The following is a 242,115-nucleotide window of genomic DNA, read 5'->3' on the forward strand; positions in this document are numbered from 1 at the left end:
TTTTTTTTAAAGGCACACGTAGCCTACATATCAATGCATACACACAAACTATCTAGGAGTCAGGTGTTGTTGCCAGCCATAGCTTTCCACCAGCACCGTACCATACTCCAGTCCAACCAGCTGTGGGATGTTGACCTCAGTCACAGTGCTGTCCCTCACAACACCAGCAATCTCAGACAAAGTGTTCACTCTGGTCTTTCTGAAGCACTGCTTGATGAGCAGTCGGGGGCAAACTTGATGTGGCCTGTGATCAGGAAATGAAGGTCCAGACTGTGGTGGAGCTTGTGCATGGTCTGCCAGGCACAAGACCAGAGCACCAACTTGTTCTTGTTTTGGCCACTGCAGTTATCACAATTCAGGTCCACACTTGTTTCCCCAACTACGTAGTTGGTGAAGAAATGGAGAATATAGTTGATGACTGCACTGCTGCCTGTGCTGGATGACATGCCTTCATCAATCAAGTAGTTGACTTGTTGTGGTATTCCTTCACAGCAGACACCAAACAAGCCACACTTGCGAGGAGTTAAAAAGTAGATGGGACCTGGCTGCATAATGTCAGAAGGATAGTGCACCTGCAAACAACAAAAGAACATTAAGATAATTTCCAATTAATTGTCTCACCCCTGTCAGCCTGTCTTTACACCGATCAGTGAAATGTATTTGCCTGCATCCCATATATATATATATACTGCTCAAAAAAATAAAGGGAACACTAAAATAACACATCCTAGATCTGAATGAATTAAATAATCTTATTAAATACTTTTTTCTTTACATAGTTGAATGTGCTGACAACGAAATCACACAAAAATAATCCATGGAAATCCAATTTATCAACCCATGGAGGCCTGGATTTGGAGTCACACTCAAAATGAAAGTGGAAAACCACACTACAGGCTGATCCAACTTTGATGTAATGTCCTTAAAACAACTCAAAATGAGGCTCAGTAGTGTGTGTGGCCTCCACGTGCCTGTATGACCTCCCTACAACGCCTGTACATGCTCCTGATGAGGTGGCGGATGGTCTCCTGAGGGATCTCCTCCCAGACCTGGACTAAAGCATCCGCCAACTCCTCGACAGTCTGTGGTGCAACGTGGTGTTGGTGGATGGAGCGAGACATGATGTCCCAGATGTGCTCAATTGGATTCAGGTCTGGGGAACGGGCGGGCCAGTCCATAGCATCAATGCCTTCCTCTTGCAGGAACTGCTGACACACTCCAGCCACATGAGGTCTAGCATTGTCTTGCATTAGGAGGAACCCAGGGCCAACTGCACCAGCATATGGTCTCACAAGGGGTCTGAGGATCTCATCTCGGTACCTAATGGCAGTCAGGCTACCTCTGGCGAGCACATGGAGGGCTGTGCGGCCCCCCAAAGAAATGCCACCCCACACCATGACTGACCCACCGCCAAACCGGTCATTCTGGAGGATGTTGCAGGCAGCAGAACGTTCTCCACGGCGTCTCCAGACTCTGTCACGTCTGTCACATGCTCAGTGTGAACCTGCTTTCATCTGTGAAGAGCACAGGGCGCCAGTGGCGAATTTGCCAATCTTGGTGTTCTCTGGCAAATGCCAAATGTCCTGCACGGTGTTGGGCTGTAAGCACAACCCCCACCTGTGGACGTCGGGCCCTCATACCACCCTCATGGAGTCTGTTTCTGACCGTTTGAGCAGACACATGCACATTTGTGGCCTGCTGGAGGTCATTTTGCAGGGCTCTGGCAGTGCTCCTCCTGCTCCTCCTTGCACAAAGGCGGAGGTAGCGGTCCTGCTGCTGGGTTGTTGCCCTCCTACGGCTTCCTCCACGTCTCCTGATGTACTGGCCTGTCTCCTGGTAGCGCCTCCATGCTCTGGACACTACGCTGACAGACACAGCAAACCTTTCTGCCACAGCTCGCATTGATGTGCCATCCTGGATGAGCTGCACTACCTGAGCCACTTGTGTGGGTTGTAGACTCCGTCTCATGCTACCACAAGAGTGAGAGCACCGCCAGCATTCAGAAGTGACCAAAACATCAGCCAGGAAGCATAGGAACTGAGAAATTGTCTGTGGTTACCACCTGCCGAACCACTCCTTTATTGGGGGTGTCTTGCTAATTGCCTATAATTTCCACCTGTTGTCTATTCCATTTGCACAACAGCATGTGAAATTTATTGTCAATCAGTGTTGCTTCCTAAGTGGACAGTTTGATTTCACAGAAGTGTGATTGACTTGGAGTTACATTGTGTTGTTTAAGTGTTCCCTTTATTTTTATATATATATATATATAGTCAGCAACCATCTTCTGGTAGACAGACCGCTCACTCAGAACAAGCAGGAGATGCTGCTCTTGCTTCCTCAGCTTGGCTGATTAAACAGCTTCTGGCAGATCTGAAGACCTGATAGTTTTTCCTCTGGCACTGCCAGCACAGGTCTGTCCTCGGATTAGTGCTTGAAATATGGGGCAGCAATTTTCTCCACAGATTCCTGAAGGAAGACAGCCCGACTACACGTACCTCTGGAAAATACCCCCAAAAATGTGAGATCAATAAAAGTAGTGCCAATCAAGTTGGAGGTCAATTAAATAATCAAAATGGGTTTATGCTTTAAATACCAAGTGTTGTCATCGATTCCTTGTAGAGACGCCACACTGATGCTTTTGTCACATGGGATGGCAGCAGCTTTCCACCAAAGTGTTTGTGTCCTGGGTGGCATCCTGGTAATACCATTTCATTATCCTCTGCGTAGTTGTTGATGAAGTTCACCACTCGCAGCAAGTCCTCATGCTTCAGGTGTAACCTGAGCATGCTTGGGCCAGCTCTCTTTTTGATGGGAGCCATTAGATCATTTTCATTGTATGACTGGTGGAGGAGAGTCAGGCGTGTTCTACTGATGCAGAAAGACAAATTCCAGATACTACCGTTACACACACTTCATACATGTAAGTTAATGTTAGCTAGCAAGCCAGCCATCTAACCTCCACTAACGTTAGCTATCTAAAAAATGAACTAAAATCCCAATCCATAGAGTAACATTAGCAAGCCAGCCATCTAACCTCCGCTAACATTAGCTAGCTAATAGCAAGCTTTAACTTGGGGTCTTTTGTTTTGACATGTAACGTTAACATTAGCTAGCTAAAAAATTTACTAAAATCCCAATCCATAGAGTAACTTTAGCAAACCAGCCTTTCGAACTCCAGCTGGCTAGCTAACAGCAAGCTTTAACTAGCAATACAAACCGATTGTCATAGCTAGCTAAAGTTAACCAAATATAGTAGGTTCAATGTTAGATTCTTACCCGTATACATGGATGAAAGCTTCATGGCAGACTGCAACCCCTTTTATTAAATAAGACGTCCTGTGTTTTATTGCTTCTACCAGACATTCCACTGATTTCAAAACTCGGTCAACTTCTTCCGTGACAACAACACTGTTGATTGTCTCCGTTTCTTCTCCAGCACTGTCATCAGAAGACTCTACAATGTCTTCTTCAATTAAAATGTTTTTTACCTAAATCAGGGATTTCCTCATCGTCTGATTCATTTTCAGAGTCAGAGAGAGACAGCATGGTACGATCGTCCTCCAGGAAGTAGTCCATCACAACTTTTTCCCAATTCAGGGCAGCAATGTTATTGAGAACAGTAGCAACATATTTGCATTTCTCGATCACATATTTGCAGTTCTCCATGGCTAACATTATATCTTTCGAAAAAACTGCAGTAGAAAGTATTATCTACACATTACGAGCAGCTCATTTTATAGACACAAGATGCAACACCGCAGACCAATCAAAACTCATCTCTTGGCATGTCCAGCCCACTCATTATCTCAGCTAATCATGGCTGGCGAGAAGGTTGCTGACTTTCTCTGTGGCTAAACCAACTAGGCTCGTAATGCAACAATTTTATTCATATTTACAGATAACATACAAATTTGATATTAAGGCACAGAAAGTATTTTGATAAAAAAATATTTTTACGTTCAAAAGGCTCTCCTGTGAAGTCGTGACTTGCAACATACACCTAGTTTCCTGAATCGGGTCACATGTAGTTTCTTGCAAAAGCCCTTTAACTTTAACTGTGGCTTTAATAATATTTATCTTAAATTCCGAAATGATTCCGAAATGAGGTGTCCAGAGATTTGGTCAACTCTGTCATGTTTGTCTAAAATCCTAAATGAATCAGGAATGAGCAGGGTCAGCTATACCATAAGGACCCCTTATTCATGTCCTCATGCAGTGCAACAAGACCACTCGTGGGTTGTGGTCCAAACACTTAAAAGACACACCCTCGTCCACTTAACCTCGCCTTATGCCCTTGGGGGAATCCCCGTCGCCATCTTGGAGGGCGCTCCAAATGATTAGCCAAGCAAGGGAAGTTTGCAACGTAAGCCCCTCAGCCCGTGTTTTTAGTTGGCTTTGCGAGTGTACAATTAAATTTACTCCAGGGCCTGAAACTCCCCATAATTCAATTCGCGACAATTGTATATCCGCTAAGAAAAGTCAGTGAAAACTTAAAAACAACATTAATGGAGAAGTCAACATACAAGTGTAAGTTAAAAACGAATGCAAATAAGTTGGAAATGGTGCTACTAATGCCCATGACGGCACAAAAATATGTTTTTGTTTGGTTTTCTTTTGGAAATTGTAGAAATAAAACATTTTCCTTCTTCAGAAGTTCCAGCTAGGCAGGCTAACGTTAGTTAGCTAATTAATTTGCTAGCTATCATACAGTAGGCGTATATTAATAATTATATATTTAATATAAGTAGACATGCACTCATAATTGACTGTAGCACATATAAAGCACCCACAAGCTACCGGTGGTTAAAAAAACAATCATCATGGGATTAACGAGTGATGAATTTCCGGCCAAGGGTGGTCCATTTAAAAATCATTCCTTCCTCCCTTGCACCTTGCCCTGCAAGTGTATACTCATCAGACGTCATGATACGCCATCAGAATTGTCCACTTAATTTGAGGGCTGAGGGGATACAGTAGGCTATGTCTTTTAAGTGTTTGGAATGCAGCTGTGGTGTGCAATGCTCTCTACTTTTGATAGATTTATAAAAACAATCTTGGAATCACCATGGTCTCAACCATAAACTGTCAACGCCATCTGCCTGATAGATGAAAATAAAATAGGCATTTTTGTTCAAATATGTTACATTTAATTAGGTTTTAGAGTCATAAAGCAAATGAGGAAAAACTCAATCGCTACACTTGAATGAAGAAAAATGCAATATTTCATAAACTCCATAAAATATCAACTCCGTCAGATTTTTGTCTAATGTCAACTCTGTCAGAGTGCTGAAAGATCTGATAGAATTATCATATTTTTATTGAGGATTTTCAAATCAATACAAATGTTTGTATTGAACTTTTATTTTTAGAGGCAAAAATAAGTCTGTTTTAATTATCGGTTGTCAACTGTCCGTCAGTGGCTTGTCAACTCCGTCACTGATGGCTAACCCCATTAAGAAATGTTTTTTGGGCAATATTCTGAAAGAAAAATCAGTGTTCTGCAACATATGCTTAAACAATTGAAATATTTGCTGTGCTAGACCTAAGGGATAATGTTTGCTTTGGAAATGTTGTTTTATGTTGTAAATCTAGAAAAACATGCCAATAATGCTAACGGGATTAGCCCTGAAACATTTAATAGTGCTATAAAACAAAACAAAATCAAGTTTGGTGATTTGTATTACATATTTGAATAATCTAATGTTAGAATTAAACAATCAAGGCCATTAAACATTTGTTGGACAATAATTGTACAAATGAAATGCCTTTTATGGTGTAATTTTATGAAAACATTTTAAAAAAATGAGGTTGCTCCTTTACATGGTGTGATAGATAATATTTTGGTATATCAAAACACATATTTCAAAATTGTTAATATGAAGAGAAATATCTGAGATTGTCCCCTCTTTGAAGAATCCCTGAGCTCAGCAAAAAAAATCTCAGGCTCATGGCAAAATGTGTGAAATAACATGAGAATAGTTATAAAACTGCACATTTTTCTCTATATATTTTCGAGAGGTGAGTGGGGCCGCGAAACTGCGCTATGCCACTGGAATGTTCATGCATTGTCCAAGGCAATACATACCAGTGAACCAATTCCCTCATTCAAGTTAAAAATGTGTGACGTGTGTGTACACCCATGCCATGTATGATTGCACTGGTATTTCAGGCACTGGGACTTTGATTCCTTTGTGTCATATGAAATGAATACGAGTCACATCAATTGAATTTTAGAACATGGATGTCTTTCACATGCGTCTGATGTGCTTATTGCATAATGCTGTTGGTCTTTGATATACTTGGAAATTTGTGCCATGGCTTTTATGCTGTTCTTTGAAGTAGGCCACATAGCAGTGTGTTGTGATCTGCTGGTTTGCTTTGAAGGTGTTTGTTGTGGTCACACAGTGATAGTGGTTGAGCTATGCTGTTTATAATTTTGCTTACACTTGTACTGGGACACCTTAGCTATTCTGTTTGAAGCATAGGTAAATGTAGCTAAAACTTGGTGATCATGCCCTTTGCTGTGGTTGTTTGATGCTGTCTCTGGGTACTAATAGCCAACGGATGCAGTTATCTGATGCTACGGTGATGTTTGATGCTTCTGCTAAGAAATCATGTCATGGAGTCCTGCAGTCTTCTCTGCAATATAAAAAAAACTATGAAAGATATTTTGTTTAATATAAACTCCATACAGTGACTGGTTGCGTATTGTATAGTAGTAGGTAAAGTGCTGAACCCCGATCAAAATCCAGGAATGCAGGCATAATATCTTATCCACATATGCTTATCTTGGGTGGCAGGTAGCCTAGTGGTTAGTGCATTGGCCTTGTAACCAAAAGGTTGCAAGATCAAATCCCTGAGCTGACAAAGTAAAAATCTGTTGTTCTGCTCCTGAACAAGGCAGTTAACCTGCTGTTCGTCGGCCGTTGTTGAAAATAAGAATTTGTTCTTAACTGACTTGCCTAGTAAAATAAACACTACTCTGCGGTAGACACTGTACCACTAGAGAGCAACAGAGGACTGGAAAGACATTGTGGGTTCATATGTGTTGTATGAAATGTGGTCTTTCTTTTCCTTTAAAACGAATTATTAAAATAGCATGGATCAGAATTACCTGTGATTCCTTACAATTAGGCTGGGAACTGCATCACCTGTACATTTTGAAGAAATGTTAATGTTCAACAAATTAGTATCACATTAATAATTCTTCAAAGGCTTATGCCTATGATTATGTGGGCAGGCTATAATTGAGCCTAAAACTTGTTCAACAGATTTTGTGCCCTGTGATCTGATACAACTCTTAAGGCTTTGATAACATTAGGAAGGGCAAGCAATTATTACAATCCAAAATCTAATTGGAGATTCCGTTCAGAATTTTACAGAGCGAAGATGACTTACACCGAAACCCTAGGATTATGAAGTTGATAGAAGCCATCAGTGTTAAGGGGTCTTGTCCTGTCAAAAATCCTGGTTTGTTACACTCACAAATCGGTTCTGTCACAATTTAAACAATTTAATTTGAAACTGTTACAAACAGCTGACTTCAAAGAGGAGCAGGATTTGGCCGTCTTAATCATTTTAAGGCACACATTTAGGATATGAAGGTCTCATTAAACACTTTCTAAACACCTTTAGTAAACACCTTTAGTAAAGACTTGATATTTTACAGTACTGCCATTTCATTAGAACAAATGACAAATGAAAATGGCTGACTCGAACAAAAGCGTTTTAATCCATGATCTTATTAATTATACAAAACACAAGTTATGATAATAGCTGCTAACATGTATGGATTCTATATTTGGACAAACTTGTTTGGGTGATATGCGTTCATTAATTATTTGTGTTCATTAAATATTTATTGGACAGGGGCCAAGTCACAAGGCATTATGCGTGATCAACAGATTTAAAGGAGCAAATATTTCACTGAATGTGGTATATAGTGATCGTCTGTACCACCTTTAAATATATTTAGTTTTTACTGTTTCTTGACAGAATATTTCATACCTTATGCAACAAAATCTTGCAGAGACTTCTAAATTAAATTTCATAATTCAAAGACACATTTTTATGATGCAATATCCAATATCGTTTCTTCTGTAACATAATACAAAATATATATAAAAAAAAGGTTTTAGATTTTATTTACAAGGTATAAACACAACATAAATTACTCGTTATAATCATCAATGGACTGTTAATCAATTTCATAGAAAACAAAACAATAAAACTCATAATTTACAAAACATGGTGTTCCTGTGCTTGGACAAGACAAGTATCTGTGCCAGACTTCCTTCATACATATTTTGCCCTGATCTCCTACCAAGGCAGAATCTGATACACAAAACAAATATTTTGGGTATTAAAACATGTAACTTGTTATGATGTCCTTTTAAAAGCAACACATAGGGGTATGAGCCAGGGTTTATCAAAGGGACTGCTTCTCAATTCCGACATGTTAGGTGTGATGGTCACTGAGTGAGACGAAACCTCAAATTGAAAGGTCATTGATTCAAGACAAACATCTGGTAATGGACATTGCCTATTGAAGAGTAAAAATTCATACATCATATTTCCAGAGAAGTGCAGATATACGCGTATGTAAACATTTCATTTCACCTTTAAATACTTTCTTTTAATTTTAAGCAGACAACACTTAGTAAAAAACAGAGACAAAAAAAACTAAATATTTCCCAAAACACTACTATTTCTCCTGGCTCCTGGTTGAGAGTCCACAGTCCAATCAGTTTGTGCTACAGAGGTACATCTTGTCACTGCCCATATTAAGGTTTGGCATAGTTATACATTTACTCTGTAGTAGTCCCCTGTTAAACAGCATTGCACAGCATTGCTTTCGATCCCATATGATTTACAAAAACACACCCCCCACTCGGACATAGCTATATGTAATCTTTGGCCATGCCACTATTGTTGCTTTCGTTCCCACCATCGCCACGCCTCTATTGAAACAGGCCATTCAAAGTCTCTTTGGCAGCAAGTGCACAATAGTTAGTTACCTTTTCCCTATTTCACTTTGCCGTAGGAACTGAATGTTATTAGCGCTGTCCGCTAACTCCGGATATTGCTCGATGGAAAGTGCGTAATACCCGTCGTACCCCAGCACTTTCCCATTGCTCAGGAGCTGCCTCTTCTCTCCCTCTGTCCATGGGCGGACGCCCTCCTCGCCATCGCGCACCCTCTGCTGTTCCCTGGCCCACACACTCACTAACGCCCTCTGGCGGGCCAACTCAAGCACGCGGGACTTCTCCTCGTCCACCGTGGAGCCATAGCGCACATGCAGCGCAAGCGCCCCACGCCGCAACTCCACATCTGCGAAGCGCCGAGTCCGGCTGTCCATGACCGTGGTGGACTGGGACACGCTGACATTGACGCCGTTCTCCAGGGTCTTGTGGCCGCTGGTGAGGCGTAGCGTCGCCAAGTCGCCGTCGGGCAGGCCGGGCTTGACGAAGTAGTGAGTGTCGCGGCCTTCCACAGTGAAGTGCAGGTCTTCAAGGTAGAAGGCATTGTTGAGGACGGTGGCCACCTTGATGCAGTCCTCGTTGGCTACGTTGAGTGTGTGTGTGTGGGCGGTGCCCTTGTAGATGGCGAACATGACGGCCCTACCAATAGGGGACTGGGCGGCTGAAAACCATAACCAAGGTTTCTCGCCTCGGCGGCCTCGGCCCGCATTGACCTCCGGCAGCCGCTCAAATGTTAGGAGGGCATGCGCCTGTCTGGTAACTTCCTGCTGGACCCCAGAGATGGACTGTAAAGAGAATGCAGTGAAATGTTAATGTCTGAGCATGGCAGAACTTCACACTACAGTCCATTCATGAGCAGAAGCAGGCGTCAAACAGTTTTCATGTGCCTGCAAGATAATTGTATTACCAGGAAGTGAGATAAAGCTACAACAAGGTAAAATGCCGTTGTGGATTTTTATCATATAATGATTACTAGGCAATTTTTGACAGCTTAGTAAGCATTGAATAATGATTATGTTAACAATGACAAGTGGTAATGTCACATATGTAGTGTGTATAAATGTCTATGTATTGCTTATGAATTTGTATTACAAGTACAGTATAATTATATCTGTGTTATGAATGTGTACTGCAAGGGCAAATTTAACACATTGTCTTGGACAGCAGAAAACGTTAACTGGATACAATAAATGAAAAGTTCTAGATAAGGTATTTGCTACTGTGCCAAATGAATTAAAGAATAAATGGAAACCAATTTGTACTTCTTCCTATGAAAAAGCTGTCCAATTAAATGTGATGCCAATTACATTTAAAAAAAATAAAAAAATATTGCAGATCAGAAGAGATTACATGCTTCTTTTTCCACTGCTTGTTTGTCATAGTGGTTGATATTCATCCAGCAAACAACTATGCTCTTTTAGATCTCTACATTACTCCCTGTTTGCTAACAAGGCCCTACTTCATAAACTTCTGTCTTATTTAGATCATCTTTAATATTGCAGATAAATTGTGGCTTCTATCAATGAAATTGTATGCATAATTTCCAATCCCCCATATACAAGTGCTCAGAATATGTGGGAACTCCTTCAAGAATGTTGGAAAAGCATTCCTCATGAAGCTGGTTGAGAGAATGCCAGGAATGCGCAAAGCTGTCATCAAGGCAAAGGGTGGCTACTTTGAAGAATGTAAAACACAAAATATATTTTGTTTTGTATAACACTTTTTTTGGTTACTACATGATTCCATATGTGTTATTTCATAGTTTTGATGTCTTCACTATTATTTTACAATGTAGAAAATAGTAACAAATAAAAAAAACACTGGAATGAGTAGGTGTGTCCAAACTTTTGACTGGTACTGTATATATAATTAAAACATTTTAAAAATGTATATTTTTCCCTAACCCTACCACCCTCCCTTAATTGGAGTAAACTAATGGACAAAAATACTTAGGTTTCTACTTCCTGCTTATACATATTATATACATTTTGTGGAAACAGTATATTTTACATTCGTTATCTATTTTAGTTCCATCCTTCAGCTACTCTCAACCCCTCCCATCCCTCTCTGAAGACCATCCAGTTTTGATTACTAGCTGCCATACAGTATATTTTCCCACTGTGCTGTGATGTTTCACAAAAGTTCTGAATCTTTCTATTCTCATAGTTTCTACAGATTGTAAATTAATGATAAACATTTTTGCTAAGAGTATTATTATATTATTGATTGATTGACCACGACTTTTCAAATCACCCAGCAGATCTATTTGCAGATTTGCAGAGTCAGCTTCAAGTAAATGTTCAAATGTTCTACCATTCCTGAACCTGCGACCAAAAACAAGCTACATATGGGCAGCACCAAAACAAGTGATCTAATGATTCTGTCTATTCGCAGTAAAATCTGCAGAGCTAGGATGGTTGTATCCCCCATAAACAGTGGAAGTTGGAAGTTTACATAGACAAAGGTTGGAGTCATTAAAACTCATTATTCAACCACTCCACAAATTTCTTGTTAACAAACTACAGTTTTGGCAAGTTGGTTAGGACATCTACTTTGTGCGTAACACAAGCAATATTTCCAACAATTGTTGACAGACAGATAATTTCACTTAAAATTCACTGTATCACAATTCCAGTGGGTCAGAAGTTCACATACACTAAGATGACTTTGCCTTTAAAAAGCTTGGAAAATTCCAGAAAATTATGTCATGGCTTTAGAAGCTTCTGATAGGCTAATTGACATTATTTGAGTCAATTGGAGGTGTACCTGTGGATGTTTAATGGCCTACCTTCAAACTCAGTGCCTCTTTGCTTGACATCATGGGAAAATCAAAAGAAATCAGCCAAGACCTCAGAAAAAAATTGTAGACCTCCACAAGTCTGGTTCATCCTTGGGAGCAATTTCCAAACACCTGAAGGTACCACATTCATCTGTACAAACAATAGTACGGAAGTATAAACACCATGGGACCATGCAGCCGTCATACCGCTCAGAAAGGAGATGCGTTCTGTCTCCTAGAGATGAACGTACTTGGTGCAAAATGTGCAAATCAATCCCAGAACAACAGCAAAGGACCTTGTGAAGATGCTGGAGGAAACAGGTACAAAAGTATCTATATCCACAGTAAAACGAGTCCTATATCGAAATAACCTGAAAGGTCTCTGCAAGGAAGGAGCAACTGCTCCAAAACCCCCATAAAAAAAGCCAGGCTATGGTTTGCAACTGCATATGGGGACAAAGATCATACTTTTTAGAGAAATGTCCTCTGGTCTGATGAAACAAAAATAGAACTGTTTGGCCATAATGACCATCGTTATGCTTGATGGAAAAAGGGGGAGGCTTGCAAGCCGAAGAACACCATCCCAACCGTGAAGCACAGGGGTAGCAGCATCATGTTGTGTGGGTGCTTTGCTGCAGGAGGGACTAGTGTACTTCACAAAATAGACGGCATCATGAGGCAGGAAAATTATGTGGATATATTGAAGCAACATCTCAAGACATCAGTCAGGATGTTAAAGCTTGGTCGCAAATGGGTCTTCCAAATGGACAATGACCCCAAGCATACTTCCAAAGTTGTTGCAAAATGGCTTAAGGACAACAAAGTCAAGGTTTTGGAGGGGCCAGCACAAAGCCCTGACCTCAATCCTATAGAAAATGTGTGGGGAGAACTGAAAAAGCATTCACAAGCAAGGAGGCCTACAAACCTGACTCAGTTACACAGCTCTGTCAGGAGGAATGGGCTAAAATTCACCCAACTTATTGTGGGAAGCTTGTGGAAGGCTACCCGAAATGTTTGACCAAAGTTAAACAATTTAAAGGCAATGCTACCAAATACTAATTGAGTGTATGTCAACTTCTGACCCACTGGGAATGTGATAAAACCTGAAATAAATCATTCTCTCAACTATTATTCTGACATTTCACATTCTTAAAATAAAGTGTTGATCCTAACTGACCTAAGACAAGGAATTTTTACTAGGATTAAATGTCAGGAATTGTGAAAAACTGAGTTCAAATGTATTTGGCTAAGGTGTATGTAAACTTCCGACTTCAACTGTATGTAACATTCTATTGGTTGCAAGAGTTTTGTATAATAATTGAAATTGAAAAACTCTTGAGTTTTGAATTCGGCGTTGTTTTGTGTATCAGTTCATAAACCATGTGTCATGGAATCGGTACATCAAAAATCTTATCCGAACAATTTTTTCAACCTGTATGGCGCAGCTGTAAATGTTTTAGTCCTTAAATGAAACTGGTATACGTTGGTATTTATCACAATCTTCTTCAGCCAATTTTGTTCTTTAATGAAGGGCTGACAGACAAGTTCCTTACATTCTCCCGTTTCCACTTGCGTCCTCCATTTTTGCAGTAATGCTGCAATCAGTTGGTTGTAATTTTTGATAAGCAGAAATGTCCATGTTTTTGTTAACTGCATATCTAACTTTGCTGTTGAAGTATAGACACCCGAGTTGCCTAACTCGTTCAAAGGATTGGTTAACTCTAGGCAACCAAGCTAGGTAAATCTGCTTTAAGTTTTAGTTTTAATGCACTGTATTGCTGGAAAAAAATATAAATACATGTCATCTTAATGTTCTGGTGCCGTTCAGGCAGTTTAGAGTACTGATTGGGGAATTATTTGTGGAGGAATATAACTGATTTCTGGGTGATTTGTGACATTTTACTTGTGCTTCCCATGATTGTGTTTTTGTATTTTAATGTGTATACTGTATATATGTATATTTTGTGTATAACGCGTATATTTGTGTTGTATTGTGCAGGGCACATTTGAAAAAGAGACCTAGGTCTCAATACATCTTCCCTGGTGAAATAAAGGTTAAACATTTTTTTTTATATAAAGATCAACCTGCTTACTTTACATTTCTCTAATACATGGATCACAAATAGCAGGACAATAAAGGAGTGTTTGAAATAATGTAAAATATAAAACCCACCGGTAAATCATCCCAGAGCTGGCTCTTCTTCAGTTCATAAGATGGGTGGGTCAGATCAAACTTTGGGACTGGGTAGCCAGGAATGGTGTTGTGTAGATGGAACCCAAAGGTCACCAGCCAGCTATTCACATCTACATGGGACAAATAAGATCAAGGTCATACTAAATATTTAATGACGTGGTTATGTCAAAATAGGAAAAATTGTAATGTTTTATCATTAGTAATGAATGTCTTAGTTGTCATGAATAAGCTGGAAATGCATGCATGATTGTATGCATTACCAGCTTAAGTATGTACAAACATTTTGACATTTGAATAGCACATTTAAATAACATGTTTACACTATGTGCACATTAAATGTTACTAAGTCGAATAAAAGTGACAATAAATATCTTACCTGCGACATACTCTCTCACTTCATGTACTTTGCTGATGGGGTCGTTGTTTCTGAACATGTAGAGATTAAAAGGACCTGGCTCTTTCCCCACTCGTTTCCAGGTGTTGATGTCAGGCACAGTCCACCTGCCGGGCATAATGTCATAGTCCCTCTCACCAAAATGCAGCAATTTGGTCAGTGGTTCATAGAGCCCCCCGTGGAACCCCAGCACCAGTTGAAAGTCCGGGTTGGAGTCAAAGTAGATCTCCCCATATGCCGTGTACTGGACCTGCTTGATCAGGAGGCCATTGCTGGTGAATACGGCCAGAGGGGTTCCGGTGTTGTCACAGGCGATGTAGTACTCCTCTCCGCTGCTGATCTCCTGGGCAAACAGGTGTCCCTGCAGGTCATAGTACAGGGAGGTGATCTCAGAGCTGGAGTGGTTGTAGACGTGGGTGATCCTGCTGGGGTAGCTCAGGTCTGCATAGAAGTACTGCAGATGCTGCCCCAGGCTGTTCTTGGTAGACACCCTCCGGCCCAGGCCGTCGTAGCGGTATTGGATGGTCCAGCTGTTGCCCTTGCTGTATACGCGTACCAGGAGGCCCTTGGAGTTGTAGTCGAAGATCTCGGAACCTCGCTGGCGGAGGAAGCCGTCCTCGTCCATGCGGTACTGCACGTCTCCCAGGCGGGTGATGCGGTCGCGGAGGTCGTAGCGCAGGGGGAGCAGGCGGGCGCTGTTGCCTGGGTTCAGTAGGTGGAGGTTGCCATTCAGGTCGTAGGTGTAGCGCCACATGACCTTGTCGTTGAGGTAGACCGTCTGGAGCTGGCCATCTACGTCGTACTCATAGCCGTACTTGGTGGTATTGGCGAATGGCCCAATCTTGATTTCCCTCTTGGTGCATCGTCCCACGTCATCGTACTGGAAGGTGATCCAGTACATAAGGGATCGGAAGATCTCATACTGAATCTCCTTGATCCGGCCGTGGGCGTCAAAGTGCTTGGTGTAGGTCATGACGGCCGTGGAGATGATCTGGTTGATGTCATAGTAGATGACGCCAAACTTGCCGAACTGCTCTACCTTGCCGGAGATGTCGTCAAACTGGTAGAGGTCGATGGGCAGCGGTGTCTCGTTGATGACGCCCTGCACGCTGGTGACGCGCAGGCTGCTGTCATAGGTGTAGTCAAAGCGGGCGTTGACCATGCCGTCCTCGCTGAAGCGGAAGATCTGCCGGTCAACCAGGGGGCCCACTTGGCGGTAACGGATTGAACAGATGAAGCCCTCGCTCTGCAGGTTGACCGTTTTCAGCACGCCTGCCATCTCGTCGTATGTGAAGCTGACCCGCGTGCTGTCATACAGGACTTCAGCTAGCTTGTTCTGCCGTCGGTACTTGTACAGGATCCGGCGGCCCGTGCCCAAGTGCACCACTCGCTGCAAGAGGCCGTCCTCGCTGTAGTCCACTGCTACAGAAGCGTTGCTCTCAGGCGGGTGGAAGATGTTGCGGTAGTAGCCCACTGAGCGGACTGTGTTCATGGTGTAGCGGGCCACACTGGGCATGGTGACGGCAGATAGCCGGTCCTGAGAGTCAAAGTCGAAGATGTACTGACGCTGGCTATGGAGCAGGAGCACCATCGACTAGAGAAAAGATGAGGAAAGAGAGAAAAAACTAATTATTGTTGTTTTATGACTACAAATAATTATATATTTACACCACCAGCTCACAAAATAGCCTAAGCAGTTACATCAAACCTACACATGTTTATTTCTGACTCCTAAAATCCATGGCAACTTAATTCATAATGCACTTTGGATGCTAGAAGTGCTTTCAGTGGACTGCCACCCTTCCTGTGAAAATGCCATGCCCACTCAACCGTCGGTTACTTGAGCTCCTAAAGCTTTTAGTGTGCCTCGTGTTTCTTTGTTGACATGGCCTATCCCTGTCTTGTAATGAGCACAAGGAGGGCCAAGTGAGAGCAAGGAAATCTTTGCATGGTTTTGCATGAGGAAAAGTCCTTGCAGCTGAGCCTTCCAGTAAGTGATCTCATTTATTTTAAGATCTGCGAGGAGTTATGTTCTTAGGGAAGTTCTGCAAGGAGTTATGTTCTTAGGGAAGTTCTGCAAGGAGTTCTGTTCTTAGGGAAGTTCAGCGAGGAGTTATGTTCTTAGGGAAGTTCAGCGAGGAGTTCTGTTCTTAGGGAAGTTCTGCGAGGAGTTCTGTTCTTAGGGAAGTTCTGCGAGGAGTTCTGTTCTTAGGGAAGTTCTGCGAGGAGTTCTGTTCTTAGGGAAGTTCAGCGAGGAGTTCTGTTCTTAGGGAAGTTCAGCGAGGAGTTCTGTTCTTAGGGAAGTTCTGCAAGGAGTTCTGTTCTTAGGGAAGTTCAGCGAGGAGTTCTGTTCTTAGGGAAGTTCAGCGAGGAGTTATGTTCTTAGGGAAGTTCAGCGAGGAGTTATGTTCTTAGGGAAGTTCAGCGAGGAGTTATGTTCTTAGGGAAGTTCAGCGAGGGGTTATGTTCTTAGGGAAGTTCAGCGAGGAGTTATGTTCTTAGGGAAGTTCAGCGAGGAGTTATGTTCTTAGGGAAGTTCAGCGAGGAGTTATGTTCTTAGGGAAGTTCAGCGAGGAGTTCTATTCTTAGGGAAGAGGTGTTAATGAACATAATGAGCAGCTCTAATGTAGGCAAGTACAGTGTGTGTGTGTGTGTGTGTGTGTGTGTGTGTGTGTGTGTGGTTTAGAAGTTCTGCTTAAAACCTCTGAAAAGTAACTAAATGTAATCTAAGTAATCCCCAAAACAAATTATTTATCATGAGATATACAATAACTATAATAGTAACGCTGCATACTCCAAGAAAGGGTCAAATCTCACCTTTCTAGTGTAGGCACTTAAGGACACAAGCTTAAGTACACAGTACAAATATGATAGAAAAATGAAAATATTAACTATTTTATTTGGTCTATTTCCTATTCAACAAAACTGTATGAATAAGGCTTGACATGACTTATGGATGTTCTATATATAGTATAATCAATTTATAAAAGGACTAAATATAAGATTTCACCTTCCTTATAACTGTAAAATACATATCTGCATATTTTCTAAAGGTCTCTCTTGATCAAAACATCTGCCCCCATCGCCATTTTTAAGCGAAAATGTCAGTCGGAAGCGGAACCAGATCCATGCAGGTCCCCAAAGCAGGGAAGAGTTAAGCAAAGCGTGTATGGGGCCTGCATTCCAATACACAATTACTTTCATCATACATTTGTGTTTGTGCATTGAGCGACCAGTGGAGAAACCAAATCATTTTATTTAATCACTTCAACCATCACCTTGTCCAGGTATGTGTAACTCCACGTCTTCCCGTCAGCAAACAATCTGGACACGACGCGTCCCTGAGCGTCGTACTCCAACCGCTCGCTGGTCTGCCCCCTCTGGAGGGCACTAATCTGACCGTTGCTGTTCCGGCTGACATTCACGGGAAGCAGCTTACTGCTGGGTACCCACAGCATAGGGTGGCCCGCGCCGTCATAGATAATCTTCAGCAGGAACTTCCTGTGGTCATCGTAAATCTTCTCCATCCTCAGCGTACGGTCGTAATCAACCGACAGAATGTTCCGTCCATTCACCTATTAGTTGGTATGTGTATTGAATCAAAGCCAAGACAAAACAACAACAGACCATAGAGATCATATTAGATTACTAGAGGGGCTATGTCATAAACTCTCAAAGTTCCAGAATGGTATGAAAATGTCAGCCATTGTGGTCAGGGAGAAATCCAAACCAGTCTGAATTGCAGTAGAGGCATAGGTGATGCATTTCATTCTCTTACTTAAGCAGGAAAATTAAATTAAGGCATATGATATATCAGTAATTGTATAACAGAATTATTGTCAACCTAAAATATTGTCATATAATTATAAATACAGTATACAAAGGTTTTATATCAATTTTATTTATAAATAGCCTCTAAAATATATGTAAGCATACCATAAATGTCTTAATGTTGTCTTCTTGCAAAGCTGTAAGTGTTATAATATGTTACAATATCAGTACAATATCATTTACAACTTGTCCTATCAACAACTGATTTCAGCCAGTGTATGGCTATGCATTGATTGCATTGTTTGAATGAAATGTTGGCCTATTGGCAGTTAATTTGACAAATGATTGGCTAGGCAGCTCCCAACTCCCTTACCAAAATGATTGACCTCGTATACCGTCATAAAAAGGTTCATGTCCATTCTAATAGTCTAATTCCTAATTATATGCAACAGACTTTGAAGTCACAGAGTCACAGAGAGTGCACTTATTATTTTGTCTGGTGACCTAAAAACAGCATTTAGTGTGATTGCCGCTCTTTGGCAGTCAGTGAGAGGAGATGAACAGCTCCTTCAAGGGCTTCATTAAACTGAGAGACACTGGCATTTGCTCAGAAACGATTAAACCCAAAATTGCTGTTAAGGAAAGTAACTACCCAAGTTAAGTTCATAACGTCAATTGTAAATCTCATTGGCAGGTTCTGGAGAAGAATACTGGCAGTATAGGGTATTGGGAACTTGGAAGCAGGTACTATTTTACTGCATTTAATTGAAATCAGGTATGCTCATATCTCACACGCAACTCCAGAATTAATCATTGATGCATCCAGGGAGGCATTTACATTATTTTGCTGTAGGCCTACACTTCAGGTAAGTGTCACAGTTAATATACAGTAAGTTAGTGAACAACATGTCTTACAGATAAATGAAACTCTGAATAATAAAGTGAAACTCACCCTTAGCTTGCGCCCAAAAACAATGACTTTGCCCCTGGTTTGCTCCTTTCGGAAGCGCCACTCAACCAGATTCTGCCCACTCTCCCCTGGCAAACTCATGTTACGCCGTGCCACGGTGGGGTTGGCAGTGCCCGCCAGGATGTGGGGCTCAGTCTGGTAGTGGGTGTCCATTCCGTTGGCATAGGTGATCCTCAGAGAGTTATCATAACCAACCTGATAACTGCTTCTACATTGATCTGAACATTTTAAAAGACAGGGTCATAAATTATAACATTCTACTAAGTATTGTGACTATAAATCATTGTTGTGGATACTCAGGGAAATCTTGCCGCCTATATAAAAAAAAAACGACCCACTGGTAGAGAAATTATTAACATTTAAAAAATAAATATAGAACTACAACAAATGGAAGAATTAAATAAATAGCTCAATACAGTGGACAAAAAGTTAAAATACAAGGTTTCTGCTCACCCCACACACTGAGGAAGTAATCATTTACACTGTCTTCTGTCAAACACGCTCACCCATAATGATACATGACTTAAGCTTACTCAACATTGCCGTGACGACCCACGCAACAATGACAATTAACTACTTTCAAAATGGCCATTTGAACTGTTTGTACTTGTTTCAGCAAGACAGAGAGGAGGAGATGTGTGGCTTACCCTGAGCCAATGTATAGAAGGCACGAATGGTGGAGGTATTGGTGGTAATGCTAATTTCCTCTTCAGTCAAGGAGCTCTCAATGTCCACGGTCAAGGCCCTGTAGATGTCTGTGTACACGTTGTTCACTGTTCCGGTGGGGAACGTCACGTTCATTAGCCTGCCTTCGCTGTCATAGCTGAAAGATAGATGGAGAAGTTAATGTAAAGGTGATCATTATGATTCATGAATGTTTGCATTGATGCATGGTGTCATTTCTTTCAGAGTATGTAGGCAACATCAAAGGGTCAAAATATGACACTGTGGGCAAATTTTCCAGTGTGTGTCAATCTGAAGGAAGTCACTGTGACTGCCACCAATTTCACATCAAGATGAAAATATAATATCAATTGAAGGAAATTTTAAGTGCAAAGCAGCAACTTATTTAGCTTACCTTATGATCAATGACTATTTCTTCATATTACTCAAATGTAATTATCTAGTCAGAGTCTCATCACCCCAAAAAGTGAAGGTCTATTCTGCCATCGCAGGAATCAGACCCTCTTACTTCTGTATACTCACTCGTAGAATGTGGTCCAGCCGATTTCAGAGGTCTTGGTAGCCAGCAGGCCAGTGTTACCATGGTAGGTGAGCAGCACCAGTTCCTGGCCCTGAGCCATCAAGGTCTTCAGCCCACCGTTGGTCCCCATGGTCAACCAGATGACCTGGTTGTCAGGGGCGACTATGCGCACAGGCATGCGGTTAGGGTCGCGGCGGATTCTCAGGGTGTTTCCGTTGTTATCGGTCATGGCGGTAACGTCGTTCTCCGTGCTGTAGCTGAAGGTATACTTGAAGTCACCCGTCATGAGGTTGGCGGTGTGTTGGTGGGTACCGTTGGTGTCAAAGACATACACTTCCTGGGCGTCCGGTGACGCCACCTCGAAGGTGTTGGCGTTGGAGGTCAAGGCAGGCCCGTTCCTACTGACCGCCCGGATGCGGATGTTGCCCAGGTCTGCCATATACAGGGTGCCATCGGGCGCAACGACAAGAGAGGACGGTGCGTTGAGACGAGCGTCTTTGGCGTAGCCATCACCCGTCTGGTAACAATCGCAGTTAACATCATTCTTACAGTCGCAGTCGGACGGCGACCCCACCAGATGGGTTATTTCACCATCGACAGATACAGTTCGGATTCGGCTCAGCTTCCGCTCGTCAGTTTCGGCGATGAAGATGGCGCCGTGGTAGGACATGGCGATGGCCACGGCAGACTCCAGGGGCGTCAGTGCTGCCCTTTGACCTCCGCGGTCCATCCCGGCCAAAGGGCAGTGAATGGGCCGGCCTGCTGCAATGCTGACCTGGCCATTCTCAGTGATTCGTAGGACCACATTGTTGTCCAGGACGTACAGGGAGTTATCCATGGGGCTGACCGCTAGGTCGGTAGGCCACTCCAGGAGCACCTGCAGATCGGCACATTGTTATAGGCACCACTTCACAGAGACATGGCTTTAAGACGTGACTGTCAACCCAAATTACTGTGATCTTCTCCATCTACACATCACCAATGTGACATTGGCAACCTTGTCCCATTATAAATGTCTACATTCTCTGAAATATTTCAGTGTGACATCAGTGTTGTCAAAAAATGTGGGAAAACACATCCTTAATCTTCATTTTCCAGACAGTGATTAATAATAAGGCATTTTACCCTTAAGGCTGTCTCTGTGCCATGCATGCCAGCCTGCCAGTCTGCCTTCTTATGGGGACAATATGCCTTGGGATGCTACAGTCTAGCCAAAAGGATATCTGTGTTGGGTTGTAACATTGAAGTGTCTTAATTAACTTAAGACGACATGTTTAGTCCTATGCAGGCCAGTCCGCCTGATGGCTTCAAGCCTACATTAGGGTTCTGATAAGACAAATGAAAATGCTCTCTGGCATGTCCCCTTGGAGTAAAGGGCAGAGGTATGGGACCCCAATCCAAGTTGAGTTTGACTCTCGACTCCAATCCACTCCTGAAACGTCCCCTCCAGAGACCCTAAATATATGGTGTGTAATGGAGGCCCGCCATTCCATTTTAATATGATAAAAGCTTTCTTAGTTTTATTTTCTTCATTATTCATTTGCACCATGTCAGAGACTGCATGTAATGGAAGGGGATAGAGTGGAGATGTTTGAGAGGAGAGACAACGTTATATTGAGTTAGTGTTTTAGCCTCATGAGGAGGTAACTTATTGCCTTCTGACAGGACACTATGTTCATGAGGAGGTAACTTATTGCCTTCTGACAGGACACTATGTTGATGAGGAGGTAACTTATTGCCTTCTGACAGGACACTATGTTGATGAGAAGGTAACTTATTGCCTTCTGACAGGACACTATGTTCATGAGGAGGTAACTTATTGCCTTCTGACAGGACACTATGTTGATGAGGAGGTAACTTATTGCCTTCTGACAGGACACTATGTTGATGAGGAGGTAACTTATTGCCTCCTGACAGGACACTATGTTGATGAGGAGGTAACTTATTGCCTTCTGACAGGACACTATGTTGATGAGGAGGTAACTTATTGCCTTCTGACAGGACACTATGTTGATGAGGAGGTAACTTATTGCCTTCTGACAGGACACTATGTTGATGAGGAGGTAACTTATTGCCTTCTGACAGGACACTATGTTCATGAGGAGGTAACTTATTGCCTTCTGACAGGACACTATGTTGATGAGGAGGTAACTTATTGCCTGCTGACAGGACACTATGTTGATGAGGAGGTAACTTATTGCCTCCTGACAGGACACTATGTTCATGAGGAGGTAACTTATTGCCTTCTGACAGGACACTATGTTGATGAGGAGGTAACTTATTGCCTTCTGACAGGACACTATGCTCATGCACCATTATCAACTGTTCAGGGAAGATTTTTGGAGACGTTCTTTTGCATCTGTGGAAAGTTGTTGAAATGCTGAAATGTCATGTTGTTTGGTAGAAAAAATCAGTTGCTGACTACATGAACTTCGATTACACCTGATAAAACTAATCAAGGGCTTGGTGGTTATTTGACTTATATGAGTCAGACGTGCTAGTGTAGTGCAATAACAATATGCAGTCCTGAGGGTCCTTAAGGAACAGATTGGGACACACTTCTCTAGATACCCAACAATAAGCCTCAGCAACTTGAAAGATAGAGGTCCTTAAACCACAATACAATGCCTTCTAATGTCTTTCCTTCCCCTGAGATAACCATACCCAAAGGTGTATTATTTAACTGTGTAAGTACTTCCATTATCATGATTTCATGGCAGTTTTGCAGCAGCATATTTTACATTTTGCATGGCAATATGCAATGTTTTTGTCCAAATTGTCACAAAAATGGCTTGATTGAACCATTTTATGCTAGCCTTCTTTTTGTAGTGTGGTAATCAGACAGTTTAATGCACTAATATTGCAGATTTGATGTTTTATGCGGTAATAGTGCGATGATTGGTCAAATTGGCATGCCTTTGATTAAAAAAATTATATTTGTGATCTCAGAATCCTAAAGAAGCTGACATTATGTAACACTCCAGACTGAGTGACTCATAGACGGGCAGGGAGAGAACCACAAGGTGGCGCTGTGATGTGAGCCCTATGGGAACAGACTTGAGGACAGAACAGGCTTGAGGGAGACCTGACTGGTAATCTGACAGTCACCTGCTTGATGTCCATGCTGATGTCACAGGTCAGGGGGCGTGCCGACGTGAGGTCATTGGAGCCCAGGAGTGTGGATATGATGCCGCTTTGGTCAACTCTCCGGATCGTGGTGCCGTCCACAAAATACATCAGTCCATTCTTGTCCACAGCGATACCTGTCGAGGCAAAAGGGGGGAAGGGGGGAATAAAAGAAAGGCAGATGATAGATGTGTCAGATGTGGGAAATGTGAAGTTCTTTCTGCTTCCATGACTCTGTGGACGGAACACGACGGATACATGTGTTGAGTTTGGCTTCCCATTATTCAGGTCACTGCAAAAAGCACATCCTTCAATAATTCAACTGCCTGCTTTCTTGCTATTGAATAATTTCTCAGGGTGAAGTGGGAAAGGCTGTATCTCTACTGTATGTGTGCCGGGCACTGCGCATCCCACCATATCCCACCTCTAAAAACAGAACTCATAGGTACAGTGTCAATGAGCGTGACTTTTTTCCCTTAAAATGCAGCTCCGACACCCGACAATCATCAACCCTCTTCACTCTATCTGTGAAATGGGTGGGCGGGGGGAAATGACGGCTCGGGCCAATTTTAGACGAAACGGGTGAATGACATGCAGTTGCCATGGTTACGACGGCGGGCAAAATTGCCCGACTGATTGAGTGTCGGCTGAGGGTTCCAACTTTCTGTGCAAGGAGAGAGTGCTTGCCGTAGTAATTTGTCCCACACAGGGAAAATACATTAGCAACCATGGCACACTTCACATCTCATCATGTTATTGTGGGCTCCTAACAGAGAGTGGTGCCTATAGGATTTCAATTAAACCTCACGTACATTTCCATTTCTCTTTTTCAATAAGCGCTATAAACGCTGGTGTAAACACACACTGTGGTTGATTTTTAAACTCAACAGGGTGAGAAAAGTAGATCACAAGAGGTGAGGAATTGGTATATATCTTGCCTTTAACAGATTTAATAGCTTCTAAATCAGTTTATTTTTTTATGATTTATTTTTATAGGTGAGTGCTTTGGTTTGACCTGTGGCTACATGTAGGTCTGCACAAAGATTGCCTGGCTACTGAAACATTAAAGAGCTGATGGACCACCAATGCATTCTGGGAGAGCTGGCTATTTGAAAGTCGGAGGGGAAATTCAGACAGATGAAAAGTGTCATATTTGAGTATATTTCAGCAAACGTCTGGAAAAGAAAACCCCAGCCATCTGCCATCTTTCCCCCAGCCTCTACCTCCTCCCATTTCATAGGCAGAGTCCCTCCCTCCCAGACTCCCTTCAGTCAAACCCTCTCTTTTAAATGCAGTCTAAGCTGGGCCATTAGGGGGGACTTTAAAGACTGGCACACACCAGACAAACTAATAATCCATGACTTCTTAACCCCTTACGCTCGTGGAAATTGGCCTATATGGATAGGGCCAAATTGAAACAGAAGAACTTTATAAAGCATATGCATGACCATGGTAGCAATTGAAAGAGAACACTGGAGATTATGAGGAAATTATTAGACCAAAGGTGAGGACACAATAGTTCACCTGACACATGTCTGAATCCACTACTGATTTTATGTGCATTTTACATTTACTGTACTTTCACAGCATTTGTCAATAATTTAATCTGAAAAAAAGTAATGCAAGTAATTTCAATGCACTTTTATGACTCAAGGAAAGAGCCTTCAACTATAGGATGTTGTTTTTTTAGCTCAACTAGCTTTCCCATTGAGGAACTGAAGCAAGCACACTTGTAGTTTTTGTTTGGAACACAGCCCTGCGTCCCTACCATCAAACAATTACTGTTGTTGTTGTTTATTCAATCCAAAAATGTCTCTATTTTCTCTCTCTGCATTGTTGGGAAGGGTCCGTAAGCATTTCAATGTTAGTCTACACCTGTTGTTTACGAAGCATGTGACAACTAACATTTTATTTTATTTGATGGCTGCCATACTGGTTGGTGCTACAGTACACTTATGGTGAATGCTGCCAGTTACCCTTGTGTAAACATTTTCCGACCTGGTGAAAAGGGATAACACATTATTTCTAAAACATATTTTGTTCCGTGAACCACCAATCTTTTGAAAGCTTTGCATGTTTCAATTTCAGCCCTGCGGTAGCACATCCAATTCAGCTAATTATGTTCTAATCAAATGTTTTACTACAGGGCTGGACCAAAAGCCTGCAGCCCTGTACACCCAGGAGTTTTCCAGGAGCGGAATTGGCAAACCCTGGAAGGAACAGACTAATGTTGGCTCAGGTCCTACCTTTTGGCCCAGTGAGCAGGGCTTCCGTGGCCTTGCCCCCATCCCCACAGTGGGCCTCGTCAAAGGGCAGACAGTGCTCCCCGGTCCCTGCCACCACCTCCGCGTTACTCTGCAGTTCCTTGATCCCCGTCAGGACCGTGGGCCGGTAGATCCTCCGTGAGTTGGTGTCGGACACATACAGCTGCCCAGTCACTGGGTCGGTGGCCAGGTAATAGCGGTGAGCAGGGTTGTTACTAGGATTGAGGAAATAATGTGGTTACTGTGATTGCCGCAATAGGAACAATCTCAAAATAAACTTGTTTAAAAGGTGTTTTTATGAACAATCCAAAAATAATCAACGCTTTACATGTTTTCCTTTGTTGAATTTAAAGGTGTTTTTCCTAAATAACAGAAAGATAACTTGACATTGAGAATGATAATGACCACAGAAAAAGGAGCCTCTGTATCTGTTTGTAGCTCTGTCATTGTGAATGCCCAATTAAGCTTGTGCTGTGTGAGGATTTTTGCATAACAAACGGGTGGGGAATAGGATTGGTAGTCAAGGAAAAGAGTCAGAGAATTTAACAGGATATGACTGGAGTGGGTTTGCGTATGACAAAGCGGCAGCGACAACATCAAGTGTGTCAGATTATTTTAACCGTTATCACTCCCCTGCGCGGGGAAGCCTATGGTAAATATGGAATGAAGTGTTTATGTTAATGGCAGTCAACAACTGAATGGCATTTCGTCGGGTTGTGCTGATTTGCATTCATTTTAAATGCCTCAAAATGTGTCGGGCTCCTTCAGAATGAGTTAGGAGAGATGTCTTCAAGGCTTGCTGCTATTATGAAAAAATCATCCAACGCAAGGACAGAATTAATCATTTTCTATGTAGGGCGCTGTATGCCACCAACATACAGCAAGTATAGTAGTATTGGCTGTTGAATTTTTTATCTTTTGTCAAAGACAATTAGATTAAAAAGGTTCTAAGCCAGTTACCCATAATCCTCTTACATGACTAAATGACACATTGCACATTGACATATCAAAAGGTCAACTCTTTCCAACTGAGGAAGACACAACTCATCTGTGTGCTCGGAGGCCAATGATAAGCCTGAAACATAAGCTGTTGAACGTGGATAGAACTTGTTTAACTGTCTGGCAATGAAGATAGCCCCAGTAAGTGTTCTCATGTTTAATGGTACATTAGTCAATACTGTAAGCCTTTGACACTTATGAATGGAATAATGTGAGTGTGTTAAAATAAATGTGAGAATGCATTAAACACAGTGAAAAAAAATCACGTTACATTACAGAGTGCGGTTATAAAACTGGACACCTTTATGAGCCAAACCAGATGATTAAATAATGCCTTAATGGCTTATCAATTTACCATAAAAATATGTTCATAAAAAATACATTCATTCTTAACACACAGAAGACAGTGACAGAATTGCACCATCATACACCTACCTGTGTCTAAAATCTTTATTTCTTAGGGCGAGAAGAAAGGAAGGAAGCGGAAAAGAGAAAAAGACAAAGAGAGACCGTAAAAGTGTGTGACTTAAAGGTCTAAGAAAAACACCATTAAAAAAGGAGCAGACAATGAAGATTTGTTGTGCAGAAAGGAGAAGGAGAAAAAGGAGGAGTGACTATGTCTTAGAGTTAAACCCTGGACCCATAACTCACCGAGGAGAGAATATATGTTGTGGAGTTAAACCCTACACCCATAACTCACAGAGGGGACAATATAAAAACTCCCTCACAAGGGAATGCATTGGGCCATTACACCAGTGCTTTTTTCTCCATTCAAATCACCAATAGTGCTGAGCGATTCGTTCTTTTTGAGGTCAAATCAGTTTCGGTTCGATTATTTAAAAAAGGATAACCGTTTTCAATTTCGATTATTATTTTTTAAACATTAAATGCTGTAGCAACACTGTTGTGTTTAATGCATTCTCACAATTAATTAAAATCCCATGATGGTAGTGACTGACATTACCGCTTATCAATTATTAAGCATCATTTATTCACATTGCTTTACTTTAATAAAATATTTCAGTTGATGTGTATATTACATTTGTTTTATTTGATGACTATTATGTCATTCCAAGTCATCATCTCATCTCTATAGAGCTGCTGCCTATGCTGTCTGATAAAATCACTATTTAGTAGTTCTTCAGAGTAAATAAGGAATACTTTTATGACTGCTGAATACCTACGTTGTAGCTACATGTTGAAATGGTTGCAATTTAAATGGCTACCACCCTATAGACCAGTTATGTGCAGCGCCAGCTGAATACGTTACAAATGGTTAAGAAATCTACAAAACTAAAGACTACACATTCACAGTCTGCAGCTGTATATGTAAAATAGTCTAAGAAACTCAACCGAAGACGAGAGAAGGACATTGAACATTTCCCTGTCAAATGACCATTGGTACGTCTGACGGAACACAACCAGAGACTTCTAATGAATTACTCTCCAAAGAAAATGGACCGGGCGATTTCAACAGACAGAGACAACAAGACATACAAGTGTAAATATTTACATTGCAATTATTTTCGAATGAGCGGCCGTTCATGTGCAAACTATTAGCATTTCCATGAGCATAGTTATCAAGTGTATGTAGTTGGTCCATTCTGTCTTTCCGGCACTTTATCTGTCCCCACCCCTTTCCATTGTCTACCAAGCCGTCATATCGGGTTAGTCCACTAGGGACTTTTCATTGTGTAGTTGTGTCATTGTGTAGTAATCAATGTGTAAGTTATCCTGTTTGTGTGTTTATGTAATTCTGTGTGATTATTTAGTTAGTGAATAAATAATTAAGCCAATTTGTATATCGCTGATTCATCATTTATGCTAGGGTTCGTGCAGATATCCAAGAGTTTTGCGACATTCAGAATGAGACTGATAGAAGGTAACAATTAATTTAATGACTGACTGATGACTGAAATGTAAGAGATCTTTATATCTTTAAGAGTTAATTTGGAAAACGGTAACTCGTTAAATACACTTTTTCCATGGTGCCCCAAGATTACTACTTAATTAATTGTTATATGATTAATTTAATAGCGTAATAATTAAATGTAGTTAATTGATTTCATAAAATAATCGTCATCACATTAATAATAGAAAAGACAACAATTTCTTATATCGAGCAATCCAATCATGTTGGCTTAACGTTCTCCATGCACCTATAAGAGAACGTATTGAAATATAATGAACAGGCAAGGCGGTGGTGAATGTTGTGTGATTTGTAAAGGATGTCTTCTGTACTGAAGACTGAAGTGCAATCACTGGTATTTGCAATATGTGGGCCAGGGTCATCAAATTGATTTTAAGAGATATACACATCAACTGTAGCCTCTTGGTAGACAGATTTCATATGCTTTGTTGTGAGTAGCCCTGGCTGTAAAACAGCTTTCATTCTAATCAACATCTGCTGTTTCGGAGTCTGCCAAATGGCAAAATGAAGTGTATTGGTGATTGAGGCCAACTTGGCAAGTCGGCCTAAATCATCTCAATTACATGGCAAAAGACATGGAGTCTTTCTCTAATTGTAAAGGATATAGTATAGATTCCACATTACGGTGCATTCAGAAAGTATTCAGACTCCTTGACTTTTTCCACATTTTGTTACGTTACAGCATTATTCTAAAATTGATTAAATTGTTTCCACCCTCGTCAATCTACACACAATGTACCATAATGACAAAGCAAAAACAGGTTTTTAGATTTTTTGCAAATTTCTTAAAAAGAAAAAAACTTAAATATCATGTTTAAATAAGTATTCAGACCCTTTACCCAGTACTTTGTTGAAGCACCTTTGGCAGTGATTACAGCCTTGAGTCTTACTGGGTATGACGCTACAAGCTTGGCACACCTGTATTTGGGGGAGTTTCTCCCATTCTTCTCTGCAGATCCTCTCAAGTTCTGTCAGGTTGGATGGGGAGCGTCGCTGCACAGCCATTTTCAGGTCTCTCCAGAGATATTCGATCGGGTTCAAGTCCGGGCTCTGGCTGGGCCACTCAAGGACATTCAGAGACTTGTCCCAAAGCGTTGTCTTGGCTGTGTGCTTAGGGTCGTTGTCCTGTTGGAAGGTGAATCGTCGCCCCAGTCTGATGTCCTGAGCGCTCTGGAGCAGGTTTTCATCAAGGTTCTCTCTGTACTTTGCTCCATTCATCTTTCCCTTGGTCCTGACTAATCTCCCAGTCCCCGCCCTTGAAAAACATCCCCACAGCATGATGCTGCCACCACCATGCTTAACCGTAAATACCTTATTTACATAAGCAAACATTTCTAAAAACCTGTTTTCACTTTGTCATTATGGGGTATTGTGTGAAGATTGATAAGGAAAAAAACAAATTTAATCAATTTTATTATAAGGCTGTAACTTAACAAAATGTGGAAAAAGTCAAGAGGTCTGAATACTTTTAGAATGCATTGTAAATAGTAAATCTGTCTGTTTTCCCATTCCATCACATTTGATAATGTGCAAGTACGCTAAAAGTTGTCTGACCACCCTGTGCATTGTGAAAATAGTCTCTGAAAACCAATGATTCACAGTTCAAAGAACACCACTACAGTGCCTTGCAAAAGTATTCATCCCCCTTGGCGTTTTTCCTATTTTGTTGCATTACAACTTGTAATTTAAATTGATTTTTATTTGGAGTTCATGTAATAGACATACACAAAACAGTCCAAGTTGGTGAAGTGAAATGAAAAAAATATCTTGTTTAAAAATATTATAAAAAATAAAAAATGGAAAAGTGGTGTGTGCATATGTATTCACCCCCTTTGCTATGAAGCCCCTAAATAAGATCTGGTGCAACCAATTACCTTCAGAAGTCACATAATTAGTTAAATAAAGTCCACTATGTGCAATCTAAGTGTCACATGATCTGTCACATGATCACAGTATATATACACACCTGTTCTGAAAGGCCCCATAGTCTGCCACACCACTAAGCAAGGGGCACCACCAAGCAAGCAGCCCCATGAAGACCAAGGAGCTCTCCAAACAGGTCAGGGGCAAAGTTGTGGAGAAGTACTGATCAGGGTTGGGTTATAAAAAAATATCCTAAACTTTGAACATTATTAAAAAATTGAAAGAATATGGCACCACAACAAACTTGCCAAGAGAGGGCCGCCCACCAAAACTCAAGGACCAGGCAAGGAGGGCATTAATCAGAGGGGCAACAAAGAGACCAAAGATAACACTGGAGGAGCTGCAAAGCTCCACAGCGGAGATTGGAGAATCTGTCCATAGGACCACTTTAAGCCATACACTCCACAGAGCTGGGCTTCACAGAAGAGTGGCCAGAAAAAAGTCATTGCTTAAAGTATTCGCCAAAAGGCATGTGGGAGACTCCCCAAAGATATGGAAGAAGGTACTCTGGCAGGTGAGACTAAAATGGAGCTTTTTGGCCATCAAGATAAATGCTATGTCTGGCGCAAACACAACACCTCTCATCCCCCCGAGAACACCATTCCCACAGTGAAGCATGGTGGTGGCAGCATCATGCAGTGGGGATGTTTTTCAGCGGCATGGACTGGGAAACTGGTCAGAATTGAAGAAATGATGGATGGCGCTAAATACAGGGAAATTCTTGAGGAAAACCTGTTTCAGTCTTCCAGAGATTTGAGATTGTGACGGAGGTTCACCTTCCAGCAGGACAATGATCCTAAGCATACTGCTAAAGCAACACTCGAGTGGTTTATGGGGAAACATTTAAATGTCTTGGAATGGCCTAGTCAAAGCCCAGACCTCAATCCAATTGAGAATATGTGGTATGACTTGAAGATTGCTGTACAGCAGCGGAACCCATCCAACTTGAAGGAGCTGGAGCAGTTTTTCCTTGAAGAATCCCAGTGGCTAGATGTGCCAAGCTTATAGAGACATACCCCAAGAGACTTGCAGCTGTAATTGCTGCAAAAGGTGTCTCTACAAAGTATTGACTTTGGGTGGTTGAAAAGTTATGAACGCTCAGATTTTTTTGTCTTATTTCTTGCTTGTTTTACAAATCAAATGATACAAACCCACAAAAAAGCCATTTTAATTCCAGGTTGTAAGGCAACAAAATAGGAAAAATGCCAAGGGGGTGAATACTTTCGCAAGCCACTGTACACGTCAGATGTCCACCCTTTCAAGATTATGTAACATTTAACCATTTTGATCTGCCTCCAGTGGGGCTTGAACTCACAACCTTCTATACAACAACACATGCTGCTCAAAGCCAACCATCTTTGCCAACAGAGACTAGTCTGTCACTCTGTGAGCAGCATACTGCTTTGTATGTACTCCAGCCAACATGCTATGGGTGAGTTTCACATCCATGCAACCCACTTTGTCTTAAACACCACCTCTTTGCACTATTACCTCAGAAGAAATAAAGAATCAATCTCTAATTCGAGGGTCAAAAGGTCTGAACCAATAGGTCGAAGGTTGTGCACTATTACAGAGCCATGCAAAGCCTCAATATCTGAGCTAAAGGGACAAAGGGCCAGAACAAAACAACCGTGCACCACCATTAGGATTCCATGCAGAACCCGAACTAACCTGAGCTCCATGACGCTGGTGACGTTGCCCGATGGGTAGATGCGTCTGATGTAGTTGAAATCGCCCACGTAGAGGCTGCCATCGATGCCCCACGCCAGGGCCACGGGCGCCAGCAACTTGTTGCCCAGGGCCTGCCCGTTGCAGCTGGGGCACGAGATGCTGCGCCGCCGACCGTTCCCCATCACTGTAGAGATGACGGGAGGCTGCAGCGAGATGAACTGGTTCTCACCGCTGCCTTTGTAGAGGATGCCTAAAAAAAACAGAGAAAAAATATAGAGAGTAGTTTCTATGTAATTGATGATTGATGAGAATTATGACTTTGAGCTGTGCTAATTATAATAATTGTTATAATAATTTGTTATATGCTGTTCAACTTTACAATTTCCCTTGGATACACCTAAATTGAGATTTGATTAGTTGGCTAAATAATACATTGTGTAAACCAAATGTCTTGTATAATCATGAGGAATTGTAGACAAACCCTCAACTGCCTTGGTACATAACAATGCCTTATTCGTTAGTCATTGCAGATTGATTACCTATGTGCATATTTCAATGTCTCATGAATTGTGATATCATTTTTGTAAGGAACCTGTTTAGTGGGATTTGCAAAACTCATCAATTAATAGTAACCTCTTTACAGAACATGATGTTCTTTCAATCTCGCCAGGACCTTTTTCCATTTCCTCCCAGTACTCCACGTCATGGCGAGGAGGGTTAGACAAATGCAGCACACAATATACCTCGCAAAAGTAACGGAACTTCAATTGAACTTCATCAGTCATTACAGATAAATATTTGATCGAGGGGAAAATATAACAATTTTTTTCCGGGGGGAGGGATATGGTGGAGTAGACTTCAAAAGAAGAAAAAACATCAAAGTGGTGAATTGCATACTGGGAGCACTTAATTATTCACACCCTGGCAACGCGTTTGAATTCCGACACTCTCTCTTCCTCATTACCAGATCGATGGCAGCACTGAACGCCCGGTGTAGCACCGCCGGTTCCCTTGACATTACCCCCGCACATCTCGATGTATGTTTGTCCCTCTCCGATTAGTTCCTTTCATTGATTAATTAAAAGGGGGAACTCAAATGAAGACTTTCTCTAGGGAGACCGCTGGCAAGACAATCCCACTGCTCCGTTTCTTTGTAACAGAGAGCATTACAAATGTGCGGCTAACAAAGATTAATGGGTACGGGGGACAGCATTGTGTGTGACGCCATCAAACGGACGACCTTGGGGATTTAATTGCACTGCAATCCATCTGTCTGCTCAGCTACGGAGACATGCTATGTGAGTGATCTAACGCTGAACGAGGGCTGACTCGAAAGCAAGTATTCCCGATAGCCCTATTGCAAAGTAATAACCAAGTAATTATGGAATAACCAGCTCAAGATGTCACACATTACCTTCACTATCATAATGCTGAATTTACCCTAATTACACCAAGTCCCAATGAGAGTACCTTTTTTACATATCCAATATACAGTTCAGTATAAAAAGCTTGAAGCATTGCACCTTACTAAAAAGTAAGATCAAATATTTCTAAAAATATTCATTTAATGATGAGGTAAATGTGGCAGCCTGCCCCGGGTAACCTACATTTACACTTACCACCCACTTTACAGTCCCTCTCTCTCTGACAGAATCTGTCTGACAGAGCTACAATATGTCACTGTACCCAGGCTAAGGCCACTGAACATCTGAACATGTTTGTAGGGCTTGACAACCTTGCTTTAACAGAGGGCATATAGCCACTTTGTAGCAGAGATGGAGGGAAGGAGAAGGGGGGAAGAGGTGTAGAGGGAGCATAGCTACAGCACAGGCCTTATCTCGTTAGACAGGCCCCAGAGAAGAGCGAGAGAGAGACTGTTAAGAGTCCTCACTAGAGGAGGAGAGGAAAACTCTTAACTACATCACAGTAGACTCCTCAGACAGGGAAGGCAAGGGGAAAATGGAGACAGTCACCAGGAGGAGAAGGACTGATATAGTATAGCTATGTCTGGAGTCACCAGGAGGAGAAGGACTGATACCATATAGCAAGTCTGCAGTCACCAGGAGGAGAAGGACTGATACTATATAGCTATGTCTGGAGTCACCAGGAAAGAGAAGGACTGATACTATATAGCTATGACTGGAGTCATCAGGAGGAGAAGGATTCATACCATATCCAACTGAAGTCGGAAGTTTACATACACCTTAGCCAAATACATTTAAACTTAATTTTTCACAATTCCTGACACTTAATCTGAGTAAACATTCCCTGTCTTAGGTCAGTTAGGATAACCACTTCATTTTAAGAATGTGAAATGTTAGAATAATAGTAGAGAGAATGATTAATTTCAGCTTTTCTTTCTTTCTTCACATTCCCAGTGCGTCAGAAGTTTACATACACTCAATGAGTATTTGGTAGCATTGCCTTTAAATTGTTTAACTTGGGTCAAACATTTCATGTAGCCTTCCACAATCTTCCCACAATAAGTTGGGTGAATTTTGGCCCATTCCTCCTGACAGAGCTGGTGTAACTGAGTCAGGTTTGTAGGCCTCCTTGCTCGCACAGACTTTTTCAATTCTGCTGACACATTTCCTATAGGATTGAGATCAGGGCTTTGTGATGGCCCCTCCAATACCTTGACTTTGTTGTCCTTAAGCCATTTTGCCACAACTTTGGAAGTATGCTTGGGGTCATTGTCCATTTGGAAGACCCATTTGCGACCAAGCTTTAACTTCCTGACTGATGTCTTGAGATGTTGCTTCAATATATCCACATAATTTTCCTGCCTCATGATGCCATCTATTTTGTGAAGTGCACCAGTCCTTCCTGCAGCAAAGCACCCCCACAACATGATGCTGCCACCCCCGTGCATCAGGGTTGGGATGGAGTTCTTCGGCTTGCAAGCCTCCCCCTTTTTCCTCCAAACATAATGATGGTCATTATGGCCAAACAGTTCTATTTTTGTTTCATCAGACCAGAGAACATTTCTCCAAAAAGTACGATATTTGTCCCCATGTGCAGCTGCAAACCGTAGTCTGGCTTTTTTATGGCAGTTTTGGAGCAGTGGCTTCTTCCTTGCTGAGCGGCCTTTCAGGTTATGTCGATATAGGACTCGTTTTAATGTGGATATAGATACTTTTGTACCTGTTTCCTCCAGCATCTTCACAAGGTCCTTTGCTGTTGTTCTGGGATTGAATTGCACTTTTCGCACCAAAGTACGTTCATCTCTAGGAGACAGAACGCGTCTCCTTCCTGAGCGGTATGACGGCTGCCAACTATTGTTTGTACAGATGAACGTGGTACCTTCAGGCGTTTGGAAATTGCTCTCAAGGATGAACCAGACTTGTGGAGGTCTACAATTTTTTTCTGAGGTCTTGGCTGATTTCTTTTGATTTTCCCATGATGTCAAGCACAGAGGCACTGAGTTTAAAGGTGGGCCTTGAAATACATCCACAGGTACACCTCCAATTGACTCAAAGTATGTCAATTAGCCTAGCAGAAGCTTCTAAAGCCATGACATCATTTTCTGGAATGATCCAAGCTGTTTAAAGGCACAGTCAATTTAGTGTATGTGAACTTCTGACCCACTGGAATTGTGACACAGTGGATTATAAGTGAAATAATCTGTCTGTAAACAATCGTTGGAACAATTACTTGTGTCATGCACAAAGTAGATGTCTTAACCGACTTGCCAAAACTGTAGTTTGTTAACAAGAATTTTGTGGAGTGGTTGAAAAACAAGTTTTAATGACTCCAACCTAAGTGTATATAAACTTCCGACTTCAACTGTAGCTACTTCTGGAGTCACCAGGAGGAGAAGGACTGATACTATATAGCTATGTCTGGAGTCACCAGGAGGAGATGGATTCATACCATATAGCTACGTCTGGAGTCACCAGGAGGAGAAGGACTGATACTATATAGCTACTGTACGTCTGGAATCACCAGGAGGAGAAGGACTGGTACCATACAATGTAGCTTCGTCAGGAGTGTGACTGTAGTGGAGCACAACTAGCATGTTTTATCAAAGAATATGAAATGTACAGCATTAGGGAAGTAATACATTGCTAGTTGTGAAAATAAAGTTGTGATATTTATTTATCAGACTGAATTTGTTAACGGCCTCAACCTGCAACCAGAAACTGCACGACACATTTATGAAATTGCTTATTCCAGTTACTAATAAGCATGCACTCATTAAGAAAATTACTGTAAAAACTTTTAAATCATTGTGAATTGTTGAGGATTTGAAAAAGTGTATTGTTGAGAGGGATGAGGCAAAAGGAATGGAAAATAAGTCTGGCTGCACAACAGATTGGCAAACGTACTGCAAATTGAGAAATCATGTGACTAAACTGAATAAAAAGAAGAAACTACACTATGGAACAAAGATAAATTACATAAAGAATTACATTTTGGGCAAAAAGGCAAACTAAGCTTCATCATTCATTGAATCAGATGGCTCATTCATCACAAACTACTTTAATGAATTTTCTCATTGGGAAGATTAGCAAACTTAGGCATGACAGCAACAAACGCTGACACTACACATACAAGTATAACTTATCAAATTATGAAAGACAAGCATTCTAATTCTGAATTCCGTAAAGTGAGTGTGGAAGAAGTGAACAACCAACAATGGCAAGCCACCAGGGTCTGACAACTTGGATGGAAAATTACTGAGGCTAATAACTATTTGTTATACCTTCAATCTAAGCCTACTAGAATGTGTGTGCCCTCAGGCCTGGAGGGAAGCAAAAGTAATTCTGCTACCCAAGAATAGTAAAGCCCCTTTTACTGGCTCAAATAGCCGACCAATCAGCCTGTTACCAACCCTTAGTAAACTTTTGAAAAAAATGGTGTTTGACCAGATACAATGCTATTTTACTGTAAACAAATTGACAACAAACTTTCAGCATGTTTATAGGAAAGGACATTCAACAAGCACGGCACTTACACAAATGACTGATGATTGGCTGAGAGAAATGTATGATAAAAAGATTGTGGGATCTGTTTTGTTGGACATCAGTGTGACTTTTGACATTTTCGATCATATTCTGCTGATGGAAAAACATATATGTTATGGCTTTACACCCCCTGCTATATTGTGGATAAAGACTTACCTGTCTAACAGAACACATGGGTGTTCTTTAATGGACGCTTTTCCAACTTAATCCAGGTAGAATCAGGAATTCCCCAGGGCAGCTGTCTAGGCCCCTTACTTTATTTTTAATTTTTTTACTAATGACATGCCACTGGCCTTGACTAAAGTCAGTGTGTCTATGTATGCGGATGACTCAACACTATACATGTCAGCTACTATAGCAAGTGAAATCACTGCAACAATTAACAAAGAGCTGCAGTTAGTTTCAGAATGGGTGGCAAGGAAAAATGTAGTCCTAAATAGTTGAGACAAATCATTCACTAAACCCTAAACCTCAACTAAATCTTGTAATAAATAATGTGTAAATTGAGCAAGTTGAGGTGACTAAACTGCTTGGAGTAACCCTGGATTGTAAACTGTCATGGTCAAAACATGTTGATACAACAGTAGCTAATATGGGGAGAAGTCTGTCCATAATAAAGCGCTGCTCTGCCTTTTTAACAACACTACATATGTACAGGTTCTAGTTTTGTATCAACTGGACTACTGTTCAGTCGTGTGGTCAGGTGCCACAGAGGGACCTCGGAAAATTACAATTGGCTCAGAACAGGGCAGCACCGCTGGCCCTTCAATGTACATGGAGAGCTAACATTAATAATATGCACGTAAATATCTCATTGCTCCAAGCGGAGGAGAGATTGACTTCATCACTACTTGTTTTTGTAAGAAGTGTTGACATGCTGAATGTACCGAGGTGTCTGTTTAAACAACTAGCACACAGCTCGGACACCCACGTACACCCCACAAGACATGCCACCAAAGGTCTCTTCACAAGCCCCAAGAACAGACTATGGGAGCTGCAGAGTACTACATAGAGCCATGGCTACATTGAGCTCTATTCCACATCAGGTAACTGATACAAGCAGTAGAATCAGATTTAAAAAAAACAGATAAAAATACACCTTATGGAACAGCGGGGACTGTGAAGAAACACACACAGGCATAGACACACATACACATGATAAAGACAGGCATTCTACACACGCGTACACATGGATGTTGTATTGTAAATATGTGATAGTGGAGTAGTGGCTTGAGGGAACACACTAAATGTATTGGGTAAATTGTTATGAAATGTAATGTCATGCAATATTTTAAACTGTATATAACTGCCTTAATATAACTGCCTCCAGGTCGCAGTTGTAAATGAGAACTTGTTCTCAACTAGCCTACCTGGTTAAAAAAAGGTTAAATAAATAAAATTGAAATGTTGCTGGACCCCAGGAAGAGTAGATGCTGCCTTGGCAGCAGCTAATGGGGATTCTTAATAAATACAAATGCAAATACAAAACGAATCCTCATGACTATGTGAAATATGTCATGCCAACGAACAAGGCCGACAAGATACAGTATATTAAAATATTAATACATTGTAAAAGGCATACACAATTACATAAGGTATACACTTCTCCCTGTAATGCCCATCATCTGACATGGCATGTTGTGCCTCTGACATCTAAGGGTCTGTTGACTGGGAAACCGTCAATTATTTCACACACTTGACATACTATCTGTGGGTGAAACTAATGGGATTGTGAAATGAAAAGTAGAATATTTTTCACCTTTTCTCATTAAAGCAAATTTCTTAATCTATTTGAAGGGTTAAAAAGAAAGAAAAGGAAACGGAACCCTCTTTGGAGTCCTGATAGTAAAGACAAGTAAGACACCATCTGTATATGCATGTGTCCTTCATTTCAGTCGTTCATGTAATCAATATCAAACTACACAAATCTGCCAAAACAATGCTACCTCATACCTAATAAACATAATACATCCAGACAAATGCACATTGATACCCAATCTAATGCAGGACACAATAAGTATTAGCATATCATATACCGAAGATGAAATGCATATTGCATCTACACATCTGTTGATCATGAAGCCTCACATCTAGAGACAGCGATCCCCCCCACTGTGCGCTAGCGCTGCTGTGTGAAGGCTTTGAGACGAGTTAGCTTTACCCTGAGACAGGTGGGATGAAACACAATGCTCTGGCAGCAGTCAAGCTGGAACAGTTCTCAATGTTCTTTTTCAACGCTCTTTGCAAAACTTTGTGTGCTAGATGTTTTTGACAGATTTGGTTCAGCTAAATATCAGTTATTTTTTATGTTTAATGAACAGCCAGAAAACACATAGCGTCTTGGGGTAAACACAAAAGACGCAGATTGACTTCTGTACACTAGTTCGATAAAACATTTCCTGAAGCATTTTGTGAGCAATAATCTGTTAAGGGAACCCAGTTTTGTATAATAGCTGAGGGTTTTTTGTTACCAGAACTACTGCATATTGAGCAGATGTTTGCACATTGATACCCATGTAGCTCAGTTGGTAGAGCATGGTGCTTGGAACACCACGGTGGTGGGTTTGATTCCCAAGGGGGGGCCCATACGAAGAAAGTATGAAAATGTATGCACTCACTACTGAATGTCGCTCTGGATATGAGTGTCTGCAAAATGAAAAAAAATATATAAATATATACAGTAGAAGTTGGAAGTTTTCATACACTTAGGTTGGAGTCATTAAAACAAATTTTCAACCACTCCACAAATTTCTTGTTAACAAACTATAGTTTTGGCAAGTCGGTTAGGACATCTACATTGTGCATGACACAATACATTTTTCCAACAATTGTTTACAAACAGATAATTTCACTTATAATTCACTCTATCACAATTCCAATGGGTCAGAAGTTTACATACACTAAGTTGACTGTGCCTTTAAACAGCTTGGAAAATTCCCGAAAATGATGTCATGGCTTTAGAAGCTTCTAATAGGCTAATTGACATAATTTGAGTCAATTAGAGGTGTACCTGTGGATGTATTTCAAGGCCTACCTTCAAACTCAGTGCCTCTGTGCTTGACATCATGGGAAAATCAAAAGAAATCAGCCAAGACATCAGAAATAAAATTGTAGACCTCCACAAGTCTGGTTCATCCTTGGGAGCAATTTTCAAACACCTGAAGGTACCATGTTTGTCTGTACAAACAATAGTACCCAAGTATAAACACCATGGGACCAGGCAGCCGTCATAACACTGAGGAAGGAGACACGTTCTGTCTCCTAGAGATGAACGTACTTTGGTGCGAAAAGTGCAAATCAATCCCAGAACAACAGCAAAGGACCTTGTGAAGATGCTGGAGGAAACAGGTACAAAAGTATCTATATCCACAGTAAAACGAGTCCTATATTGACATAACCTGAAAGGCCGCTCAGCAAGGAAGAAGCTACTTCTCCAAACCGCCATAAAAAAAGCCAGACTACGGTTTGCAGCTGCACATGGGGACAAAGATTGTACTTTTTGGAGAAATGTCCTCTGGTCTGATGAAACAAAAATAGAACAGTTTTGTCATAATGACCATCGTTATGTTTGGAGGAAAAAGGGGGAGGTTTGCAAGCCGAAGAACTCCATCCCAACCGTGAAGCATAGGGGTGGCAGCATCATGTTGTGGGGGTGCTTTGCTGGTGCACTTCACAAAATAGATGGCATCATGAGGGAGGAAAATGATGTGGATATATTGAAGCAACATCTCAAGACATCAGTCAGAAAGTTAAAGCTTGGTCACAAATGGGTCTTCCAAATCGACAATGACTCCAAGAATACTTCCAAAGTTGTGGCAAAATGGCTTAAGGACAACAAAGTCAAGGTATTGAAGGGGCCATCACAAATCCCTGACCTCAATCCTATAGAACATTTGTCGGCAGAACTGCATGTGCGAGCAAGGACGCCTATAAACCTGACTCAGTTACACCAGCTCTGTCAGGAGGAATGGGCCAAAATTCACCCAACTTATTGTGGGGAGCTTGTGGAAGGCTACCCAAAATGTTTGACCCAAGTTAAACAATGTAAAGGCAATGTTACCAAATACTAATTGAGTGTATGTAAACTTCTGACCCACTGGGAACGTGATGAAAGAAATAAAAGCTGAAATAAATCATTCTCTCTACTATTATTCTGACATTTCACATTTTTTAAATGAAGTGGTGATCCTAACTGACCTAAGCCAGGATTATATGTCAGGAATTGTGAAAAACTGAGTTTAAATGTATTTGGCTAAGGTGTATGTAAACTTCTGACTTCAACTGTACATACAGTACCAGTTATAAGTTTGGACACACCTACTCATTCCAGGGTTTTCTATATTTTTACTATTTTCTACATTGTAGAAATATAGTGAAGACATCAAAATGATGAAATAACACATATGGAATAATGTTGTAAGCAGAAAAGTGCCAAGAGTGTGCAAAGCTGTGATCAAGGCAAAGGGTGGCTACTTTGAAGAATCAAAAATATATAACTTTGCTGGTTACTACATGATTCCATATGTGTTATTTCATGTTTTTGATGTCTTCACTATTATTCTACAAAGTAGAAAATAGTAAAAATAAAGAAAAACCCTTGAATGAGTAGGTGTGTCCATACTTTTGACTGTTACTGTATATATGTTTGAGCAGATAATTAGAATACATACATGGTTCCATTGCATAACTGGGTATGACAATCAAACAGACATTTTACTAACATGAGTAAACATTGGTTATTGCCATAGCAACAACTACAATATAACCTAAAAGGGGTATATAAACTATGCAATTCATCGAAGGCCAAAAGGCAATGAGCAATAGGCTGTGACCTCCTCCACAAAATTCTAGATGTAGGAGGCAGTCAGTAGTGAAAGCCTTTGCTCAGAAACCTAGAGTTGAGGGACACAAATGGATGAAAGGGTGATACAAATTCCCAGGGACAACTGTGACACAGATCGAGAGTTGGAGAGGGACTACTGTCGCTCAAACCAGGCAGGCTGAAAGAGAGAGGCCTAGTGCATTCTCAATGTTAGAATAGGCCTAGGGTTGTTCCATGTCATTTTAGCAAGCCATGAGACACACGCAGATTGTTCTGAAATCATTTCTGTAGTTATAAGTGGATAAGATAATAATTCCGGAAACAAAATTAATCCAATTGATTGCACCCAAATGGGCCAGTCATATAATATTCAATCATTATAGTACCTAACATCCAATTTGGACTAAACTGTTTTGTCAATTGAATAAGACATGAGGAATCCAAGGAGTGGTCAAAAGCCATCCACAGACCCCCCATACCTCACACCAATCCCACCCCAACAACGAGTATATAGTATCAGTTCTCTATTTGCCAAGTAGTATGGAGCTGTGGCTCAGAGTATTGTTTCTTCATCCTATGTAATGTATTCTTAGTGAATTTGGTCATGTTTTTTTTTCCCCTGTTCAGAAAAAGTTGTAATTGAAGTTGCTGGGTTTATACCAGGTTCTGACCACTAGATGTTGCTGTTCCTGCTATTAGGTAATTATTTTGTTAAAGGGATAGTTCACCCAAATTACATATTGGTTTTATTACCTTGTAGCATTCTATGTACCAGGTATGACAGCAACCCATGCTTTGGTTTTGTTTACTTGACCACTGTTTGAAATGCTAACTTTTTAGCATTTGTGGCACAAATCCAATGCAATTAAATGGTACCTATATTAGCATTTTTGAACTTTATATCCAAATCATCCAAAAGTAACATAATTTAGTTACACACAACATTTTTTGATACTGATGATTTGGACATGAAGCATGAAAATCCTAATAAAGGTAACAGTGACTTGCATTGGATTTGTGACCAAAAAATGCTAAAAGGTTAGCATTCAAAATTCTTCAAGCTCTGTCAAATTGGTTGTTAATCATTGCGAGACAACCATTTCAGGTCTTGCCATAGATTTTCAAAAGATTTAAGTCAAAACTGCAACTAGGCCACTCCGGAACATTCACTGTCTTCTTGGTAAGCAAATCCAGTGTAGATTTGGCCTTGGTTTTAGGTTATTGTCCTGTTGAAAGGTGAATTAATCTCTCAGTGTTTGGTGGAAAGCAGACTGAACCAGGTTTTCCTCTAGGATTTTGCCTGTGCTTAGCTCCAATCCGTTTATTTTTTATCTTGAAAAACGACCCAGTCCTTAACGATTGCAAGCATACTCATAACATGATGCAGACACCACTATGCTTGAACATATGGAGAGTGGTACTCATTAATGTGTTGTAATGGATTTGCACCAAACATAACACTTTGTATTCAGGACAAAAAGTGAATTGCTTTGCCACATTTTTTGCAGTATTACTTTAGTGCCTTGTTGCAAACAGGATGCATGTTTTGGAATATTTGTATTATGTACAGGCTTCATTCTTTTCACTCTGTCAATTAGATTAGTATTGTGGAGTAACTAGAGTACAATGTTGTTGATCCATCCTCAGTTTTTTCCTATCACAGCCATTAAACTCTATAACTGTTTTAAAGTGACCGTTGGCCTCATGGTGAAATCCCTGAGCGGTTTCCTTCCTCTCCAGCAACTGAGTTAGGAAGGATGCCTGTATCTCTGTAGTGACTGGGTGTATTGATACACCATCCAAAGTGTAATTAATAACTTCACCATGCTCAAAGGGATATTCGATGTCTGTATTTTTATTTTTACACATATACCAAAAGGTGCCCTTCTTTGAGGCATTGGAAAACCACCCCGGTCTTTGTGGTTGAATTTGACATTTTGAAATTCACTGCTTGACTGAGGGACCTTACAGATAAATGTATGTGTGAGGTACAGAGATGAGGTAGTCATTCAAAAATCATGGTAAACACTATTATTGCACACAGAGTGAGTCCATGCAACTTATTATGTGACTTGTTAAGCAAATTTTTACTCCTGAACTTATTTAGGCTTTTCATAACAAAGGAATTGAATACTTATTGACTCAAGACATTCCAGCTTTTCGTTTTTAATTAATTTGTAAAAAGTTAGAAAAACATAATTCCACCGACATGGGGTGTGAATACTTTCTGAAGGCACTGTATGTATATGATGGTGTATAGACATTATGGATATTATATGAATAGAAATAGTGCATACAGCAGTAGTTATATAGGATGAGCCTTGACTAGAATACAGTATATACATATGAAGTGGTTAAAACAGTATGTACATTTTTTTAAGTGACCAGTGTTCAATGACTATGTACAGAGGACAGTAGTCTCTAAATTGCAGGGTTGAGTACAGGGTGGTAGCTAGCTAATGAGATTACATGACTGACCAATGTGTAAAAAAATGCCCGAGTGGTTTTGGAACAGCCCGCAAAATTGTTTTTGAATGTATAGCCAATTCAAGATAGGAATAAAACATTGCACTGGTAATATGGGTCATATCTTTTTACCTGTTGGGCAAGAAACAATCAGTTTTCGCTGTAGTAATGGTGCAACCATGACAGTAAAGAATCTGCACTCACTTGTTTCTCTATGGCTCAAGCTCAATCATTACAACAATTATTATCGGAGTTATAATTTTTCTAGGTCCACGGTGCTCCCAAAATAAAATGTCAGGTTCGCACAGCAAAATATTTTGGAGCATATGCGACCAAAGTGGCCACACTTTAGAGCCCTGGGCCCGGTAGCATAAAACATCTTAAGTGTTTCCCTTAAGGGTTTACCTTAATGAATAATTTTCCCTTAACTAAGGGAATTGTTTAAGGGTGTTGCATAGAGCATCTCAAACATTTCCTTAGGTAAGGGCATAAATTAAGGGTTTTATGGTTGTTTGAAGGCATGTAGCCTATGGCAAAAGAGTCTCTGGTTACCATGGAGACAACCTGATTCACTGACTGAAGGTCTCCTCAAAGAGATCCCATTTATTTTGGGAGATCCCAAAATAGAACTTCTACATTCAAGACAGGAGAAACATTCAGAGATAATAAAACATTTATTTTAGTTACTTTTTTCTCACCTTGTTTCTATTACTTTCTAGTACGTCAAGCTACCTTGCAGAGTAGGTAGCTAGTTAGCCAGCTAGTTTTGTAGCCATGGATTGTGCACCTTCCATTGTTTAGCTACCTAGCTAGCTAGCTGGTGGATGTTTTACTTTTGAAACTAGGGCAGAGGTAAGCAACATTCACCTTTACAAATGCTTTTTACATTGATATCCATATGAACGAAGCACTTAAGGGACCTCATGGGTACCCTTAAACTTTTCACTTAATTTAAGGGTGTAATTCACTTGAAATGTTAGTGAAACTGACTTCAAGTTAAGGGAAAAGATAAGGGTAAAATTAACTTAAGATGTTTTATGCAACAGCCTGTACATGCAGTATGTTTTTTTGTCTGTTTGGAGTTTTATTCTTACGCTCATTCAAAAGAGTAATTTGGAAGATAAAAGCTAAGAACTACAGTATATGTTTCAGTAACTTCTATACAGATAAATGTATCCCCTCTTGGCCCGCAAATGCCATCTTGTTGCAAAACAGCTGAGTAGGGTGGAATCTCTGAGTAGGATGGGAGCTCTGCACCCCGGGTCATTGTATCTGATTTATTCCATCATTAATATGAATGATCGACCTGTCAAAACTCTCCTCTATTATCTGTAAATGGTATGATGAACCATATTTCATCTTCATCTGAGTATTTAATGCTGTATTTGAGATTAGAGACCTCCTGAAGCTTCCATCCTACAACCGCACGCACTCACAAACACACACACACATCGTCATTGATCAGTGTAAAAAAAAGTCTTACCATTTTGAATGTCCAATACATGGTGCTTGTCCAGCATCCATCCCCCCATGTTAGAGGCATCCAGTTCATAACCTTGTAAAATGGCTGTCCTCTTCTCCCAGAGGATCATATCTAGGCATGATTCATACTCATATCCCACAGACACTGGAAACAACAATGGTATATAATGAATCTATCAATATCTGTAAGAAAATTACGAGACTTGCACTGTATAAAAAAAAGCCTGAAAACTTGTAAAATCTCTTTATGATTGTAGAATCTTCTCTCTAGGAATGAGGAATACTCTCAGATGAGTGTTTACTAGTATGCTAATAAGCATTACAAGCATATAAAGTCTGAGATACTGCTAGCTCACAGTGCATCTGGATGTCAAATGACCATATTACCTGAAATAATATGTGGGTGATTTTTATCAAAATGAATTAATTTATGGACCAAAAGACAACAGCGTGGGCATGACGTTAAAAATAAATCATTTTCCCATGGTTCGACTGGTGAGTAATTACACATGCAAAAACAACTAAGTCAGCAGAGTAGTGCCCTTCAGAAATGCAGCCGTCTGGGATTTCTCCTTGATATTTTTCACACCATCTGTTATATCATATTACAAAACAATGATGCCTCTGACTGCAAAAACAATCAGGAAGTTCAAAGGATATCAATGACAGGAGTTCATCCAAAGTTCAACCTCCTAGACTACACTAGGACCTGACACCACTATCAGATGATGTTTACATAACATCTCCATACAGCTGTGTTTGATCATCAGTGGGAACTCACCTACAGCCTCTGACAAGCCGTAGACCTTCTGGTTGTAGGCGTCTGTCTTGTCCCAGACAAAGGTGTACGAGAGGTCGGGAAAAGCAGGGAACGATTTCTGGAACAGTCTGCCCATGACAGCAATCATCAGATGGACCTTCATGAGTCCAAATGGGAGTCGTTCCTGGGTCATGAGGACCTTGAGGATGGGCTTGTAGCCGGACGTGCGGGAGCTCAGGTAAACCAGATTGAGGTCACTTCCAGGTATGGCCACTTCCTCGTGTAGGACCTATGAGTTTGAGCAGAATTCGTTATGAAAAGGTACGGAACATATAACGGAGTGCGTTAAAAAGTTACATTTCAAAATGTCTGTGCTGCAACAATGGTACATCGTTAATGTGGCAAACTCTCTCACAGGTTGATTCCAACTTTACCAAGTGCCAAGTTTGCTTGCAATCGTCTAACAATAACCCATGTAATTTAACTGCATGTCTGGAACCTTTGGTGCGGTTATATCTAGTTTGTAGTAGTGTTGTCACGATACCAGATTTTTTACATCAATACCGATACCAGGTTTAGTATTGCGATACATGATACTGTAACAATACTCAATACCAAAACGATACTCGATACCGAAAGATACCACAGCAAAAAAAAGAAAACGTGAGTCACAGAAAAACCACTGGGCTTTATTTTTTCAACATTGAACAATATGTTGATAAGTGGTAGAAGAACTAAAATATATTCTATCCTATATTACATTTTTTGCGAAAATAAAACACCATATTAAATAACAGAAGAATATCTTCAATTTTCCTTATGCAAAATCATATCTGAGACTCAGAGCAGACAAAATAATTTTACAATTACATCTAAACTGTTTTAAAATGTGATTTGATACATATTAGGGTTCATTTGCAAATCTATGGCTATAATATTGGGTAAAATGACATTCGTTAGAACTATGATTCATTACAGCTAAATAATTTAATGCATTAAATGAATAATTTAGTTCCAAAACTACATAAAAAACCTTTAAAGCTAATTTCTGAAACTTCTATATTGCAATAGACCTCGGCAGCTTGTTGTCCTAAAACCTGGAAATAAGTTACATCTGGTTCGTTCAGCCATCCCTATTGGAAAAATGAATGGGGGAAAAAAAGGGGTTTGGAATAAACGCAGAAAATAAGGCCTGAGGTTAACACCTCCTTATCCTGTGTTTACCACAGACCTTATTTTCAGAGTTTATCCAAAACCCCTCCAAACACACCATTAATTTTCCTCATATGCTTTGTCCAATGAATCTTGGCATAGTTAGTGCCTACAAAAAGACACCATTACTATCTCTCTATAGTCTACACACCATAGAAATACAATGGATTTTACACAGCATACTACTACTCCCAGAGTGCATTTTACTTTCCATGGTGCAATGCTCTGCCCAGGGCTGCTGGCTGGCTACTGCTAGCAAGCCCAGGCAAACCCGAAGTAGTCTAAATCAGTGTTTCCTAAATCGGTCCTGGGGCCTCCCTCGTGTGCACGTTTTTGTTTTTGCCCCTAGCACTACACAGTTGATTCAAATAACCAACTCATATAACCTCATCATCTGCTTTGTAAGAAAAACATTCCCATAGTTTGCTTCTGCAGGGAGTTTTGTCAACAAGCTGTGGGCGTGGTGGTAGAAGAAGCCATGCTGTTGGAATTTTCTCTCTCTTCTCATTTGCTTCTCAAAAGTGGCTTGCGCTGTGTCAGCTGGCTAGCTACTGCCCCCTTGAGAAGGTTCAGACAAATTACTAGACAGCCTCGAACCTCTAAATCCGTATATAATGTGAAACACATTTGACAGAAGTACTGAAAGTAACAACAATTCTAGTACCGGACAGTTTTTCATGTTCTAGTATTGAAAAACTACAGAAGTTTCGGTATACCATGAAATGCTACTTTGTAGAATTATATATATTGTTTTCACCTGTGCTGCAGTGCAGGGAAACATGTTAATGCACCCAGCTGTACACTGCCGTGTCTGCCATGTGCTGTGGGAAATAGGTACCTGGCAGTAGGTACTAGAACCAGGGCTAATCTTACCTGGGTCTCAGGGATGATGGGGCTGTCCTCGGGGGAACTCCTGTAGAAAGTGGACAGGGGCGAGGCTACGATGAGGGGGCTGGGCCTGAGCAGGCCGCTGAGGTAACAGCTGGGGATATCGTTGTCCTCCCTCTTCATCACCACAGTGTCCATCACGTGGAACACCTTCCAGGGTAACCACACAGTGCGGTGCAGTATGGGAAAAGGGGCACGCTCCAAACTCAGCGTCAGCGAGGCACCGCCATTGGCCAACAGGTCAAACCTGGAGACATCCCCATGAACGTGGAGAAGTGATGAAAAAAATAGATTTACATTTTTACCCAGTGTGATTTCCTTGAAGGCCGGCCATATTACATTTACTTCTCTCCGGAAGACAAAGCATTTCAGTGGAAACTCAAATATATATTCATAAATGTTGGGCTACAAACCAGATTATATTTTCTCAATGGAACAAAGAACTTTTCTTATCCGTTGTCTTATTCCTCTGTGGCTCACATATTATTATTATTCACTGAATCTATTTTATTACGTTTGTTTAGTCAACCATGATGCAGTGAGACACTTAAAGTGTGAACTTGTTGAGAAGTCTTAAGTTTCTCTGGTGAACCAGTTTTAATTACTACACATAGTGCAGACAACAGTTACTGGTTTGGAAATGAAGGGCGAGTCTTTGAAGTGCTGCTCTATATATTCAGCCAGCTTTACTACCCAGGGGGTCAAGCATCTGCATGATGACACTACACACATGCGCACACACACACACACACACACACACACACACACACACACACACACACACACACACACACATACACACATACACACACACACACACACACACACACACACACACACACACACAGTGAAAGAGAGAAATACAGACACACATATACACACATATACACACACACGCACCTCAGCTGTGCATCTGACCTGAAACCGTTTCCTCCTCCACTGACCCTCCGCCCCACCCCCCACCCTTCTCTCCCCCTCTATCCATCCACTTTGGGCAGTGGGGAGCTCACAGCTGCAAGGGGCCAAGCTTTGATGTCGTTTCTGCCCTCTTAACACCCTGAGCGGATACGGTGGCTAACCAAGTGCGATTATCCCCTGCCATTTATCATGCGCTATGTCAGAGGGGTTACAGGGTGGAATATTTGGAGACATCAGCTAATCCTTGGCTATCAGGGGCCCCTACCTCTGTGGTTCCTGCTCCATAAGAGTGACTACGCTAGTCCCAGACATCACTAAATATTATAAGCCTTTTATTCCAGACAAACATAACCCAGATATTTTGGTGATGATTTGAATAAAAAGATCTACACATGCCAGTAAACCCAGACAACCGATAGTATGACGTTAAACTTCCTGTGGAGCTGAATGTTTTCTGTTATATGTATGTACCCAGTATGACTTTGTTTGGTTAAGAGTGAGACCATGCACCACAACTCTATGGTAATAGCCCAAGAAGGTCAGACAGTAATCTTGTGGTAGTCTACACTGCTGGCAGATTGATTTTTTCCTGGCTGATTCAATGCATTTTAAATTGCCTTGTTCTAAATGGCCCCAAACACTGTGACATTTGCATGAGCTATTGTTGTGGGGCACAATGCTCTGTCGTTTCCATTTGCTAGCTTGTTTTGGATATCTGCCATGACATCTCTCCACTGGTGAATCAGGAATAATATTTCACCAGACCTTCACTGAACCTTGTTCGGAGGACAAAGGTGGTGTGTGGACGTGTTCATTCTGTGTGTGTTTGTGGCTTTCTTACATGCCGTCCTGGCGCGTGACGGTGTAGCCGTACTCTGGGTAGTCCCGGAAGGACACATTGACTCCGATCAGGGGTGTCCCGTCTCCCGTCAGCACCTGACCCCGGATGATTGACGCCAGGCTGCGCAGGTAAACAAACACAAAAGCGGGTCAAGTAAAGAAACAAAATGCCAGCAGTCAACAACCAGTCATCTCCACTAACATCTGTCCTCCCTCGGCAAGGGGACCGGCAGTCTGATTTAATGAGCGTTAAAAACATACACGTGTCAGAGATTGTTATTCATGAAATGGCTTGCTCTCTCTTTAGACCTTTTAACCGCCCATAACTCATTCCAAAAAGGCTTCACAGCCATCGAGGTCCTCTTACTTTCAGCAGTTTCCCTGGTACAAGTTTTCAGCATTGATATTCTACAGGGGCACCCATTTCCATACCAAATATTCCACGTAGCTCTTTCTTGGACATGACGCGCATTCTCGCATTCCTAATTGTGAGGTAATTTGTTAAGTTGGGCAACCGTCTGAAGGGGGCAAGACGATAGGGGGATGTTTCTTCATCAACAATTCATCAAGGGCGGCTATGTCAAACGTGGATTTTCTTGAGGTATTTCATTTGCATTTGTCATTGGCGGCAGATCCATGAGGCGCGACGTGTCCCGTTTTGCCGTCTTTATCTTCAGGTCATTACGGATATGAGTCAGGGATGATCAACAGCTTTCTCTTCTCTGTTTCCTCACCGCAACATGCCTAGCATAACAACGTCTAATTTTTTACTTTGCAGTCTAAGGGAATAAGGCCACTTTAAGAGCTATGGAGGTTCACTATTCTCTCCTTGTCTCGCCATTAATCTTCTACAGGCTGGCTGACCCTACAAGAGCTGACCCGTAAATAAACATTAAGTCGCATAACCTAAGAAATGAGTAATTCCCACAGTCCCTCTTTGTCAATGTCTAGCAGTGGTTTGGTCCAAGACACCATTTTAAGTCAGTTGGGAGAATTGTAAGGGGACATCCGAAATGGCTGTGGGACTCAACACAAACCATGTAAGGTATTAGTCTTTATGCCATACGAAAGAGGAGAGTTTTGAGAGCATTGGCATGAAACCCAGCCACACAATGAAAACTGTTCTCTTTCATTTGGCTAGCCCACTTGTTTTGGATGGGTTCTTTTATGGGTTTAGGTAAAAATGAAAAGACCTCTTAAGATAGGGTGACCAGACGTCCCCGTTTTCCGGGGATAGTCCCCGTTTTTGGTGGCCTGTCCCCGGCTGGAGCTGCATTAAAAACAGACTGCAAAGTGAAATAATATTTTAAGTGGCAAGAAAGACCGGGGAGCGGAGCATATTGGTTGACGTCTCAATCGCGTTGTGCTTATTTTGTCCAGCAGAGGGGGCTGGTTGCTATAGCAGCTTCATTCACTCTTCTTCTTCTACTAACTACTTGCTCGCGCTAGTTTTAGAGAAAACTGCTGTAGAAAACTCGGCCAGAAGCTAGCAAGTATCAAGTGAATCCACAACATCCCCACAAACGTCTTTTCAAGCAGTTACAATCGTTTGAGATATTAGCTAGTGATGTTATAATGTCACAATTTATTATATAGATAGCTAATGTTAGCTAGCATAACCTATGACGACTAAGTTATCTAGCAAGGATAGTTAGCTACTGTCATGGTAGCTAGGTTAAAAACCGTTCACATGTAAACATGCAGTGGACGTACTATTTTGAAAATATGATTATATTAAATGAATGCACAATTAATTATGAGAATATTTATTTGTAGATTACAATTTTAATGGTTTGGCATTATAAGTAGTGTGAAAATATATTTAGACATTTTCATGGATAACATTAGCATAATGTTTTCTGTTAGAGAGTAGAGAGGAAGGAGAGGAGGAAGACTGGATAGGAAGAAGAGTGAAGGAGAAGAGGAGGAAAGGTAAAGATATGATTACAGAGCCTGCCGATGTATTATTCCAAACAATGTTTTTAAGATAAAATACAAAAATGAGGCAAGCAATGGGAATTTGTTAACCAAAGTATTTTATCTAATAGTGTACTATTTATTATTAAAGATTGGAGAGGAAGGAGAAGGAAAAATTAAGGGAGTAAAAAGAGTGAAGCGAGGAGAGTGTAGAAGAGTGAGGTGGAAAGGTAAAGAGAAGTAAAGGAAGGAAGATGAGTGAAGAAAGAAGAGGAGAAAGATTGGAGCAGAAGAAAAAGTTAAGATAGTAAGAAGAGCAGACAGAGGAGGTACAATGGCTCTTTCCAAGAAACAGAATGAATGATATATGGACAGCAGCAAGAAATAGGTTCACTGTTCCTATGCTTATTGTGAAGACAAACTTCAACCTCCCTTGCCAGGAGTTCATGGAGAAGCTGGCCAAAGACAGAGTAATCCTGAAAAAGATACATTCTTCTGAGAAATATACAGATTAGGTTGGTATAAGTATATTATGTAGTTACCAATCACATGATCGTCTTATTTCTTTATTATGTTAAGTATTTCACATATACTATTGCCTGTTTTTTCAATTTTGCTCATGTTCTCTTATGCTCTTATTCTACACAGACTACCAGGACCACTGAATGGCTGTTCAGATTGGACAGTTTTGTCTTGTCTGTAGTGTTTCTGTAATATAGTTGTTTTCTCTATCACAGTGTGCCTGTTAGACTAAATACATGAAACTGGAATTGTCCCCCATACTACTGGTAGTACCCATCACGGTCTAATCAGCCAAATAAAGTAAAGATATGTAATTTAACTAATGTGCTTATTATGAATCCCATTCACCCTATTTTGCCCAAAATTATATATATTTTTGTAACTTCAGAAATGTAATTCATTCAGTCAAACTTTGCAGAATGTCTGTGTGCTTAAATACTGAAAATTGGCAGAATGTCTGTGAATATATAACCAACTTCTTAACGGAGATGAAGAGAATAAAATTGACATTTTCAGCGGGTGAACTAATATGCCTCTGCCAGACCGGCGCGGAGATTGCCTCATTCTATATTTGTGGTAAAGCATGCTATTTACATAAGAATTACTCCCAAACTATTCTGTGAGTTGGGGGGATTATATTCCCAAAGCTTTCGGCGCACAGTTAGCAATCATTTCCTCTCCATCAGCCGCAAAACAAACTCTACTTATGATCCAGAACAGATTGCATTGAGGTTCCCAATGAAATACGTTTCTGTCTGCTGAGAAACTTGCTTGCAAATTGATTCTTACGCCTTTATGTTGACAAATGATGAAATGTCATTATTTCCACTACAAGGTTTCACATCCCACTAAGGTTTGATACATCAAATCAGTTTGCTCAATCTGGATACTCAATAACAAATTTTTTACCCGTACTCATCAAGTCAAGGTTCCTAAGAGAGCTATGCCACAGTTTGTCCTACAGGAGCAACTCTACGAAAATACAAGATTCAATCAACTGAGATTATTTCAATGATACACTACTGACAACTGATTTTGCTTAAAAATTGCTATGCTTTCGACATCCAACAAGACAGTTGGACTTTGTGGGGGGTCACCTGCTGTTGAAAGGGTTGTCACCAGGTATCACGTGACTACCACCAGGCCTAACCAGGAAGCTGACGTGCGCGTAGAAGCCCCTGGGGTCCAACGGAGAGGAGGGTGACCCATGACCTTGGCCCACAATGATTGTGGGGTCTGGGGATCCACGGCAGTAGGCCTGGCCCTGGCAGGAGCTCTGTGAACAGCAGTCTGGGTCCATGCAGTCCACCAGTCCATCTGTAAGACCAAGATGCAACAGTGTTCATATTGGACAATACCCTAACTCAGTGCTCTTTCTGTGAGAACAGGGTTGCATCCAGAATATCAACCCTGTGAATACAACTGATCAAATAAAAACTCCTTAGTTCAACAGTCCATCATACTGACACAAAGTTATATAATTTGCAAAGAGTGAAGAATAATGGACTTTGTTCTTACCCCCCTCATTGTCCTTTCCATCTGAGCAGAGGGTCTCTGTGGCAACGTCACATCCTAGCCCTCTCCATCCTGATTGGCAGATGCAGCGCCACCCTGCTTGGTCCAAAATGCACCTCCCATTGCTGTTGCACAACCCAGGGCACCCATCTGCCAAAACAATCATGTCAATCACACATGCTAGCCAATCAGAGAGAGGGAGACAAGTTGAGGGGAGGAGACAAGACTTAATCATTCAGGGGCAGCACAGAGGGACAAAATGAAAACAAAAGTATAAAGTGGACAAACTGGACATATAATTCTGACGGGGGGGGGTCTAAAGATACTGTAATTTCACATGGGTTTTTTTCTCTAACCGATTTCCATACCATTACAGGGCACTTTGAAATGGAAATGGTTTTGGCAAATGTAGGATATTAACAATGCATAGAGGTCAACATACAGTTGGATAATAGGGTTTAGTACTGCGAATACCCTTGCTCTGCTTTTTATGACATGCTGATTAGTCAAAGTTCCTCTATTCCTATCTGTAGTATTTACCAAATTCAGCACAAAAAACAACACACATTTATCTTGGCCTAAAACCAGCACAACACCCATGTGAAGGTACTATCAAAGTAAAGACAAGGGTAGATAGAGGTAAAGACGAAAGGGTTTGTTGATGTTGTCTCAGCATCTCTACTTGATGCCAGGATATTGCATTTCTTTTTTCACAGGTTTGAACAAGAACAGAGCATACTGTAACTGACTGGCTACATCTGCTTGGCATTTCTTCTGACACACAAGGATTCAGAAAGGAAAAGGGGGACCGAGAGTGTGCTTGACTAGTCAGGACGGACACGTATGAAGGTACTGGGATCACAATAGAAACGGTGATAGACTGGGACATAAGATGTGTGCTTGGGGAAGAAAACAGAGAGCAGGCGAGTGATTGTTGATGACAATCTCTCTGGGGTAGTCATTCCATTACCTTTATATCCTATCTTGACTGCTCCTTTTACCATTGAGGAGAGGGGAAACATTTGGAAAAGAAAATTACTTATCTCTATTGCAGGAAAATCTAGACTGACAAACACAATTATCTAAGTATAGGATACAAGAAGAAATAAAGTGGTAGAGCTCAGTCCAGATATACCTGACAACTTGGTATGCAATACTTTTCAGTTAAGCTTTGTAGGGTTAAAAGCCCAGTGCAGTCAAAAATGTGATTTTCCTGTTTTATATACACTCACTGGCCAGTTTATTAGTTACGTCCAATACCGGGTCATATCCCCTTTGCCTCCAGAACAGCCTGAATGCTTTGGGGCATGGATTCTAAAAGTCGGAAACGTTCCACAGGGATGTTGGTCCATGCTGACGCGATGGCCTCATGCAGTTGCTGCAGATTGGACAGTGGTACACCACCGCCACCAGGCTGTACCGTTGACAACAGGCAGGATGGTTCATAGACTCATGCTGCTTACGCCAAATCCTGACTGCCATCACCATGACGCAACAGGAACTGGGATTCGTCGGACCATGCAATGTTTTTCCACTCCTCAATTGTCCAGTGTTGGTGATCGCATGCCCACTGGAGCCGCTTCTGGAATCCAGTGTGGTTGTCTGCTACAATAGCCCAGTCGTGACAAGGATCTGAGTTGTGCTTTCCTGAGATATCGTTCTGCACACCACTGCTGTACTGCCTTGTTATTTGTCTGTTTGTGGCCCGCCTGTTAGCTTGTACAAATCTTGCCATTCTCCTTCAACGAGCTGTTTTCACCCACAGATGTTTTTTGTTTGTCACACCATTCTCAGGGCACACCCTATGCACTGTTGTGCATGAAAAGCCCAGGAGAGCGATCGTTTCTGAGATATTTGATCCAGTGTGCCTGCCACCAACGATCATACCATGCTCAAAGTCACTTGTTTTGCCCATTCTAACAGTCAATCGAACAGTCACTGAATGCCTCGATGCCTGTCTGCCTGCTTTATATAGAAAGCCACGGCCACGTGACTCACTGTCTGTAGAAGCAATCCATTTTTATGAATGGAGTGGTGTACCTAATAAACTGGCCTGTGAGTCTATATTCCACACTATGAGCTGGGAATAATACTGTGAAATTGTGAACATTTATGATAATGACATTTTAGTGTAAGAGCTGTTTGAAAAGATCGCCTGAAATTTGACATCACCAGGCAGTAATTAGTAGATAGACCAATAAGACAGAGAGTTCCAAACCTTTCTGCCAATAACAGCTAGTTTTCAGTTTTCCCCTCCCCATTCAGACCACTCCCAAACAGTCCTAGCAAAATTGTTGCTTGAGAAAATATTCTTTGCTAAGAAGCTATTTTTGTTAATTTTTTACCACTTTAATTCAAAACAATCACAGGAAGGTACTTAATTGCTACCTAGAAATTATATGATATTTAGATAAAAACGTCTGCATTAGGCCTTTAAGGTACAGCCCATATTGTTTGTATGTCGTTAGCCCTGACAGTGATTAGGATTTTGTTATCACTTTTGTAAATATGATCTTTCATGGTGGATGGTGGAGCACAAAAAAACAGCATGGTTGTCACATTGTGATTCTGATTCTGTTGAGGGAAGTAAAGTTATCTGCTAACCCCATTTAAAGGGGGCTTACATTTTCAGTATGACATTTTTGGGGGCTATTTATACGTAACAGGAAGGAGAGCGAAAGACAGGAAAGTACATTACCTGATACTCTTGAATCCAGAGCTTGTCAGATAAAAGGAGAGAGAGAGAGAGAGAGAGAGAGAGAGAGAGAGAGAGGAAAAACAAGTATTATAGAAGTGTTACTACAGAGAAAACATACACAGACAGCATGAAGAGGAAAATACAAATGAATTTGAACTATGAATGTTTCACAGCTGTGTGTGTGTTAAGGATCTGCTTGAGCTAATTATCAGGCTTGCCTGGTGAGATATGTTGCCATAGCAGTAGTGGCATGCTTTCATTCCTAACAACACACATCCACCTATTAAACCCTCCACATAAAGTAAATAACAATGTACAGTACATTCACATAGAACATCTAAAGAACCCAGTTTATAACTGTATAGGTGGCAGCTGCTAACAAACACATGCTCAAACATTAATATGCTGTGTTTTTAGCGCTGTCTGAATAGCATTCTAGTGTCAACTTTTGCACTTAGTTACACCAGCTATACAGCAGCTACAACTATAAGCGTATTTTCCATTCAAGAGTCATGTAGCGTATTATCCTTCAGTTTACTACAAAGGTGTTTCTATGCATTCAAGTGCTCCTGGGAGTTTACTTCCATGCTTTGTTCCAATGATGAAGTGGTTGAATAGCTCCTGTGTACTCTGAGGACAATCAGCTACATGACTGATAGTTGTAATGTATAGGACTCCTGGTTGTGTACTGGGACGACAATATGCTGAAATGCTCCTGGATGTGTACTGGAAGAAAAAAACAGCAGCGGAGAGCAAAGCAATAACAGCGGTGTTTAAGACTCCCATGCAAAAACAGAATCGCAATGTGTCTGACAATAGTTGGTCCAGGGAAGCGGTCTATTCAAGCCCCTTCGTCAAGGTCTCGCCATGTAATGTGATTAAAGGTGCTTTATGCGAATTGAAGTTATTCAGAGAGCCCTATAAGAAAGGAATAAGCTCCCAGTTCCTGTTAAGAATAGGTAAATGGCTGCCTATTCATCCCAGGAGCATCTACGGCGAGGAATTTGTTTCCTGATGGGGGTTAAACAGGAAGGAGCTGAAAGGGATAGGATTTTAGTTCTCATTGAGGCAGAGATTAATAACATCAGGAATGCAACCCCTCCTATCACCCCAGTGCAATCTCATCTCTCTCTCCTGGTTTTTAACCAGTCAGCTTCATCCTCTGGATGGGATAACTGCTGATGAGGAGAACGTTTTGTAAATATGTAATTAGGGTTTGGAGAGCCGGGGTCTGTTTCAACAAGAGGGTGATGTCACCGAGGGGGTTTGGTCTCTATTAAGGCACAGTGAAGCTATCATCTCGGAGACGGCTATACCATTGAGACAAAGCTGAATAAGACCTTAGTACTAGCTGTCCCTCTTTTCCCTTAATACCTTCCTTTAGTTGAGTCGTAGAATAGGCGGTAGGACTCTATAAAGTGCATATTTATATTGTACTGTATAAAGAAAAAATTTGGCATGGGTCCTCAGAATCTGAAAAAGTTCTACAGCTGCCCCATTGAGAGCATCTTGACTGGCTTCACCTCCGCATATTACCTCAATTACCTCAACTACCTCGTACCCCTGCACATTGACACGGTACCAGTACTCCTTGTATATAGTCTCGTTATTGTTATTTGATTGTGTTACTATTTCCTTTTTTATTTTATGCAAATGTTTCTTACTTTTTAACTGTGTATTGTTAGGAAAGGGCTCGTAAGAAAGCATTTCACGGTAAAGTCTACACCTGTTGTATTCGGAGCATGTAACAAATTTTATAAGTAGTTAGAATCACTTCTGAAATCCATTTTCAGGTGGATTGGGAAAGAGAAAATGGTGATGTGCAATGAAAGTGAAATGGAATGGGTAATTTAGAAAATTATTTCTTTATGTTTCATAGGGTTATATAATGCAAACATTTGATTGAGAGCAGGCACATTTCTTCCAAGCTCTTCAACACAGACTGCATTCAAGATACTGTTGAAAGCAACTCTTGGGCATATTCAGGAGCATTGATGGAGAAGAAATTGTTACATTCCTGCCTCTTTGTACTGGTTCTCTGCCGACTCACCAATGGTGCAGTGCTCTCCGGTCCAGCCCTGGTGACAGTCACATTTGCCCTCTCGGCAGACACCGTGATCTGTACAGCGTGGGTGACAGTCCCTCTGGTCGCACTCTGAGCCTGCCCATCCCTCCTCGCAGTGACAGGTCCCACTGACACACACTCCATGGGGGCCGCAGGCCACAGTGCACACCTCTGACACACAACCAAAAACAGAGTCGTCCGTCATACATTGGACAGACGTGTGCCATTGTAGTGTACAGTAATTCAATCTTACAGTACTTGTATGAACATAGTGAATAGGACATTTTTTCTGCTGTCAGTACATTAGTTACACTGCCACAGCTGAATCGTAATCTTTACATATTGATTGAATAAAGAGGCACACATTTTTTCACTCCAAATTCAGATGTGATGGGAGACAAGGGCACATTTTCCTGCGACAAAAAAAACAAAAACAAATTTGTTTTGTCTTTTGTTGCTTCGTTTTCATTTATTTAACTGGCAGAGCAAACTAAACAAGGCTTTTACATTTGCCGTCAGTTATCCCCAATGATTTCAGCTTGATCCTGGAACGTTAAATCCCACAACATTTACAAGAGACTGAAGTAAAAGGCTAGCTTGAGACATCTTTAGACCTACACGCTTTCGAATAAGCAGGTCAACTCACTTATTTTAGCCACCAAGGACCACAAACAGCATAAGACCAACTACTTAAGCAGATGTCTCTATGTAGTCAGGCAGCAGGCGGTGTGGGTGAGAAACTCTCATTACTGAATCCACAGGTAGTAGGAGACCAAGGAGAGTGCTTCAGTCACTGGCATGCTACAAACCATACTAAAAGCTCCATTCTATTATTGAGGGAAAACCACATGAAACCATGAAGGGAATGGTTTATTCACAGGAACTGACCCAGTATTGCCTTCAGAGGCTCCAGAACACTTTGAAATGTCACCACAGCAGCCGTTCATACAGCAAGAACAGACTTCCTAAGATTTGAAAAAACCTTACTTCAAGTAGGATACAGGAAAAAACAGTCCGCCACCCACCCATTAAAAGTACTTGAGTAAGTTTAAGAAAATATCGACACAAATCTAGTCCACCTAGCACCCTTGTGAATATCCTTGAGGTTAACACGTCAAGGTTTCAAAACTCACACATTTTTCTGTTTTCCGCTTACAAGCGAAACCACCTCACCTACCTTAATTTGCACTTTTTTAATAGGTTGCTTTCATCTCCCTCTGAATGGAGTTTTTCTTCGATTGACAGACCTTGGAGGGTCTCTGATTAAGCTTAGACGACACTCCAGAATTTTAACCATGCCTCTGGAGGGGGATCATTCGATTCCAAGGGCCCCCTCCCCTCCCAAAGAATCCATGAAATCAATTTTTCATTAGCGCAAAGGTGTTTATCTGCTTTTAGCACGCCCCTGACTCCGGCACGATGGCAGAGTGGGTGGCCGATCTATGCCACGCCGCTTGTTAATTAAAGTTTATTTAATTGAAGTGGAACTGCTGAGATAATTAAGAGAGAAACCTTGACTACTACCCAGGTGGGCAAACACAAGTTTGGACAGCTGCTTAAGTAAGCTAACCTCACTCCCTTCAATGTAAAATGTTTAACATCGACCGCCAATGGATGTTTCATGGCAGGAAAGAGGGACTCTGTCCTGAATTTCAAAAGTATTTCACAGAATAACAAATGGCCTTACTTTGGATGTTGTCTGAAAGTGAATAAATTGAGACAAACTCCCTGGTCCCCTAAACTCCCATTATTTCTTCCTGCCAGCAGTCTAGGTTTTCATCTCATCCATCATTTCAGACTTACAGTACACCCTCTTATGCAAAACCCCTCAGATTTCAATTGCAAAATCAAGTAAACGTGCGGCTTAATCAATCTTAGCTCCAGATAGTTAAAAACCCAGTAGGTTCCAATGTGACGCTACTCAATTTGGGTCTCCAACTGTGAACTGCAGATGCAGGTACTAATTCGGCACTACGATTAGACTAAACTAAATAACCCCATTCTAGAGAAGGACATTGCGTATGAATCACCTGGTCTTTTAAACAAATGAACCGATTACTAAAACCAAAGCACAGCCCTCAAACTGGTAAAGTACCTACAAGAAAACAAACGAATTGTCTAAAATGTTCCTCATATTAATGAGGACCATCATCCTTTTCCTCACTGGAGGTGCCTCCTCATACACAACACAAAGCCAGACAGCTAAACCCGAAATAAAAAGTAAGAGAGTGTTGTCTGACCTAAAGAGCAGTCGGAGCCTGTCCAGTTAGCCTCACAGACACAGGTGCCTGTCTCGGTGTGGAAGGTTCCGTGGCTGGAGCACTGTTCAGGACACGTGCTCTTCAGGATCTCACAGCCGATTCCGCCCCAGCCCGGGTTACAGTGGCATTCACTGTGGTGGCAGGCTCCATGGCCCGAGCAGGTCGGATCCAGACAGTCCGCTAGGAAAACAAGAGAAAGGAAAGGGGATGGTTCAACTATTGTATATGGGATGACTTAATCATGAAATAAACAACTAAACATGTGAACATGCTCCATAGCCAGCTTATTACTGGTACAGCCTTTCAGCAAACACATACAGTATATTGATCTCAGCGACTCATTGAGAATAATTTGGTTCTAATCATAGTGCCTTCAGAAAGTATTCATACCCATTGGCTTATTCCACCTGTAGTTGTGTTACAGCCCCAAAATAATGTTCACCTATCTACACACAATACCCCATAATGACAAAGTGAAAACATATATATTTTTTAAATTTAAGCACATTTATTGAAATTTAAATACAGAAATATCTAATTTACATAAGTATTCACAGCGCTGAGTCAATACTTTGTAGAAGCACCTTTGGCAGTGATGACAGCTGTGAGTGTCTAACATGCTGACCACACCGCTCGCGTCGCAAAATAAATGTACACATACATGTTATTCAATCATTGCATCCACACTGCTCGCGTGCCACAGCGAGCGTCTGTGTGGCCAGGCACTAAAATAGAAGTTGGTTCTATTTGTGACACTCAACGTGCTGCAAATCCTGCCTCTCAAATCTCCCCATTGGTTTTTAGGAGCATATAACCACGTGGGTGATTGAAAGATGAACTGACATCCACACTCCAGTCGGTTGTAGTAATGCACTGTAAAGTTGGTTGCCAACTGTCATTTAAAGTCCAAAGAAGAAAAAGGAGGAGGAGAGATGACGAGAAACGAATTCGGTTTACCGTTTTATCTGTGGATTAATTGTCGGAGGCGAGGACCTTGTGCATTTCAGGTAAAATAACAACCCAATGTTTATTTACCAGGACAAATTAGCTAGCAAAAGCAAGCTAGCTAGCTAAATTACCATAAATGTTTAATGTTTTTTGACCTGTCCCCAAATTAATATAATTGGTTCAGAGTTTGTTTTGATATTTCAATCTGCGTGTCCTGATCGTTTCTGGTGTGGGGAACAAAATCAACGTGCGCGCGATGGCGAGTTTGGTCAGCATGTACGAGTTTTGCACACCTGGATTGAAAAGTATTTTCACATTATTATTTTTTTTTTATTATTCATGCTCTGTCAAGGTGGTTGTTGATCATTGCTAGACAGCCACATTCAAGTCTTGCCATAGATTTTCAAGCCACTTTCAGTCAAAACTCTAACTCGGCCACTCAGGAACATTCAATGTCATCTTGATAAGCAACTCAAGGGTAGATATAGCCTTGTGTTTTAGGGTATTGTCCTGCTGAAAGGTGAATTTGTTTCCCAGTGTCTGTTTGAAAGCAGACTGAACCAGGTTTTCCTTGAGGATTTTTCCTGTGCTTAGCTGTATACTGTTTATTTTTATCCAAAAAAACTCCCTAGTCATTGCCGATGACAAGCATACCCATAACATGATACAGCCACCACTATGCTTGAAAATATGAAGAATGGAACTCAGTAATGTGTTGGATTTGCCCCAAACATAACGCTTTGTACTCAGGACATAAAGTTAATTTCTTTACCAATTTCTTTGAAGTTTTACTTTAGTGCCTTATTTCAAAGAGGATGCATGTTTTGAAATATTTGTGTTCTGTACAGGCTTCTTTCTTTTCACTCTGTCATTTAGGTTAGTATTGTGGAGTAACTACTGTACAATGTTGTTGATCCATCCTCAGTTTTTTCCTATCACAGCCATTAAACTGTGTAACTGTTTTAAAGTCACCATCCCTGAGCGGTTTCCTTCCTCTCCGACAACTGAGTTAGGAGGGACACCTGTATCCTTTTGGTGACTGGGTGTATTGATATACCATCCAAAGTGTAATTAATAACTTCACCATGCTCAAAGGGATAGTCAATGTCTGTTTTTTATTTTATTTTTACCAATCTACCAATAGGTTCCCTTCTTTGTGAGGCACTGGAAAACATCCCTTGTCTTTATGGTTGAATCTGTGTTTGAAATCCACTGCTTGACTGAGGGACCTTAAATATAATTGTATATGTGGGGTATAGAGATTAGGTCGTCATTTAAAAATCCTGTTAAACACTATTAATGCACACAGAGTGAGTCCATGCAATTTAGTATGTGACTTGTTAAGAAAATGTTTACTCCTGAACTTATTTAGGCTTGCCATAACAAATGGGTTGAGTACTTATTGACTCAAGACATTTCAGCTTTACATTTTTTATGAATTTGTAAACATTTCTAAAAATATAATTCCACTTTGACATTATGGGGTATTGTGTGTAAGCCAGTGACAAAGAAAAGCTAAATGTAATAACTTTTAAATTCAGGCTGTAACACAACACAAGGGTTGTAAATATTTTCTGAAGGGATTGTAAGGCAAGACCTTGTACTATCATCAAACCAGAACCCAATGGCCAGTTTGAGTACACTGACAACATTGTCCAACCGTTCCTGCATAATTCCACAATAGCACTTGTGTACTTTCTCTCTTAATTCACTTCACAATGAGCGCAAAATATTTATTCAATTACTCCCTTGACTCAATAAGATTTTACACATTGGGTCACTGATCTGCAGATGTAAATCTGACAAGTGACTTGCCTCTGTCTGAATTGGGATCAATGAAGTTAAACTGACTGAACAGGGGGAGAAGAGGTCGAGGGGATAGCGAGAAGAATTTTCGATAACGATGAGAAATAGACCCAGACTGAGAGATATTGACTCTCACAGGGTTCTTGTTCGGGAGCGCACTGAAGCAATCACATTGGATGGACAATTCAGAATCAATTCCAATCCATAGCTGTGGTGGCTAAATGGTTGGAGGGAGTTAATGCATGCAGAGTATCGATGTAGGAACAAAAGGAATTATTTGCTTGGTGAAGTTGAAAAGAGCTATTGTTTAGGTTGTATAAGTACTGTATACATCGCCGGCAGGCTGGGAAATCGAACGGTGACACTACATATTGTTGTGGTGTACCTTGGTGACAGTTGCTTCCCTTGTGGCCGGCATTACACACACAGTTGCCCGTCACACAAATCCCATGGCCGCCACATTGGGGGTCTACACACTGGGTAGTAGGCACGTCACACTCCGTGCCCTTCCATCCACTGTAACACTGACAGCGTCCCCTGGTGTACTGGCCATTACCACTGCATAGGACGGGACAGGCAGCTGTTGTGGGAAGAAACAATGTTACTCAACAGTATATTAGTTACTCTGGACCCTGATCTCTCTTTTGACGAACATATCAAGACTGTTTCAAGGACAGCTTTTTTCCATCTACGTAACATTGCAAAAATCTGAAACTTTCTGTCCAAAAATGATGCAGAAAAATTCATCCATGCTTTTGTCACTTCTAGGTTAGACTACTGTAGTGCTTTACTTTCCGGCTACCCGGATAAAGCACTAAATAAACTTCAGTTAGTGCTAAACACGGCTGCTAGAATCTTGACTACAACCAAAAATGTTTATCATATTACTCCAGTGCTAGCCTCTCTACACTGGCTTCCTGTTAAGGCAAGGGCTGATTTCAAGGTTTTACTGCTAACCTACAAAGCATTATATGGGCTTGCTCCTACCTATCTTTCCGATTTGGTCCTGCCGTACATACCTACACATACGCTACGGTCACAAGACGCAGGCCTCCTTACTGTCCCTAGAATTTCTAAGCAAACAGCTGGAGGCAGGGCTTTCTCCTATAGAGCTCCATGGTCTGCCTACCCATGTGAGAGACGCAGACTCGGTCTCAACCTTTAAGTCTTTATTGAAGGCTCATCTCTTCAGTAGGTTCTAGGATTGAGTGTAGTCTGGCCCAGGAGCGTGAAGGTGAACGGAAAGGCACTGGAGCTACGAACTGCCCTTGCTGTATCTGCCTGGCCTGTTCCCCTCTCTCCACTGGGATTCTCTGCCTCTAACCCTATTACAGGGGCTGAGTCACTGGCTTACTGGTGCTCTTCCATGCCGTCCCTAGGAGGGGTGCGTCACTTGAGTGGGTTGAGTCACTGATGTGATCTTCCTGTCTGGGGAAAGTGGGTGGGGTTGTAAGTGGGTGGGGTTATATCCTGCCTGCCTGTTTGGCACTGTCCGGGGGTATTGTCGGATGGGGCCACGGTGTCTCCCGACCCCTCCTGTCTCAGCCTCTAGTATTTATGCTGCAGTAGTTTATGTGCCGGGGGGCTAGGGTCAGTCTGTTATATCTGGAGTATTTCTCCTGTCTTATCCGGTGTCCTGTGTGAATTTAAGTATGCTCTCTCTAATTCTCTCTCTTTTTCTTTCTTTCTTTCTTTCTTTCTTTCTTTCTTTCTTTCTTTCTTTCTTTCTTTCTTTCTTTCTTTCTTTCTTTCTTTCTTTCTTTCTTTTTTTCTCTCTCTCAGAGGACCTGAGCCCTAGGACCATACCTCAGGACTACCTGGCCTGATGACTCCTTGCTGTCCCCAGTCCACCTGGCCGTGCTGCTGCTCCAGTTTCAACTGTTCTGCCTGCAGCTATGGAACCATGGCCTGTTCACCGGACGTGCTACCTGTCCCAGACCTGCTGTTTTCAACTCTCTAGAGACAGCAGGAGCAGTAGAGATACTCTGAATGATCGGCTATGAAAAGCCAACTGATATTTACTCCTGAGGTGCTGACCTGTTGCACCCTCGACAACCACTGTGATTATTATTATTTGACCCTGCTGAACATTTGAACATCTTGGCCATGTTCTGTTATAATCTCCACACGGCACAGCCAGAAGAGGACTGGCCACCCCTCATAGCCTGGTTCCTCCCTAGGTTCTGGCCTTTCTAGGGAGTTTTTGCTAGCCACCGTGCTTCTACACATGCATTGCTTGCTGTTTGAGGTTTTAGGCTGGGTTTCTGTACAGCACTTTGTGACATCAGCTGATGTAAGAAGGGCTTCATAAATACATTTGATTGATAGTCCATTGTATAGCTGAAGTGTTGACACAACCTTAAATCAACCAATCACTATCTTTCCATGCTACAGTACAAAGGACTGGAGTACAACACTTCCTCTCTAAAATATTTGATTTGAACGATTAGTGCTAACCCTGACTATTAGTCTAAACCTAACCCTTAGCCTAAACCTAACCCTGAACTTTAGCTTAAGCCTAACCCTAAACTAAGAACAAATATCACATGCACATGGTAATTATTTCGGAAAATATAGCCAATATTTGTCCATTGAAGCTTGCTCATATATTGATTGCGATATCAATAGATAGATGAGGAGTTGGGAAATAGATACCTCTTGAGCAGTATGGCCCAATGAACCCTGGGAAACAATGGCAGGAGCCGGACACACACTCTCCATTCCCATAACAGTTGTGTGAGCACTCCATAACCGACTCTGTTGGGACAAAAAAACGTTTTCTAGGATTACACCAGCTATGGTGACACTAGCTAGGTTTCCATCCAATTGGTGACAGATTTTCATGTGAATATTCTAAAAACCATATAAAAATATGCACATTTTCCCACCAGAGATGTGTTTCTATTAAACTGACTTGGTGCGGATAAAAGTCTATACGTGATGACGTAGTGCATATAAAAATTACTTTTGCAGCTAAATTCCTGTGTACCAAATAAATATAAGTTAAATGGGTTTCCATCGCATTTTCAACTCTACCGATGGTTTCGTCACACATTTTTTTGCATTATGTAGCAATTGCGCCCACTCTGGTCTTGGCATGTGCGCTCTAGCCAACAGCTTGCAGATACAGTGCGGGTAGGATAGCCTACATTTTGAGATTATTATGGATTATGTTTATTTGTCAAATGGCATCGATCATCATGTCACCAGAATAAGACCCTTGATATTTATTGGAAAGTAGCATCACGCTCATCACTGTGCACTTTTTCTACCCTGTGAAGTTCATCATAATTTATTTAATTTGTAGCCTAATAAACAGCACGGTCTCCCGAGTCGTAGTGGGAGGACCACACAACATATAATTGCGTGACTCCAAATTTACTTCGATATGATGGTTAACCGGGCACTGATGACGTGGGTGTCGATTAAGGCAACCCCTCGCACATCTCTGATTCAGAGGGGTTGTGTTAAATGCGAAATACACATTTCAGTTGAATGCATTCATACTAGGTATGCCCCCTTTCATTTCCCTTTCCAATTATATCACTATTTGCACATAAATACGTTTCCACCACAATTTCTCGCATAATTCATTTTACAGACACAAAAAGATCCCACCATTTCTAACGAACAAATTATCTGTGGACATTTAAGAAATTGTACTGACATTTCCTGTTTTTAGCAGCGTCAGGTAATTAATCTGCATGAAATGGTTGGATAGAAACCTGGTTACTGGCATGGCATACTAGTTCATACTTTTTTCAGTCAGATGTTCTTGCACAAGATTGAGATATCACACCTCTAAAATGTGCCAACCACACATACAGGGGTTCAAGCAAAAATCCCATGACTGAAATTTAAATCAATCTCAGATTGATTGTCTGGGGCCAAGTTAACCTCCCCTTTTATGTAAAAAAAGTCATGACCATCAAGATTTTAGGGAAAGAGGATAATTTTGTACATGTTTTAAACTGAGAGTTTGACCAATTCCAGTCCTTTTCAATATTGGAAATACAAATTTAAAAAATGAAGAAAAAATATTTTCATCCCTGCATTTATCATTTCATTACATCATCCAATATCAACACATTATCAATATCAACAAAATATCGATATCAACACAATATCAATGTCAACACATTATCAATATCAACACAATATCAATGTCAACACATTATCAATATCAACAAAATATCGATATCAACACAATATCAATGTCAACACATTATCAATATCAACACATCAACACATGATCAATATCGACACATGATCAACTTCAACACATGATCAATATCAATACATTATCCATATGAACACATAATCAATATCAATATCCCCACAATATCAATATCAACACATTATCAATATCAACACAATAGCAATATCAACACATATCAATATCAACACATATCAATATCAACACATATCAATATCAACACATATCAATATCAACACAATAGCAATATCAACACATATCAATATCAACACATATCAATATCAACAAATGATCAATATCAACACAAATCAACATCAACACATTATCAATATCAACACAATATCTAACACATTTGATTGGATTGGATTTAATATCACTACTATGATGTCACATACTATTCCATCTTACATTTCCACACAGCCACATTAGCTTATTGCAGTGTATCCCAACCCTGGTCCTCGAGTACCCCCAACAGTACACATTTTGCCCTGGACAAACACACCTCATTGCAGGCTTGATGATTAGTTGAGAAGTTGAATCAGGTACGCTTGTCCAGGGTTACAATAAAATGTGTACTGTTGGGTGTACTGGGGGATCAGGGTTGGGAAACACTGGCTTATTGCATGAATGTACAGTGTACTCAATGTTGGTATGTGTGCATCTCTCATCAACTGTAGCCTGACAACTCCCATGCCATCTTGCCCATCTCAAATGCAACCCATCACGAACATTTTACATTTCACAGTGTATTTCTAGTTCTTTGACATTTCTTTCTCCACATGAAAATCTCATGACTGATCATGCCCACACAAGCAACGGGATCAATCTTTGTAAATCCTCTCTCTGAGTTGAAGTTAATCTGACATATCCCACTGACACGTCTTCTGTTCGTTCAACAGACCAGCGCTCATAATGGGCACTCCCCCTAGGCTGGGAGCTCCTTCGATTGTGTTAAGAGGGCAAACTTTTTAGTTTTTATTGCTTTTGAAGACTTGTATTGGATGTACACTACTGGGCTGTCAGTTTCTACACACTCCGGGCAATTTTTACCTTGGATTTCGATAACTTCATATCTTTAGAAAAGTATCGATAGAATTCCCTAATGCAAAACATTAACTTAGCATGTTTTCTGTTTTCCCACAGTACAATTCCTGAGCCAGCACAAAAATGATAAGCCTAAGGGATAGCGATATTCCTGCAATGTAGAGACCCTAAAATGTGCATAACACAATTCACAAAGCCAACAGCCCAACAACACATTTTGCTTGCATTATATAGTCTGTAGATGCTGTTTAAATTCTTGGTTAATGTATGTATATGTTGATCTGGCCTGTCAACTACCCAGTTATTCTCTTAGTTGTGGAAAAAGTTCTCCAAGTGCCTTTTCCAGCAATTCAATATAATTGAAAATATTCACCTCATCCATTTTTACATCAATTTTCTACATTATTTCCATGTTATGCTTACCCAGGATGATGGTGTTGTATGATACTGTCTCCAGGCTCTTCCCATCATTGTAGAAAGCCAGATGCCACACCCCAGAGTCCAGATACTGGATGAAGCCAGCTTGGTGGAGGCTGACCTGGCGCTCCATCCGCCCCCTGGTCTCCTGCGCCGTGGGAGCCCACTTCTCTTTGGCGATGAGCCTGCTGCCATCCAGCAGCTCCACAAAGTCATACTGAAGAAAGGTCAAGCAGAGGTCAGTTGGGACTAAGTAATTGGTCACTTCATGACATATGATGTGCGACAAATGATAAAACATTTACAATAACAGTGACATTCTGTAGTTCCAGGTGCATAGAGGGAAAATCTCTGTTTAAAAAATGTCCTAATTATACAAAGTAAATTTGAGTTTTCCAGAAGTCTGATTCTTTTCATTCTATATGCTAACAGTGTTTCATTCACACAAATGAACACAACACAGGGAGTTGAAAGTAGAAAAGGACACATTAAAAAAGGATTTAGTATCGGAAATAGGACCTACAGGGGACACAACACCAAGCATCCCTCCAACTGACTCAGTATGGATAGGAAATAAAGCATTAAAGTAAGGGTGAGAGAAGTCAACACTCAGTGGTTTAAACCCTTTTGAGAGGAGCTGAGGAGCAGAGAAGAGATATTGACCTGTGGATGTAGGCCGTTTTTTATGTGTTGGTGGCCAGGGGGCGAAGTAATAAAAGTCCAGAACCCAACCATTCCTTTACTCCCAGGCCAGTGTGTACATCTTGATTGCTTGGCAAAGGCTTATCTCAATCTAACAATAGGAGCAAATAATAATGAACAAGAGGCCAAGCCTAGCCAGGCTAGCCGATGAACCACAAATAATTATTAGCTATACCTGGGAATTCAAACTAGTGTTGATAATTTCTTCACAAAACCTAGCTAAAGACAATTGATGAATCATGCAGAGTAAGACACTTACTAACAAATGTAGTTTTATTATTTTCTTTTGAGCAATTGGTGACGCACTTTAAAGTTGTTCCTCTCCTCAAGCTGTGAATGTAACCAACGGTCAATATCTCTCATTGGGGTCTCATTGGGGTCTTTCATGCTAAGTTAAGTAAACGCATCGATTTATCTCCCTGGCAAATTAACGGACCGTTTCTAAGGCAGTGGCGGTTGACTTTGTGTCTAGGCATTGACAGTCTTGAGCGGCCTGCGAAGCAATTGCCTTGGACATAAAAGGAGGCTTCTCTGTTTGTTGTATTTGATTTAGTTGGGTTCCTTCTTTCTTTTACCTTGGAAGAGTAATCCCTTCTTTCCTGTTGTCATTTGTATTTAACTTTTTTTTCATTCGATAGTGGCCCAATTTCCGGCACGCGAAAGAGGCTCTTCTTCAAGTCAAGTCAGAGAATGTCAAGAAGGTGAGGTTGAAAGATTTTTCTCTAGGGTGAAGTGGAAAATAGCCAGGTCATTCCACAAAAATAGTGCCTTTTGTGTCCCTTTGATATTTTAAGATAAAAAATGTGCACCAATATTGAATTTTGAAATTAAGTGCCCTTTAATATAGACCACATGGAAAATTCAATCAATCTTTTTTAAGGCTTGCTAAAGTGCCAAAATTCTGCATTTTGACATGTCCCCCTGTCACTTCTAGGAAGATTTGAACCCACTTACCACCAAAGTTTTCACCATCATTGACCTAGTTCTTTTTTTAAAGTAATTTCTGAAGATTCTTTTTTTGTGTGTGTGTGATTAGTAATTAATCTACATCTGTCTCATTTTAAGGTCAACCCAGTTACGTGAACTGACCTCTCATATTAATATGGTAAAACTATTCCCTTAAACATTTTGTTTTTTCAAAAGACAGATTTAAAATCTATCTAATAGTCAAATCATGGTGTAAAAGCAGGTGGTTCTACTCTTTTTGGCCATTTTATGTTGTTTTGTGGTGGAAAACTGAGCGGGTCATGCATAACATGGCTAGAAATGTTTTAACAATAACATTTGTTTGGTGAAGCTTGCATTCAATTGACACTGTGTTGCACACAACAAGCTTCCATTCCCCCTGTCACAATTTTTGGGTGATTTAAGATGAAATTGTCAAACCTGTTACAGTCAACCCTGTTACTTTATTCGGCACTTAATTAGGGACTTATGTTGTTTATTAACTTGAACACGTGCTCTATATGACAAAATGTTACAATTAAGTGAAATCAATGTTTTTTTTTCTTCTTGAAAGGCACCAGTCTGGTGGAACTACCCAGCCATGACCTCTTTATAAATTTTTTAATTTAACCAGGCAAGTCAGTTAAGAACAAATTCTTATTTACAAGGGAACCAGGGAACGTCAGGTTAACTGCCTTGTTCAGAGCAACATATTTTTACCTTGTAAACTCGGGGATTTAATCCAGAAACCTTTTGGTTACTGGCCCAATGCTCTAACCACTAGGCTACCTTCTGCCCCAAAGTGCTAGAATCCAGTCGTTCCATTGTAAAAACTTTGTAAAAATAAGACTGAAAAGAGGAATATTATGAGCATGGCAAAAATCATCCAGTCAGATTTTTACAAATCAAATCAAATCAAAATGTATTTGTCACATGGGCCCAATACAACAGGTCTAGATTTTACAGTGAAATGCTTACTTACAAGCCCTTAACCAACAATGATTTAAGAAGTTTTAAGAAAAATAAGTTGCTTGATAAGTAAAAAATAAAACATTTAAGTAACAAGTAATTAAACAGTAGTAGTAAAATAACAATAGCGAGGCTATATACAGGGGGTACCTTTAAAGAGTCAATGTGCGGGGGCACCAGTTAGTTGAGGTAATTGAGGTAATATGTACATGTAGGTAGAGTTAAAGTGACTATGGATAGCATAACAGAGGGGTCTGGGTAGCCCTTTGATTAGCTGTTCAGGAGACTTAGGGCATGGTGGTAGAAGCTGTAAAGCCTTTTAGACCTAGACTTGGCGCTCTGGTACCGCTTGCTGTGCGGTAGCAGAGAGAACAGTGTATGACTAGGGTGGCTGGAGTCTTTGACATTTTTTAGGGCCTTCCTCTGACACCGCCTGGTATAGAGGTCCCGGATGGCAGGAAGCTTGGCCCCAATGATATACTGGGCCATATGCATTACACTCTGTAGTGCCTTGCGGTCCGAGGCTGGAGACCGAGCAGTTGCCATACACCCTACCCAAGTAATGTACCATTTACCTGTGTGTGAGATGGCGGGAGACCCTTCCTCCCGTAGGCCCCAACCAGTGCATTCTTCTGAACAGAGATGTTGAACTTGAGGAAGCGTGGCTGCTCCATAGCCAGCCGAGATCGCCAGAACACCCCAGGCGGTATTCCCTGACCTACCCTTCGGCCCACTTCCACTTGCCCTGTGTCAATGGAGTTGTTCTCCTGATGGACCGCACCAGTCCTGCCTGGAGGGGAGAAAGAGAGGGCACTGAGATAAAGCTAGATGGACATTTTGTGAGGTCGATAAAAGCTCACCACAGTTGTATACAGTTTTCATCTGCATTGATTCCATTTTCAACAAAATAATACAATTTCTCAATATTACCTTAATTTAAATAAAATTATGCAGACAAATGACTCCCAGTCTATATCCCTGGCCCTCAAACTGTAGATATGAGTCTTGTTCATTAGGTACAGCCCAATGTGTATCCCGGGCCCTCATAGATATGAGTCTTGCTCATTAGGTCAGTCAAACATGGAAATACCAGACAGCTTCAGTAGTTCCAGGTATTTCTATTTCCTGGTACAGTTGATGATAGAAACGTCTTTATTCCCATTCAAATAGACCTCAGCTGATTGCTCCATTATGAGACTGGAACAGATTGTTTCACCATTGATTATTATATATTTTTTTGACCTGGCGAAGATCAGTTTCAGATCGAAACGTAGTCAATAAAGCGGTGAATTGGGAGCTTAATGAGTGTGCGGGCCTTCTTGTTCTTCAACATTGATTTCCCTATCTTTTGTGTGGAACTTGTGATTCACTGCTAAATGTCTAGGATCTAAATGTACTAGCTGATTCATTACCTGGTACAATAACAAAACAACAGGACAAGGAAGTGATGCTTTTAAAAGGTTAGCAAGCTAAAAAAAACACTTGAACATGAGTCATTCTCACATGAAACGCTAAATGCCCTACTTACTGTATACCAAGTGATACCATGTTTAAAGCATTTTTGTCTGATATTTATTTCAAAAACCACTTAGGATAAATATCTTTCTTACAATGGACCTCCAGAGTTTTTGTTTGGTTGAAATAAAGACACATTATTACAAAATACTGTGCAGTATTGCAATGCATCACTGGATCAATATGGAACTTTGCACACACACTGCTGCCAGCTAGTGGCCAAAATCTAAATTGTTCCAAAACTGCAATATTATATTATGGCCTTTCTCTTGCATTTCAAAGATGATGAAAAAAAATTATTTGAAAATGCGTGTTTTTTTTTGTTTGTATTATCTTTTACCAGATCTAATGTGTTATATTATGTGTTACACATTTCCACAAATTGCAAAGTATTTCCTTTCAAATGATATCAAGAATATGCATATCCTGAGCTACAGGCAGTTCAATTTGGGTATGTAATTTTAGGTGATTATTTTTTTTTAATGGTCCAATCCTTAAGAGCTTTAAATTAAATCAGCGGCCTTTTTCTGTAAAGGTGAAGAAAGGTGGCATGCATGTGGCAGACATTGCATACAAAATGACAGACACCTACTGGTAAAGGCTGAATGTGGTAAAGCTGTTTGGACTCTGTCGATTACAATTCAGAAGGTACCTACAGTATAGGATAGGCTACAGTCTGGGACCGTTTTTGTGCTGAGCCATACACATAACATTCACAAAGCAAAATGGACAAACAACAAGCATCCAGTGCAATTAAAGGCTAGAAACATAATCAGAAATATGGTGTGTTCCTTCCCCAAATGTAATCTACAGATATAACAAGTAGGTAAAGAAGTAGGTAAAGGGCTAAGGTCCTTACCATAGTCAGCTGAGAGTACTGTCACTATGCTTGGTTGAGTGGTCAAAGCATTCCCCCCTCCGTTCTCAACCGCTGGTTTGTTTTCCGTTTCTTGAAGTTGCCAGTTGAGGCCGAAAAAGTGCATTGCTGTAAAGTGAACAAAAACAGTGGAATATGCTAGGGTTAGGGCAATCAATCAAATCATTAAAAAACGAAATACATGCTGGACAGCATTTCTAGGAAAAAGAGATCAGACAATACATCATTTTGTGGCCTGTGGTGGCCTGGCAGTTAGCACCCCCGCACTCAGCACATGAAAGTGGTCAGGACTCAGTTCCCTCCCTCTTTCCTTCCTTCCCTCTTTCCTTCCTATACTTCCCTATATCTTCAAGAAACATGCCTGAAAAATACTAAAGAGTAGGAATTATTTTGTACTAGGTTACCTTACTATGGGTGTGCCACATGTAGGCTAAGTGCTCTACTGTAAAACCCAACAGGGGCCAGAGACAGCAAGCTCAATCAATACTGAGGAGAGGAGGAACACTCTCGTGTCTCTTTGGGGAGCGCTGTTCATCAACACAAACAGCACTGCATCAAAGAGCGCAGCAGGACGTTCTATTTACAAATCCAAACATTGTCATCAAACAGACAGGAGGAGGTGGACTATGTGCAGCAACATAATGACAGCCCAAATCAGAGCATCTGGAAACCCCAAGTGTTTGTATTTGTGTGCGTCAGAAAGAAGGTCAAATAGGCTTCAAGCCTCAAACCCTCTAATTCTCTTGCATAACCAACCAAATCGCCATGTTCTTCCTCCAACCCCTGTCTCTGAATAGATTGCTATTAAGCTGCATGTCTTGTTGTTTGGGGAAGAACACAGTGAGAGGGCGAGGCTCCTTCAAAGATCGCCAGCCGGGGAGTTGTGCTGAGGAGGCAAAACTCTGATTTCCCAGTGTTTTGATCTGAGGTGGAACTTTTTTCAAACGGGCAGGGGAGGGTATGGGGTATTGACTGCTTAAAAAACATAGCTAACTCACAAGGGATGAAGCAGAATCATAGAGAATATGGAATGGGAGAGAGACCGAGAGAGAGAGACAGAGACAGAGAGCGAGACCAAGGCAGAATGACGTGTGCTTGTACGTATGTATCGGACTGTGTTCTTATCTGTGGGTTGGCAGAGGCGGAGTGTGCTAGTGCATACATAAGCTATTTAAGACATCGCACCTGGCAGGTGTTTTGGCTGCAGATGAAAGAGAGGAAGGTGAAAAACTCAACCTGAGGCAACTGGCAAAGAAGGCCTGTATCTGTTTAACTCACACACTCACAACCAAAAGAACACAGGAAACACACTCATGCACTCACGAGACCACACACACACAAACGCAAACACACACACCTTAAAGCCATTGGCGCACTCATAAGCCGTACATGTGGAATGCAGAAACAAGACAACCCACCAAACATGCACAGCAAAATCAAACGCAACTAATGACAGAGCACGATATCATGAATCAAAAAACATGGCGGGTCCAGATGATAGAGATAATATACATGGATATTAATATGGCACTGTAACGGCCCTCTGCTAGAGAGCACTCTCCATACTTTTTCTCCATTGCATCATTTCTCCACAGACATATTTCTCTCTATACGAGCATGTTATCCTCAACTCCCTTCAGCACCATGAGAATCCTACGACAGTTCAGGGGAAAGTCACAAAGCCCAAGATTAAGAGAGTGTATGACTCAGGAGGACAGAAAGGACAGATAAATCTCCACCCATTTTATCGCTGTGGTCAAGCTGCTAAAGATTGGTGTAAAAACCAGACAAAGCCCCTTCTGAAGGGGAATTTTGTCCTATGGGTGAGGTTGATGCGTTAAACTAAAGCCTGTGTTCCTAGCTTCCTGGTCGAGATGAAAGCACTTCCTGGAAGAGATTTTGTTGCACCAGAAAATCTTTATAGCTCTCGATTCCTCACATCCTCTCTCATCGCCCCTTCTCAAAACGCTTTGGTGAAGAAGGCTTTCAACTTCTTAGGATAGTTCCCTTTTTTGGGGGTTATGCCCCATTAACACATGACGTTGTCACAATGTTGCAAATCGGTTGTGAGAAGGTCAGTCATGACAAGTGATATCCTTGTGATAACCTAATGTGACTAGGGTGCTGGGCATTTTGTTCCTTCTGACAATGTCATTGTAGGGTGTCGAGGGGGATTACAACTGTGTCTGTCTTTCAGGGCTCCTGTGGGGCTGGGTCATGTCAGTGACATCACTTTGTGGGGCTGGGTGATGTCAGTGATGTCACTCTGTGGGGTTGGGTCATGTCAGTGATGTCACTCTGTGGGGCTCGGTCATGTCAGTGATGTCACTCTGTGGGGTTGGGTCATGTCAGTGATGTCACTCTGTGGAGCTGGGTCATGTCAATGATGCTGCTCTGTGGGGCTGGGTCATGTCAGTGATGCTGCTCTGTGGGGCTGGATCATGTCAGTGATGTCACTCTGTGGGGCTGGGTCATGTCAGTGATGCTGCTCTGTGGGGCTGGATCATGTCAGTGATGTCACTCTGTGGGGCTGGGTCATGTCAGTGATTCTGCTCTGTGGGGCTGGATCATGTCAGTGATGTCACTCTGTGGGGATGGGTCATGTCTGTGATGTCACTCTGTGGGGCTGGGTCATGTCAATGATGTCACTCTGTGGGGCTGGATCATGTCAGTGATGTCACTCTGTGGGGCTGGGTCATGTCAGTGATGTCACTCTGTGGGGCTGGATCATGTCAGTGATGTCACTCTGTGGGGCTGGGTCATGTCAGTGATGTCACTCTGTGGGGCTGGATCATGTCAGTGATGTCACTCTGTGGGGCTGGATCATGTCAGTGATGTCACTCTGTGGGGCTGGATCATGTCAGTGATGTCACTCTGTGGGGCTGGGTCATGTCAGTGATGTCACTCTGTGGGGCTGAGTCATGTCAATGATGCTGCTCTGTGGGCCTCCCATCAGGTTAGCAGGATGATGCAGAGCCCTTGCCATTGGAACTGCGATAATCTGAAACAGTTTCAAACTGTGTCATTGGGGATCTGTAGGATGAATTGTCTCTGTATCTGACTGACATATGACAACGACAGATGGAATAATATTCTAAGGTCTGCTATCTGCTCAGCAAGATCATGCCGAAAGAGCAATACACATTTAGCACAGTTTATAAAGCCATCAGGTCAGTCAACACTGATTCAGCTGACTCAAAGCCATAAAGTCCAGTCAATTTGTCTATTAGATAGTTTAGTTTAATTGACTGGGAAGAGCAACAGATATCCAGTTTTGTAACTTTAGTGTGTTGGGTGCTGTCGTGAAGTCTCTACTGAGAACTGAAGGCTGGTTCACCACTTAAGTTGAATGGCAAGCCATTATTATTTGCAAGGATAATATATTTGAAAGGCCTAGTTGTAGTACAGTAGTTGTCCAGCTAGTTCTTATGCTCTTTTCTATCCACAAATGAATCTTTGGAGAGTGGGTGTTAAGAGGAGTGCTAAAGCTCCTCTACAACACCACAATGCTCAAGGCTTGCTTAGTCGTCTGTTTATACCACAGTATATAGAGCATAAGCAGAGCAATGAGGGAGGGTCATCGTGAACTACGCACTATTACAACAATGTAAACAAGGAGGGCCCATAGTCACAAGGAGGGCCCATAGTCACAAGGAGGGGCCATACTACAAGGAGGGGCCATAGTCACAAGGAGGGGCCATAGTCACAAGGAGGGGCCATACTACAAGGAGCGGCCACAGTTGGAAGGAGAGGCCATGATCACATGGATGGGCCATAGTCACAAGGAGGGGCCATAGTCACGAGGAGGGGCCATAGTCACGAGGAAGGGCCATAGTCACAAGGAGGGGCCACAGTTAGAAGGAGGGGACATAATCACATGGCTGGGCCATAGTCATAAGGAGGGGCCATAGTCACAAGGAGTGGCCATAGTCACAAGGAAGGGCATAGTTAAAATGATCTGCCATAGTCACAAAGGGCTGCCATAGTCATAAGGTGTGGCCATAGTCACAAGGAGGGGCCAAAGTTAGAAAGAGAGGCCATAATCACAAGGAGGGGCCACAGTCACAAGGAGATGCCATAGTTAGAAGGAGGGGCCATAGTCACAAGGAGGGGCCATAGTTACAAGGGGGCCATAGTCACATTGAAGGGCCATAGTCACAAGGAGAGGTCATAGTCACAAGGAGGGGGCATAGTGACAAGGAGGGGCCACAGTCACAAGGTGTGGCCATAGTCATAAGGGAGGGCATAGTTAAAATGATCGGCCATAGTCACAAAGTGCTGCCATAGTCATAAGGTGTAGCCATAGTCACATTGAAGGGCCATAGTCACAAGGAGAGGTCATTGTCACAAGGAGGGGCGATAGTTACAGGGAGGGGCATAGTCACAACGATGGGCCATAGTTACCTATACAGTAGCAGAGCATGATTGAAAGCAGGACAGCCATGCCCACTGCGCTCAGGGCGGTGCACCTCCAGGAGCAGTGCTTGGGTGACTTCTTGAACTTGAAAGCCCCTCTGGAGAGGGTGTTTCTGGGTAGGGGACGTGCCGGGGTGGAGTACACCGCCCCAGTTGCCATGGTGTAACCTGGGGATGCCGTGCCGAAGAAAGGGGTTGTTCCTGTGCCCGTCTTAAAGAGGAAGTGTCTAGGGAAACAAACCAGAAAAATACAAATTCATATTAGAAAATGATGAATACAGAAACAAATATATATTTATTTGGTTGTACTGTATATTCCTATTAAAACTATATTTATTCAGGATAATCTCATTAAACCTTTATTTATTCAGGATAATCATTGAAACAACATATTTTTGCAAGAGAAACCATGGACATATCATTATTCTCCAATGTGAATTGTATATTCATTACGATAGGCCTCAGTACTAACCCTGACATTGTAAAAGGTGAAGCTAAAAGTACCTCATAAAAACAATCATCTCCCACTTGCTCTTTAACTATAGGGACCGACTAATAGGCCATTATACCTGGGGTAATTAAGGAGGTTTAATCACAAGCACTACTCTGGCTTTGCCACTTAACTTTTTAAACCCGCGTGGAAACCTCTGAAGTAGATAAATTAAGCCTTGATGCCTCTTTTGCCATCACTTACGGATTAATGGCTAAATGTGTACAGGTTGGACCTAGTAAAATGTGACAGACTTACCATTTGAAGTGTTCTCTGTGTAATTAAACTTTTACAGCCCCTTGTTGTCAATACTGCTAACAGTACAAATAACAAGGGTTCAACTGGCTCAGTGGGTTGGAGCATGATGCTGAGAACACCAGTGTTGAGGGTTCAATTCCCTCAATATTGTAGCAAGTGTACTGGGGAATTGTGAGTAATTGCAGTTTCTGTTCTTTATGTTGCATTATCTTGCTAACCGTTGTACCTGTGAGGTTGGTTCTTGGTTTGTTGCATCAGGGCTCGCATTCATGTGTTTTGTTGGGGTGGTTGATCCGGCACCTGCGGGCATGAAGTGTGTGCCAGGCTATGGAATTGGCCCTCCACTAACTGTTGGTAAGAATCTTTCTGCTGTCCCACTAGCCCATTGGTGCCATTTGGGGTTTGATACATAAATAAAGCCATGAGTTTATAAAGCCATCATTCTACTTCTTCCTCCTTACCTCCACATTACAACGTGTCACTGTCACATTGACAGTTCTGTAAGTTCCTTTTGATTAAAGCATCTGCTAAATAATTTATTAAGCTAGTTAACTGTCACTTTCCATGCCAACCCTTAAATTGCCACAGCCTTGCCACAGCCATGTTGTTTGGTTAATGCATCTGATCAATGGTTTTCTAATCGGACAAATGTCTAATATGGATTGTCTGGCATTTCTAAGCCCCAATTGACAAGCACAGTCATGGATAGTATCAGTCTCTCTCTGTGAAAGAGTACAGCATGTCACTGAGAATGAAGAGTGTGCTATCTGAACAGGGGTGTTCACGGATCTGGCAGGGTGTATGGTGTATTCAGCAGCTTGTGTGAAAAGTTGGAGGTCAAGTGTATTATGAGCTTAGTGATCTGTAATATGCCTGTTTTTCTTTTCTCCCAGGTTGGTGATTGATGGATTCATCTCACTGTTTGGTCAGAGAAAATGGTTGGCGGTATACCTATTTCTGAGGTAGTTCAGTAAGGATTTGTGCAGTGATATTGATTTGAGCATACAGTGAATACTGGGCCCTATTTAAGAGAGAGAATGCACCAAATCATTCCATTTCACACATAGTTGATATTGAATAAAATGGCCAAAAGGTTAGTTCACAATCAAAAGGTTAGTTCACAATCTGAATGATTGAATATCAAGTCCCACTACTCATCTACAGAATATTAAGCCTTTTTTTTATTTTTTTTGTATTTTTTATTGAACCTTTATTTATTACAGTTTTTTTCTCATTGAGATTACATCTCTTTTCCAAGAGAGACCTGGTCCAATAGCAGCAGGGGGAACAACGTTTCAGACAAAACAACTTACATACACTAATACAACATTAAACAAAACTATAAACACACATACAGTACAACAATTACATATTACGTTAAAAAACACGAAAGTCTTGACTAAAAAACAGCTGTCCTAAAGGCAATTACACTCTTCTATGATATATACATCGATCAAGTGTTAAAACTGAACCAATGAAACTAGATCATCAAATTTTAAAATGTTCAGGAGAGAATTCCAGGACCACGGAGCTGAGTAACTAATACTATTTCTACCATGACCTGTTCTAATTTTTGGTACTGTTAGAAGCAAATGAGAATAGGAATTGATATTTATTTACCGACCTGATTAAAAAAGAACAGAGATAAAATGGCACAATAAGGCCTTATAAATCAGTGTATACCAGTATTTAAGCCTACGCAAGGTCAATGACAACCAGCCAACAGTGCTGTGGAGATCACAATGCTCTCAGGGTAGTGGTTGAGGCCTGCATATATATAACATCACTAAAATCTAAAACCGCCAGTAATGTACATCGTACCAGCTCCTCCTGGCCTCCAAAGAAAAACAGGCCTTATGCCGGTAATAAAAACCTATTCTCAGCTCGAGCTTCCTATCAAGTTCGCTACATGCACAGTGAAGCTCAGCTTATCATCAACCCACACACCCAAATATCTGTACACTTTAACTTGCTCTATAGTATGTCCAGCCAACGTAGCAATGACATGATTAGTAACATGCCTGGCATTTGAAAATACTATGCATGTTGTTTTACCCGAATTTAGAACCAGCTTTAAATCATACAGATTCTGTTGTATGATGTTAAATGCTCTTAAAAGCTAAAGATAAACTACTACCACTTGAATAAAGAACAGTATCATCTGCATAAAAATTAACATCCGCTGTTTCAATAAGATTCCCAATGTTGTTGATATACAAAATGAACAACAGTGGGTCCGAAATAGAACCTTGTGGAACACCTGAGCACACCTCTATGGACTCAGATTTACAACCATCCACCATTACACATTGTGTACGATTTGATAGGTAATTTATAAACCAATCTAGAGCATGACCAGTAATTCCACAACATTTTAACCTTTGCATTAACACAGCATGGTCCACGGTGTCAAATGCCTTCGACAAATCAATAAAGACAGACACACAATGTAACTTCTTGTCAAGAGCACAGTGGATGTCATTTAAAACCTTCAATGTTGCTGAAACAGTGCTGTGACTAGACCTAAAACCTGATTGCGTTCCATTTAAGATGTTGTTTTCTTGGAAGTAGGCCTTTAGCTGCCTACTAACTAAGGACTCCAGTACCTTTGACAGTACAAACAATTTTGATATGGGTCGATAGTTGTCAAGTATTGAAGGATCTCCACCTTTCAGGAGAGGCAGTACAAAAGCAGATTTCCATAACTTGGGGATTTCCTTAACATCAAGCGTGAGGTTAAAAATACATGTTAAGGGGGAGCAATGATGTCTGCAGCTAGGTGTAAGAAGCGGGGGTCTAGTTCATCAGGGCCAGGCGATTTTTTTCCATCAATTTCTTTCAAGGCTTTACACACTTCTGAAACAGAGAAGGATGAAAAGGAGAACCTGGTGAAGGAGTTCACAGGGGTGTCAGGTAAATTCATAGGGGCTCAATTATACCTTTTCAAATAAACTGCCTGCATCTAAAAAATGCTGATTCAAGGCTTTCAGAACGGAGGTTCTCTCAGTTATAATCTGTGTGTCTACCAACAGCGGTGTATCTTTGTTGCACTCCAAACGTATGACTACTTGCCAAAATTTGGATGGGTTATTTAAATTACCTGAATTAGATTTCAGGTAGTGGTCTGCTTTCAATTTACGGATCATAGCCACACCCATATTTCGAAGACGTTTAAAGCCATCCAATCATCTGCCGAACCAGTCCGTCTTGCTTTAGCCCACATAGCATTTTGTTCCCTTATGATTTTAGTACGTTTCTTAGTAAACCAAGGGTTTTCTCTGCCCTTAATCCTGAATTTTTTTAAAGGGGAATTTTACTGTGAAAATGATGCGTTAGGTTACTAAAACCCACTGTAACACAAAGCTGCCTTTTGGCACACATTTTCTGTTGAATAAAATGGCAAAATGTTGAAAAACTAGCAGTATTGTGTTCTGAATATTAACTTGGCTAACAGACTGCCTGCTAACAGTGGTGGGTAAAATGAAATGCTTTTGGAAATGATTACCAAACACAGTGGCGTGATAAACGTCTGCGGCTATACACACAGGATGATCGTCTGTAATCAATTAGAAGGAGTGTGACGAAATGAAGCACATTACTATGCTAATCCTGGCAGCTCTATTGATGTGTGTGTGTGCATGCGTGCATGAGCGTGTACGTCTCTTTGAAATGGCCATCGTACAAAAGTAAAAGCAAGAGCCGGGTTCCATTGCTCAACTCACGTCCTCGTCATCAGTTTGACATTTGAAACACTTGAGGAGGACAAAAGACAAAACATACAGTGGGTGGATTTGGACCTGGGCTAAGCCCCTCTGCACATCAGAAACAATGAGCACAAACACCCTTTGACTATGTAATCTGCCTATTAGCCATCGTATTGTTAGCATTAGCATTTCAAGGTGAAATGGTGGAATAATACGGCTCTTTAATCCGTGACCAAGACAGCCTACCGATGTGGCAGGCACCTAAGTCCATCTCTCTCTCTCTCCCTTTCTCTCTCACTGTCCCTCTCGCTATTTTACTCTCTTCCTATCAGTATCTCTCCTTTCCTCTCTCTCTATTTTTTCTCTCTCTTTCAGACTATTTCTCCCTTCTTCTTTTTTCGCTGTCCCTATTTCTATTTCACTCTTTTTCTTCGCCCCCCCTCCCGCTATCCTATGGAACCACCTGCCCTCTCAGCAGGGGAACTGGTAGCAGGTGCTAACCTAGTGCAGCAGCACACATCTGTGTGACGGTATTTCAGGGGGCAGCCCCCTGGTGTTTCTGGGCCATGGTGCATGCAGAGATCAGAGTGGCGCCATTTTGAGATGCTTCCCCACTGCGCCCGGGCTGCTGCACATAACCAAGTAATTTTGTTTGATTCGCTTTAAGACATGAAAGTGTTGTTTTGAGTACCTGGGGGATTTGTGCATCACGGGCACAAAATGAGAGATGGATGATCTGTTGTTGTTTTTTATTGATAATCATGTAAAAACACCACAATCTAATTAAGTATTTACTAATGCAGTCCATGTACAGTACGCAAATTCTTTTCATAGGTTTAAAAAAATAAATATCTGGAAGAATTTCCCATGGAAGACAGAGACCTACTCTCTATTATTTCAGGAGTAAGGCACCCATCCTGACATTCTATCGTTGCACGATTTTAGACTTCAGACATAATTTCATTTTACGAGCAGACTCCCCTGACAGGTGAATCTGATGAGGGCCGACAGACCATTTATAACAGTAGCGTGTGGAACCACAAACGTTGAAGCTGTGTCATAATAGCCGTTTCAAATGCTCTTTATTGAATATGTGTGACAGAGAGTTTAACTGGATTCCACAGGACGTATGAGACAGCCTAACTGCACCTTATTGAGAACAGTACTTATAGTATATCTGGTATAAATATATTATAAACCAATTTTACACATTTGGTTAATTTTTAAAACTAATCTGGGAGTGCACCACATTTAAAGGATAATGACCTGGGCGACTTTCCTCTCGAGGCCAATAGCAATTCACACATAAATGGGGTTCAGTAGCACCTTTATATAACGCTAATTGAAAATATCTGTATTTCTATAGAGGCGAGTGTTAAAAAGTGGAGCCTGAGTGGTTGATTGAAAGCCCTCCACACACTTATAAGATGTGAATGTATCCATAGTGGTAGAGAACAGTCCGGAACAGAACAGAGGAGGTAATAACAGGGTTATATTGGCAACTAATTGAGCACTTTATATCGAAGAGCTGGAGTGTTCTCAGCATGGATTGGAACAAAAGCTTGAGTGTAATAATTTCTGACGAATATCTATTCGGTTAGGAAACCTTCATTTCTCACATTGAAAGAAGTAATTAGATTTAATTCAAAGGGCGGCTCAAACTCTTCCTGATTTTGCTAGTTTTGTGTCAAGTCAATTAATTTGGAAATTGTTTTAAGTTGGGTATTTTTGCTTGAGAGTCAGGGTATTTCACTCCCTGTTATGGACTGAGGTTGTTGAATCCCTTAAAATATCAACAAATTGAATACAAAGCAGGGATACTGAAATATAACATGGAGGTTTAAAAAATAAGGAAGCAGGTGACAGCTGATATCATATAACATCAGCTGTTTTGAATAGTTATGCACGTCTGCTTTGCGCACTCAATATTGGAACATGACAAAAATAAATGCACAGACGTGACCAGTACATTAGGCATTTCAGGAAATGATAGTCAGTCTATTACCTTTTGACAACACAGACAAACAGCTCTAAATTAACCCTAATGACTGTACACTCCATTGTACACTGCATTGAGAATATCTATATAGAGAGAGACTTGTGAAATGGGAGTCTAATAAAAAATACTTAATGGGGCCCATACATTGCCTCTTGGAGAAACACATTAGTAATTGGATACAGCTTTTCAATAAGTTACAAGAACTGTTCGTTATGAAAGTAAGAAGGAACAGGGCCAAATTAGAATGCAAATGCTTTGAAGACCACATTTGTAAAGGGTCAATCTGCAGTTGCTACATCCATTCTTGGACTTACAGTACCTGTAAAAAGTTTGGAAACATCTACTCATTCCAGGGTTTTTCTTTATTCTTTTACTATTTTCCACATTGTAGAATAATAGTGAAGACATCAAACTATGAAATAACACATATGGAATCATGTAGTAACCAAAAAAGTGTATAAATAAATAAATACAAATATATTTGAGATTTTTCAAAGTAGCCACCCTTTGCCTTGATGACAGCTTTGCACAGATTTGGCATTCTCTCAACCAGCTTCATGAGGTAGTCAACTGGAATGCATTTCAATGAACAGGTGTGCCTTGTTCAAAGTTAATTTGTGGAATTGTATTCCCTCTTAATGCGTTTCGGCCAATCAGTTGTGTTGTGACAAGGCATGGGTAGTATAGACAAGATAGCCCTATTTGGTAAAAGACCAAGTCCATATTATGGCAAGAACAGCTCAAATAAGCAAAGAGAAATGACAGTCCATCATTATTTTGAGACATGAAGGTCAGTCAATGCAGAATATTTCAAGAACTTTGAAAGTTTCTTCAAGTGCAGTCGCAAAAACCATCAAGCGCTATGGTGAAACTGGCTCTCATGAGGACCACCACAGGAAAGGAAGACACAGAGTTACCTCTGCTGCAGAGGATAAGTTCATTAGAGTTAACTGCACCTCAGATTGCAGCCCAAATAAATGCTTCACAGAGTTCAAGTAACAGACACATCTCACGGTCAACTGTTCAGAGGAGACTGCGTGAATCAGGCCTTCATTTAAATATATATATATATATTTCACCTTTATTGTTGTTGAATTTCTGCAAAGAAACCACTACTAAAGGACACCAATAAGAAGAAGAGACTTGCTTGGGCCAAGAAACATGAGCATTGGACATTAGACCGGTGGAAATCTGTCCTTTGGTTTGATTAGTCAGAATTTGAGATTTTTGGTTCCAACCACCATGTCTTCGTGAGACGCAGAGTAGGTGAATGGATGATCTCCTAATGTGTGGTTCCCACCATGAAGCGTGGAGGAAGAGGTGTGATGGTGTGGGGGTGCTTTGCTGGTGACACTGTTGGTGATTTATTTAAAATTCAAGGTACACTTAACCAGCATGGCTACCACAATATACGATGTCCCATCTGGTTTGCGCTTATTGGGACTATCATTGTGTTTTTCAACAGGACAATGACCCAACACAGCTTCAGGATGTGTAAGGGCTATTTGACCAATAAGGAGGGTGATGGAGTGCTGCATCAGATGACCTGGCCTCCACAATCACCCGCCCTCAACCCAATTGAGATGGTTTGGGATGAGTTGGACTGCAAAGTGAAGGAAAAGAAACCAACAAGTGCTCAGCATATGTGAGAACTCCTTCAAGACTGTTGGAAAAGCATTCCAGGTGAAGCTGGTTGAGAGAATGCCAAATCTGTGCAATGCTGTCATCAAGGCAAAGGGTGGCTACTTTTAAGAATATTACATTTATTTTGATTTGTTTAACACTTTTTTTGGTTACTACATGATTCCATATGTGTTATTTCATAGTTTTGATGTCTTCACTTTTTTTCTGTAATGTAGAAAATAGTAAAAATAAAGAAAAACCCTGGAATGAGTAGGTGTGTCCAAACTTTTGACTGATACTGTGTAAATTATTGATATGTACCCATTAAATGCCTCATGAACTTAGTTCAACTGTCGTACCCCATCAGAACCCCAAATATTAGCTTGTTTTACTCCAATGTTTGCAAACAAAGTAAATGTACTTTGTAAAGCCTCAAAACATGGTTAAATTCTATAATTGTAATATCATGATGGTTAGTCCTTGCATCCATAGGTCTGTCTATGAATTTGAGAGCGGTTACATTTCTCCAGCACCATCCCTCAGCTTTTTATCGAAACAGGGACAGGGAAACACTGAGTTATTGCCGCTTTAATGGGGGCTGTAGTATGATTAATTTATTCTAATGAATCATAACATTAGCTAATGTGGTCAATCATTGTGGTTGTTCTATACTGTAAGCCATACTAAAGTTATAGGACAATGGGTAGTAGGAGGCAGGTTAAATTTACGCAAATTATAAAACCCCTGACCCTTTTTTGTCCCATTGCATTAGTTATCACCATGAGTTGAACAGAGAAAATACGTGATATGATTTCTGTAGGCATCTCTTTGCCAGTTAACTGAACCAAAACCAGCATGCTGAATGCCTAATATATGTTATCTGGTGCTCTTGTTTGTATTGAACAACCTAGTAGTTTACTGGACAAGCATAGTTATACGCGTAGCTAAGGCCTTCCCATCTGCCCCCTGAGGTTACCATGACGCCTGTTTCTCTGTCACAGCGAGGCACTTGCTTTATAGTACAGTGTGCTGCAGATAGTAATTTCTCCACCTGGGTGATGATAGGTGTGTACATATTGTTTTGTCAATACCAGCAAGGCAGTCAAGGTTACAGCGATGTTAGTATTCAATTACTGTGTCTTCCTCGGCTTGGAAGAACAAATGCTGCATAACCCAATTGATTTGGTCCTATCATGATAGCTTCTTACTGCATGCTGCTAAAGAAAAACGACAAGGCCCAAATTTTTCTAGGATGTGTAAGAGTACTCTGAGCCAAGGAAACATCAGGCTGGAATGGATTCATCCACCTGTGTCAATTTGAAGTAGAACGTAATATACTTTCCTGGAATGGTATAGACATTTTGAAACCCCTTTATGGTTTGGAAATAAATAACACTGATGTTTTTTCTCACGGGGAAATGCTAGACAAAGACTCTTATGACAAAGTAGCTTCCTGTGCAGGGCATCTTCAACTGAAAAAAAATAATCTATTTAGTCCGAAGTGCCTTCTTGTAAGTTACATCAATTTGATTTCAGGCTGGCAAGCCTCTGGAAAGCTGTGCTCTTCCATTTCCATTATGCCAAACCGCTTTGGATCATATCAAATGTTGCGAATGATCCATCTCCAGGTCATATTTCCTTTCACCTCAACCGTTTGCTGGTGCTCTAAACTGATTAACTGAACTGATGAGGCAAAGTCCTAGCAGAGGCCCTCTAACCATCTTTTATTGTTGATGAACTATGAATGATTAGTAATTAGTGATAGTGCATTAGTTGAAGGGATTATGTCCAGAGGTAAGATTGTATTTGTGAGAGATATACTTGATTTCTTCATGCAATGTACATTGTCCATTTGGTTTCTTTGAGAAATAGAACAGACTCACCTACTTTTAATGCAGTGGGCTAAATCAGGGTCACTCTTAAGCTGTGTTTGAATTTCCATACTAACATACTGTATACTACATACTTAATGAGTATACATTACATACTATATACTATTAGTTAATTTTAGTAACGCAAACTCACCCCATTCCGTACAAATGTGCACAACCGCAACATTCAAACGAGGCTGCAAAGAAAACTAATGGGACTGTAGTGGCTGTGTTGACTTCAAAATCTGGGGTGTGAACTACGTTTCTATTCAAGCGTTGATCGACATGGTAATGGCTCTATAGTATTGGAGAAAAGTTGAAAAAACTGACCCTCCGTTACATCGTGACGTGTCATGCCGTAACGTACAGCACTCATAAAGCAACAATTTCTGTCTTATAATCTCTCTCCACCAGGTGTAGCACTTCTCTCATCATTTAAAAACAACAAATGGACAGTGACGGGGGTAAGGGGGGATACCTAGTCATTTTTTGCATCATCACTGCAAGCGATCATGACTCTCAAAGCCGCTGTTTACTTCTGAAGATCACTTTAGCACCGCCCGAAAAACCCGATTCAAATTCGACACAAACCTTCAAATAGGTATGTAATGACACATTATATAAACTCTTTATAGTGATTTATTTACATTTTAGAGGCGATAAGGTGATAAGTTGGACAGATCGAGTGAAAAAAAGCTGTTTTCCCACACGACATCTCTCCTTCTCACACCACGCATTAGTTTCGCTTCCCCACCCGCCATATTTAAAAAGACCCGACGGAGCTCATTGCCTTTTTGAATCATGCAGAAATGGGCAGCGTGGAGGTCTCGGCATGAATTTTGTTGGAAAGGGGAGAAATTGTGCTTTACAATGGTATTGACATTAGAGTTGATCTAGAAGTATTACATTTTTTGGGCGCTAAAATAAGGTCAATTGTACGGACCAAGGCGATGTACAAAAGTGAGTGAGTTTACGTTATACTCTAAACGAACGGTATCCTTTCAGTTGAGCGTTCTAGCACTGTGCCTGTCTACCGGAAGTTGATGATGTTGCTATGCAACCTCTTGCTAGCTTGTTAGCATAAAAAATTACTAGCTAGACATTTTATGACTTTGGGTGTGTTCTTAATTCAATCTGGAGTGCCAGAGTACACTCTGGGCATTCATAAATTCAGAGCGTTGTCAGATTGTCCATTTGTAAACTCAGAGCGTTTTGCTCTCGGGTCGTTCAGAGTGTACACTGGACGCTCTGGCCGATGACTAGGGTTGATTCGAGCGTTCTGACCTTACAATGGCAGTCAAGCACCCAAGCTAACTGGCTAACGTTGGCTAGCTTGCTAGCTACTTTCAGACACAAATGAGAGAACACATCATTCTAACCATTTTACTCGCCCTAGCAGAGCTGGTTAGGCTGTTTTTATGTCATCCAGAGTGTTTGTGACTGTAACTGTGCTGCTGGGAAGTTATTCTGCACTCTCGTGCACTCAAAGGAGAGTGCTCTGAAATTGGAGTAAGTAGCCAAAGCGAATTTACGAAAGTACCCGAATGTCCATTGAGAAACGCAAAACGACTATACCAGTTAGCTAAACTATGAATGATGGGAACAATCAAGACAATAAACACTGGGTAGTTAGTTAGATAGCGTATAGTTAATATACTGGCAAGTTTGATGTATTAGTAGCCAACATACATACATACATACAGCATACTGCTGTAATGATATGCTATGTGGTTCGTAAGGATAGGGTAGCTAGCAAATTGTCAGCCAACATAATGTGAAAGTTAACTTACTTGAAAAGTCATTACTTTATTACATTTGTCATAATTAGTTAAAGCTATGAATTTGTATCCGCTCCTGTTGGACTTTCTATTTTCTGCCATTTTCTTCAAATCTGAAAACATTATGAAGCCATAACCATTTTATGAAGAATTGCATCCACTGCTTGTAAACTTCGTATTTTGTCGAATGTAGTATGACATCCTGGGAACTTTTGGCATACTAACTATACTCAATTTACGTCACAAATAGTATGGTTAGTGCGGTTAGTATGAGTATTCGAACACAGCTGGAGTGCTTCTTGGTAGTCTTTAACAAATCTACTTTGAAACCAAAGTATACACCTCACACACATGTTTATGGGCTTTAAAAAAATAAGACACCTGTATCATGTCAGATATAGAGTTGAAATGTATTACATTTTTTGTTTGCATTCCAATATTACACTTTATATACATAACAGAAGACTGAAAAATAACAAAACCGTTTGACATAGAAACACCAGTTTATTAACTATGAACTTATGAAAAAATATTAATACAATTCCATCCATGAGGCCACTAGTCATTTGACTGTAGGAAAGGGCTACCCATGACAAGGAGACCAACAGTTCCACTGAGATGCACCAGAAGATACATAGAGAAATGTACATTCAGATTGTAACAAACCAACCTCTTTCTTCGCTTAAAGGGAAACTTCACAATTTTTCAACTTCATATTCATCAACATATGTACAATTTGGTGCATTTCTATGTTTTGTAGTAAAAATGATAGAGGAAGATAAGTGTTTCTAATGACATCATCGGTGTGCATCATGTAATTTTGACCAATTGCGAGGAAGCATTGCCTACTAATTGTCTACTAATTGCCTACCAATTGTCTACTAATTGGTTGATGATGTCATTGGAAACCCTTATCTTCCTCTTTTTTTCTACAAAACCTAGAAACGTGCCATTTTCACATATGTGCTGGAGATGAGAGGAATATGATGTTGAAGAATTTTTACATTTCCCTTTAACGTACATGTAGATATGACACTTTCATTGGGAATACTGATCTTGCAGATGAGTCATTCCCTAAAGGTGCGATGGGTCATCATATCCCCAGGTGTATTGGATGTCACAAACTGTCACAAACCCCCCAGGTGCATTGCGGGTCACTCACCTGCTCTCCAGGGCCACATTGCTGCCCAGGACCCAGCTGTCCTGCAGCTGGACACATTCCGCTGCGCTCTGCAACTCGGCCACCAGGCCAGCCGAGGGGGGAGGGCTTGGGCTCCTCTGATTGGCCAGCGAGCCGCGACTCAACGACGTAATGGACGGGTGGTGTTTGTGGTGAGGGGGAGGGGCTGGTGGTAGAGGAGGCGGGCCTTGTTGACTCGACAGTTGGGCTCCTGTTCAAAGGGAAACAGAAAGAGACAGTAAGCACATATGAGAACACCTGAATGTAAAACCAAAAAAAGTATAGTACACCTCCTTGGCTTGGGTTGTTACTATCGTGTGGGGGAGCTGCTTGCAATAAACTGGTCATTGTGTTCTGTATAAAGCTGTGGCTATCTGACAAACCAAGAAAAGTAAATGCAACCTAAAATTGCACATCAAATGCATGAGATGCTATAGCAACAAAAAAATAAGAGCTTTTTATTGAAACACACATTGATAATTGTGGCAAACACCAACTGGCTGAATGTTAGGTTCTTTAACCCAGAAGGTCATTTATAGAGGCAGCTGTTTCTTTATGGGAGCTTAACAGGATGTTTCACGTTTGATTACAGCCCGAAAAGACTCTCAAATAACTAATGACCAGAACATCCATTAGAGCGCTCAGAGAACAGGTTTTCCAATTTCACACAAAGCTGTGTAATTGGCCCCCGGAATGACACGTCGTGATTATCTATCCATCTTCAATGCTAAGAGGTAAACCTACAATGCTGACATTTCTGATTTGCTCCCGTAAATTCCAAATGGAGGTGGGTTTTTTAAGGATAGGGTAATCTTTGAGATAATTTAAAAAGTCAGGACTTTTCTTGAACTATGTCGTCTGCATTAACAGCATGCTTTTGAAAGTGTAAACAGCTGGATATGAATTTGGATTTTGGCACAATCCTTGTTACATGTTGGATGTCCTAATGGTCACCTAATGGTATGCTGATGTTTCTACTTGTTATTTCACTGATTCCAGCCCTGCAGAAAGACCCAGAAACAATATGACAAGTTAAGGCCAGTAACATGGGCTGTGCTAAAATAATATGACAAGAGTGAAGGCCAAAAATAACAACTTTGTTTGAAAGACATCATGCATTGTTTCAGTGAGGCTGCCTCTTTAGTGGCTATGCAAATTGTCCCTGTCAGTGTGCCTTTGCCTCTCGCTGCACACCTGTCAACACGAAGCAAACCTCCTGCAGCTGACAAACAACCCCTACGTCGCTTCCGCAAGGCTGAGGAAAAGTGTGCGTGTCATTCAGAAATCATTTTCTACGGGAATTATTTCTCAGCTGTATAATTCATTACGGACTCGGGGCCTATGGGAAGGGCAGGCGACAGTTGACATGACAGTGTCCTATTTCAGGGTTATAACCTATGTAGATATTGTTATAATACTGTGTGTACTGAGACACATTATGAGTTAAATCAACATAGTCAAACTTTTCATGTAAAAGTAATACATTATTTATACATTTTTTATTTAACCTTTATTTAACTAGGCAAGTCAGTTAAGAACAAATTATTATTTACAATGATGGCCTACAATGTTAGAAGTTCCAGGAGGGAACATCCACAGAGGGTGTAATACATGTTACTGTGTGTTACATCTTCAAGGGGAAGGAGGGTTACCGACATGTTTAAATAGGGCACAGACACTTTTGTTCAGTTTCAAATTCCTCAAAACTCACCCAATGAATGGCATCAAACACATGTTCTAACATCAAACACAACATAAGCAGCATGTGAAGTGACAACCATTTAACCATCTTAAAACGTAAAATCCAAAACCCTTCAAAGTTACTTTTCAGACACTGAAATAATAATTTCATAAGCTTGTATGTATATTGCATAGTGTGAGCTGTGGGTGAAACGTCTGAAACATTGATCTGCTATGGTGACCCTGTAATGGTCTATTGTCTTTTGTCTAGAAATATCCTATGTTACTAACAACACTACACTTTCAATGGTTTAAAGATAAGAAAGGTTTTATGTATTTCTACTAGTTCATGTTTATTGGACTTTTGAGTTAGGTTGAGATAATCTTTACACAAATCCATTGTTTTTACAATATTGTATGTATCCTACTGTAGCAGCCCTTTCAACCAAATTGCATGTTCATGTAAATGATCAAAACATCTAATTTGAGCTCATTAAAATCTTGGAAATGCCTCTATCTTCATGAGTTCACCTTGTGGGGTCAAATGTAGATTAGCAAAGATATTGACTGGCTCATTGTACTGCCTCAAGGTTTAATGAAGATTTACAATTGGTTACAGTGGTTGTTATCCCTTACAGTGGTTGTTATCCCTTATGCACAAGATGACTAAGTGGGAACTTGATTACATTACATAACGAAATCATCTTCTTGTACTTGGTTATTAGAATACTTGATAAATAAGTTAACCCTATACATACAAATTAGAACACTTTGACTTTGTAGAGTCCATCTGCATATCTAAATATATCTAAATCTAAATATCTACGCATTTGAGATGCCATATTTTTTCACTATTTATCTTGCTTTGGTAATAGATATTTAATGTATTGGGTGGCCAGACATATATGAAGTGGGAATTTCTGCACTTTCTAAACATTCACTTTTTATAAATGTATTTGATGCTGAGACAAAGGTCAACATCTTTACAGTAATTTAATAGATAGTAATTGCACATCTCATGTGATCTCCACACCTCATCAAGTTCAATGTCAACTGCACCGTGATGCTGTTAAGCAATCAAACCAATTGGCACCAGTGTGCTTCATCATTAATTGCCACCCATGCGCCAGTGAGTGTGGTGCGAGAGAGAGTGCCTTGCAAACGTTCTCGCATGTGCATGTGAGAGGATATGCAGACGAATGCATGTGTTCAAGTGTGTGAAGCAATGATTCTCTGAGACAGCTTGGCATTCGCTTACACCAAAACACAGGCAATTAACCTGATATTTTAAGAGCGAAGAGCCCTGGGATGAAACAGCTGTGTGTTTTCTGGGGCTATGATTTGAAATCAGATCAAGACAGATGCCTCCCTTCCATAGCTCCTCAATGTCATCTTGTCATTGTCTCCATCAGACAAGATGCTTTAATTAAAGACCCTTTTTGATTAATACTGCATGCTGGCTGTTGAAACGACAACCTCATTCAGATCTTAATGGCGCCTGCGATATCTATCAAACGCCGGGTTTATGAAGCGTCTATACTTTTATAATAATGTCTCTCGAAGCGGAATTCCCTTTGGTGCGTTTTTAATTCTTGGTTTTTAGAAGAATGTGTTTGTGCTTATTCATCAGGAATCCTTTGGGAATTGGACCGACAGGTTTTTGCATCTCTTTGTGTCTACATGTGTTACTTTCCTTTCATGATAACGGTTTCACGAACTGTCGACTCCCATCGTCACGTTGCACAATTTAGGATTACAATCAGTCAGTGAAAAAAGCAAGCGGTTTTAAGGTTTCATTAAGAACATTACATTCTTAAAGACGATTACCATTAACCTCTACAAAATCCATCAGTACAGCTGCTGTTCGATGTCTGATCCATTCTCAACAGCTAAGACTCCCTTGGCTGTTAGCTGGATTTGTCTTGATCTTTCCCTATCTTTCAATCCCTTGAAAGTCTGCTTCAATGGCTTTCTCAGGTATTCCCTCTTTTGAAATATCGCCTCATGATTAGTCCATTGGTTCTGAATACAGAGCACAATATTTGACACAGCACCAGGAGACAATTAAAAGCTGTTTTGCAGAACAACAACAATCTGAGGACTATAAGCTTGGACAGAATGGTAAAAGGCTTTCAAAAATGTGCAACGGTCTTCAGACACTTTTTTTTACCTTTATTCAACTAGGCAAGTCAGTTAAGAACAAATTCTTACTTTCAATGACGGCCTTTTCAGGGGCAGAATGACAGATTTGTACCTTGTCAGCTCGGGGAATTGAACTTGCAACCTTTCAGTTACTAGTCCAACGCTCTAACCACTAGACTACCCTGCTGTCCCATCGCTTAAGTGTCTATTAAGTGATGGAAGCAACTGATAATGGCTATGAAACAGCATTCACTTTGACTATTTAGTCCTTCACCATAATGAAAATTGTAGGACATCATCACAGTTTCATTGAAACAAATAAGAGCAGGAAGTTCCATTGTGTCAGTTCAGGGCTTTTGATCTACCATTTCATAGCTAGTGAATAATTATGAACATCCCCAGCCTAGAATAATCTCTTTACAGAGTCTTCCGTTTTAGTCACTGTAGGCACTATTGTGTCAATTATCATTTTGAAGTGTGTGATCAGGCTGCGTGTATTACTGTCCTGTCTCTAGTTGGCCGATCGTAGTAAGTTTTAGCAGAGCTCTGTAGTGGAGGCGGCAGCTCAGACTCATATTGGAGGGCCTGGGGGAGTGCAGTCAATCCTGCTGGGATCCAGAACCATTAGAACCACCTTCCTGGTGACTTTTAGGGAATTCTTCAGCAAAGAGAACGGTTGTAGCTTTGAACTATAAGGGGCTGAGGTTCAGGAGAGCTCCTTTTGAATTCCCTCAAACTTCCTGCTACCTTACCCTGTCAAACACACCAGCCCTCTCCTTATCCAGCTTCTCATCACATCAAAGAACTCTTAGATTCCCCCCAATTAATCTCACGACAGAAGGCTAGGATAACATTTCAATATGACATAATTATTAGTATGAGGGTGTAAAGAAAGATAATATAATGATTATAAACATGGTCATCATGATGAAATGTTGAACTTTCGATAATATACTTCAGTAGGTCTCCCTGTCTCCCTGACTAAACATGACAACTTACAGATCACCAAAATAATCAGAACTACTAGTTGTTGCTACAGACGTGCATTGCAATTACAAGTTGTAGTTATTCCTAAGTAGCTGGGATAAGCCAACTAGCAAGCTGTTAGTCACATGTTGACAGCTATTAGCTCAGTAACCATGTTTCCATCCACACTTTTTATGCGAGTAAAGTCATACCGAATAACAAAAAATCATGACAGCTGTGATGGAAACAGGACGTTTTGGTACAATGAATTATGTGAGAAATGGCAGTGGAAACACCTTAATGCGCAAATATTGATATAAAAACCATCATATCGAAGTAAACTTGGAGTCACGCGACAATATGGTTGGTGTATGGCCCTCCCACTACAACTCAGGAAAGCATGCAGTTTATTGGGCTACAGACTAAATAAGTTATGAACTTCACAGGGTGGTGAAAGTGCACAGTGATCTTGATGCTCCTTTCCAATAAATATTGAGGTTCTTATTCTGATCGATGCTGGACTGTCGTTTCACAAATAATAATCTCATCATTGTAGACTAGCCTACCTGCACAGCCTACCCGCACTGTATCTGCAAGATGTTGGCTAGAGCGAGTCATTATGCACTGATTTTAATCTGCAACAAGTCCGTTTGGTGGAAACACACCACTGGTGGGAAAATGTGCATATTGTTTTTATGCGGATTTATGCGGATTTTAGAATATTCGCTTGAAAATCTGTCGCCAATTGGATGAAAAGATAGCTAGTGTCAGAAAATGTTTAAGATTATTTTAAAGGAGAAATAAATAACAATGTCTTTCATCTTAGCAGATGCAAAAAAATATGAAGATTCAGATGATCCTAATAACCCTGCCAAGTCAAGAGAGAAGAAGCGTAACACATGATGTGACACATGATGGATAGGAGATGGACAGGAGATAGACAGGAGATGAAAAACAGCTCTAGGTGTCATTACCCAAACATTATACAGCCAATTTGTCCTGCCAGCATTACGGGTTCAACCAGGTGCCAAGACCTTTTCTTCATCAAAAAGACTGTCGTGACCTGGATAGGTAGTGCCATTAGTCAGTATGACTGCCTTGTGTTGTCATGGTGATGGACGGATGGCAGCAGGAAATGAATCCTGGTTGAGAGTTGGGGCCTAGTGGAGGCTGGCAAAGGAGTGGCTCCAGAAATTATATTGATTGTAGCATTGCCCCTGTTGAACATATTATATACTGTCAGTTTGTAAGGCTTATTTGTCAAACCTCTGCCATAGCATTATTTTCTGGTCGCTTCAAAATTACCCATTCAAAAAGGTATGTAGACTGCCTGCCTGGAATAGGTGAAGATAATTCAACTGTAAACACCTTAAAAACAATCAGTCATTTTCTTTAAAAAAAAATATTTTAGGCTCTAATGGCGTTCTCCAGTGTTTTTAGTGCAGCAATTCAACCCTGTCAGGTGGACTATAGATATGCCTCTTGTTCACTTAGGCCACGCCTTCCAAATCACTTGAGCAAATGGAACCAGGAAAAACAGGCCATTTGGGGTTCTAATAGCTGTCACAATGGTTGCTATAATTGCATTTCCCGAGCGAAACACTGTTCAAAGGGATAGAGAAGAGACCTGTCAACAGTTAAAAAGGGGAAAGCATTCTCTTCACAAATAATGGCAAGTATTTTGTTTACAACTTGAGGTTTTTCCACTTTCAGCTGATTCATTTTTCTAATGGACTACGTAAACAAAGGCACTCTTTAAATGAGTAATTTGTAGACTGAAATACAGCTATAGGGCCTATAGAAAGTCTACACCCCCTTGGATTTATTTTTGTTGTGTTACAAAGTTCGATTAAAATGGATTTGTCAATTTTTGTCAAAGATCTTCACAAAATACTCTGTCAAAGTGGAAGAGTTTTTTGTTTGTTGTATTAATGAAAAATAAAACACTAATGTACCTTGATTAGATACTGTAAGTATTCACCCCCCTGAGTCAACACATGTTAGAAACACCTTTAGCAGTGATTGCAGCTGTGTGTCTTCTTGGGTAAGTCTCATATGAGCTTCACACACCTGTATTGTCCAATGTTTGCCCATTATTCTTTTCAAAATTATTTAAGCTCTGTTGGGGATTATGACTAGACAGCAATTGTTAAGTCTTGGAATAGATTTTCGAGCAAATTTATGTCAAAACTGTAACTCAGGAACATTCACTGTTTTCTTGGTAAGCATATCCAGTGTAGATTTGGCCTTGTGTTGTAGGTTATTGTCCAACTGAAAGGTGAATTCCTCTCCCAGTGTCTGGAGGAAAGCAGACTGAAGCAGGTTTTTCTCTAGGAGTTTGCCGTTTCTTTTTATTCTGAAAAACTCCCCAGTCTTTGCTGATATCAAGCATATGCATACCATGATGCAGCCACCACCATGCTTGAAAATAAGGAAGCAGTTACTCAGTGATGTGTTGTCTTGGATTTGCCCCAAACAGGGCTTTGCATTTAGGCCAAAAAGTTTATTCATTTGCACATTTTTTGCAGTATTACAGTTCAGAAGGACGACTGTATCTTTGATGTGTCTGAGTGGTTTAATAAATAATCCACAGCATAATTATAAACTTGACCATGCTTAAAGAGATATTCAATGTCTGATTTGCTACACATCTACCAATCCCTGCCCTTCTATAAGAGGCTTTCGGAAACGCTCCCTGATATTTGAAGCTGTGCTTGAAATTCAGTACTTGACTGAGGGACCTTAAAGATGTTGTACGTATGGAGGACAGAGGCCTCCTTCATGTCTCCCCAGCCTGGTGAATCCTGGGTCAGTGCCGCCGGAGCCGCCCGCCAGCCCGGAGGAAGGGGTAGGGGTTCAAAATCATGTCAACCCATTTTATTTCACACAGAGTGAGGCCATATAACTTATTATGTGATTTGTTAAGCCAAATTTTACTTCTGAACTAATTTAGGCTTGCCTAAACAAAGGGGGAATACTTATGCAACGACTATATTTTAGTTATAAAAAATAGAAAATAAAAACTTTCTTTTCACTTTGACATTATGGAGTATTTTGTGTAGATCAATTACTTAAATCTATTTCAATCCCACTTTGTAACGCAACAAAATGTGAAAAAAGTTCAAGGGCATGTAGACGTTCTATAGGCATTGTACTTCCTCAAAAGAACCCAACAAATTAACCAACAATGGCATAGCTGCAATCGCTATCTACAGACAATGCTTCACTGCAAATCCTGAGACCAGCATTACTCTCTGCTTTAGAGATAAACGATGGATCGGAGGTCGAGACATAATCTGACACCAGTGCTTCCAAAAAAGATGATACCCCACTGTCCAGTATTATCCCCAGTTGTATTGTGACATTGTAGTGGATGACATCCTGCTTTCTAAGGGAAGGTTTATAAGGCCAAGGCTATAAATTGATATCCTACCGTTACAGTGCTGTTTGACACAGACCAGGGCATTCTAGAATAATTCAAAGCCATGGATATGGCTCTTCCGGGGGAGGCAGTTCTTATCCACAACATTGATCCTCTCCCCCACCTTCATACACAAACGCACATGAATGCACACATCTAAGCACCATGAACACACACACCACAAGATTCCACCAACCAACCAGTTTGGACTTCCTGATGTTTTCCAATCTTTCTTCATACCATCTCTATCCCTATCCCTATCTCCCTATCCCCCTCTCAGCATCCCATGTACAGCAACCAGTGTACCCTCTAATGATCCAGCCTGCACAATCAGCACTATGCTATGGCCCCAGGCTCCATGCGGAGGACACTGGCAGAGTCTTGAACATTGCATATGCTCAGGGCTAGAAAGTAAAATACGCAGTCTTGATTTGCTGAGGCAACTGAGCCAACTCCAAGTGTTCAACATGATGAATAGAACCTTTCCGGTTGAATCATATGATCAAAGCTATGCGTTGTTTGGGGATTCTATCGATCAGTAAAAAATATAGAAATTGCTTGTTTGTTTGCTTCAGAGTACAGGAAGACTTAGCTGACCGCATCGTTAAGTGGGCATAGCCACTTACATACAAATTCTATTTTGAAACCAGGGCACAGAACTGAAAACATTTTAATTGACATTTTTTAAGTGATGGGAGAAAAAAATCGATGGAGAACAAGCTATAGGATGAAAATTACTCTTCTTTTTAAATAATGAGCCAACATGTTTTCAGCACTTTTATTTCCATGACTGATCAAAGTGGTTTTCTAATGCTCTCTCTTGTCTCTCTGCTGCAGACATATAGTGAGCAATATGTTTGGAACATAAAATTGCAATAAAATGACAGTATTCAATCGCAATATATAGAATCGTGAGAATCATGAGAATCGCAATACATATCGTATCGGTGTATGTTGATAAACCGCATTGCTCCTGGCAATTCACTGCCCTAATTGTTATCAATGCATGGTTTATGCATCAACGTCAGATAAGTGCATGTATCTCAAACTTTATTTGTATTTCAGATTTGTCTTTGAGATTAATCCAGCACACATCACACTTAATGAAACCACCATCCACTTCATGAATCCCTTCTGTGGCAGTAGGCGTTACTACCAAATTCATTATTGAAATTGGCTGGTAAGTTAAGCTGCTGTGCAACAGCCCTTGATTCTGAAGATGCCTTTCTTTTCATGTTAGACCTTCCCGCACATTGGCTATTATGGTAACTCAATAACAGGACCAGCCAGACTTACTGTCCTTCAAACGTGTCTAATGCAGTGGTAACTGACAACAGTAGACAGGCATTGACTGTTCCAGCCTTGATTCACTGAAGACAAATCAGCCTAGGCGGTATCTGTCATGTATCAGACTAAACCTAACATTTCACTTTGTTTGGCAGCTATTGATTTTTCACCTCCATGTTGTCTCCAAGAGGCATCCCACTCTTACATGTAAGCCCTCCACTAGATTCCAGAGAATTGTGGAAACGGCATAGGTTGTAGATACATGTTTTTCCTCGTGTTAGTTTTTGTGGAGTCTAGGTAATATTACATCTGTGCTCATCACTTGAGTATAAGGACTAAATGCAAAATGACTAAATGATGTATCAGTTGAAAATAAGGACTAATATATGAACTAAATAAAAACATTATACTGCAGATATTTTCAATGAACACCTAATGATACTGTACCACTAGAGGGGCAGTAGTTCAGAACTGTTCTACAGGATTTGGACAATCCTCCATTCATGAGCTTCAAGTATTGCATGGATGGTCTTGCATGCACCACAAAGAAGTCAGGGTTAGGCTGTGGAAATTACATATTGTGCCTTTAAACAGCTTTTCTATGAATTATAGCCAGAAGTGACTCTCAGTGGTATGGCCAGTTTACCTGCTGGTGCAGTAAAGCCCATGTGTGGATGCTAGGAGAGTGCTAACAGAATGGAGATAGCGAGAATGATACAACAGACAAGCAAGTGGGCTGAAAACACTGCATTACATGTCCATAGCTTCCATACACTTACAGTGCTAATATGCAGAAACAACTTTTGGGTCCACAATGACATGAATCATAATGACAGCCATTAGTTATGAATCATACCGGTAGCCATTAGCTATGTATCATACCAGCAGCCATTAGCTATGAATCCTATCGACAGCCATTAGCTATGAATCATACTGGCAACTATTAGCTATGAATCATACCGGCAACTATTAGCTATGAATCATACCAGCAGCCATTAGCTATGACTCATACTGGCAGCCATTAGCTATGACTGATACCAGCAGCCATTAGCTATTAATCATACCGGAAACTATTAGCTATTAATCATACCGGCAACTATTAGCTATGAATCATACCGGCAACTATTACCTATAAATCATACCGGCAACTATTAGCTATGAGTCATACCGGCAACTATTACCTATAAATCATACCGGCAACTATTAGCTATGAGTCATACCGGCAACTATTACCTATAAATCATACCGGCAACTATTAGCTATGAGTCATACCGGCAGCCATTAGCTATGAATCATACTGGCAGTCATTAGATATGAATCCTACCGACAGCCATTAGCTATGAATCATACCGGCAGTCATTAGCTATGAATCATACCGGCAGCCATTAGATATGAATCATACCGGCAGCCATTAGATATGAATCATACCGGCAGTCATTAGCTATGAATCATACCGGCAGCCATTAGATATGAATCATACTGGCAGATATCTATTAACATTCTAGCAAACCATCTTCTCAATCCTTGTGCATATCAAGTTCTGAACTACTCATAATATAATGGAGTCTTTTGAATTTGCCACGGGGCCGAGAAAGAGAAGGAGTATTTTCTAGACAACAGGTCACAACCTACTCACAACAATCCACTCCAGAACAAAAAGTAAAACAGCACTTATTTTACCATTCATCCCACTACATTTTTCTATCGTTATACAGTGTAAGTGACTTAATTAAGACCATATTTGCAATTCAAGACACTGTGCTAATCTTTCACTCACTCTACTCTTGTTTGCACCAATTAGATAAGGAAATCGCATAATCAACAAATGCTATTTCAAGTGAGCTATTACGATCTGCCCTCTTCCTATTTCACCCACTAGCAGTGGGAGGTGAAGCCTGGGACAAGTAGACACCCCTGCTGTGTTTCCTAAGACTGAAATATACTACTAATCTGAATATGGCTTATTATGACATAAAATACACAATGGAAAGTGAGGAGAAAGCTCACAGGAGAAAAAGTGATTAGAAAAGATTAGAAAATTAGAAAATGGCCACATATGGTTCTGTGAAATGATCACTTATCGGCTTTGAGAGGAGCAGCTGGAAGGTTCCTGGCAGGATACATACTGTATGGCTATAGGGTTTGTTATGCTCTGTCAACAAAAGCTTTACTGATATAGTTGGAATTCCATAGCCAACACTCTAGAATCACTTCTTTGATCCAGAGGTTTAATTTGACCTCGACCAATAATGCCGATATAAGCTTTTTTCTAATGCCTTTTTAGCCTCTTTTCCTGTATTTTTCTTGGAAAACTCCTGGCCGCTACTGTAGAGGAGTATAGGGTGTTGATAGGAGACATCTTTTTAACACAAGACTGAGCGAGCTAGGAGTGACAGGGGAGGAGGATCAACTAAAACGTATGGAACAACAACAGAACAGATAACGAACCAGGTTTAGGATGCTGTGGAGAGCAGAGATACACCACACCTAGCCAGGTTTAGAATGCTGTGGAGAGCAGAGATACACCACACCTAGCCAGGTTTATAATGCTACGGAGAGCAGAGATACACCACACCTAGCCAGGTTTAGAATGCTGTGGAGAGCAGAGATACACCACACCTAGCCAGGTTTAGAATGCTGTGGAGAGCAGAGATACACCACACCTAGCCAGGTTTAGAATGCTGTGGAGAGCAGAGATACACCACACCTAGCCAGGTTTAGGATGCTGTGGAGAGCAGAGATACACCACACCTAGCCAGGTTTAGAATGCTGTGGAGAGCAGAGATACACCACACCTAGCCAGGTTTAGAATGCTGTGGAGAGCAGAGATACACCACACCTAGCCAGGTTTAGAATGCTGTGGAGAGCAGAGATACACCACACCTAGCCAGGTTTAGAATGCTGTGGAGAGCAGAGATACACTACACCTAGCCAGGTTTATAATGCTACGGAGAGCAGAGATACACCACACCTAGCCAGGTTTAGAATGCTGTGGAGAGCAGAGATACACCACACCTAGCCAGGTTTAGAATGCTGTGGAGAGCAGAGATACACCACACCTAGCCAGGTTTAGAATGCTACGGAGAGCAGAGATACACCACACCTAGCCAGGTTTAGAATGCTGTGGAGAGCAGAGATACACCACACCTAGCCAGGTTTAGAATGCTGTGGAGAGCAGAGATACACCACACCTAGCCAGGTTTAGAATACTGTGGAGAGCAGAGATACACCACACCTAGCCAGGTTTAGGATGCTGTGGAGAGCAGAGATACACCACACCTAGCCAGGTTTAGAATGCTGTGGAGAGCAGAGATACACCACACCTAGCCAGGTTTAGAATGCTGTGGAGAGCAGATATATGCACCACACCTAGCTAGATTTAGAATGCTATGGAGAGCAGATATGCACCACACCTAGCTAGATTTAGAATGCTATGGAGAGCAGATATGCACCACACCTAGCAGAGAATGGTGAATACTGATGTGATTGACAATATCTCCTCAATGCCGGCAGAAAGAAGTAAATAACATATGACCATATGATCTGTTTTTTCTGCAAGGCATAACTCTAGATCTATATTGGTTATAGATTAGGGCCAATAAAATGTATATTTATTGACAATATGTCATGTCTACATGATAATGAGGATTGTTTGGAACGTTAATCTGGGTTAAGGTGTTCAATACATGCAGGGTTGGTTGGAATGTTAATCTGGGTTAAGGTGTTCAATACATGCAGGGTTGTTGGAATGTTAATCTGGGTTAAGGTGTTCAATATATGCAGGGTTAGTTGGAATGTTAATCTGGGTTAAGGTCTTCAATACATGCAGGGTTGGTTGGAATGTTAATCTGGGTTAAGGTGTTCAATACATGCAGGGTTGGTTGAAATGTTAATCTGGGTTAAGGTGTTCAATACATGCAGGGTTAGTTGGAATGTTAATCTGGGTTAAGGTGTTCAATACATGCAGGGTTGGTTGAAATGTTAATCTGGGTTAAGGTGTTCAATACATGCAGGGTTAGTTGAAATGTTAATCTGGGTTAAGGTGTTCAATACATGCAGGGTTAGTTGGAATGTTAATCTGGGTTAAGGTGTTCAATACATGCAGGGTTGGTTGAAATGTTAATCTGGGTTAAGGTGTTCAATACATGCAGGGTTGGTTGGAATGTTAATCTGGGTTAAGGTGTTCAAATACATGCAGGGTTGGTTGGAATGTTAATCACGGTTAAGGTGTTCAGTACATGCAATGTTGGTTGATGACAGAATATAAGAGTTACATATTTATCTAAAACAAAGAGTCTATGCAATCCAAACTCTTAGTCACCGGACCTTGATTTGAAGTGTCCTTGGTTTGCTGAGTCTGTCTGAAGGATTTGAGAACCTAGGAAAGCCTGGGGACAATACTCTCTTATGGAGGTCAATAACAGTGGTGGGGTGCTTTTACCCAGCATCTTTGTGTTCCCCTTAGTGACAATAGCGTCTCATTGTCAGGTGTTTAGCCTGATAAGGTTGCACCACCCAGAGGAGACTGCCGTCTACTTCTCACCAATGTAATGCTTTAAAAACAGGTTTAGCCAACATCGCAGCCTGGATCAACCAATTTAAAGGCTAAATCTCTCCTTTTTTGGGGGGGGGGACTCAGAGGAGGGGAAAACCTGGGGAAATATATTGATATTGCTAACAATCTCAGGCAAGAGTGTCTGATAGGCCTCTCTTTCTGCGTGACCAGAATTCCGTGTCTTTGAATTTTTTTATTTAAATTTTTTATTTCACCTTTATTTAACCAGGCAGGCTAGTTGAGAACAAGTTCTCATTTACAACTGCGACCTGGCCAAGATAAAGCAAAGCAGTGTGACACAGACAACAACACAGAGTTACACATGGAGTAAACAATAAACAAGGCAATAACACAATAAACAAGTCAATGACACAGTAGAAAAAAAAGAAAGTCTATATACAGTGTGTGCAAAAGGCATGAGGAGGTAGGCAATAAATAGGCCATAGGAGCGAATAATTACAATTTAGCAGATTAACACTGGAGTGATAAATGAGCATATGATGATGTGCAAGTAGAAATACTGGTGTGCAAAAGAGCAGAAAAGTAAATAAAATAAAAACATTATGGGGATGAGGTAGGTAGATTGGGTGGGCAATTTACAGATGGACTATGTACAGCTGCAGCGATCAGTTAGCAGCTCAGGTAGCTGATGTTTAAAGTTGGTGAGGGAAGTCTCCAACTTCAGCGATTTTTGCAATTCGTTCCAGTCACTGGCAGCAGAGAACTGGAAGGAAAGGCAGCCAAATGAGGTGTTGGCTTTGGGGATGATCAGTGAGATATACCTGCTGGAACGTGTGCTGCGGGTGGGTGTTGTTATCGTGACCAGTGGACTGAGATAAGGCGGAGCTTTACCTAGCATAGACTTCTAGATGACCTGGAGCCAGTGGGTCTGGCGACGAATATGTAGCGAGGGCCAGCCGACTAGAGCATACAGGTCGCAGTGGTGGATGGGAGGGAGACGGAGGTATTCGTAGAAGGTATTCTTGGGAAAAAATGCCAACATAGCCATTTTGAGTTTAACTAATAAGGCAACAATTATTCTAGAATACCACTGGTTTCTCCTCTGTGTGGAGGTTACCACACAGTAGCAAGGCTACACAATGTGCCATACCACCATCAGCATTCCTTTAAACCAAGTACGGAGCTAGCAGTACTTAAATGGGGAGCTCGCAAGCTCGTGCTGGGAACGCATGTTGCTCTTTGAGAGCGGCGTAATGACTGCTATCAATCTCCTCCGCTTCGTGTCATGTTAGAGAACTATCAGGGAGGAGAGCTGGCAAGGAGAATGGTAGAGCGCTGCAAGACATCCTCCAAAGCGGCTGTGGCGATGCATTAATCACTTTGGAGTTGGGTGTCCAAACTAAAAAGTGTCAGGGTAAGAAGTAAAGCCAACATAGAGATGCTAAAGTATGCCTGGAGAGGAATCCTGTCTGCTCCTGGCTAACTGGCCACCAACAGTCCCTCTTTCTCTGCCTCATCACATTGCAGCTCCCTGATTTGAATTTGTACATTCGTTCAGACAGTGCTGTACAGATATCAGAGACTAAAATGTTAATTTCACTTGCAGCAACTCTATTCTCGCCTCTCTCAAAGCAAAGCAAACAGAAAAGAAAGCATGTATACATATGGGGATGCATCTGCAATAAGATGAACAATCAGCTGTGACTACAGTAGGTGTATCAAAGTCTTGCTTTGATACAGTTCTCTGATATAATAGAAATAACTAACATAATTGGATATAGTTTTTCTAGTACCTAGACTCAGTATACTGTATATCATATTAGATTTGCCACAGAGAGTACATTCCAGCATTACCTATTAATATACAGTTGTTTCCAAAATTATTGGCACCCTTGACAAAAATGAGCAAAAAAGACTATAAATAATAAATAATTCAAATACTGAGATATATTGTATGCTCCCAAAAATGTTGAAATTATATTATGTTATACTAATACAATTGCTCAGAGAAAGAGATTTTGTTTAAGTAATATTGTTCTATCTAAAAAGATATAGGGGTTAAAGTTTTCAATACCTTTCAAAATCTCACCTTGCGAGGATAATGGCAAAGAGCCTTTTTCAAAAATGTTTTATGGGATTGGAGAACACAATTGACCGTTGACCTTATTAAAACCTCTTCAGCGTCTCATCCCGTCAGCGGGATCAAAATCCAGCGAAAAATCATATCGCCAATTAGCATTAAAAAAAAATCATAATTTAAAAAAAAAAAAATTAATATATATATATTTTTTTTTATAGATACACCTCTCCTGAATCGACCCACGTCGTCCGATTTCAAAAAGGTTTTACAGGAAAAGCAAATCATTAGATTATGTTAGATGAGTCCATCGTAAAAAGCAGCTTCATAGCCTCTTGAGGATACCCTAGGATAGGGGGCGCCACAGCGCATTTTGTTCCAGGACCAGTGGAAGCAAAATAGCCCTATAACGTCAAAGATCCACCACCATATTTTACAGTAAGTATGGGGTTCTTTTCGGCATATGGATCTTTCTTCGACGCCAAACCCACCACTGGTGTGCGTGGCCAAAGAGCTCTATTGCAATGTCATCCAACAAATGTAAATGCTTGGATTCTGTATGGGTTCTGTACGGAGGAATGGTCTAAGATCCCTCCCAAAGTGTTCTCCACTCTCAGAAAACATTTTAGAAAAAGGCTCAGTGTTGTTATCCTTGCAAGGGGAGGGTGATAGAGTATTGAAAACAGGGGTGCCAATTATTTCGACCTTTTTTGAGAGAAAAAAACGAAATCTCTTTCTCTGAGCAATTGTATTAGAATAAAACAATAATATATATATATATATATATATATATATATATATATATATATATATATATATATATATATATAAAATTGAGATACAATATAGCTCAGTATTTGAATGATTTATTTTATGCAGTCATTATTTCTCATCTTTATCAAGGGTGTCAATAATTTGGGACCTGACATGAATGTACCCTATATACAGTATATGCAGTATATAACCCATTCAAGTCCATCAATTGAAGCTGGCAGTAGTTGAAGGTTGCTTGGTGCTAGCTGCAAGTTGCTACAAATACCCTCTCTGGGGGAGGAAAACAGATCTCCAGGCATAACTTTCTCTCGCTCTCGGTCTACTATAGCAGCACACATCACAGTCAAGTGGTTTATGAAACCGCCCGCTCCCCTACTGCCATCAAAATAATGAATAATCTGCCACTTGCAGTAATCCTCCGGTAGAGCAAGCCCATTAATATCACGACATCCAGACATAAAACATTAGACTTCCCTATTCACCTTTCAAAACACAATGCATTTTTCTTAAAAAACGTGAACATTGCCCCCACTGGTATTGCAAGTCAGTGACATGTACTGTACACAGGTTTAAGGAACATGATTCTTTTCAAGTGTTGAATGATTTTGATAATTCAATGTGTTAAGCGCTATATCTGGGTCGGGAGTTTAAAGTTTGATCTGCATCCATTTGAAGACAACATCAAAGGTGGGTTAAGCCAACTATTTCAAAAAGCGTCAAGAGCTCACCGAAAAGGTACAGAAATAGAGAAAGACACCTCTGGGCTTCATGTGATGGATGATAGAAGAGGTAGAGAGAGAGAGGGGGGAGAGCGATAGAGAGAGAGGGGGGAGAGAGATAGAGAGAGAGGGGGGAGAGCGATAGAGAGAGAGAGGGGAGAGTGATAGAGAGAGAGGGGGGAGAGAGATATAGATAGAAAGAGAGAGAGAGTAGAAAGACAGTCACTGAGAATCACAAATACAGGGGATAGAGAGAGAGAGAGAGAGAGAGAGAGAGAGAGAGATTGAAGAAAGAGTAAGGTGCAAACGATAGACAGAGCTAGAGAGAGAAACAGAGAGAGAGAGAGAGAGAGAGAGAGAGAGAGAGAGAGAGAGAGAGAGAGAGAGAGAGAGAGAGAGAGAGAGAGAGAGAGAGAGAAACAGAGGAGAGAGAGAGAGAGAGAGAGAGAGAGAGAGAGAGAGGGGTGAAAGTGAGAGAGTATATAAAAGGTAGTGTTAATTAGCCAGAATGTTTGCCCTCTCCCAGGAACTCCTTCATGTTAGGCCAGAGAAAAACTGAAGCAGATGAATCTGAGAAGAAATATCTGCTTAAGTGGCCTTTTATAGATGTATCAAAGGCTTCTCCTGCCCCCCCCATCCCGTGTCCCTGATTAATGCAAAGGGAATGCAAAGGGTACAGGCGGGTGTGAGGGGGTGCCAGTGATATTTGACGTCTCCTATTGTATGCTGATGTGTTGACAGGTGTGGCATTTGGGATGCAATGTTGGACATGCCTTTCAGTGGCAAGCTCTCAGCCAATTACCAGACAAAGGAAACATCCCAATGCAATACACTATAAAGGACTGTGGGAAAATATTGTTTTTATGTGTACATAGGACTTGATGTTAAGAATTAGGTCGTGAAATGCAATATTAAATGTTGAACAAATTGAAATGAGTAAAACAATCAGTATTTAGGTCATTTTATAGCTATTTTAAATATGGGTTTTTTATTTTTTTTTAAAGCAAACCAAGGTGTAAATATCAAAGAAACTGAACTTTAAAAAAAAAGTAAGATTGAATCAAATAGGTGTCAAGTGTTAAAATGTGGTTGGAATTTACAATGTAAAATATAAATTATCATAAAAGATTATGAGAAATACATAACACAGTAATTAATAACAGTTAAAACAGTATATATAAACAAATATATAGTGATCTGTCCCCTAAAATAGTTCAGTGAAGGGCTACTGGAGCCATTGATGTGTGAAGTGAAGTAGCTAAAGAGAGCATTGAAACCAATGGGGGTCGCTGGTGTCACCGATAATCCTTGACCCTATGATGAAAGAGTATTTTCAAATGATTTCCAGGAGAGAAATACTGATACACACAATTATAATGATGAAACTATACAACATAACAGTTCGTAAGGACCCTGTGGGACAATAATATGGTGCCAATGTGTCTTATGGCACCCATTATGCCAAAGACTAAATTGTGTAAACTGAATTTACCAATTGCTCTGCATAGGTGATGAAACACAAAACGGCACCATTTATATTACTGAATCATATCATACAGTATCATAACATCAAGGAACGTTAGGAATAAACATAACATTGTTTTATGGTTCCATAAGAGTTAGGACCATTTCTTTGATAAAAAAAACTGTTGCTGTGGATTTCATAATTTGACATTTAAGTACACTACTTAGCATTAATTAACTTAAATCACAACCAGCATTAAAGGCGCAAACTGTAACTTTCATGTCCAGTTAATAGTTCGGCCTCTACGTATTTTACAAACTGTGTGGGTGTGTCTTGGAACATTCAACTGCCATTGGGTGATTTGGATGCTGTAGTAACCATCTCCAAAACCAGCCTCCTTTGGTTTGGGGGGCACTTACAACAGAATTCCAATATCATAGAAATGTGAGTCACAGTTACATTTGTCAAGTCCCGCCCCCACAGTCAACAATCAGGTGCAGGGGCAGCACTTTTGACCAGAAATTGAAGTTAGAGATAGTGCCTTTACACTAGTAACAGCAACACAAATAATTTGAAATAATGAATAATTAAAGTGCACAATATAAATGGGCATCATGGGTATTATAAGAATGCTGGGATCAAACAATACATACCGTATATGAACATCAATATAATGAAAAAATATGAATTGTTGGCCACTAATAAAATGAATATATCTGATAAATGAGGAAATGGATATATCAAGTGTAATTAATCATATCCTTCTTATCAGGTAGCAGCTAAAAATACAGCTACCTTGGTGCACCACTCGCCTTCTGGCCTTGGCAATAAATCATAGCCGTAGCTCCACAGCGATACCTCATATGATGCAGTACCAACAGAGAAAAGCTTGTTGAGTTTACTCACTTGCATTTATCTGTCACTTGTAAATATATGTGAATAGCAACTGTAAGACCTGGTGTGACACCTGAGCTTATTTCTCTGTGATGCATCTCTACTGCTTATTGTTGCTCGCCACTTGCTACACACCTATTACTCGGTCTTCACAGCTAGTGCTCTGCTAAGGTGTTCAATATGTCACTGTCTCCAAGGCCATGACGTAGCTCCCACAATGGTTAAATCAAAGGAGTTAAGACCCAGGAAGCAGTACCTACCGTCAAGACCAGATTTGTCATAGCCATTACCAACACACATTGGGTGGCAGGTAGCCTAGCGGTTAGAGCGTTAGGCCAGTTACCGAAAGGTGGCTAGTTTGAATACCCAACGAGGTGAAAAATCATTGATGTGGCCTTGAGATACCCTAAAATGCTCCAGGGGTGACGTACTACTATGGCTGACCCTGTAAAACAACACATTTCACTGCACCTATCCAGTGTATGTGACAATAAAATATAATTATTTTTGCATTGGCAATGTGCAGAGAACCATAAGAATAGCTGTTTTTTTAAGAGGACTGGCCAAATAATACCCATTATCCAACCCTCCCAATAACGCATAATTCCAACATTCCATTCCCAATTTAACTTAGTTATGTTTCATTGTTAGAGCACAGGCCATCAAAACTTCTGATGAATCCCATGATGAATCCCATGATGAATCCCATGATGAATCCCATGATGAATCCCATGATGAATCCCATGATGAATCCCATGCATCACTCTGAATATCGCCCATTGAATAGTAGGCTACAACAGAGCCCGCTGTTTTCCCACAAAACATCTGCTAAAAATGTTGCTGGGCAAGTGTACAGTAACTGGATTCCATGCTGCAATCTGTTTCCAATTTACTTGCAATGTAAATATTTCCAATAGACATAGTTCTTGGCAAGTGCAAACAATTGAGAATGTGGCATTATCAAAAGCTGGTGTCTGGTATTGTTAGGCATCAGGCATATGTTTAGACTATAATAAACATTGAGTCTCCATAACTTGATGATCAGTGACAGAATTGAGAGGGGTATACTGTGCTGCAGTCCTAAAAAGGCCCAAGCAAATTGTAGAACAGTTACATTCCCATGCATGCTGACAAGATATGCATGCCTATTATAAATGAACCCGTATATTGCACCACATGAGTTAAGAATTGCTATTTTCTTGCATAACATGTGGCCAACAAATGAATAAAGATTGTGGAGAATAAAGAAAACTAAGCCTACAAAGTATGCTATGATAAAATAATACAAAAATAATATCCATTACAAAAGTTACCTTTGGCAATGCCTGTGGCTATTCCCTCAAGAGATCCTAACGAGCTTCACTTCTTAGATAGTGTTTCTGTTTTTGTAGCGGCTGTGCAAATGCCCTGGATATCCTCGTCGCCCAGTCTTGATAGATACTACAGTCACACAGTGGACTGGGACGCTATCGCATTCAGCATACTGGATTAGGAAGTCACACACACACACACACACACACACACACACACACACACACACACACACACACACACACACACACACACACAGGAATCGTTGTAGTTGCCAACCTCCCCTGCCACCTTCATTCTCTCTCCCTCTCCTTTCTTCTCCTCGATTTATCTCTCATTCTCCTCCTCTACGTGAAGCGGTAGGCAGAGTGCTGGACACCACTCTATCACGGATCGTGTTACGCTGTCTGGCTCTAGCTGCACTCTCAGACGATAGGCTGAGCGTTGTGTGTGTGTGTGTGTTTACCCTGCATAAGTGGAGGGAAAGAAAGGGAAGGAAAGGAGAGAGGGGAGAGAGACTGCCACCAGCTAATGCTCAACCGGGGGAGGGTTTGCCTTAGAAACACACCTCCAAGACATCTCGATAGGTGACATCAATAGGGAAACAGTGAAATGAATTCACATGTGGAACTGTGTGGTAGTTCTGTCACTCAAGAGGTCCTGACCTAAAAGTGTCACCTTTTTCCTGTTTAAGCACTGTTTTGATATTAACTTATCCATCAGGGTGACATCACTATCGTAATAGCCTTAATGTTTTCTCCTCAGTTAAACAATACGATTAGATGCTTCATTGTCCTAATGTGTGCTATTTATACCATGAGAAGGTATTGCGAATCAATACAAATACTAAAGTGCTGAAATGTACATTTACACACACAAACAATATCAATTATTTAATTTGTATTATAATGAACACAAACTTCTGGAAAAGACTAAGAGACCTTGGTCTCAGAATTACTCCCTGTCAAAATAAAGGTTACATAAATAAAATAAATAAAATATTCTCTTATTTTGATCATGGATTACGTTTGAGAGCATATTTCTGAGGAAACAAGAACAATTCCTTCCCATCATGAAAAAGCACAATACATTAAAGATGGTCAAATGCATACATTTTACTCTTTCTTTTTCAATATGGACAGTCTACATAGACTTTGATTAAATCATGTTAAATTATATCAAAATAATAATCTGAGTATATATGTCTCTTTGATTTTGGGTGTCACTTGAGAGCCTTGACAAAATAGAATGTTAATGTGACTTTGTACGTTATATATTTCATAAGTACTGTATATCACATGGTTAAATTAATATTGTTTATTTTACTTTTTCCATGCCATTAAGGGGACATAAATTGTCTTCATTAGCCTCTCAATAGGCTGTGAAATGTATTTGGGAATGTTTATAATTGTCACTTTAATATCATTTCAAAAAATAGAAACCGTCAAAGTGACTTCTGCATGACATTTTTTTGAGAAATCAAGGAATTAAATTGTGCTTTAAAGGCACATTTGGTAGTTTATATTTCTATTTAGTGGGACCCTAAATGTTTTTCATGTGTTTTTTTAGGGCTGAGGGGGAGTTTTTTTATGTTTAAAATACAAGAAGGAAAGGAACAGGTGCCCAAACTGGCCTATATCAATCCTGGTTTGTTTTTTTGTGTATGAAATGCAATGTGCAACCACAGCTGAAAGAAAATTACAGTGTGCCTTTAACACCCCTGTCAAGGTCATATTTTAAATTAATAAAATAGATTAGTATTGTGTCCTCTATTCAATTGTCTATTCCTTGAAAAATACTCAAATATAACAAATAGAAAATCTATTTGCAATAAATTGAGAAAACCCTCTCTTTTGCTCTTGCAAATATGTGTGGTTGATTGAAAGATAATAGTTATGGTCTACATTCCATTGTTGCTATGAGAACTTCAGTAGTAAACCTATGCATATCCTTGGCCCAATGGAAAACACTAATGCATTAAATATGGTTTTCTAATATTTCATGGTCTGATGACAAACTATTCGATTCAACACTCAGAAATGCATAATGTTATATTGATCTAGAATGCATAATATAAAAACATGTCACAACAAGCAAGCCAAAACGGTTGCCTGAAGTGTTAAATGGTGCACTATCGATATCGTAATCATTGGACATGTGCAATCGGGACTGAATCAAAAATCAAGGAATGAATTCCCCCTTGTTGTTCTGGTTTAATGTAGTTCTAGGTAGTTTTTCGCCAAATGCTGTAGCCTATTTGCTCAAGGAAGAATACATTTCAAAGATTTATTTTAATGTATGTGTTTGTGTGTTACGGTCAAGCATATCTTTAACATATTGTTGGCTAGAAGATTGAAAACATTAATTATACCTGATTATATTCATAGCTCATAAAAATATATTGGGCATGTTATTATTCATGATAATCAATCATGTACAAGAGGTGGATAATATTGTGCCATCAGCGATCCTTCACTAATAACTAATAAAAATGGTTTGTACTGATGAGACTTATTTGAAGATGCGTTTGAAAAACGTAGGCCTATTTTAGCATATTGCTTGAAGTACAGCGCTAAAGGTAGAAGTTTCTTCTATACACAGACCTAGGATCAGATTACCCAACTCAAATATTAACATTAACGATCAGGAGAATAAAGATATACAACCCTGGACCAGTGGTTAGAGGCAATTTCTACCGAATCCTAGACCTGTGTCAGGAAGACAGCATGAACTCACAAAGCATGTCAGTGGTGAGTATCTGCAATGAGTATGGCCCCTCTCCAATTTGTGTAAGTGTCCCACTGATCCACATTATACGGTATGAATGCTATTCATATTGAGTGCCCCAAATGAATCTGCTCTGTTCATTATCTATCCTCAAAAAAGGTATTTGGGACATATGACAAGAAATGTTCAAAATGGGGGCTTATATTCGTCATATAAAAACTCCCAGGGGCATTGTTTATTTCCATTATTTTCACATAAGTTGTCCTGAGTGTGAGTCCTCTCATTGGATGGTTAAGGAATACTAAATGGGTCAAAGGCATGTGTCAATGTCTAGGTCATGCAGTAGAGATATTAACAATACTGCCAAATTATATCATATTTCAAAGCAACAATTGGATGTGTATGTTAAGGCTACCCTGCCTTCAAGTGACTTATGGGGATATAATGACTAGTCCTAGAGTAAGAGCGCTTAGTTAGGGGACATTGAATAATTGTGAGGAAGAGGTGGTGGGCTTGTGCCTTGATGGTTCGTCTGGAGAATAAATGTAAATCTGTCTAGAATGTCTTGCCTTTGACAGTCACCCGCTGCTGTTGATCCATCCTCTGTCAAAACAGGCTTTCCTCCAAAGCCCTTGGATAAACAGCCACCTATACAGCCAAGTAGCTTGTTTTCACAATAGCTGTATGTACAAAGAGAGAGAAAAAAGTGTTTCTGCACTGGCGAATATACTGCAATGAATTTGGAGTAAACAACCAGAAACCAACATGCATTGTCCTACTTACCGTCCCTCATTCTAAAAGCAAAAGAGAGCCGGGGGGAGAAATAATACAAATGGTGGGTATGACAGGTGTTCACTCTGGGTTCTGGAGTTTGGAATTTGACATGCAGAGTACGTCTGTTGCAGACGCTGATGTTTTCTATGAATAGACAGCGAGAAAGACAGAGGGGGACGCCTCAGTGCTGTTCTGGTTCTTTGGTGTTTCCTCCTCCAGCTGCCCTTTACAATATGGATTATGTGGCCAGGCAGTGGCCAGGGCTGCTCCATGGGGGGGCTGGGGTGGGTGCCCGACTCCTGCGGACTCCCCGCAGAGACCCCTGTGTGAGGGGGACGCTGAAACTAGCAGGCCGCCCTCATTGCGATCCTGCAGACAGACGCTTCTCACACTAGCCCATACGCTAGCATGTGAAAGAGAGGTAGCGAAAAGAAGAGGGTGAAAGATAAAGGGAGGGAGGGGGCCACAGACTCAGAGTCAAAGCAGAACAGAAAATGGGTTCGCAGCGAAAGCTGTCTGCTATCACCAATCATGCCAATGCACAAACTGTTTCCCTGTAAAAAAGAACAAAATTAAACTCCCAGTGGTTGCAGCTATTGCCGGTTTACCGTTCAAACAGTCGGGTGTAACAATAACAACGGTCAGATGTGACAGCTACGCTGCAGCGCGGCCCCACCGACTGAAGTTAACAAGAGGTCCTGGCATTAAGTGCCAGCTCAGACACAAAGGTCTGAACAGTATGGCGCCGGGGCTGGGGCCACTAGCGCGGCGTTGCTAAATGGAGCAGGTGATTTCCTATCTCCTCCGGTGCCCTGAGGCACAGCCAATCACGACCGGGGAACTGTGGCCCGAACAAGACGAAGGGAGAGGAGGGAGGAGAGGGACCGGGAGTCTGAGAGGATGCATTATTCACACGTACTGCTACGGCACGAAGACCTCGACAAAGGGAAGGCCTCCGGAAACATTGACTTGTTTCCGATCCATTATTGATGGCAACAGCACACCCTGTACCTTTCCCTGATTCTCTATTCCCTTAATAAAGGCTATTTCCAGTAAAGTAATTCACCGTGGGGAAAATGCTCAATAATATTGAAGCAGTATTTCTTCCAAATTGAAAACTTTCGCATGAAAGCTCCAGGGGGACACACTGTAATGTTATAAATAAGTATATTGTGTAGTCAATTATTTTACGGTTCTGTTTCCACTGGTATTTCAATAGCTACCTGGAATTAAATAGATTTTTCTCCCCAACTTGGGATACGTGCACGTCACTCGAACCTCGTAAATCACGAGATAGTCCAAGTCATGGGTCCCATTCCCAAATACCATGTTATGAGCGTTACATTTAGAAATGGTATATCCGAATGCTGTTGCAATCACAACCTTCGACAATGAGCCAAATTAGGAAATGCACATCCAAGACTGTTGACCACCAAATATGTATAAACCCCCTGGAGGAAATCGCTCCCTGGCTTTTAACTTGAAGACAATTGCTTCACATTTCATGGTGTCCAATCCTAGATTATTACCAGGCACACTTCAAAGATTTCCCCTCAATCTCCCAGAGAAACACAATCAATCTGCTCAGTATGCATGGCCGGGACAGTCGGTCATGTTCCCTTTGAGGATCACCACGTCTTTGACTGATCTGCAGTCGATCCCCAGATTGTGGCTAATCATCATTACTGGCTGCTGAAACAATGACTTTCCTTCCATCCATGGAGCTTCAGGAAGGACACCGGGGATCTAGGAGTTTTTGTAATGGTGGCTTAGGGCTTGAGTCTGGATTTATAGGAATTAAGGGGGACTTGGACCTAACCAAATGTGTACTCTGGTTGCCCAATCAACTAATTATAGCTTTTAGTGTAAATATGTCCAGCCAAATAGGTAGCCACTCTATGTAGCTACTACAGTTCAATATTTACTAAGAAATAGGTTTTAGTTAGCTAAGCACAATCAGAGGATGCATGATTCAAATATACTAGATGGAGGAGAATTTATGACCACAGCACATTACAAGAAGGGAAGGCAAAATACAAAGGAAATGAGAAGACAGTTGGACATCATTGGACACAATTCGTAAAAAAATGGATGCCAGATTATGAGAAATGACTCGTTCCATGCAGTGCTTAAAGGTTAGGTCTCCATTACACAGAGAGCCAAATGTCAGCAGTATCCCCTGAAAGAGTGGACTCCAATATTAATGGAGAGTCCAGGGAATCGGGGAATAGGCCTCCCCTCCCTGAGTTTCCCCTCTTTCCAGACATGAATTTAGTTGTCAACCAACACCTGGTGCATGTAACACGTACAACTACAAACTAAATGATGGAGTGATTATGGCCCTCCCTGATATTCAGTCAGTGTTTCTAAATTAATGTTACTCACACACAGGACTGGGATAATGGAATATCAACATTACTCACACACAGGACTGGGATAATGGAATAGCAACAGACTAGTGCTGGCGAAATGCAGAGTAGTTCGCTGCTGCACAACTGAAGTCGTCTCCCTGGTGGCATTAGCATATTGCCACATTTTCTTGCTAATATCACACTCTTGTTTTGTCTCTTAGCTACCTCTACTACATGTCCCCACAGTCCCAAATGAAGCACACATTCAGCAGCATAAAAGTATTGGGTAACACTTTATTTGTAGACGCTCCATCAGTAACATTTTAAATAACTATCTACTAATCCTAACAAGCATCTACATATGGACTATCTGGATTATCCAAATAAGTGGGACCAATTATTGTTATCTGGATAAAGAGTATGAGAAACTTCAAGTGCAGAAAAGCTACTTGTACTTAGATAACCAACTCATAGCATATTTGCTTGTTCATGTTTACAAGGACGTTAACAACTGCTTTAATTTTATAAGGGCGTTAACAACTGCTTTCATCTTACAATGTCGTTACAACTGCTTTCATCTTACAAGGACATTAACAACTGCTTACCTCTTACAAGGGCGTTAACAACTGCTTTCATCTTATAAGGATGTTAACAACTGCTTTCATCTTACAATGTCGTTACAACTGCTTTCTTCTTACAAGGACATTAACAACTGCTTACCTCTTACAAGGGCGTTAACAACTGCTTTCATCTTATAAGGACGTTAACAACTGCTTTCATGTTACAAGGACGTTAACAACTGCTTTCATCTTACGTAATTAACAACTGCTTTCATCTTACAAGGACGTTATCAACTGCTTTCATCTTACAAGGTCATTAACAACTGCATTCATCTTACAAGGACGTTAACAACTGCTTTCATCTTATGTAATTAACAACTGCTTTCATCTTACAAGGTCATTAACAACTGCTTTCATCTTACAAGGACGTTAACAACTGCTTTCATTTACTCGCAAAAAGTGCAATTACTCCAGTAGGCTTGGGAGGTATACTATACATATACCATATATACATACCATATACATACCATACACATACCATATACATACCATACACATACCATATACATGCCATATATACATAGCATATACATACCATGTTTACATAACATATACACTACCAGTCAAAAGATTTAGAACCCCTACTCAATCAAGGGTTTTTCTATATTTTTACTATTTTCTACATTGTAGAATAATAATAATGAAGACATCAAACTATGAAATAACATATTTTATATTTGAGATTCTTCAAATAGCCACATTTTGCCTTGATGACAGCTTTGCACACTCTTGGCATTCTCTCAACCAGCTTCATGAGGTAGTCACCTGGAATGCATTTAAATTAAAAATGTGTGGAATTTCTTTCCTTTTTAATGCATTTGAGATAATCAGTTGTGTTGTGAGTAGGTAAAGGGGTTATACAAAAGATAGCCTTATTTGGTAAAAGACTGAGTCCATATCATGGCAAGAACAGCTCAATTAAGCAAAGAGAAACGACAGTCCATCATTACTTTAAGACATGAAGGTCAGTCAATATGGAATATTTCAAAAACCTTTGAAAGTTTCTTCAAGTGCAGTCGCAAAAACAATCAAACGCGATGATGAAACTGGCTTTCATGAAGACCGCCACAGGAATGGAAGACCAAGAGTTACCTCTGCTGCAGATGATAGGTTCAGTAGAGTTACCAGCCCAAATAAATGCTTCACAGAGTTCAAGTAACAGACACATCTCAACATCAACTGTTCAGAGGAGACTGTGTGAATCAGCCCTTCATGGTCGAATTGCTGCAAAGAAACCAGTACTAAAGGACACCAATAAGAAGAGAGAGACTTTATTGTGCCAAGAAACAACGAGCAATGGACATTAGACCGGTGGAAATCTATCCTTTAGTCTGGAGTCCAAATTGGAGATTTTTGGTTCCCAACTGCTGTGTCTTTGTGAGATGTGGTGTGGGTGAACAGATGATCTCCGCATGTGTATTTCCCACCGTAAAGCATGGAGGAGGAGGTGTTATGGTGTGGGGGTGCTGTGCTGATGACACTGTCTATGATCTATTTAGAAGGCACACTTAACCTTTTCATACCTGAGTTCCAAATATTTTTAACGGTTGCCCCAGCGTGAGTTTTTTGATGCACATGATGTTAGAATGTTCTCTCCATTCCGGAATGTGATTGTTACGCAAAAGTTTAATCCGTGCTGCCTTCAAACCAAGGCACGCAGCCTGTTTTTATTTATAGGCTGTTTTAACTTGTCAATTTAAAATGATTTTTTAATAAGCTTTTATTTTCTAAGAACAGTTTGAATTGAGGTGTGTTCCGCCTCCTCATTCATTCACATAAAAATAGTCCTTTTTACTTTTGCGGACAATTACTTAGAAATTGTGTTCACATTTTCTGTCTGTTGCCCGCATTGCAGTCATTGTTGTTTTCATTACTAATAATAACTTTGGAAATGTGTGCGTTTCTATCAAAGTAAGTGACTTATTATGTTATAATAGTTTATGTATGTCGTTTCTACTGTAGCTTACTGTACGTATGGAGCATAATATATTTGTGTATATTCCTTATAACCGTGTACACGCAAGGTAACGTTACTCATTTCATAACCTTTATGGTGTTATATTCAATCGTGCTTAAGTAGCTAGCTACATTCTTCTATTAGCTCTGTAAAACAATGCTAATTGCGTCAGAGAATTATTAGCTTGTGTTGTATTTTGAAGCTACCCTGGCCTTATGACTCCCAAGGGGTGCAGTGGTCTAAGGCACAGCATCTCAGTACTAGAGGTGTCACTACAGACACCCTGGTTCAAATCCAGGCTGTGTTTCTATCAAAGTAAGTGCCTTATTATGTTTCTGTGTTACGCTGTTTCTACTGTAGCTCCCTGTATGTATGAAGCATAATATATTTGTGTATATTCCTTATAAACACGGACACGTGAGGTAACGTTACTCATTTCATAACCTTTATGGTGTTATATTCAATGGTGCTTACGTAGCTAGTTACATTCTTCTATTAGCGCTATAAAACAATGTTAATTGCATCACAGAAGTATTAGCTTGTGTTGTATTTTGAAGCTACCCTGGCCTTATGACTCCCAAGTGGCGCAGCGGTCTACAGCACTGCATCTCAGTGCTAGAGGTCTCACTACAGACACCCTGGTTCGAATCCAGGCTGTATCACAACCGGCCGTGATTGGGAGTCCCATAGGGTGGCACACAATTGGTCTAGCATCGTTAGAGTTTGGCCGGTGTAGGTCCTCATTGTAAATAATAATTTATTGTTAAATGTCTTGCCTAGTTAAATAATGGTTAAAAAATATATGACCATGGTTTGTTTTCATTTGGCCTACTTAGCATAGCTCTGTTCTGCCCTGCCTTGCCCCCTTGTGGAGCTCTAAAGTTACTGTTTCTTACTGTTATAACTCAAATTTGTGATTTTGTCAATGCAATATACTATTTGTATATCAGTGTTTATTATGTTACTTTTTTCTAATATTGTTTTATTGCTATATCCTTATATTGTATTCTAATTACAAAAAAATCCTCTTTATTGTGTACTTTCAGAAACCACAAACAGTATTTGCCAATATCATAACTGGAACTGGAGCTGGACATCTTTGGAGCTGAAGATTGAGGCCAGCTTTTGTATGCTAGTGTACACTCCTTAACAGTTTTACTGGATGTAAACACAGCAAGGAAACACATAGGCCAATATGTTATAGTCGTCTATTTTATTGCAGTATTGGTGGTGGTTGGTTGAACAACAACAAACTTGTTTTACTAGAGGAAAAAAAACGGAATATGCATAACCCATATTTCATATTCATGCAGTGACTGAAAACCAACTGCATTTCCACCCCCACCTCTAAAGGCATAGTATCATGGCAGGTCACCTGTCAAGTCACCTGTCAGGTCAGTCAGTCACTAATTGCTGCAGATGTGCTCAGTAGTGCTTGAGCATATGATACTCCCCAAAGCATGGTGAAATACATAGAGGTGTATCACAAGCTAAACACGTGTTTTGTCAACTTCCTCTGCTTACTTCTCCTGGTGCAAGACAGGTAGACTTTGCAGTGCTGTTTTATTCACATGTTTTCAAGTACCTATTACAAATCATGCATTCCGATTCTTGTATTGATTGTAATGGGCACATATTATGTGTCACGTCCTGATCTGTTTTACCTGTCTTTGTGATTGTCTCCACCCCCTCCAGGTGTCGCTTATTTTCCCTGGTGTATTTATCCCTGTGTTTCCTTTCTCTCTGTGCCAGTTTGTCTTGTATGTTCAAGTCAACCAGCGTGTTTTTCCCGTGCGCCTGCTTTTTCTATTCTATTTTTGCTTGTCCTCCCAGTTTTGACTCTTGCCTGTTTCTGGACTCTGTACCCGCCTGCCTTGACCTTGAACCTGCCTGCCACTCTGTACCTCCTGGACTCTGAACTGGTTTTGACCTTTTGCCTGTCCACGACCATTCTCTTGCCTACCCTTTTGGATTATAATAAATATCAAAGACTCAAACCATCTGCCTCCCGTGTCTGCATCTGGGTCTCGCCTTGTGCCATTATAATTATGTGTGTAAAATACTTTTTTGAAGGTTGTACTGATTATGATGAGCTAAACTAATTCCAGCCGTGTGTGGAGCCATGTTTGTTGACATACAATGCATTCTGGGTTTCACGTAATTGTCTGTCGGACCAAAGATGCTATAACAAAATGAGGTGAGAAAGGGTTCACAAATTTTTTGAGAACTTCCAGAAGTAAATGGTGGGATGTAAACGATGGTAGATGACACACCCCCTTCAACATGCATACTATAAACAGACCAAACTCATCTTGTCTTCTCTTATCTTTGGTTTCTGTGAGGGAAAAAAAAGTATGGCAGCGAGCGCGTAGAAACTACCCATCGTCGGATTACTTTCGATTACTAGAGAGTGGTTAACTCAATTACTTTGATCAATGGTGAGCTCACACGTGGTGTGATTAATTATAAATAGTAATTGTTATTAGCTAATTCATATTGTAGTTTATTGCAGACGAGAGTTATTAAAATATGACCGCTTGTGTTACGTCAATCTTTCCTCAGTTAGCACTAGGTCAAATGTAGCCTACATTTTTCCTGTTTGGATGATTGTGTTATGCTGTAGATACTTCTGTGAATGTCTGAACATTGCATCCCAAAAAAAACTGCTCACATTCTGGACATAACTTTGTAAGGACTGTGTTTGTGCAAAATGTTTCTCTAATGCTGATTGTTGCATCATTCGAAACTGGCAGTTCTAAATAAGCGTTCTAATCACACTGGTTTGATCGTACGCTACAAATCAAATCAAAGTTTATTTGTCACGTGCGCCGAATACAACAGCTGTAGACTTACAGTGAAATGCTTACTTACAGGCTCTAACCAACAGTGCAAAGTATAAGTAAAAATAAAAAAAGTATTAGGTGAACAATAGGTAAGTAAAGAAATAAAAACAACAGCAAAAAGATAGTGAAAAATAACAGTAGCGATGCTATATACAGTTGCGAGGCTATAACAGTAGCTATGATATATACAGGCACCGGTTAGTCGGGCTGATTGAGGTAGTATGTACATGTAGATATGGTTAAAGTGACTACGCATATATGACAAATAGAGAGTAGCAGTAGCGTAAAAGACGGGTTGGCGGGACACAATGCAGATAGCCCGGGTAGCCAATGTGCGGGGGCACCGGTTAGTCAGGCTAATTGAGGTAGTATGTACAGTACATGAATGTATAGTTAAAGTGACTATGCATATATGATAAACAGAGAGTAGCAGCAGCGTAAAAGAGGGGTTGGGGGGGTGCACACAATGCAAATAGTCTGGGTAGCCATTTGATTACTTGTTCGGAGTCTTATGGCTTGGGTTAAAAACTGTTGAGAAGTCTTTTTGTCCTAGACTTGGCACTCCGATACCGCTTGCCATGCGGTAGTAGAGAGAACAGTCTATGAATGGGGTGGCTGGGGTCTTCGACAATTTTTAGGGCCTTCTTCTGACACCGCCTGGTGTAGAGGTCCTGGATGGCAGGCAGCTTAGCCCCAGTGATGTACTGGGCTGTACGCACTACCCTCTGTAGTGCCTTGCGGTCGGTAGCCGAGCAGCTACCGTACCAGGCAGTGATGCAACCAGTCAGGATTCTCTCGATGTTGCAGCTGTAGAACCTTTTGAGGATCTCTGAGGACCCATGCCAAATATTGGGTCCTCAGACCACTGTAGAATGATCACACCCGAGTGTTGTTATGTGTGAAAAGTTAACCAGCATTACTTCCACAGCATTCTGCAGTGATACGCCATCCCATCTGGTTTGGGCTTAGTGGGACTGTTATTTGTTTTTCAACAGGACAATGGCTCAACACACCTCCAGGCTGTTAAAGGGCTATTTTACCCAGGAGGAGAGTGATGGAGTGCTGCATCAGATGACCTGGCCTCCACAATCCCCGACCTCAACCAAATTGAGATGGTTTGGGATGAGTCGGACCGCAGAGTAAAGGAAAAGCAGCCAACAAGTGCTCAGCATTTGTGGGAACTCCTTCAAGACTGTTGGAAAAGCATTCAGGTGAAGCTGGTTGAGAGAATGCCAAGAGTGTACAAAGCTGTCATCAACGCAAAGGGTGGCTATTTGAAGAATCTTAAATATAAAGTATATTTGAATTTGTTTAACACTTTTTTGGTTGCTACATGATTCCATATGTGTTATTTCATAGTTTTGACGTCGTCACTATTATTCTACTATGTAGAAAATAAAGAAAAACCTTTTTTATTTTATACCTTTATTTAACTAGGAAAGTCAGTAAGAGAAAATTCTTACTTTCAATGACGGCCTAGGAACAGTGGGTTAACTGCCTTGTTCAGGGCAGAACGACAGATTTGTACCTTGTCAGCTCGGGGATTTGATCTGCAACCTTTCGGTTACAAGTCCAACGCTCTAACCATAAGGCTACCTGCTGCCACAAGAAAAACCTTTGAATGAGTAGGTGTTCTAAAACTTTGGACCGGTAGTGTACATACCATACACATACCATATACATACCCTACACATACCATGTCCATGCCATATTCATACCGGGGTATTTTGAAATACCAACGGTATGATTTTCAATTCTGTAAAAATGATATACTGTATACAAGTAGTGGGTGCTACGCCACTGCTTATAACTAACTATAAATGAACTATCTAAGACAGGGTTTCCCAAGGGGTGCTCATTTTGGTTTTTGCCCTAGCACTACACAGCTGATTCAAATAATCAACTCATCATCAGTTGTGTAGTGTTAGGGCAAGTTTGAGAAACGTTGATCTAAGTTGTGCCAAATAAATGATATCCTGCTCAGGGCTCCAGCTATGCAATTGGTTTGATAACTTGCTAGCTAAGTGGCTAGCTTGCCAGAGACAATCAATCTCCTCCTAGATCAGGATCCCTACTGCCTAAATTTGTTTTGTGCGTCAAAGAAACATTTTGAAAAAAATAGCGCCCCTTGTTTGCACTGGCAGTAACGAACAGTATGAAGGTATGAAAATCTGGTTACTGCCCGACCCTAACCTCCAGTGTATCCATTTTGGCAGGGGAGCTTGTTTGGACCACAGGAAAAGCAAAGAATTCATTATTTGATTTTGTGTTGCATAACATTTGATTTCAAATACTGGACTTCCTCTACACTACTGTATTAAATGTGTGAACAGCTAGCCCACTAAACAGTGTCTATGTGTTGCTATGCTGTAGGAGGATGTTCACATCGGTGCAGAAACAGGAACAGTGCAGCAGGCTATATTTCAAAAGGGAAGCTGATATATGGCAACAGAATGCTAGGATGATGTAATGTAATATGTATCATGTTATCAGTCCCACCACCAAAGCTTTATCTAAAATGTAACACGGCTTCTGTGTGAGGCAGACGGTAGTGTATTATTTGTGAGTAATGTTGTTCAGCCACAGTAAATATCTTCTGTTATGCAGCAGAGGGAAAAATTCTCTCTGCAGCCATTATAATGAAGTCCCAAATGTCATCCCCACACTTATTTAAAGAGCAAACTCTAGAAATATTATGCTATCCCTTGGTGCATCTTTGAAGTGATTGGAAAACAAACAGCTTGGTCGAGAAGGAGCCCGAATAGACAAAATGTGTCTTTTTCAAGACTCTCAAAGTCCAAAAGAGGGTCAGGAAACAGGTACTTTCCACCATTAAAGTATTTGCTTTGATTGGAAGGGATGGATGAAAAACCAGGGTGCTGATTGGTTCTGAATGGGAATGACTACCAAATGTGAATGTCCTATTGTTGGCAGGATAAGTATGATAATCCTTCTCCATCCACGAAAGAAGGCAAATTCCAATCATCACCGTATAATAATGATAGTATGCCAATTTCCCTAGACCCCATTTCTACACCATCCTTGAAGATGCACTCCACAGCTCATTTCCCCCTGCGGTTGTAGGGTGCATTACTGAAGCCTACATACACAATCATGGCTGAAACAAAACACAAAAATGCTCTATTTACTCTAATCAAGGCACCATTACCTTTCCTTCTTTGAGTTTGCACTTACAAAGACTCCTTCCAGCTTGTTTGTTTGTGTTTTGGAGGACTTCCACACTTATAATAGAAAATAGAAGCTTACAACTACACCTTTTAACATCACCACCATAGGCAATAGCAGAAATCCCATGGCAACACTGAGGACGGAATTAATTGCTGTTTCTCAGTGTATATATCCCTCTCAGGATGCAGTAGAAGTCTCAGGTTACTCAGTCAACACAACACACCACATTAAAGGGAGACCATTCTCTCTCAACAACTGTAGAGGAGGAAATCATCTTCCAATTATCTAAGGAATCTTTACTTCTACAGTGTCCTTGCCACTTCAATTCATTTTTTTTATATATGTGTTTGAATGGTACTGAAAGAGACAATTCTATGCAGTGCTGAGGGGTCTGAAATGAGTTTTAGCTTTGATAATTGATGGGGGGGGGTTAGTGTGCAGTTCCACACATCAAACCAAAACAACCTGATATAGCATTACTATTTTCCCTCTTCATTTCAAGGTTCATTTCGACACCACCTATTTGCCTCGCCCGATCGAGACCGATTAAGCCTTGTCTACGATATTAACTATAACTCACTTTTCCTGAGCGAAAATATAAACACATCACGACTTGTTCCAGAAAACCGACAGATCCTTCAAACACCAAGAGAAAGAAAAAAATAACAATAGCTAAGGCAACACTACAACCTATTTGCCAAGCGCTCCGTCATTGGGTGCCTGGTGCTGCTCCATTGTCTAATCCCACTATTGAGACCACTAAATGGATAGAGTGGAGTAACAAGATAAATGGGCTGTGACCGAGCTGCTAAAAGGCAACCCGAGCAATTTATCGGAGTGACCTCCACTGTTGCCACTGCAGGCCATATTAATACACCACACATCGTCCCAGGATGGGGATATGGTATGTGTCAAGTACCGGAAGCTCACAGTTTTATTTTGAACTCTTAATGTTACAGGTAAATTGACTGAGAACATATTGCCACTGAGAACATATCTTCAGGAACGGCTTGGGAAAGAATATTTTTGGGGGACTGTGGTCAATCAATCCAAATTACAATATAGACAGTAGCTAGACAGAGACTGCTGAAAGTTACTAAATGACCAAAACATGCCCATAATCGACCAGATAAAATATCATTAAAAAAACATATAAATCCGCAAATATAGTGAATTTACCCCTTTAAGAAGTAAACCATACAAAGGGAAACGAGTTCAATCGACTATTCAAAGTTCATTGGTTGAGTACACAGGTGCAGCGAAATGCTTTTGTCTCTAGCTCCAACAACGCAGTAATACCTAGCAATACAAAACTATACACACATAGTCCAAAAAGTTAAAAGAAAGAAATTAAGAAATATCAGGATGAGCAATGTCATTGTCCGGAATACACACACACAACCACCCACCCACCCACCCACCCACAGACCCACCCACACACACACACACACACACACACACACACACACAACCACCCACCCACCCACCCACCCACAGACCCACCCACCCACCACACACACACACACACACACACACAACCACCCACCCACCCACCCACAGACCCACCCACCCACACACACACACACACACACACACACACACACACACACACACACACACACACACACACACACACACACACACACACTGCCTTCCGAAAGTATTCATACCCCTTGACTTATTTCACATTTTGTTGTTTTACAGCCTGAATTCAAAATGTATTAAATTGCTTTATCTCTCACCCATCTACACACAATACCCCGCAATGACAAAGTGAAAATATGTTTAAAAAAAATGTACATTTATTGAAAATTAAATACAGAAATATGTCATTTAGATAAGTATTCACACGCCTGAGTTAATACATGTTAGAATCCCCTTTGGCAGCGATTACAGCTGTGAGTCTTTCTGGGTAAGTATCTAAGAGGTTTACACACCTTGATTATATAATATTTGTCCATTACTCTTTTCAAAATTCTTCAAATGGTGTCAAATTGTTTTTTGATCATTCCTAGACAACCATTTTCAAGTCTTGCCATAGATTTTCAAGCAGATTTAAGTCAAAACTGTAATTCGGCCACTCAGCAACATTCATTGTCTTCTTGGTAAGCAACTCCAGTGTAGATTTGGTTTTGCGTTTTAGGTAATTGTCCTGCTGAAAGATGAATCTCCCAATGTCTGGTTGAAACTGAACCAGGTTTTCCTCTAGGATTTTGCCTGTGCTTAGCTCCATTCCATGTATTTTTTTATCCTGAAAAACTCCCCAGTCCGTAACGATGACAAGAATACCCATAAATGATGCAGCCACCATTATGCTTGAAAATATGGAGAGTGGTACTAAGTAATGGGCTGTATTGGATTTGCCCTAAACATAACACTTTGTATTCAGGACAAAAAGTGAATTGCTTTGCCACATTTTTTGCAGTATTACTTTAGTGCCTTATTGCAAACAGGATGCATGATTTGAAATATTTTTTATCATCTATAGGTTTCCTTCTTTTCACTTTGTCACTTAGGTTAGTATTGGGGAGTAACTACAATGTTGTTGATCCATCCTCAGTTTTCTCCTATCACAGCCATTAAACTCCGTAACGGTTTTAAAGTCACCATTGGCCTCATGGTGAAATCACTGAGCGGTTTTCTTGCTTTCCGGCAACTGAGATAGGAAGGACGCCTGTATCTCTGTAGTGACTGGGTGTATTGATCCACCATCCAAAGTGTAATGAATAACTTCACCATGCCCAAAGGGATATTAAATGTCAGTTTTTTTTATACCCATCTACAAAATAGGTACCTTATTTGTGAAGCATTGGAAAACCTTTGTGGTCTTTGTGGTTGAATCTGTGTTTGAAATTCACTGCTCGACTGAGGGACCTTACTGTATGTCTGGGGTACAGATATGAGGTAGTCATTCAAAAATCATGTTATACACTATTATTGCACACAGAGAGATTCCATGCTACGTATTATGTGGCTTGACATGCACCTTTTTACTCCTGAGCTTATTTAGGCTTGTCATAACAAAGGCTTTGAAAACTTATTGACTCAAGACATTTCCGCTTTTCATTCATTTCTATATTTTTTTTCCCTCGAAAAACATAATTCCACTTTGACAATATGGTGTATTGTGTGTAGGCCAGTGATAAAACTATAAATGTAATCCATTTTAAATTCAGACTGTAGCACAACAAAATGTGGAAAAAGTCAAGGGTGTACAGTACCTTTGGAAAGTATTCAGACCCTTTGACACACACACACAAACACAAACACGCACACGCACACGCACACACACACACACAAATATATATACATACACATATATACATATATACACACTTCATGGTCAAAATTAGATAGACAACCCTTAAAAATAGTGGATTATATTATTTCAGCCACACCAGTTGCTGACAGACATATAAAATTGAGCACACAACCATGCAATCTCCATTGACAAACTTGGCAGTAGAATGGCCTGTACTGAAGAGATCAGTGACTTTCAGCGTGACACCGTCACGGGATACCACCTTTCCAACAAGTCAGTTTGTCAAATTTCTGCCCTGTTAGAGCTGCCCGGTCAACTGTAAGTGCTGCTATTGTGAAGTGGAAACGTCTAGGAGTAACAACGGCTCAGCTGCGAAGTGGTAGGCCACACAAGCTCACAGAACTGGCCGCCGAGTGTTGTAGCATGTAGCATGTAAAAATCATCTGTCTTCGCTTGCAACACTCACTACCGAGTTCCAAACTGCCTCTGGAAGCAACGTCAGCACAAGAACTGTTCATCGGAAGCTTCACGAAATGGGTTTCCATGGCTGAGCAGCCACACACAAGCCTAAGATCACCATGCGCAATGCCAAGCGTCAGCTGGATTGGTGTAAAGCTCGCCGCCATTGGATTCTGGAGCAGTGGAAACACGTTCTCTGCAGTGATGAATCACGCTTCAGCATCTGGCAGTCCAACGGACAAATCTGGGTTTGGCGGATGCCAGGAGAATGCTACCTGTCCGAATGCATTGTGCCAACTGTAAAGTTTGGTGGAGAAAGAATAATGGTCTGGGGCTGTTTTTCATGGTTCAGGCTAGGCCACTTAGTTTCCATTGAAGGGAAATCTTAATGCTACAGCATACAATGACATTCTAGACGATTCTGTGCTTCCAACTTTTTGGCAACAGTTTGGGGAAGGCACTTTCCTGTTTCAGCATGACAATGCCCCTGTGCATAAAGCGAGGTCCATACAGAAATTATCTCTCGAGATTGGCGTGGAAGAAATCGACTGGCCTGCACAGAGCCCTGATCTCAACCCCATCGAACACCTTTGAGATGAACTATAATGTCGACTGCGAGGCAGGCCTAATCGCCCAACATCAGCGCCCAACTTCATGAATGCTCTTGTGGCTGAATAGAAGCAAGTCCCCGCACCGCAGCAATGTTTCAATGTCTAGTGGAAAGCCTTGCTAGAAGACAATTTTTGAGAATATGGCAGTACGTCCAAACGGCCTCACAACCGCAGACCACTTGTAACCACGCGAGCCCAGGACCTCCACATCTGACTTCTTCACCTGACGGATCATCTGAGACCAGCCACCCGGGCAGCTAATGAAACTGAGGATGATTTCTGTCTGTAATAAAGCCATTTTGAGGGGAAAAACTCATTCTGATTGGCTGGGCCTGGCTCCCCAGTGTGTGGGCCTGGTTCCGAAGTGGGTGGGCCTATGGCTGTGCCCCTGCCCAGTCATGTGAAATCCATGGATTAGGGCCTAATGAATGTATTTCTATTGACTGATTTCCTTATATGAAATGTAACTCAGTAAAATCGTTGAAATGTTTATATTTTAGCTCAGTATATATAGCCGGGGGATGTTTTGTACATTGTATGAAGCGCTATACAGTCAAGGAGAATCGAGATTCTTCACATTTAAGGGTTGAAGATGTTCCGTATCACTCATCGTGTGTACAGTATGTGTGTGTGCATGTGCTAGAGTTTGTGTGTGTGCGTGAGTGAGTGAATGTTCATATGATTGAGTGTTTCTGCTGGGCTGTACTTGAAAAGAAATAGAATATGAGAAGAGGAGGACTCTATAATAATAATATAATGAGTTTGACAATGAAAGTGACACTGTCCTCCCTGGTCACTGTCATCAATCATCTCAATGGCTCTATTTCCTCTCCGTTACGTTGACCTTTCTCCTGCATGTAAAGTGTGTGTGTGTGTGTGTGTGTTTGAATGATTGTACATGTGTGTTTGTGTGCACGCACGTGCATGTGTGTGTGTTCACGTGCGTGTTTGTGCGTGTATGTGCATGTATGTGTGTGTGGGTGAGCATGTTTGAGCATGTGTATGTGCCTGCAATCATTTGATTTTCCAAAATACCACTGCATACATTAGGGGTGTGACAAATATAAACATTTTCTTAACGTTTAAACTGCCAGTTTTGTATCGGTTTTCCAGTAAAATTATAATAAAAATTCATAAAATTCCTCTCAAATTCACAATGCAGATGGCCTACATCGGTATGGTATGAATGCCCAATTGGCCTAGCTAATGTTAACTAGCTAGACTCAATTAGCCTAGCTAACGTTAACTAGCTAGACTCAATTAGCTTAGCTAACGTTAACTAGCTAGACTCAAGTAGCATAGCTAACGTTAACTACCTTCTCTGGGTGCAGTCAAGACAGGGAATATGTAACCAGATGAGATGATAAATAACTAGCAATAAATTAGCGCAAGTCAACTTGGTTGCCATCTCTTTCCCCCTCCCTGCTCCCCTCCTCACTCCCATTAGAGCTGCTGCTCTGCTTCAAGCCTCTCACTCTCCCTCATGCATTACAGCTCCAGTTAATAAAGTAGTTAAAAAATAGCCGTTTTTCTCCTCCTACTAACACTGCTGCGTTGTTGCTTTAGGTATTTGTTAAATGTTTGTTTCCCTTTATGATGATTATCGAGACCTGTTAGTGGTAGTTTTGTGACAACTCTTAGCGTTAAGGATCCCAATTTCGCTGAAACATTAAAACGGTCACACCCCTAGCATGCATATTCACAGCATGCATGTCCTCTGACTATTAGACTGTTCTTAATGTGAGTTTCCCTCATGTGACTCATGTTTAAAACATGCCATATAAGAATCATTTTTATTTTTATTTTCACTCTTTATAGCTTCTTTTATGCTTCCATAAATTCCCATCTTATTTACAGGGATACACACAGTATTATAATGGCTTGTCAACCATTTTCCCTTCCTTTTCAATATCTGAGTTCATCGGAGAAGAGTTGTCATTCAAAACATATAGTCGACATTGGAGCGTCAATAAGCATTGAGGTGATTTGGCCGTTTGACAAGTAGTCCTAAGCCATAGTGTTTGATTTGCTCTCATGTCTACAAAAGCTAAGATTGCTCCAGCAAAAAAACACAGTGCATCAACAGGGGAAAAGCCACCAACGATCGGAATTAGCTCTGCATTGTATTATTCAAGGAACATGATGTTTCACTTGAGTAGATGCTAATGATGCTAATGCTGTTGAAAAGAAAGGAAAAGGACAAGTAGCTCTGAGACAGTTATATATACACCACAGCCTTCAACACACAGCCTGAATCCGTTGCCATGTGTTGAGAAATAGACCCCTAACTGTTTCCATGTTGGAGGCTAATACAGCTACTCCATCAGGCTGCCTATTGAAATGAAATGAGCCCTTTCTATACAGTACAGTCAATAGTAGGTCTGGTAATTGACAATGCTAGAGTAGGTCTTAATTATAATAGCATGTTGTGCAGTCTGGTCTGGTGTATGCAACTGCTTACCAAAATCAATCCAACAATGGCAAGCTCAATGGCGTGTTTTGCTTACCAACGGCTAACCAACAATGGCAAGCGCAATCTGTTTGGACAACAAGGCCAGGTTCAATTCCTCTGTAACCACACAGGATGAATTGAAAACTATTTTAGAAAAGAGGTCGTCAAGGTATGAATTGGGCAGAAATTATTCTCCACTAGGAGCTAAAAGGAAATGAGTCAAGCCATGTCTTCTGAAATAATTAACAGAAGTTCAGATCCAATGGAATTGACCCTTTACCCAATGAAACAGCAAGGAAATCTTCCCCACCAAGCTCTCTCTGTCTTCCACCAAAATAGAAAGCAGTGTGGGTTCAGTTGATGGATGAGCATGCTACCCCCATGACAGCTCTGCGCTGTACACACATCACGCAGCCAGTGTCCTACATACATTGACACGGTCCGACAAAAGATAGAGGCAACTCTTCTGAGAGGGAGCAGTCAATGGGACCAGAAGAGGAGAAAATAACAACCGTTGGACGTGGCCAGGGCGCTCAGGCCACGAGGGGTCTGTGGCTCAAACACACTGACGCGTTCTCAGCCCTCTGGGAAGATGTGAATGCATGCTTTGCAGCCAGTTAAGAATTTTCTTCAAAAACATCACAGATGACCAAACTTAAGGTTTTACTTATTCTGTATATTCACAACTTAGGCCATATTGAATTATATAGGCAGTGTGAGGATGTTTTTATCTTCCATGATCAATAGAATGATTCCACTGTAATCATGATGTGACACAGATCTGAGGCAGGAGTTGACAGACGGTGTGTAACCTTTGCTTGTTAGACTCCCAGTGTGTCTGTGTGTGTGTGTGTGTGTGTGTGTGTGTGTGTGTGTGTGTGTGTGTGTGTGTGTGTGTGTGTGTGTGTGTGTGTGTGTGTGTGTGTGTGTGTGTGTGTGTGTGTGTGTCTGTCTGTGAGGTGCGTTCATATACCCACATCTCTCTGGTGTGTGCTGTGCTGCACTGCATGTTACAATGTCTTCTCATGTAATTCAATTAACCTTTTACTGGAAGGGTTCACACAAAGCAGCCAGGAGTTATACTCCATTTGAGAGTGGTGTGTAAAACTGCCAGGTGTCTGGTGGCTGTCTTCATTGTTTGGATAAATTGGACTTCTTTTGCAATTTTTGCGCTGATAAAATGTCACAGACACATAACATTAATAATATGTTAAAACAGCTGTTAAAATGCTCTTGAGGACATCGGTTCAGAAGGCATTGGATTTGTTGTCGACAGGGTACGATTCGGCACAATTGTCTCAATCAATTTGTTTCACTGTAATTAGACGCTGAACAGACAATAACCCATCATCAGGGCCAACACAACAGTCCAACAAAATAACCAACATCCCAACCAACAAAACAACCAACATCCCAACCAACAAAACAACCAACATCCCAAAACAACAAAACAACCAACATCCCAACAAACAAAACAACCAACATCCCAACAAACAAAACAACCAACATCCCAACAAACAAAACAACCAACATCCCAAACCAACAAAAGAACCAACATCCCAAACCAACAAAATAACCAACATCCCAACCAACAAAACAACCAACATCCCAACCAACAAAACAACCAACATCCCAACAAACAAAACAACCAACATCCCAAACCAACAAAAGAACCAACATCCCAAAACAACAAAAGAACCAACATCACAACAAACAAAACAACCAACATCCCAACAAACAAAACAACCAAGATCACAAACCAACAAAAGAACCAACATCACAACCAACAAAACAACCAACATCACAACCAACAAAACAACCAACATAACAACCAACAAAACAACCAACATCCCAAACCAACAAAAGAACCAACATCCCAAACCAACAAAAGAACCAACATCCCAAAACAACAAAAGAACCAACATCACAACCAACATCACAACCAACAAAACAACCAACAAAACAACCAAGATCACAACCAACAAAAGAACCAACATCACAACAAACAAAACAACCAACAAAACAACCAACAAAACAACCAAGATCACAACCAACAAAAGAACCAACATCACAACCAACATCACAACCAACAAAACAACCAACAAAACAACCAAGATCACAACCAACAAAACAACCAACATCACAACCAACAAAACAACCAACAAAAGAACCAACATCACAACCAACATCACAACCAACAAAACAACCAACAAAACAACCAAGATCACAACCAACAAAACAACCAACATAACAACCAACAAAACAACCAACATCACAACCAACAAAACAACCAACATAACAACCAACAAAGTAAATCTGTCAATCTGGACCTAAATTCTCTGGATTCTTTTGGGATGAAACACAGCCAGCAAAGACACAATCTTTAATCTTAGTCTTCTTTCTCTTGGATCAGGCAGTTATTAACAGTTGCAGATGCTATAGCCCGACAGTCTGCCAAAACTGTAGTAGCCTTCTGTGTCTGACTGCCCAGAACGGTGCAAATTACAATGAAATATTGAGTTCATTTATGAATAAGTGGAGCTGAACGCCCCTTTGTAACGGCTTCCACATGCATATTCAGTTGATGGAAACCTTTGGATGGGTAATTCCTCTTAGCTGCTTCATTAAATAGTGAAAGTCGAAAGTGTAATGCTTCATGACAAAAAGAGAGAAAGAATGCGATCTAAAGCAGTATTAAAGGATGACTTTTTCCCCTTTGCTCCAGTTGAAAATAAAAGTAGCCATCAGATACAAGATAAGGATAACACGATAACAAATCAACAATGTAGCTGTTGATTAGCGCATGACCCGTCAAGATCTCAACCTCTTATCATTCACAACGAAACATCCAAATCAGGTTAAGCGACAAATAAACAAACAAGCACAACTGACGGAAAAGTTACCCGCGGTTAGGGTTTAATTAAAATTCGAGAACTCTGGGCATCTTTCCGCGCCTTCCTAACGGGTGGTAGCTTAGCTACATGCGAAGAAGATGTAGCACGTATTGCTTATTTTCCCTATGATTAAAATAATAGGGTGGAAATTGGGCGAGATAAAAGTCACAGCGGGGAGTCGCACTAACAAGACCAAATCAGCGGCAGCACTCCAGACATCTCCAAAAGAGACTCCAAAGGAGAGAGGCTGCGGGGGGTAGTGGGGGTAGGAGGCCAGGTCAGAGCCTTTTGAAGCCAGCTAACTCCAATGCGCTTTCTGAGCCACAGAAATCGCATGTAACAGCTGCAACAAACATGGAGGAAAAGGGATGGAAATAAGAAAACACCTTGTTAGGTGCCTTGAATGTCTTATTTTACTCCCATTACACGTCATCACTGAGTTATTTGGAATGACATTATAAACTAGATGAGGACACAGAAATTGAAGTGTGTGAACAAGCAGATGTGGACTTTGGTGGGAACATTAATCACTACCCTTGCGTAAATTTATTTTCCACACGTTTTTCCATCCAATCAAATTCAAATGTCTTTTATAAAGCCCTTTCTACATGAGCAGTAATCACAAAGTAGTTGGAGACTATAATAAACAAAATAATGTTATATAAGGAAAAAAGGCACTTAAGAGAGGCGAAAGATCCACATCTCAGATCTACATCTCAAGAGTGGTGTGGAATATCTGTCTGGGACGTAACTGAAATATAAATGGTTTGCTCTGAACACAAAATATTTCCTTTGTACCATGTAACCTTTCTATATGTTCTGGCCAGTTGAAAGTCTGTGGATAATCCTTGGATAATCAACCACTATCATCTCTCTTTCTTCTGTACCTTTGGTAATGCTTATTGAAAAGTATGGTGATAGCAAACATATGAGATGACAATACATACCACTATGGTAAATCGATTTTCAATGCTTTTTGAGAGCATTAAAGATAAAAGTATTCCTCAAATTAGCTTAACAACAGCAAAAGTTGTCAAAACTGCTCTAAGAACAAATTTGAGACCATGGTTGATGTGAAGAAAATATAATAGCACAACGACGTGAATAAATAAGTAATAGACAATAACATCACTTCAAAGTTGGAGGCAAAACATTGTACTTTTTGTAAAATCATTGACGAATGCAGGATAAAAGCTAAGTTATCACTGCAAGGAATATTATACATTGAAAGTGCCTCACATTCTATACACAACAAAATCAACAAAACAACTGTTTTTAGATAGCTGTATAGACTGCTTTTCGTTTGAGTACAAACCCTTTCTAAATCAAAATGAAAGAGTCATTTATCACTTAAAGCAATATTGATAAGTATAAACAGAAATGTATATTTTTTTATCCCGCATTTGATGCACAGAAGATCTTCCTTCAAAAGAATAGCACAGTCTTAAATTTCGGGTTTCGAGCATGATCAAATTTGCACTTCAAACCATTGAACCTACTTAAATCAGCTATTGTGTGTGCTCGTTCAACTACTGTGGAATTTCTATGCAAAATCTCTGACCGACGCTATACAAAGCTATCTTTGATTACACACTAGCCCAAGGGGAAACTTTATCAAACTCCCCTGATTCCATGTGGAGATGACCAGGTGACTACCAAACACTCAATTGGAAGAACAAATTCTTATCCACAAGAGGCCATGAAACATGCCTTTTATCCCCAAACAGCAGCTGCACGTGCCCAATCAGAATCCACCACTTATCGCTTCCACCAATGAAAGAGATTTCCTGAGCACCAATGAAATAATACTGGTACAATGCTTACTAGTTTGCACATTTGTTGTGCGATTAACTTCCTACTTAAACCTACCTACTTAAACCTCCACAAAAACAGGAATAAGGGGGATCACAATTAACAAATAAAGGTGTGGCAGACTCACCAATTTCGTTGTCCGACTTATTGTCCATTTTGGTGTCTGTCAGGGTAAGGGCCGAGTTGGAGCGACTAGACAGGCATGAGCTTTGGCCTGACTTGGCACCCCTGCCCCAGAGAGCCATGGTACGTTCCGGGGATGTGAGCTCATTATTCTCTGTGGGGACCGTTCCTCTGGAGTAGCTACCAAGGGGGTGCGAGAGTCCCGTTTCAGGGCAGAGGGCCAGGCCTCTGCGTGTGGAGGCCTCACATATCCCAAGTTGCCTCAGCGAGAAGGCCTGTCCTGTACAGACAAAACCAAATAGCGGGCCTATAATTCAACAATGTCATCAAACCCCAATCCAATACCCAGAATATCTGGTGCGGACGTTTTTAACTAGGCAAGTCAGTTAAGAACAAATCCTTATTTACAATGACTGCCATTTTGCCACAATGTGTAGCTTAAACATTTTTGTGAATCTTAAAATGTCTGTTCTTAGAAGGGCCGTAGGCTTAACTCAAATAGAAGCCTCACAAAAACAAAAGCCAACCAGTAAATCGGAAGACACGTCACACTAACAGACATACTGTACATTCAAGTAAGATAGAAGGTGATAGGACTTCTGCTGAAAACAACACCCCCCCCACCGTGCATGCGCGCCACGTCTATTTCTATGGGCACAAGCACAGTTTGACACAAACTGTTCACACCCCTCTTGTTGGCGGAGAGAACATTTTGCAGGTTTAAACCTTATTTCCTGCAATTCTACACATTTTGTCAAGCGGGGGCAGTGAACATTTTGCAGTTTTAAAGCCCCTTCTCTTGCAATTCAATACATGTTGCCATGTCTAATGTGTATTCATGTGATATTTCAGCGACTCAAACGTTACAACAAAATCTATGGGCTACCTAGCTAAAAAACATTAGCTGAGATGGGATAGTTGTTCTGGACATTTCTGACAAGTTATAAATAGCTCTCTAATGTATGCAATGACTGACATGACAAGAGGAAAACTGATGATGCACTACTCAATTTTGAAATTGCACCTCGTGCATTCTACTATTACAACTTTCAAGAGTCAGTTGAAAGCCAGACTGAGTTCCTTAAAAACTGTGGGCGCGTACTCAGAGAAAAGAGACTCACTGTACAACTACCCAAATTATATTTTTTTGTAAATTGAAAGAGTTCCACAATTCTGTGTCTTATTTGTTTGTAAATCTGGATCTAAAGTGTTGATTTAATAGAGAAACAAAATGGTGAAAAACAGAGATGCAAGGGAATTTACAGGATGTCAATGCTGGATTGAGAAAAAAAAGAATGTAATCTGAAGTAAACAGCAAAAATCTACAATTAATGTACTTTTCACTGAATTTATATTTCTAAATGCGTGGACAGAACTAAAACAATCTTTGGATGGAAATTCTTGTTAGGTGTATATATTTATCGATATATATTTTTTCATATATACATTCAAAGTCATTCGGTTAAAAACAATGATTCAGCTAGCTGAATAATAAAGAATGTACTGTCATGCTGCATAAGATTACACACATGTATTTTACCCACATTAATATAGAAATATCATTAGTGCAGACAAGACAGGTAGCAAGATTAATATAAGTAAATTAGCAATGAATAAATTCATTTAAAACTGTTCTTGCATTTGATTTAGTTTACTGGTTATTTCATGGCAGAACAAATTTAAACAAGTGAAATTGACAAAGAACATTCTAAAGTAAAAACTGCAGCGGAGCAATTCCGGACTTTGACAATATTGTATGTCATGTGTTATAAACTTCAAAAGACAATTAATAACCTTAAACTATACATTTGACTTAAGGTGTGAATTTACTTTTAAAAACAGATACAACTTTGAAATGTGTAAATAACAATTATTGATAATTGAAGTGATAATAAGTCTAATCGTTCATTACCTTTTCATTAAAGGTTGTAATTTGATCTAGAAATAAAGGGGAAATGAACTTTCTTCCCACAGCCTAATTAGAATGCAATTCATTTCCAGTTGGCGCCAATTAGCAGACATCAATGAGAAATATGTCATAAAATATGCAATTTTAGATAATCAAGAATCGTCTATGACACTAAAATAAACCACCCAACTTTTTTCTTATTATGAACATTTCCTACCAATTGCCAACAACCAATTAAAACGGTGGGTTATTTGCTCAGCAGTTCAATGGGTAATTATCAACGGTATGTCAAGTGGAGCGCAATCATTTTCTTTGGATCTGTACATACTGCACAGATCGAAAAGAGCTCTACTGTTCATCATAGAGTAATACAAACCTCAAATGACAAACTATGAATGCTGGTTAATGAATCATGCATTAACAAGATAAAGTTTTCAAGGAAACCCATGGGAGGCCCTATGAAAGAATGATAGACTTACTAATATAGTATCTCTCTATCTATCTTTCCTATGTCAATGAGCTCAACAGCGGACAATTATTTCAATTCTGTAATACACCTTGCAATTTTTTTTTATACCAAACTCCATGTGTGCCCAAGTTAAGTATGTTTAAAAAGTACACATATGAAACAAATGATATCCAAATAGCAGACATATTATGAATCATCCTTTCATATTATTGGAATAGAGTTGTGGCTGTACTGACCTGGCCTGCTGTAGTCATTGGTCTCCTGGTGGGCCATCTCCTTGACTCGGCCTGAGAACAGCAGCCGGGCGGGGTCATGGTCGTAGGCCTGCAGCGTCTCGCTAGAGCTGTAGGACTTCTGGGTTGGCACACGGCAGGCCCCTTCTTGGTCTGTCGATGATGCGGTGTAACGCCGTTCCCGATCCCTCTCCCTTTCACGGTCTCTCTCTCGGTCTCTCTGGTTCTTGGAGAGTGAGCAGAAAGGCTGCTGCTCCTTCACCTGTTCCATGCTGCCTGCATACTGTGTCCTTCTCTCCTGAGACGCTCCCTTTGGGATATTCCACTCCGGTTTACGCCGTTGGTAAGTCTGTCCCTCTGTCTATCCGTCTGTATATCTGTCTGTCTGTCCACTTAGCCCCATTCGGCTCTCTACCTGGAAAACAGAGGGGAGAGACGAGAAGCTCAGATAACACTAATCCCCCCACTTAATCTTCAAAAGCTCCCACTCACACCCACCACCTCTCAAACCCCACCCGTAAGCCCACTCACACCCACCACCTCTCAAACCCCACCCGTAAGCCCACTCACACCCACCAGCTCTCAAACCCCACCCGTGACCCCAATCACACCCACCACCTCTCAAACCCCACCCGTAAGCCCACTCACACCCACCACCACTCAAACCACACCCGTAAGCCCACTCACACCCACCAGCTCTCAAACCCCACCCGTAAGCCCACTCACACCCACCACCTCTCAAACCCCACCCGTAAGCCCACTCACACCCAACACCTCTCAAACCCCACCCGTGAGACTACCTCTCAAACCCCACGCATAAGCCCACTCATACCCGCCACCTCTCAAACCCAATGCGTAAGCAAACTCACACTCATTACCTCTCAAACCACACCCGTAAGCCCAATCACACCACCACCATCTCTCCTACCCCACCTGTAAACCCACTCACACCCACCAACTCTCAAACACCAGCAGTAAGCCCACTCACACCCAACACCTCTCAAATCCAACCCGTAAGCCCACTCACACCACCATATCTCAAACCCCACCCGTAAACCCACTCACACCACCACCATCTCTCAAACCCCACCAGTAAACCCACTCCACCCACCACCTCTCAAACCCCACCCGTAAGCCCACTCACACCCACCACCTCTCAAACCCCACCCATAGCCCACTCACTCACACCACCTCTCAAACCCCACTCGTAGCCCACTCACACACACCACCTCTCAAACCGCAGCCGTAAGCCCACTCACACCCACCACCTCTCAAACCCCACCCGTAAGCCCACTCACACCCACCACCTCTCAAACCCCACCCGTAAACCCACTCACACCCACCACCTCTCAAACCCCACCCGTAAACCCACTCACACCCACCACCTCTCAAACCCCACCCGTAAACCCACTCACACCCACCACCTCTCAAACCCCACCCGTAAACCCACACACACCCACCACCTCTCAAACCCCACCCGTAAACCCACTCACACCCATCACCTCTCAAACCCCACCATCCTTGCATGAACTCCTCTATAAAGCAGATCTCCTCTCCTCTCACTCCCCCCTTCTTTTATTCTTTCAGCCTCAGTTCAGACCTCCATTGTCTTGACTAAATTCCTTTTGTCCACAACTTGGACGTGTGTTTGTGTATGAGGTCGACAGGTCATTTAGACACTTTAATTATCCATTACTATTAAGTGTAGAGTGTGAAAAGGGGGGATTTTCACTGGTGAAGATTTCATTTCTGTCTTGACTCAGCTGGAAGCCCAAAGACAGGTGCATCAGACACCGCCACATTTTCCTGTACTGAAACTGAAACTTTGGATCCAAGAGAAATGAAAAAGTATTTTCTAGACCTCAAAGTTTTTATTGAGAATTTTGCTGAGAAGTCCTTTCACTAGGTGACAGGTTGTTCTTTCTTTCTATGCAGAGATGAAATCTTAAAAGACACTTTCAAACGCAGAGACAAGAGTGGAGATGTTAACCCACATTTACAAAGATAACTGTGCAGTGGCCAAGAACGGACCCACCCACAAACCTCCCTGATTGTGATCCGTTCTGATTTATAGACCTGTAAAGATACACAGGGGCTGATAGCCGTTATTGCTAAGAGCCTTGTCTGTCGAGCTGCCGACAACCCAACAGGGGGAATAAGATTAGTGTCCTAATCAGCTATAAGTCCCCATGGGTGTGTTATGGGGAAATGTCGTGGCGGGCCGGATTCTCACAAAGAAAGGTGAACGACCGGGAACTTCTTTAATGTGAACACATACTGCCTTCCTCAGGAGGATCCAAAGTTACTAACGCCAACATTTTTCGGAGTTCATCAAAATGTCCTCTATGTACTGAAGGTAGTTCCTGTACATGGGGACGCTTTGAGGACACTAGGGAGATACTCATAGAAGCTGTCTGGTATAGTGTGCTGTGCTGTGAACTCAAGGAAGTTCTATCTAAGGATTAGGCCACTTCGTTGCTTGGATACCAAAACCACAAATAGGCCTACATAATGTCCACGTAGTGCCTTACCGCAATACACCAACAATTATCCCCACGTCTCCCCATTCAGATTGAGAACTGTCCTACATACTGTTAGGATGCTACCCCTCTGGTCTGTATGTGTCACCTTTGATAATATGGTTGATTGAGACAGCCAGTCACCCATGACCTCAAGAAGGAAAAGCCGACACTGCAGTATTATAGGGGCACAGTGACAAGGCAGTGAGGCAAGGGGAAGTGACACTCCATGATCTATGTAGCGTAGCACAGTACTACATTCCTCCTAAACCTGCTTCTTCTGTTATATACAGTCTCGATTTTCTTCTAAACATTAACCATACACCATATATATAATATAGTGTCACGCAATGTCTTGAAGTCAATTTGGTAACATAGTTTCGAGAATATAAGCTTTTATGATCTAGGCTCTATTCTCTTGTTTGGACACAAAATCAGGGATTGTGTGTTGGAATTTTTTGCTTCACACTCGCGATTCACATGAGGGGGCCAAAGGAGAAGCCACCACAGAGGTGGCTCAGAGCCAATAGAGCCAAATAAATTGGTTTCAACTGAAGTGACCCACATTCCTGACGTCAGCACAAACAGCATTTTGCAAAGAGAAAGTAGAGTAGCCACTGGAGACTTCCCTGCTGAAACGGCAAATCTTCCCGAAGCCCTCTTTGTTCAAGTAATTACATTTCCGAAAGCCTGTTCTAAATATTAACTCAGACCCCCTGACCCAGGGTTTCCGTAAGAAAAATGAGGCGCCGGACAATGTGACCGGGAAGAGTTTAATTTAACGGCCATTTGAGAAATTATGGGACCCATATGCATTGGGTGCGTAACCCATTAGCGAGTCCACCCACGGTGCTCAGAATGACAGAATTCACATTTAAATTATGGTAATTCATCTTAACAGAACATGCAATTCCTGTAATGAAGCAGCCAATAAAATGTCATTTACAAACATTTGCCAAAATGCAATTTGCGGGAAAACACCATTCTAAACAGCACACCTGATGCGAGCGGTTCCACATGTGACAGAGATAAAAATGTCTGTTAGAAACTTAGAAAGAGGGGAAATCTAAAGATGCAACAACTAGGATGGGTTTCTAATATGACTAGGATTGCGCCTTTGGCTTCTAGACAATGAAAGAAAGTTGATTTGAAAACCAATAGAAGAGAGGAAAAATGCTGGTTTCAAATGCATGTGAGGAAGTCTTTATAAAATAATTGCCTCCACGTTTCTATGGTTCCTAGGCTACTTTGAAACACGGAAAGACATGCCTCACAATTTGAAGTAAAACATTCAGGTTTCAAAAGACTAAGTATATGTCTTCAAAATGCATACTGCCTCCAGCTCACATTGGGTGGCATGGTGATAGACTGCCTACTGTTGACTATGCACTTGAATGGTGAATGGGAGGCACCCTTCAATTGCCAGTTGAGAAATAAAAATAGTAGCTATTTTTAATCGTTGCATTTAGAATTGTTGTGCAATGACTGGTCTTATCAAATCACACGTTTCACTCCAGCAGCAGCGAGCTGAGGAGCTGCAGGAGAAATCCAGCTGAAAATAGGCTCTGAATGCTGTGCGCATGTGATAGTTGTGTTTGATAAATAAGATAAATGATGACTAATGAAAATACACACGCCCCAATTTAATTCCACTAAAGCAAATTAACTTATAGACCTATAAGCGTGATTGATGGTCAAATGTATTTCCATTGACTGATATTTCCATCAATAAATAAAAAGCATTATTTTGTAATAAGATCGTTTTTTTTCTTCTGATCAACTATGGCTCAGTTGGTAGAGCATGGTGTGTGCAACGCCAGCATGGTGTGTGCAACGCCAGGGTTGTGGGTTCGATTCCCACGGGGGGCCAGTACAAAAAAAAATTATGAAATGAAATGTATGCATTCACTACTGTAAGTCGCTCTGGATAAGAGCGTCTGCTAAATGACTAAAATGTAAATAAAAAGCATTATTTTGTAATAAGATAGTTTTTTCTCCCGATCAACTATTACATTTATTGGCTTTTTAAAAAAGATAGGGTCCAAAATCCAGCAATGACTGCCTGATGTAAACCCTGACTCTGTAGTCTGTAAATAAAGCCAATAAAAACACATGGTTATCGTTTCCATCGTGTCCCCCTCTGTTCCACTTGCCACCACGATTCCAAGCTCGCTGCCCTTCCCATCCTTTCCCCTCTGTGGCCTCGCCCTTTCCTATTTGTTTTTGCAGGGACCGTACGGTCCTTCTCCAAGGGAGTCGTGAAAGTGGTGATGGAGGGTGGTGGGGATCAGGCCGGCTCACTTTAACACAGCCAGCACCTCCAACAATAGCCGGCTCTGACAGCTTTGCATAATTCATCTTGTCGAGTCTCTATCCTCTCCTCTCTCCTTTCTCTTCCCTCTCTCTAACTCTCTGGAATGGGGTGAGGAGTAACAAGGGCACTCTTCCATCAGCTGCTGCCTGTTCTCTCCTGACACCAGGGATTCTGGAGACACAGAGGTGTTTGTCTGTTGAAAGCAGATTCCCTAGCTCTGCCTGTGTTCTAGTCTGGATGCCATCAGATTCCCTGGCTCTGCCTGTGTTCTAGTCTGGATGCCATCAGATTCCCTGGCTCTGCCTGTGTTCTAGTCTGGATGCCATCAGATTCCCTGGCTCTGCCTGTGTTCTAGTCTGGATGCCATCAGATTCCCTGGCTCTGCCTGTGTTCTAGTCTGGATGCCATCAGATTCCCTGGCTCTGCCTGTGTTCTAGTCTGGATGCCATCAGATTCCCTGGCTCTGCCTGTGTTCTAGTCTGGATGTCATCAGATTCCCTGGCTCTGCCTGTGTTCTAGTCTGGATGCCATCAGATTCCCTGGCTCTGCCTGTGTTCTAGTCTGGATGCCATCAGATTCCCTGGCTCTGCCTGTGTTCTAGTCTGGATGCCATCTGATTCCCTGGCTCTGCCTGTGTTCTAGTCTGGATGCCATCAGATTCCCTGGCTCTGCCTGTGTTCTAGTCTGGATGCCATCAGATTCCCTGGCTCTGCCTGTGTTCTAGTCTGGATTCCATCAGATTCCCTGGCTCTGCCTGTGTTCTAGTCTGGATGCCATCAGATTCCCTGGCTCTGCCTGTGTTCTAGTCTGGATGCCATCAGATTCCCTGGCTCTGCCTGTGTTCTAGTCTGGATGCCATCAGATTCCCTGGCTCTGCCTGTGTTCTAGTCTGGATGCCATCAGATTCCCTGGCTCTGCCTGTGTTCTAGTCTGGATGCCATCAGATTCCCTGGCTCTGCCTGTGTTCTAGTCTTGATGCCATCAGATTCCCTGGCTCTGCCTGTGTTCTAGTCTGGATGCCATCAGATTCCCTGGCTCTGCCTGTGTTCTAGTCTGGATGCCATCAGATTCCCTGGCTCTGCCTGTGTTCTAGTCTGGATGCCATCAGATTCCCTGGCTCTGCCTGTGTTCTAGTCTGGATGCCATCAGATTCCCTGGCTCTGCCTGTGTTCTAGTCTGGATGCCATCAGATTCCCTGGCTCTGCCTGTGTTCTAGTCTGGATGCCATCAGATTCCCTGGCTCTGCCTGTGTTCTAGTCTGGATGCCATCAGATTCCCTGGCTCTGCCTGTGTTCTAGTCTGGATGCCATCAGATTCCCTGGCTCTGCCTGTGTTCTAGTCTGGATGCCATCAGATTCCCTGGCTCTGCCTGTGTTCTAGTCTGGATGCCATCAGATTCCCTGGCTCTGCCTGTGTTCTAGTCTGGATGCCATCTGATTCCCTGGCTCTGCCTGTGTTCTAGTCTGGATGCCATCAGATTTCCTGGCTCTGCCTGTGTTCTAGTCTGGATCCCATCAGAACCAGATTTCTGTTCAATCTGTCTAAAGCTTTACAACAGGGACCATGCTAATGCAAGATGTACAACTTTGAGACCTGTGGTGTATTTTATTGAGTTAGCTGATAGGTGTGTGTGTCTGTGTGTGTGTGTGTGTGTGTGTGTGTGTGTGTGTGTGTGTGTGTGTGTGTGTGTGTGTGTGTGTGTGTGTGTGTGTGTGTGTGTGTGTGTGTGTGTGTGTGTGTGTGTGTGTGTGTGTCCTTTCACAGAGGCTGTGAGTTTTATCATTAAATACCTTCAGGTGTCTTTGCAGAAATCTTGATGTTATTTACAATCATGGATAGGATGAGAAATCCAGAAACTCAGGCATCAGTAGACACCAATGCTGAAGTATGTCAACTTCTTACATTAGAATAGACCTCACCTTAAAGCTGAGATATGCGCAAGGTGAAACAGAGCCACTGGGCGTACCAATACATTTGTTATAGTTTTGTCTTTGAAAAGGAGCGTAAATTTTTGTGTACATACTCTGCTGTTCTATCACGTGTACTGTTGTGCAATGATGTCAGAGGGAGTATAACAGTGTTAAGACTCCAAATTTAACCAGAACTAACAGAGATTTATTTCTCTGAAATATACAGCGATTCACTTTAGGTGGGCTTGACACGGAGGTGAAATGCATCTCTTCATGTGAGACAGGACACAAAATAATAAACAGCAACGAGATATCTACAAATCCAACCAATCAGCTTTAACCACAACGACACTCAAATGAATAATGTTCATTGAGTCTTAATACAAAGCAAAAATCTGCTGACGCAAGCAAAATCGCAGACTATGAGGCAATCACTTTCGCTCTTAGAATATAAAAAACAAATATAAAAATGTTGCCTAAGATCACATAGAAAGAGAGATATTGACATGTTGTAGGCTATCTGAAGTGGTAATAGCATGTTTGTCCATGCCCTATTGAACGTCTGTTCATCTATTTCCAGGCAAGCTATATACCTACCCTATACTGTTATCAGACTCACACCTCCCCTTATACACTACCGTTCAAAAGTTTGGGGTCACTTAGAAATGTCCTTGTTTTTGAAAGAAAAGCACTTCTTTGTCCATTCAAGTAACATCAAATTGATCAGAAATACAGTGTAGACATTGTTAATGTTGTAAATGACTATTGTAGCTGGAAACGGCAAATTTTTATGGAATATTTACATAGGTGTACAGAGGCCCATTATCAGCAACCATCACTCCTGTGTTCCAATGGCACGTTGTGTTAGCTAATCCAAGTTTATCATTTTAAAAGGCTAATTAATAATTAGAAAATCCTTTTGCAATTATGTTAGCACAGCTGAAAATTGTAGTGCTGATTAAAGAAGCAAAAAAACTTGCCTTCTTTAGACTAGTTGAGTATCTGGAGCATCAGCATTTGTGGGTTCGATTACAGGCTCAAAATGGCCAGAAACAAATAACTTTCTTCTGAAACTTGTCAGTCTATTCTTGTTCTGAGAAATGAAGGCTATTCCATGCGAGAAATTGCCAAGAAACTGAAGATCTCGTACAACGCTGTGTACTACTTCCTTCACAGAACAGCGCAAATTGGCTGCCAGAATAGAAAGAGGAGTTGGAGTCCCCGGTGCACAACTGAGCAAGAGGACAAGTACATTAGAGTGTCTAGTTTGAGAAACAGGCTCCTCACAAGTCCTCAACTGGCAACTTCATTAAATTAAATAGTACCTGCAAAACACCAGTCTCAACGTCAACAGTGAAGAGGCAACTCCAGGATGCTGGCCTTCTAGGCAGAGTTCCTCTGTCCAGTGTCTGTGTTCTTTTGCCCATCTTAATCTTTTATTTTTATTGTCCAGTCTGAGATATGGCTTTTTCTTTGCAACTCTGCCTAGAAGGCCAGTTTAAAGAAGGCCAGTTTTATTGCTTCTTTAATCAGCACTACAGTTTTCAGCTGTGCTAACATAATTGCAAAAGGGTTTGCTAATGATAAATTAGACTTTTAAAATGATAAACTTGGATTAGCTAACACAACGTGCCATTGGAACACAGGAGTGATGCTTGCTGATAATGGGCCTCTGTACGCCTATGAAGATATTCCATAAAAAAATCTGCTGTTTCCAGCTACAATAGTCATTTACAACATGAACAATGTCTACACTGTATTTCTGATCAATTTGGTGTTATTTAATGGACAAAAAAAAGTGCTTTCTAAGTGACCCCAAACTTTTGAATGGTAGTGTATGTATGCACACAATCATATCCACTGCCTTAATTCAATGTTCCATTAGCCACTGCCTTAATTCAATGTTCCATTAGCCACTGCCTTAATTCAATGTTCCATTAGGCACTGCCTTAATTCAATGTTCCATTAACCACTGCCTTAATTCAATGTTCCATTAGCCACTGCCTTAATTCATTGTTCCATTAGCTACTGCCTTAATTCAATGTTCCATTAGCCACTGCCTTAATTCAATGTTCCATTAACCACTGCCTTAATTCAATGTTCCATTAGCTACTGCCTTAATTCAATGTTCCATTGGCCACTGCCTTAATTCAATGTTCCATTAGCGACTGCCTTAATTCAATGTTCCATTAGCTACTGCCTTAATTCAATGTTCCATTAGACACTGCCTTAATTCAATATTCCATTAGCCACTGCCTTAATTCAATTTTCCATTAGGCACTGCCTTAATTCAATGTTCCATTAGCCACTGCCTTAATTCAATGTTCCATTAGCCACTGCCTTAATTCAATGTTCCATTAGCCACTGCCTTAATTCAATGTTCCATTAGCCACTGCCCTAATTCAATGTTCCATTAGCCACTGCCCTAATTCAATGTTCCATTAGCCACTGCCTTAATTCAATGTTCCATTAGCCACTGCCTTAATTCAATGTTCCATTAGCCACTGCCTTAATTCAATGTTCCATTAGCCACTGCCCTAATTCAATGTTCCATTAGCCACTGCCCTAATTCAATGTTCCATTAGCCACTGCCTTAATTCAATGTTCCATTAGCTACTACCTTAATTCAATGTTCCATTAGCCACTGCCCTAATTCAATGTTCCATTAGCCACTGCCTTAATTCAATATTCCATTAGCCACTGCCTTAATTCAATGTTCCATTAGCCACTGCCCTAATTCAATGTTCCATTAGCCACTGCCTTAATTCAATGTTCCATTAACCACTGCCTTAATTCAATGTTCCATTAGCCACTGCCTTAATTCAATGTTCCATTAGCTACTGCCTTAATTCAATGTTCCATTAGCCACTGCCCTAATTCAATGTTCCATTAGCCACTGCCTTAATTCAATGTTCCATTAGCCACTGCCCTAATGCAATGTTCCATTAGCCACTGCCCTAATTCAATGTTCCATTAGCCACTGCCTTAATTCAATGTTCCATTAGCTACTGCCTTAATTCAATGTTCCATTAGCCACTGCCTTAATTCAATGTTCCATTAGCCACTGCCCTAATTCAATGTTCCATTAGCCACTGCCTTAATTCAATGTTCCATTCCTTTTCTAAATAATACACATCAGTACAGAAATATAAGTTGTTTTATTGTATACAGGAGGTGCTGAATATTATTAATCTAAATTTACTTCATGGAACTGTGTAGGAATGGCTGCTTGGGCAAGGTTGTGAATATTCACCACATTTAAATTAATTAGGCCTGATTACCTGCGTGAGCTGACTGCATCGTCTGAAAATATAAAATCAACAGAATTGTAACAATTTACAGTCAAATAGCACAATGATCAGTATGCCCTTAGAGAAATAAATTACATTTGGGCAGTGGTGGAGTTGTAATGAGGTTGCAGGGCAATCGCAGGCACTGACGTTAACTGACAATGACTGGTTGAATGAAAACTGAATGACTGGTTCAGTGCTATTTCAAAATATGGCATGATGAACATAACATTTGTCAAACACATTTTCTAATAACTGAAAGAAAATGGGACTGAAGCCTCAAATGAAACTGGTGAGGAAATGAAAATAGAGTGTCACACTTCAATTACTGATTGGCAAAACATTTCTCAAACATTCCTAAATGTTAAATTACATATATCCTTATTTATGTCTCGGTAGTAAATTCTACTTGGATTGTTCCTAAAGTACTTGTTTGTTGGCAATGGCATATGAGGTGGCATAAATGTTGAAGCATCAACATAGACATAATATGTATGGATTAAAGCAAAATTGAAATCGAATGCTGTCTGCATTCAAACCATGTTATTGGTTAAACATTAAAATGCTGGATGTTACTTAAAAGTGCTGAGTCTGAATGTAGATAAAAAATCATATTTTCTTTTTGCAAGCAAGGATAAACGCTTCCATTTCTCTTGAGATATATTTGAATCATACAATGTGAGCTGGCAATACATTAAACTCATGAATTGGTTAAAAGAAGGCATTGTGATTTCTGAAAGAGTCTGACTCCATGTTAACAACCTCAGTAAGACAGTCTAAACAATCAGGGAAAGATAATTGTGATAGGATTCTGTTTGTGCAGACAATGAAGCCTACTACCGCATAGTCAAACTGGAGCCATCTGTGAATTGTTACATGCATGACAAAATTAGGGACAACATGATCGTATGCAGTTTATGCACTTAACAGAGAATACTATAATGAGTATATTGCCACTTAAAGATGTGCATTAATCAAACAACAGAAAAATTAACTTGGGGGATTTTATTCTACAGGTGTCAGCATTATGGGGAAGAATATATAGGTCATGATAACACACTATCAGAATACAGAAAGACCGCAGCCCTTATTAAAGAAACATCCATCTGAAATTCCACTGACGTTGTGCTGGCTGTTTCTTCATTTCTGGGGGTGAAAAAGCCCAAATTCTTGAATACAAGTGATGGCGTGCTGGATGCCAATGACCATTGACCTGTATATCATTACACCGACACAATTTTTTTCCCCCGAACTACTCAATATCTTGATTTTTTATATTTTCCGGCTTCGCCACCATTGAGAATAGGGGAGAAGTGTTGCTGAGTAGGGTCCCTCAGAAAGTAACAGCTGGCCCTGGTCTATCATGGCTCTTCATCAGCCTGCCAGACCAGGGGCTTTTGGCATTACCCAGGTCACCTCAACTGAATTATTGAGGTCGTCAAGTGGCTCCATCGACGAGCAGAGCTGACATCCAACATCCCACTGGGCTGTCTGAGGGACACAAAAGAGCCTGACCTGAGGCACTTGGCAGCTCCTTTTCAGAGGAAGCTTGCGAGGGCCAATATTGCATTGTATGGCAAACACTGTCCAGACCTTAGAAAGAGAGGGTTCAAAAGCAACATTTAGGGTGATCAAAGAGATCGTTCAGAGATTTTCAAGCTTTGTACTCTAGTTCCACATCTAGAGTGGGTTGTTTTGTTCACACATTTTTTATTGAAATTCTGTAGCACTAAACGGCACATGGATATCACGAGAACTAAAGCATCTTTCCAAGTTCTCACTGTGTTTAAACTGTATTTTTGGTGCGTACTGCATGATACAGTGTGATCGAAGGCCGTCATTTATGGATCTGTGACAAAGAAGGGTTCGAGTTACACAGGCAACAAGATGAGAATTTGGGTAGATCAATGTTACCACAGACCAGTCTCCCTACTAAGCGTTGATCGAAAGATACCTGAGGTTCTTTGTTACGATGCCAGCCCCGCTCCTGATCAATCTTATTACTACGGTCCTCTTGCTAAAAGCTGACATATGCTTGCAAGTGAGGGATATGAATGTAAATCTGTTGGTTCCAGAGACAGGCTCCAGTGAGTCGGGAATGGCCCCTGGCGCCTGGTCAGCAGGATGCCACCATGTGGCTAATCGCAGGTGGCTTTCGGCCCAGAAATAAAAGGCAGAAACAAACCAAAGTTGCAATGCACGCAGCTTAGTTTTTCAAGCACCTAAGGAACCGCGTATTGGAGAACAATTTATTTTCTTTCATGATTAAACAATAGCTGGTACATTGTCTAAAACATATACAGTCTGAGTTTGATCCTGTGTCGTCTGTGTGCCTTAATACTGTGTTTTCCAGCTGAGCTAAAGCCTAGGCAAGTCTTCAGGTCTCCGAAAATGTTAGTCATCACACAAGCTATCTGACGTCACTTGAAAAGAAACAGATAACAACCAGAAAAACATAATTATGATGCCCCATGCCACATTTTGCCTGCTGGGTTTGGCTAGTGAAAAACAAGTACCCCCCATAACTATACTGAGCAGGAGTTGCTGGAAACCAATGTACAAAGGTGTGTATGGCTCACATCGATGTTACACAACTCCAAAGGAATACATACAGCCAAAGCATCTGAAGTGTCCATATTTCAGTTTGCCAAATAAGTGACTTGGATACTAAGTCCAGATGCTATGTGTTTCAATAGTGGCTATGGTTTAAAATAGCTAAAGTCTTACAGTAGTAGGCGTTAAAACAAATTGCAGGACAGTTTTGGTAGCCAACTGCCCTTAACATGTGTCTCTTCAACAGCATACTGTGTAGTGAAGAACCGTGGTGGCAATACATCACAGGCTGTCATCAAATATCCCTACCATAAGTACATTTCAAGAGCATGCAATCCTCCAAAAAGTATTTGGTTGACTTTCAGAGTACAACCGTCAAGTTTCCGCTGCCACACTGTCAAACTATGTAATATAATAATAAAATAATATATGTCATTAAGCGGATGCTTTTATCCAAAGTGACTTACAGTCATACGTGCATACATTTTATGTATAATTTGTATTGTGCTTATCCAAATTAATTCCAGGGAGATAAATGTATCCATTAGGACTTTTTCAGATGTATCTATGAAGACCATATCATGTGCCACATATATCAGTCTGTTTATTAAAGAACATTTCAAAGAGAAACTGTCATTGTCATTCTGATTGAGATCCAAAAGCTTGCTCACCTACCTTAAAATGTAATAATGCAGTACCGTATAACTTTCGCCCATGGCACTGCTGCAACAAAACATAACTAGTGTCTCTCATTCATTTATTTCAAAAGGTAACCCACACAGTTTGAATAAATGTAAGAAGGACACAATTCCTTTCTTTTGTCTACAGTCATATAAAATCAATAAAATATACTCCATCCATATTGATTTATAAACAATATCGATTGGACCATGTAAGAGCTAGAATATCAATCTGTCTCACAGCCAAAAACTCAAACAGCAGCAAGAGGATTCAGTGAGAATTCTGAAAAAACAGGTGAGATAACAGATCAGCCAAACAGCAGTATAGCAGGCTGTGTGTTAACAGTAGCAGGCTGTGTGTTAACAGTAGCAGGCTGTGTGTTAACAGTAGCAGGCTGTGTGTTAACAGTAGCAGGCTGTGTGTTAACAGTAGCAGGCTGTGCGTTAACAGTAGCAGGCTGTGTGTTAACAGTAGCAGGCTGTGCGTTAACAGTAGCAGGCTGTGCGTTAACAGTAGCAGGCTGTGCGTTAACAGTAGCAGACTGTGCGCTAACAGTAGCTGACTGTGTGCTAACAGTAGCAGGCTGTGCGTTAACAGTAGCAGGCTGTGTGTTAACAGTAGCAGGCTGTGTGTTAACAGTAGCAGGCTGTGTGCTAACAGTAGCAGGCTGTGCGTTAACAGTAGCAGGCTGTGTGCTAACAGTAGCAGGCTGTGCGTTAACAGTAGCAGGCTGTGCGTTAACAGTAGCAGGCTGTGTGCTAACAGTAGCAGGCTGTGTGTTAACAGTAGCAGGCTGTGCGTTAACAGTAGCAGGCTGTGCGCTAACAGTAGCAGGCTGTGCGTTAACAGTAGCAGGCTGTGTGCTAACAGTAGCAGGCTGTGTGTTAACAGTAGCAGGCTGTGCGTTAACAGTAGCAGGCTGTGTGCTAACAGTAGCAGGCTGTGTGTTAACAGTAGAAGATTGAGGCCAGCAATTATGCAAAACAAATTATGCCATAAAAATGATCTGCTGGGACCAGGGATCTGTCCACAGTTTGACAAGCTGCATTAACCTTCACATGTTTACTCTGATGTGTTGAAACATATGCCTCAGCCATCCTATCTGCCATATCTAATGTAACATTTCATATGATCAACTATTGAGCGTCCACAGGAAGAGACAATATAAATGTAATGAGCAAGATAACAGGAGGGAAGGAGATGTCCCACCCAGCACCACCCCTCTGGACAGTCTTCCAAAAAATGTTTATTCCAAAAAATGTTAACACCATCCTAAATGAGGCAACTGACATGTGTGATTGAAATACAAATCTTATTTACATTGTAGGCCTATGGAATAAATTAAATTAAATGAAACTACTTCCAGCCCATCATATTTTGCAACCCACAATATATTTAATGTGCTTTTGTGTGGACAAGTGTCAAAAATAGGCAAAACATTGTTCAGTTGATGTACCATTTGTGTTAAATTGCTCAGTATAAAGCCAGAGACTCCTATATATTCCTTTATAACAATAAAGCTTATCTGAAAGTATGATTGTGAATGTGGTAAAGCAATATATTAGAAGTTGTCTGATTTCATTTAGGTGGACCAAGTCTCAGCGACCGCCTACGCTATCAGCTCCAAAGTGAGAAAAACACTCAAATGAAATCAATTATTCTCCGTCATGACTGGGGGAATCAGGTGAATTATAGGTAGGCTAAGTAATGGCTGTAATAAGGTGTAATGAACTGGGGACTTAATGAACTGCAGTCCCAGCCCCAAGCAACATCTCCTGTGGCATTATTTTTGATGGCTGTTATTAGTTAATATGTCCATAACAGGCATATGGGATGTTGGTAACAATTCCTGTGCATAACCTCTTCATAATGCAATATGAGGCATTTATAATGCCTTATGAATTAGCCTATACATTATGCAATATTATATATACATGCAGTCAGGGGTATTGCCAGGTTACAAATAACAATGTACCAAACATCACATTATCCCAATACAAATATTTCCCTATGCAGAATTGACTTACTGCCGACTGTGAGAGGCAAAGGATAATATGCCCAGCCGTCATTCACTATCATGTATTTACGTATCTAGGCCGAGGGATGTATATATATATATATATATATATATATATATATATATATATATATATATACACACACACTGGACAGAAATATAAACACAACATGTAAAGTATTGGTCCCATGTTTAATGAGCTCAAATAAAAAATCCCAGAAATGTTGCATATGAACAAAAATCTTATTTCGCTCAAATTTGGTGCACAAATGTGTTTACATACCTGTTAGCGAGAACTTCCCCTTTGCCAAGAGGATCCATCCACCTGACAGGTGTGGCATATCAAGAAGCTGATTAAACAGCATGATCATTACACAGATGCACCTTGTGCTAGGGAAAATAAAAGGCCAATCTAAAATGTGCAGTTTTGTCACACAATACAATGCCACAGATGTTTCAAGTTGAGTGAGCATGAAATTGGCATGCTGACTGCAGTAATGTTTACCAGAGCTGTTGCCAGGGAATTGAATGTTCGTTTCTCTACCATAAGCCACGTTTGGGATGCTCTGGATCAACGTGTACAACAACGTGCTCCAATTATATAATGCTGGTGTTTTGTCCGTGTATACACTTGTTAGCAGGGGAAATGCGCAGCGAGTCCATCAGCCTCCACTGGGCTGAGTGCGCTCCACTCTTCTATATGGGTGCTTCTGATATCCTTGCAAACCGTCCCTTGTGTGTCACATGCCACCGCTCATGTGACACACAAGGGACAGTTTGACGGTACATCCAACCAGCTTCACAACCGCATATCACGTGTAACCACGCCAGTCCAGGACCTCCACATCTGGCTTCTTCACCTGCGGGATCATCTGAGACCAGCCACTCAGATAGCTGATGAAACTGTTGGTTTGCACAACCAAAGAATTTCTGAACAAACTGTCAGAAACCGTCTCAGAGAAGCGCATCTGCTTGCTCACCAGGGACTTTACCTGACTGCAGCTTGGCGGCGTAACCGACTTCAGTGTGCAAATGCTCGCCTTCGATGGCCACTGCCATGCTGGAGAACTGTTTTCTTCATTGCTGAATCCCAGTTTCAACTTTACCGGGCAGATGGCAGACAGCTTGTATGCGTCATGTGGGTGAGCGGTTTGCTGATGTCAACATTATGAACAGAGTGTCACATGGTGGCGGTGGGATTATGGTATGGGCAGGCATAAGCTACGGACAACAAACACAATAGCATTTTATCAATGGCAATTTGAATGCACAGAAATACCGTGACGAGATCCTGAGGCCCATTGTCGTGCCATTCATCCGCCGCCATCACCTCATGTTTCAACATGATAATGTATGGCCCCACGTCGCAAGGATCTGTACACAATTCCTAGAAGCTGAAAATGTCCCAGTTCTTCCATGGCCTGCATACTCACCAGACATGTCACCCATTGAGCATGTTTGGTATGCTCTGGATCAACGTGTACAACAGGGTGCTCCAGTTCCCTCAAATATCCAGCAACTTTGTACAGCTATTGAAGGAGTGGGACAACATTCCACAGGCCACAATCAACATCCTGATCAACTCTATACAAAGAAGATGTGTCGCACTGCATGAGGCAAATGGTGGTCACACCAGATATTGACTGGTTTTCTGATCCACGCCCCTACTTTTTTTGTAAATTTATTTGTGTTCCCAGTCATGTGAAATCCACAGATTAAGGCCTAATGAATTTATTTCAATTGACTGATTTCCTTATATGAAATGTAACTCATAAAAATCTTTGAAATTGTTGCATGTTGCGTTTATGTTGAACTTACTGTGGAGAGGTAGAGTAGTAGAATACACAAGGTGCAATTTAGAAATTAGGCTGGGGCGGTATACCGTATATACCGTATACCGAGGTGTTTGGAAAAAGCCATGGGATGGTTTTTCAATACTGTCAATACCGTTGAAACTATAATTAGTGCAATATGTTAGGAGATAAATAAGATTGCATTCTTCATGTCACCTGTCACATCATTTTTCATTATGAAGCTTAGTGGTAGTCACCAGTCAGGTGGTGTTTGTTTACAAGCACACAACGATGGGAGCCTTGTGTGTTACTGACTGTTGTGCAGCACGCGCCAGGTGATCCAGTTACAGTATAGAATTCTCAACTAAATGTTTGCCGGCTAGATATCTTCTAACTATTAAGTTAACTTTTTAAAAGGTGCTAAATGCTGCAGTTGTGCATTTAACTTGCTAATTTAATAGCTAGGTAGCTATCGCACTCAAATATCATGTTAACATGGCATAAGTCATGGCAAAATATGTTGAATTGCAGGAAATTACCTGTAAAACTGCAAACAAAATCTCTGCCCCATGGCAAAATGAATATAATTTCATGAAAATGGTCATAAAATGTCACAATTGTCTCTATGCCCCCATGGCAAAATGTGTAAAATGTTTCTCTTTGCATGATCAAGAGGTGGGGGGGGGGGGCATTCAAATCTCACTTAGGGCCCCCAAAAGGCTAGGACCGGCCCTGGCTACTGGTATTTTGTATTTAGTTAAGAAGTAAGTAGTTTAACTGCACAAATAGATTGATTGCACAAATCAGTTGCATGTGTGGTTATGGATGTGGGTATGCAGACCCGCGAGCCACAGCGGCCACTAATGATGAGTTCAGATTTTTTGTGGCCCCCACCCCGTCAAAGTTGTCCATCCCTGATCTAGACAGACAGTAGGACCCATGAACATATAAACTCAAGAATGAACAAACTATCCAGGGGACATAGAACAGTCGTTTTACTTCGACCTATAGGAATCATGATGGATAGGCTAATAATAACCCAATACCGATTTACTGAATTGTGGAGCTGCTTGTCTGAACTAGAGTAATGCTTTACTGGACGCCAATTGTATGCCACACTGCTAAAGCAAGTACTTGAATGGACTTTTCCTTTTTTTTATCTATGCCTTATGCGATCAAGTATATATAAAAAACCCATCTGTTCTGAAGAAAGAGTAGGCCTAATTTACTGCCATAGAACACCACATCTGACGTTATTTAGGCTATTATTTCTCAATGTTTGTGGATAAAATCATCAATTTGAATAATGAAAATAGTAGAATATCAGTGAAAATTAAACATGTATGTGTCAGCACCAAAGGTAATAGTTTTTGCCCTTCCTTACCTGGTGGAACTAACTGAACAGTCCCGTTGTCCGGAACCGCAGAACAACTTCCACAAGAGACATCCAAACTTGCGCACCGCGTTGTCCGTCGGTGATGATGGTGAGTGAAATTTCACGCACTCACACCCTCAATATCCTTGAAAATAAAATGTGTGCCAAGCAGTCTTCGTTGTTGCAAATTCCTTAATAACAGACCATGAGACAACGATGTCATGCAGTTTGAAGGTGTGCGGTGCTGAATGTTAAGATTTCAGTACGTGTCAAGAACACGTACTGCCAAGATTTTTTACAATTATCTTAGTCCGCTCAGGGGTAAGCTATCAATTCCCTTGCCTGCAGCAATTCAGACTGCCTCTTTTTGGTCGTCATGTAAATGCGGACGTCTTATTAATATTGAGGCTTTTTAGTAGTGCAGACGACGCTCTCCAATTACATAATGCTGGTGTTTTGTCCTGTATACACTTGTTAGCAGGGGAAATGCGCAGCGAGTCCATCAGCCTCCACTGGGCTGAGTGCGCTCCACTCTTCTATATGGGTGCTTCTGATATCCTTGCAAACCGTCCCTTGTGTGTCACATGCCACCGCTCATGACAAATTGCATAAAGCATTTGAGTAATGGGAGAAGCCTAAGATAGGTATTAATTTACATCTCAATTTATTTTTGTAACAAGTGAAAACGGTAGGCTACCATCACTTCAAAATGAAATGATAGGTAGCCTATACATGTCCAGTACAAATTATTCATTTATGGATGGAGTTATTACTCATCACACTAGTCACAGCTCTAAATATATAGGCCAGCCTACTTAGAATAACTGTGTGTGTGTGTGTGTGTGTGTGTGTGTGTGTGTGTGTGTGTGTGTGTGTGTGTGTGTGTGTGTGTGTGTGAAAAGTGTATAAACTTTCTAGATCTTTGAGATTACAACCCATCGCCTTCCTCTTTACTCATGTAACATTTGGCTTATCGCTTTGAATTTACTTGAATCAGAAAGATTAATAAACAACTTTTTAACTCAATCTGATGGTATTCAAATGTTAGCATTTAAAGGATCAACGGGGGGGAAAGGAGTTTCATTAATTACAAAAGCATTGACTAATCCCACCTAAAATCTCTTGAGGCAAGGGCTCTGCCAGGTTCTAAGAGAAGAGGGGTCCGGCGATACCTTGGCACATCAGAAACGTAAACTTTAGCTGTGGCAGGTCCAGTGCACAGTAGGGGGACTAACAATGCTACTCTGACTGGGCAGTTTTTTTAATCCCCCTTCCTGAATTTCCCCCACGTTCGACCACATGCAGCAATGAAGTTATCACAGAAAACAGCTTCTCTCTACCCAACGAGGCCAACCTCGGGTTCGCCATTATCATCCCGACACATCGAAACGTCGCCTTGATCAAATGGCATTATCTGCATGAATGGCAAGTGCCCAGAAATCTATCTAAAACTGCCTTTGAATATTTGCTCAAGGGCATGCCAGAGTAAAAAAGAAATAGGAGATACATTTTTGTAAAAAACAAATGTCCCCTACCTCACAGGCTCCAACGCACAAATATGTCTCTTCTGCAGTATGTTCCAAGTTTACTTTTAAAAAGAACGTGTTGGATAGTACAACAGTTGAACAAAAAGATGAAGGAACTCAAAGTTTTGTCATTGAGGTGAAGAGCTAAAAGAGCAAACTGTCAACTCTGAAAGTCAGTCCTTGAAGAGACAAAAACTCCCTTTTTATCACTAACACTTTTGCTATTGTCTGACCCTGGTGTGGCAATCCAAACCACTTCAGTGATATGATAGTACCCACTATTTTTCACTCAGACACAGCTTTACCTGGTATCCGCATTGCATATAGCACTCGAACATATAATTTGTTTTTACAGTTATTTTCCGCAAAAGGCAAGTTTCAGTTTCACCTCCATGCTCCATTCAGATCACAGCTACAGTAAATAAAACTTCTCACCTTCTCTCATTTCAGTGTTATATGTTCTAATGCATTTTCAGAGCCTTGTAAACTAAGAACTACTGGAAGGATTGGATTTCTCTACCACACACAAAAGCACTAACATGTCTATACAGTCTACTATGCCCTCTATTGGAGATAATAACATTCTTATCAACATACAGTACATATAGACTACACAGTGTCGTGATACTGACAGACAAACATGACATATCATCAGATAAAATGAGAATATTTTAATCATAATGCATGATTTATTATTGTAGCTTGCCCAGCATTGAACCAATGAAATAGTCCCAAAAATGCCAACTCTGCCCTCTGTGTACAACATTTGGAAATAATACCATCTTACTTTCCTCTGCTGTGGTTACTTCTGCAGCTGCCCCAGCATTCATATGCATGTACAATAAGAACTAGAAACTTCAGCGCTGAAGCCTAGGAGCATAGCATACATACATTAAGGAATAAAGGGCATCAACTCTCCAAGGCTCCATGTGGGTTACAGATGCACTGACTCACCAGAGGAAACATATGGGTCAAGCCATAAGGACAGTGATGCTACTTGACTCATTCCGTTTCCAGCCTCTATGTGGGAATCTGCCACTGTGGAATCAGACACCTTGAGGCTATCAGTATGTTCAGAATAATGGCCTGTTTTGTCAGTACATGAATAGGTACATAACATTAAAGAGTTTCAATGGCTGTTAAGCTCTACTGTATGTACAGTGTGTTAGCCACATAGTGTAGAGGATGTAGCCTTTTGTTGATACAGTATTGTTCTCAACAACTAAATGGAGCTGTATAAAAGGATTGGACAGAACCTCTCCTTTCATGTGGAAATGAATCCCTTCAAAAGGGACAACAAAGCTTTCACCTTTGGTTATACGGAAGGGATTCGAATGTTGCCTGAGGTAAAAGCCCCACAATGTTACGTCACTGATATTAAATGTATTGCGCCACTGTTAGAACCTACAATAGTTTGAAAGATGTTGGGGATTTAACCATTTGAGTCAGACTTGCCAAAAAATGAACTATTCCCAGACTTGCCAAAGGAATAGTTCATGATTTCACTTTGCAGATAAATAAGCAATTACATAGTTAATTGGGGAGGTGGAAAGGAAATAAAATATGAAACAAATGCAATAGGTATATTCTAAATTGAAAAGTCTAGGTAAAATCACCACAAAGACTACCTGACTTCAGAAAGAAGTTACTTTTAGCTGCTTGAAATTTTCTTTTATTTTACCTTTATTTAACTAGGAAAGTCAGTTAAGAACAACTTCTTACTTACAATGACGGCCTAGGAACAGTGGGTTAACTGCCTTGTTCAGGGGCAGAACAACAGCTTGGGGATTCGATCCAGCAACCTTTCGGTTACTGACCCAACACTCTAACCACTAGGATACCTGCCGCCCCAAATGATCGATGGCTTGTAAGCTTGCCTTTGACTGTCACATTTGCATGGACCAGTCACTGACCATTCTCCCATAAAGGATGTACAATCAAAGTTACTTAGGAGGAGAAATGTTTTAGACTGCGACATCATCATCAATCATGGTAGTATCATTTAAGTACAGTAAATGTGACTTTAAATGGCTCATTGTTGCACAAAATAAGACTTTGAAAGAAGTGTCAATTGAAAGAAATGGCACAGCTTCATGTAGCTTACAATACAATCGCTGTGTTTGAAACATGGGTGACTAGCGAGTTTTGACATTAACTCAGCTGGAAAGATTATTGAAAATCATTTTGAATGTTTACATGTTTTTTTTAAAGAAAAACCATTGATTTATGACAAATGCATGGAGTGTGCATAACAGTAAATTGAAAAAGATAAGAGTCCACATCACAACCTAATGTAGCTGTACTTTTTTCTCAAGATAATGCAAAGTAGTTGGAATGCAGCATTTACAAAAAAAACATTATTCCGCCAATTACAGTGATTCAGTAATAAACCTTTGTTCTACCAAGAAATGGAACTAGTTTTTTACACATGCATGAGATACGGTACTGTGTGCTGAAAGTGCAGGGGCAACAAAACAGAGACCCGTATATCATTGCCTGAATGAACCGTACTGCAATTTTCTGAACTGTACTCCTCCTACCCCCATTTAATGAAGAGATATGTTCTCCATTATCCCATATTCCTGCAGCAGCGATTAGAAACTCTCCAGAGAGAATCTATCACACAGCATTCACTGAGTCTGGACCTTTGCAAATCTTCATATCCCATGCAATTTTCATAAATTGAAGTCTAATGAGCACGCTTGACATAACTGTGATTTATTGTCTCACAGGCTTACCAAATTGACCATAGTGTGGTGCAAATTATAGATGCCATAGCGTGGTGCAAATGAATCATATTACAATGTATTTGCAACATGGGAATTCGATACAATGACGGCCTAAATGTCTTGATCATTTTGTTGTCTGTGTATTAAGATAAAACACAAATATATGCACACACAGGGTGAACAAGCTCCCTTATAGGCAGACAAACATTGTAAAGGCTAAATATGTTTTGTGCAGATTTGCATACACATAAAAGGGTCACATATGGAAATAGCTTGAAAATTGTCTTATAAAATCATATTGAAGCAATTGTACTCATGGTACGTGTCCCAAGGGCATGATCGAGGCACTTCCCTTGGCCAATTGCCATGCAGACCAGTCAATTGACCAATTAGCATTTACCCAGTCCACTCCATTGTTGAGCAGTGGATGGATGACGTACACCAGAGCTAAAGAGCCCCACTGCTGTAAGGGCACGGCCAGCATCGTCAACATGCTGTACACTCATGACATGATACCATTTTAGTCCGGGGCCACAGTGGCACTGAGCACAAATAAATTGAGACGGATGATCAGTCGATGACTATTTCCATAATCGTTATACCTTCTGTAATTCATCAAGGTAATGATACCCGCGTCCCTAATGACACATTTATTCCATTTTGAGCTGAGCAGAGGGCACACTAAAGGATTCATTACACACAGAGTGATTTCTGCTTCTGCCTTTGAGTGGAGGAGCAATCTGTTATTCTCCCCAAAAATAACAATAAGGAAGGGAAAATGCAATCTAAATCCACTCATACAACTTCCTCTCTCTCTACTGACAGACAGGCAAACAGGAGGCCATTACAGTAGGGCACAGTTACCATGCTGAAGCTGGAAGAGAGGAGGAGAATCAAATATTTCTGCCGAAAGAAAACTTAGCTATTTTGCTAATTTTGCTTTAGTCTGCTCTATGTAAAGCTAACATGAAGGTTTTATCATCCTGATTCAAATCATTAAAATGGAAGAGAATGGATTCTTATCAAATGTTGTTATAAACACAGAATTGAATATTATAACTAAACAGAAGTATCTAAAGTCGCAATATTTCAAGCCGAATTATCTTGTTGTTTTCAATTTCACACTTCATGCATGACTAAGAATTGAAACAAGTTTGTAAGAGTATCAAAACCATCATACCATATTCAGTGTGTTGTGTCTACTTCTTACTTGTGGGAAAGCAGCCCCTTTGCTTCATGACACCATATACGGACACATTTTATACTTTATTGGGGTTACTGCTTGAATATTAGCACCCATATGAAGGTTTTGGGGACAATTGTGGATGGTTATTAGGAACTTCCATAACAGTCCTATACATTCATAACCTTTGGTAAAACACGCTACAGGCAGAACACAAAAACATCCACAATGACAATTGCACATTTTGAGTACAACTATTCCCACAGGGGTCATTTACCAGACTTGTTTTTACCAAAAAGGGAACTCACAATTAAAAGCTTGGTTTTAACCCCCAAAGTGTAATATGTCAAAGTTTGAGAAAAACATGTTCATTCTATTTAATTATTATATCAATACTGCATTATGGAAGATAAGCTATTGAAATAATGTTTGGCCAGGCTTATACAGATATTCTTAACATACTGTACTCAAATTTCAACAGTGAACAGCCATTTTGCCTCACTATTTACAAACTCTAACTATGGACGTGGGGTTTCTGCCATTTACAAACACAATTTACTGTATATAAGATTTATATCAGTTTAGCACCCATCAGATCTCAGCGATCTTTTCTCTCTCATTCTTTGTCTTTTTCATTCCTAGGCTCCCCCAGACAGAACATCCTCTGGGATGTTGAGGCCATGTCTTGCTACAACATGACTGCATGATCATTTAGATTCAATCAAGTAATGGTCATTATAGTGTCAGATGAAACCACATAGAATCAATGCTGTAACTCAATAAAACTGCAGTGGATGATGCATCACATTCACATGCTAGGACGCACGCACACACCCACACATACACATTTTCAAAGCTTGAGGTCTTTGACCTTTTCAAGGTGCAGAACGTATGACAGTCCCATGACCTCCTTCCCCATCCTCATCAAGCCATCATGTCCACTATATCATCATGTCCACTATGTCATCATGTCCACTATGTCATCAAGCCATCATGTCCACTATGTCATCATGTCATCATGTCCACTATGTCATCAAGACATCATGTCCTTATGTCATCATGTCCACTATGTCATCATGTCATCAAGCCATCATGTCCACTATGTCATCATGTCCACTATGTCATCAAGCCATCATGTCCACTGTCATCCTGTCCACTATGTCATCAAGCCATCATGTCCACTATGTCAACAAGCCATCATGTCCTTATGTCATCAAGCCATCATGTCCACTATGTCATCCTGTCCACTATGTTATCAAGCCATCATGTCCACTATGTCATCAAGCCATCACGTCCAATATATGCTGTCATCTAAATGAAACAGGGTGACCACTAGATCTACAAATAGAAGAAAAACAATGACAATTGAAACCATCAAGGGACTTCAGTGCTATAGCATTGAATATCCCTATGTCAACAGATAACTATGTGAGTCTCTGCGGCTTTGTCATCCAGTAAGAATTCACCCAGACACAATTAAATAAATGCACACAAGTAAACATCTCAGATGTTTTGTAAGTAATATGAAACTTTTATTAGCAATGCTTCCTTGCACAAAAACCTAACCTGGGGCGGCTGGGTAGCCTAGTAGTTAGAGCGTTAGACTAGTAACTGAAAGGTTGCAAGGTTGAATCCTCGAGCTGAAAAGATTAAAATATGTAATTCTGCCTCTGAACAAAGCAGTTAACCCACTGTTCCAAGGCCATCATTGAAAATAAGTTGTTCTTAACTGACTTGCCTAGTTAAATAAAAATTCAATTTAAAAATACATTTAAAAAAACTCCACTAGCAATGTAATGAATGGTGTGTTCATACCAGCTGTTGATTGATATGTGGTATTGACCAGCCTCCAGATCAAAAGTCAAGTTGTCAATCACTGTAACAGCTGTAATCTACAGCATGTCCATCTGTTGAGCCATGTAGAATGACAGACTGGCATCATAGAATGGGTAACCATCTTATACAGTAATAACTAGGATAATCAACACTTGTTTTGACAACTGTCAATATGGCCAGCCAGTGGAAGCATAAAGTGAAACCTAGGGCTCTATTTCGGGCTGGCGTTAAGGCGGTGCTAGTGTCAAACGTACGTTCGTTTGCAATTTCGTCATCTAAAAACTGGTGCACTGGCATTTTCCAGCCCTAACGCCAGGTTCGGAGGGGTTGGAAATATTTTAGGCGTGTCCTTAAAAACAAAGTGCTAATTTCAGGAATATTTAAGACCAACCAAAAGCTGGTAATCAGTTATGGAATGAATTCTGACAGCGGAAACACAGCCTATCCTGCCGTGATGCACACTGCCCATATGCACATGGAACAAGAGTAGACTTATGTGCTTTTGGTGCCTGTATACTTTGTATTTAAAAACATTAAAAACTAATGTTTTTTCCCATTTCATTTGATTTGGTTAAAAACCAAGCATAGCTTCCCCTCCTCTCAATGTATGCTTCTTTTTTTTTGTGCTGCCCAATGCAAACGCGAAGTAGTGAAGACTGTCGGTAAAGGGTTTGGCTCCTGAGACCACTTGGAAATAAATCTTAACCACCAAAGCTTTATTAAAAAAAAAAGTTTGAAAGGAGTAAAACAGTGACCAGACATTCCCTTATTGTCCATGCATTGTAGGCAGGCCTACATTATTTTAGCCATGCAGTTCACATTTTGGATGTGCGTAAAACCCTCCATAGTCTGCGTTGTTTTAATATTATATGCCCACTGGGAGAAATCATGATGCCTGTAAGTGTGACATAGCCTATTTAAAACAAGTTGTTGTTTCATTTTGATTAGAATTTGATTAGAATTATTCATTCTCTTTTTAGGCCTTATCAGTAATGAATTTCATCTTGCTTATTGACAATGTTTGGCATCTCCATGCTCAGCCATAATGTAATTTACAGTAGGCATGGCCCCTAAATAAGTGTGATTACTATTGAAGCCATTCAATTACTTAGGAAAATGTGGACTGTAAATGGGTTTCAGTTAACGTATTTAGCAAAGATAGGTTTACATTTGATTTAGTTTCTGTAAGCCATTTAACAAACTATAAAGGACTAACATTGGAATTGGAGTTGATTCCAAGGCAGTACACAACTTGAATCAACCACATATTTTGCCATGGAGCACATTCTGATTGGCCAGTGAGGGGCCAACACACCCCACAACTTATTTATTCATCAAAACCCAGCCCTTTCCTGCCAATACTAGCAAATGCGGCGATAATTGTAATAGCAAAAAAAGCAAAAATATCTGACACACCCCTGAACCTATAACGCCACCGCCTGCGCTTAGATTTAACATAGCGTTCAATTTGATAAAATAGAGCCCTTAGTAAGTTAAGTTTGCATTTAAGAAAATAATGACCTCCATAGATTTTCAAGATGAGAGGAGCCTCACATGGCTACTTGGTAGTGCTCTACAGAGGGCAGGAGCAGCAGGGAGTTTATATAATTGACTTGAAATTGGTCTCCTATGGCAATGAAACTTTGTTCCTAGCGATAACTGATTGGAGGAGTGAGTCATGTTTTCCTTTTTGAAAAAGACCTATCTAGTAGGTTTATTACCATTAAATCAGCATATTAGGGCATAATGCAGGGTTTAGGAAGATAACGAGATATGTTTTCTAATGCATAGATCTTTTTTTGCTTTGACATTTGCTGTGTGATACAGGCTACAGTAATATGTCTGTATGTTTTTTATTGAGTCCCTCGCCCCGTGATTTGAGGCTATATTCTACAACAGATTTATGGGGAACTTAAAACTATTCATAAAGTACAATTACTTGATTCTGTGGTTAAAATATTGATTACATTCACCATTAAGTGACACAAATGTAACATTAGATGTTTAAATGCCCTGCTAGAAGGATTAAGATCATACACAGTAATATTAATATAACATAGCATGCCTAAAGCTATCACAATGGACCAAGTACATCCACTGGATGACATGATCGGATGCTAAATTATAATCAATATCTCACGCACTCCTTTTTCATCAATATGTTGAGGACAAGCTGTGAGAACACATCCGGGGTCCATGCATTGCTCCCAAGATAGAAGATCATTTTGAGAACCAGTTCTGGGAGACATCCAAATTGAGAACCCACAATCCCTTCTTCTACTCCATCAGCTAAGCCTAAAAGAGGTGACCACATTAGGATCCTCTACATTTTTGCTGCGGAAGCCAATGGCATATTTTTTATTTACTAGGGCCTAAAACATTTTAAATGAGGCATAACCAAATCTAATGGTAATCAATCTGGGGTACTACTAATGATAATGATAATAGGCTATCCATATTAGAATTTGTTTTACCACTATTTCAATTTTTGATCCCTTTGATCCTACAGAGGGGTACTTCCACAAAATCATGACTATTATTATGATGTTTCTTCCTGCAGCATTAAGCTAAATTATGTATATTTAATTGAGTGGACTGGACCCTAAAAACGATTTCAGTAAGGCTATGTCTGTCTTCAAGGCATTATAAATGTGCTTAAAGTAAGTGTTACCTTTTTTTTCTCATTCCAATGTAGTAATGTTGACTTGAAGTTTGACCCAGTCTTTTCCTTCCTCAGCTCTGAGGATGTGAGGAGTGTTGAGGGGAACGGTAAAGCAGTCTGTCCGTGGAGTGAATGACGTTACTCATGATAAATTCATAGGAGTGAGAGGGCTGAGTGACTCTCCTGCAGTGGGTTAATTTGTCAAGAGGCCTTCTGAAGCTATGAGCCGTGGCAGTGTGACAAAGCAGAATGTCATCCATTTCATCCACTCTGTAAGGGAGAAATAGACCATGAAATGGCTGACTGTTTTTGGATGGCCTTATACATAGCGCAGCATATGATATGCTTACCAAATCATCATGTCCCTTTAGAGTAGAAGGAACCATGGTCTCCTCTTTTTCATTGATTTATTCCTCAGTTGAATTCCCCTTTGACTACCAGTTGATTGATGATGAGCCTTGGTCTCGTTTGAAGTATCTCTGTGTGTGTGTGCACATGCATTTATGTATGTTTAAGTGTGGATATTGAGAAATGAAAAAAAAAAGAAACAAACACAACTTGTTGGACTAACCTTAACTGTAACACCAGCTTCTCAGATGGGGTGTCTAAATGCACTGCCACAGTCGGCTCGGTAGTCAATGGGAATACAGAGAAGAGCGGTGGAACAGGGTCTCTCCATTAGTCCACATCAAAGGGACTAGGACTCACTCAATCCCTGCCATTCATCTTCCAAGAGTTCAGTGAGGATTCAGAGCAGTGTGCAGGCCAGTGTGTACCCTTTGAGGAAATTAGACAGTGGAATGCTGTGATCAGGTGGAAAACTTCAAATTGAATACAAAATTGAATATAATAACTTTTTGTTGAATAAAGCCATGAATAGTCCGTTTGGATGGGACTCCTGCAATAATTATATGAAGGAAATAAATACAGCAGCTCGTTGTATTCAGACCATTCACTTGCACAATATTTTGGGTACGCGTATTACTCAGGAACTGTGTGACTCAACATGTGTTTATTTCTGTAGAAAATACTATCCAGGCTTTTCATACAGTGTGAATTTGTCCCAAAAAAGGTTAGTGTTACGATGGCATTCAAATGCCAAAGCACACCTCCAGTAGCCTTTCAAGCTTGTAATGGAGTTAGCGTAGATATAATCGTATTATCACATGCTCTGTTCTGGGATTCATTTGGATACATAGTTGTTTTGACATACATCACACGTAGGCTACATAAACTAGGGCCCTGTGTTTTGGACTATCATGTCACATGATCGAGATTTTAACCTTTATTTTAAGCCTTTACCATAAATGAGAATTACACCAAAAATTAAAGCAATTGTCTAAGGATGGTGCTGGACCATTTTCCATAAAAAGAAAAGGGGACATTTTGTTGAACAAGCTTTAAATAAAGGTTTAAATCCAGGTCATGTGACATGATTGTCCAAAACACAGGGCCCTATATAACATATACACATATCTAATTTTGCATGATTCAATTTTGTGTTTGAACGCAACACTTTCCACCCACCCCGAAGCACCACTTCCGCCTACTCAAAACACTGCAGTTGACTGTGATTATCTACTGATTATGTATTTTGCATGCTATCCGTGAAGCAGCTGCAGAGTTTGGGGAAGAGGAGAGGCATTAAGGGCTTGGCGACTGTGGGACCCCCCTGCTGAGATGAGAGGGAAGTGTGAAGACGGGCTAACCAATCCACTGTGCTGGAATAGGACTGCTCAGTCGCTGGGGGGTTCTCTTTCTCTCCCCCCCCTCCCTCACCTGCCCCATGATAATCATGGGATTGGGCTTCATTCGCCCACTTCCTCCGGCACCGCCCCCCAGAGTCCCTCCACCCCCCCTCATATTATTATTCTATCTGCAGACACTAAGGAGATGCACACACCATCCATCACAATGCACAAATTCTCAGCGCACCGATTCAGCATCAGACCTAATTAAAAAACCTTTTCCAACTTGCTTTCTTAGAGATAATTAGACTCATCTCACCAGGACGCCTCACTCACCCAAAGATCCATTTCTTTCTTCAAGGCAGACTCTGAGAGGAGAAAGAGCGGGTCTTTAACCACTTTCCTTCAGGGGACGAGTCAATAATTAAAGATATCTTGAAAAAAGAGACGGTCTGATAAAAATAGACTAATATCTTCAATTCGTGCACTGCAACCCACTGGGCACGGACTGGTTTAATCAACGTTGTTCTTAATGTAATTGAATTGTTCAATGTATTTTTACGTGTAAAATACATGGGATTTGAAAAAAGTCATCAACGTAAACTGTTGTTTTGAGGGTAAAATTTAAACCACAGGATTATGTCATCATGGTGACCACATTTCAACATAGACAAACCTTGTAAAAAATATATTAAATTTGTACCTTTAAACAACGTCAGATTTTCAATATTTTATACACTATCAGAAGAGAAAAAAAAAACAACAGGCTGGGCGGCACCTCCTACTGGAGAATTGATCTATCTACAGCTACCATTTTGTCTCCCATCCAGAGTTTTAACCAGGCCTATACAGCATTTGGGAAGTCATCAACAGAGATTGTTTCAATTCAACCCAGAATTCAACTAAAAAAATACATTAAATCCAGAATTCAACAAAATATGCCGAGGGTTTCAAGCTGTTTTATTTTGATCCAACATTTCATTTGTTAACATCTCGACAAGTTAATAGTCTATTTATTGTATTTCAAAAGTGATATTGAATTGTGTTTGGTTGTCAACGCAACCAAATGTCAAAATGCACTTTAAATAAAATTTGATTCAGTCCTATTCTATAACTTAGATTTTTGGTTGAGATGGAGACGTGAATCCAACATATAAATGTTTTATTTGTAGACAAACTGGAATTAAAGCCAGACTAAGTCAGTAGCACAGATGGAACTATCCAAGCAGAATATAAATCTCCTTCAAATGTTGATGTTTGGTTGCATTGACAACCAAACACAATTCAATATTACTTTTGAAATACAATAAATAGCCAATTAACTTGTGATGCGATAACAAATGATATGTTGGATTGATGATTCCATCTCAACCAAAAATACAAGTTAAAGAATGGGATGAAGCCAGTGGCTCAGATGGAACTATCCAAGCAGTAGATACGTCTCCTGTTGATACACTACATGAACAAAAGTATGTGGACACCTGCTTGTCGAACATCTCATTCCAAATTCATGGGCATTAACTTGGAGTTGGTCAACCCTTTGCTGCTATAACAGCCTCCACTCTTCTGGGAAGGCTTTCCACTAGATGTTGGAACATTGCTGCGGGAAATTGCTTCCATTTAGCAAAAAGAGCATTAGTGAGGTCGGGCACTGATGTTGGGCGAATAGCCCTGACTCGCAGTCAACGTTCCAATTCATCCCAAAGGTGATTGATAGGGTTGAGGTCAGGGCTCTGAGCACGGCCAGTCAAGTTCTTCCACACCGATCTCAACAAACCATTTATGTATGGACCTCGCTTTGTGCACAAGGGCATTGTCATGCTGAAGCAGGAAAGAGCCTTCCTCAAACTGTTTCCACAAAGTTGGAAGCACAGAATCGTCTAGAATGTCATTGTATGCTGTAGAGTTAAGATTTCTCCTCACTGGAACTAAGGGGCCTAGACCGAACCATTAAAAACAGCCCCAGACCATTATTAGTCCTCCACCAAACTTTAAAGATGGCACAATGCATTCGGGCAGGTAACATACTCCTGGCATCCGCCAAACCCATATTCGTCTGTCGGACTGCCAGATGCTGAAGCGTGATTCATCACTCCAAAGAACGCACTTCCACTGATCCAGAGTCCAATGGCGGATGTCACGAGAGTGTTGCAATCGAGGACAGAGGATTTTTACACGCTACGTGCTTCAGCACTCGGTGGTTCTGTGAGCTTGTGTGACCTACCACATCGCGGCTGACCCATTGTTGCGCCTAGATGTTTCCACTTGACAATAACAGGACATACAGTTGACTGGGGCAGATCTAGCAGGGCAGAAAATTGACAAAATGACGGTGCCACGCATCCAATGACAGTGCTACGTTGAAAGTCACTGAGCTATTCAGTAAGGCCATTCTACTGGCAATGTTACACTATGGAGATTGCATGGCTGTGCGCTCAATTTTATACACCTGTCAGCAACGGGTGTGGCTGAAATAGCCGAATCCACCAATTTGAAGAGGTGTCCACATACTTTTGTATATATAGTGTATTTGGTTCCATTGTCAACCAACACAATTCAATATTACTTTAGTAATACAGTAAATAGCCTAAAACCCCCTAGAGTCGCCATCTGCACCCGCATGTCAATCGAATTAACATAATAATACAAAAATCCATCAAATCTGTCTGTTTAAGCTAGAGATATGGTTTTTTTGTATGGGCTGTGTCTCAATCCACCGCATCCGCCTATGGGCTGCGTCTATCTATTCCCAAGTATTTCCATTCATAAACAGAGAAATACTGTGTGTACAAACATTAGAAACACCTTCCTAATGTTGAGTTGCACCGCCTTTTGCCTTCAGAATAGCCTCAATTCATTGGGGCATGGTCTTTACAAGGTGTCAAAAGCATTCCACAGGGATGTTGGCCCTTGTTGACTCCAATGCTTTGCACACTTGTGTCAAGTTGGCTTGATGTCTTTTGGGTGATGGAACATTCTTGATACACACAGGAAACTGTTGAGTGTGAAAACCACAGCAGCGTTGCAGTTCTTGACACACTCAAACTGGTGCGCCTGGAACCTATTACCATACCCTGTTCAAAGGCACTTAAATATTTTGGCTTGCCCATTCACCCTCTGAATGGTACTCTCTCTCTCACTCACTCACTCTCACGTACGCACGCACACACACACACACACACACACACACACCTCTATTTGGGGAGTTTCTCCCATTCTTCTCTGCAGATCCAGTCAAACCTTGTCAGGTTTGATGGAGAGCATTGCTGCACAGCTATTTCCAGGTCTCTCCAGAGATGGTCGATCGGGTTCAAGTCCGGGCTTTGGCTGAGCCACTCAAGGACATTCAAAGACTTGTCCCGAAGCCACTCCTGCGTTGTCTTGGCTGTGTGCTTAGGGTTGTTGTCCTGTTGGAAGGTGAACGTTCACCCCAGTCTGAGGTCCTGAGCGCTCTGGAGCAGGTTTTCACAGTCTACATACAGACTTGAAATCATTGGCCACTTTAATAAATGGAAAACTAGTCACTTTAATAATGCCACTTTAATCATGTTTACATATCTTGCATTACTCATATGTATATACTGTATTCTATGCTATCTATTGTATCTTAGCATATGTGCTCTGAAATTGCTCATCCATATATTTATATATTCTTATTCTATTCCTTTACTTAGATGTGTGTGTATTAGGTACTTCTTGTGGAATTATTAGATATTACTCGTTAGATATTGCTGCACTGTTGGAACTAGAAGCACAAGCATTTCGCTACACTCGCAATAACATCTGCTAACCATGATTGCTAAGTTTGGCCGGGTGGCCAGCTCTATGAAGAGTCTTGGTGGTTCCAAACTTTTTCCATTTAAGAATGATGGAGGGCACTGTATTCTTTGTGACCTTCAATGCTGCAGAATTTTTTTTTGTACCCTTCCCCAGATCTGTGCCACGACACAATCCTGTCTCGGAGCTCTAAGGACAATTCCTTTGACCTCATGGCTTGGTTTTTGCTGTGACATGCACTGTCAACTGTGGGACCTTATATAGACAGCTGTGTGCCTTTCCAAATCATGTCCAATCATTAGAATTTACCAAAGGTGGACTCCAATCAAGTTGTAGGAATATTTCAAGGATGAAACAGGATGCACCGGAGCTCAATAACGAGTCTCATAGCAAAGGGTCTGAATACTTATGTAAATAAGGCATTTCTGTTTTTAATACATTTGCTAAAATTTCAACAAACCTGTTTTCGCTTTGTCATTATGGGGTATAGTGTGTAGATTGCTGAGGATTTTATATTTTTATTTAATCCATTGTAGAATAAGGCTGTAATGTAACAAAACGTGGACAAAGTCAAGAGTCAATCAATACATTTCAAAGACACTGTAGGACAGAAACTTTTTTTATTTGACTATGTTTGCCATATATTAAAATGTTATTCAAAGCGTTTGTATGGGCTAATAGCAGTAAGACCAAATTCAATGTTTCATCCAATATTATTATTATTATTTTATACTCTAAATCAAATAGCTAACTTATCCTTGGAATGACCATCTTATAACATTTCTATGTGTTAACCCCAGTCCCGGGTTCTTAGACCTCATTACGGCTATCTTAATGTAACATTCAACCTTAAAATGAGTAACATATCCACTATAACTATAAATGTCTTCTTATGAAATCATATAAATGCTGCATGTTCAAGATTGCATGCATAGGTCATCATAGGTCTGTGGAGATCTTCACAATTGCTGTAATAATCTGCGCAGAATCTCAAACAGCATTGATCACTTGCACCATGTACTTGTAATGTAATCTCAACTGCAATCCAGGTCATGTGGTTGTGCTATTAGATGAACAGTGATATCACAATCTGTTGTATAAATTAAAAAGAATATCTGACAATGTATTCCCATTTGAACTTTGCTGTGCTTTTAAATGGTTGAAAGCGCAGTGATAGACATTTGGGCGACAACTTAACCAAAAATCAGACATTGTTTTTCCATTGGAATTTGGTTGTGCTTTTAGATGGTTGAAAGCATAGTGATAACACATTGGAAATTCAACTAACTTTTGGCTGTCTTTTTGAGTCTCAACCAAATATTACCCAATTATCCACGTTGAAAGGACGTAGTGTGCCCAGTGGGTAGTAAATTACTTCATTGGGAGGGAGACGGCATGAGATTATCTTTTTTCGAAGAAGAAGAACGTTAGGCTATATTAATGTTTCGGCTTCTGGGGTCAAGCGCTTGAGGCATTGATATTAATTAATTAATTACAGTGCTGTGAGGAGTCCATTTACAGTGCTGTGAGGAGTCCATTTACAATGCCTCCTAGCCAGTAAAACTCAAACTAGTATGAAATGAAGGCTATGAGAGCTATAAGGGGCCAGAGAGCTTGAGGCAGCCTGCTATGAGACAGCTGTGAGGGCTGAATAATTTAAGGGCGCAGACCAGCTCCAAAACACAAGGCCGTGTCCTCCCAGCTGTTTCCCAAGCTGAAGCTGACACTTCAACACTCATCAGACATGTGCAGTTAACAGGGTCCATCTGTTATTGGAATAATGAACATTGTCTTTAAGCATGGGGAAATGAATCATGATTGTGTTAATGTCTGACGATGCTGGTGATGGCCAAGGTGATAGCGATGGTTTTGGTGATGATGATGCTAGTAGTTTTAATGATGATATGAGGATAATGTTAGCAATGGTTTTGATGATGATGATGATGATGATGGTAGTAGTAGTAGTAGTAGTAGTGGTGATTTGAGTAGAAAGTAGCCTACTAGGGATGGTAAATGTTAATCACTCTCATAATTATTCAATCACTCAATAAAGTAATTTACATATGTCTAGGACAAAAACATAATTGATAGTTGCATGTACAGTAATTGTTGACAGCTCACCATAAACAGATGCCAAATTGAAAACTCATCATTTTAACAGGCCACCGATGAAAGGCATCGAAAGAGCGTAACCTCAAAAATCAATAAGCATACGGCCTTTCATTACATAAGTGACATTTGTTTTCATCTCAGAGATATATATTTATCCCACTTATATCCTTGGTCCCAGAGCAAATTCATTTAGTAATGATTACCTGATTCCGTTAAAACCAATTTCCATTCACTTGTTACCCAAGTTGTTGACAAGGACACAACAAGGCCTACATTTCAGCACTTTTTGGCTCCAATCAGCATCTGTCGTCATGGTCCGTGTGTGGATGCATCAATTCAGGGACGGCCTGGGACCAGAATCAGCGTGGGCATTTCTAACACACTGGCCCATTTTTGGGGGGAGGCCCCCACACAGTCCCGTTTTTCCTCCTCGAAGCCAAATAATTATAATTTTGCAACAACAACAAAAAAACGATTTAGATAGCCCAGTGGACCTAAGGATGGACCGGCACTACAGAAACTTAAAATAGGTCCTTACGGGCCACTTCTATAGCTCCAGCTTTTCAACTGAAAATGGACCAGTCTGTCTGGCATTTGCCAGAATTTAAGGCCATCCCTGTATCAATTTCCCATAAGCCCACCAGTGTCTGTCTGCAGCAATGACCGATACCGTGGCTATTTTAATATTTGCGAACATAACAATGCTGCACAATCGGCGGATATAAAACTGTTCAAGTTGAAATTTGAGCAGGTGTAGCATTTGTTTGACATTATATCCATGCAATTGCCATTATCACATGCTCAACAAAAACGTTTCTATTATATGGACTGCACATTTCAGCTGAAGTAAGAGCACAATGCCCGGAGAGTGGTAATGATGCCTTGACTTACCACAGCTGCTTGTCTTGTTACAGGAAATAAGAGTTCACTTGTCATATCTAACATAAGGTACTGACAATGTTCATTACAACTTCACTTATCCCTCTAACAATTACCAAGACACAGTCACTGTTCTTTCAGTTAAACATTTGTTTATATGCACAACTTGTAAATTAGTTTTGCATCTCTGGAGACGTGCTTCTAAGATATATTTGCCATTAGTGGAAATGTCGACATTTGTGCCATTTTGGCCCAGTAACCTAAAGGTCGCTGGTTAGAGCCAACTAGGTGAAAGATCTGTCAGTGTACCCTTGAGCAAGGAACTTAACCATAACTGCTCCTGTAAGTCGCTCTGGATAAAAGTGTCAGCTAAATTACTCAAATGTAAATGTAATGATGGTTTCACAAGCAAACATATTTCTCTGTCCACACTTTCATGTGTTGCTATCATGTCCGGACATGTACCTAACAAGAAGCAGCCAATGAATAAATGAATGTTCTCGAACCAGTCCGGCTCACATTGCCTGTCTAAGGCTGTAACGCGCGAGGCGTAGCCTATTAGCCCTAGCTTTTGATTCCAGACCCACTTTAGGGAGATACTTCCAAAGCTTTGCAGTGCTGAAATGCTGCCCTGCTTTCAAAGACCCCCTGCTGCTCTTGTCAGAGCGAAGAATCTCTGTGCTAGATAAATTAAACCTATCCCAATGGTCTCATGGCAGTAAACAGAGGCTTCCTCACCCTTTCTCAAAGAGCTCCACTAATGAGGACTGTTGTGTGCATCCATCAAACCAAAACAAAAAAATATATCATTTTGTAACATTTTGTTTTTACATTAGGATTTTGACTACCAAAAGTAGTCAGTCACAGAGGTGGTTTTATAAAGTCTTTAATTGACTTTAAGCAGTGTTATAGACAAATGGAACCAAATTGTGTTTAATTTGTAGATTATGTACTCAGTACTCTTTTCAGACTGCCAGAGTAATTGTCAATTCAATTATTTCCTATTTACTTTCATTTTTACTTTACATATCAATAAGTCTGCTGTTTGGAACACAATTTTAGTTGTGAAAATGTGATTGTTTTATAAATTGTATTTTTATGTTTTAAAGACTATTGTAAGATTAGTCCGAATGAGGAGTAAATTAGATCTTAATAATAAAATAGGTACCCAGGTTGCTTTGAGTCATTACTGCTTCTGTAAGTTCTAAGTATTTTGCAATTAAATGGGCAATTTACAAAAGGTCTTCTCAAGGCCACACATCTTTCCAACGCATATCCTCATATTGAAGACTATAGCCCCCCAGAGGTGATAGGATTGATTACACTGTGCAGTGCTCTCTTAGCCTAATTAAAGATGTTAGAAGAAGTCTCTCAGGGGGAAATTAACTCCACTATTTGAACCAAATGTCATGACATCCCTGGGATGTGTGCGACAACATCCTGTTGTAACTCTAGTAAATCTAATGTTTACTCCATTTTGTTAATACATAAGGCCTACTGTTATACACTATAAATGTGAAACAAACCTGTAATCTTGGAGATCTAGTTTTTGGATAATTTTGGGGGATAATGCTGGAAATTATTGTACTTAGTTGATACATAGTTTTAGGTACAAGAAAATATCCATGCTTTACTGTGAAAGAAAGAGCATCTGTGTTTAAATACCTTATTGAGATCAATATCAGCAGTCGCAGGATATCACAATCACAGTATTCAGATGTACAGGAAATGATGTACACAACAATTGTGTTTCGTTCAATAGTGTAATACATCTACACTTACGCCAGGGAAACACCAGGAAAACATTAGCATAGCTGCTGCTTTCTAAATCAGTCCTCGCAGTGTTTTTAACAGAGAACCAGATGGTGGGGAACAAAAAGTTATTCAATTACATCGATTCCTCAACAGGTGCCAGTCAAAACGCTGTCACTGATCACTTTGATGACGACAGAACACAGGAATTAAAGTGGTTATTTTACTCTCATTGTTTGGAGTGACACGTAGCGCTGTTCGACAAACAAATCCATTTCCTCACAACAGCTTCATTTCAATCCAAGTCAATAAGACTTTTTTCTACAATACTCTCAGCGGTTCTGGGACCTTTTCTATTGCCCTGGAATAACTGTCCCTTTAATTGAATGGGTTTTGGTGCTCTTAAATCTTTAGAACACAAATGAATGTATGCTGTCGGTTGTTTAGTTTCCATCTCCACCCAGGAGTGAAAGGAGGTGTCCAATACTGATTGGGAGCCATTGCCCACTAAACAATTGAAATGAGAAATTTGGTGTACAGATTGACCATCTAATTCAATCACAATTAATCTAGTTCGTACAATTTATTTTAATTAACAGCAAATATCATTCTGCATGTTTACCTCAAAGAAAAATGTCATATGGTCAGTAATCAGAAAACAAGATCTAATTCATTTGGTATTTGATTGACTGAATTGATTCCCTGGAGTGTACCTTACAACACAAACACGTTTAATACAGACTGGCATTGCTAAGACATTTTATATCATGTGGAAATAACCTCTAGGAAAGGTGTTTATAATTTATAGACCGAGTCTGTGTATATAACATCTAGGATAGGTGTTTAAATTGTATAGTGTGAGTCAATATTTACATCGGTAATATCACCTGGTTGTACCTTTGCGTATTTTGGTACTGCACCTTTTATGTTTTTGAACACTTCACCTTTGTGTACAAATGAAAACAAGATAGATTGGATTTTGTCTGGTGTTGTCAAAGTCTAAAGAGCTGCAACGGAATTCAAAGCAAGTAAAGAAATAAGAATGCAGTGGAGAGAAAAGGAGATTTCAATTGATACTGCTTTATTTTTCCTAGGAAATATCTTCTGAATATGAAATGCCTATCACTGTTAGATCGAGCTGATCATAGCCCACATACTTCACTCAGCTATGTGCATTTGCAATGACACAGAGTGAATGGTTAAAATGTATGGCTGCAATTCCAACATGTAAAATAGCGGCCTCCCACCACGTTCACCTCTTTCAGATCAGTGGACTGTTGAAGATAGGATAGGAACAGTTACCTGAAACGTGTTTAGATCCACAATGTTTGCTTGCTACCTTAGTGCTAGCTACAGGAAATGTAACACTCAAAACACTTGATGCCAATAGTATCACAAACAAACCTATTTGCTCTCATGGGGTTACTATCTCATTGTTTCATTAAAGTGGGATCATGACACAGGCATGGCAGAGGCTTTTGTGTTGACACTAGTCACCTAACAGCTTTCTGTAAAGATTGGTGCTCCCCCTAGCACATCATTACCATTTAGAGTAAACAGTTCATCAGTGACTCCATAGAAAGCATAACACCACACCCCGGGTAGTCGCCGCTGCCTCTCCACTGATATAACTAGTGTCTTATCACAGCTGCACAGGCAGTAGAGAAAAGAACAGGCAAAGGAAGATACTTCATACGGTTGCCAAAGCTAGGATAGAGGCTCTTCCTGCTCTCTTGTGTGTGAAGAGGAACTTAAATCTCAAGAGGAATACATGAGGTTTTGTGATACTTACCAATGGCATTCCTCTTCTTCCGCTTCTTGAAATAGCATTCAAACTGCTTTGAATTTGTCTTGGGATGCACCTATTTCCAAATGTTGATCTGGTACACTGAAGATTTTGGGAGAAAAGCTTTAGAAGAAGTAACCTGGCGTAAAGTACAAAATATCATCAAAGGTTTTGAATGATGTTTTCCATTCATGTTCATTCACAAGCAGTATTTCCAAAAATAATCAAAATATAAATTACTTAATCTTTTTGATTGCACGTGAGTAACAAGAACAGCAATTCCTGTGGATCAATCAATTCTGTTGATCCTAAGGATTTTACAATCATTGTTCTTCATGTAGGGTAATAGGATTGAGAGGTTCCACTTCAGCCCCATCCACTGGATCTATAGGTCATTACATTGTGTTGGATGTACTGTATACTCTAGTCTGAGCCAAAATAACATACTTCACATCTTGTTCTCATAGCATACATTCTGAATCTTTAATAATTCTTGGTCAATCAGCTACTGATGCATGGTTGATATTGGCTCTGAGTACCTTAACGTTCTAGTCAGAAGAAGAAAAAGACAGCACAGTCTGAATTTACCTTTCACTTCACAAAATGTCGGTCCTTCAACTGGCAGATTCCAAGTAGGCATTCTAGTCCACCTTGGCATCTGCCTTGTATCAATTGCAATGTTAAGCAGTTCACATTCACCACTTGTGACAGCAGCAACCTCTGAGAAACAACACAGTAGGCCATTCCAAGAGTCAGTCAATGTAACTGGAGAGTACAAAACAAAATACATTACACACAGCATTAACAGCCTTAAATTATATACATCTTGCCTCTTAGCCAGTCTCTGAATTGATTACTAGATTGTACACAACTGCTGACAGAGCTGAAAAGGAGGTCATTGCAAATGTTGAATCTCTATGGATATTGTGAGCGTTAAAAGTTTGGGGTACATACATAAGCCCACAATAGAATGATAATTAAGTGTTTTGAACAGTTTTGCTCATGCCCCTTTTGAGTAATCTGCTTCTTTACGTTCCATTCCTTATTGCATGATGTGAAATTACTTTTAAAGGGATATATCGTTTATATATATTTTTTTACATTTTGGCTGATTAAAAAACACCATAAGACTAAGAGAAATGTTGATTTGCCTTGCATAATAAATATTGATGGACCCAAGCCTCCCCTGTTAAACATTTTGTTTGAAATGGGACAAAGCGTTGCCTGTCCTAGCCTTTGTCCAGAAACAAACCTTTGAGTTCGTCTCAGTTCTTAAATGCTTCAAACAGAAGCAAACATTGTGATCTGCTTGAGTAGCCTCAAAAGCAAGGCTATTGGAAGGATTTAACGCATTCAAATCGCAATGAAAAGCACAAGGAAATATCCAAACATAAGGTTCCTAAGCTTCGTGAAAAGGGTGCTTGACTGAGCAGAAATGCACCTAATCCACTGATGTTATTGTAGTTTCCTAAAGGAACATTTCAAGAGAAATGTTTTGTCTTTGGGTACATCTTGTTTGCTTATATTTGTGTGAATGTTTGTTTCAAAAACAGTGCCAAATGAAAGTTTATAATGACTCTGATATTAAATAAAATACTATTTGATATTCAACTCATAGAAAATGTTTCTCATTGATTTCATTTTTTTTTTTTTTTTAAGTGTCGGACGAAGTATGAGTGTAGCTAGCAATATCTTGGTGCTCCAGTTTAGCCATTTTAGAATATATTTTTTTAATATACATATTTAAGTTTACCTATCATGTTTTTTGTACATTTTTTTCACTGAGGCTATTGCATTACCGAACTAGATTGATATAAAAATGAATAAATAAGCTACTGGTTTGCTCTTCACAAGTGCTTCACTTTTTTAACGATAGCTAGAAATTGGCCAACTTTTGGTAATACAGCCATGGACATTTGACTTATTGTAAATATTAACTTTCAAGCTAGGTAATGTGTCAAATACACATTGTTGACAAAGATACAAACAGATATGCTTAATGTTTATACAGATCTAAGTTTGGATTGATTTAAAATCATCTAACTTTTTTCTTCACTACTATATCTGAAATAAAGATAAAATGTTAGTTTTTTTTGTTTTCATTGAAACGTGTAAAGAAAATACTTTTCATTCGTAAGTTGCAGAAATACAATAAATTATTATCTGTACATCATCCAAATCGGCAAAGAAATACAACAAAGACACAACCGAGTTGGCCACTGAACTCTAAATAAGTCATTTTTGTAATTACCCCCGCAATTAGGATTTTATTGGCATTGTTTGACAGATAAAAATGTGGAAAAGTGCCTACCATCCTTATTATCGTCACTTCACCAAATAGCAATATCATTTCTTGTGGGAATACTTCAATAATCAATGCTTTGTTCATTTGCATTTTAATTCCTTTGAAGGCAGATCTGTTGTGCTCCACGCTTATTCCAATGCCAGCCGTTTAAAAGAACGTTTTTTTCTTCTTCTGGTCGGGCAGCTGCTATCGCTGTTTACCTAGCTGGCGTCTTACTCCATTTGCTTGCTTTGAAACACTGCTGGTCTTTTATCGGACCTTTAAATCGCTACCCATGAATCTCTTCACTGCGCATGTGTTACAAAGCCAGGTCTCTTGACAAATCTCTCTACCATCTGTTTCACATTCAATGGTTTTGCTCCAAATGGAACCAACTGACTTTGGTGTTGCTTAGAATATTATTTTTTTTAAGTTTCTTCCGAGCTATATTTAATCATCTGAAGAATGGCTAATCATGGAACTCTTCTTAGTCCCTATGGTCATTAGACAAATTGGGAGGATTTAACATGTTTTAAATAGAAACTATTTGCAAAGTTCATTTCAAGAAAAAAGTGTAGTTAATGATCTCGCTCTCAAGTTTTCCATAACATGAGCTGAACCCTATCATGATTTTTCTTTTGCGCTATTATCGTCGTTATCTCACCTTAATTGTGATCCCATGGTCCTTTACAAAGTGCATGCTGCAAAGTTATTTACATGTGAAGTTGTAAAAAAAGAGTTACATGAAAAACAGTGGTACACCACTACCACCACCACCTCGATAACTTATGGCTTTTCGGGTCCATATCAAATTCATGAGTTAGTGATTTGCGCTACTTTTTTTGTATTAGCCAACACTATAAAGGCAAAGCAATAAAACATCATTATTAGGCCTTGCAATTCAACTTTACAAGTTTGACAAGTTCAGTGTCTCAACCATAAACCGCTATAGTGTGCATACAGCTATACACTATTAAACGGATTTATCAGGCCAATCAACTAATGGTTCAGTCAACAACTTATTAAAAAAAAGATGAACCAGGCCAATCATAAATGTTTAACTAATGCCTTTAACATGACCATTCAATAACGATTCGATCATTAGCTCCTTTCAAACCCCAAAAGTAAAATGTATGTCACATAAGAAGTCAACAGTTGTCTGACAAGAGGGCTAATTATTGCTTACTCTGGCCACAACACACAACAAAGGTCAGGATTACTAACTCTTTGTATCGGATTCATTGGTATAAGTAATCAACTAATAGGGAAAATAAATCAATCACCCATTTGAATTGACCGACAGGCCAAATTATATCACATGCTATAAGCATTCATAATATTTAATTTCTTCTTATGAGACTATACTCATACATACAGTATGTGCACGTGGTGTCTTTTTCTCACTGTCTTATGTGGACATGCAACATTTATTCATAGGATTGAGCTGTGATGCTTATTCTACAGAACTATAGTGACATTGTTTATTGAAAAGCTGTGGAGGACATCATGAAAATTGCCTCACAAAAGGGCATGTGTGATTGATGAAGTTATATCCTATAAGGGCAATCGTTTTAGCCTCTGCTCTTTCATTTTGATCAATAACACAGAAAAAGTTATACTCTATATTTCTCTCTTCATTGTTCCCCACCAGACCCCTTGTAACAGTCATGGTGTGCCATGCCATGTTTAAGGACTAACCAATGAATAAAATATCAGTGAAAATTGCATTTTCCAAATGAATAATGTAAAAGATGACACACTACTAAGGTTCACTTCTCAAGGTTAGACTTGATTGTTTTGTTACTTTCTCTGTGTAGCCTGTGCTTTTGTCTTCTTTTGTTTGAGATGAGAAGATCAAATTAAATCCACTGTTTTCAGTTCCAGCAAAACGTCGAATCCAATATCTCCCGCAACTAACATTAATCGTGAACCTATTTTAAATGGATGGAGTCAGTCCATTTTTATTTCACAGATTTATTGTTAGGCTACAGCTGTGAAGGAGTTAACATGTGTGACCTGAATTTAGATAAGTGTTGGCATGATGAGCGCAGCAAACATGTTTTTTTTATTGTTCACTTTATCAAGTCCCATGTAATTGCAGAAAAGCAATGCAGAGCATGAAGCTGTATTTCAACATATGCGTTGCACTGAAAAGATACGCTGGCCCTTTAATGAAAAGCCTGCCCACTAGTCATGTGCCAAAACAAGGAAGTCGAAAAATGAACGTTGATTCTTAATGAAATTCTAAATGAAAGCTAGGTTTGTTTTTAACCAACTAATTTCAAAACGCCTCGTATATTTTCGAAATACTGTGGACCTTAAAAAAAAAAAACACGTGCAATTAACATGTTCTGCACAAAAATTGCAGTTGAAACTGAAAGCTAACGTTATTTCTTTTGCAAAACTTTTGTCAAAATGCTTCTGTGTTTTATATTGATGTTTTTGTTGCCATTTGGTCAAGCAACATTGCCTCTTGTTATAAACACATGGCCATTCGAGCATGCTACAGTGGCAGGTAACTAACTACATTGTATCATTTTGTTGTTATTGTTGCAAATAAGTTATCCATTTTGATACAACTTCATCAAATGATACAATGTAAGAAAGACATTCATGAAGTTAGCTAGCTAGATCTGTCCTGCCAGCCCAAGAGATGAATGTGGCCCTCTAAAATATTTCGATTTTATTTTCTGAGTTGATGTGGACAATCCAAGCTGTCGAAATATCACCAGTTGGCATACTAATCCTTGGCAACTGGGGGGGGATCATTGACCAAATGGTTCTTTGGCAGCCTAGGCCTATTCCTTTTCATGGGCAATCCCTTGAGATGGTCATGTTATCTGGCAGGATTGGGACTGTACGGTCTGGCACTCTGATAATGCGTGACCAAAATCATGTCTAAATACTGTGAAAAAGTTCAATATTGTGTGCTTCTAGGTTCTACCTCTGCTACATATTTTGTGTGTTGTGTGGGAACCAACATATTATTTTATGTACAAATGATGCTCTTGGGACCCATTAATGTTGAATTGGCAAATCAGGAGGAACATCCATTTATTTTTTTATAAAGTATAATTTCACGTGTAGACTTATTCCTAGAATGTAGCAAGACTGCAATATTCTTACTAAGTCAAACACTCGTGTGTCTGTCTGTGACTCTCTCAAAGCGTGGAGTGCTCTGCAGGCTGGGGGCTCTGTGCTGGATGCCGTGGAGAAGGGCTGTGCCCGCTGCGAGGCTGACCAGTGTGATGGCAGTGTGGGGTTTGGAGGGAGCCCAGATGAGAGAGGAGAGACCACCCTGGATGCCATGATCATGAATGGGCAAGTCATACCCACTAACTAGTCATTAGAGTAGGGCTTGGGGGTGTCTAAAATCAGTTGATCCCATTTCAGTCAATATAAAGTTTAATTAAGTTATAGTGGGACATGGCATTGCTTGGAAATATTATTAATATTCTTCATTAAAAAGGTTTCCTGGTTTTGTGTGGACGCAGTAATACAATGGAGGTGGGCGCTGTAGGAGACCTGCGGAGAATCAAGAATGCCATTGGGGTGGCCAGAGCTGTGATGGAACGCACCGACCACACACTACTGGTGGGCGAGTCAGGTATTGCAGGATTCAAAATAGGCTTTTATTTGCTACAGGGACAGACACAGCAAAAACATTTTACTCCTTTTGCATGTAACTCATCACCTATCTTTTAACATACAGTAGCCTCCTACAGCTAACCATTCCATCATATACAGTTAGGAGTACATTGTATTGCTGTTTGCTGCTTTTGACCCTATATTGTTATTTTTAACCCCACTACCATGTTCAACACAGCATCAGTCTTTGCTGAGAACATGGGCTTCACTGCAGAAGACCTTACAACCAACAAATCTATCAGCATTTTCACACAGTGGTTGAAGGACAACTGCCAACCCAATTATCGCAAGGTCGTGTTTTCTACTCTAGCTTTGGTCTGTCATTATCTTGTATGGAAGATAATGACAGACCAAATGATATATTTTAAGGATATCACCATGTTTGAAAAAGTAATGAATAAAATGGACTTCCATGTTATGAATAATGCATTAGGGGACGTATGAAAGAGACTATTGTTTATCCCAACATGCTGTTACCATTGGCACAACCAAAGCCCTGTAGACAATACAATGCTTATGCATATTGGGCTACCGGCTGCTAAAATTACTATTGAGCTGGGTAACCATAGCCAAAAGATTAAAGTGCTTAGGTAGTGTGCTGGTTGAAGTAGAAAATATCTTCATTAAATTGGAAGCCTTCTCTTTGCTTTACTGCAAGTCGCTCTGGATAAGAGCATCTGCTAAATGACAAAAAAATGTAATAAAAAAAATCCTTTACAGAACTGTGGATATAATCACAAACAACCTAATGTGTTATTTGTCTATTGCTGCTGTAATAGAACAGTCTTAACCCAAATTGCTGTTGACTAATCTTTCCCCTTTAATATCAACAGAATGTTTCCCCAGATCCTTCACAGTACTGTGGACCATACAAACCTGGAGCCACATTGAGGCAGAGGAGAAAACGACAGATTGATATACATGCACATGACACTATTGGTATAGTTTATTAAATTAATTCATTGTTTTGTAGAGGTCGATAGTCAACTTTGATCTTCAGATCACAATTGTACATTTAATATTGTGTACCTTTTCCTGACATTAGGGATGATCGTGATTGGTAAAGATGGCCAAGTTGCAGCAGGAACATCAACCAATGGAGCGAACCACAAGGTCCCGGGGTATGCATGTGTTGTTTAAAATTAAAGTGCCTTCCGAAAGTATTCAGACCCCTTGACTTTTGTTACGTTTACAGCCTTATTATAAAATGGATTAAATAGTTTTTTTCCCCCTCATCTACCCACAATACCCCATAGTTACAAAGCAAAAACAGGTTTTTAAGAAATGTTTGCTAATTTATTAAAAATAAACAACTTAAATATCACATTTACATAAGTATTCAGACCCTTTACGTCATACTTTGTTGAAGCACCTTTGGCAGCGATTACAGCCTCAAGTCTTCTTGGGTATGATGCTACAAGCTTGGCACACCTGTATTTGGGGAGTTTCTCCCATTCATCGCTGCAGATACTCTCAAGCTCTGTCAAGTTGGATGGAGAGTGTTGATGCACAGCTATTTTCAGGTCTCTCCAGAGATGTTCAATTGGGTTCATGTCCGGGCTCTGGCTGGGCCACTCAAGGACATTCAGAGAATTGTCCCGAAGCCACTCCTGCGTTGTCTTGGCTGTGTGCTTAGGGTTGTTGTCCTGTTGGAAGGTGAACCTTGAACCCAGTCTGAGGTCCTGAGCGCTCTGGAGCAGGATTTCATCAAGGATCTCTCTGTACTTTGCTCCGTTCATCTTTGTCTCGATCGTGACTAGTCTCCCAGACCCTGCCGCTGAAAAACATCGGCACAGCATGATGCTGCCACCACCATGCTTCACCGTAGGAATGGTGCCAGGTTTCCTCCAGATGTGACGATTGGAATTCAGGCCAAAGAGTTCAATCTTGTTTCTCATGGTCAGAGTATTTAGGTGCCTTTAGGCAAACTCCAAGTGGGCTGTATGTGCCTTTTACTGAAGAGTGGCTTCCGTCTGGCCACTCTACCATAAAGGCCTGATTGGTGGAGTGCTGCAGAGATGGTTGTCCTTCTGGAAGGTTCTCCCATCTCCACAGAGGAACTCTAGAGCTCTGTCAGAGTTACCATCAGGTTCTTGGTCACCTCCCTGACCAAGGCCCTTCTCCCCCGATTGCTCAGTTTGGCCGGGTGGCCAGCTCTCGGAAGAGTCTTGGTTGTTCCAAACTTCTTCCATTTAAGAATGATGGAGGCCACCGTTCTTGGGGACCTTCAATGCAGCAGAAATGTTTTCGTACCCTTCCCCAGACCTGTGCCTCGACACAATCCTGTCTCGGTGCTCTATGGACAATTCCTTCGAACTCATGGCTTGGTTTTTGCTCTGACATGCACCGTCAACTGTTGGAGCTTATATAGACAGGTGTGCTTTTCCAAATCATGTCCAATCGTTTGAATTTACCACAGGGGGACTCCAAGTTGTAAAAACATCTCAAGGATGATAAAAGGAAACAGGATGCACCGGAGCTCAACTTCGAGACTCATAGCAAAGGGTCTGAATACTTATGTAAATAAGGTATTTGATATTTATTTTTAATACATTTGCAAAAATGTATAACCTGTTTTCACTTTGTCATTATGGGGTTTTGTGTGTAGATTGCTGAGGATTATATATTTTTAATCAATTTTAGAATAAGGCTGTAACATAACAAATGTGGAAAAAGTCAAGGGGTCTGAATACTTTCAGAAGGCACTGGTACAGTACCAAATCAAATCAAATGTATTTATATAGCCCTTCTTACATCAGCTGATATCTCAAAGTGCTGTACAGAAACCCAGCCTAAAACCCCAAACAGCAAGCAATGCAGGTGTAGAAGCACGGACACAACTACTCATTCAAGGATTTTTCTTTATTTTTACTATTTTCTACATTGTAGAATAATAGAAGACATCAAAACTATGGAATCATGTAGTAACCAAAAAAGTGTCAAATCTAAATATATTTTATACTTGAGATTCTTCAAAGTAGCCACCCTTTGTCTTGATGACAGCTTTGCAGTCTTGGTAGTCCACAATGTAGAAAACCCTTGAATGACTAGGTGTGTCCAAACTTAACTGGTACTGTATATAATGAATATTGACGATGAGTATACCTGTACATCTCCTTGATCTGTCCTGTAGGCGTGTAGGGGACTCTCCCATCGCTGGAGCAGGGTCCTACGCCGACAGCACCGCAGGGGGTGCGGCAGCAACGGGAGATGGAGATGTCATGATGCGCTTCCTACCTAGGTATCCATCCAGGCTTCTAGCACAGAGATGTTTGTAAGGATGTAACGTTAAAGAACATTGTGATAGAAACATATGGTGTAGACAAAATATGATTGTCATAGAAGTGTCACCTCGTGTCATGTCAGCTCTATTCATTATATTTCTATCCGCAACACTCAGAACATTTTACGTCACTGAATAACACCCCAGATAAGACTTACATTTCTGCTTTGTCTACATTTGGGTCTACTTTTTAGTCACAGCTGACAATTAAATATTTTAAGGATTATCAAACGGCTCATCATCGCTAAACTTGCTCGATGCCAAAACCAGATACTAATGAAATGTGTTTAATTTGTTTACGAATGCAGTTACCTGGCTGTGGAGCTAATGAAGACAGGAACAGATCCATCCACTGCTTGTAAGACATCCATCTCCAGGATCAAGATACATTACCCAGGGTTCTTTGGAGCTGTCATCTGTGCCAACACAACAGGCCACTATGGTGAGTTCTCTAGATTAACCCAGTTATGGTTACAATGGCCATAAGTGAGTCAAATTATGACTGATAAATACTATGATAAATGTGATGCTTACCCGTTGTTCTGTCTCCTTTCTAAGGTGCTGCATGCAACAAAGTTCCTGGCTTCTCCAAATTTACTTTTGTGGTGTACAACTCTCAGCCCAATTCTCCACTTTTACAATCAGTTGATTGTTTTTAAAACCATTCAATGTTAATTTGAGGTAATGTGTACCCTAGTGCCACTATCAATTATGTTAATCAATAATTGTTGTTTTATGAGCCATGGATTTTAATCTAAACTGTTTGAATGTTTCCATAAATACAGAAATAGTTCACATTTTATGAATAAACTCATAATACAAAAAGCTGTGCAGTTCATAACATTTCAAATGACAGCCATGGTTTATATTGAAAGCAATCAATTATTTATTTAATGACAGTGATGGATTTTAATATTATAACTCATGATAACAAGGGTGAAGTTTAAGAAAACTTAAGTGATACATTGATTAATGTAAACCTTTTACACTAAAATGGATCAATATCAGTACAAAAAGCAGTGATGTTCAAAACAGTTATTGTCTTTGTATCTTGCCCCTTTCCTCTCATCAGCAACCAGGAAGGATGGAGATTCCTGGACCATTTTCTGCCCACTGGAAGAAATCACACTGCTTGCCCTTTGGAAAACTACATACGTAAAAGTTGCGGCCGTTGTTTGGTCCTAGTTTGAGTACAGTCCTCATCAGGCAGCGTTTTGCATGGTTACAGAATGGAAAGTGTGTATCAGCCCACTAAGGACATAAGAGAGAATACAGTCATTCTGAGGCACCAGTTTTTCCTGGTCAGTCTGTAAATCAGGAGGAAAATACGTCTTCAAAATGTACTTGTTTATGTTTGAACAAACACATATCTACTTGCTAATGGACATGTAGACCAATTCCCCCATAATTCTTACCTCAAAGAATTTGCACTGTGTCTCCCTGGGGAGCGAGCAGGTGTAGAACTGTCTTCCTTTGTTGTCCCCCTGCTTGGTGACCAATCGGAGCACACTGGGCCGCCCATGGGACACACAGCAAGGGTTGCTGGGAGGGGACTGGGTCTGCGTAACCCCAGTTGGTGCATTATTTTGAGGGGGGCTGACAGGTGGAGAAAAGTATTCTTGTTAGATAAATGGTATAACATTCACTGTCAAAGGATCAGCTGTTAATTTAAATAGAGTATGTTTAATTATCGCTACACTTGATACCATCTTTGAATTTAAACCATTCCACATGCATTTGTTGGCATACAACAGTTTCAGTGAACATTTTATTTAGCACACTGACCTACATTCTGAGCTCACTGAGCGGAGCAACACGTACAGTATGGTCACTAATCAACTATTCTGTAAAGTACAGAGAGCAGGAGGCTTTTCCATCCCAGTTACCCACACAAAAGTCAAACTACCTTGTTATAATATTTTACTTATAAATACGAAAGCACCACCATTCACTCACCTCAAATTATGGTGGGTTCCATTTTGAGGTTTGTTACTGACAGAAAAGGGACTGTGATCAATTCTCATTTTCTTGTGCGGCTGACTGTAGGAGACCATTGTTGCTTCCCCTTTGGAGAGCGCCCCGCTTTTGTCCTGCCAGCCACCAGAGGCATAATTGGGACTACTTATTTTTCCCTGGGAGACATCGTGTTTATTTAAACCTCTTGCTGTGGAATTTAACTGACTGTTGGTAGAGGATAGGGGAAGGGGAGAGTTGACGCAGCTCGCCTTTGGGCTGAGGTCGGTGAACATCAGGGTGGTGTTCCCGAATGCGGCCCTGCGGTTGACTTTCAGGCCCTCTTGTGGTTTGGAGAAGGCATTGCAGGGGTACTTGATCAGATCTCTGGTGAAGGGTGAACTCTCGGGGCTGACATTGTCTTTGGGGACTGTGGAGGGGACGAGGACAGTGGGAAAACGGTTTATTTTATTCAACAACATCAATTAGATTCACATTCTATTCTGTTAGTTTAGAGCTGGATTTTTGGCCTGAAGGGTAGGGTAACTAAACTGAGATTCAACATTGAGAATACTTTATTAGTCCAGGAGGAGGCTCATTCTGGGTCAAGGAAACCTGCACACACACATAAAACCAGACCTAAATGTGATTAGAATTGGTTTGACACAACCACATTCGTCCATATAAGAGTAGTTGACTACTCACGCTCAGGCCTAGGGGTCAGGCAGGCATCACAGGCCTTGCTCATAGGCTGGTTGATCAGAGTGCAGAGTTGACAGGCCCACTCCTCTTCCTCCCTCTTGGCCACATGATCGTTGCTCCCCATGCTGCCTTGGTAAGCCCAGCCAACTAACGTGTTCCTGGTTGGGAGCTTGCTAAAGAAAAGGAAGTATAAAGGAAGACAAGTTCAATTTGAGTCACAAATACATTGAATTCTTGTCCACCAGTACTTTTTACATTCAGATTGTACTATATATGCAAAATTCACCTACAAGATGCATAATGGCTTCAATAAAAAAAAAATTAAAACATGTTTCATAAAAAAAATAACAAGTTGTCATTTTTACCCGTTTACCCCGGTGAATCTTGGATTTCTCTCCAGCTGACCTGCTATCATGCAGCGTGATTCAAGCAACGTTTGTGCGCACCGCGGGCGGCCAATGATCAGAACCAATGTTAAATTGTATGCCAGCCCATGTGGGGAAAATTCAGAGGTGTCGGGATCCAAGGCTTTCATCCCAACTCATTTCTATTTTAACTCAGATCCTGTGACTTTACCTCACGTTAACCTCACTTGCGTCCCCAGTCTGGCACCGGTCGCAGAAGTACGTCATCCTTCCGTTGTCTCCGAGGCGACAGACGGTGACGGCCCCGTTGCACTGACCACACTGAGGCCGTTTGTAGACTTTGTAGTGCTTGTTGAGAGCGGAGCCTGTCTTACGGCACTGAGGTAAACAGAAGTGAAACAAAAGGGACATGGCTGATGAATACACGGTCTTTACACTACTGTAAAGCGTCTTTATTCAATTAAGAGATCATTTAGCACATAAGATATTGCTTTCATTACATTGCTAAGTGTAGTCTACCTTGTAAAATAGGAGGGTGAAATCTCGTGTCATTTTCACAAGATGGTGGAGCTGGGTATCCGTGAGTTGATTGACCTGAAAGATTTGGAAAATTGTGTCCATGCCATTGACTTGGTTCCATTCTAATTAGCATTTTGAAATCTTAACAATTTAGCAAATTATAGCAATGCAATACTCAGTCACAAAAGTGCTGAATAAACTCATCCAAAGTCACTTACTGAATGGATTCCATGTAGTTTGTAATGCATGCCTAGAGGCAATCCAAAACATGACTGGACCTTGCTCATTATGTATAGGTATCTAAAATGATGGTGTATCAATTTTACCCACTTTAACAGAAGGGTGAAGACCGGAGTCAAACAGGGCTTCATTCTTAATGATGTTTCCCACTCCTGGTAGGACGGCCTGGTCTAGGAGTACGTCACACAGCATCCTGCAGCTCTGCCTCCTCACAGTCTCCTCCGCGTGGGAGAAGCTGAACTTACAGGAGCAGACATCCAGACTTTCCATAGCTCTCACTCTCTGTTCACAGTCCTCCGTCAGTCTGCAACAGAGTTGTGGACTCGAGTCTGACTCAATATAAAATAACTTGAAACTCGACTTGGACACTCAAGACTCGGGACTCGACTTTGACTTGAGGTTGATGACTTGAAATTAATCTGGCAAGGTTTTGTAATGTTTTGTGGCACAGAGTCTACATGCAGCCAGAGAGTTGCGACACCGTTGCCCTTCAACAAAAAAAACTGCAACAAATTGGCTAGTAAACCGCACACACTGCACTCTGATTGGACGAGCAAACTGTCAATCAACACAGATCGGCGAGCTAGTGAACAGATTGCTGATTTGCTGTACAGTTATAGGATCGGGTACAGCGCAAACGTCAAATTGTCGGGACAGGATTGCCATAATAAATAAATATGCAGCCCCCCAAAAATGTGTTGATCAAGAATATTAACTGTTGGCCTCCCGAGTGGCACAGTGGTCTAAGGCACTGCATCGCAGTGCTAGTTGTGCCACTAGAGATCCTGGTTCGACTGGGCCACGACTGGGAGACCCATGGGTTGGCGCACAATTGGCCCAGCGTCGTCCGGGTTAGGGGAGGGTTTGGCCGGCAGGGATGTTCTTGTCCCATCGCGCAGTAGCGACTCCTGTGGCGGGCCGGGCTCAATGCACACTGACACAGTCGCCAGGTGTATGGTGTTTCCTCCGACACATTGGTGCGGCTGGCTTCCGGGTTAAGCGAGCAGTGTGTCAAGAAGCAGTGCGGCTTGGCTGTGTTTCAGAGGACACATGGCTCTCGACCTTCGCCTCTCCCGAGTCCGTACGGGAGTTGCAGCGATGGGAGAGGACTGTAACTACCAATTGGATACCACGAAATTGGGGAGAAAAAGGGGTGTAAAAAAATACATATTAATTGTTTACTTTGCAAGCTCACCAGCAATTGGCAACAATTACTAGCACAGGCCTAATGGTCTTTTGGTATGTAACAATCGCTTGAAATTGATAATCTACTTATGAAGCTTGCATTTGGAATTTGTTAAAATGAACTATTACTATTGAGAAGACACACAATAGGCAAGGCTCTCCACACTCCTGCCAGTGAAGTGCTTTTTTCACCTCTGAAATATTTGCTTTCACACATTTAAAATACATAGGCCCTATGCATTTTAAACATCTCTTTATAGTGCACATGACAGTTTGCAAGACTCATGAGGTAGAAGTTCTGTTTATTTGATTCAATGTATGGTTTCCTTTGTTCATATTTCCCAGGGTTATGTCAGAGTTCCGTCTCCTATGTCTCTGTCATTTGTGTTGTGCATAATCGGAGCGCACGTGTCTCAGTGTGCATAGATATAGGCTATGTGGCCTGAGCCAGAACGTTGAATAAGAGAAAATTATTGTTCCATGTATCCATGGTGTTGAAATATCATTAAGTCTGATTAAGACAAAAGTACCAATGTATGTGGTAATCACATTTTGTATTGTAAAACAAGTTTATTGGTTGTAATTATCAATTGAAAAATTGTTTGGTCCTGGGGGCCAAGTGATTATATTATGTAGGCCTGTTTCAGCTCCTGTTAGACAGATTCTATTTGGTTTCTCAAAAGGAGGGAGTACAGCCTTGCCCTCTACCTGTGTACATTCAGATAGGAGAGGTTAAGCCTGATAGAGGCTATTTCTTTTGGGCTATTGCCCACGTATATTTGGTCAATCTACTTGTATATTTTGCATGATATGGTGCTCTCACCATTAGATCACCTAGACCTGTAAATAAATCTACACTCTTTCTGGTAGCCTCAATAAATAGACAGATGCATAGATTTTTTTTTTTATTGACTAAAACTTGTGACTCAAATTGACTTGCTGTTAGAATACACGACTTGGATTTGACCCGATCTACTTGGGACTCAACTTGAGACTGACTTGAGACCTGCTTGTAACTCAAATAATAGTGACTTACACCCCCCCCCCCCCTCTGGTCTGTAATCGTGTGTGTGTGTGTGTGTAGAGAACACCATTTCAAGTTAGAATGATTACAATCAAAGACTGAATTGGAACTATGGGTTGATGCCAGGAGTGAAAGGGTAGTACCTTGATGCCTGCTGCAAGTGCAGGCTTTTGTTCCAGCCCAGTGTGAATTATCCCCCATACCTGATTTCCACAGTAGAGTCAAAGAAGGAGACTGTGTCATTGGTCAGGTGGATCTCCAGCACAGGGGGTGATCCCTTTCTGCTTTTGATGTCAGTGGGGTTGATTCGCATAGAGCCATCCATACCAAAGTGGACTCTGCAATTAGAAGAGAGATAATGACAAATGTAAACAGTTCAGAAATGCATTTTACATGGGTGGTATGTTGGACATTTAATACCCGAATTGAATCAGTTGATTCCTATCAATAAAATGACATCACCCCCATAATAGCAGCTAGCTACCTCAGAGCTCTTTGGCCAAAGTACATGAAGAGTTCCTTTCCAAGGGTCTCAACTCCTGTGTATGGACAGCCCATGAATATCTGGAAGGAGATCGTATTGGTGGCATTCCTCTGCAAAAAATAACGTTCGTTACAATCACCTAAAGTTAGCTAGCTACAACAGCAGATATATAACTGGTACTGTAACTAGCTACTGTTAGCTAGCTATCAATAGTAACTTACTTGTGTGTTTGTCGTCAAGCTTCCCCTGAATTCTTTCACCTTCTGTCCTCTTTGGACCTTCGAGCGGATCTTTTCTCCATTCAATGTGCATCCTGGACCCTCAACCATTTTACCTTGGTATCTAAAGTTATTGTTGCAAACTATTTGATAAAAAACATACAACGAGAAGCTGTGCGTACTGAATTTTCACAAAATCAAAACATCCGGATTCCCGCCATATGATTTCATTTTCTTCTTCTATGGTATGATGGCGGTCGAGAACAAGGGTTAGAGGTGCATGCTGCCACCTACTGTACGGGTGGTAAACGCCAGAAAAAATATAATTTGTAGATAAACCGACATACAAAATACAAAAATAGACATATTAAAACCCACCCCACTCCTTCAGTCACATTCTTACACAGGCTCAGGGGCCTGTGAGGGAGGAACATTCTTTGACAGGATTTCTTTCAATGCCTAACTTTAAACTCACTGACTCCCAAAAAGCGTTCTGCTGCACTCATAATGATTTCAATTTGTGCAGTGCAGTTTATGCCATTGAAATAAATGCTACAATGTCCAACTTTTTGACATAGAATTTTAACATGGTCACATGATTAAAACGTGCATTAAAGTTACTCAATTTTCACCCCATCCATTAGGTGGCGGCATGCACCTTTTACGTTATCATTTAACGTTTGTTTGCGGACCGCCATAATGCCATAGAAGAAGAAGAAGAAGAAGAAGAAGAAGAAGAAGAAGAAGAAGAAGAAGAAGAAGAAGAAGAAGAAGAAGATTTAAATCACAGATAGCACAATGAGCCAGATATGTCACCGGATGTATAAGTATGAAGCATCCGGTTGGTGTTTCCACTCACTACCAAATATGGTGATGAGAGGAAACCAGTAACCGGAAGAGGGAGAAGACAGAGTTAGATGATTTAGGCCAACTATCAGCAAATTTGATCTCCATACAGTTTTGTGTTTCCAAAAATAGATTCGGTAACAGAGTGGACTGTATTTTGTAAACCACTGGAAATGACATGCTCTGGTCAATCTTGGGTTAGTTATAAATATCTTTGTTTAAATGTGCACATACGTTGTACATTCCTGGACGTCCTATGAGATGCATGGGATCCATCCAGTCATTGATGTAGCTTGATGTACTGTAGCTTGTAGTAGAGAGTTGTCTTTGCCAGCAAAAACTTTACTTTGAATACAAGTATGCTCTAAAAGGAAAAACAGGTATGTCTTTCAATAACTTCAACCAAAATATTTAATTCTTCGCTTGAAATTATATATTTTTTATTCAGAAATGTTCACAATCAAATAGGAACATTTTACATACAAAAAAACACTTGATTCAATAAACAGAACGAGCAACTAGAAAATGCATGAATATATCTCTCAACCAGTTTCATGAGGTAGTCACCTGGAATGCGTTTCAATTAACAGGTGTGCCTTGTTAAAAGTTAATAAGGATCCGCCCCTTTTTTCAATTTTCGCCTAAAATGACGTACCCAAATCTAACTGCCTGTAGCTCAGGACCTGACGCAAGGGTATGCATATTCTTGATACCATTTAAAAGGAAACACTTTGAAGTTTGTGGAAATGTGAAATGAATGTAGGAGAATATAACGCATTCGATATGGTAAAAGATAATACAAAGAAAAACCAAACTTTTTAAATGTATTTTTGTACCATCATCTTCGAAATGCAAGAGAAAAGACATAATGTATTACTCCAGCCCAGGCGAAATTTTGATTTTGGCCACTAGATGGCAGCAGTGTTGTAGACTGATCCAATGTAACATTGCATTTCTGTTCAAAATTCTGTATCAAGACTGCCCAAATGTGCCTAATTGGTTTATTAATAACTTTTCAAGTTCATAACTGTGCACTCTCCTCAAACAATAGCATGGTATTATTTCACTGTAATAGCTACCGTAAATTGGACAGTGCAGTTAGATTAAAAAGAATGTAAGCTTTCTGCCAATATCAGACATGTTTATGTCCTGGGAAATGTTCTTGTTATTTACAACGTCATGCTAATCACATTAGCGCACATTAGCTCAACCGTCGCGAGGGTGGGACACCGATCTGTAATGCATTTGAGTCAATCAGTTGTGTTGGGACAAGGTATGGGTGGTATACAGAATATAGCCCTATTTGGTAAAAGACCGAGTTCGTATTATGGCAAATAAGCAAAGAGAAACGACAGTCAATCATTACTTTAAGACATGAAGGTCAGTCAATACGGAACATTTCAAGAACTTTGAAAGTTTCTTCAAGTGCAGTTGCAAAAACCATCAAGTGCTATGATGAAACTGGCTCTCATGAAGACCGCCACAAGAAAGGAAGAGCCAGAGTTACCTATGCTGCAGAGGATAAGTTCATTAGAGTTACCAGCCTCATAAATTGCAGCCCAGATAAATGCGTCACAGTGTTCAAGTAACAGACACATCTCAACATCAACTGTTCAGAGGAGACTGCGTGAATCAGGCCTTCATGGTGGAATTGCTGCAAATAAACCACTACTAAAGGACACCAATAATAAGAAGAGACTTGCTTGGGCCAAGAAACACGTGCAATGGACATTAACTTCTCTAGGGCCAGTGGGACGATTTCGTCCCACCTACGTAACAGCCAGTGGAATCCCGTGGCGCATTATTCAACTACCTTAGAAATGCTATTACTTCAATTTCTCAAACATATTACTATTTTACACCATTTTAAAGACAAGACTCTCGTTAATCTAACCACACTGTCCCATTTCAAAAAGGCTTTACAACGAAAGCAAAACATTAGATTATGTCAGCAGAGTACCCAGCCAGAAATAATCAGACACCCATTTTTCAAGCTAGCATATAATGTCACATAAACCCAAACCACAGCTAAATGCAGCACTAACCTTTGATGATCTTCATCAGATGACAATCTTAGGACATTATGTTATACAATACATGCATGTTTTGTTCAATCAAGGTCATATTTATATCAAAAACCAGCTTTTTACATTAGCATGTGACGTTCAGAACTAGCATACCCCCCGCAAACTTCCGGTGAATTTACTAAATTACTCACGATAAACGTTCACAAAAAACATAACAATTATTTTAAGAATTATAGATACAGAACTCCTCTATGCACTCGCTATGTCCGATTTTAAAATAGCTTTTCGGTGAAAGCACATTTTGCAATATTCTGAGTAGATAGCCCGGCATCACAGGGCTAGCTATTTAGACACCCACCAAGTTTAGCCCTCACCAAAGTCAGATTTACTATAAGAAAAATGTTATTACCTTTGCTGTTCTTCGTCAGAATGCATTCCCAGGACTTCTACTTCAATAACAAATGTTGGTTTGGTTCAAAATAATCCATAGTTATGTTCAAATATCCTCTATTATGTTTATGCGTTCAAGACACTATCCGAAGTGTAAAGAAGGGTGATGTGCACAAAAAAATTCTAAATATTCCATTACCGTACTTCGAAGCATGTCAACCGCTGTTTAAAATAAATTTTTATGCCATTTTTCTCGTAAAAAAGCGATAATATTCCGACCGGGAAAGCGTGTTTACGTTCAAAGAGAGAGAAAATAAAAACATGGGATCCCCTCGTGCACGAGCCTCAGTTTGATGGTCCTCACTTACCAAAGGCGCTAATGTTTTTCAGTCAGGGGCTGGAATTACATCATTCAGCTTTTTCCCGGGTTCTGAGACCCTATGGGAGCTGGAGGAAGTGTCACGTTACAGCAAAGATCCTCAGTTTTCAATAAACAGAGCCAAGAAGAACAAGGAATGGTCAGAGAGGGCACTTCCTGTAGGTTTTTCCTCAGGTTTTTGCCTGCCATATGAGTTCTGTTATACTCACAGACACCATTCAAACAGTTTTAGAAACTTTAGGGTGTTTTCTATCCAAAGCCAATAATTATATGCATATTCTAGTTTCTGGGCAGTAGTAATAACCAGATTAAATCGAGTACGTTTTTTATCCGGCCGTGTAAATACTGCCCCCTAGCCCTAACAGGTTAAACAGGTGGAAATCTGTCCTTTGGTCTGATGAATCCAAATTTGAGATTTTTGGTTCCAACCACCGTGTCATTGCGAGATGCAGAGTAGGTGAACGGATGATCTCTGCGTGTGTGGTTCCCACTGTGAAGCATGGAGTAGGAGGTGTTATGGTGTGGGGGTGCTTTGCTGGTGACACTGTCAGTGATTTATTTAGAATTCAAGGCACACTTAACCAGCATGGCTACCACAGCATTCTGCAGTGATACGCCATCCCATCTGGTTTGCACTTAATGGGACTATCATTTGTTGACAATGACCCAACACATTTCCAGGATGTGTAAGGGCTATTTGACCAATAAGGAGAGTGAGGGAGTGCTACATCAGATGACCTGGCCTCCACAATAACTCAACCTCAACCCAGTTGAGATGGTTTTGGATGAGTTGGACCTCAGAGTGAAGGAAAAGCAGCCAACAAGTGCTAAGCATATGTGGGAAGTCCTTTAAGACTGTTGGAAAAGCATTCCAGGTGAAGCTGGTTGAGAGAATGCCAAGAGTGTGCAAAGCTGTCATCAAGGCAAAGGGTGGCTACTTTGAAGAATATAAAATATATTTTGATTTGTTTAACACTTTTTTGGTTACTACATGATTCCATAGTTTTGAAAATAGTAAAAATAAAGAAAACCCATTGAATGAGTAGGCGTGTCCAAACTTTTGACTGGTACTATAAATATAAATGCAGCAAAAAAAGAAACGTCCTCTCACTGTGAACTGCGTTTATTTTCAGCAAACTTAACATGTGTAAATATTTGTATGAACATAACAAGATTCAACAACTGAGACATAAATGGTACAAGTTCCACAGACATGTGACTAACAGAAATTGAATAATGTGTCCCTGAAGAAAGGGGGGGGGTCAAAATCAAAAGTAACAGTCAGTATCTGATGTGGCCACCAGCTGTATTACGTACTGCAGTGCATCTCCTCCTCATGGACTGCACCAGATTTGCCAGTTCTTGCTGTGAGATGTTACCCCACTCTTCCACCAAGGCACCTGCAAGTTCCTGGACATTTCTGGGGGGAATGGCCCTAGTCCTCACCCTCCGATCCAACAGGTCTCAGACGTGCTCAATGGGATTGAGATCCGGGCTCTTCGCTGGCTATGGCAGAACACTGACATTCCTGTCTTGCAGGAAATCACGCAGTATGGCTGGTGGCATTGTCATGATGGAGGGTCATGTCAGGATGAGCCTGCAGGAAGGGTACCACTTGAGGTGAGGAGGATGTCTTCCCTGTAACGCACAGCGTTAAGATTGCCTGCAATGACAACAAGCTTAGTCCGATGATGCTGTGACACACCACCCCAGACCATGACGGACCCTCCACCTCCAAATGGATCCCGCTCCAGAGTACAGGCCTCGGTGTAACGCTCATTCCTCCGACGATAAACGCAAATCCGACCATCACCCCTGGTGAGACAAAACTGCGACTCGTCAGTGAAGAGGACTTTTTGCCAGTCCTGTCTGGTCCAGCGACGGTGGGGTTTGTACCCATAGGCAACGGTGTTGCCGGCGATGTCTAGTGAGGACCTGTCTTACAACAGGCCTACAAGCCCTCAGTTCAGCCTCTCTGAGCCTATTGCGGACAGTCTGAGCACTGATAAGAGGGATTGTGCGTTCCTGGTGTAACTTGGGCAGTTGTTGTTGCCATCCTGTACCTGTCCCGCAGGTGTGATGTTCGGATGTACCGATCCTGTGCAGGTGTTGGTACACATGGTCTGCATCAGCGAGGACGATCAGCTGTCCGTCCTGTCTCCCTGTAGGGCTGTCTTAGGCGTCTCACAGTACGGACATTGCAATTTATTACCCTGCGCACAATCTGCAGTCCTCATGCCTCCTTGCAGCATGCCTAAGGCACATTCACGCAGATGAGCAGGGACCCTGCGCATCTTTCTTTTGGTGTTTTTCAGAGTCAGTAGAAAGGCCTCTTTAGTGTCCTAAGTTTTTATAACTGTTCCACAGATGCATGTTCATTAATTGTTTATGGTTCATTGAACAAGCATAGGAAACAGTGTGTAAACCCTTTACACTGAAGATCTGTGAAGTTATTTGGATTTTTACTAATTATGGTATTATTGGTATAATATTTAAAAGATGATTGAATATCCACTCAGTAGTGAGTAACCACAATTGTGTGGTGCTTCTGGATATTTTTGGGTGTCGTCATTTTTTTGAACTCCTCACAAAGTCCAAGGCAAGCACAGCTACCCATGCAGACAGTACTCCTTAGCCGTAACCGATATCCCATGGGAACATGAACTTGTTAAGCTTCCCAAGCAATTATCTCCCGGTGTCACACCTTGCTAGGCTAACCTCAAGGCTGGCAAATACCTCCATGACGAGACGGTAGCTTCAGTCTTTACTAAGTTTTAACAAAATTATAACAACTCTTTTATAAAATAAAATAGGTATTTCCCTTCATGTCTTAGTAGGTATGGGTTTTATTCTAGTTCTGTCGTCTTCTTTTATAATTTTTCTTCACCAACGGTCCTAATGTAAAACGTCCATCCTTTTATCAATGTCTTTTTCCCTCTCTTTATTCCCAGGCCTCCCGTTAACCAGGTCAACTCCCATTGGCCACAACTTAACAAGTGACCTTATTGGTAAAACTTAAACTTCAAAGTAAATCAAACTATTCACTTATACATTAAATAAATATTTCTTCAAAAAGCATAATGCATTAACAACATTACAGTTTAGGAGCAATTCAATCATCTTTTAAATATAATACCAATTAATTATAACAAATAAACTCAATACTTGGTTTAAACAAGAATAAACTCAATACCTAGTTCAAACAAGGGTATTACATAACCTACAACATTTATGATACTACCCAGCCATGCCTTCAACCAACTCCCACTCCTTTGTATCAATAATGCTTTAATAGGTAAGAGATGCTGAAATGGGCACTTAGTCTTATTCATATACAGTTGGAAACTTCACCTTGTTGTGGGCATTTTCCTTGTTCCTGGATTAAATGTGCACACAGGGGTTGGGTTATATGCGGAAGACTTGTTGCGGTTGAATGCATTCAATGGTGCAACTGACTAAGTATCTCCTTTCCTTCCTTCCTTCCTTGTAACTTGATTCTGGACAATGCTCTGATTTACTAGTTGAATTTAGCACCTAACATGCCTTGGAACCAGTAGTGGACTGATTACAGGATGATATTGACTGTGCTGAAACTTACATCATTGAAATGACACTCCACTACACCACAATGAGAATTAACCTGTTGAGTATAGGGGGCAGTATTTTCACGGCCGGATGAAAAACATACCCTTATTAAACTGCCTACTACTCGGGCCCAGAAACTAGAATATGCATATTATTAGTAGATTTGGATAGAAACACTCTGAAGTTTCTAAAACTGTTTGAATGATGTCTGTGAGTATAACAGAACTCATATGGCAGGCAAAAAACTGAGAAAATCCAACCAGGAAGTGGTAAATCTGAGAATTGTAGTTCTTCTTTTGAATCCCTATCGAAACTACAGTGTCTGTGGGGTCACGTTGCACTTCCTAAGGCTTCCATTGGCTGTCAACAGCCTTTAGAAAGTTTTTTCATCCTTCTCCTGTTACTGGGCAGAGAATAGTAGCTCAGTCAATGAGTGGACTACCTGAGGACAAAGGGCTTGGTTATGCGCGAGCCCGCCGTTCCTTCTTTTTCTCCTGGAATGAATACGCTATTGTCCGGTTGGAATATTATCGCATTTTTACGTTAAAAATGCCCTAAAGATTGATTGTAAACAACGTTTGACATGTTTCTACGAACGGTAATGGAACATTTTGACTTTTCGTGTCTCGAATTACGCTCGCACATTATGCCTTTGGATAGTGATCTGAACGCACGAACAAAATTGAGGTATTTGGACATAAATATGGAGTATTTTGAACAAAAATAACATTTCTTGTGGAAGTAGGAGTCCTTGGAGTGCATTCCGCTGAAGATCAGCAAAGGTAAGGAATGATTTATAACACTAATTCAGAGTTTTGTTGATGCCAGAACTTTGCGGGTAGCTGTATAGCTTGCATTGATGGTTGAGCTATGTACTCAGAATATTGAACAATGTGCTTTCTCCGTAAAGCTATTTTAAAATCTGACACAGCGGTTGCATCAAGGAGTAGTGTATCTATAATTCTTTAAATAGTTGTTATATATTTTGTCAACGTTTATGATGAGTATTTTTGTAAATTGATGTGCTCATTCCCCTCATTCCACTCTTTCCCCTCATCTATATCCCCAAGATGGCGTAGCAGTTCAGACGTCCTCTACCCTCCTCTTGTCGTGTCCCGTGTATATATATATTTACATATTTTTTTTCTTCACTTACATTTTTATATATATTTTTTTTAATTCTAAAAACTCAACCTCAAAGCACTCTCCTGCAACCCGCCTCACCAATTTAAAAAAGAAAGTATTATTTACCTCATCTGAATTCCACAACAGAAGCTAGCAAGAGGTTAGCCATTTTCACTGGCTAACGTTGAAGTTCAGCTAGCCACGGTTAGCTGTCCTCAGCTATCCATTAGCTCGAAAAGCTATCGCCAGTTTTTGTACAGCGCGACTCAGACCAGAGCATACCGGACCTATTCTCTCTCCTTTCCCCGATTTCTACCGCAGGCTCTGGACATTTACACCTGGATCTTGCAGCTAACTGGCTGCTACCTGAGTGACTATTGGCAACGTCGGTCACGGAATTAACACACATTATTACGGAGCTAGCCAGCTAGCCAGCTGAAGAGTTCCGTCAGCCACTCCTGGGCTATTCCTGAGCTAGCCAGCTGAAGTGTCTCCTGGGCTACAACTCACCTATCCTGACCCGTTTTACTGCCGATGCGGAGCCCCATCGGGTCTTCACGACTGGACCACCGACGTTATCTGCCCGAGGGAGTTATCCAACTGGCCCCTCCGTCGCGACGTAACCTGATCGCCCATCTGCGGCCCGCTAATCGTTAGCTGTCTTTTCGGCTGCGATCTGAATAGGTCTATCGGACACTTTTCTTGGGCCATTATAACTAACTATTTTGCAAACTTGGACTGGTCCCCCCTTCCACACGGAACCCCACTAACCCACAGACGGAAACGCACGAGGTGGCTAAAAACAGACCTCCCTCCCATCTTCCACCAGCTTGCTACCTATGGCCCGGCTAGCTGTCTGAATCTCACTGGACCCTTTGATCACTCGGCTAAGCATGCCTCTCCTTAATGTCAATATGCCTTCTCCATTGCTGTTCTGGTTAGTGTTTATTGGCTTATTTCACTGTAGAGCCTCTAGCCCTGCTCATTATACCTTATCCAACCTCTCAGTTCCTCCACCCACACATGCTATGACATCTTCTGGTTTCAATGATGTTTCTAGGGACAATATCTCTCTCATAATCACTAAATGCCTAGGTTTACCTCCTCTGTACTCACATCCCACCATACCTTTGTCTGTACATTATACCTTGAAGCTATTTTATCGCCCCCAGAAACCTGCTCCTTTTTCTCTCTATTCTGGACGTCACAGACGACCAATTCTTATAGCTTTTAGCCGTACCCTCATACTTATTCTTCTCTGCTCCTCTGGGGATGTAGAGGTGAATCCAGGCCCTGCAGTGCCTGGCTCCACTCCTACTCCCCAGGCGCTCTCTTTGATGACTTCTGTAACCGTAATAACCTTGGTTTCATGCATGTTAACATTAGAAGCCTCCTCCCTAAGTTTGTTTTATTCACTGCTTTAGCACACTCTGCCAACCCGGATGTCCTAGCTGTGTCTGAATCTTGGCTTAGGAAGTCCACCAAAAACTCTGAAATCTTCATCCCTAACTACAACGTTTTCAGACAAGATAGAACGACCAAAGGGGGCGGTGTTGCAATCTACTGCAGAGATAGCCTGCAGAGTCCTGTCCTGCTATCCAGGTCTGTACCCAAACAATTTGAACTTCTACTTTTAAAAATCCACCTCTCCAAAAACAAGTCTCTCACCGTTGCCACCTGCTATAGACCCCCCTCGGCCCCTAGTTGTGCTCTGGACACCATATGTGAACTGATTGCCCCCCATCTATCTTCAGAGCTCGTGCTACTAGGTGACCTAAACTGGGACATGCGTAACACCCCAGCCATCCTACAATCCAAGCTTGATGCCCTCAATCTCACACAAATTATTAATGAACCCACCAGGTACAACCCCAAAGCCGCAAACACTGGCACCCTCATAGATATCATCCTAACCAACGTGCCCTCTAAATACACCTCTGCTGTTTTCAACCAAGATCTCAGCGATCACTGCCTCATTGCCTGCACCCATAATGGGTCAGCGGTCAAACGACCTCCACTCATCACTGTCAAACGCTCCCTGAAACATTTCAACGAGCAAGCCTTTCTAATCGACCTGGCCCTGGTATCCTGGAAGGATATTGACCTCATCCCGTCAGTAGAGGATGCCTGGTTATTTTTTTTAAATGCCTTCCTCTCCATCTTAAATAAGCATGCCCCTTTCAAGAAATTTAGAACCAGGAACAGATATAGCCCTTGGTTCTCCCCAGACCTGACTGCCCTTCACCAACACAAAAATATCCTGTGGCGTTCTGCATTAGCATCGAACTGCCCCCGCGATATGCAACTTTTTAGGGAAGTTAGAAACCAATACACACAGGCAGTTAGAAACGCCAAGGCTAGCTTTTTCAAACAGAAATTCGCTTCGTGCAACTCCAACTCTAAAAAGTTCTGGGACATTGTAAAGTCCATGGAGAATAAGAACACCTCCTCCCAACTGCCCACTGCACTGAGGATAGGAAACTCTGTCACCACCGATAAGCCCACTATAATTGAGAATTTCAATAAGCATTTTTCTACGGCTGGCCATGCTTTCCACCTAACTACCCCTACTGCATTCAACAGCACTGCACCCCCACAGCTACTCGCCCAAGCCTCCCCCATTTCTCCTTCTCCCAAATCCATTCAGCTGATGTTCTGAAAGAGCTGCAAAATCTGGACCCCTACAAATCAGCTGGGTTTGACAATCTGGACCCTTTCTTTCTAAAATTATCTGCCGAAATTATTGCAACCCCTATTACTAGCCTGTTCAACCTCTCTTTCGTGTCGTCTGAGATTCCCATAGATTGGAAAGCAGCTGCTGTCATCCCCCTCTTCAAAGGAGGTGACACTCTTGACCCAAATTGCTACAGACCTATATCCATCCTACCCTGCCTTTCTAAGGTCTTCGAAAGCCAAGTCAACAAACAGATTACCGACCATTTCGAATCCCACCGCACCCTCTCCGCTATGCAATCTGGTTTCAGAGTTGGTCATGGGTGCACCTCAGCCACGCTCAAGGTCCTAAACGACATCGTAACCGCCATCGATAAGAAACAATACTGTGCTGCCGTATTCATTGACCTGGCCAAAGCTTTTGACTCTGTTAATCACCACATCCTCATCGGCAGACTCAGTAGCCTTGGTTTCTCAAACGATTGCGTCGCCTGGTTCACCAACTACTTCTCTGACAGAGTTCAGTGTGTCAAATCGGAGGGCCTACTGTCTGGACCTCTGGCAGTCTCTATGGGGGTACCACAGGGTTCAATTCTTGGGCCAACTCTTTTCTCTGTATACATAAATGATGTCGCTCTTGCTGCTGGTGAATCTCTGATCCACCTCTACGCAGACGACACCATTCTGTACACTTCTGGCCCTTCTTTGGACACTGTGTTAACAACCCTCCAGACGAGCTTCAATGCCATTCAACTCTCCTTCCGTGGTCTCCAACTGCTCCTAAACACAAGTAAAACTAAATGCATGCTCTTCAACCGATCGCTGCCTGCACCTGCCCGCCTGTCCAGCATCACTTCTCTGGACGGTTCTAACTTAGAATTTGTGGACAACTACAAATACCTAGGTGTCTGGTTAGACTGTAAACTCTCCTTCCAGACTCACATCAATCATCTCCAATCCAAAGTGAAATCTCGAATTGGCTTCCTATTTCGCAACAAAGCATCCTTCACTCATGCTGCCAAACATACCCTCGTAAAACTGACCATCCTACCAATCCTCGACTTCGGCGATGTCATTTACAAAATAGCTTCCAATACCCTACTCAACAAGCTGGATGCAGTCTATCACAGTGCCATCCGTTTTGTCACCAAAGCCCCATATACTACCCACCACTGCGACCTGTACGCTCTCGTTAGCTGGCCTTCGCTTCATACTCGTCGCCAAACACATTGGCTCCAGGTCATCTACAAGACCCTGCTAGGTAAAGTCCCCCCTTATCTCCGCTCACTGGTCACCATAGCAGCACTCACCTGTAGCACGCGCTCCAGCAGGTATATCTCTCTGGTCACCCCTAAAGCCAACTCCTCCTTTGGTCGTCTCTCCTTCCAGTTCTCTGCTGCCAATGACTGGAACGAACTACAAAAATCTCTGAAACTGGAAACACTTATCTCCCTCACTAGCTTTAAGCACCAGCTGTCAGAGCAGCTCACAGATCACTGCACCTGTACATAGCCCATCTATAATTTAGCCCAAACTACTACCTCTTCCCCTACTGTATTTATTTATTTTATTTATTTTGCTCCTTTGCACCATATTATTTATATTTTATCTCTGAACTTTCTTCAAACGACAAATCTACCATTCCAGTGTTTTTCTTGCTATACTTTATTTACTTTGCCACCATGGCATTTTATTTTATTTTTAGTATTTTTATTTTTTTCATTTTTATTTTAATTTTTATTTTTTTGCCTTTACCTCCCTTATCTCACATCCTTTGCTCACATTGTATATAGTCTTATTTTTTTTCTACTGCATCATTGATTGTATGTTGTTTTACTCCATGTGTAACTCTGTGTTTTTGTATGTTGTCGAACTGCTTTGCTTTATCTTGGCCAGGTCGCAATTGTAAATGAGAACTTGTTCTCAACTTGCCTACCTGGTTAAATAAAGGTGAAATAAAAAATAAAAAATAAATACAATTCACCGGAAGTTTTGGTGGGAATACATTTTCTGAACATCATGCGCCAATGTAAAATGCTGTTTTTGGATATAAATATGAACTTGATCGAACAAAACATACATGTATTGTGTAACATGATGTCCTAGGAGTGTCATCTGATGAAGATTGTCAAAGGTTATTTCTTCAATTTAGCTGTATTTTGGGCTTCTGTGACACATCTCCTTGCTTGGAAAATGGCTGTGGTTATTGTTTGTCTATGTACTGTCCTAACATAATCTAATGTTTTGCGTTCACTGTAAAGCCTTTTTGAAATCGGACAATGTGGTTACATTAAGGAGAAGTGTATCTTTAAAATGGTGTAAAATAGTCATATGTTTGAGAAATTGAAATTATTCGATTTTTGATGTTTTGTATTTCGCGCCCTGCTATTCCATTGAATGTTGGCTAGGCTAGCGGAACGTCTGTCCTCTTAAACTATTTTAACACAGGCACAGAAGTTCAGTGAGGACCACTTGAGAGTGATCCCCTCAGTATAGCAGAGCCATGTTCAAAAGAGGGGGCAATATGACAGCGAATCCTTTTGCGTTGCTCCATTATTCCAATGTTTACCTCACCATACTGGCTCTGTTCTGCTTATACATATACTCACTTATCAAGATAAGCCTCAACTGCCTCTCCTACTTTTACATCATCAGAGGAGGTGGCCAGGTTATCTGCAGAGTTCTATGATTTTGGTCAAGCACACAGTGAGTACCCACATCTCTCTACTGTATTAGTCTATTGTCACAACAACAAAAAATATTATTAGAATAATGATTATTTATAATTAGGCTACTGTGAACAATGCATATACTCACTTTGTTGACCTGAACATGCAAAGTAGCTGAAACATAACTGTGTATAAGGTACATACCGGTCAGGCTCATTTCTACCCTAAACTATTAATAGAACGGCCCACCCCCCTTGCCCTAGTTTTCATTCCTGACTGACTGTGGTCTGTAGGCAGACGCAGACCAAAACAGCACTTAAGCTTCCCAGTGTCAGTGACAGACAGTGTGCCAACATGCTTGGCGCATGGAAAGGGAGCACAAATGCAGCAAACAGCAACATAAAATCAAATGTTGTTGTGCGTTATTAAAGGTCAGTGATGTAGCTATATGTAGTTCACACTAGTTTTCCCAGAACATGTTTTGTTTCTGATTTGCAGTGGCTTGGTCTTCCATTAATACATCAAGTAGGTTAGGCTAGTTCAAGAGAAAATATATTTGATGGCTATTGGCTCACCCTCAATTGGACTACATGGATCCTTAGTACTCTACCTTATATGAAGTGAAATAGAATAGAAGTTTCAATAGTGTCATAGATCAGTGATATGGAGGAAGGTAACAATGATGATGCCGTCTGGAACGCATCTGGTGCTATTCTGGATATTGACCGAGGTCTGTGTGCCCTGTGAAATGGAATCATTCATCAAAACTGTGAGACGGTGAGTTGTTGTGGGTGACAAGCATTTGTGTTTGCTTCAGGGTCCTGGGCAGACCGCTCACCTTTACATGATGCTGCAATCCAAGGTCGTCTCTTAGCTCTGAGGAATCTCATTTTACAGGTGAGCCAAAGGTAATCCAATTCAGTGTGCACCCACTGCTTACCTTCTGCAATGCACTATGGTTGTGTTCTGCTGCTCCCACAGGGCCACAATGTAAATGTAGTCACTATAGACCATGTGAGTCCTCTGCACGAGGCCTGCCTTGGAGACCATGTAGCATGTGCCAGAGCTCTGATCGCTGCAGGAGCCAATGTGAGTCAATGGAGAAGATCCGTTAATAATCAAGAATACCTTTTAAAAAATTTTTTTTTTACATGAAACAATAATTTGTACTAAATAATAAATTAAGAAATAGCCTAATAAAGCTTTTGTAAAATACATCTTGTTCTCTGTAATTCGTTATTTTTTCTGTGTCCCAAAATGGTGCTGCGTTATTCAGCTGAGCGGTCTGAGTTAACATGAGACTCTGTGCAGGTGAACGTCACCACCATTGATGGGGTGACTCCTCTTTTCAATGCGTGCTCAGTGGGCAGTGTATCATGTGCAGAGGTCCTCCTGGAGAACGGGGCCAAACCCCAGGCTCTGGTATTTCAGCCCTCGCCCATTCACCAAGCCAGCAGTAAAGGTATGCTCACTACCCTTATCACTCCAACATCCTTATCTTAATTAACCTAGTATGAACCCAATGATGTATATAAACCCTGGATGAATGACAAGGGCTGCTGTATTGAAGCCACCGCGCAGCCACCTTGGTAATACTCCTCTATCAAAAAACGATTTTGCAAGCTGTAGAAATGCATGTATTAATGTCTAAATTAGTTTATTCGATTAGACACTTAATGCATACTTTTAAATTATATTATATGAGCTAAACATATGTATTTATTTATTTTTTGGAAAAAAAATATATACATATAAACATTTTCATTTTTTTGTAAGTACTAATGTTACTGTCCCCACTACAAAAAAACCCACTTAAATACATGTTATCGTGTCCTTGAAACATTTAATTGAAATACTGTTGAATTCCATTTATTCCTATGAGGTGTACCAATATGGCGGCCGGTGGCTTTAAAGACTCTCATTGGCTAATACTTAGCATCAGCAATCCATGCTTTATATACATCATTGGTATGAACCTTGAAGTGTACTTCACTGACCATTTGGGCTGTATTCTAACTTGGGATTGAGGCAAATACATCAAACTTAAAAATCTGAATCAAAATATCACAAATCAGAGTACAGTTTTTGAGATACTCTGACTTGAATTATGTTTGTGTATGTCCCATGATGCTTAGAGGAATCATCATATTCCGGGTACAGAAATAATTAGCTAAAACGCCCACCGCAGTAATTGGAAAGCTGACAGTAATGACTTCCATATGTCTGCCCACGGTCGGTAGGCAGCAGTGGGTGTGTGGAGACTCTAATCAGATGGGGAGCCGATGTGGACTTTGACATTCCTCATCTGGGAACGCCCCTCTACGCCGCCTGTGTCTCTCAGGAGATAGAGTGTGTCCAGAGGCTGCTGAGGGAAGGTGAGGCACGTGCACATCTGCTCTGCCAAATCACCATAGCCAGGTATGATGAGAGGAGGAGAACTAGTGGTAAGATTATTGAAATGTATTGTACCTGTATAGCACTCTCACTATGTCCACATCCACCACTAATGCTGTAGTAGCTTGGTCTTGGTGGGATAGCGCAGAGCATCTGCCCATTTCTACACCACTAATATGTTTAACCCACCTGGATAAAAGTCCAAATCCATCATGTTATGACATCGATAAAGTACTTCTTTCCTGTAACTGAATGGCATAGGACTATTAAATGTGTGTTATATCCATACCCTGGTTTACGCCTCCTCACAGGAGCAAATGTACAGAAAGGTAGATATATGGAGTCTCCCTTACACGCTGCCGCTGAGAAGGACTGCACAGCCATTGTTAAGCTGTTGTTGGACTTTGGGGCAGATATCCATGCCAGGAACATCGAGTTCCAGAGACCTGTGGAGGCCGCTCCCCCCAGTAGCTTGACAGAAGGGTTCCTACTGGTCTATGAGGGTAAGTTCTATAGGCCTGTTCTCAGTCATCCTTAGAAATCAGTGAATTCCTATAGCCAAAGTATCGTAGTGTTATTGGTTTATCACCCAAGTCAAACTAGCTGTCCATTATATGTTTAAAACTGGAATAGAATAGAATACAACATCACATGGAATAGAATAGAATACAACATCACGTGTTCAAGCAATAGCGTGTTCAAGCAATAGCGTGTTCAAGCAATAGCACACTAGCCGGGCTGTAGTGGATTTGGTTGAATAGCATGATATGTTTTCCCTTCTCCCTTCCACCTTTCTGCAGCCACGCCCCAACCATTGAGTCAGCTGTGTCGACAACGTATCCGTGACCGTGTGGGCCATGACAGGTTTCACCTCATCAACCATCTTCCCCTTCCCAACCCCCTCAGGAACTACCTCCAGTACAGATGATGAGCATAGAACTTCACAATCTCAAAGGCTGTGGTTGTGGTGGCATCTTCCTGGTGTCAGTCATTCATGGGAACTCGACAGCCTGCAAGGATTGAAGGAGCACTACTTGCACTTGAAGCAATGAAATGCATACTTGATTTAGCCTATGCCTGATTTTAGTATGGTTCACAAGAAACTGCTAAAATTTGGAGTTGGAGCAATGACCAGCAATAATGGTCTGAACATTTTAAAGTTTGAGTTTCATTTAAATCTAGAGATGGACTGTTTTTCACCTCTTTAAGGAATACCTAGGATAGGATAAAGTAATCCTTCTAACCCCCCCCCTTAAAAGATTTAGATGCACTATTGTAAAGTGGTTGTTCCACTGGATATCATAAGGTGAATGCACCATTTTGTAAGTCGCTCTGGATAAGAGCGTCTGCTAAATGACTTAAATGTAAATGTAAAGGCATTTAGAAAATGTGTTCCTCATCAATATTTTGCAGCAGGTTTCTAAATGAATCTGTGGCTTGCGCATATGCTCATACAATAACAACATTTAAAGTGCTTGCATATTATGGAAAATACATTTAATTTGGATTGTTATATTAACATGGTTTATCACCTTAAGTATTTTAGATTAGACTTGTGCATCTGCAAAACTTGAAATTCACCAAAATCCTTACCATTATCATTGAGAACACTTCACTCCCACATTCATATCCTCAAAAAATATAGATATAAACTTGCTTGCTTGATGTGTTTTATTATGTGTAATCTTATTGTCTGAGCTGCTTGCTATTATCTTATTAAAACGTTTTGAATTCCACGTTTTTGCAAGTCTTTCAAAGGCAAGCAGCTCTCTTCAGTGTGCGCAACATTTTCTATTTCCAGTGGGTGGCAACAATGTACTTTCCCGCGATACGTTCACCTTTCCAGGAGAAAGAAGTAAGGCCGTTGCTATGGAACTGTTGATAAACATGTCAAATGTGCCATATGGGCTAGTAAGCTGGTTAGCTTAGCTAGTTCGTTTACCACAAATGTTCTATATAGCAACAACTTAACGAAATACTGAATCAGAAAAGTAAGACCAACAGTAACTTGTCTTATCGTGTCATTGTGTAAGCGTGTGTGGCTGGTTCATAGACGCTAGCTGAATTAACATTACAGCTGACAATGGCTTACGCACAGCCTCCCAAAAAGACAGGTCTGCCACGAGAAGTTCTGAAGTGGCTCCAAAGCCTGGATTTGTCATTTTCTCCAAAGAATATTCGCAGGTGAGTGTACATTAGCAAATTGCAAAGCATGTCTAAGTGAAATATAACTTGAGAGTTGGTCTATCTAACCAAGTAAGCCTTAAGGGGACAGTCGGGTAAGTTGAGCTACCTTTGATTCAAGGAAACCATACACAAAATATATAATTGACCAAATATTTAGGAAATGTCCATTTTCATGTGGTCTGTGAAGGAATAAACCACATGGAAAAAGTGGTAAGCAAGATAGCTAAACAAATGTATTTTTTATTAGGTTAGAGGTTTCATGATGCTTGTATCTAAACCAAAGTAGATCATTTTAAGAATGTTCTATTGGGGTCTCTATAAGCTTTAATATGGCGTTCTACACCTAGCTTGAAAGTGCATCTTGTAGTTGTGTTGGCTATAGTCAACATTTTTGCATTGGGGTAAATTGAGCCAATGGCTATGGGGTAAATTGCCCCAAATGTAAAGTTGAACAAATTGAAGTGTTTTCTTCCCAGGCATAAAGCAAGGCATGAGGTAAAAAAAACTAAGCATGTGTTAAAATATGCTTTAAATGATCAAAAGACAAAAAAGAGATTGTTATTGTGTTTGGGAAATAAAAATAGACATGGTTTCAAAAAGGTAGTGGTAATCTTCCATTCAGTACAGAAATTTGTAGGCAGCTTAATTTACCCTGTACAAGGGCTCAACATACCCCATACCCAGGATAAGTTGTGCCAAGACACCACTTTTTTTGGATAAGCAATGTTTTCAAAACTGTAATGTTTACAGGAATTCAGATTATTTCCATAATGAATATACAGTGCATTCAGAAAGTATTTAGACCCCTTGACTTTTTCCACATGTTATGTTAACCTGATTATACAACGGATTAAATAACATTTCTCATCAATCTACATTTATGTATATCTTTTTTTTAGCCCCATTTACATAAGTATTCAGACCCTTTACTCAGTACTTGGTTGAAGCACCTTTGGCAGCGATTACAGCCTTGAGTCTTCTTGGGTATGACGTTACCAGCTTGGCACACCTGTATTTGGGGAGTTTCTCCCATTCTTCTCCGCAGATCCTCTCAAGCTCTGTCAGGTTGGATGGAGAGCGTCACTGCACAGCTATTTTCAGGTCTCTCCAGAGATGTTCGATTGGGTTCAAGTCCGGGCTCTGGCTGGGCCACTCAAAGACATTAAGAGACTTGTCCCGAAGCCAGTCTTGCGTTGTCTTGGCTGTGCGCTTAGGGTTGTTGTCCTGTTGGAAGATCAGTCTGAGCACTCTGGGGCAGGTTTTCATAAAGGCTCTCTCTGTACTTTGCCCCGTTCATCATTCCTCGATCCTGACTTGTCTCCCAGTTCCTGCCGCTGAAAAACATCCCCACAGCATGATGCTGCCACCACCATGCTTCACCATAGGGATGGTGCCACGTTTCCTCTAGACGTGATGCTTGGTATTGAGGCAAAAGAGTTCATTCTTGGTTTCATCAGACCAGAGAATCTTGTTTCTCATGGTCTGAGAGTCTTTAGGTGCCTTTTGGCAAACTCCAAGCGGGCTGTCATGTGCCTTTTACTGAAGAGTGGCTTCCGTCTGGCCACTTTACCATAAAGACCTGATTGGTGGAGTGCTGCAGAGATGGTTGTCCTTCTGAAAGGTTCTCCCATCTCCACAGAGGAACTCTGGAGCTTGGTCAGGTTCTTGGTCACCTCCCTGACCAAGGCCCTTCTCCCCAGATTGCTCAGTTTGGCCGGGCGGCCAGCTCAAAGAAGAGACTTAGTGGTTCCAAACTTCTTCCATTTAAGAATGATGGAGGACACTGTGTTCTTGGTGACCTTCAATGCTGCAGAAATGTTTTGGTACCCTTCCCCAGATCTATGGACAATTTCTTCGACCTCATGGCTTGGTCTTTGCTCTGACATGCACTGTCAACTGTTGGACCTTATATAGACAGGTGTGCTTTTCCAAATCATGTTCTACCAATTGAATTTACCACAGGTGGACTCCAATCAAGTTGTAGAAACATCTCAAGGATGATAAATGGAAACAGGATAAACTGGAGCACCAATTTCATATCTCATAGCAAAGGGTCTGACTACTTATGTAAATAAGGTATTTCTGTAAAATAATAAAAAATATAAATCTAAAAACCTGTTTTTGCTTTGTCATTATGGGATATTGTGTGTAGATTGATGAGGAATAACATTAATTTAATCAATTTTAGAATACGGCTGTAGCGTAAATAATGTGGGGGAAAAAGGAAGTAGTCTGAATTCTTTCTGAATGCAGTGTAATGAATATAAAAAATGCCTCAACTTATCCCACTCTCCCATATGTTATGGAGTCACATTTTCCCTTCACCAGGGATTTCTCCAATGGCTACCTTGTGGCAGAGATGTTCTCCTGGTATTATCATGAAGACTTCCCCATGCACTCCTACAACAATGGGACATCACTTCCAACCAAACAGGGCAACTGGGCACAAATAGAGAGGGTAAGAGTTGAAGGGTATGGCCAGGTAGCCTGGTTGTCGTCTCTGTTCAGTTATCGCATTACACTCCTTAGCTAAACAGACTGGAACCCAGACTAACGGACAGTAACAAAATAGTAGGTGTATGAGTACAAATAAACTGGTGGGTATAATCCTATGTCCACTTGCAAAGTCATCAATGTTTTTGCTGTGAGAAGGCTGTCTTTCTATACTCCAGACATCCTGTTTTTTCTTTTGTTTGTCATGTTGAATAATGGAGAATTAATTTCTACTCTCTTATCAGTTTCTAGTGAAACAGAACATCCATCTGCAAAAGGAAGTTCTGGACGGGACCATCCACTGCAAACCAGGAGCAGCGGAGCTCCTAGTGCAAGAGATTTACACCATCTTAACTAACAGGAGGTGAGACATTTATTTAACCTTTATTTAACTAGGCAAGTCAGTTAAAAACAAATTGTTATTTACAATGATGGCCTACCCAGGCCAAACCCTAACCCAGATGACACTGGGCCAATTGTGCACCACCCTATGGGACTCCCAATCATGGCCGGTTATGATACAGCCTGGAATCGAACCAGGGTCTGTAATGACGCCTCTAGCACTGAGATGCAGTGCCTTAGACCGCTGCGCCACTCGGGAGCCCTAGCATGTGCAACCAATTCAAATCCTCTCCTTTTCATCAATACATTAGGATTACAATAGGCTTTATCAAGAGAGCGAGACAATGGGTTGTCTGTTTTCCAATTGTTACTGAGCCGACTATCCTGGCTAAAATAAATACAATGCATAGACGCTAACTGATCATCAAGTGATTCTCTTTCTTAGCTTTGTGAAACTAGACTGTCTGCTGCACTTACAATAGTTTCACTGGTGAGCATTGTGGTCAGTCTGGTTTAACCAGGCTTTCTTTTACTGCTTTCCAGATCCAGCCCCTCATATTTTTCCATAGAAGCACAAATATCATATCCCCCCAAAAATGTGTGCGTCTGTAACTTTCTCACTCATCATTATTCATGATTCACTCAGGATTATCCATAATCATGGTAGCGTCTACATTAATGTAGACGTGTTAAGGAACATAATCTATTCTTATTTACAATAAAAGTGACTCCAAAATGACACTACATTATTTACTATTAATTTCTATTGGGCACAAAATAATCTGAAACACAACCAAAACAAACAGCAAATGCATCTAAGAAGTCGATGGAGTCAGAAGCTTGATGTAATGAATAAAGTACCTTGTGTGCTATGAATATGGGACCAAATACTTAACTTTTTACTCCTTTAATACACATATAAGTGAATTTGTCCCAATACTTTTGCTCCCCTAAAATGGGAGGACTATGTACAAAAAGCGCTGCAATTTCTAAACTGTTCACCCTATATGGATGAAAATACCCTCAAATTAAAGCTGACGGTCTGCACTTCATTGTCATTGTTTTATTTCAAATCCAAACTTTCGAAGTATAAAGCCGAAAGAAGAAGAAATGCTTCACTGTCCCAATAATTATGGAGGGCACTGTAGCTGATAAAACTGATATACTGTATAACTGTCCAGGATCAAAGGGATCCAGGGCAGGGAGATTGACTTCACAGACAGGGACTACCAGGACCAGCTGCCCATGCTAGCTCGGGCCACGGCCTCCAAGGCCATCAAGAACAACCTGCGGCTGACCGAGGTCATAGCCGAGCCCAACATCTCCACCAACCAGAGGAAGGTGCAGGCCATCATCCACATGCACCTGGAGCAGAGGGCGGCCGAGAGAGTCCAGAACCCCAGTGAGTGCACCAACAATCGGGATAGAGTGGGGTTCTTGGATAGACCATGAGGCTGGTAACATTAGTCCTGTCGAACCCTAACCCTATCATGTGATTGTGATTCAATGCTACTTTTATTCAAATACAAATAATGTAATTGAATTGGAATATATAAAAAAAATTGCATTTCTCTCTGGCAGAGCGCTTCAACGTGAAGCCCACCTTGGGAGAACTGGCCGTGAGACTGCCCCCATCTTCTCACCACGGAGATGACAGCTCCGATGGCAACACCTCAGTACAAAGTGGAACAGCCAGTAAGTCATTCACATAGTTTTTTCACCACCACCAGTTTTACAGTGTCTACACTGTAGTCTCTTTTATTTCTCCTCACTTACTTTTTCCTCCCTTCTATAGAGTCATGTGAACCATCCATCAGGAGCAAAGCCAGTGTCCATTTCAAGGAGATTGAGGTGCATCAGACGGACAGACGCTCGCTGATTGCAATTTAAAAGGCCGGGAGATGCAGCCGTTTGGTGTATCTGGGATAGATGCCTCTGATACGATACCTGTAATAAAAGTACCTTTATCCCTCTATTTCTGTAATATCAGTACCTCTATACCTCTATTCCTCTAATAAAAGTACCTCTATACTTTTATTCCTCTCATAAAAGTTCCGCTATACTTCTAATTAAAGTACCTCTATACCTTTATTCCTCTAATAAAAGTTCCTCTATACCTCTATTCTTCTAATTAAAGTACCTGAATACCTTTATTCCTCTAATAAAAGTACCTCGATACCTCTATTTCTCTAATAAAAGTACCTCTATACCTTTATTCCTCTAATAAAAGTACCTCAATACCTCTATTCCTCGAATAAAAGTACCTTTATTCCTCTTATAAATGTACCTCTATACCTCTATGAATGAATACAAGTACAGCAGTTCTCAATGACTATCATGCAAGATATTACCTTGGGGGTGTTTTTTTACTAGTTATTCACTAGTCCATCAGTTACAGTACTTCAACCATTAGTAGTTGCTCTAAAATTGCAATTTCCGCGGGTTACCAGTAGGTGGCGGTACTGTATCTGGTTTATAATCATGGGCGAGGCAGGTTGAAAATCAAAGCACGATCAACCGTTGTTTTGATAAATGCATTCTGTATTATAGATCCGTGCTTTTCACAAATGTCTGTTAACATTCCAGTTATTACCTTCACAGCAGTGACTAACAATGTGAATAGGACATTATATTGTCTGCTCATCTCTTCTGCCTGTAAATTCCCTCATTTCATGTAGGGTCCTTTATACAGTGTTAGGTAATATGCTTGGTGCATCCATCTCAACATCATGTTCATAATGACTAGTTTGTTGTGACTGACTGGGTTTGAATCCAGGTCATCTGCACATCACAAAACTGTCTTAGCCAGCTGAGCTAAACCCTAGGTTCCTTTGGGAGTTAACACAAGTCTTCAGGTATCGGACATGGTTAATTACCACCTCTCTCTGCCGTATTACACTGGCTCCATCCAGTTTCAGCTAATGAAGGATGAGAAATGCAATAGCTTTTGTGTGATGAAAGATCCCTAATGTCTTATTTAACAAGCATTTAGATGTTGTGTATCATACACCAGATGAAAACCATAAGGTCCAGATATTGTGTTCTTTGTTTGCACAGCTCATAAAATTCCACCTCGGAGAACTTTACAATGATGTGCAGATCATTTCCTCTTTGCCTTGCACCTGTGATAAGACACAGTAATGTCACCTTTATAATAGAATGAAAGCAGCATTTAGATAAAGGATCCCAAACATACAGCCCATGGCCTGCAACATAACCATGCTTCCAATTATCAGGAAGGTATTTTCTTTACACAGCTGATTGGAAAAGATCAGAAGCTGATCTGATCTTTTAACTGTCAGGTCTGGTGTCTGCGTACAGTATATCAAATCAAATCAAATGTTATTGGTCACATTGCACTACTGGTTAGAGCCTGTAAGTAAGCATTTCACCTGTTGTGTTCGGCGCACGTGACAAATCAACTTTTGATTTAATTTGACATGCATATGGTTAGATGTTAATGTGAGTGTAGCGAAATGCTTGTGCTTCTAGTTCTGACCATGCAGTAATAACAAGTAATCTAACAATTTAACAACAACTACCTTATACACACAAGTGCGATGCCCGTGCGGCATATGCAAGATGCAGTACATGGTATAGAGTATAGTATATACATATGATATGAGTAATGTAGGGTATGTAAACATGATATAAAGTGGCATTGTTTAAAGTGACTAGTGATACATTTATTACATCTAATTTTTAATTATTAAAGTGGCTAGAGATTTGAGTCAGTATGTTAACAGCAGCCACTCAATGTTAGTGATGGCTGTTTAACAGTCTGATGGCCTTGAGATAGAAGCTGTTTTTCAGTCTCTCTGTCCCAGCCTTGATGCAACTGTACTGACCTCACCTTCTGGACGATAGCGGGGTGAACAGGCAGTGGCTCGGGTGGTTGTTGTCCTTGATGATCTTTTTGGCCTTCCTGTGAAATCGGGTGGTGTAGTTGTCCTGGAGGGCAGGTAGTTTGCCCCCAGTGGGCAGGTAGTTTGCCCCCAGTGATGCGTTGTGCAGACCTCAATACCCTCTGGAGAGCCTTGCGGTTGTGGGTGGAGCAGTTGTCATACTAGGCGGTGATACAGCCCGACAGGATGCTCTCGATTGTGCATCTGTAAAAGTTTGTGAGTGTTTTCGGTGACAAGCCAAATTTCTTCTGTCTCCTAAGGTTGAAGTGGCGCTGCTGCACCTTCTTCACCACACTGTGTGTGTGGTTGGACCATTTCAGTTTGTCCGTGATGTGTACGCCGAGGAACTTAAACTTTCCACCTTCTCCACTACTGTCCTGTTCGATGTGGATAGGGGGGTGCTCCCTCTGCTGTTTCCTGAAGTCCACGATCATCTCCTTTGTTTTGTAGATGTTGAGTGTGAGGTTATTTTCCTGACACCACACTCCGAGGGCCCTCACCTCCTCCCTGTAGGCGGTCTTGTTGTTGTTGGTAATCAAGCCTGCCACTGTAGTGTCGTCTGCAAACTTGATGATTGAGTTGGAGGCATGCATGGCCACGCAGTCATGGGTGAACAGGGAGTACAGGAGAGGGCTGAGAACGCACCCTTGTGGGGCCCCAGTGTTGGGGATCAACAGGGTGGAGATGTTGTTTCCTACCCTCACCACCTGGGGGCGGCCCGTCAGAAAGTCCAGGACCCAGTTGCACAGGATGGGTTGAGACCCAGGGCCTCGAGCTTAATGACGAGTTTGGAGGGTACTATGGTGTTAAATGCTGAGCTGCAATCGATGAACAGCACTCTTACATAGGTATTCCTCTTGTCCAGATGGGTTAGGGCAGTGTGCAGTGTGATTGCGTCGTCTGTGGACCTATTGGGGCGGTAAGCAAATTGGAGTGGGTATAGGGTGTCAGGTAGGGTGGAGGTGATATGATCCTTGACTAGTCTCTCAAAGCACTTCATAATGACAGAAGTGAGTGCTACGGGGCGATAGTCGTTTAGCTCAGTTACCTTAGCTTTCTTGGAAACAGGAACAATGGTGGCCCTCCTGTAGCATGTGGGAACAGCAGACTGGGATAAGGGATTGATTGAATATGTCCGTAAACACACCAGCCAGCTGGTCTGCGCATGCTCTGAGGACATAGCTAGGGATGCCATCTGGGCTGGCAGCCTTGCGAGGGTTAACACGTTTAAATGTTTTACTGACGTTGGCTGCGGTGAAGGAGAGTCCGCAGGTTTTGGTAGTGGGCCGTGTCAGTGGCACTGTATTGTCCTCAAAGCGAGCAAAGAAGTTGTTTAGTTTGTCTGGCAGCAAGACGTTGGTGTCCGCGACGGGGCTGGTTTTCTTTTTGTAATCCGTGATTGACTTTAGACCCTGAAACATACGTCTCGTGTCTGAGGCGTTGAATTGCGACTCTACTTTGTCTTTATACTGATGCTTAGCTTGTTTGATTGTCTTGCGGATGGCATAGCTACACTGTTTGTATCCGGTCTTGTTTCCGGTCGCCTTGCCATGATTAAAAGCAGTGGTTCGTGCTTTCAGTTTTGCGCGAATGCTGCCATCAATCCACGGTTTCTGGTTGGGGAAGGTTTTAATAGTCACCATGGGTACAACATCACTGATGCACTTGCTAATAAACTCGCTCACCGAATCAGTGTATACATCAATGTTGTTGTCTGAGGCTATCCGGAACATATCCCAGTACACGTGATCGAAGCAATCTTGAAGCGTGGAATCAGGTTGGTCGGACCAGCATTGAACAGACCTGAGCACGGGCATTTCCTGTTTTAGTTTCTGTCTATAGGCTGGGATCAACAAAATGGAGTCGTGGTCAGATTTGCCGAAAGGAGGGCGAGGGATGGCTTTGTATGCGTCGCGGAAATTAAGAGTAGCAATGATCCAGAATGCTGCCAGCCCTGGTCGCGCATTCGATATGCTGATAACATTTAGGGAGGCTTGTTTTCAGATTAGCTTTGTTAAAATCCCCAGCTACAATAAATGCAGCCTCAGTATATGTGGTTTCCAGTTTAAATATAGTCCAATGATGTTCTTTCAGGGCCGTCGAGATGTCTGCTTGGGAGGATATTCACGGCTGTGATTATAATCAAAGAGAATTCTCTTGGTAGATAATGACTATACACTTGTTAGAAATTGTATTTCAGACCTTTGTTAGGTCAGCTAATACAGTTGAAGTCGGAAGTTTACATACACCTTGGCCAAATACATTTAAACTACGTTTTTTACAATTCCTGACATTTAATCCAAGTAAAAATTCCCCGTCTTAGGTCAGTTAAAATCACCACTTTATTTTAAGAATGTGATATGTCAGAATAATAGTAGAGAGAAAGATTTATTTCAGGTTTTATTTCTTTCATCACATTCCCAGTGGGTCAGAAGTTTACATACATTCAATTAGTATTTGGTAGCGTTGCCTTTAAATTGTTTAACTTGGGTCAAACGTTTAGGGTAGCCTTCCACAAGCTTCCCACAATAAGTTGGGTGCATTTTGGCCCATTCCTCCTGACAGAGCTGGTGTAACTGAGTCAGGTTTGTACGCCTCCTTGCTACCACACGCTTTTTCAGTTCTGCCCACAAATTTTCTTTGGGATTGAGGTCAGGGCTTTGTGATGGCCACTCCAATACCTTGACTTGGTTGTTCTTAAGCCATTTTTCCACAACTTTGTCCATTTGGAAGACCCATTTGCGATCAAGCTTTAACTTCCTGACTGATGTCTTGAGATGTTGCTTCAATATATCCACATCATTTTCCTGCCTCATGATGCCATCCATTTTGTGAAGTGCACCAGTCCCTCCTGCAGCAAAGCACCCCCACAACATGATGCTGCCTCCCCTGTGCTTCACGGTTGGGATGGTGTTCTTTGGCTTGCAAGCCTCCCCCTTTTTCCTCCAAACATAACGATGGTCATTATGGCCAAACAGTTCTATTTTTGTTTCATCAGACCAGAGGACATTTCTCCAAAAAGTACCATCTTTGTTCCCATGCGCTGTTGCAAACCCTGGTCAAACCATAGTCTTCCTGAGTGGTATGACGGCTGTGTGGTCCCATGGTGTTTATACTTTCGTACTATTGTTTGTACAGATGAACGTGGTACCTCCAGGCGTTTGGAAATTGCTCCCAAGGATGAACCAGACTTGTGGAGGTCTACAATTTTTTTTCTGAGGTCTTGGCTGATTTCTTTTGATTTTCCCATGATGTCAAGCAAAGAAGCACTGAGTTTGAAGGTAGGCCTTGAAATACACCTTGGTACACCTCCAATTGACTCAAATTATGTCAATTAGCCTATCAGAAGCTTCTAAAGCCATGACCACAATTTCTGGAATTTTCCAAGCTGTTTAAAGGCACAGTCAACATTGTATATGAAAACTTCTGACCCACTGGAATTGTGATACAGTGAATTATAAGTGAAATAATCTGTCTGTAATCAATAGTTGGATTTTTGTTGTTGTGTCATGCACAAAGTAGATTTCCTAACCGACTTGCCAGAACTATAGTTTGTGAACAAGAAATTTGTGGAGTCGTTGAAAAGCTAGTTTTAATGACTCCAACCTAAGTGTATGTAAACTTACGACTTCAACTGTATGTCTGCTTACTGCTGGCATTCCATCACCATAATGGTTTTCATTGCATAATGATGCTTTTCACTATATGACAGCAGTACATACATAGTTTCAAATAAAGAGTTATCCTCATAAACACTTAAATTGTTTGTTGTCAAGAGTCTTTACGAGTCTCTTATCGTCCTGCAAAATTCAGGAATGTTTTGTGACAAATACCTTTTTTACAATCGTCAGCGGAGTTCAAAGAAAGACAGCTTGTTGCTGCTGCAGACTGCTCTCCGCCTGGATTCAGAGTTGTCCGAATACCCTGAAGGGAAATTCTAACTCCCAATGGGCTGCTCTGTTGGTCCTAAATCTCTCCGCACCCTGCTCAATGTATAATAGAGCTGTAAACTGAGTGTAAAAGGATGACAGCTAGATATGTGTTTCTGGCTGTGTGCCCAGCCCTCAATGTGGTCTGAGAAGCCTGTGGATTAGCAGGTCCCTCAAGCCGGACACATATCTATCTGGCTAGAGATCTCCTGGAGAGGATGTGGAAAAAGAGAGAGACCGCATACTGATATATACATTTTCTCTAATAAAATTGATAGATTTCCAGATTCCATGCATTACCTGTTCATAGCTTAGTGTGTTTAATTGCAGCAATGTTTCAGATAAACCTAAGGGTCAAATGCTATAATGTACTGGCAAATGTTCATGTTTTGTTGATGAGCATTGAGGCTATACGATATCCAGCATCTGCTCAAAGCCCTAAGATGTGCATGTGGTCTTTTACTCTTTCGCCTACAGATGATGTCTATCGACAAATCATTTGCAAGCTACAAGCAGCATTTATTAAGTGAGTCACACTAGATATTTATCTAACTCTCCACAGCAGTTTTGTAAGTTTCTTTCCCTAAAACGAAATATAAATTCACTCCCCAGGGCTTCATTCAAAGGACCCTCATCTTGTTTCCATGGTTGTAAAAGTGAACTGATGCCCTAGTCAAGTATTTACCTCTTCACTGGTGTGCTGTAAAATTTGACCTCATGAATCTTTCAGATTCTGTTGATTTCTCTCAGCTCGACTGGGTGGGAACAAACATTAACACTTACATTAACACATTAACAAACATTAACACAGAACAACACTATCTTGGCTTGTTCAGTTGCCCAGTGATTTGTATTGGAATTACTGTGTTTTCAGGTTCAGCAAATAATACAGTAGATTTCAATGGAGAGAAAAAAATGCCACTGTACAAATAATGTGAAATATTGAAAATTCTTAATTCTGAAATTAGTAGGACAGTGATTTGAGACTGATATAGTTCACAGCGTCCTAGGGCAAAATGGTTATTAAATATAGTGATTTTTCTACATGAAAATGTGCGCGATAATGTATAGAGGCAGTGTCTGAGGTTTCAGAGGTGCTGTTTCTATTTATTACGTTTGTTAGTCTTTCCTATTGAACAATATATGGGGATGGTTGCTATGGAAACTTGCGAGCACATAGGAACACAGACTGGAGAGCAACCAGGAGACAGTAATAAGCTTACTGTGAGCTTGTTTGGCTCCTTCTGTTTATAAATTATGATTAATAAAAAACACTGGCATATCATTTCACACGCATGTACACATGCATTCATACACAAACAGATTCACCCAAACACATTTACACAGTCCCACTTCCACACAATTTCATACATGGCTTGGCAGTGACGAGGAATGCATACTGCCTAGATACCCTCGCAGAGTGTTTCGCCATCTGCTGTTTTTTATCTCCCTCTCTTCCTCCATTGGTACCGACAGTGCTAAACAGGAGGGATGGCGGATGAGAGGAAGGGAAGTGGGCACAGGGAGGAGGGGGGAGGGAGGTGGTCAGCCCATGAACATGACTAGCCAGAGAGTGTTGTGGGGGCTTGCGAGCTAAGGATTCCCCCAGAAAAGACCCCAACCCCCAACAGCAAATCTCCCACCCTTGTTAACAAAGCAGCCGTGTGTGAGGGGATGGTATTCAGGCCAAGGGTGGGGCGCTTTGTGTGTGTGTGTGCGTGCGTAGTGTGTGTGTGTGTGTGTGTTTAGCACTGCATCCTTTATAGCAGATGTTAATATAGTGTGTGTGTGTGTGTGTGTGTGTGTGTGTGTGTGTGTGTGTGTGTGTGTGTGTGTGTGTGTGTGTGTGTAATAGTGTTCTATATAAAGTATCAGTCAAAAGTTTGGACACAGCTACTCATTCCAGGGTTTTTCTTTATTTTTACTATTTTCTATATTGTAGAATAATAGTGAAGACATCAAAACTACGAAATAACATGTAGTTAACCAAATAAGTGTTAAACAAATCAAAATGTATTTTATATTTGAGATTCTTCAAAGTAACCACCCTTTGCCTTGATGACAGCTTTACACACTCTTGGCATTCTCTCAACCAGCTTCACGAAGTAGTCACCTGGAATGCATTTCAATTAACAGGTGTGCCTTGTTAAAAGTTAACTTCTGGAATTTCTTTCCTTCTTACTGCGTTTGAGCCAATCAGTTGTGTTGTGACAAGGTAGGGGTGGTATAGAGAAGATAGCCCTATTTGGTAAAAGACCAAGTTAAAATTATGGCAAGAACAGCTCAAATGAGCAAAGAAAAACGACTGCGTGAATCAGGCTTTCATGGTCAAAATGCCACAAATAAACCACTACTAAAAGACACCAATAAGGAGAAGATAATTGCTTGGGCCAAGATGCATGAGCAATGGACATTAGACCGGTGGAAATCTGTCCTTTGGTCTGATAAATCGAAATTTGAGATTTTGGGTTCCAACTGCTGTGTCTTTGTGAGACACAGAGTAGGTGAACAGAAGATCTCTGCATGTACAGTGAGGGAAAAAAGTATTTGATCGCCTGCTGATTTTGTACGTTTGCCCACTGACAAAGAAATGATCAGTCTATAATTTTAATGGTAGGTTTATTTGAACAGTGAGAGACAGAATGACAACAAAAGAATCCTGAAAAACACATGTCAAAAATGTTATAAATTGATTTGCATTTTAATGAGGGAAATAAGTATAAGATGTCCTGGGCCAAGGTGGGTCACCAGTACTTGGTGGAGAGACAGTCGATAGTACGGGCTATACCCAGGTGCCCCGACACAGGTTCTATGTGTGCCCATGAGAGGAGACGGTCCCTCACATCAGAGGGCACGTAGGTACGCCCCTCGGGATAGTTGGCAGGTGAGGGCTCGATGGATGTCCGCGTCCACATTCCACGTGACAGGAGCCACAATGCGGGACAGGTGAATAATGGGTGTCACTTTCTCCCTCCGATCCTCTGTGTCACGCACCTGGGACAACGCATCGGCCTTGACGTTCTTAGCGAAGAATCTGGCGAAGAATAGGGCCCACCTGGCCTGACGCGGGTTCAGCCTCTTCACTGCTCGAATATACTCTAGGTTCCGGTGGTCTGTCCAAACCAGGAATAGGTGTTGAGCACCCTCCAGCCAGTGCCGCCATGTTTTCAGCGCCTTCTTGACAGCCAGAAACTCACGATCCCCCACATCGTAATTCCACTCTGTTGGATACAGCTTCTGTGAGTAAAAGGTGCATGGATGGAGTTTAGGCGGTGATCCAGTGCGTTGGAAGAGAACAGCCCCTACTCCAACCTCAGAGGCATCCACCTCCACGATGAAGGGCAGAGACGGGTCAGGATGAACCAGAACAGGTGCGTTCGTAAAACGTTCTTTGAGCGCACATAAGTCTTCGTTGGCATCCTCAGTCCAGCGCAGCTGTCTAAGACCTCCCTTCAGGAGGGAGGTGAGAGTGGCCACCACTGTGCTGATACCCTTAATGAAGCGCCTGAAATAGTTGGCAAAACCTAGGAAGCGCTGCACCGCTTTTATGTTAAATGGAACAGGCCACAACCGTACTGCACTGACCCTCTACTCTTCCATCTCCACTCCCACGGTGGATATCCGATAGCCTAGGAAGGAGATTGCCTGCTGGAAGAAAAGGCACTTCTCCACCTTGGTGTACAGGTGATACCCCATCAGCCTCTCCAAAACGTACCTGACATGAGAGACATGTTGCTCTCGTGTAGTGGAGTACACCAAGATGTCGTCCATGTACACCACTACACAGTGACCCAACATGTCTCTAAACACCTTGTTAATGAAGGATAGAAACACCGACGTGCATTTGTATTCATAGTGCCCAGTGCTGGTGCTGAAGGCGGTCTTCCATTCATCCCCCTCTCTGATGTGCACCAGGTTGTAGGCACTGCGTAAATCCAATTATGTAAAGTACTGAGCACCGTGCATCTGTTTGATCACAGTGGGTATGAGAGGCAGGGGATAACTGAATTTAACAGTTGCCTTATTCAGTGTCTGGTAATCGATACAGGGGTGAAGACCTCCGTCCTTCTTCTTCACAAAAAAAGAAGCTGGAGGAGGCCGGAGAGGTGGACGGACGGAGGAATTCTTGGGCCAGTGCCTCCTGGACGTAGACCTCCATGGCTTTGGTCTCTGCATGCGAGAGAGGGTAGATATGCCCCCGCAGGAGGATAAAACCAGGCAGTTAGGTCAATAATGGAGTCCCATGGGCGATGAGGGGGCAGGCACGTGGCACGAGTCTTCGAAAAAGCCACCTGTAGGTCCCGGTGTTCCTCCGGGACAGGGATGTGGGTGACCTGGTCTTTCCACGGAGGTGGCACAGATAGACAGAGAGACACCTTCCCTGACACTCCTGCGACCAACCCAACAACAACCTCTCTGTCCACGATATCCTGGGGTTATGCAACTGTAACCAGGGGAAACCTAAAACTACGGGGTGTGCAGGAGAGTCTAAGATGAGGAAAGTGATGTGGTCATGGTGATTGTGAGCAACTGTGAGGGAAATGCGAATCGTGGTCTGGCAAACCAGTCCTGTTCCTAGGGGACGGTTGTCTAGGGCATGGACTGGGATAGGGGGTTGTAAAGGAACTAGAGGAATGCGTAATGATAAGGACACTGACCGGTCTAGGAAATTTCCTGTAGAACCCACTAGGGCAGGACTCAGTGGGGGGCCAGGATAGTCCGGGAAGGTGACAGGATAGTCCGGGAAGGAGGATGGGCTGTGTGGACAGAGAGGAGCAAGGCACGTCCACGCCTACCTGGGAAGGTAGAGTAGTGCTCCTCGGCCTGTCGCTTTCTTGGCTGGTTCTCCTTCTGGGACAAGTGTTCCAGGGGTGGTCCGACTCCTCGCAGTATGAGCAGAGACCCTGTCAACGGCGGCGTTGACGTTCCTCTGGGGGAAGGTGCGTCGGGCCCTCCTCCATGGGCTCAGTCTCGCTGGAGGTTCCTGGGAGAGACCCGAACCCCCGGGATTGGCGACGACAGGCACACAGGAGATTATCCAGGCGGATGGCCATGGCGATGAGATCGTCCAGCGTGAGGTCATCATCGCGACAGGCCAGCTCGGTCTGGATGTCCGCCTGTAGCTTGCTGTGGAAAACTGTCAACAGGGCCTGGTCATTCCAGCCAGTGGAAGCAGCCACCATCCGGAAATCCAGAGCGTACTCAGACGCTGTCCTGGCCCCTGGCGTAGACAGAGGAGATGCCCACCTCCCTCTCGGCCCTCTGTAGGGTGGTCGAAAACGGCACGGAAGAGTTGGGTGAAGCGATCACAGGACTGCACTTCTGGACAGCCCCTCTCCCAGACGGTGTGCGCCTACTCCAGAGCCCTGCCTGTCAGCACCGAGATCACCAAGGCCACCTTGTCCCTCTCTGAGGCTGTCCCGGCATGACGAGCAAGATGGAGGTCACACTGCAGGAGAAACCCCCTACAGTGAGCTGGGGTGCTGTCAAACCGCTCCGGGAGGGGCAGGTGGACGTTGCTAATCTGACTGGGTAATGTAGATGGTGGTGGGGTGGCTGGAATGACTGTGGGGAGCTGGAAAGGTGGTGGTGTAGCCAGCAGTTGGTGTACGGTCCAGAGCACCTCGTCCATGGCAATCCCGAGGTACTCAAGGCACGAGTCATGGTATAGGAGCTTCGCCCCTATAGCGGAGAGGTCGGATGTCCTGTTGCTTCCTGTTCTCTTGGGTCGGTCATTCTGTCACAAATGTAGAGAGGAGTAGGCAGGAGGCAGTCGCAGGTTTAGAACTACTGAGTTTATTAAACCACTATGATTATAAAAGTGGGACAAAACCCAAAGTGCAAAATAATAAAGTAGTCAGGAAATAGTAGGAGAGATTCCTCTAAGGAAATCAAGCAACATTTACAATGACCGACAGACAAATGACGGAGGGAATATACACTGCTCCAAAAAATAAAGGGAACACTTAAACAACACATCCTAGATCTGAATGAAAGAAATAATCTTATTAAATACTTTTTTCTTTACATAGTTGAATGTGCTGACAACAAAATCACACAAAAATAATCAATGGAAATCCAATTTATCAACACATGGAGGTCTGGATTTGGAGTCACACTCAAAATTAAAGTGGAAAACCACACTACAGGCTGATCCAACTTTGATGTAATGTCCTTAAAACAAGTCAAAATGAGACTCAGTAGTGTGTGTGGCCTCCACGTGCCTGTATGACCTCCCTACAACGCCTGGGCATGCTCCTGATGAGGTGGCGGATGGTCTCCTGAGGGATCTCCGCCAACTCCTGGACAGTCTGTGGTGCAACGTGGCGTTGGTGGATGGAGCGAGACATGATGTCCCAGATGTGCTCAATTGGATTCAGGTCTGGGGAACGGGCGGGCCAGTCCATAGCATCAATGCCTTCCTCTTGCAGGAACTGCTGACACACTCCAGCCACATGAGGTCTAGCATTGTCTTGCATTAGGAGGAACCCAGGGCCAACTGCACCAGCATATGGTCTCACAAGGGGTCTGAGGATCTCATCTCGGTACCTAATGGCAGTCAGGCTACCTCTGGTGAGCACATGGAGGGCTGTGCGGCCCCCAAAGAAATGCCACCCCACACCATGACTGACCAACCGCCAAACCGGTCATGCTGGAGGATGTTGCAGGCAGCAGAACGTTCTCCACGGCGTCTCCAGACTCTGTCACGTCTGTCACATGTGCTCAGTGTGAACCTGCTTTCATCTGTGAAGAGCACAGGGCGCCAGTGGCGAATTTGCCAATCTTGGTGTTCTCTGGCAAATGCCAAACGTCCTGCACGGTGTTGGGCTGTAAGCACAACCCCCACCTGTGGACGTCAGGCCCTCATACCACCCTCATGGAGTCTGTTTCTGACCGTTTGAGCAGACACATGCACATTTGTGGCCTGCTGGAGGTCATTTTGCAGGGCTCTGGCAGTGCTCCTCCTGCTCCTCCTTGCACAAAGGCGGAGGTAGCGGTCCTGCTGCTGGGTTGTTGCCCTCCTACGGCCTCCTCCACGTCTCCTGATGTACTGGCCTGTCTCCTGGTAGCGCCTCCATGCTCTGGAGACTACGCTGACAGACACAGCAAACCTTCTTGCCACAGCTCGCATTGATGTGCCATCCTGGATGAGCTGCACTACCTGAGCCACTTGTGTGGGTTGTAGACTCCGTCTCATGCTACCACTAGAGTGAAAGCACCGCCAGCATTCAAAAGTGACCAAAACATCAGCCAGGAAGCATAGGAACTGAGAAGTGGTCTGTCGTCACCACCTGCTGAACCACTCCTTTATTGGGGGTGTCTTGCTAATTGCCTATAATTTCCACCTGTTGTCTATTCCATTTGCACAACAGCATGTGAAATTTATTGTCAATCAGTGTTGCTTCCTAAGTGGACAGTTTGATTTCACAGAAGTGTGATTGACTTGGAGTTACATTGTGTTGTTTAAGTGTTCCCTTTATTTTTTTGAGCAGTATATATACAGTGATAGTGGGGATTGGAACCAGGTGTGTGTAATGATGACGAGACAAGTCTGGGGTTGATGAGTGAAGCGCATTTGCCAGCAGCAGGTTTGGCAGCAGCTAGAAGGCGGCGACGCTGAATGCCTGAGCTGGACAGGAGGGGGAGCCAAAGTGAAGGCTGGTGTGACAATTCCTCATGAAGCTGGAGAGAATGCCAAGAGTGTGCCAAGCTGTCATCAAGGAAAATAAAGGGTGGCTACTTTGAAGAATCTAAAATATATTTTGATTTGTTTAACGCTTTTTTGGTTACTACATGATTCAATATGTGTTATTTCATAGTTTTGATGTCTTCACTATTATTCTACAATGTAGAAAATAGTAAAAATACAGAAAACCCATGAATGAGTAGGTGTGTCCAAACTTTCTGCTGGTACTGTATGTGCAGGCAATGAACCACACTTGCTTATTGACATGTTTTATTCAGTTTGGTAATAATCACTTTACTGTACATACTCAAGGCTGACTCTAATTTAAAATGTTACTGTTTTCCCTTATCCCTGAGATACACATTTAAACTGTTTCTATTAATTTAATTTCTTCCAATATGTCTGTAAAGCACAAGGCTGTCAAAAGCCTAACACTTATAAATAGAAATGCAATTACCAATTGGGTGGGATGTGTAGGCTTTGTCCCAAATGGTACCATATTCCCTATACAGAGGCCCTGGTCAAAAGTAGTGCACTATAAAGTGAATATTGTTACATTTGGGACACAAACTGTGAAGTACAGCTATGTTGTGACATTTAATGACAGCCTCCCACCACTCTACCATTGTTGCCACTCTGTCTAACCTTAGAAAACTCCATGTTAAACAGGGCCGCTAAGATACACTGTAACGTCAGGCCTTAAATTGAGCCCCTTTTATTCTGTAGAAGTGAAATATAGAGTATATCATTGTGAGAAGAGCGGAGCAGACCTGCCCTCTCCATTCCACTGTGTTGCATACAGTTAGGAGGTTAACCCATACTGGGAATAAATATGAGTCAAATATCACCAAAATTGTATACAGAGATACTACAATTTTCAATTGTCTTTATTTTATTTTGTCAACATGTTAGCTTTCAATTAGCTTTCTTTAACATTTGTTCAGAGATGTGAACAAAGATGACAATCTTAGATGATCTAAATCTAAACTTTCCCAATGGTTGATCAAAGGTTTGAATTTCACTCATACTGCAATGTAAACATGCAAACGTCTGTACCGCTTCCTGTGTAGGTAGCGCACCATGCTCGCCGATATCAAATCAAATCAAATTGTTTTTGTCACATGCGCCGAATACAACAGGTGTAGACCTTACCGTGAAATGCTTACAAACCCTTAAATCATTTTTTTTTAAACTGCATTGTTGGTTAAGAAAATATTTACTAGATAAACTAAAGTAAAAGAAAATTACAAAAAATAAACAAAAGTAACACAATAAAATAACAATAACGAGGCTATATACAGGGGGTACCAGTCAATGTGCGGGGGTACAGGTTAGTCGAGGTAATTTGTACATGTAGGTCGGGGTAAAGTGACTATGCATAGATAATAAACAGCGAGTCGTAGCAGTGGGGGTGGGGGGGTGTCAATGCAAATAGTCTGGGTGGCCATTTGATTAAGTGTTAAGCAGTCTTATAGCTTGGGGGTAGAAGCTGTTAAGGAGCCTTTTGGACCTAGACTTGGCGCTCCAGTACCACTTGCCATGCAGTAGCAGAGAGAACAGTCTATGACTTGGGTGACTTGAGTCTTTTACCATTTTTGGGCCTTCCTCTGACACCGCCTAGAATATACGGTTGAAGTCGGAAGTTTACATACACCTTAGCGAAATACATTTAAACTCAGTTTTTCACAATTCCTGACATTTAATCCTAATAAAAATTCCCCGTCTTAGGTCAGTTAGGATCACAACTTTATTTTAAGAATGTGAAATGTCAGAATAAAAGTAGAGAGAATTATTTATTTCAGGTTTTATTTCTTTCATCACATTCCCAATGGGTCAGAAGTTTACCTACACTCAATTAGTATTTGGTAGCATTGCCTTTAAATTGTTTAACTTGGGTCAAACATTTCGGGTAGCCTTCCACAAGCTTCCCGCAATAAGTTGGGTGAATTTTGGCCCATTCCTCCTGACAGAGCTGGTGTAGTTTGAGTCAGGTTTGTACGCCTCCTTGCTCGCACATGCTTTTTCAGTTCTGCCCACACATTTCCTATAGGATTGAGGTCAGGGCTTTGTGCTAGCCACTCCAATACCTTGACTTGGTTGTCCTTAAGCCATTTTGCCACAACTTTGGAAGTATGCTTGAGGTCATTGTCCATTTGGAAGACCCATTTGCGACCAAGCTTTAACTTCCTGACTGATGTCTTGAGATGTTGCTTCAATATAGCCACATAATTTCCCTACCTCATGATGCCATCTATTTTGTGAAGTGCACCAGTCCCTCTTGCAGCAAAGCACCCCCACAACCTGATGCTGCCAACCCTGTGCTTCACAGATGGGATGGTGTTCTTTGGCTTGCAAGCGTCCCCCTTTTTCCTCCGAACATAACGATGGTCATTATGGCCAAACAGTTCTATTTTTGTTTATCAGACCAGAGGACATTTCTCCAAAAAGTACGATCTTTGTCCCCATGTGCAGTTGCAAACCGTAGTCTCTTTTTTTATGGCGGTTTTGGAGCAGTGGCTTCTTCCTTGCTGAGCGGCCTTTCAGGTTATGTCATAGGACTCGTTTTACTGTAGATATTGATACTTTTGTACCTGTTTCATCCAACAACTTCACAAGGTCCTTTGCTGTTGTTCTGGGATTGATTTGCACTTTTCGCACCAAAGTATGTTAATCTCTAGGAGACAGAACGCGTCTCCTTTCTGAGCGGTAAGACGGCTGCGTGGTCCCATGGTGTTTATACTTGCGTACTATTGTTTGTACAGATGAACGTGGTACCTTTAGTTGTTTGGAAATTTCTCCCAAGGATGAACCAGACTTGTGGAGGTCCACAAATCTTTTTCTGAGGTCTTGGCTGATTTGTTTTGATTTTCCCATGATGTCAAGCAAAGAGGCACTGATTTTGGAGGTAGGCCCTGAAATACATCCACAGGTACACCTCCAATTGACTCAAATGATGTCAATTAGCCTATCAGAAGCTTCTAAAGCCATGACATCCTTTTCATGAATTTTCCAAGCTGTTTAAAGGCACAGTCAACTTAGTATATGTAAACTTCTGACCAACTGTAATTGTGATACAGTGAATTATAAGTGAAATAATCTGTCTGTAAACAGTTGTGTCATGAACCGACTTGCCAAAACTATGGTTTGTTAACAAGAAATGTGTGGAGTGGTTGAAAAACGAGTTTTAATGACTCCAACCTAAGTGTATGTAAACTTCCCACTTCAAGCTTGGCCCCAGTGATGTACAAGCGTCTTACGGTTGGATGCCAAGCAGTTGCCATACGAGGTGGTGATGCAACCAGTCAGGATGCTCTTGATGGTGCAGCTGTAGAACATTTGCCCCCCTCTAAGCAGGGCAGTGTAAACAGAAATATCTTGTTGAGCCAGAACTTTTACAGTAAAAATTGTAATAGCATAGTCATATTTTTGAAATAGCTGAAATGTACAGACATTTTCTTTATTTTTGAGACTTGTTTTATTGAGTTTTTATGTGTAGTTGCAGTAACAGCCTGTTACATTCTTAAATTGTTACTATAGCTTTACATCTCAACAATAGCTAGGTATCCATCCAATTGGTGACAGGTTTTCATGTGAATATTCTTAAATCTGTGTAAAGAAAATATGCACATTTTCTCACCAGGGGTGTGTTTCCATCAAACATACTTGTTGCGGATAAATGTCAGTGAGTGATGACATAGAGCACACAAAATGTACTTTCTCGCTTAAGTTTTCATGTACCTAATAAAAATCTAAAGTTCACTGTGTTTTCATTGCATTTTCAACTCTGCTGTCACAAAAACTGTTGCGTTAAATAGCAAATTTGGCTACTCTGGTCTTGTCACTTGCACTCTAGCCAATAGCTTGCAGATACAGTGCGGGTAGGCTAGTCTACATGGTAAGATTATTATGGATAAGAGCGAGAATGTGTTTATTTGTCAAACGGCAGTCAAGCATCTATTATCATGTCACCAGAATAAGACCTTTGATATTTATTGTAAAGGTGCATAAATATCACTGTGCACTTTCACCACATTGTGAAGTTCATCATTTATTTAATCTAGCCTTATAAACTGCATAGTTTTCCAAGTTGTAGTGGGAGGACCACACACCATATCATCATGTGACTCCAAGTTTACATCGATATGATGGTTATTATATCAATATTTGCGCATCAAGGCGTTCCACCACCATTTCTCACATAATACATTTAACCAAGATCCCACCATTTTGAACGAACAAATGATCTGTCTACATTTATAAAATTGTACCGAAAAGTCCTGTTTCCATCACAACTATTGTGATTTTTTAAATATGGTATGACTTTATTCGCATAAAAACTGTGGATGGAAACGTGGTCAGTGTATCATTTTTTTTTGCTTGATTGCACTGAGCCACGTTTTCAATTTGTGTTTACCTCATAAACTGACTTCCACAATATTGATAAAATGAAGCCTGGTTTGTTCAAAGGTAACGTTAATTCGGTAGCTAGTGTAAGCCTAAGAACACCTAGCTATGGCTGTCACGCCCTGACCTTAGAGAACCTTTTTATTTCTCTATTTGGTTAGGTCAGGGTGTGATTTGGGTGGGCATTCTAGTTTTCTATTTCTTTGTTTGCCGGGTATGGTTCCCAATCAGAGGCAGCTGTCTATCGTTGTCTCTGATTGGGGATCATACTTAGGCAGCCTTTTTCCCACCTTAGTTTGTGGGATCTTGTTTTTGGTACTGTGCTGTTAGCCCTACTGAACATTACGGTTAGTTTGTATTTGTTTTGTTTTCGGTGTTCATTTTAATAAAGTAAGACGTGCGCTTACCACGCTGCACCTTGGTCCAATCCGTCCAACAATGATCGTAACAATGGCTCAGCTAAACATCAGCATTCAGTTACAGCCAGCATGTTTATGAGAGGATGCAGAAATTATTTTGTTTAGCTAGCTAGCTAATGTTACCTAGATGTGTAGCTTATGTTCTAATATGAATGACACTATGATAATGTTACTGTACCTTTATATTCATATGGATAATACACCCTTCCCACAAGGCACCGATGTCAATTCAACATCTATTCCACATTCATTCAACATAATTTCATTGAAATGACGTGGAAACAACATTGTGGATTGTTGCATTATTCAAGAGTGTAATATGGTTTCGTTACATTATTAAATAGTATAATATGTTTTAGAAGAAAAGCTGCTTGGATGGTTAAATAGTTTGTGCTTACCGGCTAGTGGCTACTGTGATATTTACGGTCAATTTGAGCTGCGGACCAAGAATGTCACGTTGCCAGCCACAATAAAAGGTAAGGCAAGGATGTAATGTGAATTGAAAAGTAGAAATCTCTTTCACCACTCCACTCCTCAGACTCTCCTTCATCTCTTGTAGTGGGAATAGGGCCGGAGGTTGAGAGACACTGGGCTACATTTCTCAGTTCAAATGCATGAAATTAAGTGAACTGATATCAGGTGTGACTCTGTGGTAATTACTCTGTTATCACCCTAGTGCTAAGAATCATCTTCAGCACAGACTTCTAGTTCCGCCTATGATGTAATGTGATGTTACATAAAAATTTGCATAATTATTGCTTGTCAAGTGATTCCTTGACGATTACTTCAGACACACTGTCGTTTTACTAGTAACAGCAATGCGTTCTACGTCAAAATAATGGAAGCACCCACATAAAGTCTCTTAATAGGGTGTTGGGCCACCACGAACAGCTTCAATGCGCCTTGGAATGGATTCTACAAGTTGACTTAAACCATGCCATGAAAATGAACACATCACACCATAACATATACTTTGTATCCCTCATTTACTCAAGTGTTTCCTTTCTTTTGGCAGTTACCGATATGCCTACAGTCGGGAATGCTGCAATTTGGGCAATATGCGAACCAAATATAGAACAGCTTATTGTGTTGTGGCCATAGACGTATAATCCATAGAAGAGTTTTGGAACCTCTTACCCTGGCAATTCAACTGTTAAACTTAAACTCATGGGTACACTACTGCCAGTCCTGATTTGAATGGGAACTGCTATTTTTGGATTATATTTTTATGGTTGGTTGCAGTTGTCATTTTACAAATTTCAAAATACAATCACGGGAAAACGTACAGTTTGGAAAGCAAATTCTTACTGCTGACTAACCTGTCTGTATTTCCTCCTAATATTGTACTCTCTGTGTGTCGCTTTATTGGCCTGGGCTATTGTTTGAATTCAAGACCAGATTGTTTTTATTGATCTCATTTTGTCAGTGTCAGAGTACACTGTTAGATGTCCCCATCGGAGAATCCTTTTTGGTTCCAAGTAGAACCCTTTTGGGTTACGTGCAGGGTTCTGCTAATGTCTTTTCAAATCAAATTTTATTTGTCACTTGCACAGAATGCAACCGGTGTAGACCTTACTGTGAAATGCTTACTTAAGAGCCCTTAACTGACAATGCAGAGTTTTAAATAGTAAGTAAGAAAAATGTGCTAAATAAACTAAAGGACAAATAGTAACTCAATAAAAGAACAATGACGAGGCTATATACAAGGGGTACTGGTACCGAGTCAATGTGCACCTTAGTATAAAAATCCTATAGAAAATCCTATCAGATGATACTTGTTTTATCCTGTAGGATATAATCCTGCAGGATTTATTTTATAGGATTTTATCCTATATCCTACAGGATCAAATTCTATAGGAGTCCAATATGACTGGTTCCAATATTTGATAGGATTTTTCTATTGGATTCTTATAGGCTCCTATAGGATAAAATCCTATAGGGTAGAATCCTAATAGGACTGGTTCCAAAATCTGATCAGATTTTTCTACTAGGGATCTACCAGAAATCATGAAAACAGCGTTGACTTGTCTATAATAAGGCACATATACACTATATATACAAAAGCATGTGGACACCCCTTGAAATTAGTGGATTCTGCTCTTTCAGCCACACCCGTTGCTGACAGATATATAAAATT

At 41.0% G+C, this 242,115-nt stretch overlaps 5 protein-coding genes and 2 long non-coding RNA genes across 14 annotated transcripts; 4 read left to right on the forward strand and 3 right to left on the reverse strand.

The window, feature by feature from the left end:
- Positions 1 to 7,712: 7,712 nt before the first annotated feature.
- On the reverse strand, positions 7,713 to 161,242 carry si:dkey-237h12.3 (teneurin-3). Of its 6 annotated transcripts, none has more exons than XM_014199201.2 (31): positions 160,699 to 161,242; positions 142,241 to 142,652; positions 139,631 to 139,906; positions 92,283 to 92,511; positions 79,386 to 79,624; positions 74,964 to 75,089; positions 73,165 to 73,379; positions 69,980 to 70,190; positions 66,952 to 67,053; positions 64,682 to 64,876; positions 61,522 to 61,722; positions 59,267 to 59,452; positions 57,217 to 57,237; positions 55,489 to 55,506; positions 54,522 to 54,668; positions 54,101 to 54,320; positions 50,566 to 50,685; positions 48,792 to 49,053; positions 46,728 to 46,995; positions 45,948 to 46,091; positions 32,210 to 32,459; positions 27,121 to 27,141; positions 25,669 to 25,901; positions 23,405 to 23,559; positions 20,299 to 21,173; positions 19,740 to 19,915; positions 19,075 to 19,310; positions 17,630 to 17,926; positions 14,334 to 15,945; positions 13,937 to 14,067; positions 7,713 to 9,769 (listed from the first exon to the last, which is right to left on the reverse strand). In XM_014199201.2, exons 2-31 carry the CDS (start codon positions 142,506 to 142,508, stop codon positions 9,017 to 9,019), a joined length of 8,187 nt encoding a protein of 2,728 aa, XP_014054676.2. In that variant the 5' UTR covers positions 142,509 to 142,652; positions 160,699 to 161,242; the 3' UTR covers positions 7,713 to 9,016. The 6 variants fall into 6 exon arrangements, with proteins under 6 accessions (XP_014054676.2, XP_014054675.2, XP_014054681.2 ...); XM_014199200.2 differs by having other exon boundaries at positions 55,489 to 55,512; XM_014199206.2 differs by lacking the exon at positions 139,631 to 139,906 and having other exon boundaries at positions 55,489 to 55,512.
- On the forward strand, positions 52,478 to 53,322 carry LOC123743086 (uncharacterized). Its single transcript, XR_006769846.1, has 2 exons — positions 52,478 to 52,996; positions 53,130 to 53,322. It is a non-coding gene; the product is annotated as an uncharacterized lncRNA (long non-coding RNA).
- Positions 161,243 to 181,893: 20,651 nt separating the features above from the next.
- Positions 181,894 to 183,878, reverse strand: LOC106604556 (uncharacterized). The gene is made up of 2 exons (XR_001328690.2): positions 183,208 to 183,878; positions 181,894 to 182,721 (listed from the first exon to the last, which is right to left on the reverse strand). It is a non-coding gene; the product is annotated as an uncharacterized lncRNA (long non-coding RNA).
- A 3,215-nt stretch (positions 183,879 to 187,093) lies between these two features.
- aga (aspartylglucosaminidase) lies at positions 187,094 to 194,820 on the forward strand. 2 transcript variants are annotated; one of them, XM_014199199.2, is made up of 10 exons: positions 187,094 to 187,418; positions 188,071 to 188,224; positions 188,398 to 188,510; positions 188,730 to 188,842; positions 189,385 to 189,490; positions 189,597 to 189,672; positions 191,685 to 191,792; positions 192,143 to 192,276; positions 192,393 to 192,515; positions 192,907 to 194,820. In XM_014199199.2, exons 1-9 carry the CDS (start codon positions 187,319 to 187,321, stop codon positions 192,491 to 192,493), a joined length of 1,005 nt encoding a protein of 334 aa, XP_014054674.1. In that variant the 5' UTR covers positions 187,094 to 187,318; the 3' UTR covers positions 192,494 to 192,515; positions 192,907 to 194,820. The 2 variants fall into 2 exon arrangements, with proteins under 2 accessions (XP_014054674.1, XP_014054673.1); XM_014199198.2 differs by lacking the exon at positions 192,907 to 194,820 and having other exon boundaries at positions 192,393 to 192,659.
- Positions 192,697 to 198,755, reverse strand: neil3 (nei-like DNA glycosylase 3). Its single transcript, XM_014199197.1, has 10 exons — positions 198,528 to 198,755; positions 198,307 to 198,416; positions 198,026 to 198,160; positions 195,704 to 195,917; positions 195,374 to 195,448; positions 195,066 to 195,232; positions 194,493 to 194,662; positions 193,791 to 194,217; positions 193,250 to 193,430; positions 192,697 to 193,085 (listed from the first exon to the last, which is right to left on the reverse strand). Exons 1-10 carry the CDS (start codon positions 198,633 to 198,635, stop codon positions 192,903 to 192,905), a joined length of 1,770 nt encoding a protein of 589 aa, XP_014054672.1. The 5' UTR covers positions 198,636 to 198,755; the 3' UTR covers positions 192,697 to 192,902.
- A 13,309-nt stretch (positions 198,756 to 212,064) lies between these two features.
- asb5a (ankyrin repeat and SOCS box containing 5a) lies at positions 212,065 to 216,348 on the forward strand. Its single transcript, XM_014199193.2, is given in 8 exon segments — positions 212,065 to 212,207; positions 212,209 to 212,255; positions 213,036 to 213,115; positions 213,200 to 213,307; positions 213,530 to 213,680; positions 214,459 to 214,593; positions 214,924 to 215,115; positions 215,413 to 216,348. Coding segments are annotated over 8 exon segments (975 nt in total). The 5' UTR covers positions 212,065 to 212,073; the 3' UTR covers positions 215,541 to 216,348.
- On the forward strand, positions 216,337 to 221,880 carry spata4 (spermatogenesis associated 4). 2 transcript variants are annotated; one of them, XM_014199194.2, is made up of 7 exons: positions 216,337 to 216,467; positions 216,723 to 216,796; positions 219,128 to 219,257; positions 219,538 to 219,656; positions 220,816 to 221,036; positions 221,216 to 221,329; positions 221,430 to 221,880. In XM_014199194.2, exons 1-7 carry the CDS (start codon positions 216,426 to 216,428, stop codon positions 221,522 to 221,524), a joined length of 795 nt encoding a protein of 264 aa, XP_014054669.2. In that variant the 5' UTR covers positions 216,337 to 216,425; the 3' UTR covers positions 221,525 to 221,880. The 2 variants fall into 2 exon arrangements, with proteins under 2 accessions (XP_014054669.2, XP_014054670.2); XM_014199195.2 differs by lacking the exon at positions 216,337 to 216,467 and having other exon boundaries at positions 216,476 to 216,796.
- Positions 221,881 to 242,115: the final 20,235 nt, after the last annotated feature.

This window comes from Salmo salar, chromosome ssa05 (assembly GCF_905237065.1).
Source record: "Salmo salar chromosome ssa05, Ssal_v3.1, whole genome shotgun sequence".
NCBI classification, from domain to species: Eukaryota; Metazoa; Chordata; class Actinopteri; order Salmoniformes; family Salmonidae; genus Salmo; species Salmo salar.

What these genes read in the sequence shown, in the direction of transcription:
- aga (XM_014199199.2), top strand. Translation starts at nt 187,319, where the DNA reads ATGCTTCTGTGTTTTATATTGATGTTTTTGTTGCCATTTGGTCAAGCA. An exon ending in ACATGCACATGACACTATTG is followed by an intron (nt 189,491 to 189,596) that starts GTATAGTTTATT and finishes TCCTGACATTAG; the next exon opens with GGATGATCGTGATTGGTAAA. An exon ending in ATGATGCGCTTCCTACCTAG is followed by an intron (nt 191,793 to 192,142) that starts GTATCCATCCAG and finishes TTACGAATGCAG; the next exon opens with TTACCTGGCTGTGGAGCTAA.
- si:dkey-237h12.3 (XM_014199200.2), bottom strand. Translation starts at nt 142,508, where the DNA reads ATGGAACAGGTGAAGGAGCAGCAGCCTTTCTGCTCACTCTCCAAGAAC. An exon ending in TCCCGCCATCTCACACACAG is followed by an intron (nt 70,191 to 73,164) that starts GTAAATGGTACA and finishes ACCTTTCTTCAG; the next exon opens with TATGACTTTGTGGAGCTGCT. An exon ending in CCTGCTCACTGGGCCAAAAG is followed by an intron (nt 23,560 to 25,668) that starts GTAGGACCTGAG and finishes TTGCCTCGACAG; the next exon opens with GTATCGCTGTGGACAAGAAT.
- spata4 (XM_014199194.2), top strand. Translation starts at nt 216,426, where the DNA reads ATGTACTTTCCCGCGATACGTTCACCTTTCCAGGAGAAAGAA. An exon ending in CACCTTTCCAGGAGAAAGAA is followed by an intron (nt 216,468 to 216,722) that starts GTAAGGCCGTTG and finishes CCTCCCAAAAAG; the next exon opens with ACAGGTCTGCCACGAGAAGT. An exon ending in ACTGGGCACAAATAGAGAGG is followed by an intron (nt 219,258 to 219,537) that starts GTAAGAGTTGAA and finishes CTCTCTTATCAG; the next exon opens with TTTCTAGTGAAACAGAACAT.
- neil3 (XM_014199197.1), bottom strand. Translation starts at nt 198,635, where the DNA reads ATGGTTGAGGGTCCAGGATGCACATTGAATGGAGAAAAGATCCGCTCG. An exon ending in GTCTTCACCCTTCTGTTAAA is followed by an intron (nt 195,449 to 195,703) that starts GTGGGTAAAATT and finishes CAAATCTTTCAG; the next exon opens with GTCAATCAACTCACGGATAC. An exon ending in GGAACCCACCATAATTTGAG is followed by an intron (nt 193,431 to 193,790) that starts GTGAGTGAATGG and finishes TCCACCTGTCAG; the next exon opens with CCCCCCTCAAAATAATGCAC.